Here is a 212,136-nt window from a genome sequence, read left to right as displayed (position 1 = left end):
AAAGCTTCAACACCAAAAATACCTTGCTAACATATCCCCCATGAAACCAAAGACAGGAAGTCAGCTTCAAATAAAAACTCTGCAGAAATCCTTGACTCTGTGAAAACATCCAGAAAATAAGTCTATCAACTGTACTCAATTGACACTGCAGTTAAAGGAACGCCCACACACAGAGATGAGAAAGAAACAACACAAAAATTTTGGTGACTCAAATGGCCAGGGTATCTCATGTCCTCCAAATGATACACCAGTTCTCCAACAGTTCTTAATCAGGCTGAACTGCTTGAAATAACAGAAATAGAATTTAAGAATAAGAATAGGAATGAAGACTATTGAAATTCAGGAGAATGGCAAAACCCAATCCAAGGGAACTAAGAATCACAATAAAATAAGACAGGAGCTGAAGGACACAATACTCAATATAAAAAGGAAGCTAGGGGGCAGAGCAAGATGGCCAAATAGGAACAGCTCCAGTCTCCAGCTCCCAGCACGACCGACACAGAAGACGGGTGATTTCTGCATTTTCAACTGAGGTACCGGGTTCATCTCACTAGGGAGTGCCGGACAATAGGTGCTGGTCAGCTGCTGCAGCCTGACCAGTGACAGCTGAAGCAGGGCGAGGCATTGCCTCACCTGGGAAGTGCAAGGGGAAAGGGAATCCCTTTTCCTAGCCAGGGGAACTGAGACACACAACACCTGGAAAATCGGGTAACTCCCACCCCAATACTGTGCTTTACCAAGGGTCTTAGCAAATGGCACACCAGGAGATTATATCCCACACCTGGCCGGGAGGGTCCCACGCCCACGGAGCCTCCCTCATTGCTAGCACAGCAGTCTGCGATCTAACGGCAAGGCAGCAGCGAGGCTGGGGGAGGGGCGCCCGCCATTGCTGATGCTTGAGTAGGTAAACAAAGCCGCTGGGAAGCTCGAACTGGGTGGAACCCACAGCAGCTCAAAGAGGCCTGCCTGTCTCTGTAGACTCCACCTCTGGGGACAAGGCACAGCTAAACAAATAAACAAAAAGCAGCAGAAATCTCTGCAGACGCAAACGACCCTGTCTGACAGCTTTGAAGAGAGCAGTGGATCTCCCAACACGGAGGTTGAGATCTGAGAACGGACAGACTGCCTGCTCAAGTGGGTCCCTATCCCTGAGTAGCCTAACTGGGAGACATCCCCCACTAGGGGCAGACCAACACCCCACACCTCATATGGTGGGGTACACCCCTGAGATGAAGCTTCCAAAGCAAGAATCAGACAGGTACACTTGCTGTTCAGCAATATTCTATCTTCTGCAGCCTCTGCTGCTGATACCCAGGCAAACAGGGTCTGGAGTGGACCTCAAGCAATCTCCAACAGACCTACAGCTGAGGGTCCTGACTCTTAGAAGGAAAACTAACAAACAGGAAGGACACCCACACCAAAACCCCATCAGTAAGTCACCATCATCAAAGACCAGAGGCAGATAAAACCACAAAGATGGGGAAAAAGCAGGGCAGAAAAGCTGGAAATTCAAAAAATAAGAGTGCATCTCCCCCCCCAAAGGAATGCAGCTCATCGCCAGCAACGGATCAAAGCTGGACGGAGAATGACTTTGACAAGTTGAGAGAAGAAGGCTTCAGTCCATCAAACTTCTCAGAGCTAAAGGAGGAATTATGTACCCAGTGCAAAGAAACTAAAAATCTTGAAAAAAGAATGGAAGAATGGATAACTAGAATAATCAATGCAGAGAAGGCCATAAATGAACTGACAGAGATAAAAACCATGACATGAGAAATACATGACAAATGCATAAGCTTCAGTAACCGACTCGATCAGCTGGAAGAAAGAGTATCAGTGATTGAGGATCAAATGAATGAAATGAAGTGAGAAGAGAAGTCTAAAGAAAAAAGAAGAAAAAGAAATGAACAAAGCCTTCAAGAAGTATGGGATTATGTGAAAAGATCAAATCTACATCTGATTGGCATGCCTGAAAGTGAGGGGGGAAATGGAACCAAGTTGGAAAACACTCTTCACGATATCATCCAGGAGAGCTTCCCCAACCTAGTAAGGCAGGTCAACATTCAAATTCAGGAAATACAGAGAATGCCACAAAGATACTCCTCGAGAAGAGCAACTCCAAGACACATAATTGTCAGATTCACCAAAGTTGAAATGAAGGAAAAACTGTTAAGGGCAGCCAGAGAGAAAGGTCAGGTTACCCACAAAGGGAAGCCCATCAGACTAACAGCAGATCTCTCGGCAGAAACTCTACAAGCCAGAAGACAGTGGGGGCCAATATTCAACATTCTTAAAGAAAAGAATTTTAAACCCAGAATTTCATATCCAGCCAAACTAAGTTTCATAAGTGAAGGAGAAATAAAATCCTTTACAGATAAGCAAATGCTTAGAGATTTTGTCACCACCAGGCCTGCCTTACAAGAGACCCTGAAGGAAGCACTAAACATGGAAAGGAACAACTGGTACCAGCCAATGCAAAAACATGCCAAAATGTAAAGACCATCGACGCTAGGAAGAAACTGCATCAAGTAACAAGCAAAATAACCAGTAAATATCATAATGACAGGATCAAGTTCACACATAACAATATTAATGTAAATGGACTAAATTGTCCAATTAAAAGACACAGACTGGTAAACTGGATAAAGATTCAGGACCCATCAGTTTGCTGCATTCAGGAGACCCATCTCACATGCAGAGACACACATAGGCTCAAAATAAAGGAATGGAGGAAGATCTACCAAGCAAATGGAGAACAAAAAAAAGCAGGGGTTGCAATCCTAGTCTCTGATAAAGCAGACTTTAAACCATCAAAGATCAAAAGAGACAAAGAAGGCCATTACATAATGGTAAAGGGATCAATTCAACAGGAAGAGCTAACTATCCTAAATATATATGCACCCAATACAGGAGCACCCAGATTCATAAAGCAAGTCCTTAGAGACTTACAAAGAGACTTAGACTCCCATACAATAATAATGGGAGACTTCAACACTCCACTGTCAACATTAGACAGATCAACAAGACAGAAAGTTAACAAGGATATCCAGGAATTGAACTCATCTCTGCACCAAGTGGACCTAATAGACATCTACAGGACTCTCCACCCCAAATCAACAGAATATACATTCTTCTCAGCACCACATCGTACTTACTCCAAAATTGACCACGTAATTGGAAGTAAAGCACTCCTCAGCAAATGTACAAGAACAGAAATTATAACAAACTGTCTCTCAGACCACAGTGCAATCAAACTAGAACTCAGGATTAAGAAACTCAATCAAAACCGCTCAACTACATGGAAACTGAACAACCTGCTCCTGAATGACTACTGGGTACATAACGAAATGAAGGCAGAAATAAAGATGTTCTTTGAAACCAATGAGAACAAAGATACAACATACCAGAATCTCTGGGACACATTTAAAGCAGTGTGTAGAGGGAAATTTATAGCACTAAATGCCCACAAGAGAAAGCAGGAAAGATCAAAAATTGACACTCTAACATCGCAATTAAAAGAACTAGAGAAGCAAGAGCAAACACATTCCAAAGCTAGCAGAAGGCAAGAAATAACTAAGATCAGAGCAGAACTGAAGGAGATAGAGACACAAAAAACCCTCCAAAAAATCAATGAATCCAGGAGTTGGTTTTTTGAAAAGATCAACAAAATTGACAGACTGCTAGCAAGACTAATAAAGAAGAAAAGAGAGAAGAATCAAATAGACACAGTAAAAAATGATAAAGGGGATATCACCACTGACCCCACAGAAATACAAACTACCATCAGAGAATACTATAAACACCTCTACGCAAATAAACTAGAAAATCTAGAAGAAATGGATAATTTCCTGGACACTTACACTCTCCCAAGACTAAACCAGGAAGAAGTTGAATCCCTGAATAGACCAATAGCAGGCTCTGAAATTGAGGTAATAATTAATAGCCTACCAACCAAAAAAAGTCCAGGACCAGATGGATTCACAGCTGAATTCTACCAGAGGTACAAGGAGGAGCTGGTACCATTCCTTCTGAAACTATTCCAATCAATAGAAAAAGAGGGAATCCTCCCTAACTCATTTTATGAGGCCAACATCATCCTGATACCAAAGCCTGGCAGAGACACAACAAAAAAAAGAGAATTTTAGACCAATATCCCTGATGAATATCGATGCAAAAATCCTCAATAAAATACTGGCAAACCAAATCCAGCAGTACATCAAAAAGCTTATCCACCATGATCAAGTGGGCTTCATCCCTGGGATGCAAGGCTGGTTCAACATATGCAAATCAATAAATGTAATACAGCATATAAACAGAACCAAAGACAAAAACCACATGATTATCTTAATAGATGCAGAAAAGGCCTTTGACAAAATTCAATAGCCCTTCATGCTAAAAACACTCAATAAATTCGATATGGATGGAACATATCTCAAAATAATAAGAGTATTTATGACAAACCCACAGCCAATATCATACTGAATGGGAAAAAACTGGAAGCATTCCCTTTGAAAACTGGCACAAGACAGGGATGCCCTCTCTCACCACTCCTATTCAACATAGCGTTTGAAGTTCTGGCTAGGGCAATCAGGCAAGAGAAAGAAATCAAGGGTATTCGGTTAGGAAAAGAAGAAGTCAAATTGTCCCTCTTTGCAGATGACATGATTGTATATTTAGAAAACCCCATCATCTCAGCCCATAATCTCCTTAAGCTGATAAGCAACTTCAGCAAAGTCTCAGGATACAAAATTAATGTGCAAAAATCACAAGCATTCTTATACACCAGTAACAGACAGAGCCAAATCATGAATGAACTTCCATTCACAATTGCTTCAAAGAGAATAAAATACCTAGGAATCCAACTTACAAGGGATGTAAAGGACCTCTTCAAGGAGAACTACAAACCACTGCTCAGTGAAATAAAAGAGGACACAAACAAATGGAAGAACATACCATGCTCATGGATAGGAAGAATCAATATCGTGAAAATGGCCATACTGCCCAAGGTAATTTATAGATTCAATGCCATCCCCATCAAGCTACCAATGGGTTTCTTCACAGAATTGGAAAAAACTGCTTTAAAGTTCATATGGAACCAAAAAAGAGCCCGCATTGCCAAGACAATCCTAAGTCAAAAGAACAAAGCTGGAGGCATCATGCTACCTGACTTAAAACTATACTACAAGGCTACAGTAACCAAAACAGCATGGTACTGGTACCAAAACAGAGATACAGACCAATGGGACAGAATAGAGTCCTCAGAAATAATACCACACATCTACCGTCATCTGATCTTTGACAAACCTGACAAAAACAAGAAATGGGGAAAGGATTCCCTATTTAATAAATGGTGCTGGGAAAATTGGCTAGCCATAAGTAGAAAGCTGAAACTGGATCCTTTCCTTGCTCCTTATGCAAAAATTAATTCAAGATAGATTAGAGACTTAAATGTTAGACCTAATACCATAAAAACCTTAGAAGAAAACCTAGGTAATACCATTCAGGACATAGGCATGGGCAAAGACTTCATGTCTAAAACACCAAAAGCAATGGCAACAAAAGCCAAAATTGACAAATGGGATCTAATTAAACTAAAGAGCTTCTGCACAGCAAAAGAAACTACCATCACAGTGTACAGGCAACCTACAGAATGGGAGAAAATTTTTGCAATCTACTCATCTGACAAAAGGCTAATATCCAGAACCTACAAAGAACTCAAACAAATTTACAAGAAAAAAACAAACAACCCCATCAAAAAGTGGGCAAAGGATATGAACAGACATTTCTCAAAAGAAGACATTCATACAGCCAACAGACACATGAAAAAATGCTCATCATCACTGGCCATCAGAGAAATGCAAATCAAAACCACAATGAGATACCATCTCACACCATTTAGAATGGCGATCATTAAAAAGTCAGGAAACAACAGGTGCTGGAGAGGCTATGGAGAAATAGGAGCACTTTTACACTGTTGTTGGGATTGTAAACTAGTTCAACCATTATGGAAAACAATATGGTGAATCCTCAAGGATCTAGAACTAGAAGTAACATATGACCCAGCCATCCCATTACTGGGCATATACCCAAAGGATTATAAATCATGCTGCTATAAAGACACATGCACATGTATGTTCATTGCGGCACTATTCACAATAGCAAAGACTTGGAATCAACCCAAATGTCCATCAGTGACAGACTGGATTAAGAAAATGTGGCACATATACACCATGGAATACTATGTAGCTATAAAAAAGGATGAGTTTGTGTCCTTTGTAGGGACGCGGATGCGGCTGGAAACCATCATTCTCAGAAAACTATCACAAGAACAGAAAACCAAACACCGCATGTTCTCACTCATAGGTGGGAACTGAACAATGAGATCACTTGGACTTGGGAAGGGGAACATCACACACCGGGGCCTATAGTGGCGAGTGGGGAGGGATTGCACTGGGAGTTATACCTGATGTAAATGACGAGTTGATGGGTGCTGACGAGTTGATGGGTGCAGCACACCAACATGGCACAAGTATACATATGTAACAAACCTGCACATTATGCACATGTACCCTAAAACTTAAAGTATAATAAAAATAAATAAAAATAAATAAATAAATAAATAAAAATAAAATAAAAAGGAAGCTAACAGATCTGACAGAATTAAAAAACACAATATAAGAATTTCACAATGCAATCACAAGTATTGACAGCAGAATAGACCAAGCTAAGGAAATAATTTCAGAACTTGAAGACTGGCTCCCTGAACTAAGACAGTCAGAAAAAAAAGGAATGAACAAATCTTCTGTTAAGTATGAGATTATGTAAAGAGGCCAGATCTACAAATTGCTGGCATCCCTGAAAGGGAGGGGAAGAAAGAAAACAACTTGGAAAACATATTTCAGGAATCATTCATGAAACCTTGCTAAAGAGGCCAAAAGTCAAATTCAGGAAATACAGAGAACTCCTGCAAGATTCTATACAAGAAGATCACCCCCAAGACACATACATAATCATCAGATTTTCCAAGGTTGAAATGAAAGAAAGAGGGTTAAGGGCAGCTAAAGAGAAAGGGCAGGTAACTTACCAAGGGAACCCCATCAGGCTAACAGTGGATCTCTCAGCTAAAACCCTACAAGCCAGAAAAGAGTATGAGGCATAAATTCAACATTCTTAAAGAGAAAAATCTTCAACCAAGAATTTCATATTCTTAGCCAAACTAAGCTTCTTAAGCAAAGGAGAAAAAAAGATCCTTTTTAGATAAGCAAATGTTGACAGAGTTTGTTACCACTACACCTGCCCTACATGAGATGTTGAAAGGAGCACTAAAGGAAAGACTGCTACCAGCTAAGAGAAAAACACACTTAAATATATAGACCAGTGACACCACAAAGGAACCACAAAAACAAGCCAGCACAATAACCAGCTAACAACACAATGACAGGATGAAAGCCACACATATCAATACTAACATTAAATGTCAATGGACTAAATGCCCCCACTTAAAAGGCACAGAGTGGCAAGCTGAAAAAAAAAAAAAACCAAGACCCACTCAATGGTATGCTGTCTTCAAGAGACTCATCTCACTTGTGCTGACACCTATAGGCTCAAAATAAAGGGATGGAGAAAGAATCTACCAAACAAATGAAAAACAGAAAAAGCAGGAGTTGTAATCCTAATTTCAGACAAAAGAGACTTTAAAACAACAAAGATCAAAAAAGACAGGCCAGGCGTGGTGGCTCACGCCTGTAATCCTAGCACTTTGGGAGGCCAGGGCAGGCAGATCACTTAAGGTCAGGAGTTCAGGACCAGCCTGGCCAAATGGTGAAACCACATCTCTACTAAAAATATAAAAATTAGCCAGTGGTGGTGGTGCACACCTGTAATCCCAGCTACTCAGGAGGGTGAGGCAGGAGAATCACTTCAACCTGGGAGGCAGAGATGCAATGAGCCAAAATCACAACACTGCGCTCCAGCTAGGGGACAAGAGCGAAACTCCATTTAAAAAAAAAAAAAAGACAAAGAAGAGCCTTAATGATGATAAAGGGCTCCATTCAACAAGAAGACTTAACTATCCAAAATATATATGCACCCAATACAGGAGCATCCAGATTCAGAAAGCTAATTCTCAGAGACCTACAGAGATCTAAACTCCCACACAGTAATAGTGGGGGACTTCAACACTTCACTGACAATATTAGACATACCATCAAGGCAAAACATTAACAAAGATATTCAGGACCTAAACTCAATATTGGACCAAATGGATCTGATAGACCTCTATAGAATCCTCCACCCCAAAACAGCAGAACATACATTCTCATCATCACATGGCACATGCTCTAAAATTGACCACATAATTGGATGTAAAACAACCCTCAGCAAATGCAAAAGAACTTAAATCATACCAAACATACTCTCAGACCACAGCACAATAAAAATAAAAGTCAAGACTAAGAAAATCACTCAAAACCATGCAATTAAACAACATGCTCCTGAATGACTTTTGGGTAAAAAAGAAATTAAGGCAGAAATGAATAAGTTCTTTGAAACTAACAAGAACAAAGATACAATACACCAGAATCTCTGGGATACAACTAAGCCAGTGTTCAGAGTGAAATTCATAGCACTAAATGCCCACATCAAAAAGTTAGGAAGATCTCAAATTAACAACCCAACATCACACTGAAAGAATTAGAGAAGCATGAAAAAAATCAATCCCAAAGCTAGCAGAAAACAAGAAATAAGCAAAATCAGAGCTTAACTAAAGGATATTAAGATATAAAACATTCGGAAGATCAATGAATCCAGGAGTTGGCTTTTTGAAAAAATGAATAAGACAGGCCACTAGCTAGACTAATAAAAAAGAAAAGAGAGACAATCCAAATAAACACAATGAGAAATGATGAAGGGGATGTCACCACTGACCCCACAGAAATAAAAATAACCATCAGAAACTACTATGAACACCTCTATACACATCAACTAGAAAATCTAGAAGAGACAGATAAATTCCTGAACACATACACCTTCAGAAGACTGAACCAGGAAGAAACTGATTCCCTGAATAGACGAATAACATGCTCTGAAATTGAATCAGTAATATTAATAAATAGACTACCAACCAAAAAGCTCAGGACCAGATGGATTCACAGCTGAATTCTACCAAAGGCACAAAGAAGAGCTGATACCATTCCTCCTGAAATTATTCCCAAAACTTGAGGAGGAGGGACTCCTCCCCAACTCATTCTATGAGGCCAGCATCATCCTGATATCAAAACCTAGCAGAGACACAACAAAACAAGAAAATCTCAAGCCAATATCCGTGATGAACACTGACGCAAAAATCTTCAACAAAATACTTGCAAACCAAATCCAGCAGCACATCAGAAAGCTAATCCACCATGATCAAGTAGGCTTCATCCCCAGGATGCAAGGTTGGTTCAACATATGCAAATCAATACATGTAATTTATCACATAAACAGAACTAAAGACAAAAATCACATGATTATCTCAATAGATGCAGAAAAGCCTTTCTGTAAAATTCGACATCTCTTCATGTTTAAATTCCCAACAAACTAGGTATTGAAGGGACATACCTCAAAATAATAAGAGCCATCTACGACAAACCCACAGCCAACATCATACTGAATGGGCAAAAGCTGGAAGCATTCCCCTTGAAAACTGGCATAGGACAAGGATGTTCTTTCTACAATATACTTAGCAAGAGAAAAACAGGCAAGAGAAAGAAATAAAGGGAATCCAAACACAATGAGAGGAAGTCAACCTATTCCTGCTTGCAGGTGACATGATTCTGTATCTAGAAAACCCCACAGTTGCTAGGCACAAAAGCTACTTCAGCTGATAAACAACTTCAGCAAAGTTTCAGGACACAAAATCAATGTACAAAAATCACTAGCATTCCTATACACCAGCAACAGCCAAGCTGAGAGACAAATCAGGAAGGCAATCCCATTCACAAATGCTACAAAAATAATAAAATACCTAAGAATACAGCTAACCGGGAAGGTTAAATATCTCTACAGTGAAAATTACAAAACACTGCTCAAGGAAATCAGAGAAAACATAAACAAATGGAAAAACATCCCATGCTTATGGATAGGAAGAATCAACATCATTAAAATGGCCATACTGCCCAAAGCAATTTACAGATTCAATGCTATTCCTATCAAACTACCAATGACCTTCTCCACAGAACTCAAAAAAAAAAAAAAACGATTTTAAAATTCATATGGCACCAAAAAAGAGCCTGAATAACCAAGACAATCTTAAGCAAAAACAACAAAGCTGGAGGTATAACATTACGTGACTTCAAACTATACTACAAAGCTACAGTAACCAAAATAGCATGGTACTGGTACAAAAACAGACACATAGGTCAATTGAACAGAAGAAAAAGCCCAGAAACAGAGTCACACACTATGACCATCTGATCTTTGACAAAGCTGACAAAAAACAAGAAATGGGGAGAAGACTCCCTATTCAATAAATGGTGCTGGGATACCTGGCTAGTTATATGGAGAAGATTGAAGCTGGATCCCTTCCTTACACCATATTTAAAAATCAACTCAAGGTGGATTAAAGATTTAAATGTAAAACCCAAAACTACAAAAACCCTGTAAGACAACCTATGCAATGCAATCCTGGACATAGGAACAGGTAAATATTTCATGACAAAGACACCAAAAACAATCACGACAAAAGCAAAAATTGACAAATAGGATCTAATTAAACTTAAAAGCTTCTGCACCACAAAAGAAACTATCAACAGAGTAAACAGACAACCTACAGAATGAGAGAAAATACTTGCAAACTATGCATATGACAAAGGTCTACTATCCAGCATCTATAAGATGCAAACAAATTTACAAGAGAAAAACAACCCCATTAAAAAGTGGGCAAAGGACATGAACAGACACTTTTCAAAAGAAAACGACCTTGTGGCCAACAAGCACATTGAAAAAAAGTTTAATATCACAAATCATTAGAGAAATGCAAATCAAACCCACAATGAGATACCATTTCACAGCAGTCAGAATGATTATTACAAAAAGTCAAAAAATAACGGATGCTGGTGAGGCTGCAGAGAAAAGAGAAGACTTATACACTGTTGGTGAGAGTGTAAATTAGTTCAACCATTGTGGAAAGCAGTATGGCAATTCTTCAAAGATCTAAAGATCTACCATTCAACCCAGCAATCCCATTGCTAGGTATATACCCAGAGGAATATAAATTTTTTTACCATAAAGACACATGCATGAGAATGTTCACTGCAGCACTATTCATAATAGCAAAGACATAGAATCAACCTAAATGTCCATCAGTGACAGATTGGACAAAGAAAATGTGGTACATATATACTGAGGAGTACTATGCAGCCATAAAAAGAATGAGATCATGCCTTTTGTGGGAACATGGATGGAGCTGGAGGCAAACTAACACAGAAACAATCATAGATTCTTAGCAAACTTACACAGAAATCCAAATACCACATGTTCTCACTTATAAGTGGGAGCTAAATGATGAGAACTCATGAACAAAAAGAAGGGAACAACAGACACTGAGGTCTACTTGAGAGTGGAGGAAATAACTATTGGGTGCTAGGCTTAATACCTGGGTGATGAAATAATCTGTACAACAAACACCTGTGACACAAGTTTACTTATATAACAAACCTTCACATGAACCCAGAAACTAAAATAACAGTTTTTTAATTAGATGAGGCTGGAGACAGAGCTGGCCCAGATCACATGAGGCGTTGCAGATATCGTAAAGAGTTTGGTCTTTAAAAGCAACTGGAAGCCATTCCAAGCTTTCAAGAAACGTGATCAGATTTTCAATTTTAAAAGCTCATCTGGATACAGTGTAAGAAGTGTATCACAGTTGGGAGGTGCTTCAGTCAACTTGAGATAGATGACAATAGTGCCACTATAGGGAGGCAGTGAGTTAGAGAGGAGTGTATGCATACTAGGGATATTTATGAGGTAAAATCCATAGGACTTGGCTGTGTTAAAGAAATACACGAATATATTAGGGAATCAGTCTTCAAAACAGACCACATTTACTTAATCTTTCCACTCGCCATAATGACTAAATTTTAGAAAAGTTCTTTATGCAAATGGTAATTTTTTAAAAACAGAAAATATAAAGCTCCATCTGATATTAGTGTTTTACAAAAAAAGGCATATGAGCTTTTATACTTTATAGGCCTTATTCTAGATAGAAGATGAAGAGTCTTGAATTCAGTTATTTTTCCCTGTGAATATATTTGTATGAGACTCTTCCAGGTCTCTGATTTATTTCCTATATATTAGTATGTAAATGTTAATAGCCTCCTTTAATTTACAGCCAAGCTACAGATCACCATTTCTCAAAGTGTGTTCCCCAGAATCAGCCCTTTTTTTCATCAATAATGGTTAAATATATAGCAATTTCCTTAATGGAGGCTTTCAAAGCCTTTAATATGCTGACATGCATTGTGAATTTCCAAAGCAGAAATCTGGAGCACATCTCAACTCATGTGTCATGAAATGTGTTCCACTGAACATATCAGTGGTCTGGTGTTCCATAAGATCCCTTAAGTAACAGGCCACGCGCACCTTGGCTTAGCTCCTTGAGCAAAGTTTTGCATATAACATGTCTTTATAATTTGTTAAATGAATGATGATACGGATTCAGAATTGCAAACTTTAACACCAAGTCTCTTAGCTAAGTGACATGACAAAGGGCTGACAAATGCCCCATGCCTCTAATGAGGGCATCAATAGAAGGACAGTCAGCTAACTTGTTGATATGTAAAACATACCAATTTTTAAAGGGAAGTCAAAAATCCTTATTTCTATATGAAATTTCATACTATTTCTTAGTGCCTCAGGCCAAACAGAACATATAGGCTACAAGTTTGAACTTCTAAGACATTCTAACACACATTACATTTCACTACTTTAAAAAAAAAATGAACAGTCAGGCCAAGTTCCTTAGTGGAGTAACCAAGAATCCTCCTGTGAGATCCATAAAAGCTTTTCTTCCTTTTAAGGAACTCACACTTTTAATTTTCCATTATGAAAATTTCCATTTCTACTTTTTAATTTTCTTCTTGAGGAAAAGTAACACCTTCATTGCTTGGAGGCATCATTAGAAACCCTAAAAGAGATAACTTAGCAAATAATATTGTCAAACCTTGAAAGAAATCATTATTTCATTATAAAGCACATTTTCTCCCTGGTTCAGGAAAGATCAGGTCATTCAGGAATAAAGAGCAATAGAAAAGCAATCCTATTTGAGAAAGCACATTATTACACCAGAGGCAAACACTTAGATATAGCAATGCAATCAGACCAGAGTTTAATTACAGATGTGATCATGTATCTGTTTTGCTAAAAAACAAGTAATGTGACTGCTTAAACTACAGTAAACTCTCAGTTATTCAGAACCTTATTTATCAATTTATTGGTTACCCACCCCAATTTATTTCCTTTCTTGCTAAGCATATTTGTCTATTTCAATACTAACAGGTACAGGAAAATGCACACTTAGTAAGTTTGTATTTCTTACATTTCATTAAAACAATGCACAAACATACACACGCCACACATACAGGGTTAGGTAGTTTATGTTTTGTTTCTTATTTATGCTATTTCTATAATGGGTGCTTTATTGTTTACCTTGTGATTAAAATTCTATTTATATATCTTTTTCCCTTTTTTACCATTTAGAAGTCCAGCATGAATAGTGGGGGAAAAAATTATGGTAGTAGTATGGTTCTATTTTGTAAAAATCAATTGTATTTTTAAATGAAGTGTTAACTTGAAAAAATGAGATTTTTTACTGCTAATGAAACCGTATATATAATAACACTTCTCAAATCTGAAGATAATTTGTTTCCTGACCTCAACAGTCTAAAAAATATCCAATAACCAAGAAAATGGAATTTGAACTAATACATCTACATGAGCCAAAATAGATAATAACAACAACAAATAATGCCATCACCTCATGCAGCCAGGGCAGGCTGTCTTCAAATCCCTTTAAAAGACTTTCATAAACATAATCTCATTTGATCTGCTAAATAGCATTATAGTAGTTTCCCCTTATCCATGGGGGACATGCTCCAGAGCCCCAGTGTGTGCCTGAAACCATAAATAGTATAAAATCCGATATATACTACTTTTTCCATACATACATATGATAAAGTTTAATTTATATATTAGGCACAGTAAGGATTAACATTATCAAATAATAAAACAGAACAATTACAAAAATATACTACAATAAAAGTTATGTGGATGTGCTCTCTCATTCTCTCTCTCTAAATATCTTATTGTACTGTACTCATTGTTCTCCTGATAATGTGAGATGATACATGTCTACATGACACCTGAAATGAGGTGAATGAAGTAGGCATTGTGATGCAGCATTAGGCTACTATTTGACTTTCTGATGACACTTCAGAAGGAAGAGTGTCTGCTTTGGGTGATCCTGGATCATCGAGCCATGACTATGTCAAAGGTTGGATGTCAGAAACACATGATGTCAGTGGCTAACCAGGCAGGTAGTGTAATGGGCAGGTGGATACACAGGACAAAGGGATGATTAAGGACCTGGGCGAGACAGAGCAGGATGGCATCAGATTTTACTGTGCTTCTCAAAATGGCATGTGATTTAAAATTTATGACTCGTTTATTTCTGAAATTTTCCATTTACTATTTTTGGAATAGTTGACCATGGGTAACTGAAACCACAGAAAGCAAAGCCACAGATAAGAAGGTAATTTTTAAAACCACAGAAATTTTAAAAACGGTTGGCAATCTTATTCCCATTATTCAGATGAAAATTGTAGGGTTACCATATTTCATCCAAATGAGGACAAGAGGACAATGGTTGGAGCACTATTAATAATTATGCCTAGACAACAAACATAAACTTGGGATGGTCACAGTCTAACTGGAACATATAGTCACCCTAGAAAAACTATGTCATAAAGTCATGCTTTTGCTTAGGCAAGCTCCTCAGGCCATCTCTAAGAGCCTATTTGCTCCTGCTAATAGGTGATGCACCTCTACCATGAGGTAAGATGCTATTTGTGGCTGAGGGGAGCAAAGTCAATCTAGAAGGGTAGGGTTGACCTGGGAGTCTAAAACAGATGAATTAGGCTAATGGTACAAATCACAATGACCAGGGCACTTAGTGAACTTGTAGCTAACAACAGATCCCAAAGGGACCCAGCCTCAGCTCCAGTTCATACTGTTGTAACAAGGAAGAACCTTGCTTTTCAAAGACCTGCTGGGCCCACCAGTCTCCTTCTTACAGCAGATCCCAAGGGGGCCCAGTCTCAAATCCAGCCCCTCTAGCTGCAGTCAGGGACCTATATCACCTGTGCAGAGACCTGCTGGAGGCATGCCCATCTGAGCCATCAGGACAGTCTTCTGGACTTACTGGCCACTATTCCCACTCAGCCCCAGTACCCTCCTTGGGTCTTCACCAGGTTAATCTGAGCCAGAAGGCCACAAGAACTTTGGAATCCTCACAAGATGTGGAGTAAGCCTGAGCTTATACTGTCCTCTAGTGCTGAGACAGCTGCAGTGATCACAGGCTCAGGAAAACCAAGATAGTCTGCTTAGAATCCCTAGAAGGCCCTCTGAAACAGACAGGAACAAACAAAGACAATTTGTAAAGGTGAAAATAAATACCTAATCCTTCAAGGTTCAGACATGGTCACATGTCACAGGCATCAAGAACATTCAAGGAAATATGACCTCACCAAACAGACAAAATAAGGTGCCAGAGGCTGATCCTACAAGTGATGGAAATGTGTAATCTCTCTGACAAAGAATTTTAAAGAGCTGTTTTAAGGAAGCTCAACAAACTTCAAGAAAATACAGAGAATCACTTCAGAAATTTGTCACAGAAATTTAAGAGAGAGATTGAAATAACTTATTAAAAATCAAACAGAAATCCTAGAGGTAAAAAATACAATTAATGAAATAAAAAATGCATTAGATAACATCAACAGCAGAATTGATCAGCTGGAAGAAAGAAACAGTAAGCTTAAAGACAGACTATTTGAAAGTACAGTCAGAGGGCTCACGCTTGTAATCCCAGCACTTTGGGAGGCTGAGGTGGGTGGATCACCTGAGGTTGGGAGTTCGAGACCAGCCTGACCAACATGGAGAAACGCCATCTTTACTAAAAATACAAAATTGGTTGGGCATAGTGGCACATACCTGTAATCCCAGCTACTCGGGAGGCTGAGGCAGGAGAATCACTTGAACCCAGGAGGCAGAGGTTGCGATGAGCTGAGATTGCACTACTGCACTCCAGCCTGGGCAACAAAAGCAAAACTCTGTGGGGGGGGGGGGGGGGGGAAAATCTTTGCCTAGACATTTTGTCATTAGGTTATTCAAAGTTAAGATGAAGGAAAGAATTTTAAGAGCTGTGAGATAGAAGCATCAGGTAACCTATAAAGGAAAACTATCAGATTAACAGCAGATTTCTCAGCAGCAACCCTACAAGCTAGAAGGGACTATCTTCAGCCTCCTCAAACAAAACAATTATCAGCCAAGAATTTTGTATCCAAGCGAAACTAAGCATCATATCTGAAGAAAAGATAAAGTCATTTTCAGATAAACAAATGCTGAAAGACTTTGCCATTACCAAGCCAACCACTATAAGAACTGCCAAAAGGAGCTCTAAATCTTGAAACAAATCCTGAAAACACATCAAAACAGAACCTCTTTAAAGTGTAAATCACACGGGACCTATAAAACAAAAATACAAGTTAAAAAGCAAAAACAAAAACAAAAAAAACAAAGTACACGAGCAACAAAGAGCATGATGAATGCAACAGTACCTCACATTTCAATACTAACATTGAATGTAAATGGCCTAAATGCTCCACTTAAAAGACACAGAACTGCAGAATGGATAAGAACTTACCAACCAACTATCTGGTGACTTCAGGAGACTCACCTAAGGATTCATATAAACTTAAAGGGGTGGAAGAAGGCATTTCACACAAATGGAAACCAAAAGCAAGCAGGTGTAGTTGTTCTTATATTACACAAAGCAAACTTTAAAGCAACAGCACTTAAAACAGACAAAGAGGGACACTATATAATGGTAAAAGGCCTTGTTCAACAGGAAAATATCACAATCCTAAACATATATGCACCTAACACTGGAGCTCCCAAATTTATAAAACAGTTACTAACAGACCTAAGAAACGAGGGAGACAGCAACACAATAATAGTGGGGACTTCAATACTCCACTGACAGCACTAGACAAGTCATCAAGACAGAAAGTCAACAAAGAAACAATAGACTTCAACTATACCTTGAAACAAATGGACTTCACAGACTTCCATCCAACAACCACAAAGTACACATTCTATTCAACAGCACATGGAACTTTCTCCAAGATAGACTATATGATAGGCCATAAAACAAATCTCAATAAATTTAAGAAAATTGAAATTATATCAAGCACTGCCTCAGACTACAGTGGAATAAAACTGGAAGTCAACTCCAAAAGGAACCTTCAAAACAATGCAAATACATGGAAATTAAATAATCTGTTTCTGAATGAGCATTGGGTCAAAAACAAAATCAAGATGGAAATTTAAAAATTATTCAAACTTAATGACAATAATGACACAACCTATCAAAACCTCTGGGATACAGCTAAGGTGGTGCTAAGACAAAAGATCATAGCCCTAAATGCCTATATCAAAAAGTCTGAAAGAGCACAAACAGATAATCTAAGGTCACACCTCAAGGAACTAGAGAAACAAGATCAAACCAAACCCAAACCCAGCAGAAGAAAGGAAGAAACCAAGATCAGAGCAGAACTAAATGAAATTGAAACAAAAAAAATACAAAAGATAAATGAAACAAAAAGCTGGTTCTTTGAAAAGACAAATAAAATAGACCATTAGCAAGATTAACCAAGAAAAGAAGAGAGAAGATCCAAATAACCTCACATTATTACAACTGACACCACTGAAATAAAAAAGATCATTCCAGGCTACTATGAATACCTTTACACACATAAACTAGAAAACCTAGAAGAGATGGATAAATTCCTGGAAAAATACAACCCTCCTAGCTTAAATCAGGAAGAATTAGATACCCTGAACAGATTGAAATGGTAATTCAAAAATTACCAACAAAAAAAAGTCCAGGAACAGACGGATTCACAGCAGAATTCTACCAGACATTCAAAGAATTGGTACCAATCCTTTTGACAGAGATCCTTTTCACAAGATACAGAAAGAAGGAACCCTCTCTAATTAGTTCTATGAAACCAGCATCACCCTAATACCAAAATCAGGAAAGGACATAACCAAAAGGAAAACTACAGACCTATATCCTTGATGAACATGGATGCTAAAATCCTTAACAAAATACTAGCTAACTGAATCCAACAACATATTACAAAGATAGTTCACTATGATCAACTGGGTTTCATACCAGGGATGCAGGGATGGTCTAACATACACAAATCAATAAATGTGATACACTACATAAACAGAATTAAAAACAAAAATCACATGATCATCTCAATAGATGCAGAAAAGGCATTTGACAAAATCCAGCATCGCTTTATGAGTAAAACTCTCAGCAAAATCAGTATACAAGGGACATACTTTAATGTAATAAAAGCCATCTATGACAACCCACAGCCAACATAATGCTTAATGGGGAAAAGTTGAAAGCATTCCCTCTGAGAACTGGAACAAGACAAGGATACCCACTCTTATCACTTTTCTTCAACATAGTACCGGAAGTCCTAGCCAGAGCAATCAGACAAGAGAAAGAAATAAAGGGCATCCAAATTGGTAAAGAGGAAGTTAAACTGTCACTGTTTGCTGATTATATGATCGTTTACCTTGAAAACCCCAAGGGTTCCTCCAGAAAGCTCCTAGAACTGATAAGAGAATTCAGCAAAGTTTCCAGATACAAGATTAATGTACACAAATCAGCAGCTCTTCTATACAACAGCAACCAAGCAGAGAATCAAATCAAAAACTCAACCCCTTTTACAAGAGCTGCAAAAAAATAAAATAAAATACTTAGGAATATACCTAACAAAAGAGTCGAATGACCTCTATAAGGAAAACTACGAAACACTGCTGAAAGAAATCACAGACATTACAAACAAATGGCAACATATCCCACATTCATGGATGGGTAGAATCAATATTGTGAAACTGACCATAATGCCAAAAGCAATCTACAAATTCAATGTAATCCCCATCTCAAAATACCACCATCATTCTTCACAGAATTAGAAAAAAAAAATTACAAAATTCGTATGGCACCAAAAAAGAGCCCACATAGTCAAAGCAAGACTAAGCAAAAAGAACACATCTGGAGGCATCACACTATCTGATTCCAAACTATAGTATAAGACTGTAGTCACCAAAACAGCATGGTACTGATACAAAACACAGAGACTAATGGAACAGAATAGAGAACCCAGAAGTAAACCCAAATACTTACAGCTAACTGATCTTTGGCAAAGTAAACAAAAAACATACAGTGGGGAAAGGATACCCTTTTCAATAAATGGTGTTTGGATAACTGGCTACCCACGTGTAGAAGAATGAAACTGGATCCTCATCTCTCACCTTATTCAAAAATCAACTCAAGATGGATTAAGGACTTAAACCTAAGACATGAAACTATAAAAATTCTAGAAGATAACATTGGAAAAACTCTTCTTAGGCAACAATTTCATGACCAAGAACCCAAAAGCAAATGCAATAAAAACAAAGATAAATAGCTGGGACCTAATTAAAGAGCATTTGCATGGCAAAAGGAACAGTCAGCAGAGTAAACAGACAACCCACAGAGTGGGAGAAAATCTTCAAAATCTATACATCTGACAAAGGACTAATACCCAGAATCGGCAACGAACTCAAACACATCAGTAAGAAAAACACAATCCCATCAAAAAGTGGGCTAGGGCTAGACATGAATAGAGAATTCTCAAAAGAAGATAAACAAATGGACAAAAAACATGAAAAAATGCTCAACATTACTAATGATAAGGGAAATGCAAATCAAAACCACAATGCAATACCACCTTACTCCTGCAAGAATGGCCATAATAAAAAAATCAAAAAACAGTACATGCTGACATGGATGTGGATAACAGGGAACACTTCTACACTGCTCGTGGGAATGTAAACTAGTACAGCCACTGTGGAAAACAGTGTGGAGATTCCTTAAAGAACTAAAAGTAGAACTACCATTTGATCCAGCAATCTCACTACTGGGTATCTACCCAGAGGAAGAGAAGTCATTATTCAAAAGAGATACTTGCACACACATGTTTATAGCAGCACAATTCATAACTGCAAAATCATGAAACGAATCCAAATGCCCATCAATCAATGAGTGAATAAAGAAACTGTGGTATATATCTACAATGGAATACTATGCAGCCATAAAAAGGAATGAACTAACAGCATTTGCAGTGACCTGGATGAGATTGGAGACTATTATTCTAAGTCAAGTAATTCAGAAATGGAAAAACAAACATCACATGTTCTCAATGACATGTGAGAGCTAAACTATGAGGATGCAAAGGCATAAGAATGATACAATGGACTTTGGGGACCTGGGGGGAAGAGTGGGAGGGGGGCGAGGGATAAAAGACGACAAATAGGGTACAGTGTGTACTGCTCGTGTGTTGGGTGCACCAAAATCTTACAAATCGCCACTGAAGAACTTACTAATGTAACCAAATACCACCTATACCCCAATAACTTATGGAAAAATAAAATAAATGTTATTAAATAAATGCTAAAAAAATAAAAGAATAAAATAAAAGGCATGACCATATGTAACAGACCTTAGAAAGACGACCCTTCGAAAGTAATTAACGTGGATGGGTTGGTTGCTTCATGAATAAGCCCCCTAAGCTACTCAGAAGCCTTGATTATCTAAAGTGAAACATTCAAAAGGTGTCTAAGAGCACAAATTACAGTTCGTGTTATTTTGCTTAAAAAGATCTATTTCTCTCCAAGTTTAGAATGTATAACTAAACACATCTTATTCTCCAACTTGTACTTCCCACCACTGAGTTGTGAGGCTCTGGATAGCTTAATGAAATATTCTGGAACTCATATTTTCATCTGGAAATGAGAAGATTAGATCCCTTAGATCAGAAGTCAGCAAAGTTATAACCTACAGGCCTGCATTTGTTTTTGTAAATAAAGTTGGATTGAAACACAGCTACCCTCATTCCTTTATACATTGTCCATGGCTGCTCTCACTGAACAATTGAAGAATTGAATCCTTGTGTCTAAGATAATCTAGACTTCAGGGCCTAAAATATTTACTACTTTTCAGGACAAGTTTGCTGATATCTGACTTAGATTATTCTTTATTTTTTAAGTGGAGAGAGATATAAAAGAATGGAAATCCATATATATTGGCCAGGCACCAGTGGCTCATGCCTGTAATGTCAGCACTTTGGGAGGCCAAGGCAGGCAGATCACCTGAGGTCAGAAGTTTAAGACTAGCTTGGCCAATATGGTGAAACCTCATCTTTATTAAAAATGCAAAAATTAGCCAGGTGTCGTGACATGCCCCTGTAATCCCAGCTACTCAGGAGGCTGAGGCAGGAGAAATGCTGAACCCTGGAGGTGGAGGTTGCAGTGAGCCGAGATCCAACCACTGCACTCCAGCCTGGGTGACAAGCAAGAATCCATAAATCTATATATATATGTTTGTGTGTATGCATATTATATATATATACTATCTTCTCATCTCTGAAAATCTCTCTCATCCTCTCTCTTTTTTCTTCTAAATAACTTTAAACAGCACAAAAACTTCTATTTTTACCTTTTCCTTAAATATACTTACCTCCGAGCATTAAATTATTTTCATTTCTTTCCCATGAATATCCACTACAGAATACACGCTGGACTACATTATTTGTATTTAAGCAAGCAGCGTTGGGGCTCCTTTCCCAGGTTGTTGTCATTAAAAGGACTAAAGCAAAACATTGAAACAAACAATAACATGAACTATTCTCTATATTTACTTATTTATTTAGAGTTGGAGTCTCACTCTGCCACCCAGGCTGGAATGCAGTGGCATGGTCTCCGCTCACTGCAACCTCCGCCCTCCAAGTTCAAGTGATCCTCCTGCCTTAGCCTCCTGAGCAGCTGAAATTACAGGTGCCCACCACCGTGCCAGGCTAATTTTTGTATTTTCAGTAGAGATGGGGTTTCACCATGTTGGCCAAGCTTGTCTTGAACTGCTGACCTCAAGTGATCCACCTGCCTTGGCCTCCCAAAGTGCTAGGATTACAGGCATGAGCTACCATGCCCAGCCGAGCATCTCTCTTTAAACTACTTTACCAACACTGACAATTTACATTCAGTACTAATCAAAAAGGAAACTAGAGGCTGGGCATGGTGGCTCACGCCTGTAAATCCAGCACTTTGGGAGGCCGAGGCAGGTGGATCACCTGAGGTCAGGAGTTTGAGACCAGCCTGGTCAACATGGTGAAACCCCATCTCTACCAAAAATACAAAAAATTAGCTGGTGTGTTGGTGGGTACCTGTAATCCCAGCTACTCAGGAGGGGAAGAATCACCTGAACCCAGGTGACAGAGGTTGCAGTGAGCTGAGATCATGCCATTGCGCTCCAGTCTGGGCAACAAGAGCAAACTTTTGTCTCAAAAAAAAAAAACAAAAGAAACTAGGACTTAAGCTAGGGCATTTCAAAACACCACAATTGCACCATGGGTTTAATAATAAAAAACAAAACACTAACATCTTGTGATCACTCGGTGTATGACAGTCCTTATGCATGTAAAGTACTTTACAGAATTATCTCTTATAACCCTTCCCAGCACCAATGCATAGAATGCATAGACATTGCATACGAGTAGCACAGCTAAAAAGACTGTCACATCATAGCCCTCTTTATCATTTTGAAGATTGTTCATATTTTTATCATAACTTAGCTAACTTTGAAGATGAGGGAGCTATATATTTATCAAGATAGTTTTCTGACAGGTGGCAGTAAAACGTCTTACTTAATATAATTGATATATATTACATTCTGCTTGAACTTACAAAGGAAGAATATATTTGATTATTAAAAGGTCTTGATAATCTAACAACATTCAAAATAACCTATGTTTCTAAATAAGTTTTTTTTTCTCACTGAAGTACTGATTACTATCTTAAATTTTTTTCAAATCTCATACAATCAATTCTCTGTAGTTCATATATTCTGGCACTTATCTTTCATACTCAAGTAAGACAGCAGAGTTCTATTTTAAGTACACAGGCATTTTTATTATGATACAAATAACTAGGTAATAGTTAATATTAATTTAGCATCAATAATATACAAAGTATGTATTAAATTGACATAAATTAGAGATTACTATGTAACAATCTGCTAATTATATTAGAGCACTTGTTTATTTGTTGCTATGGAAATTTTATAATTAACTGCTATTAAAATTTTTGGCTTGTTATCTATATTGTTTCTAAATTTGATTTTCTAATTATTGTAATTAAAAATTCAAATTGAATATTATATTGTTTAATCATTTGATGTATAGTATTTATTCAGAATGACTTTATGTTTGTATAATTGTGATTAATGATAATATATAATATACTAACTTCAAAGGTTCTTTTTTCACTTGAGGAATGAGAACTTTTCTCTAATTCACAGAAAGGTGTCCTGTGGGCTAGTAGCACCCTTCATCTTTCAGCCAATTTCATGATGGAGAAGATACTGTTATTATCTCCTTTTAAAGAAAGGGAGGCTTAGAAATGTTAAACAACATGCCCACCATCACAGAGATAGCAAGTCATGGCGCAAGATTCAAACCCTAGCAGTTTGAGCCAGAGCTCAACATAGGCAGCATAACTCTCACGGCTGAGTAGCACGGTTTGAGGAATTACAGGTATTTCCTCCCAAAAAGGACCTCCCGTACCTTCCTGTCTGGATGGACATTTCTCTCACTGATGTCATTTATTGATTATGCAACAAAAGTGAATGCAGTTCTTTCAGAAGATCACAGTGGTGACAACAGAAGTTGATTAGAACTGGCAAGATGGAAGAGTCATCCAGCGTGGATTTCCAAAAACATGTGTACGTTTCAGGAATCGATGAGAAGCACATTTTGATGAAAAACAGACGCAGATTCAAATTATTCCTCTGCCACCTACTCAAGAACCCTTCCTCTCAAATTCCTGGTCCCCCTCCAGCATACAAAAGCACATCCTATATATATCTCCAACCATTCATCTGTCCAAGCCAGGAACCTGGGAATCAGCCTTGACACCTTCCTTTCCCTCCCCACCCCACCTGTTCCAACCCATCACCAAGAACTGTCTTTGCAAATACCTCACAAACACGTTTCTCACCATGTGTACCATTGCCACCCTGGCCTCACCATTATTTCACACCAGAATTACTATAATACCCTCTTAACCACTTTCCTTTCTCACACTCTGACTCCTCTCCCATTTGCTCTCCCCACTACACCTAGATTGACTATTCATCTCATCAAGGAATGCATTCCCTTAAAACCTGTGAATGCAATGCCTATCATTTCTAAATATCAAACTCTATCCCAGCCTACACCATCTTACAAGATGTGCCACCTCTCCTTCTCCAGTCATCTCCTGTGTACAGCAGACCTGCTTGCAGACTCTCAGATACTCCCAGCTCCTACACCAGGGCCTTTGCACATGCTTTCTCTTTGGACTACTTAACACCCATGTATCTTTCATTACTCAGCTTCACCATCAGAACCGCCAGGTGTGTGCTTCCTGACCTTGACCTTTCCCTCATATCTCTCCTCATGTCTACTGGCCCATGGTCAGATCTGGTCACCCTGTGCTAGCTTCTCCTATACTGAACGTTTTGTTTTTTCCTGCAGAGACTTTATTACAGGTTGTGATCATACATTGACATATGGTTATTATTGGTTAATGTCTGTCTTCTGCTATGGACTATAAGCTACATGTGGGGAGTGTCCACATTTGCTGTGCTCACCATTTGGATCTAAGTGCTTAGCACAAAGCACAGGTCACCAAATTCTTGTTCAATAGCATACAGAACTATGTAGCTGTGAGCAAATTACTTAAACTTTCCCAGTTTCTCTTTTTCTCAACCGTCAAAAAAAAGGGCGGGGGGTAGTGGGGGGAACAATACTGCCTCAAAGGTTTTTGTCAGGCTTAACTACAATCAGCTATGTAAACAGAATAGGCTCATTTACTCGATACATGGTAGCTATTCCTGCTATTACTCCCTATAATATGCTGTGGGCCATCAGAATTTGTCCTCATTTTTAAATTGTTTCTAGTCCTGTAAAAAAGGAAAACATTCACACAAATAATTAAAACACTATAGGATAAGAGTCTATCACATTACCCAACAGGAGGCCCTACCTAACAGGCTTTGGCCTTTGCAAATGTGAAGTCGCCGACATTCAGGATACCTTCTATCATCTCTCCTTTAGGGACCATCAGGATCCTGCTGCTTGGATCACAAGCATGCCATTATCAAGAGACTGGCTCAAACACCATCTCCTCAGCATAGACCTTCGTGATGCTGCCAAGAAGAATTAACACCTTTTTCATCCCATGTCCTCCAGCAGTGTGTGTCTGTGTGTGTGTGTGTGTTGTGTGTGTATCCCTATTAAGAAATTAAAGTTCCTCAAAGACAAGAATCGTGTTTTTTATTTCTATATTCCTGACCAAATCAACTACAATAAATGCCCAATTAAGTTTCATTGAATGAATGAATGAATGAAAAGGAAATAAAATTAAACACACAACAGTGGATACGTAGAAAAGACAAGCACAGCAAGAGTAACTAGGCTGCCCCAGGGAGGCAGTATGCAAGTCCAGAACCTCGCTTATGTTCAGAAGGCTTTCAAAAGACAGATCAAAGGAAGTGGAGCCTGGGCAAGAGGCAGCCCTAGTCTGTTTACTCTTCAATCACTTTGTAACTTACCTGCTGCCCCCACCCCTAAGTCTGCTTTGACATAAGATCTTTAAATGTTGAGGTGGGAAGGGGGGAATCACTTAACTGCTATCTGATTCCTCATCTGTAAAACAGAGCTACTGACACTGACCTTCCTCATAGAGCTATTGTGTGGGATAATCAATTAATAATTGCAGAATCCTTTGAGAGTATAAAGTGCAACATAAATGCTAAGCATAATTTCCATACAGTCTCTGCTGGCTCTTCTCAAGCACATTCCGGCCGACCTCGGTGCCTTTGATCTGCTGTTATCACCTGCAATAGAGCAAACAATGCCTTTGTATCATTAAGCAAATGCATAATGAATGGTATTCATTGTTAAAGATTACTTAGCAATATAACTTGGTGGGTTTTTGGTTTTTTTTTTTTTTTGCCTTTTGAATGGGAACATCCACCGGTGACAGGATTATGTAAGCTAATAGCTAATGTGTCAAAGGAAAGGAGAGAAAAGAAACAGCCATGGCAACCGGGGCAATAGGATGGCAATAGGATCCAGGCTTTGGCCTTCAGAAGAAACCTGTATCCACCTAGCAAAACTAGGATAAAGAGTAACTTGGAGAAAACCAGAGGGGATGGTGAACAGAAAAGTCGACAATGGGAAATGGCAGACTGTGGCCTAGGCATCCTCCGGCTGTCAGATCTCGGCTTATTTTATGAGACATAATCTGCCATCTTCAGGAGTGTAAACCTGGGCTGTCATTGTCCTCTTCCTCAAGTCTCTGGGTTCTTCCCTTCATGCTCGCCGGTGCTTTGGTGGGAAGATTGTGTTTTTCTTTGAATATCACCTTTTCTAAGGATAGAGGCAGGTGGCACTATGATCAGAGAACCTTTATCCTCCTCTGCATTCCTCCCCAATGCTCGATGCTCAGCTCTTCCCAGAGAAATGGCCCTCAACCCAATGCAGGGGCAATCGCTAGCCTCAGGAACAATCACCCCAAGATTCTCAAGGTGAGACAGCCTGAGAAAGACCACCTCCTCCCATAAAATGTGAAAAAGCTCACAACTTGTTCATTGGTTCATTTGATTTAATGCCAAAAGGTTGGAACAGTATTACAATTCCCTTAAGTGTTCCTTTGAGATTTAGACAAAAGAAACAACAAATGTTTGCTGCTTTGGTTTAGATTTTTTAAGTTTAGACTTCAGTACTCTAGCACAGTCTTAAGGTATTTGGTAATTCTACAAGTTTAATTTTTAAATGTTAGAGTTAACTTTTATGTCACGTTTCTCAAAAACTATATGAATTTACAAGGTACTCCTCTCCCTATATTCCTTTAAATAATACCCAAAACACAACTCTCATATACCCTTCTATGTTTTACTGCTTTGACTACAGGGATTTTATGTCTCTTATTTGGCATTGCTGTTTATTGTCACTTCCCCCATAATTCTGGTTTTTGCTGGCCTGTTTTTTTATTTTATCCTTTTGAAAGTCTTTCTTCACCATGCTAAGTCAAACTTTGAAACTTGATAAACGCCACAAAATTTTTCTTAACATGGAACAAGATCGCCACCCAGTGGCCATGCTGAGCTTCACTCTATGCATTTTTCCAGATTTTTCCCCTCACATTTTTATTTATCTGGACGGCAGAACAGAGGCGTCCTTAAAGAATAGCCCAGCCCCTTCATTTTTCTGAGGAGAAAATTAAAGGTCAGAAAGGTTAATATCTGGTCAAGTCCACAATACCACAATAAGACCCCTGCCTTAGGACAGGCTTCAGTCCTCATGTTTTCAACGACTACCTCAGAACTGGAGGTGACCTTCAGGATCAGCCAATCCAAGCCCTCTATCGTACAGATGAGGAAACTGAGGCACAGAGAAGAAAAATGGCTTCTCAGGGTTTATGGAGCTGACTAAACGGGACAAAACCCAGCTTTATTAACACTTAGCCTGATGTTCATTCTCCTACTTAGACCAATCTCATTTTAAATATTTTATTTTCCCCTTTGGATTATCATAATTCCAGTCTTTAACAGATGACCACAGTAGATAAGCATAAAATGGTCAGCCCTTGCCTTCCTCAAAATGAATAAAGTTATGCAAGGGGAACCTTCAGAAAGGTAAAATTCATTCTCATTAATGAACTGTTCATTGTTGGTATATTCAAAAATATTTCACCACTTTTGTTTATACTTAGGAGGTGATAGACTTAATTAAAGGCAATTAGAAATTCTAACTATGCCTTCTTTCCGTTTAAAGAGAACACTCGGCCGGGCGCGGTGGCTCACACCTGTAATCCCAGCACTTTGGGAGGCTGAGGCGGGCGGATCATGAGGTCAGGAGATCGAGACGATCCTGGCTAACACGGTGAAATATGTCTCTACTGAAAATACAAAAAATTAGCCGGGCGAGGTGGCGGGTGCCTGTAGTCTCAGCTACTCCAGAGGCTGAGGCAGGAGTATGGTATGAATCCAGGAGGCGGAGCTTGCAGTGAACCGAGATGGGCCACTGCACTCCAGCCTGGGTGACAGAGTGAGACTCCGTCTCAAAAAAAAAAAAAAAAGAGAATACTCATGTCTGGTTCAAAATGTCTTGATTCTAGAATTTCAATAGTTGGATTTGAACACTTCCTTTGGCAAGTTAGGGATGACTTCACATTGTCCACTAACTTCAAAGTCCTCTTAATGACATGAGAAAGATCCACAGTATTGAAGATTCCTTATCACTCTAAATAATTTTGAGTTCCTAAACTCGGAGGTGAATAAGATTCACAGAGAGTAGCAGATGCTGCCTGGCTTTGCCCCACCCCAGATCCGCATGGTCCTCCTGAGTTCACCTGCAGTTGTGGTCCCAGGCAAACTGACAGCTCCCCACTTCCCCTGCTGTCTTCCATGCCTGAGGGCTTTGGAGCCTCCCCAACTTCTGGTGAGACAATGCTGAGTTGGGCTGCACACAGTTTTTCAAAAGATCCCCTGGGATTGAGCCCCAGCTGCCCTGGAGCCCTAACATGAAACTACTCCCTAATCCCTGGAATTGGCCTATCTCCTTTACCCATGGCGTTTTCCCCACTTCCTCACTTGTGCTTCCTGGGATCACCTCTCCAAGAGGGGCAATTAAACAAACAACCTGCATCCACACCCTTGCCTCAGGGCCTGATTTTCAGGGGATACAAACAACTGACTCTGCATTGTAGAGAAGCCCTGTTTTGCCTTGATGTCACAACTTGTCTCTAATAATGGTGTTCCAAGAGGTGGTTCAGTCTGGCCTTTCTCCCTGTATACAAGCAGATTAACTAGGAAGCGTGAGAAGTTGAAATGTTAGGGCCTTTCACTTGAACAAGCCATTTTCAAGCCTTGGGAAGGGCTCTAGAAATCTAATCAAATGGTGTATGTTTTTGTAAAATTTACAAAAGCAAGACATTTTAACCCTAGTTAAAAAGACTAAAAAAGACCACTGTCTCTTTTCAGGTTGTATTCTGGTGACGGAGAGCACTTTGGGAATCTGGCTAAAGGGGAAATTCAGTTAGAAATACACATTTCAACTGAAATTTGGCAAGATGTTTCAGAACATTTCAGTAAAATAAATGTAAAATTACAGACTCCTGTTGGGAGAATATGGAGTGCTCTTTCTGCTATCTTTAAATCAAATATTTAAAGAACTAAGAGAAAATGTCAATAAGAAAGTAATAGAGTAAGACACAAAAGCAACAGAGTCAGCAATAAAATCAATAGAAATTATTTCAATATCAAGAAGTAAATTGCAACAAAAACATTCAGCATCTCAAATGCAGTCAGAAGAATAGAGTAAAAATAATGATACGCTTATGAATTACTTGATAACCCAAATTAATAAACACAAGTGAATCATATGAATACACTGGAAAAAAATAAATACCCCAATTTTTTGACACCAAATATTGTTATCAATGAATAAAATATAAACTCACAATACATCACCACAACGAGTACACCTATGACAAATTGGTTAATGAGTGTCATTAATTCAAAGTACTCAACATAGGATAATGCACTAGAAAGCTTGAAATGCCTTGAAAACAAACAGATCATATGTGCAAAAAACTTAATAGAGGTTTTCCAAATTTGAGAGCAATCCTAACAGTTTATATGACATTGCCAGCTATGAGTTGTGAAAGCTATAAGAAATGTTTCTAAATTATCAAAAATAAAAACCAAACTGTAATCAATCATGGTAGAAGAAAGATGAAATTGTCTTTCTATTCTCTCTATGGAATATATTCCTAAAACATTATCATGTGAAGATGAAACTGAAGAGTTTGCTTTCAAAAATGGAAGGGAAAAATTATCAAAGAAGTCTGAAAGTAGGAAATTCGATTAAATATTAGACTACATAAAATAAAATTTCTTTGTTTACTTTTACAATAAAAAATAGTCCATTACTTTTCAGGATGTTGTTGTTTGTGCTCTTTGTCATTAAGTATCTGTCATTTCTTGTCAGTCCTTTTCTTATTCCAAATAAATGGTTTTGATAATTAATTTTACATTTATAATGATGTATTCTTTTCTTAAAGAAAGCCTCCTAAATTATATAAGCTTCCAGGACCATTTCTTCCCAAAGTTTCCTCTAACAGTGAAGGCCTTTCTCCTGTAACAAAAAAAAAAGAAGCAAAATGCTCTCTGTTCCACTTAATACACAAGAAAAAGACATGTACCACAAGACTCCCAAAAAGTCAATGCATCTAAGAATGGGAAAATAGTATACAACCTTTCTCACAGGACACGAATCATGATATTTTACAATAAATTAAGTTGAGAGTATATACATTTAAATTACATGCCTACCACATTTCTTAGTGACCTGCACTGCTAGTGGTTCCCAAACTTAAAAAGCAAACCAAAAAAGTCTGTCATCTGAGTTACAAAGATAGTCATGGCAAGTGAATGAAGGAAAACTGACAGAGATAATGGATCAGTATACCACGTTACACTTCTTAGGCTTAGGGATTAATAAGAAAGTAAGACAGTGTTTTACAAATGGCAGGTCATAACCTATTATTGGGCAGTAATAATTATTATAATAAATTGTAACAATCACTTTTTTAAAGTCAAATAGTTTAGAAAATAGTTTGTAAAAGATTGCATCACACATACAGAGTGTTTTTTTAAGTGTGTGTGTGGGTGGGTGTGTGTATATATAGGGTTACAATGTAAAAGGCATTTCTTACCGTGGGTCATGGTCTAAAAAGTTTGAAAAATACATATGAGAAATAAAGGGTTGGGGCCAGGGATGGTGGCTCACGCCTGTAATCCCAGCACTTTGGGAGGCTGAGGTGGGTGCAACACTTGAGGTCAGGAGTTTTCAAGACCAGCCTGCCTGGCCAACAGGGTGAAACCCCATCTCTACTAAAAACACAAAAATTAGCTGGGTGTGGTAGCACATGCCTGTAATCCCAGCTATTGGGGAGGCTGAGGCAGGAGAATTGCTTGAACCTGGGACGCAGAGATTGCAGGGAGCTGAGATCGCACCACTGCACTCCAGACTGGGTGAAGAAGCGAGACTCTGTCTCAAAACCAAAAAACCAAAAAAAAAAAAAAAAGATTGGCTGCAGATTGAAGCACAAGAGAATAAGAATAACAGGGACAGTTACAAAAACTTGGTTTGGCAATCTGCAACAAATCATTTCTAAATTCATTGGAATTTGGGAGGCATTTTTCCTATAGAAATAGGAAGTCATTAAAATGTGCTTTTGTAGTTTCACCTAGGTATCCAATCATGACTGAAGCATAGTTTAAACTAAAAATAAACTAAATTTTAAACTAAAAACAGTTTAAGCCATAATTGGATTCCTACGTGAAACTACAAAAGCCTGTTTAACTCATAAGTAATATATATGTTATAATACGATATGCTATGATAGGATGTGATGTTGATATATTATGACATGATATAATAAAGCATAATGCAAGATAAATGAACTATTGCAGTTATTATAGATTCCTAGGCCGGCACTCTTCTTTCCTTCCCAATAGTCCCTACCATTTATAAGACTCTTAAGCAAATCATTTTGAAGATAATCTAAAATTACAGGATTTCCATCACAACATAATGTATATAATTTCACAACACCATTTAACATTTTTATTATAATTCAAGATTTTATATTTTGCACCTCTACTTGATTTGGTATAATTGCTACCTAAACCTTTCTGCTGGATTAGAACCACTGACCCTTCCTTACTCCCATCCCCAAAAAGAACAAGAAAGGTGTCGAATAGGCCTAAAATGAATAGTTTTGAAATGGACAATAGTAAGATCAAATGATGCACTTGTGTTAAGGTATAATATTTGTAATTCTGTCCTGAAGATAACTCTCCAGTGTTAAAACTGTCAATGCCTCTAAATAATGAAGCAAAAGAATAAAGAGTTAATATGCAACGGCCAAGCTCAATAAAAATCTGCAGAAGGAAAAATCATCTTTCATGAAAGCTACAGAATAATAAATGAGCAGTAATCTTCTGAGCTTACTGTGTCATATGTTACAACAATAAGGGAACTATATCCTGATGGTTATTTCATTTCAATATCATAAGAACATTTATTTTAATACCATACAATTTATATGTTGATTATATATAGCTAGATCTATGTCTACTAGATGAGCATGTTCACACAGGAAGAGGGAAGGAGAAGAGAATTACGAATTTATGAAATAACTTTAGTGTTAGGCACTATATTTGGTCCATTACATGCATTGTCTTATGAAGTATAATGAGACATAATACATATTTTGTAATGCTATAAGGCATCTGTTACTATTCTCATGCTGCAGTCAAAGCAGCTACACTGGTTTTCTGGGGCTGACGTAACAAATTACCATAGATTTAGTGGCTCAGAACAACACAAGTGTGTTATCCTACCATTCAGTCATTTAGAAGTCTGAAATGGCTCTCACTGAGTTCGTATCAAGATGTCAGCAGGGCTGCCTTCCTTTCTGGAGGCTCTAGGGGAGAATCAATTTTCTTGCCTTTTCCAGCTTCCGGAGGATGCTCAACCTTCTTGCCTCTTGAACCTCCTCCACCGTCTTCCTCCATCTGCAAAGCCAGCAACATCAGGCCAAGTCCCTCTCACACTGTCATCTCTCTGGCTCTGTCTTCCAGTTCTCTTTTCCACTTTTAAGGACTCGTGATTGCAATGGGCACACCCGCATAATCCAGGATCATTTCCCTGTCTTAAAGTTAGCTGACTGGCAACCTACACTCCATCTGCAACCTTAATTCCCCTTTGCCATGTAACCTCACATATTCACATTTTCCAGAGATTAGAATGTGAACATCTTTGGGGGCCATTTTTGTGCTTACCACAAAAACTAAGTTCCAAAAAGATTAGGTAGCTTGCCCAAGGTCACAGAAGTAAAAGGAAGATGGAGCCTGGATTTTTACCCAAGTTTTCTTAACTCCAGCCCCCCTGCTCTATTCAATACAGTTTGCTGTGCAGTTTGTGTCTAAAACTGGCAACAATCTCCATGGTTTGGGTCTCATCAGGAATCATATCTTGGTGCCCCTTGTGTGTCAGGCACCCTGCTAGTGCTGCATACACAAAGATGAATAAAATACACTGTTTTATTTGAAGAGCTAAGAGTCTGACAAAGGAAGCACTGAAATTATATTATATTACAATGCAGTATGTGATGATGCAAGTTACTATATTGCAAAATGCAACATGGATTCTGCTGGGTTCCTGAATGTAGCAGAACTGGACCTCAGAGTGGAAGGGATCAGGGCCAGAGTGGAGAGCATGACAAGAAGGTGGTCAGTAAATATCGAAAAGTTTCTCACAAGGAGTCACACTTGTGTTGGGCCGAGAAAACGAATAGGATTTCGCCCAACAAAGCAGATAGAGTTGCAGAGGCATTCTTGTGGAGTAGCAGGTCTCAGGATATACTAAGGAAATAAAGGAAGGCATGACAGAAATGCAACTAGAAAGGAATTTAGACCCAGATTGTGTCAGACCTTGAGTGGCACAATAAGAGGTCTGCACATTCTCCCTGTAAGTGGTAAAAAAGGAACCAGGAAAAACTTTAAGCCAAAGAGGAGCATAAGCTGGAGAAAGAGAGCTGATTTAGAAATATAAGCTTCTTAGAAAGGCTACTGTGATGGCTTCATGATAGGGGTTCTTGGGAAGAAATATAAGATGGTCTACAAAAAGATCTACCCAGGACTTTTAAAAGTTTGAAAACAGCTATAATTTTTTGGAGTTTCATATTCTTATAGAAAATAAAATGTACCCTAACTAATCAGAGGAAGTCATTTTCATTCATTTATTTAGCAAATATGTATTAAATATCCATTGTGTATCAGAATTTTTCTAAGTGAACAATTGGTTCACTTTAGTGAACAAATAGATACTGCCTTGTTTTCATGGATCCTACATTTTAGTAGAGAAGACAGACATATACTCAGAAAAACAAACAAGCAACATAAATAATAATGAAAATCAAGGGTAGTTGTACCAAAGGGGGCACACAAGACTGAGACAAAGAGTCGCAGAACAGGTATTGAGATCCCTGAGTAGAAACAGGACTGACTGATGCTTAGTCTGAATGTACCAGAATGGCCATATTATACTTGTTACAATATTGAATTAGGACACAGCCACACCTGCCAAAAATAGATGCTCCCAGGATCCCCAAAATACCTGCCACTGGTGCCTGAGCCACACTGGATTCTCCCTTAAGACTTCCTAGAAGTCCTCATAATCCACCAACCAAAGAGTTAATGCTTGGCCTGAGGATCTAGATCTACCTCCAGCTCTGTGACCTCTGGCATTTTTTCTGATTGTTAGACATTGGCTGTCACCTTTCGGTAGGTCAGTTAGCAAAGACATTGATAGAGAAAAAGAGGAGCCCTGTGTACCCTGAACCTGAACCTGTTCTACTAAGATGGAACCTTTGGAAGAAATCTGTTGATGTGACACTTAAGACTATGCTTTAAAAAAAAAAATTGAGGAAGCAATAGAAAAGCAAAACCTCAAGGTTAGCTTGTCAAAGGTCAAATTAGGTCCTTCTCTTGTTAGAATTTGTCAAGAAAAGCTCCAGTTGAAAAGGTCACCTTGAAGTCGAGACAGAAAAAGAAAAGGCGATAGCCAGCTGAAGAGTGGGAGGTGATCATCCCAGGCAGAGAAAACTGCATATGCAAGGAAAGAGAGGAAGCAAGCACTTGGCATGTTTGAGGAACTGAAAGAGGACCGGCAGGGCCACAGCTTATCTTTGGGAAGGTGGATCTAAATGAGGTTGGACATAGGTTTTTTAGGCCATAGCGAGGGATTACATTTTTATTTTAAATGCAATTGGGAGTCCCCTGAAGGGTTGTATGCAGATAAGTGAAGTGATCCAATTTCCACTTTTAAAGCTCATTTTGCTGCTGAATATAAATGTATTATAGAACAAGACTGAAAGCGGTTGCGGGAATGAATGTGAAGGATGCTGGCAGCAGAACTGGAGAGAAGTCAATTGTGAGATCTGTTGTCGAGACAGGATTTTGGGAATTGAGGATGGTATGGGATATAGATGTTGAGGGGATGGAGAGATCATTGATGAAGGTCGTGATATCAAATAATAGATTTTCAATGTAGACAAAACAGCCTTATATTGGAAGAACATGCCATTTAGGACTTTGATAGCTAGAAAGGACATTTCGATGCCTGACTTCAAAGCTGCAAACAACAGGCTAACACTTAATAGGGGCTAACGAAGTTGGTGACCTTAAATTGAAATCAGTGCTTATTTATCACATTAAAAATTCTAGGGCAAGTAAGAATTACACTAAATCTACTCTACTTGTGCTCTAGAAATAAATGAAACAACAAAACCTGGATGATAGTACCTCTGTTTACAGTATGGTTATCGAATATTTTAAGTCATTGTTGAGACCTACTGCTCAGGAAAAAAAAATCTTTAAAATGTTGCTGTTCACTGATAACACATCTGGCCACCCAAGAGCTCTGATGGAGATACACAAGGAGATTAATATTGTTTTCATGCTTGCTAGCATGACATCCATTCTGCAGCCCATGAATCAAAGAGTACTTTTACTTTCAAATCTTATTATTTAAGAAACACATTTTGTAAGGGTATGGCTACCCTAGATTGTAATTCCTTTGATAGATCTGGGCAAAATAAATTGAAAACCTTCTACAAAGGATTTACCATTCTAGATGACATTAAGAACATTCATGACTCATGGAGGCTACAATATCAACATTAACAGAAGTTTGGAAGAAGCGGTTTCTAACTCTCAAGGATGATTTTGGGGGGCTCAAGACTTCAGTAGAGAAAGTAATGGCAGATGTGGTAGAAGTAGCAAGAGAAATGGAATTAGAAGTGAAGCCTAAATATATGACTGAATTTCTGCAATCTCATGTTAAAACTTGAACGAATGAGGAGTTGCTTCTTAGGAATTAACAAAGAAAGTGGTTTCCTGAGATGGAATCTACTCCTGTAGAATACTGCTCCTGTGAAAATACTGTGAACATTGTTGAAATGCCAACAAAAGATTTAGAATATTACACAAACTTAGTCGATAAAGCAGTGGCAGAGTTTGAAAGGACTCATTCCAATTTTGAAAGAAGTTCTACCGTGGGTAAAATGCATTGTATGCTACAGAGAAATCTTTCACAAAAAGAGTTAAAAGATGTAGTAAACTTCACTGTCTTATTTTAAGAAACCACCACCCTGATCAGTTAGCTCCATCAAGTCAAGGCAAGACTCTCTACAAGCAAAAAGATTAACATTCACTGAAGCCTCAGATGACCGTTAGCATTTTTTTAGCTATAAGGTATTTTAAATTAAGGTATGTACATATTTTTTGTAGACATAATGCTATTGCACACTTAATAGACAATGATAGAATGTAAACATACCTTTCATATGCACTGCGAAACCAAAAACTTCATCTGTCTCACTTTATGGAGATATTCACTTTATTTTGGTGGTCTGGTACTGAACCTATAGTATCTCAAAGGTTTGCCTATATAATAAAGGCTAATTATTTTATAATGCTGTTAGCATATTTTCTTCATTCACAAAAAGGTTTGCTTACTGTATAGGAAAAAGCTCTACCCATAGCTCCCTGAGTCAAACGAGTTGCCCATCCTCAACACCTCATTAGAATACGTGATAGTAATTCACAGACCTTTGGGGACAATGAGCAGGCTTTCAAATACTGCTTGAAATAGGGATAAACACTATATTTTCAAAAATAGTGTAAGTGTTCCATGGTTCCCTCAGGCAATTAGCTGGTTTTGTTGCCATAAGTTGTCCTACTTCTATCCCCACAGAATAAGCATTTGGTCTGTCTGCTCAGAGTTATCACGTTTTTCCTTTTTCCCTCTAGGTAGGTCACTAGATTCCTTTGTGAACAGTGGGCATCAAAGAGCCATTAAAACAAAAAAACCCTAAATTTGTGCGAAATGCAGCTCTTAATATTTCTCTGGAGCATTGAATCATATTATATGTAATTATAAAATACTATCAGAAAAGGGCACTTTACATACCATAATAGTCATTTTATAAAGTTCAATTTGGCAATTCCAAACCACATTTAATTTTCTCTGCAAATTCCCACATGGCAGGAAGATACTGCTCTCTGCAGCTTTCAAGTCTCTTTCAGGGAACGGTAAAATGACAACCTTTTAGAATTAGCACTTTTTCTATAAATAGACACTAAATCACTTATGCCAAATACAGTCACATATGCATTTTTATTAAAATAAATACTAAAATAATAAGTAATTTTCCTATATAACCATTTTGGGATTTTATGCAAATTAGAATTCTGCAATATAGTTTAGTATGAATCATTTGTAGTTCTTCATCTTCACTGACAGGTGGGGCTAGTGATTTCTGTATTAATTATAATATTTTAGCATATTAAAATCTGTATCTAGATGAAGCAGACACTTCAAAGCTTCAAAACTGATGAAACTGCATACCTCTCTTTTAAGGGATAAAACCATTTGCATTAATATGTGAAATACACTACTAAAACACCCCCTGCTGATTTCTTAGGCTTTTGCAGGGAATTATGCATAATTTTCTGAAAATTAAAAACCAAGGATTAGATATTTATGATGATAAAAATTGGATCTCAAAAAACTATTAAAAACTTGGAAGATTCTCCTAAGCTAGAATTTTTAACTCAGTTAAAAAATTATTTAACACGTACCAGAGGTTAATAAAAAGCATAGTGTAGACAGAAGATCTAAACTCAGTTCCACCACTTACTAGCAAAGCACTGTGCTATGGTCTGAATGTCCCCCAAAATTCATGTGCTGAAACTAAATCACCAATGTGGTAGTATATTGAAAGGGAGGCCCTGAGGGGGTGATTAATTAATTGAGGTAGAGCTCTCATAAATGGGATTAGCAACCTGATAGAGCTGGAGGGAATTAGCTAATCCCTTTTTGTCCTTCTGCCTTCGGACACGTGAGGACATGACATTCCTCTTTTCTGGGGGATGCAGCGACAAGATGCTATCTTGAGGTAGAGAGAGCAGCCTTCACAAGGCACCAAACTTGCCAGCTCCTTGACCTTGGACTTTCAGCCTTCAGAACTGTGAGAAGTATATTTCTGTCCTTTATAAATTACCCAGTCTCAGATATTTTGTTATAGCAGCAGGAATGAACTAAGACACATCTTTGTGAACCTACATCACAGAACTGAAATGAGAATTAAGTAACATAGGAAGCTTCTTTATAAATAGTAGATAATAATCTCACAAATGTCAGTTATTGAAAATGGCATAGTATAAGCCACCCATAAATTCATATTTACATCTGGGGACAAATTATCAGGCATCTACAAATTCTCCATGCAAAGGTGTTTTACTCATTTAGATTTTAGTTTGTTTTTATGTTGATGTTAATCTTTTAAAAAGCTTATGTGATTATATTTAGGGTCATCTGAATATCCTCTTTATACCTGTTAGGCAACGTGTATGTTCATGGTAGCATTAGTGCCAAATAATTCAAATTCACTTGTTTACAAGCTACTGAAAACAGATGCAGGCAGACTTAATATGTAGCTTCCATGCTCCTCCAAAAGAAAGACAAGTGACAATGGAAAAAAATTTGAACAAAGATTTGGTAATAGTTTGACTCCAGAAACTAATGAGAACATCCAGTCATTAAATGGCACACTGTATCACTGGTAAGCTGAAACTTAAAAAAAAAAAAAAAAAAGGAATCTTGCCAGTTAGCACTAAGTGTAATGATTTAACAGTGTTCATCACTGTCAATTAATAAGACCATTTATATTGGTTTTGTGTATATTTATTGCAATTGTTTAAATAGTTACATGAAAACTGTAAGCTTATGTTTACACCTAGATTCGTATTTCTATATATTTAAATGTCAATAAATTAACATAAATTAGCTTAAAAATAATAAGCTGACACTTGAGTGTGGTCAGTGAGATCAGAACTCAGAAAAGACACAACTCAGGTTGTCTTCTCTCTGTACTTTGCTGTCTGACTCTGGGCAAGTCAAATGACCTCACCTCCCCTATTTCTTCACAGCAAACTAAGAATAATAATCTCATTCACACAGGACCATTGCGAGGAGTACGTGAAATAATGAATACAACCGGGAATGAATGCCTTCTCAGGTAGAGTGTGTTGTGGACAATAAGATACCTGAATCAAGAGTCTGTACTTTCAGCCTACATTTTGATGCCACGTTGGGTAAATCTCCTTACCTCTATGGTAGTCACCATTGTTTTTTAAAGTTAGGAGATTATCTCAGTTCCTTTTAAAATAGCTTTTATAGCCGGGCGCGGTGGCTCACGCCTGTAATCCCAGCACTTTGGGAGGCCGAGGCGGGCGGATCACAAGGTCAGGAGATCGAGACCACAGTGAAACCCCGTCTCTACTAAAAATACAAAAAATTAGCCGGGCGCGGTGGTGGGCGCCTGTAGTCCCAGCTACTCAGGAGGCTGAGGCAGGAGAATGGCGTGAACCCGGGAGGCGGAGCTTGCAGTGAGCCGAGATCGCGCCACTGCACTCCAGCCTGGGCGACAGCGCGAGACTCCGTCTCAAAAAAATAAAATAAATAAAATAAAATAGCTTTTATAGAAGGTGGTTGGGTTTTCCACTGGAATTTCAAAGTACTCCCCATTTCTGTATCATGCCCACAGTTATTTCGGTTTCCACTAGCTTTTTAAAAAATTTACTGAGGGACAAAAACGTTAAGATTCATTTGTGATCAATGCAGCAATGTCCAAATATAAGCAGGGTTAAAAGAGCAAAATTATCCCATCTATCAGAGAAACTTTAATATTTTTCTTTGCTTCGTTGTTTTATCTGGTATAATGGAAGGGCAGAACTCATATTTGAGTCTTCTCTCTGTTCTTAGCTGTAATCCTAGCAAATTAAATGACCTCTTTACACTGGCTAATTATTCATCTGCCAAACAATTATAACAGCCACCATTGATCACGTACGAGCTTACCCAATGCCATGCGTGCACTGTGTTCTCAACGTGCACACCAGGCGAACTCTCCCATTTAGTGCTCGCAATTTTGAGGTGGACATTAGGTCCACTTAACCGATGAAAAAACTGAGGCTGAACAAAGTTAAAAACCTGTCATGCAGCATCTGCAAAGCGGAGGTTCTAAAAACACCTCACCGTAAGAAAGAACTGCTAACAAACAATAGCTCTGCCTCTAAACACCCGCTTTTCGTCTAATATTCACAGATGGGCATTTGGAACGTCAAAGGGCCAGAAGCCCTTAGAACCTTCAGGGCTGGAGTAAAGCGGCTGCAACAAATTCCAGAGCAACTCCCTCGAAATACCTCACCCTGCCCAGGCCCCGCCTCGTCCCGCCCTCCTGGGCGCTCTCCCAACCGCCCGCTCCAGAGAAGCCTCGCCCACCCGGCTCCTCCGCCGCTCTCACTTGCGGAAGTCGCGGCGCACCCTGCCTGCCTTTCTCGCAGGAGGACGCAGCGCATGCGCTCTCAGCACACCCGGATTTCCTGTCTACCGCCATCGCTTCCGGTGGGGTAGGTCTGACCAATGGGGCTGGCTCCGAGGCGGGCCTTACGTCTAGCAGATTCCTACCCTGCGCGTTACTTTCGGAGCTTCTGTGAAGGGCAGGGGTGAGACAGGGGTGGCTCGTGCTTGCCGAGTCTCATGGCTGCCCCCGGGAAGCTCAGTACTTGCCGTCTCCCGCCGTTGCCCACGATTCGAGAAATCATTAAGTTGTTCAGACTGCAAGCAACGAAGCAGCTATCACAGAATTTCCTCCTGGACTTGAGGCTGACAGGTGGATGGCTTAGCAGTGCTCCCCGGATGTCTCCCCAGTGTCCCTAGGGGCGTGGGCCGGGGGGTCTCACACGTCCCCGCGGGCGGGTGTCCAGGCACTGGCGTGCGACGGGCTTTTGGTCAGGTCCTTCGACCTCTTTGTATCAAAAGAACTCCGGTCCCACCGCCCAGGAGACACGTGAAGTGCGTTGATTGCTCACAAAACTCCGCGTTCAGGGGGATGTAGCCTGCAGGCAGGCTGCATAGACGCCGAGCTCACTAGGGGAGGAAGGGTTCGTGTGTCGTGAAAGGCGCTGGTGAATACTGGAATCTGGGTCACTTTGAAATCAATCACTCTGAAGTGGTACAGCACATGCTGACTGGACTTGCTTTACATGCAGTTTAAAGTTACCAGAATTTAAATTGGTGCCAGGATTTTATCAATAAGTTGGTGAAAAGAGTATCCCTCGTAGGATTCGTGGTTTAAACGTTTACCTGTTGAGTCTAAGAAAGCCTCGGGGACGCTAATATTCATTCATAAGTATGTATTAGGCAAACACCGTTGTGCTAGTGTTGGGGGTAGGATATGGGCGTGAACAAGGCAGTGTTTCCTCGAGGAGCTTACTTTTAGCAATTTTACATTCCCACACCTAATTGTTTAAAGTCACTTTTTATGAGATATAATTTATATGCAGTAAAATTCACCAGTTTGAAGTGCTCAATTTGATTAGTTTTGACGAATGTATTAATACATGGTCGTTCCACTACCATCACCATTGCTTAGTGATGTTCTATGAGATGAGATTGCAAAAATATATTACAAACATGGCTACTAAGTCAGTGCTGGAGTACTTAGGTTTTGAGATGTTCATATTTCATTCTGTTTGGTCCCACTTCAGAAGTTGCAAAGAGCAGTAAATCACGCCCAAAAAGTTCATTTTCACTTAAATGAAGCACACTCCAGAAAACATAAAATGTTTTATTTCTTGGACGTGTAGTCTTTATTCTGCCTGTAGCAATATGACTTTGGATAAAATAATGTAACTCTTAAGTGTTCTCATCTTTTTTTTTTCTTTTTAAGACGGAGTTTCGCTCTTGTTGCCCAAGCTGGAGTGCAATGGCGCGATCTCGGCTCACTGCAACCTCTGCCTCCCCGGTTCAAGTGATTCTTGTACCTCAGCCTCCCAGGTAGCTAGGATTACAGGCTTGAGCCACCATGCCCAGCTAATTTTATATTTTTAGTAGAGATGGGGTTTCACTATGTTGGTCAGGCTGGTCTCGAACTCCTGACCTCAAGTGATCCACCCGCCTCGGCCTTCCGAAGTGTTGGGATTACAGGTGTGAGCCACCGCGCCTGGTAGTTTCCTCATCTTTTAATTGGAAGAAGGGCTTACTACTTTAAAAGATTACCCACTCTAAAATTCTTTGGTTCTAGTAATAGCTAGTGCCAACCTTTTCGCTTGTTATAGCCACATCCTAAATATAAATCACCATTCTTAGGGTAGAAGTTATAGGTCTATCTATATTTTTAAAAATATATTTTATATATTTATATAATGTTATATTTTTTAAAATCCTTCAAATACATTTTCTCATGAGCTTTTATCTTCAGGAGTAAGTTTCAAATTCTAGGTATTATCCACTCTTTCTATGGGAACCAGAGTTAAAGGAGATTAGGGTATTTACCTGAGGTTAGATGCTCAGGCAGAGGAGAGCAAGAATGAAATCAGGCTCATTGATTTGATAGTGCTTCTTTAATATTCATTTGTATTTCAATGTGCCTGAAGAGTTTGAGAGCAGAGACCTGCCTACTGTTGTAGCTCTCCATTTTAAAGAAGGAGAATATTAAATTTATTCCATAATGTGTCCTTCCTGTTCCCCCCTCTGAGAGGCATTGGCTTTAGAATTTATACCTGTGTTGAAGTCCATGACCTTGTACAAATGAAACAATAGACAAGGAAACTGAAAGGTTAAGAGAAATGAAATTGGGATAGGAGTCCTTGGTTAACATGTAAGGATTAGGTGAGAATGTGTGTAAAACGATCATAACAGGTAAGATGGTCTGTGGATGCTAATTCCCTCCCTGTTTAAAGACTAAACCATTTTTGGATGGTTAAGAAACTAGTTTCTTCATTTTAGCCGGCAAAGATATGTTGTTGAAAACAAGCAAAAATAGGACTGTGAACACTTACAAGAAGTGCCGGTATGTTTTCAGTGACTAAATTTCCACTATCCTAGGAAGACCAGTTCCTTGCATTTCCATATCTCAAAGTCACTGAGACCAGCCCATTGCATGTTTTTCCAGATGTGATGATTGGCTGCACTGAGTCAATACTTTACTCTTTTATGATGTCTTAAGGGCTGCTAAGTTGAATTTGATTAATTAAAAAATTTATTTTTCCATATTAACATGCATGTGTGCAAAGTTTTAAAAACCCTCAACTGCTCAATTTAACTTTTTCCTGAAAATGACTAAGAATTCAAATTTCTGAAAATCCTGTGATCTAAGAACTTATTGCCATTGCCATATTGACCACCAACAAGATGTCTCTAGATAAAAAGGAGACTTCAGCACTTTTTGCTTTTGGATTTCACTAGCAATACTAGCAATACTGAAGATTCTGTATGTGAAACTAGTGTTGCTTATTCAGATATTCAATGTTCAGTAACTATAGAAAAGCGCTGCATGCTTATCTAATCTGTTCTTAGGAGGTGGTTGGTTTCAAATCAATTTGAAAAGAATTTGCATGGGGCAGATAGAAACTGCAATATTAGCTAAATTTAAGCTAAGAAACTTTGTCATGCTAATCCTGTTTTTGTTAAGGAACTAGTACAGTTCAACGGTGCTGTGGTAGCATATTGAATTGCCACTTCATGTTAATTTAAGTAGAGAGTTAGTCAAATAAATGTTGTACGTAAAGGATCAATTGATTGGGTAATGGCTGGATTTTTATAGAAGATTTTTCTCGCTAAATTTCATACGTTGAAATTTGCCAGGTTAATCGAGATAACTAAAACTCTTTTTCCTCTAGATAAAATTGTCAGGAAAGCTGGCAATCTGGCAAATGCGTATGTTTATGAAGTGGGCCCTGGGCCAGGGGGAATCACAAGATCTATTCTCAATGCCGACGTCGCTGAACTTCTGGTGGTTGAAAAGGACACTCGATTTATTCCCGGATTACAGGTGAGATACCCAAAGAGCCTTCTTTAGGAGGCAAAAGCTGAATTTAAATCTTTATGCCATGATGCTTAAACCCCAGGGTACACAAAGATTATGTAGGTTTTTCCTCAACTATAGATCCCCAAGGCCCCATTCCAGAGATTTTGATTCCATAGTCTGGAGAAATCTGGAAGTCTCCATTTTTAACAAGGACTCCCAGATGGTCTGTTGACTACACCTTGAAAAAACCTGCTTTACACATTTTTGCTGAACAAACTAATTGTTTTATGTGATTTTTTTTTTAAAGTCTACTAACAGCTATGCATGTCGTGGCCCGTTCCTTCAAAAATAAATAATAATAAATAATGGCCAGTAATGACTCATTGGTGTGACTTTTGAGAACTTCATTTAGGTTCAAAAAGCATTTCCTCAAACAAAAGATGAGTAAGACATATGCACGCTTTTCATCATGAGAGACTTAATTATGCAGCTTAAGGATTCTTTTATAAGATAAATTTTTTAAGTGAAGGAAGGAAGTTGTACTTTCATAGATTTAGGATGAGGTATAAATGAAATGATATATGCATCTTTAAAATACAGGCACTGTTATTGTATGAGAAATAAGAGTTGAAGGAACTGGGCATGTTTCAACTGGAGAAAAGAGGCCCTGGGTAGGAGCGTACACAGCTGCACATCCAAGGTTGGTGGTAGATAGGATAAGCTTGTTTTGATCTTTTCTAAGAAAGAACTAAAACAAATAGATGGAAATTGAGGGAGACAGGATTGAGGATAAGGAGGAACTTACTGTTTTTAAAACGCTAGCAAACAGTGAAATAGATTGTATCAGTGATCTTGTAAAGGGATATCCTCATAAGGGAACACTTAATGACTTAAAGGCCTTTGTTTGATTCCTCCGTAATTTTAAAACTTTAAAAGAGCCCTGAACCTTTGGCTCAGATGACAAGCAATTTATCATGTGACTTTAATAGAATAATGTAGTTTTCTACATTATTATTTCTGTACAAAAGGAGAAATTGATTTAAAATCAGTACATTCTGATACTAACTTGTGTATATATTAATGGAGAAATGTTAATTTTTGTCAGAAGAACAGTTTGAAAAATTGTTTTTGAAAACCTAGAACTTTTTGTGCATGTATCTGATTTTTTAAGAATTATGTATCAGTTAGAGGTGGAAATGGGAACATTATTATTTTTGGTAAGATCATGAGATTATGAAAAGAAACTGAATAATTGTATAAACCCCTTTGGGCTTATTCATGTAGCCCGTTTTGGACATAGGAATGCTCACGTGACTTTTTTGCTCTTAAAAACATTTCTTGTCCCTCATATGTCACCATTTGTTGGGTTTATTCTTTCTTATTAGGCCAGGGGTGAACCAGATTTCCATTCATTCCCACATATTCTCCTCTCTGATATGAACAAAAGATCTTCGAAGGCAGACTGTTGAAAAGAGTGACTGCCACCCTTCTCTTCTCAGTTTCCCCAAACCCCTAAGTCACTACGTTCCTAACTCCAGCTGTGTTTTATCTCATTCGATGTATCATCATCTGACATACTGTATATATGTTCTTCCCATTTGTTTGTTAACTGACTCACCTGTCTGGATTGTAAATACCTGAGGGTAGAGATTTGTGTCTGTTTTGTTCCCTGTTGTACCTCTATCTCACATAACAGTACCTGGTACATAGAGGTGTTCAGTAAATGTCTCACATGAGAAACAAAAAGGTTGACCGACTATTTCTGTATCTGTGTATGTATGTGTGTATGTATCTCTCATATTTGATAATTAAATGTATCATTAAATAGTGAAAGTAAATATTTGTGTAGCATTGATAATGAAAAAGTTTTATGCTCTTTTTTTCTAAATTTGAAGGCTGATTTCAAGTTACATTACTCTACAGGAAATGTATATTTGACTTCTCATTTGTTTTCAGTAGAAACAAAATTAATTCTTAGTATCTTATATGCAAGAAAGGAATTTGCCTTAAAAAGAAATGTTGGGTACTAAAATATCAAATGGGCTTTTTTTTCCCCTGTAAGGAATGTTTCAATATGTAAAACTACTTTCTTTTAGAGGTACTAAATTAATCATAAAACTGAGTAAAAGCAGAAAGAAAGTGATCTATTTTAAGGATTCCATTTTAGTGATTTCTAAGCTAATATAATTACTTTTTAAAGAAATTGTAATAATTTATAAAATATCTTCTAGCTGAAAGCCTGTCATTTATAGCTTAATTCAATTCCTACAGTATTTTCATGAGGCAGTTTAGGGGAAAGAAAAGCTGGTGCTCATACAGGATTCATGCTCAGCATGTTCTAAAGGTAAGAAAAACATGTCTAGTATGTTTAGTATAGTATAGTTTTGTGGTAAAGACACAGACTTCAGCATCAGCCTGCCTGGGTTTAACTTCAGATTCTACTACTAGTTGGGTGACTTTGGGTAGGTAATTTTGTCCTCTGTGCCTCAGTTTGCTTGTAGGACTCGTATAAGGATTAAGTGTATGCCTGATACTTAGAAAGCACTCAATAATATCTTAGTCATAAGTAATCAATTAAATTATTATCCCTATGCCTTGATTACCTCTGGTGATTAATGACTGATCAGGAGACCTCTGATCTGGAAAGAGGTATCGGAGGAAGTCATGTTATTCCATTGGAGCACTGGAAAATTCCCCAGTGCTATGGAAACATTGGGGCATTCTCCAACTCATCAAACTTGCATTGGACACCTAGGGTTTCTTTTCTTGATGTTGTCACATTCTGATTGTGCATTTCTAGGTTTTTAAGTTTTTCATTGTTTCTTGTTACATTTTCATGACTGACTGGATGCTCTGTGCTGTGGAGAGGAGTGAGGAGATTTCCTGAATCTCAAGGAGCTTGAGGCCTTGATAGGTTTTTTCCCGTTTCTGAACTGGAAATAACTTAGATTTTCTGACATCTCAGGGAATTTGAAGCTTTGATAGGTTCTTCTGCATTTCTGAAGTGGAGATAAATTTTGTAAATCATTTGTACCCCTTCAGAGAAGTAGTCCAGATTCTCCCTCATTTTATTTTATTTTTTTCTGTTTATTTTAAAGCAAACTTGTCCAAGCTATTGCCCACAGACTGCCTGCGGCCCAACACAAATTCTTAAACTTTCTTAAAACATTATGAGATTTGTTTTGCATTTTTTTTTCAAGCTCGTCAGCTATCGTTAGTGCATTTTATGTGTGGCCCAGGGTAGTTCTTCCAGTGTGGCCGAGGGAAGCCAAAAGATTGCAGAGCACTGTTTTAAAGGCTTCATATATTAAAAATAATATAATAATACCTAATATTTATGGAGAGTTAATCACACTAAATACTTTGTGATGTGGTTTGGCTCCGTGTCCTCACCCAAATCTCCTCTTGTAGCTCCCATAATTCCCATGTGTTACGGGAGGGACTCAGTGGGAGTTGATTGAATCATGGGGGAGAGTCTTTCCTGTGCTGTTCTCGTGATAGTGGATGAGTCTCACAAGATCTGATAGTTTTAAAAATGGGACTTTACCTGCACAAGCTCTCTCTTTGCCTGTTGCCATCCACGTAGGATGTGACTTGCTCCTCCTTGCCTTTCACCATGATTTTGAGGCCTCCCCAGCCATGTGGAACTGTGACTCCAGTTAAACCTCTTTTGTAATTGCCCAGTCTCAGGAGTATCTTTATGAACAACATGAAAATGAACTAATACACTTTGTTTTACAGCTTTTTTGAGATACAATTGATGCTCAGTAAACTGCACATATTTAAAGTGTACAAATTACTGAGGATTTGTGTGTGTGTGTGTGTGTGTGTGTGTGTGTGTGTGTGTGTTTGAGACAGGGTCTCACTCTGTCACCCAGGCTGGAGTTCAGTGACACGAGCACAACTCACTGCAACCTTGACGTCCTGGGCTCAAGCAATCCTCCCACCTCAGCCTCTTGAGTAGGTGGAACTGCAGGTGCACACCACCATGCCTGGCTGATTTTTGTATTTTTTTGTAGAAATGGGATTTCACCATTTCTACATGGTGGTCTCAAACTCCCGGGCTCAAGCATTCTGCCCACCTCAGTCTCCCAGGATGCTTGGGATTACAGGCAAGAGCCACCACCCCCAGTTAACTGAGTTTTGACATATGTGTGATTGCGTGAAACCGTCATCACAATCAGGAAAATAAACAATCATCATCATCAGGAATCCTCGTGTTTCTTTGTACTCAATCCTTTCCTTCCCCCTTTACCTATCCCAGACAACCACTAATCTGCTATCTCTATAGCAGAAGTTTATATAAATGGAATCATACAATATGTGCTTTTGTTTTGGTCTGATGTCTTTTACTTAGCATAATTATTTTGCAATTCATCCATGTTGAGGTGTTCATCAGTAGTTTGCTCCTTTTTATTGCTGAATAGCATTCCATTTTATGAATATACCACATTTGTGAATCTGTGCACCTGTTGAGAGACTTTGGGTTTTTCTATTTTTTGGCTCTTATACTGTAATAAAGCTTTTATGAACATTCATATGCAAGTGTTTGTGTGGATACACACTTCCGTTTCTCTTGAGTAAAAACCTAGGAGTAGAATATCCGGGTCCTGTGGTAGACGTATATTATACTTTTTATGGAACTACCAAATTGTTTTATAAGATGACTGTGCCATGTTACATTCCCACCAGTTGTACTTCAGAGTTCCTGTTGCTCCACATGCTTGCTGAGGCTTGGCATGGTCAGTCTTTTTAATTTTAGCCATCCTAGTGAATATGTAATGGTATCCTCTTGTGGTTTTTATTTGCGTTTCCCTAATAGGTAATGATACTGGACATATGATGTGCTTATTTGCCATCTTTGTATCTTCTTTGGGGAGTTATTTGTTCAAATATTTTTAGTACTTTTACTTTTTTTGTCTTATTATTGAATTTAAAGAGATATTTATATAGTTCGGATCTGAGGCTTTGTCAGATACAGATTTTGCAGATGTTTTCTCGGCTGTGGCTTACCTTTTTATTTTCATAACTGTCTTTTGAAGAGCAGAAATGTCATGTTTATGAAGTGCAATTTATCAGTTTTTTCTTCTAGATTTTATGCTTTTTATGTCTTATTTTTAAAATATTTGCCAAACCAAGATCACTAAAAATTTCTCCTATGTTTTCTTTGAGGTATTTTATAATTTTAGTTTTTACATTTAGGTCTTTGATACATTTTGAGCTAATTCTTGCATATTGTGTGACGTAAGGTTTAGGTTCTTTTTTAATACCATTTGTTGAAAATACTGTCTTTTCCTCATTGAATTGTCTTGGTACTATTGTCAAAAATCAGCTGACTTTATGTGTGTCAGTTTATTTCTGAACTTCCAATTCTGTTCTATTTATCTATAGGTCTGTTGTTTCACCAACAACCACCTGTAGAATTCATTGAGCTTCTTGGATCTGTAGGTTTTCCTGTGCTTTTTGCTCTCTAATGTCTGAAAATTGTTGTTTCTTCTATTTTCTCCATTTTTTAAATTGGTTTAAGGCAGGAGAATGTGCCTGGTCCCTTAGATTCCATCTTTGTCAGAGTAGGAAGTTTCAGGATTCTTCTTAACCATTAAATGATGTGGTTTTGAAGAATTTTTGGAGACAGAAAGTAAGTCATTGTATTGTTAGTATTGCCGTTGGTTGGTTGGTTGGTTGGTTGGTTGGTTGGTTGGTTGATTGGTTGGTTTGTTTGTTTTTTGAGGCAGAGTTTTGCTCTTGTTGCCCAGGCTGGAGTGCAGTGGCACGATCTTGGCTCACTGCAAGCTCCACCTCCCAGGCTCAAGCGATTCTCCTGCCTCCCGATTAGCTGGAATTACAGGCGCCCACCACCACGCCCATCTAATTTTTTGTATTTTTAATAGAGACTGGGTTTCTCCATGTTGGCCAGGCTGGTCTCGAACTCCTGAACTCAGGTGATTCACCTGCCTCGGACTCCTAACCTTTGGGTTTTTTTAGTAGGTAAACACTGATTATTTCCACTTCATTGGCATAGTGGAAAGTTCATGGGATTGAGCATCAAATAGTCTAGTGACCAAATCTCAGATAGGCCACCTACTAGCTTCGTGACCTTAAGCTTGCTATTGAACCTTTTTTAGCTTCAACTTTCTCATCTGCAGCATGGGAATAATAGTTCTCTTCTGTGGGTATTGCAAGGATGGGTAGAAATGGATGTAAAGACCCTGGCATAATCCCAGTAGCCAGTAATAGTTGCTATTTTAATTATTCCCCTTCCAGCCATCTTATAAAGAGACATATGAGGTAATTTCAGCATCCAGGCAGAAAGAGCTATTTTTAATTAGAGATAATGAAGTTTTGAAATTCTTTAATTTCTAACAAATTTTTTAAACAGGAAGATTGCCTACCTTGCTGTTGTGACATAACTACTTACTTTATACATGTAACTTACTTGATGTTACCATAGTTAATTGTAACATAGACAAAACTCAACAAATAAGCAAAAAGTGGCTTACAGCCAAAGTGACTTTTTAGTCCATACAAAGTAGAAGTACAGAGATCAGTGGTAGAAGCAGGTCCACTGACAACTGTAAGAAGTAATAGTTGTTACAGTGACAGAAAGCTATAAAGGACAAATATAAAGACAGAAGAAACAATAATAATAATAGGGTAGCAAAAACACCTTCATAACTGTTGAGGCCATTATTCTAAAGACAACAATAACCCTAGGTCATCAAAAAAAGAGTGAAATTTGGTTCAGTGTTCTTGACCTAAGGAAGAGGATTCTGCAATATAGTTTAGAAAGATTTTCTTCTATATGTTTCTTATTTAAAAATGTTAACACTTAAAGGAATAAACATTTATTGAATAGAAAATTTACTAAATAAAACATCTAATTCCTTGATGAGGCTAAGCAAATGAGTCTATACTATACTTAGGTGTTCAGATCCTGCTTAAAAAGCAAGCAAGGGAGGTGGGGATAGAGAGGCTGGTCAACAGGTACAAAGTTATCGTTAGATGGGAGGAATAAGTTCTGCTGTGCAATACCATTCTGTTGCACAGTAGGGTGACTAAGTTAATGACAATATATAGTGTATTTCAAAATAGCTAGAAGAGAGAATTTTAAATGTTTTCACCACAAAGAAAAGATAAAAGTTTGAAGTGGATATGCTAATTATCCTAATTTTATCATATTGTACACGTGTGTAGAAGCATATCATAATTAGCATCTGTCATTATTCTAATGGCAACAGTGACCCCAGGTCATCAAGAAAAGGGTGAAATTTGGTTCAGTGTTCTTGGCCTAAGGAAGAGGATTATGCAATATAGCCTCCCTATACAGTGGCCTAAGGAAGACGGTTACATAGTTAGCGTACCTGTACATTGTGTACAATGTATAATGATAAAATTAGGATAATTAGCATATCCACCTCAAACATCATTTCTTTGTGGTGAGAACATACAATTATTGTGTGTCAATTAAAAATAAAACAAGCAAATAGAATAAAATCCAGTATGGCTTGGCTGTGTCCCTACTCAAATCTCATCTTGAGCTGTAGTTCCCATAATCCCCATGTGTCGTGGTAGGGACCCAGTGGGAGGTAATTGAATCATGGGGGCAGTTACTCTGATGCTGCTGTTTTTGTGATAGTGAGTGAGTTCTCATGAGATCTGATGGTTTTTATAAGGGGTGTTTCTCCCTTTTGTTTGGCACTTCTCCTTGCTCCCGCCATGTGAAGAAGGACATGTTTACTTCCCCTTCCACCATGAGTGTAAGTTTCCTGAGGCCTCCTTAGCCATGCTGAACTGCGAGTCAATTAAACTTCTCTCCTTTGTAAATTACCCAGGCTCGGGTATGTCTTTATTCACAGCATGAGAACAGACTAATACAAATCTAATGTCAAATTTAAAAAAGAGAGTGAAAGATTTGATAATGACATTGAAATGTCCAACAAACTTAAAATTCCTATAAAAATATTTTTAGATATTTGTAGTATCATTTAAGATACGAGTGGTTATGTGATTTCTGTTTGTTTTTGCTCTGTTCATAAATTTAAAATACTGAAAAGTCTGAAAATGTACATTTTTAATACAATTCAAGTTATTTTACATACTAAAATAAAGCAAGCTAATTGACATTTTGACATCATGCTGTGACCTCTCTAAAAGTCTGAAAAGTCTGTTTTAACATCTTTATTTTTTTATGAATAAAAAGCAGTACTTTTATATGTGTTATATATAAGAATACAAATTTTGTCTTTCAACTACTATATTTTATACTATAGATTATTTCCTTCTCATACAATTTGCTTAACAGTTTTGCCCAGCCCTGTTTCAAATTTGGGCCCTACTATGTGGCAAATCAGGAAGAAGATAATTAATGTAACTACAGTGTTGGCTGCCATGAACCCCTTACATGAGAAGGTGACAAAATGTACAAAATAGCTATTCGGTGTAGTATTTCTTCTTTCTTAAGGAATTGATAATTTTGTGTAAGTTCTAAGAATTGTATAAATTATTTCCTTATCCAGTAAAATCAACAAAAAACTGCCTAGCCGAACCACAATTAGTTGCCCCCTGCAGAGGAGCTTTCACTAAGACTTTGATTAGAGGAGAGGTTTTTTTAAATGGCCACAGAAAGATGCTTCTACATTTGTATTTTAACTTTTATTAAAGGCATTGTTTATGACATTGTTTCATGTGCCCTTTGCAAAGCATAATACCAGGAAAAAAATTATCTCTTGGAGTCTTGGTACAACTACTATTGAAAAGCAAAAATTGTATATTTCATTATGTAAATCAGCTCTCACGATTGTCAGGATTGTTAGCTCTTGTGTTTTACGTGTATGCTTCCCTTCTTCATGGTTTGGTTTTCGGTTTCTTCTTTTATAGCCTTGTGTAATGATGCCTTTTACTCTAAACTGGCATACATCTCATTTTGGAAGAATATAGAATTGAACACTAAAATAAAAGTGAAAAGAACCATTTGAGAGTGTCTGTAAAAGTACTCATTTGGCTGTAATCTGGTGCCTGCATTTGTGATTGGCTGTGCCTTTAAGCACATTCTGTGATAACACCTCCAGGGTTTTGAAGTGTAATGCTCCATTGTTATTCTTGAATGCATATAATAGTGATTTTTCCCACTCCTTCACCATACCCCATATATCATTATGGTAGTGAAAACATTTCTGTTACTGGTTGGCTAGAAAGTCTTTGTGTGTCATTGCTTAATATCATTTGAAGTGTTTAAAAGGGTACTGTCAATAATCATAATATCAATTTAGTCTGTCTAGCACTTTTTCCCCATACTTGCTTTTAGGACTTCACATAAATCTGTTAACACCAGCATTCATTCCTTCTGCAGTGGGGAGTTGCAAAGTAGATCAAGCTACAAATTGTCAAGAAGGAGGTGCACGTTTTAAAGTGTGGGGAGGATTTGGTTTGTCATTGACTGAGATTGAAAAGTGAACGGGAACCCAAAAGAAATGTAGTTTTAAACCTAGGAAAGGAACTGGGTATAGTGGCTCACACCTGTAATCCAAGCACTTTGGGAGGCCAAGGCAGGCGGATCACTTGAAGTCAGGAGTTAGAGACCAGCCTGGCCAACACGGTGAAACTTCGTCTCTACTAATAATACAAAAATTAGCCAGGCGTGGTAACGCACATCTGTAATTCCATCTCCTAGGGAGGCTGAGGCAAGAGAATTGCCAGAATCCTGGGAGCGGAGGTTGCAGTGAGCCAAGATTGCGCCACTGCACTCCAGCCTAGGCAGCAGAGCAAGATTCCATCTCAAAAACCAAACAAAAAACAAAAACAAAACCTAGGAAAGGAAGGTAAATTTATTTATGTTATATTAGCTTTTAGATATGCAGTTGTACCTGTCAGTGTGGGAAAAGTTAACGTTTGAAATGTGATTATCAGAGCATATAAGTTAATGACAAAGAGCCAATTTTACATTGTTTTGTTGTGTTTTAGTCCTAACTACTAATTATTAAGTACTTTCCATATATTGACATCATGAGACATAAGCTTTTAGTTTTGCGTCTTTGTTTTTGGCACGCTGATTTGTTTTGTCTTAACTTTGTGAAACATAATTATAGAAAAAATTTTAGCATTTTCCGTTGACGGTAAGTGCTATGATTAAATATGTGGTTTTATACATTAAGAGCATGCCACATAGAGAGCTGTCTCTTTTTAAATTTTTAGTATATTGAAATTGTTATATTTTCCAAGATGTATTGCCTGGAACTCACCAGATCAAGTTTTAGTAACGAGTGGTAATTTAAAATAATCCATAAGTATATTAATATCAGAGGCATGTGATTATTTTTGCTAAACTACCATGGCTAAACATATCAAACTAGATGATTTCCAGACTTAAAATATGTTTAGCCTCTTACCAGTAGAGGCACTTCAACTATTTATTTCTGAAAGATTATTTGTATAAATCTGCCTGATTGGCTTGTAAAGTAAATCTTTGCAATTTTCTAGACCGTACAAAATTGGATCTCCCAGGCTAAAAGAGAAAGTTTCCAGCTTTACAAAGACCTGAATGCCTTTTGGTCATTCACTTATTCATGCACTTCTTCTTAAATATGTATTAAACACTCACCGTGCATTGCTGTAGCTACAGGGGCTATAAAGGTAGCTAGGAAATGGGTCCTGACCTTAAGGAGCATATGTCGTTGCAGGGGAAATTGAGATACAGTTTGTAAGTGCTGTAAAGAGGCAGGTGCACAGCACAGTGTTAACCCCAAAGGTGGACTAATCCACAAGCCATGTTTCTTGGTCCAGTGTCTCCTCTCTGGCTTCTGTGATCATCTTGTTTATCCTCCCTCTTGGTTGTATGAGTTGGGCAAGGAGAGGTGTTAGGAGAAAAAAAATCAGCTTTAATGGACCCAGAGAATTAGGACCAAGGTAGGCTCAGGGCAAATGTTCCCTTTGAGCCTGTTCGCCATCCCTATCCAGTGCTAGGCACATTCTAGAATCTTGGCAACTGAGTTGAAGCCAAGGTTCTCTGAGCTCTGACTTAATGTGGGAAGAAAGTCACTTCTTCCCTTGAAATCTACCTTACAGTGATATTTCTTCTCATTGATATATTCACTCCTGCCTTTTAAAATTTATAAGCTCAGAGACTTTAATATGTAACGAAGGTCTTCAAGAATCAAGTTTTGTGTTGGGTATGGGGCATTTAACACAATATGAATTTATAGATGACTTAGCTATAAAGTTTTTTGAATTAAGTGCCAACTCTTCAGTACTGTGAGAGTATGATGGTAGGGTAGGTGGAATGAAGAAGAAAAAGATTACAAAGGAAAAAGTGCTTTTTCCCCCCTTTTTGCTCACAAAGACAGAAGGAAAAGGAAAGAAAGCAAATGGTTAGTAGGTGGAAATAGGTTGGGAAGTAGCTATTGTTAAAACATCCAGGGTAATTCATAGGTCGATAAGGGCTGTGGATCAACAAATATTAAGATTAGGGATGCTCTGCTCAGAGGAGTATCTCGGAGTGCCAAGTGGAGACTGGCATCGACAGGTGACTTTCTACTTGGCTAAATCTACCCATCTATTAAGTTACAGATCTTGATGATATGTAGAATCCTTTGTATATATTTAGGCTATGAAGATTTAGTTAAATTAAGCTTATCTTTCATATAGTTGACTCCTGATTAATTATCCATATTTCATGATAATGTCCTTAGTCTCTAATTTAAAAACTTATTGTTAGGAGTGAGTTTATGCTAAATCTATGCAGAAATAATGTCATCCTGAGGGTCAAAATTACACTAATATCTTTGTAAAACTGTAAGCTAGTGTTGTACTGTCTGTTACTATCCCTAATCATTCATATGTGTTAAAATGAAACACCACCGTTGTCTTTTGCAATAGACATGATGTAGTATTTGTTCATGAATGATCACCCCTAGTCTCTGACTTTTTTAACTGATTTTTTAAATGCACAGGTTTAAAAAGTTTAGTTTTGTTACTTTCATAAGTATATGAGCTCACTTGACTGATCTTTTTATAAAATAGATGCTTTCTGAGGCAGCACCTGGGAAACTGAGAATTGTTCATGGAGATGTCTTGACATTTAAGGTAGAAAAGGCTTTTTCAGAAAGTCTTAAAAGACCCTGGGAAGATGGTAAGTGCTTTTGGGTAGTTATAAACATCTCTTTTATGGTGTTCATTTTATGATACATTTATTACAGATGTTTTATGTTTATATTTAAAATTATCTGAACAGAATTAAATAATGTGTATTATAATTTTCTCTTGCTTCCTGCTTCCAAATTATAAAATCTAGTTACTTTTTCTTAATTCTAATTCATTTGTCTCAAATTTCTAAATGTTTTGAATTCTGTGCAAATAAACTTATCATTTTTTGTGATACCATATAAGGATAGGGTAAACTGTGAATTGTTATTTGTTCCAAATAGTGGGAAAAAAGAAGTGCTTTAGTAAACTGAGCCATGCCCAAGCCTCTGTTTTAACTTTTTCTATTATTTTTCACATTCAGTGAGCAACCAAGGCAGTCTTCATTCACAGGCAGTGTTTATTGGGTACCTGCTGTGTGCAGCCCTTCAGAATGCATAGATAAATAGGGTATGTTTCTTCCTATAACAGACTCTCAGAACAAACGGAGGAGGGCTTAGGGTGCCTCCACATCTGGCTGCCCCCATGTCTCTGGCCTCCCCCATGACCAGACTCCTTCAGATGGGCCGCACTCGCAGTCTCCGCCAGCTAACAGGCCCTCCTGTTCTTAGCATACAGCCTTCAGGTTTCTGCCCCAGCCCAGCCGCACTGGAACCACAGTGCCTTCCTCATTACCTGTTTCAAACCTTATCTGACTGAGTTCTTCCACATTCATTTGACTGTAATCCATAGTCTTCCGGAGGATTTCTCTGCTGTTTTTCTCCCCGATACCAGCCCCTCCTGTTTTTCCTTTTACATTTGTGAACTTTTTCTAACTATTCTTAGCTGGTGGTTATTTTTCTACCCACTTTGTACATATTGTTGTTTCTGGGGTTTTTCTTTTTGGGCAGATTTGCCAGATTACTCCATTCCTGTGGTTTCACTTACCACCTATGTATTGCAGACATTCACATCTTTATATGCTGCCTGTACCCCCTTCCTGGGTGTCTGACCTGTGACAGCTTCATCTAGGTGTCCCATAGGCCCTTTAATCTCATCATGTCCAAAATAAATTCTCTTTTTTCTCAAGCCAACTCTTTCTCATGTATTTCCTAGGCCAGAAATTCAAGGACTTTCTCTGAGTAACTGAGCAGTAATTAAGTATAATTTTTTCCTCAATAATCCAAAGCCGATTGTGAGAAAACATTGCTTTTGAATAATAAGTGAAATGAAAAATATTTAGCCATGTCTATTTATGTATTTTTGTTTGATGCTATTAATATCCAGTCTGATTTTACTTGTCACTGAAATTTTATTCAGAATATATTGATGGAATCATTTCAGGTTGTTTTTTCCTCTGCCACCAGATCCTCCAAATGTACATATTATTGGAAATCTGCCTTTTAGTGTTTCAACTCCACTGATTATCAAGTGGCTTGAAAATATTTCCTGTAGAGATGGACCTTTTGTTTATGGCAGAACTCAGATGACTTTGACTTTTCAAAAGGAAGTAGCAGAGGTAAGTTTTAACTTTTTGTGACTATTTTTATCACACGTTCAAATTCCAAAGCAAAATAATAATACTGCATTTTTACCACAGTCTGTGTTTTCTAAGTTAATATCTTATTACACACACAAAAACCCAGCAGCAGCTCAGCCAAAAGTTAAGACTGTGATGATGATGACAGACGTAACCGCTGTGAGCTTCTGGGACAACATGAATGATGTGTGATAGCCAAGGAAGTAGTGTGGTAAACACAGGGATGCAATAGCCATCGATGCCACTGGAGAAAGACAAAAGCAATGCCCTGTTGACCATACCCAGGATTGGCACGTGATACCTTGAAATTGATCCTTTAGGCTTAATGGCATGGCAGTTAAAGAATATGATAATTGGCCGGGCATGGTGACTTATGCCTGAAATTCCAGCACTTTGGGAGGCCGAGGCAGGTGGATCGTGAGGTCAGGAGTTTGAGACCAGCCTGGCCAACATGCTGAAACCCCGTCTCTACTAAAAATACAAAAAAAAAAAGAAAAAAGAAATTAGCTGGGTGTGGTGGTGGGCGCCTGTAATCCCAGCTACTCAGGAGGCTGAGCCAGGAGAATTGCTTGACCTGGGTGGCAGAGGTTGCAGTGAGCCAGAATTGCACCACTGCACTCCAGCTTGGGTGACAGAGCAAGACTCTGTCTCGAGGGGGAAAGAAAAAGAATGTGATAATCACATTGGAGCTGAGAAAAAGAAGGGGATTGAGGCTCTCATTATTCAGCATATAAATTGCACTTCATCCCTCACCTCAGCGAAGCCTGCTATGCCTGCATTCCCATGGTGGAAGTGTTCTGGGTTCACTCAAGAAAGTAAACCCTCCAGGGTAGTCAAGGGTGGTTTTTGAGCTACAGAGGTATAAGGAGGGATGTGCAGACTCTTAAGTGGTTTTTAGAAAAAATGTTATTATGACATACAAGTACAAGAGTATACAGCCATCAGTTGGTATCCGTAGGGAATTGATTCCAGAACCCCTGCAAATACCAAAATCTACAGGTGCGCGAGTCCCTGATGTCAAACAGTGTAGTATTTGCATATAACCTATGCATATCATCCCATTTACTTTAAATCATCTCTAGATTATTTGTAATACCTAAGACAGTATGAATGTTTTATAAATAGTTGTTACACTGTATTATTTGGGGAATAATGATAAGGGAAAAATCTATATATGTTCAGTACAGATGCAACCATCCTTTTTTTATTCCCTGAATATTTTTGATCTGGGGTTGGTTGGATCCATGGATATGAAACCCACAGATACCGAAGGATGACTGTATAATGTACATAGATGGCTTAATAAAGGGAACTCCTGAATCCCCACCCCGGCACATGGATAATTGAATCACCGGTACCTTTGATACCCCATTGTATCCCTCACTCTGATTTCTCCTTTCCATCCCATGCTACTAAGGTGATCACTACTGTGAATTTTGGATTAATTCCCTTGCATAGTCTTATCACATAGATTTATATTCCTATGATGAATACACTTTAGTTTTGTCCACTTTTGACAACTGGGTTCATTCATATAGTATGTGTTCTTTTTATCCTGAACATTATTTATCGGATTCACTGACGTTGCTCATGACTGTAGTTTATTTAGGTAGCTATATATACTACCCACTATTTGACTGTGTAAGATCTCTTACCTATTCATTCTCATGTTCCGGTACCTTGAATTAGTTTCAGTGTTCTGTTTTTACAAACAAAACTGTCATAAACATTCCATACTATGTCAGTTGGGGCACATGGGCAACATTTCTCTAGGGTATTTACCTGGGAGTAGAACTGCAAATCTTCACCCCTGCATAGATAATGCTACATTGATCTCTGAAATCATCATGCCTGTTTATATTCCCACCAGCAGCATGTATGAGTTCATTTTGTTCCATATTCTTGCCAGTACTCAGTATTGCCAGACTTGTACATTTTTATTAATCTGAGGGTAATGGAATGTCATTGTGTTTTATTTTGTCCTTGCTGATTTGTAGCAAAATTGGGCACTATTGTGTTTACTGGCCTTTCGGGTTACTTGTTTTTAGTGCTTGCTTTTTGCTCACCCTTCTTTTGGGTTGCTTATCTTTTTCTTACTGATTTGGAGGAGTTCTCACATACTCTTTAATACTCTTCATACTAGTCGTTAGTTAAATGTGTTGAGCATTTCTTCTACTCTAAGGCATGTTGTTATTTTCTTTTTATGGTGTCTTTTGAAGAGCAAGCATTCTTAATTTTAAATTTATGTCTAGTGCTTTTTGTGTTTTATTGAGGAAACCCTTTTTTATATCTTGAGTTCATGAAGATATTCTTCTGTTATCTTCTAGAAGCTTTATGTTCACCTTTCACATTTATATCTATAGTCCCCTTGGGGTTGATCTCTCTGTATAGTGGAGTAGAAGCCATTTTTACTATTTTTAGCATATGGGTCCCAATTAACCTAACTCCATTTACTCATGATAGTCAATCCTCATTGATCCCTGTCAGCACCTCTGTCAGCATTGGTCTGGTTAGAGACCTAGAAGCATTGGTCTGATTAGAGACATCAAGAAAAAAATGACATGAAATCCAGGAAGGAGAGGGCCTCCCCTACAGGACAGACAGAAAGGAGTCCTCAGGCAGAACAGCCAGTCCAGATTGGAGCCAATTAAAAGGTGAATTTGATAAAACTACTGTCAAGTTTGCATATAGTCAAAAAAAGTTACAAAAACTCAGGAGAGTTTAAGATTGAATTCATGATTTAAAAAAAAAATAGAAAACTAAATATAACAGGGAGTGAATCAAGGGAAATATACCATTATTGGAATGAGAAGTACAAAAATATTATTTGGAGATAAATAATTATTTTGAAAACCTAAGAAAAAATGAGAGACATATAAAAATAACTATAAAACCTAACCGAGAATCTCAAGGTCACTGAGATAAATCAGGAGAAATATCATAGCCCCAGAATGATTATTGTAAAGATGCTAATTTTTTCCAAGAATTCTGTATCTCTAATTATAATCCTCGAAGAATTTATCTTGAAATACGCAGTTCTAAGGATCATCTGGAGTAATAGACCTGCGAGAATACGTAAGAAGTGTTGAAAAAGGAGAGTGCTGAGAGAAGACTTCCTTGTCATATGCTAAAATGTATGGTGAAGCTTTAATAATTAAAGCAGTATGAGAAGTAGCACGTGACAGAGCAATTACTAGACTAGAAAGTCCGATGCAGACACCTTAGCAGTATCTGATAATGGTCAGATCAAAAATCAGCAGTGAGGAAAGAATTAAGTAAATGCATGGATATTTGGTTAACTATTATGAAAAAAAATTATCTCTGTAAATTCTATCTGGGTCTTTGGATCTTCTCTTTCTGTCCTCATTATGTTCATGCCTTCCTTGGCAGTTTTGTATGTAGGTGTGATATTTAAAGTAGGTGTTTTGGCCAGGCATGCTGGCTCATACCTATAATCTCAACACTTTGGGAGGCCAAGGTGGGAGGATTGCTTGAACCCAGAGTTCGAGACCAGCCTGGGTAACATAGGGAGACCTTGTCTCTACAAAAAATACATTAAAAATTAGCCAGGTCCAGTGCTGCATGCCTGTGGTCTCAGCTACTCAGGAGGCTGAAGCGGGAGGATCACCTGAGCCCAGAAGATCAAATTGCAGTGAGCCTTGATCACGTCATTGCACTCCAGCCTGGGCGACAGAGCAAGACCCTGTCTCAAAAAAATGAACAAATAAATAAAGTAGCTGTTTTAAGATCCTTGCCTGCTAATTTCATTATCTCTGTCATTTCTGTACTCTTTTAGTAATTGATTTCCCCCTCCTTGTTATAGGTTCCATTTTTCTGTTTCTTTGAAAGCCTAGTAATTTCTGACATAACATCAGGTATTGTGAGAGTTTTATTTTTTTTAATGCTGATGAGGGCTGGATTTTGTGGTATTGGGTTGAGTGCTGGGTTTCTTTTGACACATAGATAAGATTGCTTGAGGCTTGTATTGTTCTGGTGAATCCAGGGTAGCTTTTAATTTGGGGCTAATTGAGCCCCAGTACCACATCATGACCTTTCTGAGGAAGGCACCCAACGCCCTGCATGTTTTGGGGCCTCTTGAGCCATTTGAACCCCAGTTGTTCCTGCCTTCCCCTGGTTCTAGTTCAGGCTCCCAAGCCTCAGCCACCTGCAGATCAGTGCTCAGCAGGGGACTTGGGGGGCCCTTTTGCTACCTCAGGAGCTCTGCCTCACATTCTCTCTCCCTCTCCTGTTCCTGTCTCCCCCACCCCCTGCTCCTGCACATGTGTGAGCACCGTGTGTGTGTGTTTTCCATATCTTTGGTAGTCTGCCCCACAAATTCTGCCTACTGAGGCCTCCCAGATCTCCAGCTCTGGCTCCCCGAGCCCAGGAGACCTCTAGGCTCAGTTTGAGCTGCCCACTGCCTCTGCTGGAGCCCGAGAAGGGCCTCCAGTCCTCTGCAGGCTGGGCATCTAAGCCTCATCTCCTTTCCATTTCAGTGACCTTGTTTATGCAAACCATTGTTTCCTATGACTTACTCAGCTTTATTGTTGTTTCAGAACAAAACTTTTTAATACCAGAATTTGTTTGAAATCAATAGACTCTACTACTACATAAGTTTAATTCTTTAAATGCCTTCCTCTCAGATAATTTGAGTGTATCATAAGAATTTCATTTCTTAGATCTATCCCTCTCTTTTTACCCTTGTTCCCGTTTAGGGAAATCATTTCCAACGAGGGCACTTTAGCCTTATCCGCTCCTCAGGGGCATTTGGCAGTGTCTGAGGTGTTTTTCGTTGTCACAACCCGGGAGGGGGCTTCTGGTCTCTAGTGGATAGAAGGTTCGGGATGCTGTGAAGCATTCTTCAGTGCACAGCAGAGCCTCCCACAGCGAAGAAGCACCCAACATTAGCCCAAGATGTCAGTCATGCCATTGTTGAAAAACTTTCCTTTAGATTATTTGGCCATAAAATATTTCTCTCAGGAGTCTTGGAACTTCCCATCATAAAAATGTAGGACCCTTTCGTGTTTGTTAGGAAGCCTGGGACGATGTCACCACTTTCCGTAAGGTCTTTGCCATTTCCTCTTCATGAACCTGCTAATTCTCTTGGATTGGTTTGAATTGGGCCCATGCTGAGTTTTCTTTGTCATTTTTCTCAACCTTTGGATATGTTGGTTCTGACAGAAACTATTCTTGTTTCCTCTGCACTTACACAACTTCTGACACCAGATGTGTGGGTGTTTTCCACACCAAGCAATCTCTCGATTCTCCAGACACCAGCAGGGCATCCTGCAGTTTCATTCAATTCTGATACTATCCACTTGTTTTTAGTGTTAGAGCCCACAAGTTAAGGGCCAGTTCCCACAAAACTGCCCCTCACTTCAGATGACAGTCACAAATCTGGGCCTCTAGGAGTTCTGAGCGACCAGCTATAAAATAGATTCCCATGACCCCCTCCTCAGGTTGGATCACTTGTCAGAATGGCTCAAAAACTCAGGGAAACACGTTACCTGCACTTAAGTCATGGGTGATCAATTGGTCTCTGTGGCCAGCCCCATCTTGAGCTGCCTAGAGGCCTCATCCTAAGTTATCTCATTACTGTAAACTCTGGGGGACTTGTGAATTTAAAACAAGACATGCCTATCACTCAGGAAATTTCAAGGGCTTTAGAAGGTGTATGCAAGGAACCAGGACAAAGTCCAAATATATTTCTTATTATACCACATCTGTGAATTTATTTTTCTCAGCTGACATAATTATTTTGGTATTTCTGCTCTTGAGTACATAATAGAGATACAAAATACTATGTACTCTATTTGTGTGGGGGGAAACACAAAGAAACAGAGGCTTAAGAAGAGGTGGAGTAATTTCAGTGACTCAGAATGTCAGTTGTGGTTATTAATAATAGTGTTACTTCGACTTCACCATATGCAATTCTTTTGAACAAAAAATGGTTGCTTTTAGTGAAATTTTACCATGAATATTGAGAAGAGTTTATATCGAGTCTAATTTATAGAATGCCTTAGAAGTCTGGGTAACACTGGTCCTCTGATTTTCACATTTTGCAAGTGAAAGTTTCAGTGGGAGAATATATAGCATATTAGTCCATTCTGTGCACTACTATAAAGAGATACTGAGACTGGGTAATTTATTTATTTATTTATTTTTTAAAAAAGAGGTTTAATTGGCTCATGTTTCTGCAACTCTACAGGAAGCACAGCTAGGGAGGCCTCAGGAAACTTACAGTCATGGCAGAACGTGAAGGGGAAGCAGGTACAGCTTATGTGGCTGGAACAGAAGGAAAGCGGCAGGTGCTACACACTTTACAACAACCTGTTCTTGTAAGAACCAACTCACTGTCATAAGAACAGCAAGAGGGAAATCTGCCCCCTTGATCCAGTCACCTTTCACCAGGCCCCTCCTCCAACGTTGGGGATTACAATTTGACATGAGATTTGGGCAGGGACACTAATTCAAACCTTTTCATATAGCAGCATTTTCTTACATGCCATTTGCTCTTGACATGGTTGTATATGTAATTTTGTGTTTTAGCCACAGAAAGCCCTTTTTAACATTTACTTTGTTTGGCTTTGTGAATTACAAAACAGAAATAAATGAGCACTGTCGTCTTATTTCTGTCTCTAGGACTACAGGATCTAAATGTAAGAATTCAGCTCATATGCATTAAGGGACATATAGACAATATAAAGTTACAGCTCATAAAATATAATCAGACTGTTAAACAGTAAGTGACAGCTAATCCCATCTAACCTCGTTTATTAATATAAATGATGAACCGAGTCTCAAAAGGGTTCAATGCCTTCCAGAAAGTCATGGAGTAGTTACAGGGAAAGCTGAACTTGAGTACAAGTAGTGTGTTTTCTGCTAAAGTCATGATGTGCAAGTTCTCGATGTTACTGGCCCAGTGTTCTTTTCTTTCTGAGTCCACCATCAGCCTCTTTTTCTTCTGCCATCTCCAGAGGACCCTGGCTGTTTATGGGCACATCCCAAGCAGGGAGGGAGTCACCTCTCCGTTAATTACATTACATAGTTCTCATTGCCCCTGATATATGGCTGTGTAGCTTCTCAAGTATAAGCCTGATTTTTCTCCTTGTACTTAAAATTATTTTAGATTAATAAGAAAAAAAAAAAAAACACTGTCCTTGTAAATTCTTTGACCCCTTGTTTTTCTCATACTCCATCAAAATGCTTTTTAAAAGCTCAAGGGTTAGAGGTTTCCTTTTAATGAAAAATTAACTGGTTTGGTTTCCTGACCTTTTTTTTTTGCTAAAATCATCTATCTTGTAATGGATGTTGAAATTTCCTAGCTTTTCCTGTAGTATCTCTCTCACAGAAACAGTAATGTATATTTGAGGTTGACAGACCATTTAAGTTTTATGCTAGATTTGAATGAAATCTTTTGTAGACCTTTCGGGTCTGTGATTTGAATTTTTCCTTAATAAATTAGGGACAGCTATGTGTGCTGATTTCTTCTAGATTGAAATACATGATTCGCGTGTTTTCATCTCTACAGCCTGGGGATATATGCTACAAAGATTGAACTGAATGGGTCAAGTTAATGGATTAGGACGCACATTCCCCTGACGTTTCTAGATGTGTACATAGCATTCTAAGTGAAATACACTTAAATAAGATCTTTTTTGAATTGTGCCAGTTTCATATGAAAATTTGCAATGCATTTTGAATTTTCTGCCAGTTGTAAGATTAAGCTCCTTTTTTACTTACAAAGAACTAGAAATATTTTTGACCACTTGATCCATAAGCTTATTCTTTAACTTAAATCTCTACTTCTGTCATTTTTTGTAGCTTCATGAGAGTGTATGTGTCTTAGTTTTACATTTTAGTAAGAAAGATTATATTTTGTCTTATATGCTATAGTAGCTCATCACTTAATCTTGAATACGGCATCCCAGTAATTTCAACTCTCCAAACAGACAAGAGCCAGACAGTGTAAAATAAAAAGGTCAGGGGAAAGGGATATGAAATGAAAGGTTGGCTTTGAGTACAATCGATAACTTTGCCTATAGGAAGTTTCTTCCATATCTCACACAGAACCTATATTTTAATCTTCCTTAAGGCGAAGCTCTAATAAGGTAAATTATATGGTTTTCATGTCCACAGCAGGCTACAAGCAGCAGAGGAAAAGAAGTGATTAGACTATGTGGGTGCATTGCAGTGAAGCGGGAAAGAGCAAATCCGACAGCTGCAAACACAGCTCAAAAAGCACTGTACTGTTGAGCAGTGGGGCCCCCTGCCTGCCTGCCTAGCCCCAGGATTATTCCAGTAATCGTTGCTGTTTGTAATGTTGCCCCCAAATCATTCAGAAGAGGGTTAGAATGTCCTTTGAACTCTTAAGAACACAGAGAAGCAAGATACATTTTAGAAAGATAAGCATCCCTAAGTTTTTTTACCCACCATTCAGCTCTGTTCAATTTTAACATATTGCCATATTTTTATATCTTTTTTAAAGAAATAAAATATTGTTGATATGTTTGGAGCCCTCTTCTACCCTCTTTCTTTCCCTCCTATGAGTTGTACTATCTTAAACTTCATCGTCATTATTTCCATGCGTATTTTCTCCTTGTACTGCAGATAAATACACCACACACACACACACACACACACACACTCTCTCTCTCTCTCTCTCTGAGAGAAAGTAAATGATAGTAATCTTTTCAAGATTTTATACAAATAGCATTATACTATACAAATTTTCTGTGACTTGGTTGTTTTTTATTCCATTTTGGGATTCAATCTATGTGGATAACACTTGCTATTCATTTTAACTATTGTTTCATATTCCATTATCAAAATTATCACAGTTTATTTTTTCATTCACCTGTTGATGAATTTTTATTTTTTTTTCACTTTTTGACATTACACATAATGCCATAATGAATACTTTTTTACCTATCGCCTATGTACACTGTGCTCTAGGATATGTTCTTAGAGACCTAGAGGGTCATGAAGTTTTACACAGCTTCAGCTCTATATTGCCAAATTATGCTACAAATGCTTGTACAGATTTCCTCTCTCAGTAGCAGTATCTGAAACTTCCTGTAGCTACAGATATTCTCCAATATCAGGTTCTATTAGTTTTTTTTTAAATGTTCATTTCATGTGTATGAAATTATATCTAATGTTCTAATTTGCATATTCCTATTTTGTACTGTGGTAGAGCATAGTTTATATTATGGTTTATTTGGATTTCTCTTATGTGAGTTGCCTTATATATTCTATTAGCTGTTTACCTTATGATTATTGATGTATAGGAATTTCATCTGTACTCTGAACACTATAATAAAGTATGGTGGTGGTGGTTGTTGTTATTGAGGAGGGCGTCTTGCTGTGTTGCCCAGGCTGGTCTTGAACTCCTGGCCTCTGGCAATCCTCCTGCTTTGGCTTCCCAAAGCACTGGAATTATAGGCATGAGCCACTGTTCCCAGCCAAGAGCAAAATTTTAAAAAAAGACATACATAAACATATAAAATAAAATTTTAAAAAAGACATACATATACATATATGTATATCTTTTCTTATATAGCATATATATATATATATATATATGTCTTTTCATATATAGCTCTGCCTTTGCATCTTTAGGAAATTCTTCCCTACCATGGAGGTCATAGATATTTACTTATAAAAATTTTAAAGTTTTGCTTTTCACTTATTGTTAATTTGTTTAGCGTTTATTTTTGGTTATGGTATAAGATAGGGACCTACTGTTTTCTCCTATAGGTATCTAATTATTCCAGTGTCACTTATTGAATGATCCTTCTTTTTCTGTTAGCAGTTGCTACATCACATCTATCATGTGCTAGATATCTACATGTGCTTGGGTCTGTTTCTAAGGCATTTGTTTTATTGATCTGTCTGTGCCTGCATCAATTTTGATATCTGGTAGGGTGAGGTCCCCTATCATTGCTGGTATTCTTCAGGAGTGTCCTGGCCATTCTTGGCCTTATATAAATTTTACATGGAATTCAATTTTAAATATATATATATAATACATATGGAAGTTAATTTTTTAAATCCTGTTGGACTTTTAATTGAAATTGCATTGCATTTATGAATTAATTTAAATATACCTAATTAATTGCAAAACAGAAATGTTTGAGTGCTTAAAAGAATAAATTACTAGGTTTTTACAAACATTGTTTGTCAAGAACAGCCAATTCCCCAAGGGTTCTGAATACTCACGGTTTTAGTATATTAAGTGAAGAAAAGCATACCATTTAAAATGTTCATTCATATGTTGGGGTAATTCAGAAAATTAAGTACTTAAGCATCTTTCATTTTTCATTATGCTTGCTAATTTCTTCATCAAGTATTTATTGATTGCTTGCTTTATGTAGGACCTTCTGCTATCGAATATAACAGTGGTTTGAAAATCGCAACAGCCAGTGGTAGAGCAAATGTTCTTATTTTTATAGTTCATTATGTATGACATAAATCACACTTCTTAGGTGTACTTCTGTTGATGTTGGAGGAAAATATTCCCCATGTTTGCTGTGTGTCATGTGTCAGATAGCCTACCCTTTTCAAATTTGCCTCAAAAAGTCCACCTAGTGTTCAGAAATAATGAAATGTTCACTCTTTTTCATCTAATCAGGCTGGACTAATTATTTGCTAAAATTCATTTTTGTCTCTCTCTAGAGACTTACAGCCAATACAGGAAGCAAACAACGTAGTCGCCTCTCTGTTATGGCTCAGTACCTCTGCAATGTTCGACACATCTTTACAATTCCAGGACGAGCTTTTGTCCCCAAACCAGAGGTAAGTTTCTGCTTATTTGTTGTAGTATATCAGAATTAGGACATTTGTTCCCCTGAGGATGTGTCATAGGAAATAACCTCTAGGATCTAACCTTTGTTTCTGTGCAAACTGACACTGTACTTTACTTCTCCTGAGTAAGAACCACAAAAATCATAATATGAATGACTAGTTCTTATTATAATTGTTCTCCTTAGGTAGGGTGACTAAATGTTTAGGTTCATGCATGTTACCCTGGTGGCAGTATCATTCATCATCATCATCATCATGATGTTACTCTTAAAGTATCCCCATATGGAAGATAAGTTACACGGTCATCCAATATTTGAGGAAAGAAAGAAAATCCTTCTGCGATTTCTGTTAGAGACGTCTAACTAAAGCTACATCAAACATGATTTACTTACACTTTTTTGGGAAACCTTATTATGGTCGTGTTATTTGTGGTAAATCATCTGTGGATAAAACACTTGGATATTAAACTAGGCTTTGACTATTATATATTAGTTATGTGAGTAAGTGCTAGTTACAGAAACAGTTTCTCTGCCAAATATTAAAATTAAAGAAAACTGGTGTCTATTTTAGCAAAACCACTGCTTGGTGAGTTACTACACGATGTATACTATTAAAAACCCATCTTTTTCTTCAGTGAATGTATATTGAGCATTTACTGCTTGAAAATGGGTTGGGTAGCAAGGGGAGTCAACAGGGATATGAGCCTAATCCGTTACAGAGTCTGCCTTCAGGGAGTTCAGAGCCTCATGAGGAATAGAAATTTCTCACTGGTCCCTAAAACTCTCAAATACAAGGTCTTACAGAGTTTCCCTTACATCATGTATCCTTCATAAATAAAAAGAGATAGCATGGAAAAAATGCATTATTTGACTATAGATTTAGATATAAATTCTAGATTTAGAATAGGGACCGTAACCAATAGTGTTAGATCTAGTTGTCTGTCTTGAAGCACGCCTGAGCGATCTCCATGCTCTTTGCTGCCACCGTCATACTTCCTTTGCCATTTGGCCAGTTAGCTGAGCGTTCGGGTGACTAGGAAGTCAGGCCATCTTCTGCTTACATAACAGACATAATTGTCAGTTTTTTCTAAATCGAGCTCAGGGAGTTTGCTATCAGTGCCACCTCCCTTCAGCATCTCAGATTTCAGAGACATTGTGAATGACTTCTCCCAGAATAATTAGATCCAAGACAGAATCTGATGACTGGAGATATCTTATAGGTTATTTTCAAATTTAAAACATTTGTGCTTTCAGGGACTTTCTCTCCCATTATAATGGGGAAAAAAAAAAAAAACCAGTGACCATGTAGCTTGCTTTCTTCTTGTCATGCACATGTGTGTTCATATAACATTTTAAATAGTGTAAGACTCGTTATGTCAAAAGCCAAGATCCTTACTCATAGGCCTCTACAGTTATGGTTATTACCATTATCCAGAATCTCCAGGCTATTTAAATTTTACTAACGGGTTCTTAGGGTAGATATTAGAATATTTTTAGTGGAAGCTTTCTAACTCTGTTTTAGTTACCTAGTTGAGATTATTTGATGGTGTTTCAAAGTTATTATCCACTTTATCTTTGATTTAGGGGTAAGGTACATATGTAGTTTATCAATTAAAATTTATCTTCTCTGGGATTAAGGCCCCAGGAAAATATTTATTATTTGGAAAAAAGCTAGCTATGTCCTTGATTCCTTTTTTTATCTAGGGATGTTTACATTTTGGCAAATGAAACATTTTCATAGCAGTTTACTTCACATTTTTTATTATGTTGTAACTATTACATACAGGAGATTTATTTGTAATCCAGGAAAGCACTTATCAAGGACTTATAGGTGTGCACCACCATACCCAACTAATTTTTGTATTTATTCATGGAGACAGGATTTTGCCATATTGGCCAGGCTGGTCTTGAACTCATGGCCTCAAGTGATCTGCCCGCTTCAGCCTCCCAAAGTGCTGGGATTACAGGCTAAAATTTAGTTCTAAAAGAATTCTCTGCTGCTCTGAAGTAGTTTTACCATATTAGGGCAAAGCAGAAATGTTCTGAGGAAAGCCAGAAAATATTTTGCTGACAGTTACATTGAGCAAATGTTTTAAAAATTCATTTTCTCAAATAAGAAAGAGGAGGAATTTTTACAGAGATGATAAAATAATTCAAGGCTAGTACTCTAAACCTTCTGCATGCAGGAAGAGAAAGTCCTAGACGCACATAATTGCAACACAAGGTAAGATAAGCTAAGTGCTAAAAATAGAGGTTGGGCAGATTCCTGGGTGGTTGAGAGAGGGAGATTAATGCCCAGAAGAAATTTACTAACATTCATTACTTACTCTCAGTCAAAACTCCAAGAATCAGATATAGAGAATTTCCTTTGCGATACAACGAGGGGCTTAACTTATAACCACTTTTGGGACTTTTTCCTGTGAGAATCTGCTATCCCTTCTGTTTCTCAATCTTTCAACTAGCTCAATCCAGCTTTAATGGCAGAACTTTCACTACCATTGAACTATCACAATCCTGTTCTGACTAGTTGAACTGAATTACTGCTGAACTTCACTCTTACTAAGCTCTCTAGTGTAGTTCCCAAAATTTGAACCCAATTACTTTCTGTCTACAAAACAGACAACCTCTGAGGTTCTTAAAATTAGGCTAATTAATTGGTCTACTTTAGTGTCTCTTAAACTACTAGAGTCTGTAGTATGTAGCTTTTAAGTTAGATTTTTTTTTTAATTTTGTGTTTCCATTTCACTGTTAATGAAATTATTTTACATTTATAAGACAGAATGTCTTTTGCAATGCAAATTGAGAACCAAAATTGTTTTCATGAGAGAATACAACCTGTTAAGTTTCTCAAACTAGCTTCTCTACTGGCCTCCGTAGATCCCTGAGAATCCACGTATTTCTGGGGTTCCATGCTTAATCTTTTTTTTCAGCTAGTCTGCGCATTTCTCAAGTTTGGGAAATACTGAGCTATTGGCTAGCTCCTCAAAATTCTGTCTTTTTTTTTTTTTCTTTTATGAATTATGGTGATAAGCCTCATAATCTAACACAGTTCCTAAGGAGTGGACAGGCTTTTTAGTTCTCAACACTATTCTTTTTTTTTTTTTTTTTTTTTTTGAGACGGAGTCACTCTGTCACGCAGGCTGGAGTGCAGTGGCATGATCTCGGCTCACCGCAACCTCCACCTTCTGGGTTCAAGTGATTCTCCTGCCTCAGCCTTCCAAGTAGCTGGGATTACAGGCGCCCGCCACCACACCCGGCTAATTTTTGTATTTTTAGTAGAGACGAGGTTTCACCATGTTGGCCAAGCTGGTCTCAGACTCCTGACCTCAGGTAATCCACCCGCCTCAGCCTCCCAAAGTGCTGGGATTATAGGCGTGAGCCACCATGCCCAGCCAGTTCTCAACACTATTCTCTACTCTGACCTAGTAGAAAAAATCATTTAGTTATATTATGTAACAGGTTCTTTTTTATTGACACTAATAGAGGCAGTAGACTTCCAAGTAAGCTAGACCTACTGGAATTCCAGTACTGCTAGTTTTGAGAACTTGGTCAGATTAATAGGCTGAGTTTACTACATCCAGATCTGGCCAATAATACTGCCCTTGAAGGACATTCATGAGGAATAGAAATAATCAATGCAGAGTGCCTGATACGAGTATCTCGCAGTAAATGCTGCCAGTCAAAGTAGTTGTTATTGTTATGATATAAACAAATATTTATGGACTAAGTTGTAGTATTCTGATATAATAGTAGAGATTATAATTTTTAAGCTATACACAGAATTTATATTTAATTTTACCTATTTGGAAGTATGGTATATAGAACAAGTTACCCTCAAACATGGTACAAGTTTAAAGCATAAATAGTGTCCATTAAATTATAGATGAATTAGTGATATATCCATGATGTATAAAGAAAAGATTGGAACTTGAGGCATCCACTCTTGACCTTTGAAGAGCAATTTAAAGGCTTCCAACCCTGCGTATTCACAGCTATTGAGGCCTTGACCTCTGTGGGAGATTGTCTTGAGTTTGGTGGGTGGATGGGTCCAGAGAAGAGACAACTGTTTTTCATGCTTTTGTGTTTTTTGAAATCTGATATCAAGGATGTTATTTCTGCTGTATATTTACCTTGTTTTCAAGAATCATCATTTTGGTATAAGATCAGAACACTAGTATTTTCCTTCTTAACTAAGACTCTTCTATCTTTGGTCTATATTCTCTTCCTAGAATCAGATTGAGATGGGATTTTCATAAAGGCGATGGATTGAAAAGGGCCCTCAGGAGAAGGGGCATGAGGGTAGCGGGAAAGAGCAGGGGAAGAGCTAAGTAAGAATATTGCTCCTCCTGGAGACCAGCTTCAGCCTGGAACCACGGCGGGAGAAGGAACTGTGTAGCACAAATTGCCCCACGTGTCTGTGTTCCCTTGAGGCAAGGGACCAGCTTATTGGAACCTGTGCCAGCCAGTCTTTGCAGGGAGCAGTGGGGCAGTCACTTCCCAGTAGAGGCAGCTCCATCTCTGGGAGCCATTAGCACACATCAGTGCCGGCAGCTGGGGGATGGCTGCCCTGGCCCAGTGGAAGGAGCTTGGCCAAGACACAGCATCCTGTCCAGTTTCCTACCAGTAGACAAAGCTGTAAGATTGCTCACATGGCCACCTCTCTGCCTCAGTTGCTTGGAAGTTCTAAACCAAGTTTCGTGTTTAATTGCTTTAGCGTGCTTCAACCAGGAACATTGAGTAGCATTTTTCCTCTCTTCTTTTTGTTTGTAACTTTAGTCTTTCGTCTTTATCAGTTGTTTTAATACTTATTATAACTGCAATTTTAAGTTGCCTCAAATTCTTTTTTAAAGCCCTGGAGTCCAAAAAAATAAATAAATATAAACCAAAAGCCATTTTTATAATTAGAGCAGTACCAGAGTCATCCTCCTTAAAAATCAGGTGAAATATGTGTTGAATAGAGATACGAGTATTTGCTCTTACAATTTTAATTCGGTACTAGGCATGCTTTCATAAACTGCTCAAGAATCAAGTAAACGGTAAGTATTCTAAATCCAAGGAAGGAGAAAGCAAAATTGCATTTTTGCATACTTTTGCATACATACTTTTATGTATGTATAAAATGCAATGAAATTAATACAAAAGCTACTGGAGATAATGATAATGATGTGACAGTATTCTGCAGAATTGTAGGCTAGGCTAAAATTCCTCAAAAGTCAAGTTGGTATTTGCTAAAGTAATGTACCTGACAATATAGTGATGAAAGACATATGAGAAAACATTGTCCACGTCCAAAACTGAACTTCTATCTAACTACCCTAGGCCTGCCCTCCCCCTGCCTCATATTCACTATGCTGACTAATGACGTCATCCACCAAGGTCATCCAAGCCTAAACCTTGGAGGTCATCTTAAGCACCACTTCCCCAGACCTTTACAACTGCTGACCCTCACAACTAGGCAGTCATTAACCAGTTTCTGACATTACCTAAATTGCTCCCAAACCCATCCCAATTTTATACCCAATTCTTCCGACTTAATTTAAGTCTGTCATTTTTGTCAGAATTGCTAGATGAATTCTTCAGTCATATGTATAGATACAGATATACACATGCTCCATAGGTTAAAAAAATTAAGTATGATATTTTTGGTCTTCTGAGTTTTGTTTTGGTAACTTTTGATCAAATAAAAATGAATAAGTATATGCAGTAAATTAGACTATGATTTCTCAAACTCAGAGCTGTTGACACTTGGGGCCAGATAATTCTTTGTTGCCAGAGTTTGTCCTGTACGTTGTAAGATACTTAACAGCATCCCTGGCCTCTTCCTACTAGATTCCAGTAGCACTACCTCAATTGAGACAACCAAAAATGTGTCCTGGCATTGCCAAATGTCCCCTGCAGGCTAAACTCACCCCAGAGGAAGCCACTCGATTAGACTAAGAACGATCGAGTAGCACTAGTCATATGCTTTCTGTGCACCAACTGCTTTCTGTGTGTCATCTCATTTAATCCCCACAAGAACGCTATGGATAGGTGCCATTCTTATTATCATTTTCACATGAGCAAACCAAGACCTTAGTTAAGTAATGCGTACTGTGTAACCATGCACCCACACCAGGGCTTGCACCCAGGTGGTTTGACTCCAGAATCTGGTTCCCTCAGGTTGGAGCCATCTCCCTCTACTTGCTCGTTATGTGACCCTGGGCAAGTTAGGGAACTTACGTCATCTCTGTCTCCCTCAGTGTCCTGTAAGATCATGAGAATAGTTCCTGCCTGGTAGAGTCGTTAGGTTTAAACCAGTAGACAAAGGATTTAGACCAGGACTGGCGTGTGTTAGGAAGCACTTGCCATGACATGTCACTGAGAATGCAGAGGTAAAAAGGACACCTCACCTCCCAGTCTAGTTGGAGATGCAATCATGTAAACTCATAATTTCATAATTTCTTAAATAGAGCATTTTTACACAGTGCGCATTACTTAAGTCTTGGTGTGCTCATGTGAGCTATTGTGAGGATTAAATGAGAGCATTTATTAAATTCATAATTTGTTAAAAAGAACGTTTTCTGAGAACACAGATGCGGGTTTGAACTTCTAGGCTGTCAGGATTGAGTTTACAGGAGAGGTCCCCTGTGAATCCTGAAGGGTGAGCAGGAGCTTTGGTAGCAAGAGAGTGAGGCTGGGAAGAGTGCAGGTGGAGAAATGAACGCAGCAGGATAGGAATTCCTGTAGGAATGGAGAGACTCCACATCATTTATGGCATGATTGCCACCTCCAAACAATACATTGGGCCATTATTTCATATAAAAGGGCTGATTTTCTGAGAGTTTGAAACATTCCTGTTTCTACTTAGGAAGAAAATATCCCAGAGCTAAATAAAAATTCTTTTTTGAAGTATATATAGAATGATACAGCAGATACAAAGAGAACTTCTACTGTAGGACTAAAGGCTACATAGACTATATAAACCCAACCACATTAAGCAAAGTGAGAGAACTACTAATGGGGTCAAAGCAGTTCTATCACATTAATTTACATGAAAACCTTCTTTGTGTCAGAATTCTTTTTAATATGACACTTGTGTATAAAATAACATTTTGACCATTCAAAAGGAGTACATACTTTAAACAATCATTTAACCTTCTGCAAAATGATTCCCTTCCTAATTCCCATATGTGATAATACGTTTTCATTTTAGCGATTTCATTAATAGCTACTGACATTGTTGCGGAAGAGAATGTCCACCCAGTAAAATAGGCATAAGATATGTTAGTCTACTTCTGTTTGCACAAATGAAAGTTATTTACTTGCATAAAAGATATTCTTCCCACTTCCTGAGTTATTCATGTACAAAGAAATAGTCTTTTTTCCCCTTTACCATTGAATCATTGACAATGACTAAGTTTCAATTAACAAATAAATTGTTAGAAACAGTGGTGTACAGTGTTTCCTTCGCACCTACTGAAAACTCAGTTTTTATTTTCTTGCTAAAATATTTGAATCACATATCATAATTTATATTTTAAAAGCATTCTTTATTTAAAATATATCTTGACATTCATTAATTGAAACAGCTCATTTATAAGAAAACATTTTTGTTAGCATGAATGAAATTTGAGAGAAAAAGTGACAACTTAAAAGTAACTTTTATCATCCAAATACTAATAAATGAGAGGGGAAGTGGGATGATAGTAAATCCAGAATGTTATAGGATAAATGAACTTAATCTGTGGAGAGTACTCTTGCTAGAAGCAGAAGAAGGGAGTTCTTGAACATTTTGAAACAAACTTTTGTTATCACTTAGCTTGTACTTAATGCTTTAAGAGTCCTAGAGATTTTAGTTTGGTTTGGCTTTGCTTTACTGTGGTAGCATTTACCAGTTTCTTCAGTTCTACCTAATCTTGGTTTGCATATAATATTGCCAGCTCTTATAAATATATGTAGATGGTTTTCTAAAATGATAAAGAAATGGGCTGGTCACAGGAGGTGGGGACTTGGGATGGATGGTTTTGGCAGCATCTGAATGGAATAGGCAGCTCTTGTATTCCTAATGTACTTTCACACACTGTAGCTTTAAAACAGAAGCAAGTTGCTGTGTTGTTGCCAGCCAGATAGCAAAGTGGAGAATACTCTTGGTTCACACCAGGGCAAGGTACTTTTTATACTTGGCAGTTTAGTTCTTTTATAAAATCCAGTTTGAAAGCTGTATCAGCAAATTATCTTAAAAAAGAAAAAGAGCTATCAATTAATTGCCTTATGAATGTAATCAGAACCTCTTTCAATTACAAATCTTTAAGTAAAACATGGAAACAATAATGGAAAAAATAAAGAACTCTTCAGACAGATATAATTGTATATGATAGTTTTATTGGCATTTTAAACTACCTTGTAGTTGTTAAAGTATTTTACATTCTACTTTCTTTGTAGGGAAAGTTAAGCATAATTCTGATTTTTTAAAATCTAAAAGTCCCATTTGGCACCCAAAAATTCCATTTCATATGTATCACTCAGTTATTTACACGTAATCCTTCAGATTGTGTGTGGAATTGTTCTCGAGCTGTGTGTTAGAGATAGGCTGCTGCGTGGGTGGGTCGAGCCAAGCTTCTGGATTCCTTTTTATACAAGAGGTGCAGAAAATCATGCCAGAGATAAACAACAGCATTGCTGAAATGAATCCGATATAGATAGCTCCTCCAGGTTCGTGTTTGTTGCTTTCTGGAACTGTCAGATCCAGAAAGTTTGCGATGATCTCCTTTGTGTACCACACTGTCGGGATTAAACTAGAGATTCCTGCAGACATGAAACAGACTCCTCCAGCAAAGGAAGCATTTCTCTTGGTTTCTCTGTCCCCTCCTAAGCGAGTACATTTCATTCCTACTGTGGAAGTGCAGATCCCCAAAGCAGACAGAACACACGCCAGGACCATGGTGGCTCTCGCAGCCTGCACGTGGATGGGGAGGGACAGAATGGAGCGTTTCAGGGCACAGCTGAACATCCCGGTGCTGTACCACGTACAGTCCATCCAGAGCCCGTGCAGCTGCACAATGGCTGTTATGATGTTGGAGCCCACATCCACATTCACCTTCCAGTTGGGCAGCAGGGTGGCTGTGAGCACTCCAGAGACCCCAGATAAGGCCAGGATGAAAGCAAGGAGCTGGAGTCCTGCTGAGGCCATGATGTTACTGTTTAGTCTGTCCTCTTAGAAAATCCTGATGTTTAACGATGCTGGCTGTCGTATCTATTTCTGTGCAGTGGAGAACCAAATAACAAAGCCTAAGGAAAGAAGACAAAACCAGGATTGAGGGAAAGAAAGTGTAAGTAAACAAAAGGCTTCCCTTTAGAGTAGGAGCCAAGAACACACCTGAGTACCCCCCTTCTCCAGCCCCCAAGCAGATGAGGATGCTGTAGGCCGGAGGAGAAAAGCTCCCACTGGGCCTTGAAGACTGGTCTGAGTGATATGCATGGGTGGTGTTGATACAGGGCATAAAGAAAGCAGTTGCCCACTTAATTCTTTTTAAAACTCAACATATGCTGAAACTGTAAAGTGGACATGTACCTTGTTAGGAGATTTAGACATTTGAAATTCCAGCTATAGTATCTGATAAAGAATTTTAATAGCATTATAGGTTTTTCAAATGATTTTATTTTTAATGAAAATAGTAGGTAATAAGAAAATAAATTAAGGCCACCTTTTAAAGATGGTTTATAAATACATTTTAGAAAAGTATTTAAGAAATCGCTTTCATAAACAGATCTTTATGACACACCCACAGAGCCAGGCACATAGCCCAAGTGAACCATTTGAGGAGGAAGGAAAGCAGCAGAAAGAAGTATAAGTCTCTGGCATGGTTATCCCTAAGTTCTAGCTAATACTGTTTGCAAAATCCTGACTGAGGTTAGTACTTGTTTTACTTCAGGAACCTGGTACTCAAAACAATTAAGCCACTGTTTTTTGTATATAAGAACGTGAGGTCCTTTCTAACTGGGACTAGAATCATTTCCTGGCCAAAATGAAGCCGGCTATTCTAAAGAATTCAGAAGTAGTGATGGCAGATCTCAAAAATACATACCAGAAATAATCACACCGTTAGTTGTCTGTGAAAGGATACCCAAAATAATTTAACCCTTTATTTTCTTTGTTTATTTTTAAGAGCAAGGAAAAGACTACACCTACTTTGTGGCTTGGCTGTGTTTTAAGAAACAAAAAGACTTCCGATTCCATCTTTCTATTCCTGTTCCCCCATCTAGCCCATTTGGCACTGCTTACTGCCTTCTTTGAGAAAAATGTAATGGTTTCTGAAATACTGCAGTACGGACTTTCGTTGTTGTTCTGAATTAATTTTGAATGATATGATGAAGTGGCTGTATCGTGATTCATAGGTATTTCACAAAAGGCAATACAGGCTCTTGAGTCAAAAACACCTGGGCCAGTTCTTAGCTTTATACCTCTCTGTGCCTCAGTATCCTCTTCTGGAAAATGGGAAGGATTGGAATACTTCTTTCATAGGGTTAAATAAGTTAATACATTTTAAGGGCTTTGAACAATATTTAAGCCACAGAAAGTTCTCAGTAGTTTAAAATTGACATCATTATTAGTATTTGTATTTCTTGTGTATTGTGACATTTGATGTTTAAAATTATTTGGATCTTTTCCCTTTTTCTCATCCTTCCTTGGGCTGATTTATTTTCATAGAATCTTAGAGCTGAAAGAAACCTCAGACAGACAATCTCAAGCATCCTCGTTTTTCAGATCAGGATATTCAGCTAGGATATCACCCCATGCTGTACAGTCTTCAGCAGCCAACCTGCAGTGTTCAGATCTCTCCTCACCCCTCCTACTCACGGGATCATCCCGCATCGTTTCCCCCATTTACCGCAACACTTCCTGCTAAAATCTCCCCCCCATGTGTTTCCCGTGGGAACCAGGGAAAACACTACATCTGGAGGCAAAAAGCACCGTTAACTGTCTATTTCACCCACTCCCCTCCCCACCAGGGAAAAAAAGGACTGTAGAGGAAGTTAATAGGGCAAATGGCTCAGCTTCAGATGACTCAGCAAGGAGATTGATGCCTGGCTTTGGTTAAATATTTGAAATAGTACTAATCCATTGCCTATTTAAATTTAAAGTACAAACTTTGCATAGCTACAAACATTGATTCTCTAAGACGTTAGGTCCTAGACTATCTGGATTGTGCTGTTCTGTTTTTGTTCATAATCTGAAAATGTAAATCTTACCATTTTAGAAAAGAATTTCCCTGGGATTTTAAGTTCTTAAGAGTCAGACTTATCTGTAAACATCAGTGTGCTTAGGGTTCGCCTGGTATCATTCAGTTAGTTTCTTTTCTGTTTTCCAAACTTAGACCAAAATAGAACAAAGTTAAAGTTTCTAGAAAAAAATCAAGCACATGTTTACAGTTTTATAATAGCTGTTTTCAAGTTTAGGTTTTAGCATTTCGCACTCTAGCCAGCTTGCTAAATTACTGCCTCCGGACCATTTTCACCTTAGGGATTCTTCAAGTGTGGGGTTGCTGTAACATTTTCTAACAGCATCTGCTTGCTCACTGTTCTCTCTCCCTCTCTCTTTCTTTCTACTTTGAATGAATAACCTTTGTATGTTGTCAATCTATGTTCAGCTTACCAATTGTAATCTTTTTCTTCCCATTAACCGGTACATTTTATAACTTTCAGTATATTTCAGATGTGAAGACAGTTTGTTCATCATAATTAACAAGTACTGGCAGTGATCAATTACAGACAGCCAAAATCAGTGTAAACAATATGACATTGCATTTAATTAGCATAGTGCTTACTTACTGTTGAATATTAGATTCAAATGCTTTTTTTCTTCATGGAGAACTTAGGTAGAAAGAATTTGTTCTCCAAATGAAGGTCACTTTCTGCTCATACAAATATACTGGCATTTTGGCTGTGTTGCAATTTACCCTCCAGCCACAAGCATAATACCATTTGCGGCCTTTTCTCTCAAAATTTCTATCTCATAGAGAATAAAGACACACTTTGTTCCAGCGGCTGTGGTAGTGGTAGAGAAATACTGTGAAGGCAAGCAGAAGCAGAGGGGAGGGGTCGCATGTAAAAACTTACATGATCTACAGTGAAAACTCTCTCATGGTCCCAAAACACAGTGCACACAGAACAGAACCAAGCACGTTCAGTTTTTGAACTATTTGCCAGTAGAAAGTCTGTTGTAGATTTCACTAAAATGTAGTCAGCTTTCCAGACAAGATTTATTTATATCAAAAATAATATTTAAAAGCAGATTTACAACTTATAATTCAAACTAAATAATACTGAAATACCTAGTCTTAGATCTCTAAGCCTTAAGACATGTTTTATTCACCATACCTTTCGTCAGTAGCTTTCACTGTCTTAACTCCTTCGGTCAGTTGTCTTCAAATTAACCTCAGTTAGTTATGGTGAAGAAAAACCATATACGTGAGGCTTATTTCAGAAATTCTGGATATGTTTATAAAGCTCCAATAAGTTAACTTGAAAAAAGCAAATAAAGGACAACGTAGAAATCTGAGAAGTAAAAACTGCTGATGGTGTTAGAAGATAAATACCAGGTTCTCCATCTCATTTTTTGAGATGTGGGAGAATTAAGAAAGGAGAGGCGGGGAAGGGAGGAAGTTGTTGTTACAGCAGGATTTGTTGAAACCTGAAAGCTAAAAATGCTTTTGTGTCACTGTACAGAGGAGGAATTATTTGGGTACTCACAAAAAGGCCTTCTTTTCTTTTAATACTATGTTTTAGTCACATAGTTATAATTTATTTTTGAAATTTTCTCTATGTTGAAAGATATAATGTATTATTTTATGTCCTCCGTTCAAGAATGTGGTCTGAAATATTTTTAACTATGTCATGCTTTACAAATGAGAGTTGAGACTCCCTTTTTTCCCTGGTATACTTGACTTGTCTGGAACCTGAATTCACAAAATTGTTAACTTTCAAAAATAATCATTCAGAAGAAAGTTTTTTAAAATATGTTTTTGTTTTCAATAAAAGAAAAAAGAAAACCCAGCAACAACTTTTGACGAGAATCTGATCACTGACCTTACAGGTATTTGTGTGTGTGTGGTGCCTTGAGTTTTCTTGTTATTCCTTCCACTTAGAAAGATCTGTGGAGTATAACTATAGAGATTCAGGAAATGTTATGAATAAATTACCCAAAGTGATGTGATGAGACACAGCAGATAAGACGGTGATCAGATACTGAGGTTGTAGCCCATGAATAATGGTACAGATGGATTTCACTACCATCCTTTTGGGTTCTCATTTTTTTCTTCCTCAGTAAGTCTTATTCTACAAGCTATAAATTCATAGCCATTATACAGAAAGAAGATAATTTGATTATTGGATTTTTAAATTTAACAACTGTTAATCACCATATTAGACTTTAATCATTTGTTTAAAAGTAGTAAATAAACAAACACGTGTTTCAGTTATCTGGATTTTTTGTTTTTGTTTGTTTTAATCCAAAGTTTGACATTTAGCAAGATACTGTTTTCCTCTTTTCTAAATCTAACATCTGTGGGTTTGCTTTTTAGCCATAGTGTTGCTTACATGTTAAGTCTTACCTCTCTAAGTCGTTATAAGCTTTATGTGTACTGGCTTTGTTCTTTCATTTTATTTCATGGCAAATACAAACAATTCAGTGCATAAATAAATACTGGAAGAAGTTGAGTTGAATTGCAGACACTAGTAGTCACAGCAGTGTCATTAGTGCTGCATCAGAAGAAACCTCACCAGGGCCCTCCAGCATCCCGGCTTGTTTTGCTAGTCACCATGGTTGTTAGTGCAGACATAAGCTTTGTGAGGCTGACTGACGGCAGGTGGAGGGACCCAGCTGCTCCCCACTCCAACCTCCAGCATAAGGAAGCTCACTGAAGGATAAATGGGTTAAGCATGCTTTAATGTACATTTCTATTCTCAAAACATTTTGATTATTTTTTTGCCTTGATGCAAACAATAATCCTATAAAATATTAATTGCCTGCTTTAGAAGGAAAAACTGAAATGGAAGCAACTTTCATTAGCTATAGACCTTTAATGAAGGCAGAATTTCTTATATAAAAAAGGAGCTAGGAAAGTAGAAGTGTAAATAGAAATGTAGTCTTTATCAACATTCCTATCTACTTCTGATGTGGACATTAAAGGAATATTAATCTTTTGAGTCCAGAGACTCTCTTAGATGAGTCTTATGACCCCTCAGCTTAAATCTCTTGCCCGGCCCTCTCCCCTGAACTCCCAAGTTGTGTTTCTGTCTGCTGACTTGGCGTCACTGATGGATAGCTCCGACCTGTCGTGGCACAAAACTGAACTCCTGACCATCCCCAAACTGTTCTCCCCACGGATTTCCCGTGTTCATTAGTGGCAAATCCTTCTTTCCATTTGGCCAGCCGGAGATCTTAAAAGTCATCCCTGATTCCATACCTAACATCCCTTCAGTCAACAAATTGTTTTGTTTCTGACTTCAGACTAGAACAAGAACCTTCCACCTCCGAGCCCCTCTTCTGCTTCCACTGTAGCACAAGACCTCTGAGGTAGAAGGTCAGCCCTACAGGGCAAGGACCTCTCTCTGTTTTGTTCATCGCTGATTCCCCTGCACCGGGAGCAGTGCCTGGTACATAGTAGGGATACAGTAAATATTTGCTCAATGAATGAATTCAGAAACTGACTTTAAGTATATAATGTTAAACTATAAATTGCACTTGAATGTTTAAAAATATTTTATTTCTAAACAAGGCTAGAATTTTAAGTAATTTTGGAACTCTAGTTTGTCATCTTGCTAATAATAATATCTACCATTTATAACCTGCTTTCCATATGCCAGGTACTGCTTAATGTGCTATAATACTTAATTCTCAAAACAAACCTATGAGATAAGAGGAATTTTATAGATAAGAAAACTGGCCAGGCGCGGTGGCTCATGCCTGTAATCCCAACACTTTGGGAGGCTGAGGCAGGCGGATCACCTGAGGTCAGGAATTCAAGAACAGCCTGGCCAACATGGTGAAACCTTGTCTCTACTAAAAATACAAAAATTAGCCGGGCATGGTGGCACACGCCAGTAGCCCCAGCTATTCAGGAGGCCGAAGCAAGAGAATTGCTTGAACCCAGCAGATGGAAGTTGCAGTGAGCCAAGTCATGTCATAGCACTCCAACCTGGGCGATAGAGCGAGACTCTGTCTCAAAAAAAAAAAAAAGAAAGAAAGAAAGAAAACTAAGCTGCAGAGAAGTAACTTTTGACTAAGGCTGTAAAATGAGTAAATTGCAGGAATGGGGTTGAGGCCCAATACAGCGATTTTTGAAACCTTGACATACTGCGTAGCACTGCCCCACCTCTAATTAGAAAAGAATGTATTTGCAAGTCCTACCTCTCTATGGTAGTTTATAAGCTATGGAAACAAATTAACCCAGAAATCTCTGTAGCTTTACATATTAGCGTTTACTTCTCAGTTCCTGCAAAGTCCGCTGTGGGTTGAGTGATCGCAGTCTATCTTTCTTCTTTAGAATGTTTTCATTTATCTTTAAGCAGAAGTGACTTTAGCTTCTCTTAGTGTGTGCTGTTGCTTAGTGATGTTAATCTGGATGTTCAGGCAGGCTTTTATTGTCTTTCTGAAAGAATCAGTAATTTAACTGAGTATTTTGGAAATAACAATACCACACCTTCCTGTAGAGCTTAACAGTTTATAAAGCATTGCACTCCATCGTCTCATCACTGGATCCCAGTAACAGGCTTGTGAGAGAGACCTCTACCCTAATCAAAGACCTGGGGATCGGGGTTGAGGGGAAACACTTTGGTGGCTGACATTTTCTTCAAGAAAGAGTTTGAAGGCCACCAGTAGAGGCAGTGGGAACCATCAGTGTTTTTTCGTGGTGGAATTTGTGGTTTACAGAGCACTTGGCTATGGTGTGGAGGATTTAAAGAGATCAAAACTGGAGACGGACGGACTCTGGGAGGCTGTGGTAATGGGAGCGATTAAATAGAACTAACTAGATGAGTAGAGAGATTGCATAGGAAATGAATTCAAGATACAGGGTGTTCATAAATTCTGTAAATATAATTAAATATATATATATATATATATATAAAATGTAGTCAAGGGCATCTTCAGTCTGTAAAAAGAACCCAAAATTTCCTGTCTACATTTTGAAAACAAATTTATAGAAGGGGCTTTAGGCTTGTATTGGTTTCAGTGGACAAATTACAGAAAAATCTAACAGTAGACTTATAGTACAGTAGTCCTTATAGTTTTATAAGGACTCATTGTTTGGAAGTCAATACTGTTCAAGGTTAGTTCTGCAGTTTGAAACTCTTCTTAAGGATTCCAGTTCATTCCGTTTTTCTGTTCCTTCAAACTGAACTTTTCTTGACTGTGTGAAAGTTGATGATACAAATTAGGTCATTCTTGTCTTACCCAACTAAATCAGAGTCAAGGGGCCAGGAGAAAAAAGCACTCAGGGCACATAGCACCATAGCACCTGCTCCAAAATTTATACTTTTTATAAGCCTAGCTGCTGAAACAGCCTGCTGTAACACCAAGACCAGTTTTACCGTAGCTGCTGGGACCACCTACTGTGACTCTAAGACTGGTTTTACCTGCTGTCATCACTCACCAATGAGAGCTTGCCCACACCCAAAAGCTTCTCTAGTGCCAATAAGCTTTCTTTCAAAACAACACATAACATTTCTCTAATAACTCCCAACCTTCCCTTTGTTCTTTGGACACTCCAAAGACCACCTGGTCTGTGTGTAGGCCCTGAATTACAATTCTTGCTTCCCAAATAAAACATTGAATTTGGAGATTTGTCTCTATATTTTATTTTTACTTCAACAGCTATGAGATGGCTGCCTCAGCTGACCCTTTCATCAAGAAGCACCGTATTCTACGGCCAGGCATGGCGGCTCACGCTCATAATCCCAACACTGGGAAGCCAAGGCAGGTGGATCACTTGAGGCCAGAAGTTTGAGACCAGCCTGGCCAACATGGTGAACCCCATCTCTACTAAAATACAAAAATTGGCCGGGCGTAGTGCCACCCGCCTGTAGTCCCGGCTACTCGGGAGGAGGTGGAGGTTGCAGTGAGCCAAGATCACGCCACTGCGCTCCAGCCTGGACAATAGAGTGAGACTCTGTCTCAAAGAAAAAAGAAAAGAAAAGAAAAAAAAGGCAGCAAAGTATTCTAGAGTTCTCTTCCCCTCTCCTACCCCCACCCCAGACTTTGCTTTAATGTCTCAGTTTCCAGAACTGGCTCATTTGGTCATTCTTAACTGTGAGCGAGACTGGGGAAGTTTGTGTCTGGCTTTTCATCCTCCCTGGTGAGCTGTACCCAACAGGGACTCAGGCTGGCTTTGGGGGTATCACAGGGCTCTAGCTGCACTTCTGGCCTCCAGGATTTGAGTTGACTGTGTGATACTTTCCCAAGCAACTGGGATTGTTCCCCAAATTTGTGATTCTCACTTCTGCCCACACAAGGGCTTTGGAAAAGCCCCGAGAAGCTCAGGCCCAACCCAGTGGCTCTTATTTTTCTGGGATGGAGCCCCATCCTTGTGTTTTTCAAATGCTGTCCACTTAATTCTAATGAGAAATTGGGGTTCTGAATTTAAAAAACAACGTTACGATGGTTAATACTGAGTGTCAACTTGATTGGATTGAAGGATACAAAGTATTGATCTTAGGTGTGTCTGTGAGGATGCTGCCAAAGGAGATCCACATTTGAGTCAGTGGGCTGGGGAAGGCAGACCCACCCTCAGTCTGGGTGGGCACCATCTAATCAGCTGCCGGTTCAGCTAGAATATAAGTGGGCAGAAGAATGTGAAAAGAGAGTCTGGCTTAGTCCCCCAGCCCACATCTTTCTCCTGTGCTGGACGCTTCCTGCCCTCAAACATCGGACTCCAAGTTCTTCAGTTTTGGAACTCTGACTGGTTCTCCTTGCTTCTCAGCCTATAGATGGCCTATTGTGGGACCTTGTGATCGAGTGAGTTAATACTTAATAAAGTCTTCTTTATATGTAATTCCATTAGTTCCGTCCCTCTAGAGAACCCTGACTAATACAAATGTTTTTTCTTGTTTGCTTTCCATTCAACCTTGAAAATAATGACAGTTCAGAGTAAGATAAAATAGTTACCTGTTCCAGCCCCACAGATTTAAAGTGATTTGACCTAATCCTAAAATAATGTTTTTCTCCTGGCCCAGCCTTAGGAAATTAACAGTATCAGCTATGAATATACGAATGTACTGACCAAGCATCTTCAGTGTGATGTCTAGTCCGTTTGACAATTATGGTTTGTTATGAATTACTATATTTGTATGCATGTTTTATTTCTCAGTCTTTTAATAATATTAATAGCTTTACCAAGTACCGTCTGAGTTTGTTTAGATTGCAAGCCTCTCTGAGGTCCTGGCTTCGCTCTGAGGGACTGGAGTTGCTCAGGACCTGCAGCGCTAGGGTCCAGACCCTGGCAGTTGCCAATGTGCTGCCACACCCATGGCCGGGCTGGGCAGCCTCGAAGCTGCCTCAGGCAACTCCTGCCACATCCACAAACCAAGCGGGAGCACAGCCCGGGACAGAAACACAGGGCACCTCCAGATGCTGCTGCTTCACAGACACCAAGGTCATGGCTTGTGGAAAAGGCCTGGTTTTAGGAAGGTCTTTTCCCTCTGATCATCTGGGAACTCCAGATTAAATATAACAGAAAATCTTTATACAACAATTGTCAATTCTTATTCCATTTTGTGCTTTCTTGAGGATACACGTGCATCTCCCTGAAATTGTTTAATCTCTTAGAACCAAGAGACACTGACTCATCTTGTTGTTGTTATTACTAATAGGTATAATTTACATACATACATATGTCCATTTACATAATTTACACAGTAAAAAAACTCTTCATCCCCCTCACCACATTTCTTAGTCTTATTTCTCATTGTGATCTGCATTCCCTGTCACTCTCTTGGCCTCAATTCTTCCTACCACATCTGCTCTGAGAGGAAACACTGTGTGACTGCTTAAAATCTGTTCTTTTTTTATGATCTCAAGAAGAAGGAGAAAAAAACAAAGATCTGTAGGAAGAAAAAAGGGTGAGGACAGAACTTCTGCAGAAATAAATATTGTTACAATAACGCAAATTGTAAACTTTAGGATAGGTACTGACTGTGTAGTTATCTTTATTGAACCAGTTGGTTTGAAATACTTAGAATGCTGTCAGCTGTAAGGTTTTACAGTGGAAATTCTTTCCTTAAATTGGCTTTGGGACGTGGATCACAGGTAGAGTAAACCAATTCTGGGAAATTTGATCTACATTCACATTTGTCAGTATTTTCTTTTTCTATGACATGCATAATTATCATATCATAGGCATCAGTGACTTGCTGCCTCTACCTGGGATTCTTCTGACTTGGGAAACTTGTAACCTCGAGACCTGCAATGTCCTAAAGTGGACTGTCATTAGCTTGGGGGAGGTACTTGAAGAGCAGGCAGACCCTGGAGGGTGGGGAAACCAAGCATCCAGAGGCACTCATCTTGCTCTGTTGTTTTACCCAACACTGAAATGACTCTCCCAAGCCCCTGTCCTCCTGTGTTCCATCTTGTGGTGCCTATAGCCTGCAAGATGCCATATGCTTCCTGTTCCCAACTACCCAGGTCTGCTCGTGATCATTCCACTTTGAACTTTGAATCTTTCTTATATGTTGTTCTTTAAAGTCTTATTGATTATTCCCTGTGGTCTTTTCTTCCTTTTTTTCACTAGCCCTTCTGTTGTCTTAAGTTATGGCTGTGTCTTGGCTGATTACGTAGTAACTTCCTCATCATTTTTCCTCTCCCCTATCTCGTCCTCTAATGGTCTTGAACACCATGAGCGTGTTGAATGAAGACCCTTTCGTAGACAGTGACAAGTATTGTTTCTGCGTCTGTGCATGTGGTCGTGACTTAGCTTTCGGGCATATGATAATCATCAGGAACTGAGTTGTACATTCTTCAGTGTCATCTGTATATCATGTTGATTACAGTTCTCAGTTGTAATATCTAATATCTAAGATTTAAGGTTTAATATCTCCTTAGCCCAGGTCCCTTGTGAGTTCCAAGTGCTGCTCTGAGCTGATAACCCGTCACGTCCTAGACACCCTGGCCTGGAAACTAGGACATCAGCTTCGGGCCTGTTATGGCTAAAGCTGCTAACACTGAGAAACAGTCTTAGTTTGTTACAGTGTTGACGTATAGGGTTAGAAAGGCAAATATTTAAATTCATTTTAAATCCTTTCATTTGAAATTTTAGTAGGTCATTTTGGTATACTGATAGACTGAGTTTGGAAAAGGGCTGGCAGCATTGAACTAGAATATTTTAAGTACTTCTAATGCCTTTGTACTGATTTCTTTTTTGTAATCAAACCCATTAACAGACTTAAAACTCAAGGAAGAAAAAATAATAGTTGTAATTTTAAATAAGCATTCAATTATAAGTAAAAAGCATTTTTGTATTCGTTACCATAGTTACCAAGCAGTTTTCCTATAGTTCTAGAAAAAATGGGCTCCATCATTCAGAGTAATTCTGAAAGGTGCCTTTGGGGGAAAGGGAGAGGAAGGGGTGGTACAGGAGAGGTCCTCGCCGTCCCAGAAGCAGGAGACATAACTGGAAGAGCTTTGTTGACACTGAGTTTTACAGACTCTCCCACTAAATAGTAACTGCATTTCTGAGGGGAGTGCTGTTGTAGCTGGGACGTGATGTAAGCCAGCTTAGCAGGGTACTGGAATTGTATTCAAACTTTAGAAGTCGACTGCTATAGTTTCCATGGAGTACTGCTATATTTGTTCAGGATTTTAAAACCCAAGTGAAAGTTAGACATTTCCTGTATTTACAAATATCAACTATATCTCAAAGGAATGAAATCAGGCAAATAAAGATGATGCCAAAATTAAAAATATAAAGAAGCTGGAAGTGGCAGTTTCTGTACTGGAAGGAGAGTTCATCTCTCTGTATTTGTGCTTTTGGTCTTAATAATTTTTAAGCCTTATGTAGAGTTTTGATAATACTTCATGGCTTTAGGCCTAGGCAGGGATTAGATTTTATCTCAGATTTTGCTAAGAGTATTTTTTCTGGAGACTAGCAGGCTGCTGGTAAGAATTGCTAGAATTGGGCTCTGTGTCACTGGGAGAACTGGAGTTGAAGGGTTACAGGAGATGAATCCTGGATGATGGGAGGCAGGGATGAGGGCACCAGGGAGCTCCAGGGATGAAAGGGGAACGGAGAGTCCAGTGAGAGAAGGCTGGTGAGGTGTAGAGAGTGGTCAGACACATGCCTGACAGTTGGGGCCACTTCTCTGTACAAATCAGGAGGAGGCAAGGTAGGCAGGATAGTGCAGAGTTTGTGAGAAGGAACCTGACATCTGAAGTCAATGGAACTGCGGCTTGCACTCCGCCATTCATACATAGATCAGGTCTTGGTCTTCTTTTTCCTTCCCCAGAACTTCCCTGAGCTGAAACCACCTTTCTTCTCTCCCTATAGCTGTACCCCCACCCCACCTAAACCCTGCGTCCACTCCACAGCCCCTCATCTTCTTCAGTCCCTCTTTCCCTGATGACCACAGACCTCTCCAAGCTAGACAGACACTGTTCCATGGTGTGTTTTGTTAAGGTCTAAGGGAAGTCCTGTAAGAAGAGGTAGTTGTTATTAAACTTGAGGAAACAGATGAAACAACATACAGCACACAATTCAACACACTTACTAAAATGTATTAAGAGCATTTGGCATCTTAGTGAAGTCACTGCTCGTAACTACTGTTCCACACAATTCAACACACTTATTAAAATGTATTAAGAACGTTTGGCATCTAAGTGAAGTCACTGTTAATAACGACTGTTCCACCATAGAATCCTCACAAGAACAGCCTGGTGGACTTCACCAGAAGGCTGATGGACGTTGTGGGTGGGCATTTGGGGTGTGGAAAGGCTGCTTGGCACGTTCTCAGCCTGCGTCAGCCCACACCGCCGCTTACCACCAAAGCCTTCTATTTCCCATTCCATCCAGAAGGAGCAGCTGTAGCTGACCTGAAACCTTCGGGGACAGGGTCATTGATTGTTTCAATAGGTAGGTGCAAGGTCTCGGGGGTCCGGGTCCCAGATAACACAGCTAAGGCACCACAGGCTCCTCCCACAGCACATCAGGATGCATGAGGCTCAGCACAGCTTATTTTCACTTTCTTGTCCATAAAGTCTCACATCATATTCAGTTGTTTTCCTTCTACCCTAAAATAATAAACACAACCAGAAAAGCCACTCTCCGATCTTCATCCTTTTAAGGAATTATGTGGCCACAAGGATCTTTAGAAGCAAGTCCTCTTAAGAGAAAATGACAACCCCTGTGGGATTTCCACAATAGAGTTCCTTTGGAAAAGCAGTGGTGCAGCCCACACCTCCTAAATTGCCCTACTCTCTTTGCCTTTTGTTGAGTCTGTATGAGATCCTCATTAACAAGTTTAATAATTCCTGGACACGCCTTTCTGCCTGTGGACGCCACCGAAGAAGCATCGTTAAAGTCTCTCTTCTCCCTGCCGTCATGTCTAAGTCAGAGTCTCCTGAAGAGCCGGAACAGCTGAGGAAGCTCTTCATTGGAGGGTTGAGCTTTGAAACAACCGATGAGACCCTGAGGAGCCATTTTGAGCAATGGGGAACGCTCACGGACTGTGTGGTAATGAGAGATCCAAACACCAAGCGTTCCAGGGGCTTTGGGTTTGTCACATATGCCACTGTGGGGGAGGTGGATGCAGCTATGAATGCAAGGCCACACAAGGTGGACGGAAGAGTTGTGGAACCAAAGAGAGCTGTCTCAAGAGAAGATTCTCAAAGACCAGGTGCCCACTTAACTGTGAAAAAGATATTTGTTGGTGGCATTAAAGAAGACACTGAAGAACATCACCTAAGAGATTATTTTGAACAGTATGGGAAAATTGAAGTGATTGAAATCATGACTGACCGAGGCAGTGGCAAGAAAAGGGGCTTTGCCTTTGTAACCTTTGACGACCATGACTCCGTGGATAAGACTGTCATTCAGAAATACCATACTGTGAATGGCCACAACTGTGAAGTTAGGAAAGCCCTGTCAAAGCAAGAGATGGCTAGTGCTTCATCCAGCCAAAGTGGTCGAAGTGGTTCTGGAAACTTTGGTGGTGGTCGTGGAGGTGGTTTCGGTGGGAATGACAACTTCGGTCGTGGAGGAAACTTCAGTGGTCGTGGTGGCTTTGGTGGCAGCCGTGGTGGTGGTGGATATGGTGGCAGTGGGGATGGCTATAATGGATTTGGTAATGATGGAAGCAATTTTGGAGGTGGTGGAAGCTACAGTGGTTTTGGCAATTACAACAATCAGTCTTCAAATTTTGGACCCATGAAGGGAGGAAATTTTGGAGGCAGAAGCTCTGGCCCCTATGGCGGTGGAGGCCAATACTTTGCAAAACCACGAAACCAAGGTGGCTGTGGCGGTTCCAGCAGCAGCAGTAGCTATGGCAGTGGCAGAAGATTTTAATTAGGAAACAAAGCTTAGCAGGAGAGGAGAGCCAGAGAAGTGACAGGGAAGCTACAGGTTACAACAGATTTGTGAACTCAGCCAAGCACAGTGGTGGCAGGGCCTAGCTGCTACAAAGAAGACATGTTTTAGACAAATACTCATGTGTATGGGCAAAAAACTCGAGGACTGTATTTGTGACTAATTGTATAACAGGTTATTTTAGTTTCTGTTCTGTGGAAAGTGTAAAGCATTCCAACAAAGGGTTTTAATGTAGATTTTTTTTTTTTTTTGCACCCATGCTGTTGATTGCTAAATGTAATAGTCTGATCGTGACGCTGAATAAATGTCTTTAAAAAAAAAAAAAAAAAAAAACAATTCCTGGACACTGAGGCTTTTGTCAATTATGACGAGACTTCCCATTTCCTAGACCGTGGTCTCCGTCAGCATTTTTGTGTGTGTCGTTACTGTTTTGACTCCATTTCCCTCTGTCTTTAAATGTTTTTCCTTTGGTATTTGAATGTGTCCTTGTGAATTACCATGAGTCCATTTTTGGAACAAATCAGGGTGTAAATCTCTTACCAGTTATGCCTGAAAAGTTGTATCTTCTGACAATTAAAGAAGCTCCACAGCTGGCAGTAGTTTAAACACTATCAAACAGTGACTTTTTTTTATGGTTTCCATTTTCAATTTCAGTCCTGCCTGTGCCTTTCGGGGCATTTAAAGTTGCTACTAGAAAGTTCTGTGGCTTTTCAGACTACAGCTGATTAATCAGTGTCTACCGAAAATAAGTGGTGTCTCTGTCTGAGAAGTTTAGCACTGAGTGGTCCCTGGGGGCCTGTCTGCCCTCTCTCCGTGTCTTGAAGCTGCTGCTGCAGCCTATTTTTTTACTCATTCAAAAACTAAAATATTCTAATGCCACCTGTTATCTGCTGACTGACTTGAATGATTTGGATTGATTTTTAAGCCATTGTGAAACTGCGTTTTAAAATTAAGTGACCATCAAGCACAGGTCTGGTGGATGTCATTAGAGAACAGGTGCAGCCAGCTGATTTCTCCATGTCATTTGCAAATCCAGAATGTACCATCTTCCAGGCCTAGAGATGACAATGAAGTACATGGAAGAGTCGGTTTATGAAAACAGGCTGTTGACAGCCCATCCTCCTGTTTAACAAGGATGAGTTGATTGATCACACTATGCCACATATCATGCCACAGAATGATAATACGTTTGCTTACAATGAAGGTGGACGTGGGCGTGGTGCACTTCACTCCCTTGATACAGCCCAAGATAGAGCAGCCGTTCAAGCTGGTGGAAAAAGTGGTTCAGAATGTATTTCAGTTCCGAAGGAAATACTGCCATCGAGGGCTCGGGTAAGAATGCCTTTTCTTCTCTTCAGTCGTAGTCTTCTTTATAAAATCCTTAGGCACTTTTTAAGAGTAAGAACCTTGTTTGCTCTATTGTTAAAGCTCTGAGTATTACACTGAGTTCAGTCCTGTGACGGACAAGACTTCACTGTCACTGAGGAGAGAGCAAAGACTTGCTAGACCTCAGGTGGCCGTCACAGGGTGGCTTTACCATACACACAGCCTGGAATTGGGGACTGCACAGCTCACAGTGGCTGTGTACCGGGGAGCTCGTGGTTCCCCAGTGAGGACTTGAGACAGATAATAATGGGTTTTTTAAGTGCTTGCTTTCTTCCGAGTTGCCCTGTCTCTTCTTTAAGGACATACTTGAGAACTAGGAAGCAAATGTGACTTCTGAGCAGCCAAAATCATCGCGAAGTCCTCACGAAAGCACATTTCCATCTCACAGAAAGCGGCTGCTCCCAAGAGGCTCACAGGAACCACTGGGAAAAGCCAACAGGGCGCGGTGGTCTAGAGGCCGCCCACCTTGATGGGCTCTGAAGGACCACAGCTATGTTGCAGATCCACAAAGAGCCAAGAAGCTGTTTAGTCAGGCCCAGTGATGGTCTGCTTAAGAAGGCAGGAAAGCGTGTGTTTGTCAAAGATTTCCGTCTCTGATCATCTATCCATATTCAGCTGTTGAAAGGGGCTCAGCCGGAGAGGCACATATTTCTCAGTTTCTAAAACCTCCTCACATGGCTTCATTATAATTCTCTCCTTCACAGGGTCTGAAGTGTCCCTTCAGCACATGAAATGACAGCAGATTATTTTAGGGGCTGGCTGGGCATCAGCTCCTAAGAGCGCTGCAGCCCACAAAGCCCATTGCCGAGGATACCAGATGGCAGAAGTTAGAGCGTCAGCCTGCCACTTGTGGCCTCTAATTAAGCCAGGATTCCCACCTTACCAGCTAGTTCCTGCTTCTCTAGCAGAGACTTGAGGTGCAGAGCTGGTGACAGAGATGCCACTGGCCAGCCATTTTGGTGCTAATTAGAACAAAGACAGCCCTGTGGCTGCAGCCCTCAGCTACCGTGCGCTGCTGGTGAGGGAACAGAAGCTGGATTTCGGCTCACACTTACCCCTCATGCACAGCAGGACCCACACAGCTGTACCTGATAGCCCTGATTCATGGGGAGGGGGAACACAAACCTATGTCCTTTTATGTGCTTTTGGAAATCCTGGAATTGGTCTGAGCCTAGAGCTGGCACTAGCGTTTCCAAGGCAACCTCCCAGCTAAGTGAAGGGCCCTATTCATTTCAGATACACCGTCCTCAGGACAGACATGGACCAGATACTGTGCCATCTGGGGTAACAGGGCAAAGTTCTTTGACCTGTTGGTGTTCTTCACATGTTAGAAACCATCATCAGGTCCTCTTTGCCATGAAACTGAACTCAAAGATCTGTCACCCTGAAACTGTGGGGGACATGCAATTCCTTGTTGAAAGGACCATTAGCCTATAAGCAACATGCAATCTCCCTGACCATGACGCCTTCCAAGCCCTTTGGGATGAGCTCTGTAAGAACCCTGAGACTTGAAGAAAAATGCAATCCAGGCCTAACTCCACAGCTTTTCAAGCAGTTCTGCTATTTATTTTAAAACAATGGTTCAATTCAGATAGGTGAAATTTAAAATATATTCTCTACTTCAAATCAGTTTTAAAGATGCTTGAAAAATAACAAGAGGGATAATTAATTATATTTTCCTATCAGCTATTTTCAAACTTTTAGCAAAAAAAGTAACTCTTTTAGCATGAAAAGTTCTATAAAGGCTGATAAATTCAAATTCTAGAGAATCAAAACTGGGGATTTGTCACACAAGAAATACAACTTTCACATCGAAACATGAGGCAAATCAAGCTTATAGTTCTACAAGAACGCAGCTGAGCAGATGTTAAACTTACCTTAAAAAGTGCATGTACTGATTGAGCTTTGGAGAATGCTTTCCCATTGTGGGCTTGCCTCGTGCATCAGGTTAGAGCTGCCTCAGTCGTGGGCCGTGCCTGTTACCTGGTGCTATATAATCCAGGAGGCTCCTGCCACTCCCTCCAGCTGGCAGTAGTCAGCAACTGTGTTGTTTTCAAATGAGGGTTAAAAGGTGTCATGATTGGTGGAATTTAAGTAAAATTCTGATATTTCTCTCTTCCCTTCAGAATGTTATTCCCTGAAGCGGAGCGCTTGGAAAACACGGGCAGGCTGTTAGAGTTGGCAGACATAGACCCTACTCTTCGGCCTCGCCAGCTCTCCATCTCACACTTTAAAAGCCTCTGTGAGGTATACAGAAGAATGTGTGATGAAGACCCACAACTCTTTGCATATAATTTCAGAGAAGAACTCAGGCAAAGAAAAATCAAAAAGAAAGAAAAACAGGATGACGCGAAGAGTTACAGACTCTAGCTGCTGCCTGGGGGCGAGCAGCCTACCAGATGTCGATTTGCACTACGTGGAGCTTCTTATATGGGTACTCTTTTGTCTTTACAGAATGACAATAAAAATGCCAATGACCAGATGTGACTTACTTTCCTTTTACTATACAGCTTGGCAGAGAAAATAAATATCATCAAATAAGATACAGTACAAGCTTTCTTTTAATATATACTGTATAGATATAACAGGTTTAGTATAAACAGCATCTATTACAATCTTACAAAAATGAAGTATCTGCACATTTTGCCCCTAAACCACATTAAAATAACTTAAATATGCTTTAAATAAAGCAAAAACTGACAGCTGAAAGAAAATGCCCAGAGGATTTTAAAAAATGACCCTTTGAAAACTATTAATCACAACTTCCCCAGCCTTACTTTTTCCACATAACTTAAAATAATTAGAAGGCAATTTTAAGGATTCTAAATCATTTGATACCTGCTCAAAGTGGATATAAACTAAGTAATTTACAGATTCTGACCAGTTTCTTCTAGGTTTCTGATCCACAATAAATTAAAATAACTTAAATCTTTACAACCATTTCGTGGGAAAATGTATACTGCACAAAACCCAGGAATGAATAGTTTTTTTGCAATTTCCACTTTACCACCAGTTTAAAAGTAAAATGAGGAATTTAACTCATATCTGGATTGAATCGTACTATGATTTTCCATGGCTCTCTGTTTCATAAAAACACTCCTCATTGACAACAGATGTTAAACTCTGGACACTGAATTCTCGCTCTAGAACAGAATTTAGATCGATGGTGGCATTTTCAGATTGACTGTCAAGGGACTGGTGACGGAGCTGTGCCTTGAGCAAAGTTCCTCTGTCCCTCTTGGTGCTGTTGGCTTTTCGTTTGATGGGGCAGAAGTGCCCCCGGACCAGTTTGGGCTGCTCTCCTCCTTTCTGGCCCTCGCCCGCCTCCGGGCCAGGCTGCTGCTCAGCCTCGGGGTGAACGTCTGGGTCCTCCGAAATCCTCAGTCTCTGGAACTGAATTTCGATGTCTTTAGTAGGGCTGCCCCGCTTCAGAGTTTGATGGTGGTCATCATCTTCATCGCTCAGGATGTCACTCTCTTTGATGAGATTGTCGGCAAAATCTGCCAAGCCAGGGTGTGGGTATTTCCCGGGAGAAGCAGTCTTGGAGTCCTGCCTGCCCTCGGCCATGGGGCAGCCGCTGCTCTGGGTGCCGCTGCTCAAGCTGCCCTCGTCTGAGTCCAGCAAGGTTCCCTTGCCGGTCTCACCGGTCCACTCGTTGCTGGAGGAATTCTTCAGGACTTTTAAAGACCTGGATGAAGCTGCAGTGAGAAAAACACATTCCGCTGTGATACAGAAACAGGTTACACAATGTGTAACGTTTGCCTCAAAGCCTGTGTAAGATTTAACATCTTAATTAAGATTTTATTTTATGATATGACTTCAGGTAGCAACTATCCTGGTATTTAGGCAAAAACGTAGCTACTGAAAACATGGAAATTTTTGACTTAGGTTTACAGTTGTAAGTTGGGCAATTCAGCATTTTTAGATTATCAGAGCTCAATTATTTAGATAGAACTAGACACTAGAAACTACTATATGGGCTAAGATTTCCTATTTTGCCAATGAGTACATTGAAAAGTTAATTGCTAATAAATCTAGGCTCCTTTCTTTCACTAAGGTGCTTTGTAATTTGATCATCGAGATCACACCATGCATCTTCTCACTTTGTGGATTTCCCTTGCTGCTCAATTAAAAGTAGAAAATACTCCTCCCCCCCCCCCCTTTTTTTTAAAGACAGTGTCTTGCTCTGCCACCCAGGCTGGAGTGCAGTGGTGTGATCTCCGCTCACTGCAACCTCCACCTCCTGGGCTCAAGTGATCCTCCCACCTCAGCCTCCTGAGTAGCTGGGACTATAGGTGCACACGACCATGCCCAGTTAATTTTTATATTTTTTTGTAGAGATGGGGTTTTGCCATGTTGCCCAGGTTGGTCTCAAACTCCTGTTCTCAAGAGCTCAAGGGATCCACCTGCCTTGGCCTCCCAAAGTGCTGGGATTACAGGCATGAGCCACTATGCCCGGCCTAGAAAATTCTCTCTCATATGAGAACTGTCTCTGCTGGAATTTCAAACCAACTTTCTGAAATTTGATGTTATAGGGGTGTGTGTGGGTGAGTGGGTGGGGGTGTGTGTGTGTAGTTCTGTTCTCTTGGATTGAAAGAAGCAAGGGAGTTCTCAGTTTTGGTGTTTCTACAAATAATAACAGCATGTTATTTTGATGGCCAGTTTATTTTGACAATGGAGAAAATAGTAAATATGTGGTAAATCTGAAGAGGTCACATTGATTTGACATGAAAAAGAGAAGTTTTACATTTTCTAAGACTAAAAACAACAAAGATAATAACAAAATAGTTAATGTAGAAATAAGGTTCTGAAAACTTAAGCTGAAATTTTAGAAACAAGCAGAATAATGTGATTTGAAATGCTTACTTGGTGCCTTATCGATTAAGAACGAGTATAAGAGGCCCCTTAACTTAGACGGCATTACATCCCAATCAACCCATTGTTCAGTTGATAATATTGAAATCGAGAATGCATTTAATATACCTACTAACCACTGCGGCTTAGCCTAGCCTGCCTTCAGTGTGCTCAGAACACTTACAGTAGCCTACGGTTGGACAAAGCACAAGGTCTATTTTATAATTAAGTGTTATGAAATGTATTGAATGCTGCACTAGAAACGAAAAACAGAATGGTTGTCTGGGTATTCGAAGTACGGTTTCTACTGAATGTGTGTCACTTTCACACCATGGTAAAGTCAAAAAATTGTAGGTTGAACCATCAGAAGGTGGAGACCCTCTGTGTAAGGTTCTTGATCTTCATTCAGCATTGACCTTCAGGATGCCTGGCACTGCTCTGAGCACTGGGAATACAGCAGTGAGGAAAACAAAGTCCCTGGACCCATGCACATCTTAGTGGAAGAAACAAAATCGTACATTTGGACTATGTCAGCTGGTAGGAAGACAAGGGATTGGGGGTTGGGGGTGGCTGTATTTTCCAGTAGAATGTCTGGGAGCAAGAGGCATGTTTAGGTTTCTTCAAAGGAGATAAAAGTACCTTGATGACTTACAAAGTGAAAACTCACAGCTGTATTACAAGAGCATATATACTTTTCAGAAGCTCATAATGTTTGCTTGAATAAACACAAGGCTAGCAAAATTCTCACCTAATTTAGCTGAAACAGGAACTCGGTTCTTAAGAGGTACCAGGCGATCCTTACATGTTTTCTCCAGTGGTAATTCACACTTTATGTGACGCCTGAAGTTTTCCCTCAGGATGGAACGAATCACCTTAACAATGTTGGTTTTGCTTTCACTGTCACTAGGTGGGGGGGAGAGAAAAGAGCAGAAGTGTCCAGAGTGTTCATCGTGCTTCCATTCCACGCCCGCCCGTGTTCCTGCGCCTTGCACCTGCTGGGCCAGGCTGCCAGCCAGCCACCCAACAGCAGTGCCATGTGGCCTCCCATACAAAAGGAGGTGACAATTGATCACTCTTAAGATTTTGATATTTATTTAATCAATGTATTCTCCTACTAGCAGCCTCAGTTGCCTTTTTCGGAGGGTGGGGAGTGTGACCCTGATGTCATCAAAATTCAGGAGGGCACTAAATATAAACTCCCTTCCTTAAGAGACATAATTCTATGTTATTTCTGTTGGTTTTAATCTTTGGAAGTCAGTCATACCTGCAACACAACTGAAAGATGGTTTCTGGCCGTCCTTCTATTTCTGACTTCGTATGGATCAGTTCCCATATGGAATTATTTTCTGTCCCTGTGTAAAAGGAAATGGAAACAAGAGTCTACAACTTTGCCCAAAATGCTGTGGTTAAGAACACTTGTGAAGTTTAAAATCTCATGAGTTAAGAAAGTCTAATATTCCCAGTCCTGGCTCGTTTTCTTCTGTGGCTTGTTCTATGTATGATATTCACAGTTACACGAACTGAAATGCCTTTTGGTTACTCTTTACATTTCCTGTTGCAGATTTTCCTCCATCTGAACTGCCTTCGCCCTCTCTCTGGAGCCCCTGTCTGGGGAAGAGATTTGGTGGATCCTATTCTTCAACCCTCCTTTGCAGTTTTGCCCTTTCCTTGGACGGAACAGGAACTGGGATACTTGAGGTAAAAGAGGCCAACCCCAAATGCAGTCATGTTCTAGAAAACATAAGCACTTCTGACAAAAGTTAAACAGAAGCCCGCAGGTCACTGCATGACTCAGCCTGCTGGCCTCTTCTGTCACCAGAGGCCTGTCACCAAAACAAGGTTACTCTGGAAGGATCTCTGAACATTTTCCAGACTCAAAGATTTTTTTCTTTTTATATCACCTAAAGTAGTACTACCTAACCTTAAGGAATTTTCTGCTATATTCTAAATTTGTAAAAACATAAATTTGTGGATCTGTTTTTCTAATACATTTTAGGGTATCAAGGCAGAAAGGAAAATGTTGAAAACTATTGTAGAGACAATAAGGAAACAATGAAAGGCATTTGACAAAGAAAAAGCTATCCACCAGCATTTACTTTCTCCCAGAAGTCTGCTAAGGAACAGCAAAATAACCTCTCTTTGTCCTCGTTTTCCTTGTCTATAAAATAAAAGGCACCAAAAATTATCCCCAAGGTCCTTTCTTACTTTTCATTCCACAGTGAAGTCTACTGAAATGCTTTTTCTGGCATCGTACTGCATGAAACAGTTACCTGCTGGATTCCCCAGTCTGACTTGAAGCGCGGAGATGGGGATCAACCAGCGGAATTTAAATGGATCCAAGTCAGCAGAGTTGTGTGCAGGCCGGGAATTCGAGGGCTGTAACATGAAGGCCCACCAAGAAAAGTGTTAGGGAAGCTCTCTCACTGGGGGAGGATGTGTGCACGGTGAATAGGAGTTTATGTTCTCCCTGTGGGCGAGTCTCCGAGCAGCCATGTGGGTGTTCAGGGCACAGAAGTCAATCAGCTACGCACCCAATTCTCAAAGACCTCACATTGCTGGGGAAGGTGGGAAGGCCGAGTTGTGGTTCAGAATCAGTTACAGGTCTCAAAGCGAGAAGAGCAGCCAAGGCTTCCTCGCCCTCACGCTATCTCTGAATGGTAAACTGATGGCATATGGTATCCACAGCTAAGCTTTGTTTTTGTTTTTCTGAGTCAAGGTAAAAGGCATTTGAAAATAAACCAAAGTTTCACAGACTGTGTATGGAACAACCATGGGCCATTTTCAGAGATATAAAAGTTGATCTTCTATGTAGGCCCCCATATGAGTATTTATCTACTTCATTTACTTATTTATTTATTGACAGGGTCTCACTCTGTCGCACAGGCTGGAATGCAGTGGCATGATCAAGGCTCACTGCAGCTTCCACCTCCTGGGTTCAATTGATCCTCCTGCCTCAGCCTCCCAAGTAGCTGGGACTACAGGCACATGCTACCACACCCAGCTACTTCTTGTATTTTTGGTAAAGGCAGGGTTTCACCTTGTTGGCCAGGCTGGTCTCAAATTCTTGGGCTCAAGCCTCAGCCTCCCAAAGTGCTGGGATTACGGGCATGAGCCACCGTGCCCAGCTGTACATCTTCTTTTAAAACAGACATCTTTCACGGGGAGACTCAGAGACGCTCTCAGTATGTGATGGGGTTAGTGACCCTCAGAGTAAGCAGTATCAGTCAGCACAGCCGTGGTGCTCAGTGGGCTTTTCAGTTCAACGTTAATAGGAAGATACAGCCATGAAAAGGTAGCTTAAATTAAAACAAATTTTTGCCTTACCAATTTCTTTTTCAGTTTGCAGTTTTCTTTATAAACCAGTATGACGGCTCTCTTAAAAACTAAAGAAAGGAAAAGAAAAAGTCTTTATTTTATGCAAACTCTTCCAAGGTTAAACTAGAGCTGAATGTCTTAACAGAATAACACTCTTCAAATGTATGAGTCTCTAAGACCTTACTCTGCCAACACATGAGTGAATAAATGGTACTTCCCTTTTGCTCATATTTGAACTATGCAGAAGCACCTGCTTATTTACAAGCTACTATTGGAAGTTGATCTTGGCTTTTTTAAACTCTTTGTTTTATTGAAACTGTGTTCTCTCAGTGACAATATACTGTCACTTGCTCTCCCAACTCTGAGAGAGAATTAAAACATCTTGAAATGCAGCAGACTATTAAGATAGCAGGTTTCTGGCCAGGCGCGGTGGCTCACGCCTGTAATCCCAGCACTTTGGGAGGCTGAGGCAAGTGGATCACCTGAGGTCAGGAATTCGAGACCAGCCTGGCCAGCATGGTGAAACCCCATCTCTACTAAAAATACAAAAATCAGCTGGGCGTGGTGGCGAGCACCTGTAATCCCAGCTACTCAGGAGGCTTAGGCAGGAGAATCGCTTGAACCTGGGAGGTGGAGGTTGCAGTGAGCAGAGATCACACCATTGCACTCCAGCCTGGGCAACAAGAGTGAAACCTTGTCTCAAAAAAAGAAAAAGAAAAAGAAAAGATAGCGGGTTTCAAAATAGCCTCAGGGATCTGTTCCTGTAACACTTGGCCTGAGCCAAGCAGCAGAAGGGAGAACAAGATAATGAGGATGCAGAGAGATGCCAGAGTTTTAAATAGTTGGGGGCTGGCCCTGTTAAGTCCCCAACCATTATAGCAATTCTAACTCCTGGAGTCCAGGAGTGAATTGGACTGGTGTGGCCAGTGAAGTTCTTCGTTAATCCCAGCCTCTTCAGTCTACATTCTTCTGAATGGAATACTAACCAAATACTGTGAGCTCAAGGTCCTTTCTAGCTTTTCCTAGAGACAGAAATGGATTCAGCCAGGAAACCGTAGAGTGCATCAGAAGCTCTCCCATCGAAAGTTCTGTTACCTAGATTGTAAAAACAGGAGGTAAGGAAGATACGGAAATCCCATGCTAGATCATCTCATGTTAGATAGTGATGTACACACAGTCATTGCTAAAATGCAAGCACAGCTGGTTTAATTTTTATGATACCTGTAAACATGGGGCCTTAAATAGTGGAGGTTTTGAAAATATGAGCTAAGCACCAAAGTGTCTGATCAATAACATAAAGCTGAAGGCATTTTGCTCCAATGCACACACATGTAGGTGAGACATGCCTTGTGACCAACTCGATTTCCATAAGATGAACTCTACCAGTGTCCGTGGTTCTTCTCGAGTGCCTTTGTAAGCTTTCCCCTGGGATCTAGTACATCCACCACCTCTGAGCTCCGTTCGGGCTGCTGATAAAAGAGCACCAGCATTGAAACTGGCCAGAGTGAAGGACTGATCTCCAGCTCTTTCCTGTTCCTGCCATTTTCTGCCTAAACTATGCTACTTCCAGCATGCCAGCTTTAGAAGCACAAGATTATAAATTAAGCAATCAGATAAAAAGGAAAAATACAGAAAATGTCAAATCCTGCTTGGACTAGTTTTATAAGTAAGCAGGCAACCACCAATATGTGATGTTAAAAATATATATGTTTGATGTTAAAAAAATATATTTGATGTTTTTTTTGAAAAAAAAAAAAAGCAAAATAAAAAAGGAAAAGCCCCAGACTCCACATTGCCAGTTCCCACGTCCTTTCTCCGCCCCAGCCTCTGCCAGCTCACCCTCCACGGATGTTCCAGCCAATGTGAACGTGACATAAGGTTATATTTTAAACCAGTGTAATGAAGTTTATGATATGTCTATACATAAATTGTATAGTTCATTAGACACATTGTTATCAAGAAAATCTTAGGCATTTTCTCCTCCAGGGAAGTCCTAACAGGGCAGCCTATCTGAGAGGTCACCTACAGACGCCACACCACATGCACTAGGCTCCCAGAGTGCAGGCGCCTCACGGACCTCCTTCTCGGTTCCGCTCTGCTCAGCTACTAGCTGGTCAAACACGGTCCCATAATCCTCATAGATCTTCTGCATCTCGTTGATGTGGCTCGCTACTTTCTCCATTGCCTTTAGTGCTTCTGCAAGATATGAAATCATATTTATTAATATGAAGTCATATTTATAAATATTTATTCTTAAATATTTATTCTTAAATATGATTTATATAAATCATATTTATTTAAGAATAAATAAATATTTATATTGTTTTAGATCCTATCCAACAGTAATAATGGAGTCAAGATTCAACTCAGGATTCCAGACCAGTACCCACTAGCAGGAGCATTACATTCAGAATAAGTCACAATAGCCCACTGTAGCCCAGCCATTAGAATGAAGAACAGCAAAATTATCTTCTACTTCAAATTCTTTTTGAAATGAGGCAGAGTATCAGTGAAAAGTATCACTAATAACGACAACTGACATGTATGGAGCACTTTCTACTCAGCAAGGATTACGACAGGTGATTTCTGTGAATCATCTCATTTAGTGTACACAATAACTAACTAAAGACTAATCAATCCCATTTTACAGGTGAGAAAAGTGAGTGCAGGATATTCTGCCGGAGTTCCAGAGAGGAAAGCACGAGAATGGAGCCAGGCTTCAAACTCAAGACTGACTGGGCTTAGGGCACCAGCTCTCGAGTTTGGCTTCCCCTTCTGGGAACCGGGATCCAGGTTTAAATAGAACATAACAACACCCCCGTACGTGACTGACTGACAGAACAATTGTTTACATTTATATATGGCATATGTTCATAACTTTCCACGAAGGAATATGAGGGATACATTATTTTATAAAAGCCAAAAAGCAAAATTTTAGGTCACTTCTAAATTCAGTATTCTTCATACTTTTTTTCTCCCAATTCAGCATTTTAATTCTATCTGGAGGGAAGTTTGGAAGGAAGTTTTTTAAATCAAACCCTTCTAAAGATGATCTTAATACAAAATGAAGTTTTTACGCAGTATGAATGCTGAACATAATTTGTATTATTACAGAATTTAACTGTCATACAAAAATGCTTTCCTCTTGTTGAGCTTGATACCAAAGTATGCTTGTCATGGAAAAAAGAGCCAGTTTAATTTATGCTCATCTCAGTATTTATTATTCAGTAATACTAAAGTGTTAGTAAGTCTCTCTCTCTCCCTAGAAATTTTATCACCTATGGTTTAACTGAACCTCCTAGTTTCAACATATGAACAAATCACTATCTCCAACCCAAATAAAGCCCCTCTTTAAGGATCCTCTACTTACTATCAAACTGCAAGGCTTTGTGTTTTTGACAAATTGTGTCTCAGGCCAGTAATTTCAGAGGTTCAAATGGTAACACAACAGCAGCGACTTGAAAGCACAACCCATCACTGGGAGTTTGGTTTCGGAGCCGAGCTCTGCTCACAAATCTCCACAAGGTGGAGCCTCACCCAACAAATCCGACCAGCAGCTCGGGTGGCGACCACCACAAAACTTAACCAAGTGATAGGAAAACAGGGCTGATTTTCAGTTCCAGCGGCAGTTTCACAGCCAAGTGACCTGAGGTAATTTACTTATTTTGAGAGTGTAGACGGAATCATCCCCGCATAGGAGGAGAATGGTGATACCCTGAAGAGATCATTTTTACCCAAGTATTTTGTAAGCTCTAAAGGAGTGACCAGACACCTAGCTACTTTCACATATTCACATGAAACCTAAGATGAACCATCGCAGAACTGAAAAGTGACACAGGACGTGCCACCAGGCGGGGAAGAGGTGAGCTGGCAGGCCCAGGGCACGGCAGGCAGCCCCTCGCCCGGGGGTGCCCCTCGCCGCCCTGTCCGGCCCTCGCCCGGGGGGCCCCTCACCGCCCTGTCCGGCCCTCGCCCGGGGGTGCCCCTCGCCGCCTCCTCACCCGTCAGGTGGTAATGTTCCTCGCTCTCCTGGTCCGTCAGGGACACCAGCTCCTTGAGCAGCAGCGGGTACTTGAGCACTCTCTGAACCGGCTTGATGAGGTAGGACTCCAGCGTGGAGGAATGCTGCTTGGTGGGGTTCCGGGCATCCAGAAAAGCCTTGAAGGCTTTGTCAGTTTTAGCTACAAGCAGATGGATAAAAGACCTTAGAAGAGCACAGTGGGGTGAATTAAATTCTTCATTTATCTTTTAACGTTTATAGCTCACCCATTTCTATAGTCCTCCTAATGCCATTCTTTAATAAAAACCCCAACACATCAGCGGGTCAGGCACCCAGCTGTCAGCGTGGGATTCCGCCTCAGCCCTGACCGCCCTGGAGCCTGGGAGCTTCCGAGGATGGAATGCAGGCTGCACGCCAAAGAGTAACACCGACTTAACATGCGGGAATGTCTGACTTAAAGACACATTTCATGCATATCCACGAGAAATATTGTTATAGGTGACCTAAAAAGTGAGTTTCAAACAATTCATTAAAAGCCATGAAGTGTGACCAGGCACAGTGGCTCACTCCTGTAATCCCAGCACTTTGGGAGGCTGAGGTGGGTGGATCATCTGAGGTCAGGAGTTCGAGACTAGCCTGGCCAACATGGTGAAACCCGTCTCTACTAAAAATACAAAAATTAGCCAGGCGTGGTGGTGAGTGCCTGTAATCCCAGCTACTCGGGAGGTGAGGCAGGAGAATCACCTCAACCCCTGAGGTGGAGCTTGCAGTGAGTCAAGATCGCGCCACTGCGCTCCAGCCTAGACAACAGAGTGAGACTCCACCTCAAAAAAAACAACATCAAAAAAGCCATTAAGCAATGTTATCCAGACCCTAAACTATACCCACAAAAATTTCATAAAGAAAAATAAACCAGTGTTTTTCCCACTGGCCTCACTCTAATTGTTGCTTATTCTTATTCTGAAAAGCAGTATCTTTTCTCCTGTAAAGTAAGGTGACAGGCACTGCAGCCTATACCCTTCACTCCACAGCTCCAAGCAGATTCACCGTTCGCACACCCAGAGCCACAGCTCCCTTCCACCAGGCATGGCAGTAGGACCCTCTCTGGCAGTGAAAACTGCCCCCTGTTCAGTGTCTAGTACCATGAAGGGTGTGTGTAGGAATCCAGGTGCATTTGGTTTGAGTACCAGCGGATACACCAGTGCTACTTGGATTCCATTAGTTGGCACTGGATGACCAGCTGCTTGGAATGTAGCTACTCTGAAGGAAGATAAACCCTTATTTGGGATTGTGTTGTAAGATCACATATTCCAGGAGATGCAATACCATTTTGAATGTGATTACCAGGCCAAGAAGGTGGTGACAGGACCCCTCTTCTTTATGACAAAGGAGGAACTGAGCAAGCCCTTGGTATGCTTTCATTGTACTGCATCGATTGTCAATAAGTATTGACAAGTACATTGCTATGCTTTCATTGTACTACAGACCGTCAATACAAAGGTGCTTGTGGGCCAGGCGTGGTGGGCCTGTAATTCCAGCACTTTGGGAGGCCTAGATAGGAGGATCACTTGAGGCCAGGAGTTCGAGACCAGCCTGGGCAACACAGTGAGACCCATCTCTAGGAACATTTTTTTAATTAATTAATTAATTTAGAAGAGGGTGTTTGTGGAAGGAAATGGCAACAGAGGTCAGACAACTGTCTAAAGCAGCTGGAGAAGATGGATTTGGGCTGGGTCTTGCTCATCTGAAGCACTCTAAGACCCCACTTTTTAAACATGGGGCTTTTCTTCTGGGATACCATGATGTTCTGGATTAAAATCCAATGGCAGAGCTGCATCCGTGGACATGAATGAGCACCAAGGGTGTCAGGATAAACCTCCAGGTGCCCTCCAGGCCCGCGCAGAGACCAGCACCGAAGAGCAACCTTTGGGAAATGTGAGCTCTTTCCAGGTGCACCGGAGAGACTTTACTTCCAGCTGGCAAACTTCTTGTGAGTTTGGTGGTAGTGGTTTGGTGGTAAGTTGTTGTGGCTTCTCAGGCTTAAGAAGGTTAACAAGGAAAAACAAAAAAAAAACATAGCATGCATTTCTTTCTACTCCCATCTAGGGTCTGGGGTTGCAAGTTTTTAGAGAAAGGAATTTGGCAAGAAAAGAATCCAGATGTAACTGACAGCAAAGTGACACGTGGCAAAGCAACATCTCTGCTCTCAGGCACATTTGTTTCCGGCGACCAGTAAACTGACAGAAACAGAAATCTTTCCCTTGAATATTTGTCACTGTCAAGGTCAAGGATGGACCTTAATACATCAAAATTGCACTTACTCTCTACCTGTTAAATACAGATTTACCCTTTACTAACAGTTAAAAATGCAAAAACAAACAAACAAAAAAACCATAAAAGGCATAAGCAACTTACCTCGCTCCAGAACCTTCTGTACTTTGATATGGTTAGCACAGAATCCACTGTACAGTTTAAAGTGGTCCGCGTAATAAAGGAAAGAGCCTCCAAGGGAAAACAGTAATTTCTAGAAGGGCAGAGGGGAAAGTCAAATCAGACATGGTTTAATCAATGCGTGCCGACTTGTGGCATTTGACGACCCCATAGCTTCTGTCAGACTCCACAGCACTAATGCCTTAAAGAAGTTCAGGCCTGCTCCGTCCACACAGGAGGCGGGGAACAGCCCAGGCGCTGCCCTGGCAGGTCTCTAGCTTGACTGCAAAGTTTCCAGCAGCAGAGCCTACTGACTGTGTTCAATCCAAGGACAAGAAACAAAGAAAGTTCTATAAAACTACAGCTGACAAGGTGGGATATAAACCATCTGAGAGGTTCATTAATAAAGCTGACTGTGCATTGCTTGGATAGAGTGATGCTGTCTGTATGGTTCCAGGTCCCCTTGGAGGGGCTTCCTACCACACTGTGGCTTACACGGATGCTATGGAGCACTGGTGCTTCAGAGAAGAGAGGGCTCGAGCCCAGCAATTAGAAACCTAGTCTGTTAATCCCAGATCCACATGACCACAGGGAAGAAGGATTGGGCGCAGGGTGTAGGAGCTCCGGTTTCAGAAGCAACCACCCTGGATATCCTTAACAGCAGCTGAGAAAAGAGCATGTGCGTGCTTAGCAACCAGGCGGGAGGTGCTGCCGGACTTCTGACTACCAGAAGTATGTGCACCAGGAAAAAAAAAAAAAATAAAGCCTCGCTTTACCACCCGCTAGAGGAAAACGGTGCAAGGAAATAGTCACAGGACAATAAACAGTCAATAGTCACAGGACAAGACATTCTTTCTCATGAGAGAATTTTGCACCTAGCCATTTCTTTTCACTTTCAGCCTAAATCTGAGATACTTACTCTAAACTGTGAGGGGGTTTCTAGGGTGTTAAAGTCAGATGATGCTGAAATCCCATCCTCCAGGGTCTCCAGAAACACCTTCTGAAACTCAAGCATCTCTGGCAAACTTCCAAAAAGTGACTCCATCTATGTGAAGATCAGGATTTGAAACGAGGGGATTAGCCATGAAGTTCAGGATACCACGCTAACTCTTAGGCCCACAAATAAATCACAAGGAAATTCTTCACGGAGAAGCAGACAGAAAGTAAATCCTTTAAGAAGACAGCACGTTCATTATGGGATATGGCTTATACATAGAAAGTTTCACAGCTCCATCCCCTATAATTCTCTATTTCTACAGGAACTTTTTAAGTGGATGTAAAGTTCTCAGAATTCAAATCAAGAAAAACGTAAGTCACTAGAAAAGAACTAATTATGTGGTTTAACATTACAAAGATATGTATTGAAAAGGAATTTCTGATCACACTCTCTTCTACCTCAAAAAGACCATAACCATCGCTCTGCCTTTGTAAACGCTCTGCCACTGTGTCATGCAGCTGAGGCCACAGCAGTGGCTTAGGAGGAGGCTATGCCTGGGACTCTCAGAAGACCCTTAAGTCTTGGGATGTTTTTTCAGGATCAATAGAGATCATCTCATAGGAGTTCTGCTAAAAGGCAAACAGAGACTAACCCGTGGATCACTGGACAGAAGGAAGGGGATTTTATTTACCTCATCTTGAGTAAGAAAGGTCTCATTCTGAAGTGGCTCCAAGTATAACTCAAAGAGGCAGCTCAGATCCTGAAAGAAAACACAAGAAAGTGTCTTCGATGCTTTAGTCTCCAAAATACCCACAAGATTTGGGTAGCAGTAACCTGGCAGCAGCTCCCAAGGCTCCCATCAGGATAATGAAGTTTATGCCTTGTTGAAATTTTTTTTTTTTTTTTTTTTTTGAGACGGAGTCTTACTCTGTCACCCAGGCTGGAGTGCAGCAGCACGATCTCAGCTCACTGCAACCTCTGCCTCCTGGGTTCAAGAGATTCTCCTGCCTCAGCCTCCCAAGTAGCTGGGACTACAGGTACACTCCACCATACTCAGCTAATTTTTGTATCTTTAGTAGGGGCCGGGTTTCACCGTGTTGGTCAGGCTGGTCTTGACTCCTGACCTCAGGTGATCCTCATGCCTCAGCCTCCCAAAGTGCTAGGATTTCAGGCGTGAGCCACCACACCTAGCCTTTGTTGAAATTCCTGACCCTAAAAGTAGTGATTATTGCTCACCTAATTCAAAGAGTTTAATATCACAATACAGGCAACAGCTGGATTCCATACCTTTATAGCTCAATCATTGCCTCTGCCTCTCTTTGGGCCACTGCAGCAGGGGCACTCACTTCCCTGCAGAGGAAGGAGGTCTGTGTGGCACTAGTGTCAGATGCAAACCAGCTCCTGGCTTCCTCTGCCTCAGGGAGCAGAGTGAGGTCCAGCGTGGAGCTGGGAGGGTCAAGATCTGGGGAGCCCTTCAACTTTGGGGCTGACTGATTTGCAGAATCTCAAACTCACATATTCAAAGTCAATAAAAAATTCTTACAGAGCTGCAGCTCTAATGGCTAAACTCTCAGCCATATTTGGGTCTCCTGTAAATGAGGCTCCAGCACGACAGTATAGTGGGAGTAGACTGCAGTTACAAAACCCATGAGCGAAAGATTTTGTTTAATAATTTGAAGCCAAAGCTGGGCATGGTCATGCCTATAATCCCAGCATTTTGGGAGGCAGAGGCAGGTGGATCACCTGTGGTCAGGAGTTTGAGACCAGCCTAGCCAACCTGGTGAAACCGTTTCTACTGAAAAAAAAAAAAAAAGGGCTGGATGTGGTGGCCCATGCCTGTAGTCCCAGCTACTCAGGCTGAGGCAGGAGAATCACTTGAACTCAGGAGACGGAGGCTACAGTGAGCCAAGATCATGCCACTGCACTCCAGCCTGGGTGACAGAGCGAGACTCCATCTCCAAAATAATAATAATAAAAATTTGAAGCCAAGGCCAGGATATAGTTTAGTGATAGAAAAGATTTCTCCTTTATTCTGAAGAATTGTGAGTCCTAAAATACAGAGGCAGTTGACTGCAAAGTCAGCTATAACAACTCCCTCACTTCCCAAGAGGGGAATCTAAGACCCAGAGCTTTATAAAGCCCAAAGCGCCCCGCAGAACTTTCTGGCCTTAGTTCGGAGGGCAAGGCAAGGCCTGTGACACGGATGCTGTTTCACAATAAAAACCTCCCTGACCTTCCCTCACCATATTCCACGCCGGACCGCTCAGAGAAGGGAGATGACAGAAGTTACGGAATCATACCTCGGGGAACACAGAGATGCCAGCAATTTCAAGGAGCATGCAGGGATCCAGGTTAAAAAACGACAAGATTCTGTGTTAAGCGTCAGCAACAAAAAGGAAATTAAGAGACGGTGGTGTGTGTGTGAATCACAACAGGTGCCAAGTGCGGGTTACTTTGCCCAAGGGTGCTGGGGCCTGGCAGTCATTCCTCACAGGCTGGTACTGCCCGGGAGGACTTACTGGGCCGCAAGGTCAGGTCCGCGCAGAGCTGCGGGGGCAAAGGGCTGTGACCCGAGGAGCCCTGAGAAAACAAAGTGCAGGTTTCTTGCAGAGAGAAGGGAGAGTCGGTCCTTGTCTACTTCACCCATGACACCATCTGAGTTTTCCTCCAGCCTGTCACTGAAATGACCCTCCCAGTGCAGCGCGGCCTAACAGGAAACTCTAACAACACTATTAACAAAAAGGGACATCGATTCTTCTCTCAGCTCTGCCCTTGACTCTGGGGGCGAGAGCTCCATGACTATTCTCAAGATGTCAGAAGGGCTCTGAAGCTTCCAAAATATCTACAGCTCCACACAGCGACATGGAAAAAGGAGACGGGATTATTCAGAACTTGAGTCTGAACAGCCCGGCTGTTCACTTCATCTCCACACCCTGGATGCAGGACAAGACACAACGGAAAATGAAACTAAATTGTCATCTCTCTAACTTTTCTTTCTCCCCTTTGAGACCAAAAGAAGGGGCTTTGGGAAGCTACGTGTGAATAAGGCCTTAGGTAAAGTCCAGGTAAAACAGTGACATCAACGAAAGGGGAAGCTCAGATCTGTCTTGCAGAGAAAGAAGGTAATAGCCGCATGTGTGTGCCAAGCCTTAATTCAAGGACTCAGCACCTCAGAATTGGAAGGCATTTAGAGAAGGGGGACCGAGTGTCTCAGACCCCAAATAAGGGAGTTGAAGGGGGCTGTCCACCAGGCAGCAAGACGGAGGCAAAGCCAGGGCTGGACCCTCAGCCCACCGCACCGCGCCGCACTGCTCCAGTAACTGACAAATGAAGCGAGCTTCAAATGGTCCCAAAGCTCCAGGAAACACTTAAAGCAAAAGAACGCTGCTCCCCAGGCTCCTGTATTCTTCAAAAAATCTTTCTCAAACCACGGACTTGGGGCTTATGAGATGAATAAATGAATTCTTCAGGTACTCAAGATACTCGGCAACTGCCCCTTCATACATGGTGCAAGGATATTCCCACGTGCTGACCAGTCCCCAGTGCATGCGCCCCAGTTCTACACGATGACAACCACCAGGGAGGGCTGGCCTGGGCCACCGCCGGGACTGTGGTCCTGGATCAGCCGTCACGTATGTACAGATTGTTCCCAAGTTCCTCATCACCTAAAATGATCTCTCTCCCCTTTTACTAAACCAGTACAGACTCCCTTCCCACAGATTGCAAATGACAAACCAGAACATCTGTTTCCATAGTGAAAGCTACCTTGGTAACAAAATAAGCCGAGGATCTGATTTTTTTCTAAGTCTCCTCAGCTCTTCCACCCTCTCACTCCTCCCCTCCCTTCTTTGAGCAATTCACTGATTCAAGGAGCAGGCGTCCCCCTGGGGAGTGGCCGGTGTCCCGGGCAGAAGTGATCTGGGGACCTCTGCCAGCTTACCACTCACCATCAGAAAAGAGGCGCGAATGCACGGATGCCCAGCGCTTCCCTTACCTTCACGTAGGACTTCTCTGTGTCCACAAGCTCCTGGATGACTTTGCGGAGGCGGTCTGCATCAGAGAGGTGGCGGGCCAGAGGCCTCGGAGGAGGATCCTGACTCTCCCGCGGTCCTTCCATGCCGTTGGCCTGAGTTTCGTTAAAACTCCTGCACAGTGCAGTGATCTGCTCAGCACTCTGAGAGAGGACAAGAGGTGGAAAATAATGCACGGGGCCCTCCCTGTTAGTATCCGCTGCCCCCAAGCGCACCAAGTGTCTCTGTCTGTGCCCAGCAGGAATCTCAGAGGGGCCTCTGTGTAGGGCAAAGGGTTTCATTCACCTCAGACCCCTCTGGCTATCATTTCGGATCTGAGTAAGGAAGATGTGCACCCACACTCCTGTTCGGTGTTTACACACAAGGCTCTCCATTGTCACATCAGCTGTTAGGTGTGTCTTTGGACCTGAAAATGCAGAGTCATTGCCTAGGGCTGACCCTCTGCAGTCGAGGTGAGGTAGCTCTGAAATCAAGAAGTTATGGCTTTCTAGGGAGCAACAAGAGCAGATGGCCTCAACAGGCCCACGCGGTCCCCTCAATGGTTGGCCTAATCCAGTTTTCCATCTCCCACACAGAACAGCCCGGAGAGACTCAGGAAAGACACAGCCCAAGAGCATTTTCAGGATGACCTGACCACAGTGGGCCTGCAGTTCTGCCCTCCAGTCTAACCGCTCAGCTCCACAGTTTTGTGGCAAGTAGAATTATGAGTAAAAAGTCTTGAGCTGGTGCACATGCTAGTAATGGAGTAGAAGCAGATGAAGATGGTAACACCCTCACCCTAAAAGGGTGCAGAGCCCTGCAGAGCCCTGCAGAGCGCACAGGCAGGGAGCAGAGGACACATAAGGCCTGGCGAGGATGAGCGGCCAGGGTTCAACCAGCCCCAGGGGAAACCTTCGCGAGGAGGGAGCTAAGCTGGTCTTAGCAGGGAGCCAGGACCAGGCCTAGGGAATGTGGGCTCAGAGGAAATACTCGCTCCCAGTCATGGGAAAGGAATCACATAGATGAAGAGACAAAAAGGAACATGACTATCTGGGGGGACCGCTGGCCTTTGATGCAAGCTCCAATTCAGACAGAAGCACCGTGCGCTGCTGCCTTCTCAAGGACAGCCTATCTGCATCCACCTGCCTTTGGCTGGAAAGCCTCACAGGTGTCTACCCTGAAACGCTTCCACAGTTGCCAGAGCAGGTCAGATTACAAAGTGTCCTTTTACTTCTCATTCTTTCCATTCCGCCCACACATCTCCACCCCACCTCACCACTTCCCCATCTGGAAGGCCGGTGAGGGCAGGGTGGCTTCTTCCTTTCACATCTCCGCCAGCAGCCAGCTCGCTGGTCAGCACAGGAAGTACTCAGCCCGCCTCTGCTGCACTGAAATTCTTACTGAACAACACAGCTGACTCCCAACACAAATGACTGGCATCCATCAAGAGCCAGCAACTTTTTGACTGTCAACTAAAAAACTCTCCTTTTCTCAGCTGAAATGCCTTCATGCCTGACCTCTATCCATCTCTGTCTTAGGTAAGATGCTGAACTTCTCAGCAGCATCTCTTAATATTTACGTAATTCATTTTCTTTGCTTGGATATTGCAGAACACAGCTTACACAAGCATGTTGGTCAACCCGGGTAGCCTGATGCATGCTTTTTATACAATCTGTCTCTTGACAAACTGAAGCACCCCAAAGACAAAACAGGCCACTCTCAACTGCCCTCTCTGTTCTATGCCCCAACCCCCGCCAACACAGTTGTCATATGATGGAAATATACAATCCACATTAAAACTCAACATTGATCTCTGGCTGGTCTTTCAGTTCAATTCAGTGGGCATCAACTGAGGGCCTGCTCTGTCTCCAAAAAAGTAGAAGAAAGTTCCTACACAAAGAGGTAAGACTCATCAAGGATGGAAATCCCAAAGCATAGCCTAAGGCAGTCTGGAATCAACACAGACTTGTGTGGAACAAATGAAGAGTTATAATGCACATTAAATGAATAGAGGCAGCATTTTGGAATCGGTTGTCCAGGAAGGCTTCGGTGAAAGGGTTGTAACATGTCCTGGAGGGAGCGTGCTCCAAGGGAAAACCAGAGAATGTGCCAAAGGTGCAGTGGGAAAAGGAGCCCAGTAATGTTCCAGGCCTACCTCAAGGGGCAGGTAAGGGTGAGATGCTAACAGATGTCTGCCGTGGGAACTCCCAGATGGCTGAGCTCCTTCAATAGAATCGCTTCTCTTTTGAGTGGGCCATACTGAAAAGATAACTGAAAATGTGGAGGCAACTTCGGAGCTGGGTAACACGCAGAGGCTGGAACAGTTTGGAGGGCTCAGAAGAAGACAGGAAAATGTGGAAAAGTTTGGAACTTCCTAGAGACTTGTTGAATGGCTTTGACAAAAGCACTGGCAGTGATATGAATTATAAGGTCCAGGCTGAGGTGGTCTCAGATGGAGATGAGGAACTTGTTGGGAACTGAAGCAAAGGTGACTCTTGTTATGTTTTAGGCAACAGATTGGCAGCATTTTGCCCCTGCCCTAGAGAGTTGTGGAACTTTGAACTTGAGAGATGATTTAAGGTATCTGGCAGAAGAAATTTCTAAGCAGCAAAGAATTCAAGATGTGACTTGAGTGCTGGTAAAGGCATTCAGCCTTATAGAGGAGGCAGAGCATAAACCTTTGGAAAATTTGTAGCCTAACAATGCAATACAAAAGAAAATTCCATTTTCTGAGGAGAAATCTAAGCTGGCTGCAGAAATTTGCACAAGTAAAGAGGAACTGAATGTTAATCCCCAAAACAATCACAAAAATGTCTCCAGGGCATGTCAGAGGTCTTGGCAGCCCTTCCCATTACAGGCCTGCAGGCCTAGGAGGAAAAAGTGGTTTCCTGGGCCAAGCCCAGGGTCCCCATCCTGTGTGCAGCCTAGGGACTTGGTGCCCTAAGTCCCAGCCAATTCAACCATGGCTGAAAGGAGCCAACACAGAGCTTGGGCCATGGCTTCAGAGGGTGCAAGTCTCAAGCCTTGACAGCTTCCATGTGGTATTGAGCCTGCCAGTGCACGTAAGTCAAGAATCAGGGTTTCGGAACCTCTGCCTAGATTTCAGAGAAGGTATGGAAATGCCTGGATGTCCAGGTAGAAGTTTGCTGCAGGGGCAGGGCTCCCATGGAGAACCTCCACTAGGGCAGTGCAGAAGGGAAATATGGGGTTGGAGCCCCACACAGAGTCCCTACTGGGGCACTGCCTAGTGGAGCTGTGAGAAGAGGGCCACCATCCTCCAGAGCCCAGATCCACTGACATCTTGTACCCTGTGCCTGGCAAAGCTGTAGACACTCAACACCAGCCTGTGAAGGCAGCCAGGGGGGAGGCTGTATCCCGTAAAGCCCCAGGGACAGAGCTACCCAAGACCATGGGAACCCATCTCTTGCACCTGCGTGACCTGGATGTGAGACATGGAGTCAAAGGAGATCATTTTGGAGCTTTAAGATTTCACTGTCCCACTGGATTTCAGAATTGCATGGGACCTGTAGCCCCTTTGTTTTGGCCAATTTCTCCCATTTGGAATGGCTGTATTTACCCAATGCCTGTACCCCCATTGCACCTAGGAAGTAACTGACTTGCTTTTGATTTTACAGGCTCATAGGTGGAAGGGACTTGCCTTCTCTGGGAAGAGATTTTAGACTGTAGACTTTGGGGTTAATGCTGAAATGAATTGAGACTTTGGGGGACTGTTAGGAAGGCATGATTGGTTTTCAAATGTGAAGATATGACATTTGGGAGGGGCCAGGGCAGAATGATATGGTTTGGCTCTGTGTCCCCACTCAAATCTCATCTTGTAGCTCCCATAATTCTCCTGTATTGTGGGAGGGGCCCAGTGGAAGATGATTGAATCACAGGGGTGGATCTTTCCCATGATGTTCTTGTATTAGTGAATAGGTCTCACAAGATCGGATGATTTTAAAAACAGGAGTTTCTCTGCACAAGCTCTCTCTTTGCCTGCTGCCATCCACATAAGATGCAACTTGCTCTTTTATTTATTTTTTTGAGACAGAGTCTTGCTCTGACGCCCAGGCTGGAGTGCAGTGGCACAATCTCAGCTCACTGCAACCTCTGCCTCCTGGGTGAAAGCAATTCTCCTGCCTCAGCCTCCCAAGTAGCTGGGACTGCAGGTGCCCACCACCACGCCTGGCTAATTTTTGTATTTTTAATAGAGATGGGGTTTTGCCATGTTGGCCAGGCTTGTCTTAATCTCCTGACCTCAAGTGATCCACCCACCTCAGCCTCCCAAAGTGCTGGGATTACAGGCGTGAGTCACGTCTGGCTGTCATGGGTGTTGCTTAAAAAACTCCCCCACGTGTTGCTAATGTGTGGCCTGCATGAGAACTGCTAGTCTACTCTTCATACAACTTGCATTCTGCTTCGATTTCTGGGAGTGGTGCTGGCTCCAGTGGGATCACCTGTCCCAGGGTCCCCACTGAGGTATGTGGACTGAGCTCACAGGCTAGAGGAAATAGATGGAATCACAGCCATGACTCTGGTGTTCTGGGTGTGGCCCCCTATGAACTGAGCTAAAATGTTCATGATAATGCTCAGACTCCAAGACTCACTGATTTGAAATCTCTATACTGGGATTTGCAGCAGCAGCTCAGACAATATAATTCTGCAGTCCTGAAAACTAACAGTTCCCAGGGCTATAGAATCTATATTAAGCTTGAATATACTGTATAAAATAAGAGCTGATAAAATGCATCATAAGTTTAATGGCATCTGGTGAGATTATGGCTTTGCTTTACTGGGATGTCAAAAATCACACCTAACAATGCAGTGTTAAAGTAACGAGATCTTACAAATAAAGTATCTTGCCATTTTAGAAAACCAGAACTCATTTTATGAACTTTTCTGGTAAGATTAACTTCCAAAAAGTGAATGTTAGCTGAGATTTTTCATAGCAAATCTACTTCTTAAAGTACAACGATTAAGTGCTCAAGTGCTAGAAAGCCACCTTTTACACATTTAACATTTTAGCTGTTGTCTAAGGGAGTTGGTGAGGATTACTTGGGACCAAAAGGAGGCAGGGCCCCCAGAAGGAGAAGAGTAATCATAAACGTGACTTTTCAGATTGTATCTGAAGGAGTCACTGGGGTGGTTACATTTCGGTTCATCCATCGTTCGTGATGTTTATGAACATTAGAGGGACATTCTGGGTGGACCTGATCAGCACTTTATAGGAATAGTGATTATCTGGGCTAGGATGTCTTCACATGCATATGTGGTGACAGGCCTGAAAAGCACAGATGAGACTCAAAAGGCCCGGGCTGCAGTCCAGTCTCAGCCCCTAGCCTTCCATGCGCTCCTGGGCAAGTCTCGATTCTAAGTCTTCAGTGTCCTTCCTGATGAAGAGGCAGCAAGAATGCCTATTCCATCAAGTTACCGCTAAAATTGCCTCTTGGGTCAAGAAGAAAAGGAAACTCGTGTTTGCTGAGCAGTTGCTGTGCGCCAGGCACAGGCAGGAGGTTTCTCATAGAACATGCCAGCATTGCAGTTTTACCATGACTCTCCAGGGCTTTCCAGCTGACAGGTGAGGAGGCTTCAGCCACACCTTAAATGGCACAGGGGGCCCATTCCCCTTTCTAGCTCTGCTCCTCTCTCTACCTCCAGTCCCTCTTTAGCTCTGCTCCGTCTCTAGCTCTGTTCCCCTCTCTAGCTGTCCACACAGCCCCTGCCACTCCCAGGTATTTAGCAGAGCACAGGCAAAGCAATCTAGTTCCTCACGCCTCCTGCTGCCTCTGCCTCCCATGCGGTCAGGGCTCTCCTGGCCCCAGGTGTTCTAGGGATGCAGCCACCTGCCTCTGGAGACCACCTGTGCTTAGAGAGGCAAACACAGCTCATATGCAGACAACTGGGACATCTATTGAGCCTATTCCACCCCCAACCCAGGAATGCTGCTTTAAAAGCAAAAGACTGGCCTGGCACAGTGGCTCATGCCTATAATCCCAACACTTTAGGAGAATGAGGCAGGTGGCTCACTTGAGCCCAGGAGTTCAAGACCAGCCTGAAAACCATAAGGGAAACCCATTGCTACAAAAGATTAAAAAAATTAGCTGGCCATGGTGGCACACACCTATGGTCCCAGCTACTCAGAAGGCTAAGGCAGGAGGATCGCTTGAGCCCAGGTCAAGACCATCCTGGACAACACATAGAGAAACCCATCTTTACAAAAGATAAAAGATTAGCTGGCTGTGGTGGCACACGCCTGTGGTCCCAGCCACTCAGGATGCTGAGGCAGGAGTTCAAGGTTACAGTGAGTTATGAGGACACCACTGAGTGACAGAGCGAGGCCCTGTCTCTAAAAGTAAATAAATACAAGCAAAAAACAGATGATCACAAGCTAGGACTGGGAGTGTGTGAGGATTCAGTGGCATGTGTATATGTGTGTATAACGGCATGTGTATATGCAGAATAAAAAACACGGGCACTTGAAGTGGGGGCCTCAGACTGGTGTTTTCCAGTTCATAGCAATCAATGCCACAAACTTGGGTTCATCACGGGCCTCAGCTTTCATAAAAGAGCATGAAACCAATATTTTCTTTATGAAGTCATAAAACAATTAAATGAAAACATTTTTTCCAAAAACTATGCTATCTGGAAAAGCAATGATATTAAACTCCACCCCCACCGCCAAAAAAATTTTCTCTCAAATTGTTTTTGTTTTGTTTTTTTGAGACAGACTCTCACTGTGCCACCCAGGTTGGAGTGCAGTGGTATAATCATAGCTCACTGCAGCCTCAAACGCCTGAAATTAAGCGACCCTCCCACCTCAGCCTCCCAAGTAGCTGGAACTCCAGGTATATGCCACCACACCCAGCTAATTCTTTTGATTTTTAGTAGAGAAGGGGGGGTCTCACTATGTTGCCCAGGCTGGCCTCAAACTCCTGAGCTTAAGCGGTCCTCCCATCAAACTGCTGGGATTATAGGCATGAGCCACCACACCGGGCCTTTGTTTCAGGTTTTTAAGGTTATACTAAGGTTAATGGTTGATCCTTGCTTGAAAATGATTTTATCTTATTTATAGACAAGGAGCGGCCCACTCAAGAGCTCTGAATTCAGGCAGACGTCTAAGCAGTTATTTTTGTTTTAATGTTATGGATAAGGACATCTTCTTGTCTATTTTCAAGGAGCCCATAAACCCATTTCTTAGGAGTGGCAAGAAAACGGCTTAGGACGATCAAGCAGCTCGCCTAGACCCTCTTTGAAGGGATGCAGGGACAGAGTCTTTGTCAAACCAAGCTCTGAGTCACTCAGATGAACCTTCTAATCTGGGCTCAGCGCAATACTTTTCATTAGAAAAATGCCATGACGGCCTCCTCTTGATGAGAGTTTGTGAAATCTGTTCCCTTGATCACAACAACTTTGATATTCTCTTTTGTCTTACTTAGAGACATCACAGCCTGAGGCCTTTCAACTTTCCTGTGAGTTCTGGAATCTAAAAAAAAACTACTATGGGATAGGTACATCACATTACCCAGAACTATTTCAAGACGATGCCTGAAATTTCGTAGCTACTGCATGAAATACGTGGCAGGAGTCCACTGCATCAGAAGCTGAGCTACGGGTGCCCGCCTTTCCTGGCTCAGGGTGCAGCTGTGGCCTCATTTAGGGATTCTGGGTACTGCAAACTCTTGTCAATGGCACTCGTTTATATTGCTTGAGCTCAGAAAACACTTTCAGTCTAAGAAAAAAGGTTTAAAAGTGCTGCCTAATTTGGGGTGATGTTGCATACAGAAACAAGGATGAAGGACAGCATTTGCAGTGTGTACTATATTTCAACTCCTGGTTTAGAGGAAAAGCATGTTAACTTTGGGGGGAATCCGAAACAGACATAACCAACACAAAGCTACAAGGAAAGAGGCTGCCACGCTGTTCGGTGAGCTGGTCCCGTCACTTTGCAGTATGATCTTTTGGCAGATCCCTGGCTGCCCCTCATGGCCTCCTCTCCCTCTACATGCTGACCCACTCTGTGTTGAGCCATAGGCCTGGACTGAATCCTGACCCACTCTGTGCTGAGCCATCAGCCTGGACTGAATCCAAGTCTAATGTCCTCAGAGTTTCCCCAGGACATCAGTCAGAAGAACTAGGGTTCTGCTGCTTCTCCTGCACCTAAATAGAAAGCTAGAAAAAATACAAAATACATTTAGGCCTGAGACAAACAGTCAATTATCCTTAAGGAAAGTCAAGCCCCAGGAAGGGTGTGGTTTATATGGTTTGTGTTCTCATACACTGAGCACTTACAACATTCCCAGTTCATTGTCTGGAAGGCATGAGGAGGCTGCACTACGAAATAATCTCAGAGCGCAACGGCACTGTCAGCTGTCACACTGGAACAAATTCATTAAGTCAGAAAAGTTCCCTTTAGGAAAAGAGAAAAAAAAAAAAAGACTGAAAATTGCACAAAAGACTTTTTCTCAACTCACTCTGAACTTCGTGAAAGTCACTGTCTAACTTACAGAAAGATCTAATATTATCCTCAAATATCACTGGCAGGGATGGAATCTAGAAGGACCACAGAGGGCTGAATGACTTCCCAGTTTTGTTTGTTTGTTTGTTTGTTTTTGGAGACGGAGTTTCGCTCTGTTGCCCAGGCTGGAGTGCAGTGGCGTGATCTTGGCTCAGTGCAACCTCTGCTGCCTCCTGGGTTCACGCCATTCTCCTGCCTCAACCTCCCATGTAGCTGGGATTACAGGTGCGTGCCACCAAGTCTGGCTAATTTTTGTATTTTCAGTAGAGACAGGATTTCCGTTTCATCATGTTGGTAAGGCTGATCTCAAACTCCTGACCCCAGGTGATCTACGTGCCACGTCCTCCCAAAGTGCTGGGATTACAGGCGCGACCCACCGTGCCCAACACAGACGATGCTCTTGAGTGGAGATGGATCCTGCACACCTGGACTGCACATGGGAACAAGGGGCCCCTGGCCTGCACATTCAGCTGCAGCTACCCTGGGCCACCCCACTGCAGCCAGGTCAGGATTCTAGGGCTGAACTCTGTTAAGTGCGTGGGGGGAAGCTGGCAGGGCCCACAGGCCGATAGAGGGCAACCCCCCATCCAGTTTCTCCTGGACTGGCATGCTCGGTGGAGCTGAGGAGGAAAAGGGCAGCATGTCAGTCCCTTGGCAGGTACAGTGGGAGTTAAAAAAACAGGTTCAAGATCCTAGTGACGTTTACAGTTGAGAGACAAACCATTCATTTGATAGTGATACACTGAAAATTCCAGGGAAATGGCATGGAAGTTTTACATTTATCAAAATGGTACGAAAAGGATGAAGAAATGCTGCTCCAAAGAGCCCATATTATTTGTCTTCTAGACTAGACGGTTCCATTTCCAAAGGTTCTATTTCCTGGGCAGAATGAGAACATAAACTGAAAGTAAACAGTCACCTAAAGAAATTGCGGTATGAATAGGAGCTATATGCAGCAGCTGCCAGTGATGCCAGAGACCAACATCTGCTGACCAGAAGAGAAGGACATGATTTACTGGTAAGGGAAGAAAGTAGGGCCGGGTGCCATGGCTCACGCCTATAATCCCAGCACTCTGAGAGGCCAAGGTGGGCAGATCACTTGATGTCAGGAGTTTGAGACCAGCTTGGCCAACATGGTGAAACCCCATCTCTACTAAAAATACAAAAAAAAAAAAAAAAAAAGCCAGGCTTGGTGGCATACGCCTGTAATCCCAGCTACTAAGGAGGCTGAGTTGGGAGGATTGCTTGAACCCGGGAGGCAGAGGTTGCAGTGAGCCAAGATCGTGCCACTGTACTCCAGCCTAGGTGACAGAGTGAGACTCTATCTCAAAAAAAAAAAAAAAGGTAGGTCTGCCATTTTAAAGTAATTTTTATGTATATTTACTACATATAAATATGCAGGCATAGATTTTTATAAAATTGAACTACATGCATAATAAATGCAGTGGTTAACACTGCCTTTTAAGTGATTTTAATCTTTTGGCTTATCTGAGCTTTCTCATTTTTTTATAGCAGTTGAATTTTTACAATTTTTAATGGAATCTTTTCCTACCACTTAAAAAAAAATGACTTGAGGCAGAAAAGGCCTGATAAGACATTCTGCTTCCATAAAGACACTAATGAACAAGAATGGCACCATCACTCCTTGAGTCTGGCTGGGAAGACAAGCTTTGAGCAAGTCATTCACCGGTGACCAGTGCCTGAAGTGTGGGGTCCTACGGAAACACAACAGAGAGCTACTCTGGTTGGAGCAAGGACGGGAACAGCTAACAATGGAGTCAGGGTTAAAGTCAGCTAAACTACGTACAGCTTGGGGCTGGGGGAAGCACAGAGTGTGTCAGGAACTGAAGGCTAGTGTAACTGTGGCCCAAGGCAGGACAGGCAGGGTCTGGCAGGTGCGAGTTAGGAACTATGGACACCGCAAAGACAAGAAGGGCATGAGGTGGTGAACTTTCTATGAAGGAGACGAGCTCAGGGGAGAGCAGGGATGGGTGGAGGAGACCTACCTGGAGGTGAGTTCAGCAGCCCCTACCACCTACTGGACACATAGCTTACAGGTGACAGCATGATGGGCTATGTGGTGGATGTGCACTCTCGGTGCTACAGGTGTCACCTGGTGATATGGTTTGGTTCTGTGTCCCCACCCAAATCTCATCTTGAATTGTAATAATCCCCATGTGTCATGGGAGGGACCTGGTGGGAGGTAATTGAATCACGGCAGTGGATTTCTCCCATGCTGTACTGGTAATAGTGAGTAAGTCTCACAAGATCTGATGGTTTTATAAAGGGCAATTCCCCTGCACACGCTCTCTTGCCTGTCGCCATGTAAGATATGACTTTGCTCCTCCTTCGCCTTCTCCCATGATTGTGAGGCCTCCCCAGCCATGTGGAACTGTGAGTCCATTAAACTTCTTTTTCTTTATAAATTACCCAGTCTCAGGTATTTCTTCATAGTGGTATGAAAATGAACTAATACACCTGGGCTCTGCCCCCTTTCATGATCCAACTGCAAGAGTAAAACTCACACCAAGGGCCTTAGAGTGTGCTTGGGATTAAGCTTTCCTTCAACAATTACTTTTTTCAAGACAGGAGACTTAGGCACACAGGCTCTGAGTTAAAACCTTGGCCATGGCAATGACCAGTGGTGTGATCATGGCTAACTGCTCCCTGACTCAGTTTACTTGCCTGAAAAAGCAGGGATCACATTTAAAGGGTGGTCGAGAGCATTCAGTGAGATAAAATATGTAAAAATACTTAGCACAGTACAAGGATTCCACAAAGACCAGGGCTCAATGAAAGTTATAATTTGCACAGGGCGTTCAATGTCTCAAGTTCTTCTATTTTTACAAGTATGGAAGAATAAATTTTCCGAGTGCCCCAAAGGAAGGGCAAGAACAGTCAAATTCATCCATCAGCAGTTTCTTACTGGGCACCTCCTGTCTGCCAGGCTCTGTTCTGGGTGTGGGGATAAAAGGCAGAAAGAGACGACAGGCACAGTGACAACAAAACTCAGTATCTCAATAAAGTGGAGAGGACTATGGGGAAGAGTAACACAGAGGGGAGGCGTGCAGAAGGCCAGGGCTGGAATGAGCAGCTCCAGTCATGTTCAGAGAGGGAGGAGGTGGGTGGCCACCGCTGTCTGGAGGAAATGTGGACTTACTTCCCCGAGAAGGCAGAGGGCATGTGCATGTCCCAAGTGGCAAATCCTCGGTGCCTAGAGGGCATGCCCCAGGAAGGCAGGTCAGAGCTGCATGCTGGAGAGAGGAAGCGCCATGGTCACTGCTGTGGGGCTTCCCAGACCAGAGTCACAGGCAGGGCCCCTGCTCCCCAGGAGGAAGCAACTGAGCAGCTGGTGGCAGAGCAGTGGGAACAGGAGGAGCGTCGGGCTTGTGTGTCCTCGCTGCCTGCCTTCTGCTCGGTTTCCTTATTTAACAGGAGTTTGGTCGGAATTCAGGAATGATTAAGATGTTCTCTCTGCCAAGGAAGTTTCAAGGGCCGGTGCAGCATTTCTACACAACCAGCCACCTCTTTCACATAAAATTCTGGGAGTTTCAATGTTACCCTTAAGGCTAATCTGTCTAATGGATGCCTCCTGTGCCAGGAACTGCATTTTTCTCTAACCCATTTTTCACCCGGAAAGAAAGATAAGGCTTTGCTTCTGATTAACCTGTGCACCAAGAAAGAGGCACATGGACCAGAACTTTTTCTTGACTTCTGGATACAAAACTATGACACTTATAGTATAAAAAACTCTAATGACCCCACTCTGAAACAAACAGGTGAGTCAAGGTGGATCATCAGAGAAGGGGTCAGCAAACTAAAGCCTGCGGGCCAAATCCAGCCTGCCACTTGTTACTGGAAATAAAGATTTATTAGAATTCTGCTACAGTCATTCCTGCTGTCTGCTCCTGTAAATAAAGTTTTATTAGAACTCTGCCATGCACACTCATCTCCATATTGGCTATGGCTGCTTTCACGTTATAATAAAGAGTTGGCTAGTTTTGATGGGCTACAATATTGACTATCTGGCCCTTTACAGGAAAAGTTTGCCAACTCCTGTTATAGAGAGATGAACCCAGATCAAAAAAGATTCTTCTTTTGAAATAAAACTCAAAATAATTTATAAAAATTCATTCTGAAACTTTTCAGTATGTAAAGTATAAATTTTTTAAATGACTTTTATATGTTGTTATTTGTCTAGAGACTACAATGATACTTTAATTCACACAAGGTATAAAAACTTTTATGTCGTATCCTTTCAACTATGTCAAAACAACAACAACAACAACACACCTGCCTGCTTACCCAGCTCAGATCCAGGGCTCAGAAAAACAATGCCTAATTTCTCAACAACTTTTACTGTATTTTGTGTTGCTTTTTGATAAACGGGATAATTCTTTTTGCTTTTCCTGTGTCGTGATTTGGGGCATTAAGACATACTTAAATTCTTTGTGATAACCTTATATCATGTTACATTCATTCTAAGTACACTTATCTAATTAAAGAAGCCTCTAAACCAGTATCTTTCTGCTTGATTTTGGGGGAAAACATGTGCTCAACTATGACTTTTCTTATCTTTTAATATTACCCTCCATCTACACTTTCTCGTCCAGAAGTATTTATCCCAGTTCACAGCTCTCTTTTCATTCTGTCCCTTCAATCTTCTCATAGCCTAACTTGTATTCTGATAATCACATAAATTAGTTTAAACTTTCATATTTACAATCTCTCTCTCTTCTGTGGTGTTTTAACATTTTCATTCTAGCTGGTTTCCATGATTACCCCAATTTTATCAAACACAACATTTCTATTCCAGGGTTATGTCTCTGACTTAATTCTTGGCAAATGATAATACATTCTTGAGCAGTTTTTGCAAGAAAGGTCTTTATTTTATTTTATTTTTTAGAGACAGGTTTTTGCTCTGTTGCCCTGGCAAGCAGTGGTGTGATCATAGTTCACGGTAATCTCAAACTCCTGGGCTCACGTGATCCTCCTGCTTCAGCCTCCCCCACGTTTTGGGATAACAGACATGAGCCATCATGCTCAGCCAGGAAAGGTCTTTATTGTTACATACTCTGAGACTGTATTGAGTTGAGACTTTTTTCTTTTTATATATTCATGATTGGACACTAAAGCGCCAAAAAGATTATCACTTTATTTGAAGACAAAATGTGTCAATAACAGCAACTATAACCAAATTATTGACAGACTAGAGCTCTGACAAATCTTCGTTAGCCACCAATTTCCTGGGCAGGTAGAGTCTATCCTACGGAGGACTGAGGACAAAATTCAGTTGAACACTGGAAGGGGGAGATCCCACACTCTTAGCCTTAACAGTTCAGGCTGTGTCCACCCAGCTTTGCTTAGGACAGCTCTGCCCAACTACCTGAGCCCAGACTGTCCCTTAACTAAGCCCTCCCTCCCTTTCTCTGGCTCCCTAGAAATTGATTTTCTTTCTAGTTGTAATCCATGTGGGTTCCTGCCTGCCTTAATCTAGAAAACAAAACAAAAAATAGAGCAGCACCTGGCTCCCAGGTACAGACCAAGCACTCTGCTCTGATAATAGTTCTAAGATGCTCAGAAAATAACTCGGTTGCACCTATTCCAGTTCATCGCTGACAGTCCTCGGGCATCTTAGATGCACTTCTAGACTGCTGACGAGGCTGCGTCCTCTGCTGGGTCTCTCCAGCTGTCACAATCTACCTGCTTTTGGAACATAAGTCTGGGGTCTCCACATCCTCACAGATTCCTCTTGTCGACGGGGGGGGTAACCAACTTTGTAAATTAAGCTAAAGAACCAAAAAGTCGTGTCCAGATTTCTAACATCATACCTTGCAAGTTCACAAATACAGTCGTTCTACCTTTAAATCAATTCAAGAGTGAATACACCCATACGCTATGAGTCTGATATTTAAACACAGTTTTCTCTCCTTTCTTCTACACGCAGTGCCATGTTCTCCTTACTAGGCAGTGTGGTGTCATGGGAAGAAGTGCTTTAGAAGCTGGCAGGGCTGGGTGCGATCCGTGGTACAGTCACTGCCTAGGACACACTGGTCTGCCAGTCGACATCTCTGGATTTGAGTTTTCTTATGCTAAATGGGGGTGGTAATATCTGTTCAATACGGCTGTGGGGAAAACGGGTTTAAAGTAGTGATGTATTTAAAACACATTGTATTCTCCATGGGCTAAGTCTCCGCAGCCTGGCTCAGCACCCTCGCAGTTTATTTACAAAGCCATTCCGTGTGCCTCGTCTTTATTTCACCTCACAGCCAGGAAATAGTTGTGGAAATGGAATCCCACTTTCTTAACAAATAAGGATTCAGGGGAGTGAATGATTTTTCCAAAGCCCGCTGTGAGTGCATGGAAAGCACCAGCACTTCTGGTCCAAGTATCTTTTCACTTTCTGCAACAGCAAATTAAGAGACAAACATCTACTTTCCCTTCCAACTTAGTAGAGCAGGAGGGAAAATCCTTCTAGTTAACTCTCCTGTTTCTTATGTATCCCACTCTCCGAGCACATACTGCAAATGTGCTATTTGGGATGGCCTTTGCCACGGGACAGTCAGAGCTAACTCAAGATGACAGCAACTCAGCAACAGAGACAGGGGCACAAAACAAACAGCTTGACTTGCCCTGGATCATTCTTCGTCAAAAGAAACCAAGCCACAGTTTCACTGACGGGGACAGATACACAGGGGCACAGGCTCTGACTTGGGGGAATGAAGGGGACTATGTCTCCACCTGAATTTGTTGCAGACAAATTATGAATTCTTAAAGATTTTTTTAAGCATTTAAATTTCACCATCTGCAATCTTTTTTTCTTCCCTGCCCTCCCCAGGCCCCCCCACCCGAGATGGAGTTTCACTCTTGTTGCTCAGGCTGGAGTGCAGTGGCATGATCTCTGCTCACTGCAACCTCCACCCCCTGAATTCAAGTGATTCTCCTGCCTCAGTCTCCCAAGTATCTGGGATTACAGGCACGCACCACCATGCCCAGCTAATTTTTTTTTAGTAGAGATGGGGTTTCACCATGTTGATCAGGCTGGTCTCAAGCTCCTGACCTCAAGTGATCCACCTGCCTCGGCCTCCCAAAGTGCTGGGATTACAGGCCTGAGCCACCACACCCAACCTACCACCTGCAATCTTTTGTTTCCACTTAAAAGCAGAGCCCACAAAGATGCTCAGACAGATAAGGGGGCTACTGAGGCTGAGCAGCCTTGCATCCCATTCCCCGCTGGTACATTAGTATCTTATGACACCCTCAGCAGTCACGCTTACCTCTACTGATGGCTGTTCTTTCCAGTTTCATGGATCAAAGATGCCTTTCATCACTTATGAGGAATGGGATGGGGGCAGGGAGACAGGGTCCAGGAGCTAGGACTTTGTCTGAAATCACATCCTCTTCATGCTTAGAAAGCCCTACACTTTCTCTTCTAATATTGGCTTAAAATAATGCTTGGAATCTGGTTTCAAAAAAATTGGAGCTTCTGGGAGGAAAGTCATAAGTGTATAAAACATCGAATTATATGTTAATATCCTGGCAACCTTAATTAGGCAGGGGTACTGTCAAGGACTACTTGCCTTAAAGTGAACACAGATACCCTGCATGCCCCTTTAATTATAGTTTTTGTTCAATGTTTTTTGCTGGATTTGAGTAATACAATAGTCATGTCTGGCACCCTCATCAACAGGTTCTCGAAATAATGATAATCTCGTATGGAACAATACCTATCTTTATTTATATAAGTATTTATCTGAGACTTTACGACTCTATAATCTACACTGAGTTCTAACAGAAATGGAATAAGATTTAAACTAAGAACTATCATTTTCAATCAATTGCTTGACAGTTCTGATCAAACTTCTTAAAAATAGAAATCAATAAATACATGGGAACCAAAGCCAGGTATCCCTGGTGGTGAGAAGAAGAGCTGGAGATCTAGGGAAGACGGCAGAACCAGGACACTCCAGCAAGAAAAAGACGGAAGAGACAGAGTGAGGGTGACAGAATGTGAATGGAGACTTTCTTTAAAACCCCACACCACACTTAGAAGTTATCTGTAAGCCTCACGTTGGATTACTGCTTCATCGTCCACCTTTCTGCATCTTGGTAACTCACCTGTAAAAGCCCCAAATTCAAGACCTTGGTGCTCAAATGAGAGGAAGGCAGAGCACCTGCCTGTCCTGATGTGCATGTCACCAGGGCGCTCAGAGTGCCCTTTATCTATGCCTGAATGAACCAAGAAGGGAGTAAATTCTTAAAAATCCCAGTTGGGTGCGGTGGCTCATGCCTGTAATCCCAGCACTTTGGGAGGCCGAGGCAGGTGTATCAACTGAGGTCAGGAGTTCGAGACCAGCCTGGACAACACAGGGAAACCCCCGTCTCTACCAAAAATACAAAAATTAGCTGGGTGTGGTGGTACATGCCTGTAATCTGAGCTATGCTGGAGGCTGAGGTGGGAGAATTGCTTGAACCTGGGAGGCAGAGGTTGCAGTGAGCCAAGATTGCACCACTGCACTCCAGCCTGGGGACAGAGTGAGACCCATCTCAAACCAACAAACAAACAAATAAATAAATAGAAAATCCCAAAACCAGCTGAGAGCGGCGTGCAAGGTAGGAAGATGGCAGGACTCCTCCAGGCATGCAGCATTGTGGTTTCTGAGCAGTTGGTGATGAAATCCCCGGCTGTGCAGATGCCAGGTCAGAACCTTCTAAGCAGCTGCGCATCTCAGAGCCTCCTCCTCTGCCAGGTGTTTTCTAAAAACACCAGAGGACTCAGGTGGCAGCAAAGAATGAGAGAGTGCAAAGGCAGGTGAAAAGCAGAGGCAGCAGCATGCGCTGGAAGCTGAATAAACACAGTCGGGATGTGGAAGGGGCAAGAACCAACAAAAGGATGAAAGAGGGAAAGAGAATTGGGGGTGCCTTTAAAACAAACCTCCATTCTCCTCCTTCGTCCCACACTAATGACATATCCATGTTTTTCTTGCCCTTTTCTTCATGTTATTATCAAGACAGCAGGAGATGAATTTACAAAACGAATGATCCCATCTTTGCCTTCAACAGTTAGAAGCTGGTGTTTGATGGTGAAAATACCATCATGTGTACCTGGATGAAGCGCTCCCAGACAGAGTTTTTCCATGACCCCTCCTCCCTCAACTCCAGAGCGTGACACACACATCTACTCTTAGCTGAGTCTACAGAGGAAATTGCAAAATGACTCAGAACAATTTCTCACAACTTACTTTTCCAAAAGCAAAAGCAGCCATCACCGTGGAGCTGGGACTTTATCACAAGGTGAGAATCTGCTATGAGTCACCAAAGGCATAGAAAATGCCTTGAAACTCAAAACACATCTTCATTTACTCGGTACAAGGCTTCCACCGGACTACAATCTCTACGCAACAATATTTACAGAAGGCATCAGGGTGACGATTTCAGAACTTTGAACGATGGTGAGCATTCGAGAAGGCCTCAGTGAAGGGGATTTAATGAGTGAATGAACGATACGACACTACGCCCACCCCCTTGGTAAATATTAAAATACCAGATGAGATTCCAGGCACCCACACAGGGGCAAGCCAAAATTACACAGTAATTGTGCCTATTACTTCTCTAAAGGAAAAAGGGCAAACGGCAACAAGGGCTTAGCTAATTTGCTGACAGGAAAAGGGGCAAGAGTGAAATTCACCGGCAACACCCTTGCCGGGGGGGGGGGACACAGGAGCCGCGGCTGCCTGAGCTTCCCTTAAGCTGAGCGTATAAAACAGCCGTCCTAGTCCATCAGACAGCTATTTATTTTACTAAAGAGATCCATGAAAGTTTGGTTTGGGATCAAAATGTTAAACTTCTTACTCCAAAAAAACCCATTTTGTTCACTAATGACAGAAAATAAAACTTTCAAAATGCAGAAACACCCCGGCACCTAATGCTGCAATTGGTTTTCAACAATCTGGCTTTGCATCCATTGAAGTGCAGAGTAAAAAAAACGTTAAAAAAAATCTGGTGATGTCTAACCACCATCATCAATATAATCTATGCTGCTCTCAACCTAATAATTTATTTGCCATCTAGGGGTTGTTATTTATTTAACATTCCTCAACATCTCTTAGCACATTAAAAAAATAAAGCATTAATAACTAATCTCGGCCGGGCGCGGTGGCTCAAGCCTGTAATCCCAGCACTTTGGGAGGCCGAGACGGGCGGATCACGAGGTCAGGAGATCGAGACCATCCTGGCTAACAAGGTGAAACCCCGTCTCTACTAAAAAATACAAAAAACTAGCCGGGCGAAGCGGCGGGTGCCTGTGGTCCCAGCTACTCGGGAGGCTGAGGCAGGAGAATGGCGTGAACCCGGGAGGCGGAGCTTGCAGTGAGCTGAGATCCGGCCACCGCACTCCAGCCTGGGCGACAGAGCCAGACTCAGTCTCAAAAAAAAATAAAAAATAAAAATAAAAATAACTAATCTCACCCAAGCAATTAGACTAAGATAAAAACAAAGTTCAGAATACCACTTGTCTACATAAACACAGTGCTTTTCATATTGTAGGTACTTGATAACTGATTCTGCAATATCAGTAATATTAAGTCAAGACAGAGGCTAGGCTCTTCAGGTGTTTACTCAAAGTAAGGATCACGAACTGACGGTTCATAAATTCCTAAATGGGAAAGCCGTGAAAAAACATTGTAAGACTGAGGAGCTCCCTGGACTTGTCTGCAATTTCTAACATACGTGCATAAGCACTTTTCTGGGGACCCATAGCTTTCATCAGATTCTCAAATGGTCTGCTTGAAATAAGTTCCTAAATAATATAAGTGCATAAAAGAGTGGAGAGCGTCTGGAAATACGGAGTCTAACCATCCTGACCTTCGCATACCATTCTGAGAAGCCTCCACAAATCTTAGCGGTTTTAGCTTCAGTGAAATGCGTGAAGCGCAATAAATGACCGAAGCAAATTCTAATAGGGTTCTGCTAAGATTCTTCTTCTAAGCAGCTCTGCATATTCATGGGGATAAAAAGGGACATCCAGCAGAAAGCTGCTTCGGATCAGGCATTCAGGCAGAAAGACAGACAGGGAGACACATCAGGGCAAGACAGCTGGTCAGACGGACCCTTCAGTTTCACAGATAGGGAAGTTTGACGACTTACCCAAGGATGAGGAAATGGCTCCTCAGTGTAAGACTTAGGGCAAAAACCCCATGTGCTTTTTTTGTTGTTTTTTTTAAACAGAGTCTTGCTCTGTCGCCCATGCTGGAGTGCAGTGGTGCAATCTTGGCTCACTGCAACCTCTGCCTCCCGGGCTTAAGCAGTTTTCGTGCCTCAGCCTCCCAAGTAGCTGGGATTACAGGCATGAGCCACCGTGCCTATCTAATTTTTGTATTTTTAGTAGAGATGGGGTTATACCATGTTGGCCAGGCTGGTCTCGAGCTCCTGGCCTCAAGTGATCCACCCGCCTCAACCTCCCAAAGTGCTAGGACTACAGGTGTGAGCCACCACACCCAGCCACCCATGTGTTCTTACTCCAAGTGTACCCCATGTCGAGGTGGCTTCCCCTAAGAATAGGCAAGAACAGGCCGGGTGTAGTGGCTCACGTCTGTAATCCCAACACTTTGGGAGGCCGAAGAGTGTGGATCACTTGAGGTCAGGAGTTTGAGACCAGCCTGGCTAACATAGTGAAACTCCGTCTCTCCTAAAAATATAAAAATTAGCTGGGCATGGTGGCGTGCACCTGTGGTCCCAGGTACTGAGGAGGCTGAGGAATAAGAATTGCTTGAACCCAGGAGGCAGAGGCTACAGTGAACCAAGACTGCGCCACTGCACTCCAGGCTGGGTGACAAAGCGAGACTCAGAAAGAAAGAAAGACAAGAAAGAAAGAAAGAAAAAGAAAGGAAGGAAAGAAGGAAGGAAGGAAGGAAGGAAGGAAGGAAGGAAGGGCAAGAACCTGCAAATGGTATTTACACTGAGGTTAGTTTGGCCTAAGAAATCAGACTTCCTGCTTTCTTTTCCCACAGAAAACAAAATGGTATCAAGGTCTCCATAGCTCCATCTCTAATCCAGAAGCCCAGAAAGGAAATAAAGATCTAGAAATAGAGGGCTGAGGGGCATGGAGATGGAAGATGGAAGACAGAGGATGGACCTGGGAAAACACTTGCCGTTCAACCCCATCTTCACTCTCATCCAGGTGGGCAAAATTAAAGGGGAGATCTCAGGCAGCTCTGGCAGGAGGTCCCCCGCTACCACCTAAGTTGCAGGGAGCTGGCTGATGACTCCTTGAACTTGGCTTTTTGTTTGCCTTGAAGAGGTGAAACATGTCCCACTTCAAGTGTCATCTCAGATAGGATGAGAGCAAAACCATGGCACCCGCTGTTTCAATGGAGAGAAAAAGTAAGGAGAAGCCTATATCAGAAATAAATGTGGCAAATCAATCATTAGGTGAAGATCAGCATCTCTGCTCAGTCAAGGCCAAATCTTTGTGTGTCCTCAGCTCTGAGTAGTCTCCAAGTCACTTTCCTGTGCATCACTGTCCCAGCAGGATGAGGAAACGGGGGGTAATTATCTCTTCAAGTTAATTTCAGAGCATTCTACCTGACAGGCCTTGATCTTCCAGCCCACCCCAGCGCAGTGATTCACACTGCAGCTCTCACAGCGCTGCTCTCTACAACCTCTCCTTTTTATTTCTTGATTTTGTGATTCTGAAGATGACTCTTAATAATAACTTGGTTTTTTTTTTCTTTCCCAAAAACACAAGATGAAAGATAAAAGTCTGGAGAAGAAGAAAGCAGGGACAGAGGAAGGCAGGTAGGAAAATACTGTGGCACAGACAACAGGAGGAGAAAGAACCAAACACCACATGTTCTCACTCATAAGTGGAAGTTGAACAATGAGAACACATGGACACAGGGAGGGGAACATCACACACGGGGGCCTGTCGAGGGGTGGGGGGCTAGGGGAGGGATAGCGTTAGGAGAAATGCCTAATGTAGGTGATGGGTTGATGGGTGCAGCAAACCACCATGGCACATGCATAGCTATGTAACAAACCTGCACGTTCTGCACATGTAACCCAGAACTTAAAGTATAATAATAATTTAAAAAGAGGTAAGATAGGCTTATTATCTATAACTTCAAGTTTAAAATGATGTCTTCTTTTTGTCCCTAGTTTGTAATGCAAATCCCTATTTTTTCATTAAACTCTTCTCTGCTAAAAAAAAAAAAAAAAAAAAAAGGCTGGGAAGGCAGCTGTGCTGACGAAAGTACCACAGTGATCCAAGGACAGAAAGGAAAGAGGAAGAAGGGCAATCAGCGACCTCCCTGCATCCTTCCAACCTCACCGTGCGCCAGGCGCCATCGTCCTTACTTTCCAGATCAGGAGACACAAGCACTGGTGGGACCAGGCTGGCCCAGGGCTCCTGGGGTTCTTACTGTGCAGCCCGCCAGGGCACTGGACCAGTCTCGCCAGGTTCAAGTCCCCCGGCCTTGCATGATACTCTGCTCCTAGACACACGTGTATTCCATGTTTAACGGAGAAAACACAGGCCCTCTGGCACAGCTGAATGCAGACTCAGAGCCCCAGCCAAAGTGTCATTCAACAACTCAACACCCCCATGTCTGAGTTTTAAAAGCCTCCCTGGCAAAGGCACAGCCAGCTGAGGACTCATCAGGCAACTTCCTGTTGCTGGCAATTTCCCTTTGGCCCCAGTTAGCCCACAGCACAGCCCATGCCAACAGCCCCAGTGCCCACTTTCTAGTTTGCCTCTGTCCAAGGACCCACTTGGCAGGAGGAATCAGCCCAGCTGACGGGAAGGGCCAGTTGCAAGAAATGGCGAGAAAGGTTACCAGCAAGTTTCTTCCGCTGCCTTCCTGCCACGCTCTGTTGTTCGTCCCTCTCTACAGGACAAGCTCTCCATGGCCGAATGGCCTTCCAGGCAGCCACTAGCTTGGAATGCTGTCTTTTGGATTCTCAATATCACTCATTTTTTTTTTTTCCTGTTTTTCCTGTTGACACGTAAGTGACATCGCCAACCGTGTTGAACAGAGCATGTAAATTATCCCTGGCAAAGAAAAGGACAGGCCTCTGTGTGCTCTATGCCACAGTAAAGTCTTCTATAGCCACCCTCTTCCCGCCACACCCAGCAAGGGGTTGGCATCTGCCTGACACATCCACCCTAATGGCCAAGGATAGACCAAGAAGAGCGGGGCACAAATACTCTGGAGCATGGAAAATAGGAAATTAAAAAAAAAAAAAAAAAATCCAACTAACTACAAAGAGGCCAAATGGCCTTTTAGACTCCAACAAAAACTAAGCACAGTCATTTCAAACAAGTCCACAAACTTGCCTCCAAGTCTCTGCCAAGGAAGCGTGGCATTAGAGAGGCAGGATAAGGCATACGGGCTGGCGCCACACTGCCCAACTCTGACCCCGGGCGATCCATGTCCCTGCCGCCTCTCTTCCAGGAGGGGCAAAGTCTGCAGGCCCTCCTCGGCTGGCAGAGCCTCTCAGACTTCACTAAGCATCTCGGTGTTCACAGTCCACTCCCGCTAAAGAGAAAGGCAGATCTAATATACACTAACTGTATTTGGTCACTTGAAGCAACCCTTTGGAAAAGCTCATCCATTGATGACACATACATTAAAAACAGCGGCTACATGGTGAGCCAGACTTCGTCTCCACGCAGACAACGAAGAGGACCCAATTCTTACAGCTTTTGGTTTCTAGTTCGTTTTCATCTCATGGGATGGTTCGGGAGCAGCTGACCACTGACACTAACTTCAAGAACACGGGGTGGGCAGCTGAGATGGTCAAGAATACGGGTGGGCAGCGAAGATGTTCAAGAACACGGGTGGGCAGCGAAGATGTTCAAAAACACGGGTGGGCAGCTAAGATGGTCAAGAACACGGGTGGGCAGCTAAGGTGGTCAAGAACACAGGGTGGGCAGCTAAGAGGGTCAAGGCACACACATGTCTTACTTTCAACAACATTTTATTGAGGTGCTCATATATTTGTTCACAGTTTCCTACCTGCCATCAAATCTCAGATCAAGAGGCCATTAGGTGAGCAGCAGAGAAAAGCTTCACACACACGTATACATGGGAGATGCACCAGGAAGGCGCAGCTTACAGCCTAATCCTCTCTCCCCTGCTTCTGCTGCTCCCAGTTGGACATAATCTCACGTGATCCCTTTGACAGCACCGGGTTGGTGGTGGTGGTATGTTTATTTATAGAGGACGATACACAGGCTTAGAAAGGTTGGGTAACTTGCCCCAGGTCCCATAATGATAAAGCCTGGTGGATGCGAATACAAATTCAGTTTTCCAAGCATCAGGTTGAGTTGAGTTCTTTCCAACATACCACTGCCTCCGAGAAAGCACTACCTGGAATTAGGTCTTTGTGACAGATTATTGTCTTTCTGCTGGAGAGTGCCACGCCCCAAACCATTTTTCAGGGACAAAGCATTTGCCTTGAGGATGCCATCTCTCTGTGCACTAAAATAGGAATTTAGTCACATAACTTGCATTTAGAAATAGTCATGTTTGGTTTTAAGAAAAGGATCTTGATTCTATTCATCTATTGAATAGCCACCATGGAGAAAGACTACGGTTTATAAATAAGTTATCTTTTAGCTTGACTGCCTAACAAAAACACAACCAAAAAGATCTTGCAATAATGCAGGCAAGTATACACCAAAGGAAGACGAATACTCCAAGAATGCTGGAAAGCAAATCATATGGTCCAATAATTTTTGCTTTTCCCTCAGCTTCTTAGATAGGCAAGCTCTTAAAAGCAATTCATGTGAAAAAAAAAAAAAAAAAAAAAAAAAAAACCTCAAAAGGTTAAGCTAAGTGGGTGAGCAGAAATTAAATATGAAATGCAAGTTGTGTTCACGCTGTACACTAAAAACCATAGCCACTAGTGGACGTTCTTTTTTTTTTCTGCCTAGAAAAAATAAACAGGACAAAATATATCAATTATATCTTAAACATGATTAAATTGCAAAGAGCACAACACACAGTTGTCACGCTGTGTATCTCCAGATTCTCAATGCTCTCTGTTCTATCAACACAACGCCTACAAATGGCAAAAATAATCCCTGCCAAAGCTACACTAGGTGATTACATAAAATTCTTCCACAAAGCCGAAAAATTATTTCATCAGGAATAACTAAATTAAAAACTCTGCTTACCTTGTAGAAAACGGGTTTCCTGTGTGTGAATTTTCTTTTACAGCCTTAAACCCAGTGTAAGTATTAATATGTGCTATACTCCAAGGAAATTTTACAAGCATACAATTAATTGCTATATTCAAATTATTCCTTCCTCTCTTTTCAAGCATATTTTGCAGAGTAAATATTTCCCTAGGCCTTTCTGATATCTTTATATTTCAAAAAGATAGAACTATTTCAGAGATGAAGTTAAAGATTTTGGAATGAGAAAGGAACAGTGACAGCGCCACAGAACGGGTATCCAAAAGAAGTTCTCTTATCCTTAGCTGTAAAAAGCACGTAAAGATCGCTGTCAGAATCCCTTCTGGGGAGAAGGGCATCTCTTCTCATCTGCATATCAGTCTTTAGACATTTTTAGAGCAAAATCAACTTTCAATCAAGGAAAGGAAACCGTGCAAGCATGCCTGCATTTGGATCAAAATCTTTACCCGTGAAAATCAAAGCCCTTGTTTACTTACACGCTGTACATAAAAAGGAAAAGTTCAAAGAAACCAGCTCCCTCTGGGAGAACGGATCACATCGAAGTCGGCTGTTGGGAGATGTGTAAGACACGCGTCGTCTCTCCCTCTCATCCCCAGGCAATGAAAAAAATCCCAAACTGCTCTTCCAAGTCACATTCACAAGGACGTCCTAGCGCCACCAAGCTCGTCCTCCACAGCGGCACCGGTGATTGGGGGAAGCTGGCCCCCTGCTCTGTTTCCACCCATGCCGGGAGCCTGCTCTAGAAAGGCACCGGGTTACCACGGACGTGGAGACAACGGGACCACAGAGGGCCACGTCTCCTGAGCCTCAGAGCCAGCTCAGCAGGTGGAGTGCAGGCAGCATGTCTGTGGGGACTGCTTAATACACCTCAAGTTCAGAACAAACCGAAAACTCTTTCAACCTCCTCACCCAAAGGGACATTGTATATTCCTTTCAAACTCCAAACTATTACAATAGCACATGCTAATTGCTAACAATACTGGGGGAAAAAAATCCCCCCTACAGGAGAGGCTGACAGGGTCACACAAAGAGCTATGACAGTAATAGGCACCCTTACAGAGAAGAAGGCAATCAATTAGGAACCATTTGCAGAAATTGCGGGGCTGACAAAAGCCCTGGGTACAGCTGTGCTTCATCAAACCAGGCTTCATTTGATTTTCAAGGGAAATTATTCTTTATTCTAATGTCTAGAATAGTTGTTAGTAAAATATCCCCAACAGCCCAGGTTCAACCAGGGTCTAATCTGAAAAGAAGTTAATGACCCCTGAGAAGACCAGTTGGGCCAGGGCAGGAAGCCCAGAAAACCAGAGGCAGGTCTTCTCCCTGAGGAAAGACCACCTTCTGAGGACACGGCACGGGGCAGGGGGATCCCGAAAAATCCACTCCCAGCACACACTGGGCATTCACCAGACACCTCCCACATTACCACTTCAAAAATAGAAGAGGGCTGGGCACGGTGACTCACACCTGTAATCCCAGCATATTGGGAGGCTGAGGCAGGAGGATTGCTCGAGCCTAGGAGTTTGAGACCAGACTGGGCAACACAGTGATACCTAGTCTCTAAAAACAATAAACAAAATTATCCGGGCATGGTGGCAGGCACCTGTGGTCCCAGCTACTTAGGAGGCTGAGGTGGGAAGATTACTTGAGCCTAGGAGGTCAAAGTGGCAGTGAGTCAAGATCACGCCATTGCACTCCAGGCTGGACAACAGGGTGAGACTTTGTCTCGAAAAATAAAATAAAATTTAAAACAACAACAACAAAATCCAGAAGAGGATTGCTTTAGATATAACATGATGTTTCCAAAAAAAAAAATTAAAATGTTTTTAAAAAAAAAAACAGAACAGAAAAAAATGTAATTCTTAAATTTGAAATTTTCTTTTTCTTCTCACTAATGTCCACCACAGTTTTTATTTTTGATGGCCACTAATTCTTCTTTCCCAAGAAACAAAGAACAGGGAAACTGAGTAACTGCTAAGTATTTACCGAAGATTTTTAAAAATGTACTGAAATCCATCATCATACATGAAAATCTTAAAAAAGGTAAGGTGATAACTACGTTAGATTTGAGAGGAATTTTACAGCAAATGCTTAACATGCTCATATTCTTTCAATAAATTTTTTTCTTCTGTGTTCTTTAGTGTTATTTGCTTTCTCTTTTCTCCACTTTTAACAATGAAAATTGAAGCTCAGATGGCCCCAATTTCAACCTGATTGCAGCTTTCTCTCCTCTTCTAAATTTCTGATGCTCCAATGTTCACTTTGTAAATGTTTTGCTTAGTTACTACAGGCACTGTTAAATAACAGAGTTGGCAATGGCTTTAACATGCTAACTTTTTGCATATCTATTTTGCTGAATCTTAAGATAAACTTTGGGAAAAAATTCAATTTCCTTCTTAAGAGTTCTGATGTGTAACTCAAGCAGATCATAAGAAAGGAGAAGTCATTATCCCTCATGGTGTTGAGATTCCCCTCAAGCTACCATCCTGTGCCAGTGCCCGGAAAGGCACACTTAACTTTTAAATACATGGCCATGCTCCATCAGTGTTTCAGGAGGATTTGATTTTCCAAAAAATTTTAAGTCAGGCCAGGCACAGTGACTCACACCTGTAATCCCAGTACCTCAGGAGGCCGGGGCGGGAGGATGTCTAAAGCCTACGAGTTTGAGACCAGCCTCAGCAACATAGTAAGACCCCATATCTATTTTATTATTAAAATAAGATTTAAAATAATTTAAGACAAAGCCATCAAAACACATCTATTTGATGCTCTAGGATCCACTGCTTCATTAAAAAGCTAATGGATATTAGACATGATATTGGGTTCCCAAAATTAAATAACCCACTAGAGATAGAACAGAGTAGTAGGACTAAAAATGCTGATGAATTTCAGTTTCATAAAATAACTTGCATCCTGGGACATAACCAGGCCAGCGAAGGCAGCTGAGCATTTGCTTTGCATGAGGAATGAGGAGGAGAGGGAGGAGAAATTTGGAAGAAGGTGCATGGAAAATGGGAGAAGAGTGCAAGGAGTGAGGAAGGGAAAGGGAGAAGAGAGGGGAGGCTGAGAGCACATAGCTGCTTCATCAAACCAGCAACTTCAGAACCAAAAGTATCCATTCTGAAGCTGGCAGTCTCTAACCTGGTCCCCTCACACACAGGGGATGTCACCAACCTCCAAAAGGTATGCCACATGGCTCCTCCCATGGGTGTGCCATGCACCTGGCTCCTGGTGGTCTTGATGTCAGCGGTGGCCCATCTAGAGCAATCACTGCCATGACACCGGCCACAGTGGGGGAGGCACGGCCAGGGTTGTGCGTTCCAAGGAACCAGCAGGAGCTGGGAATGTGGAAGCCCTGTCCAATTCTGAAGTGGCAGGGCGGGAGCCTCGTGCTCCTCAGGCACAGCTGCAGCTGCCCAGCTGTGGCTCTGGACCCAGACATCCCTGTGCTCTTGGGGACCAAGAGCAGGAAGGATCCCCGCCCTCCCAGGCACTGCTGCAGCCGCCTAGCCGCAACTGTGGACCCAGGCATCTCTGCACTCTCAGGGGCCTGGGAAGGACCCCCTGCTGCCACAGGCTCGAAAGTAGCCTGCTCCCACTGCCTGGCTTCTCCCTAGTCCTGGTGCCCACTCTGGTCTTAGAGCAAATGTGGGTCTGAGTCCAGGCACTATTGCAACTCAGCCAGGTGTGGACACGCTCAGGGCAGCGCTGACATGCCAGCCCCCTGCTGTACTTTGGGCACCAATGGGCATGGGAAGCAGGCCAAGGAGGGGACTGAGGGCAGCTTGGCCCTGGCCTGCAGGCACCTTTGGCACAAACAGCCTGGGCACCATGAACAGTGGCAGGACACAGGCTCCTGGGTAGAAAGGGGTGGGTCCCCAGAAAAGTCCCACCTTTAAGCTGGGGAAGGCCTGAAGTCTGGGGGCCAAGCTGCCAGTCCCACAGACCAGAGTGGGAACTTATGGAGCTTTTTCTGGGCCTGCCCAAAGCCACCATGGACCAATCAGTACACACTTCCTCCCCTCCGAAGCACATAAAAACCCTGGACTCAGCCAGACTCAAAGAGACAATGAGACAACCAGCTGAGGCAAGGAGCTACTCCAGGGTCTCCTCTCTGCTTAAAGCTAAGCAGACATCAGTACTACCAGCTGTGGAGCAGAGCTACCCACTCCAGGGTCTGGTCTCTGCTGAGAGGTGAACACTCTATGGGATGACCAGCCTGCAGAGAGAAGTTACCCACTGTGGGTTTCCTCTGAGCTGTTCTATAGCTCAGTAAAGCTCCTCTTCACCTTGCTCATCCTCCCCTTGTCTGCATACCTCATTCTTCCTGGTCATGGGACAAGAATTCAGGACCTCCCTAATGGCAGGGCTGAAAGAGCTACAACACAAACAGGACCAAAACACGCCCCTTGCTCGCCACATTACAGGTGACAAGGAGAGAGGAGAGGAGGAGAGAAGAGCTGCAGCCCTTCAGGGAGCCCAGACCCAGGAGTTCCCAGAACTAGGGCTATGCCACCCTCTTTGGGGTTCAGCGGTTCCTGGCATCTCCAAGCTTCCAGGTACTGGTGCAGGCCATGGAAGCTGCTTGTAGTATGTGTGATCCAGCCATAGCTTCACAGGGAACCAGCGCCCGTGCTAGAGCCTGGAGCTGCTGCCTGCCCCACCACAGCCAGCTTCCCTGCCTGTGCATGGTGGCCAGACCCCACACATGCTCACTGACACACCCCTCACCACTGCACTCACTGACATACCCCTCACTACTCTGCTCACTCTTGGCAGGCACGGGATGCAGGCCAGTAGTGTAAGTCGAGCACAATCTGCCAGGTCGAGTAGGCCTAGTGGGCCCAAGAAAAAGTTGGGCAAAGGCACCCTTGGCCACAGAGGTTTCCGGCTGGTAAAGTGATACCCCAAGAATCTTGTGATAGTGTTAGTCTAAACCCAACTGAGGCATTGTTCCACTTTATAACTTTCATTTAAATGCTATCATTGCTTCTATTTCTTCCATTCTTATTTTGTATTTAAGACAAATACAATACAGAAGATGTATAATTTCAAAATCAATTAAAAACTGGACTGGTTATTAGCACAGATTATGTCAATCAGACCATTTCTGAAAGGGTAGCAGCTAATGAACAGTTAAAAATGCAGGAAAGGAATGGAATGTAACAAATGCTGCCAAGGATGTGGATAAAGTAGAAGCCTCCTACATTGCTGCTGGGAATGTCAAATAGTGCAGCATTGTGGGAGACCATGGGCTGTTCCTCAAAAACCTAAACAGAGAATCACCACATGACCTGGCGATTCCACTCCTTGGCCTGAAAACAAGCATTCATGCAGATAACTCTTACACCAACATTCACTCCAGCATCACCCACAATAGCAGCAATAATCCAAGTGTCTATTAACAGATGAATGAACAAAATGTGATGTATCCGTATAATGGAATATTATTTGGCTGTAAAAAAGAATGAAAGCCTGACACATGCTACAACCTGGATTAACCCAGAAGACATATGTTAAGTGAAATAAGCCAGAAACAAAACGACAAATATTGTGCCTAGAAACTGGCACCTAGAAATGTATATGAGGTACCTAGAAATTGGCAAATAAGACAGAAAGTAGAATAGAAGTTACGGGGGAGTTAAAAGCGGAGGAAATAGAGAGTTATTGTTTAAGGGGTACAGAGTTTCTGTACCCCTTGCAAACCAGTGTGAATATACTTAATGCCAAAGCAGCATACACTTGAAAATAGTAAAAAAGGAATATTTTGTGTTATATATGTTTTATCACACAAAATGACAACATTCCAAAAATAATTTATCTTCAGCCAAAAATATATATATATATAAGAAAGAAACAGAATACTAATTAACACCTTTTGACAAGGTTTTCCTTGTCAAAATCACTAAGCAAAGCCAGCACTATATATGAACAGCAGAGTGTACACTGCTCTTTGATGGCATACCAGAAGTCATGGAGGAGTTCTAGCTAAAGTAAATGGTTCCGATTAGTACTTCACTTCAAAAAAAATACATACATAAGGAAGCTGTATCCTTAAAAAATATATATATATATATATGTTGAACTGCTGGACCTGGAGATAGGTAACTCCATCTCCTTTCCCCACCTTGGGTAAGAGCCTGCCAGGTTCGTGGTTTGCGATTTAGGCCAGTATCTTACCCTGAATGTCTGCTCCATTTTCTCCCTGTGGGAAACCTGATCCAGAGTGCCATCTGTCTGACTCCTTTTCAGACCTGTTGTGATATCAGGGACGTTGCTGAAATCTGCATGAAAAATGACAAAAACGTACATGAGTTTGGTCATTTGCAGAGAATAATAACGCCTGGTTGAAAGGCTCAGATGGAGAAACCAAAGGAGAAAACAACCTAGGAGGCAGTACAGAGCAGTCCTGAATAACACTGAGGTTACAATTATGCACACAGATGGTCTTCTGAAACAGATCTAGGCTCTTGCTAATTGAAAAGGCAACATCTGCCTGCTTTGGTCAAAAGAGACCAATCAAAATAATGACTTAAATGCCCTGTCACTCTTCTCATTGTTGTATAAACTATACTTCCCTAAGCTCTGGTCTTGAGTAATTTATTTGGACCTACAATCAAACAGCAACAATTTTGTTGGTATTTCCCTATTTTTGGCTAAGGGAAGGCAAAATTACCAGGGAATCTTGGAAACCAATGATGGAATATTATACTTATTACAATCTACAACTTGCTCATTTACAAGCATGTTTCTTTGGCTGGCATCAACCACAATTGCATCCTAACTTAAAGGTCCAAGAAGATCAGTAAACCCTTATTAACTTCCAGAGTAAAGGCTAAGAAATAATATGGGCCAGGTGTGGTGGCTCATGCCTGCAATCTCAGCCCTGTGGGAGGCCAAGGCGGGAGAATCACTTAAGACCAGGAGTTCGAGACCAACCTGGGCAACATAGTGAGACCTTGTCTTTACAAGAAATTAAAAAAAGAAAAAATCAGGCACAGTGGTATGCAGCTATAATCCCAGTTACTTGGAGGGCTGAGGCAGGAGGATTGCTTGAGCCCAGGAGTTCAAGGCTGCAGTGAGCAGTAATCGTGCCACTGCACTCCAGTCTGGATAACAGAATGAGACCCTACCAAGAAAGGAAAGAAGAGGAAAGAGGAGGGGAAGGAAGGGGAAGAAAGGGGTGGGGAAGGGAGGGGAGGGGGTAATAATTAAAATATAAAAATAATAAAAATAAAAATTTTAAATTTAAGTAAATTAAAAACTAAAACATTAAAAATTTTAAATAAATAATATGAAATAAGTAGAACACATAGTTTTCCAGCCTACAACTGGAAGCACACATCCCATCCTCAGCACTCTTCTCCAATAGAGACAGAAAGCCCAGCCTCTATCAAAACATAACACAAGTTTTCATCGTAATTCTTGTATTTGATAGAATGTCCCCTCAACTAGGTGAAACCAGATGATTTCTGATCCCATCCAGGTACAAGAAATCAGTCTGAGCTGATCTAGGCCCAAGAGGCTTGGATAGACTTGCAAACAAAGAAACTGCCCAGCATGATGGGGGCAGGGAAGATGGTTTCTAGAAAATCTTTAGAAGCTAGGGGAACCCCTGGAGGTTAGCACAGCTGAGACAGAAGAATGCCAGGAGCAGGTTCATGCTGATATTACCAACCACTACACAGGCACTCACATCTAAGATAGGGAAAGGTCTCCGGAAAACATATAATGATCTACAAAATTCTGCAGCTCTAATTTTTTTCTTCCGTTTCCTCTTCCAACACCCTAATCTCATCCAGATAAGGACCAGACAGATAATCTCGGTCATACCTCACTGCTGTTGGTTGCAAAGTTAGCCCAGGGAAGGCAGTGCTGACCCGAAAGGCATGAGGCTCCCTGGGGAAATTTTGAGTAGCAATGACAAGCAAGGATACTTGGGCCTGCCTCCCCTAGTCCCGTAATGCCACAACACAGAGGCAGTCCCCTCACCAACAAGCTGACTGCACGGGAAGTAAGACGAAACCCTCAAATCCAAGTGACCCACCGCTGTCTTCTAAGACTGCCCCCTTTCTCTGATGTGTATACCTTGGCTTAAGGGAGACCAATTTATGTAAGTTCCAAAAGAACAGCAGCCCTTACTCCTATTGCATCCAGCCTAAATGCATCTCTCCGTTCCCGCACTCAGTACATACTTCTTGAGTAGCAGCTGTTTTCCAGGCACTGTGTGAGCAGCTGGGGATGCAAAAATGAGTGAAATGCTCTCACGGGCTGCTTCTAGTCTGGGGAGAGGCAGTTGGTGAGGGAGAGGCAGTTGGTGAGGGAGGGGCGGGTGGAGAGATGAGTGCAACCAAGTGTCACAGATGCTATCAGGGAAGTCCACAGGCTGCTGAGTGGGGACACTCAGGAAGTAAGTCAATTCTCCCTGGGCCCTTAAAACACTTCAGAGGAAAGCAGACATGTGAGCAAAGGCTTTATGTCGGCGGAGTATCTATTTGACTTTCAAGCTGAAGATGACAAGGCAGGGTGGGCAGCGGGGAGAGGGGATTCCAGGGCTGGAAGCGGCCTGAGTAAAGACGAATGATAGGAGGAGCCGGGTACCATCGGGGAACTTGCCGAGTGTGGCTGCACAGAGTGGGGCAGAGATGGAAGACTGTCCTCGATGGACGGATGGATGGAGGACAAGAAAGTCATAGTGACATCACAGGTACAAGGTGTAAGGACCAGAACATCACAGAAGAGAGCAACAGAAGGAAGTAAGGGAGGGTTGAGCATTTGAGGAGGTAGATTTCATAGGTCCCCTCTTTGTCATTTATTAGATATAAGAAGATACAGAAAAGAGAGGCATCAAGGAAGACTGATTTCTACGTCCTAGGTGACTGGGTAGATGGGAAACGCAACAAGGGGAGAACTGGGGATAACAAGCTTAGCTTCCGCAATGCTGAGTCTGAGACACGTGCGGGCCATGCAGGGGGAGATTTTCAGTGGTCGGGAGTCCAGAGTCTAAAGCCCAGAAAGGTCTTCACGGAGACATGGATTTGCAAGTCATCAGACTATCTCTCCACAGTAGTGAAGTCAAGGGAGTGGAGGACATCAAGAGGACCGAGGAGAGAACCATAGAAACATCAGTGTATAAGGGTACGGGAGAGGGTGACCCTCGAGAGAGGTACCTTTCTTTTTATAGAGAAGTAAAAAAGAAGTATAAGGCCATCAAAAAAGAGTCATGTCACAGAAGCCACACAACGTAAAAGTGCATTACCTAGGTTACAGAATGAAATTTGCACTAGTGCTGCCTTTACCTTGTAAATAAGGAGCCCTGGTATTTCCTAAGAGTTACTTCAAGTACAGGAAATAGGACACGCGATCCACATGCACATTCATGGATGACAGGGATTTCACAGTGCCTGCTGCACATCAGGCATGTACTAAGTACCAGGGATACAAAGATGAACAAGACCTTGAGTCCCATGAAGAACTCAGCTGTGGCAAAGGCATAAGGAGCTTTGGAGCCCGAGGTGCCAGATGGATGTTGGTGAAAATAGCACGGCTGATGTCAAAAGCGGGTGCCAAGTGAATCCTGAGTCATCTGAGTCAAACTCTTCACAAGATTTTGGAACTTAAACACTGAAAACTCCCCGAACCACTGTTCGCCTCTTATAAAGGAGACCAAGAGGTACTCATTCACTTAGCGAGAAAGAGACTCATTTCAGGTAAGCATGAGAAATGGGGCAACGTGTACCTGGTAAGAGAATATTGACCCTTCCCATCAGAACCCTGCTCACTCCAGGATAAAGGCTTAGCTTTGAATCAGTGAGGTTCCCTTAGGCCCCCTAGAACCCCTTAACTTCAAGGAAACTTTGGGTGCCACCAGGTTCTAAGGCACAGGCTTGGATAGGATGGCCCAAAGGCACCAGCTCCCACTGAGGCTGGCCCTGGGGATCTGAGAAGAGAAGGCAGCTGTGGGCAGTTCCTGAGATCTGCCAAGACAGGAAATCTCAGAGGTGTTCTACTGCTCAAGTTTCCCCCAGGTGGAATGCATCTGGGCATACACAGAGTCCCTGCGGCCACCAGCAATGTGCCAGCACTGTCCTGGACATGACAGAGCACAGGAGAATCCGAGCTGGACAGTGTTCACAGCTGTCATCCCCAGCTCTGGGAGCCTCCAATTTTACCAGGACCTGTATCCCCATAAAGGGAGGGTGCCCTTAGTGTTCTTTAGAGAAGAGACATGAGATGAAAGTACATTCTGGAAGAATAGAAGACTGGCTTTAAAAAGAGTGGAGGCTGGTAAAATCCGAATGCTTATTTACAAAGCTGTTTAAAACAGGCATCCTGTCCTGGGTGCCAAATGCCTATACATAGCCCCCTTATATTCTGCCCACGTCCTGAGCACCAGCTGCTAAAGGCAGTAAATATATCCTGCCCCTCCCAGGCGAAAATCTGGCTTCCCACCTGGGAGAGCCTCATCAGGACATATACAGCGCAACATGTTTTAGGGGCTGTTTGTCCCTATCAGAGAGTAATAAGCACTTGCTTCCTGCCCGCCCTGCACTCAGCATTGTACAGTACAGATGTTCAGACATGCTCCAGAAAAAGCCTCTGGCCGATCTGACTGCAAATCATGAAAAAAACAAATTATAAATTCAAGTCAAGAGTTATCTATTTGTATCTGATTAATACATCCTTTTCTCGTTCTCATCACATTCCTCATGGAAATTAACAGTTGTGGGCAGAGGTCTAACAATTTGAAAAAAATCTAACATTTAGCACAGCCAACAAGAGCTTCTACTTAGCAGAAGAGCTTCTACTTAGCAGTTGAGCCAGCAGAGCTGCAATGTCCCAAGTTACAATCTGGCCCCCTCAATTTGGATCTGTCATTTAATTTACTTATCCCCTAATTCCCATGGGTGCCAGACACTGTGCATCCACTGAGTACAAGGTGCCATGACCAGAGTAGTCATGAGACCAGGCTCAGCCATCTTTCTCCTTTAATCAACATGCTGTGGGCTGGGCGCTGTGGCTCACACCTGTAATTCCAGCACTTCAGGAGGCTAAGGGGAGTAGATCACGAGGTCAGGAGATCGAGACTATCCTGGCTAACATGGTGAAACCCCGTCTCTACTAAAAATACAAAAAATTAGCCGGACGTGGTGGCGGGCGCCTGTAGTCCCAGCTACTCGGGAGGCTGAGGCAGGAGAATGGTGTGAACCCGGGAGGCGGAGGTTACAGTGAGCCGAGATCACACCACTGCACTCCAGCCTGGGCAACAGAGCGAGATTCCATCTCAAAGCAAACAAACAAACAAACAAAAAACCATGCTGTGGACACTCCAGGCAGGCTACCACAGAAAATGTCTGCCTCCCTGCTCTTCTGCACAGCCTATAGCTCCTTACAGACAACTGGGGAACATTTGTGGCTTTAGGTTTGAGACACCTGGTCATTCAGCTTCCTCCTGAACTGTGCATCAGTACCTGGCCCATTAGCACCATGGTCAGCCAAGTCACTGGCAACCCCAGATCCTTTTACAACGAAAGGGCAAAATTTGTTCAAGGAACATCCTGGGTACCAACTTAAAAACAGAAATATCAGAAAATGTTGAAGTTAAGGTTGCCTCACCCACACAGCTCGTAATCTGAATTCAAAATGTACAGTTACATCATTTCCAAATCCAACCTAGCACAGTTAATATGCAAATGTGTGGGTTTCGCCATTTCTTTTTCCTGTTGCCCAGAAAGCACCAATAGACCTAGGTGCTCACTGTGATAGGCTCAAGGGGGAATTCTTTGGAAATGGGCAGCAATGGGAAGCTTGGGAGAAGGCCTGGCATGCATGATGGCGTCCCTGCCAGCACCCCACCTGCAGCTTAATCCTAAGGAAGCCTGACTCTCCTCAGGCAGCTATGTATGGTTCATCTGGCTGATGCCATCCCATAACCCCAGTCGTGCCGGCAGCCTCCTCCCTACTCAACCAGGCAGCAAGAGACTAGGCAACAAAGTTCTCTGTAGTCCCTGGACACCGACCAGGTGGCCACCAGCAGACCCTGGAGACACCAGGCAGCTCCTGATCTTAAGGACAGGTAGGGAAGAGTTCCCCCGCCTTTCCAGCAGCCAGGATGGGGACTCCTGAGGACAGACAACTGGTTCCTAGAAAAAGTGATCTGAGAACCACTCCACCCCAAAGTCTGAGAGTACCTCCCCAGTTCTCAGGAACAGCAATTAAAGAGAAATTAAATTAAAAATCTCAACATGGTATTAATCCGTAGCCAAAAGCAAGAAATGCAAAGTGACAAGAGAGTATTTGTTTTCTCTTCTTAGGTACAAGATGACTTTTTTTTCCTAGAAATTAATAATGGTAGTTGCTATGGTTTGAATGTGTTCCCCAGAATTCACATGTTGGAAGCTTAATCCTCAATGCAGCAGTGTTGGGAGGTAGACTTAGTGGGAGGTGTTGAGGTCATGAGGGCTCTACCCATGACTCATGAATATTAATGCCATGATAAAAAGGGCTCTCAGCAGTGGCTCTGTTCTCTTCCGCTGTTTACTCTTCCACCTTCAGCCATGTGAGGATGCAGCGTTCAAGGTGCCATCTTGACCTAATGGCACCTTGATACTGGATTTCCCAGCCTCTAGGACTGCGAGTCCATAAATTTGTTTCAAAATTACCCAGTGTGTTTTGTTTCAAAATTACCCAGTGTGTGGTATTCTTTACAGTAGCGCAAATGAACTAAGACAGCAGTCACGGCATCGGAAAAAGCCGTGCTTCAATATACGGACTAAGGATTCATTTGAAATAGACTAAAAGTATCAGGCATGAGAATGAAAACTGTTTTTAAAATATGTTTTTCATGCTTCAAAGCATATATTATAGTACACTGATTTTTAATACTCTCATCTCCAAAGGGTCCTTTTTGATAATATATACTTTTACTATCCTGAAATAAAAATCATTCTTAATATAATCTACCTCCATACATAGTTTCTTCAAAAGCAATATACTACCCTAAAAATAACACAAAAAGAAAAATACAAGGAAAGTAATTTATAATTAAAAACCATGTGTTTGAATACTTTGTTTGAATTATACTCCATATGTAAAGGCAGCAAAACCTCTCCAGCAGCCGTGAGGAAGCTGTCAGCCACTGGCTCTACAGGCTTTGTCCCAAGCTTCATCACAGACCAGTGCAGAGTGTGCCTTAGTGGTATGACCATCAGTGACGTGATTTTCCAAAATGACAAAACTCTTGGCAAAGTTCTGAGCAAAACAAAGGATGTGCTTCCCTTTTTTATTGGGTTGCCATCTTCCCAGAAAATCCAAGTACCCTATAGCTGTGTGGAAAAAATAATTTGCATTTCTTTGTAAAATGGAGGTAATTCCTAGCTCAGATAATTATACGCATGTTTTTTTCACCTCCACTAAGGTCCAGTTGAACAATGTGCAATATATGGGATTAACTTGATCACTGTAAGATGTCCAGCAACCATGTCTCCAACTACCAAACGTCACCATCCCTGGAATCATTATGATAACCAAAAACAGAATCACAAACTTCCCAAATGTCAGCGCCACCACCTCTGAGAACTGCCTCTGCCCCTCCCCGTGGCCAGGACCTCAACTTTACTTCTAGGAAAATCAAGTGGCATCAGGGGACGCAAAATGCACCCAACCCATAGTATTTTGCACCCTCTGAGTATTAGCCTCCCTCACTTCCCAAAGAAAGATAAAATATACTCACTAAAGAAATTAAAAATATAGCAGCCAGATAACGATGAAGTGTATTTCAGTGGGACTCTCATCTCAGGCTCAAAAAATGTTTTTAGTTGATTAAATCGTTAATCCTTAGAAACCCCTTCTGATGTGAAAACTATAGAAGAATAATTTTCTAAGAAGACTGAAAAAAATCTAAAAAATAATGTCAAAGTAGTTACAAGTGAATAATAAATGGTTTAATTAAGTTTTCAACTACATAATCCATTGTGGCATTACAGTTACACGTCTCTGACATTTAATACTTACATTCTACTATCTACTCACATCCAGATAAAATAATGTACTTTGTTTGAATTCTGCTATTAATCTATTTGATTTACTCAGTTTCTCTATTCAGTTTCTCAGAATTTATCCTATGCAATTTCATAAATGAAACACTTGTAGAGAATCAAAGAATTTTAGATCAGAAAAGAAACTCCGAAATTACCCCATTCAATTCCTTCATTTTATGTATCTTTTGTTTTTTAAAAAAGTACAAATGCAATTTTAAGAAAAGATTAAAATTTTGGTAAATCAAAGCTGCCAGCTGAGGCTTAATAGCATTATGTAAATAGAAAATTAAGACTTTTTTTCAGTTCTCCAAGCTTCACCCACTATTACAAAACTCTGCATTAATGCTCATAGCCAGTTATCTCAGTACAAAGAGCACATTGAACATTTGCAAAGAACATCTTTGCAAATCTCTCCTTTTATTTTATTTTATTTTATTTTTCTTTGAGACAGAGCCTTGCTCTGTTGCCCAGGCTGGAATGCAGTAGTGGAACTCAGCTCATTGCAACCTCTGCTTCCCAGAGGTGATTCTCGCGTCTCAGCCTCTCCGGGAGCTGGGACTATGGGTACACACCACCATACCCAGCTAATTTTGTTTGTTTGTTTGTTTGTTTGTTTTTGTATTTTTAATAGAGACAGGGTTGACCATATTGGCCAGGATGGTCTCAAACTCCTGACCGCAAGTGATCCACCCACCTCAGCCTCCCAAAGTGCTGGGATTACAGGCGTGAGCCACCGCGCCCAGCCACAATCTCTCCTTTTAAATTTAACTTTGTGGCCAGTGGGGTGATTCATGCCTATAAACCCAGAATTCTGGGAGGCCAAGGCAGGAGGATTGCTTGTGGTCAGGAGTTCAAGACCAGCCTGGGCAACATGGAAAGACTCCACCTCTATTTAAAAAAAAAAAAAAAAAAAAGGTTATCCAGTATGGTGTTGCACACCTGTAGTCCCAGCCACTCAGGAGACTGAGGCAGGAGGATCACTTAAGCCCAGGAGGTAGAGGCTGCAGTAGCTTGTGATTGTGCCATTGCACTCCAGCCTAGGCGACAGAGTGAGACTTTGCTTTTAAGACAATTTCTTCTAAATAAATAAATTTAAATTTGTAAACTTTGTATAGCAATGTATATTTTTAAGTAACACAGATTGTCCTAAAATTTACTCAAACTTCTACTTTGAAGTGCAGTGGTTTGTGACGTCTTTCATTAATGACATCAGCTGTACTGTGCCATCCAGGCAAATATTTCTGATCATCAGTCAGTGAAAGAGAATGAAAACAAAGCATTTAAATGAAATAATAGAAATAACTGAGAGAAAAAAAAAATAACTCTTGAGTGACCACATTCAAAGGTGAGTCAGGTCCCAAACTGCACCATTAACAAAGAGATCACCATGTATTATTACCTACTCTTAATATAGATAAAATCAGTCTTCTTTTCTGACCATATCCGCGGCTTTGCATTTTTTTATCATTATGACTCGTGTCAGGGAAATTCCAAGCAGCAATTTGAATGTTATTAAGCTTGCAAAGAAATAAATTCTATTACAGCATAAATACTGTGCTAGAAAGATATACATTTCATAAATCTTCCAAGTCCATTTAACCTGAGGTCACATTCCAATCGGTGATGTTTTTGACAATGCAAGCTAACACCGGCAATAAACAGAGAGTGGTAAAGTAAATGCTGGTGGTAAATGTTTCTTAATAGCAGGCTGCCAGGATCTGATTCAATTGTCTTGTGATAAATGTCCTTACAGTGGGAAAGAATACTTAAAAGGAACAGGAATATGGCAGATGTTCTCACAGTAGAAAGGTGCTGCCACAGCCACCTCCACACTGACGGCAACACTCCTTCTGAGAACAATGAAAAAGAGTGTTTAGATGTACCCACATCCTCCTTTGCCAGGCAGGCTACGGCAGGGACTGAGGCAGCGTGCTTAACCCAAAGAAAGAAGGTGCAATGTCTCCCATGGGGTTTTATCAGAGCCCCAATGAAAAATACACCGTCAATGATGAGAGAGATCTTCAACCAAGGTTTTGGTACTGCAAGGAAACAGACACCCACTAGCACTGGTAGGACACCCAAAAGCCACACTTACTTACCTTCAGAGGCATGTAACAGACAATACTGTATTTCAAACACTCAAAGAATTTTAACAAAGTTGAATTTCGGTTCAAAGCCCTTAGGAACTACTTAGCTGGAGCTCTATTTAAAGACTTTGAGAAGAAACCTAGAAAAAAGTACACATGAGATTCTATTAGAGAAAGTTGCTACGGAAAAAAGAAAATTTGAGGAAACTTTTCAGTAAGTGCTATGGTTCTCTTGGATTAAAAGAAGGTGAAATTGAATATTATTCAGCCATAAAAAGGAATGAAGGATTGATTCATGCTACAACATGGATGAACCTTGAAAACATTATGCTAAGTGAAAGGAGCCAGACACGACAAGTTACAGATTGTATTTTCATTTTTATATGAAATGCCCAGAATAGGTAAATCCATAGAAACAGAAAGTAGATTCATAGCTGCCAGGACCTGGGGTTGGCGGATGGAGGATGAGGAGTGACTTCATTTGTTTTTTTTAATTTTTTTTTTTTATTTTACTTTATTTTTGAGACAGAGTCTCACTCTGTTACCAGGCTGGAGTGCGGTGGCATGATCTTGGCTCACTGCAACCTCTGCCTCCCGGGTTCAGGTGATTCTCCTGCCTCAGCCTCCCAAGTAGCTGGGACTACAGATGCACGCCACCACGCCCAGCTAGTTTTTGTATTTTTAGTAGAGATGGGGTTTCACCATGTTGGCCAGGATGGTCTCGATCTCTTGACCTTGTGAGCGGCCTGCCTCGGTCTCCCAAAGTGCTGGGATTACAGGCGTGAGCCACCACGCCGGGCTTTGAGGAGTGACTTCTGATGTGTGTGAGTCTTCTTTTTTGAGGGGATAAAACTGTTGTGGAGTTAGACAGTAGTGATGGTTGCACAATTTTGTGAATATACTAAAAACCACTTAATGGCACACTGTAAAAAGTAAATTGTATAGTATGTTAATTCTATTCAGTTTTTAAAAAAGAAGATAAGGAAGACAGGGTAGATATTCCAGGGGCGAAGTTAGAATTAACAGCAAAACTCCACCATAAGAGGGTTCCAAAGAACCAAATCACAGGAAATATCTGGTCACATGATTGCAAGGTTAATGAAAAGTTGTATGAACCATCAAAAAAGGAACAAGAATAGATAGTGAAGCTATGACCACAAACAACTGACCTTTCCCTGAACTGAGAAACCCCCAGATGATTACGAGAACTTTCCGATTGTCAGTCCCAACCCCCCGATAAGAATCCAGATAAGAAGACAAGGGCTATCAGCAATCCGGTCACATCTAAATTTGCTTTACTGCAAGGCGAATTATAACTGGGTTTTACTCTATGAATATTAATAGATAAATCTTTAAAAGGAAAAAAAAAAAGGCAGTTAAAATCCAGACATTTTTCCCTACATGGAAGGAGAAACAGGAAGACACAGTTCTATCTGTATGTGCCACTGACTACGACCTCGTCCAAAGCACCAGAGGCTCAATGTCTCTCTATACCTTGATTTACCCAGCTGTGAAAGTAAAACGATAATGACACATCTCTGCTCCATCGGGTGATGTGAGGGATAATTAATGTTTTTAAGGTTCTTTGTGAGCTTTATATTGAGACAGCCTGCCATTATTATGAAGGCTTAACAAACACGTTCTCTACCGCAGTCAAGACCTGACTCTATTTAAGGAGGGAATGAGACTGGCTGCAAAACCAAAATGGAATGTTTGATCCATTACTTTGCTTTTTTCACTCCATAAAATTTTGGAGGAAATGTACACTCCTGTAGTCCTTACATTGTCACTTCAATCACATTAAATACAAGAATTTAGAGAGAGAAGGAAAACGTTTTAAACTATATTGCCTGATCCCTTGTTTTAAGAGTCAAGAAAATAGTTATAGTAACCTGCCCAAGGTCACAGATGACAAAGCCAGGAACTAGAATCCATTTGAGACTTTATTTGAGACCCATAGTCTTTTACAAATGTTACTATCCCCAAATTAAAACAACTCACTGTCACTATTGGCCTATACTGGTGATATAGAAGTTACTGTTCTTAGGCTGGGCACGGTGGCTCACACCTGTAATCCCAGCACTTTGGGAGGATGAGGTGGGCAGATAACCTGAGGTCAGGAGTTCAAGACCAGCCTGGCCAACATGATGAAACCCTGTCTCTATTTTAAAAATAAAAAAATTACCTGGGTGTGGTGGTACATGCCTGTAGTCTCAGCTACATAGGAGGCTGAGGCAGGTGAATCGCTTGAACCTGGGAGGCAGAGGTTGCAGTGAGCTGAGATCGCACCATTTGTCTGGGTGACAAAGCGAGACTCCATCTCAAAAAATTTTTTTAATTAAAAAAAAAAAAGAAGTTACTGTTCTTTTTCAGTTGTGGTTTTGGTTTAGCTGGCAAATTAACTGTCACGGACACCAATTAGCCCATTAAAACTGAAGAACAGCACAGACGTGGGCCAGCAGCTAGGCTCCGTGGACTCCCAGGATATACAGCAGGACTCCAGAGCTGGGGCATGTGGTTCTCCACCACCACAGCTATGGGCCATCCCAGGGTGCCCTCCACACATGTGCCAGTGATGGAGACCTCGGCTCAAGAAAGTCTCGGCACCATTCCCTTGCATCAGATTTATAAAGAAGAAATCTTGGAAGCCTCAAGATGTGTTCCAAGGATTCCTTTTACCCCCCATAATCCATGCTCAAGAACGTTGCCTTAACTTTCATTAAGAGATTTCTAACAACCTTCCTTTCACTCAATAGCTATTTACTCAATGCCTGCTATTTTTATTAAGAATTGTGCTGGCTGCCGTGTCTGAAACATCCTTTATACTCTTCAAAGTCCCTGTTTTCAAGGGATTGTCAGTAGTAGGTTAATTAGGACAGGCACACAGAGAGCTATATTGCAAGGCAACTCCCATATCAGGAATACAGACAAAATGCTTTCAGAGTTCAAAAGAAAAAGACCCCATGATATCGCCAGTGCAACATGCAAGCAGCCCCATACTTCTCACAGACTACAATTGTGAAAGAGAAGCAAGAAAGGTGAAGTATTTAGGTTCTGTGAACTTCTACTCCCAAAGATCCCAAAAAATGATAAAACTTCTATTTATGCCACACCTCTTAAAAATACCTAGCACATGCATTAATTTTCTCCTCTTTCCCCAGTGAACACATACTGACTTACTCAGTGATATGGTTTGGCTGTGTTCCCACCCAAATCTCATCGTGAATTGTAGTTCCCATAATCCCCACCTGTCCTGGGAGAGACCCACTGGGAGGTAATTTAATCATGGGCATGGTTACTTCCATGCTGTTCTGGTGATAGTGAGTTCAAACGAGATCTGATGGTTTCATGAGGGGCTTTCCCACTTTTGGTCGGCACTTCTGCTTGCCACCGCCATGTGAAGAAGGACGTGTTTGCTTCCCCTTCCACCGTGATTGTAAGTTTCCTGAGGCCTCCCCAGCCTGGCGGATCTATGAGTCAATTAAACCTTTCTTATATAAATTACTCAGTCTCAGGTATGTCTTTATTAGCAGCATGAGAACAGACTAATACAGTCAAGGTCAAAGAACATCCACATGGAGCTAAAGTCTTGCTGGCTGGACACACCCGGTGACTGGCATTTTGGAGTCATGGGTATTAAGGTTAGGAAAGCTAGGCTTCTTATCACCATTTTCAGTCCCCATTTTTCCTCAATCATTTGTATAAAATAATGACAAAATTCAACAAATGTTCAAATAATGTTGCTAATACTGCTATGCAAAGATGCCTAAACTTCACAAAAGAATGACATGGCCATTCATCAACTGAAACATGAAAGACAGAATTAGATTCACAAATGGCAATTTAGGAGAAAATAACTAGTGTTTGGAAAGAAAAATGTTAAAATGTGGAGAATCGCATGTCGTTTCATTCAGCAGTTTCCAAGGGCTTCACTGGGAAGTCCAGATTTGGTAGCAAGCCCACTGGGAGACTTCTGGAAGGAGGGGGCATCCTGCCACTCTAAAAAGTGTGGAACAGCACCTGCTCACCCCCCAGGGCAGCTGGCCAGAGCTCCTAGCAGAAGATACACAATAATTTTGCTAACAATTTCACATGCTTTTTTCCAAATAATCTTTTCCAGAGCTACCAACAAGTAACAAAATGGGATAATTTGAACTTTGTCACATTTTCCCATGACATGTTAAAGATGTTAACAGCCAAAAGCAAGAAAAGATAAAAGATAAATAGATTTATATGAGACTGGATAATTTATAAATAATCATAGCTGAGTATGGTAGGGCAGAAATAAATTTATGAGATACAACAGATCAGAACTAAATTGTCTGAAATGAAAGGAATTGATGTGCTACAATTTGTATTTCAAAGCCTATTGATTTCTTCTCCTATAAACAAATATGTGTTTTCCTTACCCTATGAGTGGACATCTTTAAATTACGGGTAACATGTCACTCAACTTTCCTCTCTTTATCTTTATGTTGCTAATTTTGATGAATTTAATGGAATTTTCTAGGTAGGTTTTCACTGTAAATTCATTTACCATTTAGAGCATCTTCTAGATAAGGTTATTAAGATTCCCAATCATAGAGTAACCCCCAACATCATCCAATTGAGAGAAAAGACCAATGCCTTTTAAAATTTCCCCCCTTTCTCTTTCTGTTGTTAATTTTGATACCTCTTGTGGAATTTTATTGATGAGTTTTTATTTCAAAACGGTTTTGGAAGCAGGTGAAATATTCAACATGAACAGAGGTTAAACACAAGGAGTTCCTAAACCAATTCCTCATCTTTCCCCAAAGCTGCTCCACACTCATCTTCCTATTTTAACTGATGGAAACTCCAACCTTCCAGATGCTTAGGCCAAAACCTGGGGGTCACCCCTGATCCCTTTCCTTCCAGTCTCTGGCCAAGCTTTGTTGGTTCTACTGCCACTGCCACCATCCCAAGCAGACCCCACCCCCTCACCTCTCTCCAGGGTGATAGCAAAGCCTCTGTTCCACCACTGCCTCCCTTGAGTCTATTTTCAACAACACTCAGGGATCCTTACCAATCACTCGTCAGATCATGTCACTTCTCTGCTCAAACGTAGGCAACGGCTCTTCCCTTCCCTCCAATAAATGGACCTCACAATGGTCTCTGAGGCCAGCCTGATCTGGCCTGATTGGGCCTCACACTTCCTCTGGGCCTCACCTCTCACTGCTCTGCTCTTCCCTTGCCCTTCCAGGCACACCTGCCGAAAAACAGGCCACATCAAGGCACGTGTGATTGTTCCCTCAGCCTGGAAGGCTTTGCCCCCTGACGGCCACGTGGCCCCATCCTTGACCTCCCACAAGCCTATGCTCCTAGGTGCCCATTGTTCCAGCCTGCCCTGTGCACAACTGCAACCAGCCTGGTCCCTACTCCCCATCCCTCCCATCCTGATCAATTTTCATTCCATCACACTTATCATCTGTGAGTACATTACATAACTTATTAATTGTGAAGTTCCTGCTTACTCTGTATGTCCACACACTAAAATACAAGTAAGCTCCATGTGGGCAACGAGGCTTTTTTACCTACTGTGTTCCTGTGTATCTCTAGTACTCCTAGATCAGCGCTTGATACAACAGGCAGTAACTAAATATTTGATAAACCAAAGAAAAGTAAAATGAGAGAAAAATATTTTTCTCCAGAGATCAGTGGTTTCTCAGCTTGGCCTCAGTGTGTTCTTCACAGGTGATGGGTACCTAACATGGGGTAAAAAGTTGCTCATGTCATGGACCTAATTTACGTGCCTGAATTCAGGATTAAGTATGGAAGTTCATGTCCCACCTTGAAGGCAAAAAATTCTCAAATTATTTGCACCCGGATTCAACCTCAAGGTATAAACAAAGCCACAGCTCCCTTCTTAGCTACAACTTTTATTGTGCACACCTCAAATAAGCCACATTTTAGATATAACATAAGCCTTAGAATCTTGTTGAAAAATAAAGTTAATGTTTGTATTAATCCATTCTCACGTTGCTAATAAAGACATACCGGAGACTGGGTAATATATAAAATAAAGAGGTTTAATTGACTCACAGTTCCACAGGGCTGGGGAGGCCTTAGGAAACTTACAATCATGGTGAAAGGAGACGCAAACATATCTTTCTTCACATGGTGGCAACAAGAAGAATCAATGCCCAGCAAAGGCAGAAGCCCCTTATAAAATGATCAAACCTCATGAGAACTCACTCATCATCACGAGAACAGCATAGGGGAAACTGCCTCCATAATTCAATTACCTCTACCTGGTCCCTCCCATGACACGTGGGGATTAAAGGAACTATAATTCAAGATGAGATTTGGGTGGGGACACAGCCAAACCATGTCAATGTTGAAATGTTTAAAGTGGAAGACCTGGGGTTTTCTTCTTTTTCATACTCTGAGTCCTGTTGTTCCTATATCCTCTACTCATTTGTTCAAATGTTCAAGCAAATATTTGTTGAATGACTCTACTTATGTGCCTAGTGATTTATTGGTGTCAAATACAAGACAGAGTCCCTGTTAAAAAAAGGAGGACAGAGTATCTCCTGCTACCTATGTGCTCTGAGGGAGGGAAGGGCAGGGACTGCCTGCCACGCTGTGCTACCCACCTCTCAGCCCATTGCTGCCTGGCCACCATTCATCATCTCTTAGGGGACTAGCAGCAGCTGCAATGCGCTTCCCTGGCTGGCACTGGGGCTGCCTGTTTTTCTAACCTACGAATCTGACCCACCATACCCTGATCATCTTTTCCCTGTGGATCTTTACATCCAGGCTTCTCACAGCTCCCTGGACCCTTTGTCACCTGGCCCCCTCACCTGTCTCACCCTACCTTCTCCTCGTCTCCATTTGCACCTACGTCTCCAACCATCAGAGTTACTCACACACCTCCCCAGAGCTAGACAGCCCCGGCCTCCTCCCAGCTTCTCTGCACCTGGAATGCTCTATGCCCCCTCATCGACCTTCTCATTCTCTAGGGGTTAACACGGGTGAGACCCTCCCTGGAGAGTGGCCCTGATTAACCTGGAACACGAGTTTTCTGCTCCTCTGTGTTGCTGCTCTGTATGTATCGGAACAGCCCTTCTCCAGGTGTGGTCTGTAGAGGGGTCACCGAGACCCTTCCAAGGAGTCCACAAGTTGAAAATTATTTTCTGAAAAATGTCAAGTGGCATTTGCCTTTTCTTCTCTGAGGACATGTGCACTGATGGTGCAAAGCATCTGCTGCTGTCTCAGCACAATTAAGACAAGAACACCAAACTGCGCTCAGCACCATCACGCTCTTCATTGCCACACTCTTACATTTAAAAACGCGCCAGTTTCACTTAAGAATGTCCTCAGTGGAGCAGCAAAAATTGGTAATTGTCCTAAATCTCCACCCTTGGAAGGAAGCACACTTACAACTCGCCAGCTGCATACCCAAGCACAGTCGTAGCATTGAGGAAAAACATACGTACAACTGTGTTGGGAGCTGAACTAACTGCTTTTTTTTCCAGAACCACAATTTTCACTTGGAAAATAAAGGTGAGAAAAAAACATTTTCTTTAAAAGGAACAAAAGGAGCCTGACAGTATTGGTAGATATAATCCAAACTGTCCAACAAAAATCAGAATCTTAGAAAATTTGTGTCTGACACCGTGAGCTTCCCAATACTTCTCCAATGAGATCTGAGTGTGAAATTTTTTTTTGAGACAAGGTCTCGCTCTGTCACCCAGGCTGAGTGCAGTGGCACAATCATAGCTCCCTGAAGACTCAACCTCCTAGGCTCAAGCAATCCTCCCACCTCAGCCTCCCGAGTAGCTGGGACTACAGGCACAAGCCACCATGCCCAGCTAATTTTTTATTTTTTGTAGAGATAGGATATCACTACATTGCCCAGGCTGGTCTCAACCTCCTGGCCTCAAGCCATCCTCCCGCCTCTGCCTCCCAAAAATCCTGAGATTACTGGTGTGAGCCACTATGACTGGTCTGAAAGTGATTTTTAATACTGTGAAATGAAATGTCCACATTTGGAAGATCTACATAACTTAGTGATCCCACATTTCCAAATAAACAAGACATGTTATGAAATCATGCATGAGTAAAAGATCTATTCCAAGTACAAGACAGGCCAATGAATTTTAATGACACCAAATAAGAAAACTCCACCAATAATGCCTCAGGTTCCACATTGCAACTAACCTTGAAGAAATGGCCACTTGTTGAGTTTTGGGGCACTATGAAAGAATATCCACAGTTGTCTGAAAGGAGTATCAAAATACTCCTCCCTTTTCCAACTACATTTATCTGTATAAGAATGAATTTTCTTTAAATAACTTCCACCAAAGCAATACACTGCAACAGACTGAATGCAGACGCTGATGTGAGAATCTAGCTTTCTTCTATTAAGATGCACATTAAAGAAATTTGCAAAAATGTAAAATAAGGCTACTCTTCTCACTAAGGTTTTTTTTTTTTTTTTTTTTTTTTTGGTTTGAGGAGACATTTCATTAAAAGTATGTTTATTGTGTTTACATAAAAATGGATCCACTATTGTTATGTTAAAATAAATAAACATTTTGGACATTTCTCAGTTTACATTTCTAATACAGTCAGTATCAATAGATATAGATGTAGGCCCGCATAACTAAAGCTCTTTGGGGCCCTCAATAATTTGTAATAGTAAAGGGTCCAGAAAGAGACCGACATGTCCGAGAACCGTAAAACTAATGACAATGGTGGATTATGACTGCTGTCTGTACACACGTCTGCCTCCAGATCATAGCACCCCGAATACCACAACTGTGGTTTTTTTTCATGTTTGTATTTCTGCCATCAAACATGGTGTTTGACACGTAAACTCAGTTTATTACCTTACAGTTCTGAAATCTGAAGACTAAGGCCACAGGGCTGTGTTCTATCTGTAGGCTCTAAGGGAGGACTCTTTCCATCCCTTTTCCAAATTCTAGAGGCTGCCTGCTTTCCTTGGCTCATGGCTGCCACCTCTCTCCCTCCCTCATCACATTTACTTCTCTGATTCTGACCCTCCTCCCTCCAGTAAGGATCCCTGTGATTACACTGGACCTCCCACCTAATCCATGAAAATCCCTCCCCCATCTCAACATAATTAACTTAATCACATCTTCAAAGTATTTTGAAATTTAAAATCTCTTTTGCCATATTCACAGGTTCTGGGGATTCGAATGTGGACATGTTTGGGATGGGCCATTATTCTGTCCACCACAGCCATGTACTAAGGCAATGGAGTAAAAACAAGGCAGAAAAATACCCCAGTATTTTCCCCAATTTTTTTGTTGTTGTTGTTCTTGTTTTTTATGAGACAGAGTCTTGCTCTGTCATCCAGGCTGGAATGCAGTGGCACAATCTTGGCTCACTACAACCTCCACCTCCTGGGTTCAAGCGATTCTCCTGCCTCAGCCTCCCGAGTGATAGCCTGAACTACAGGTGTCTACCACTACACCCAGCTAATTTTTGTATTTTTAATAAAGACAGGGTTTCACCATGTTGCGCAGGCTGGTCTTTGAACTCCTGAGCTCAAATGATTGGCCTGACTCAGCCTCCCAAAGTCCTGGGATTACAGGCGTGAGCCACCGCGCCCAGCCAATTTTCCTCAATATTTAGAATTCTCCAGGCCAGGATGAGAAAGAAACTAAGAACAATGATGACCTCTGGAAGACACACTGCACGGCTAAGAAGAGGGTAGGAGGAATGTATCTACATATTCAACAAACACTTACATGGCCTTTACTATGTGCCAGGCAGTATCTAGTGCTTTCCAAATATTAGTCCGTTGCTCCCACAAAAATCCTAGACCATTTTATAGTTGCAAAAACTAAGCTTTCAAGTTAAGTGACTTGCCCAAGGTCACACAACTAGTGAGTAGGAGAGGCTGGAGCCAGAACCTGAACTAGGTCATCAGATGGTGTTCATGCTCTTCAACACTGCCCGATGTAGCTTGGGGGACTTAGCTGTCACTGTTTACCCTTCTACACTGCTGGCATTTCGTACCATGCACATGTATTACCATCTGAAAAAGTGAAGATAGTGCCACAATACAGTTATCTCTAAACATGAGAGTAGGAAGATAATTATCACACTTGGTCCTTCCCAAGGATCTCACTTCCTTCATAGGCAGGAATAAAGTGAGAAATATAATTCACTTTCAAGCCCCTTACAAAAGAAGGGGAAAAAAATAGAAACACAAACAAGCACCATTTGGCAGCCAGTACTCATAACACCGACAGGAAAGTGAGATCTTTTTTTTTTTTTTCCTTATGTAACAGGCTGTAAAGTTTCCTCTTCTCAGCAGCCAATGGTTTCATAGAACAACTGCTTCAGAGAGAGTTGGCTCCCTCTACCTTCATAGGAGACCTGCCTGGCACCCCAAACTCTCAACTGTCTATCAAAAGTGGCAGAGCCAACACATATTTCACACAGTGTGCTTCAGAGAACTTCTGTAAATTTTTATCTGAAAGATGTATTTATATTTAATGTTCAGAGAGAAAAGCCAAGACTGATTTTTACTCAAAATGCTGGGAACGTTTATTTAACAGTTCTCCTCCTGACCCTCATACTGCCTGGTCCTCTTTGTCATGGGCTGTCCCCTCCCCACCAGCTGCCCCTGTCACAGGCCAGCAGGGTGTTATTCCATCTACCTCACCCCTAAAGGGGACCGGTGAGGACCACACTTTAGTGGAGATGGCTTCCCAATGCTGAGGAAGACTTAGGTTTTACAGAGAACATATAGGTGTTCCTTTATTCACTCTTTACTCTAAAACATTTGAGTATTTATTTTATAAGGGACTTATGATCATTCAACACAACAATACTCTAAGATCCAAAAGAATGAAGCCAGACTGGTGGGATGAGAGAGGTGACAGGCAGGGGCAAGCTTTTCAAGTCACACACACTCCAGTGGCCATCAAATGAGCAGACAAGTTCTCCATATTTTATAGAAGGCAGGGGGAAGTAGTAATACAATACTCATTAGTTAGTTAATTAGCTAGTTGGTTTTTCAGATGCATGCAATGATATGTTATAAATTCCTGGAATTCAGTGTTTTCTACAATCTGGCCCCAATAGACTTTCCAACCTTTCTTCCCGTGACCTCTACATGCAGCCTCTGTCTTCCAGCTTGCTTGCTCTATGTGAGATGCCCTTCACTCCACCGCCACTACACACCTCCAGGTCCACGGCCTGTCCATCCGCAGTGCTGAGATAAGCACAAACCCTTTCAGAAACTGTCCTCTGACGCTGATAATGAGAGCCCTGTGCCTTGCTTCTGAGTGCCTTTGCTCTTGTAAAACAGCAAAATTAGTGGGAATCCCACCTCTGACCTCTAATTCTCTTCATTGCAAATGTTTGTTTTCTTTGGAGCCAGGAATTATTTACAAGTGTTTTCAACTATGAGCTTCTTGAGAATATGAAATAATGTGTAATTCACCTTTATGTACCCTCGACATTTCACAAAAGGTTATCTGTTAAACGTACAAGTGAATAAATAAATGACTGAGAATAAGAAAAAGAGAATCAAACAAAACTAAGTTTTATAAGGAAATTGGTATCCCAGGATCTTAATTTTTTTCACCACTAAGAGAAAGCCACACGCTCACTTCCACACTGATGGAAATGAAACCGATCTTCAGCACAGACACAACAAACTCGTAATTCTGAGACGGAAGTTCTGTGTCCTGGTAAAGCCAGTATTTCCCAATCAGATTGTTTTCTGATTTAAAAAAAAAAAAATGTACCACTCATCTTTAGGAACACTAATATGTTTTTACATCTGGAAATCTGGGGTGTCAGCCAGCCAGACTCAGTAATAGCAGTTTTACACACAAACAGAGCATTCTCTGAGCTAAATGCTGTTAGTCATCCTAAACAGGCTACGGAAGCCAAAATGCCCTCACTCTCATAAACAGGAAATAAGTGGGTTTGCCACATCAGAGCTGGCTCTATAATTCTTTTCCCTGGTGAGAAGCTATATAATGGACACATACATTCCCAAGAGCAATTCATTCCAAAGAGCAAATTTACATCTAAGTGGCTTCTGGTAGCTTGAGACTCTACACTACTCACGGCAATTTTAAAAAAGAATGATTCAAAGGGGGCGTGGAGGCTAAAAAAGAACCTCAGGCTGCAATTACCTTCATCATCTGGTAAGCATGTGTTGGATTTATATCGTCTAAATGGAAGGAAAATATAGGTCTTTTCTATTTTGTCCCCTACTAAATATACCTCCAATCCTAACAAGGTAGGATTAATGGCTGTTTATAGATGGAGAGTTCATTAATGCGACAAGTTCAGTGTTTACATAAAGACTTTGTTCAGAAACTCTATGCCCAATGAGACTTTCTTAAAAGCTGCTGGAATGTTTCAAAAGATGGCAAACACTAGAAAAGGGATTTTCATACATAAATCACAAATACAGCATTAACAGGGTCCCAGTATAAACAGGTCTGGCCTGTCCAATCCCTTCAATGGTCACCTTGTTGGCTCTAAAATAACACTGGCCTCTTTGGGGAATTCCAGTGGTAAAATTAATTCTCTCTATAAAGTTTTTACAGATGATATTTCCGCTCAAGTCAAATACAGCCTATGGACATTTCCTCTCTCCACCGTGAATAACTAGAACAGAAATGTAAGCCCTTCAAGGCAAAATCAAACGGTCATTCATTTCTTAGGAAGCAGAGGAACTTCATACTGAACCCTCATCAATTCTCCATATATTCCTGTCTCTTCTGCTCCTCACAGAGCATCACAGGCATAGTGGAGCGAAGCTGGAAGATCTTTGCTTCCTAGTGTAAGTGATTTGCCAAATGGAATATGGTGTCTTCCAAGCATGGACTGAGCAACAAATGAGGTGAGCTCAGAGTCAACTGCCTGCATGCTGAGCACACGAGGAAAGACAATGGTGGAGGTTTGGGACACACGATTCCTAAGAACACACATGCGCAACAGCGATCATGTACTGGGAACTTTACACATATTATCTCATTCCATCCTCAAAACCTCAGCATACAGGAAACAGTAAGTCCTACTGCTCCATTTCAGGCCACCTCTTTTAGACTAATGGCCAATGGGCAGCAGGAGTGCTCACACCAGCCCCAGGGCTGCTCTCCAGCCGATGCAGGCTAGAGAGGCTGGCTCTCCAGGGCTGCTTTCCACACCTGCCCAGGTTAAAAATGGGGCTTGCGGCTGGGCGCGGAGGCTCACACATGTAATCCCAGCACTTTGGGAGGTTAAGGCGGGCAGATCGCCTGAGGTCGGGAGTTCGAGACCAGCCTGACCAACATGGAGAACCCTCATCTCTACTAAAAATAAAAAATTAGCCAGGCATGGTGGCGCATGACTGTAATCCCAGCTACTCGGGAGGTTGAGGCAGGAGAATCTCTTGAACCAGGAGGTGGAGGTTGCGGTGAGCCGAGACCGCACCATTGCACTCCAGCCTGGGCAACAAGAGCAAAACTCCATCTCAAAAAAAAATAAAAAAAAAGCCGGGGGAGCCGGACGGGGGGGGAAGTTAGCTTGCACTGCCCCAAGCCTCCTGCAGGAGGTGCATCGACAGCAAAACCCTGGAGTCTACATTTTCATTAAGCTCAGCAGGTTGAGTCCTGGGCACTAGGAAGTTTGAGACCCATTTTCCTAAACATTATTCATATCAATGAATGTCAAATACTGCAAGGATGCTTCTTTTCTAGAAAAGCAGAACCTTAACAGCAACCCACAAGCAACCCCCTAGTTTCCTGGGACCTGCCACTGTGACTAACACCTCTTTCAGTCAAAGACTGATTAGATACAGAGATATAGACAGAGACAGGGTTTCCCTCCCCCACTTGAAACTGATCAAGTGACAAAGGTTAACCAACATAAACTTCAGGACATGACTGAAAGCCCTGAACTCTTGTTCCCAGGGCACCCCCGCCCCCCAACATTTTAAGCGCTCGATAGGGGGCTATAAATATTCCGTTTGGATGGTTAACATAAGCCCAAACAAGTGCTTAAGGCTTTCCTTTTCATCTGCCTTCTGATATTCTTATAATTTCTATTTTTAAAAAAACAGGTCTTCTTTCCCAGAGAGCCAGCCATTTGGTTTTTATAGCAAGGAAAGGATTGGCTTCTCTGGAAAAGCAAACAGAACTTTCCTTCTTTTCAAGTACATGATTGCCTTCTAGCAATGCCAAGGGAACGTGAAATTTAGGGAAAGGCAGGCTCTCAAATGGCTGGCCACTGCTAAGTTACTTCAAAGTTGTATTAAAGTTGTATTAAAAACTGTTTGTCAAAGTCATTTAAATTTTTGATTTCTGTAAATTTTAACTTTTTTAGTTAAAAAATGGGATTACTGTTTTCTAATTCATTGCAAAAGCAAATCAAGGTAATTTTTAATAAAACAGGAAGCTGCAAAGGAGAGGGAGGAGGAGGAGAAGCACATTTTCAGAATTCCTGCCAAGTAAAACACTGGGCTGAACATGCCACAGACAGGAACTCCCCCAAACTCACAGGGTCCACAGGAGCAGCGGGAGAAACATTATCCTCTGGATGAGAAAAGTGAGGCTCAGCATCTTCATTCAGGCTCCCCAAAAAGCAGAGTCTGAGCCAAGGATTTGGGTACAGAAGTTTATTTGGAAGGTAACCCTGAGATTCCCAAAGGAGGGGGTAGGAAGAGTGTGGCAGGAAGGGCAGGAAGCCCATGGGAGGTGTGAAAGCGAGGATGCTGTGGGCAGCTGGGGCTCATTCCAGAGCCCATCTGCAGAGCTGTGTGGACTGCACCTCAGGACCGTTTCCACCAGGGTAAAGAGGCTGGGGTAGTATCCACCAAAGCCCAGAACTCCCTGGATGAGTCAAAAAACCCGTACAGGGCAGCCCAGGACCCGAACCCACGTCTGACTCAAAACCTGTATGCTTGTTACCATGCCACCTCTCAGAGTTTCCACAAACATAGGCTTCTCTTGCCATTCAGATGTTGCATATGAATGAGAGACCTGGTCTTTTTTCACTTTTACCTTTTAATTCACCCACCTACCCTTATTTTCTTGTCCCCTCAACCTTCAAAATGGAAGACTTCCTTCCGAGATGTTTGCCCACAGGCATTTAACTTCCTTCACAAGCAATGTAACTATCTCAAAAAGAAAAAGAAAAGTCTATGTTTGTGGTGTCTGGGGAAGGAGTCTGCTGGGGCTGTTTTTTCCAGCACAAGCAGCATCACTATGGAACAGCCACCTGGAGCTTAGGAGAGGGGAGGAATGGTAAAGCTCAGGGCAGAGGCGGGCGGGGCGCTGCCTGGGAGACTGTCACACGCAGAGAGCACAGTCTTGCCAGGACACCAGGAAAGGGTTAGTGGCTCCCACTAGGCTGGCAGTGGAAGAACCTGCAAGGTTCCATCAGGAGGCATGATGTGGACAAGCACCGTGCCTGCCTGGCTAACTAAGCTCTTTGTCCACACAGACATAGGGTATAAAGGATTAGACAGTCCGAATGGCTGCCTAAGATGAGTAATAGAATAGCGGTTTAACAGATCCAGGACTGCCTCTTTATTCTGTTTCCCTAGCAAAATAAATAAATAAATAAATAAAAGTGGCTTAACTCACCTGCTTGATCCTTACTATTTTTTAAAAAAATTAAAAAGTAAAGAAAAACAGCCGGGCACGGTTGCTTACACCTGTAATCCCAGCACTTTGGGAGGCTGAGGAGGGTAGATCACTTGAGGTCAGGAGTTCAAGACCAGCCTGGCCAACATGGTGAAACCCCATCTCTACTAAAAATACAAAATTTATCCAGGCGTGGTGGCGTATTCCTGTAGTCCCAGCTACCCCGGAGGCTTGAAACCGGGAGGTGGAGGTTGCAGTGAGCCAAGATTGTGCCACTGCACTCCAGCCTGGGTGACAGAGAAGAAAGATTCTGTCTCAAAAAAAAAAAAAAAAAAAAAAAAGGTACATTTGCCCCTTTCTCTGTTTTCTATAGGAATTCATTCCCACAAGTACCAAAAGTATTATAGCCTCTGTGGTAATTTCTTATTATGATAAAATACATAGAGACATAACACAGGTAGTGAATGTATCCCTCAAGAGTAATGAATCCAACAAATGGACACATGCATGTATTATATGGAATACTCAGGCCCATAACAACAGCCTAGGGTAGCTGAATGATGGCCCTAATATACCCAAGTAATTAATAAGTTCCATCATAATTTTTGTTTTATGACATTCACTTTTATATGCCAATAGTCCATTTAATGGCATTTTAAATTAGAGGAAGGCCCCAAGAGAGGAGGAGAAAGCACGAGATACCTTATTGAATCACAAATCTTACCATCTGATTTTTTAATTCCAAAAATGACCTAATAAACTTCCTTTATAATTAAATCAATCCTAACAACTTCTCTTTGGTGTTTTTCATTCATTTTTGGTAATCATGCAGAGATTTCAATTGGAAATCCATTATCATCGTAATTAAGTATAAAAATTGCTCTGTGCTCTCCCAGGAAAAAGACCCCACACTTGGTCTCCTGTGGAGCTTGACCCGGGCTCTCCAGAGGTACAAAGCAAAACTACTGGTTTTCAGTACCCTAATTTACTTGACTGCAGTGCATGAAATACACATGAATGATACACTCAAAACTTCAGACCTTCAAATGATTTCCTCATATGGAAGTCTTACCGTGAGAAAAATATGCTGGCACACAGTTTTTCATTTTTATGCCTTCACAAAGTTTTAAAATTCATGACCTACATTAAAAGTTTGCTATTTACTGGCCAGGCACGGTGGCTCACACCTGTAATCCCAGCACTCTGGGAGACCGAGGCGGGTGGATCACCTGAGGTCAGGAGTTTGAGACCAGTCTGGGCAACATGGTGAAGCCCCACCTCTACTAAAAATACAAAAATTAGCCAGGCATGGTGGTACACGCCTGTAATCTCAGCTACTCAGGAGGTTGAGGCACGAGAATCTCTTGAACCCAGGAGACAGAGGTTGCAGTGAGCCGAGATCAAGCCACTGCACTCCAGTCTGGGCGACAGAGTGACACTCTGTCTCAAAAAAATAAAAATAAAAATAAATTTTAAAAAAGAAAGTTTGCTGTTTATTAAGAAAGTAGTACTTCACAAAAGATATAACTGAACTGAAATGCACAGGCTGTTTAAGAGCCCAACAGATTACTGCAAAATGGCTATGCCTCAGGTTCAACCAAATAAGAAAAATCTTTCCACTATGGCATTTATGCAGGATTTCATCTGCCTTCAGTCACAGAGCCACTACAAGACTAAACACTATGGGTGATTTTTAAAGAGTCCGTGATGTTTTAAAAATGTTATTTTGTGCAAAAATAATTATTTTCTATTTTCTTGAAAGCGCTATAATTACTAAAATGCATGAAATTTTGATAAAATCTACTCCAGTTGGCATCTGTGTTCTTCTAATAAATTAGAAAACATTCTTTGAATAGCTTAAATAATCTGAGTTTGCAAGCAAAATTACAGCCTAAAAATATTGGCTGTTGATACCAGCAGTTAAGAAGAAAGTCAGAACAAAGCCTTACCATTGGCTGTATTCTTTTTAAAGTTATCCAGGAATTCCTCCAGCAGTTGAGACTGGTTAGGAGGAGGTAGCAGACTCTTCTGGTCCCTGGAGAACAGGTCACTGTCTGACCAGGATGTACACAGGGTGGCTTTTGTGTCCGGAGGCCGGGCAATCAGAGTGAGTCCGACGCTCTTCTCAGAAAATAGAGCCTCCATCTGCTTGAGGTCAAGATCAGACACAGCTTCCCCATTTAAGGTCATGATCTCATTGCCCTTTCTCAGCCCTGAGAAAAAGGAAGGAGAAACAGAAAAAAAGAGAGAGGGATTACTGTGAGAAATATTTTAAGATGAAAGAAGGCTGCAAACTCAAACCATGTACTCCTAGGGGCTGTTTTGTTTGTCGCTTTCTTCAAAGAAAGTGCCAGCCGGGCACAGTGGCAGGTGCCTGTAGTCCCAGCTAATCAGGAGGCAGAGGTGGGAAGATCACTTGAGTCCAGGAGTTTGAGGCCAGCCTGGGGTGATATAGCAAGACTCCGTCTTTTAAATAAGAAAAACAGAAAAGAATTAAAGGGCCAAAATGTATAGTATTTAGATGCCACTAAGAGCAAAACAAATGTTAGCTCCCTCACAGCTACTATTAGAAGAAACAGTTTGAAAGAGAAACAACTTGAGAACCACTCATTCATTGCTTTTTCTAATATTTTTCTAGTGTTCTCATGTTAACTCTGTTCCATCAGTGTCTGCCTGTCTCACACTCTCTTCCTCCTTCCCCCTGTCTATATATATGTATACACTTTCTGTCTTTTAAACACACACACATGCTCTCTCTATATATAGGCATATGTATTTTCTTTCTTTTCTCTCTCTCTCTTTCTCGTTTTTTTTTTTTTTTTTTTTTTTTTGAGACGGAATCTCACTCTGTCGCCCAGGCTGGAGTGCAGTGGTGCAATCTCGGCTCACTGCAAGCTCCGCCTCCCGGGTTCACGCCATTCTCCTGCCTCAGCCTCCCGAGTAGCTGAGACTACAGGCACCCACCACCACTCCTGGCTATGTTTTTGTATTTTTAGTAGAGATAGAGTTTCACCGTGTTAGCCAGGATGATCTCGATCTCCCGACCTCGTGATCCGCCCACCTCGGCCTCCCAAAGTGCTGGGATTAGAGCTGTGAGCCACTGTGCCCGGCTTCTCTCTGTCCTTTTTTATGGAGGCAGGAGTCTCACTGTATCTCCCAGGCTGGTCTTGGACTCCTGGACTCAAACAATCCTCCCATGTTCCCACCTCAGCCTCCTGAGCAGCTGGGTTTATGGGAGTGAGAGGCTGTGTTTGGTCACATTTCCAATTAAACTCTTAGGTTTACTTTCTTTAAAATTCCAAGAGAAATCTTTTTCTGACAAAACTGTATGAAGAAACATTCACTAGCCAGGCTGTATTCCACAGTTGCAAATTAAGAGGCAACAGAGGCACGGTGTGCCACACGGACCTTCCCCATACGCCAGGCCATCGGGAAGAACGTCGCTTACAAATATCCGGCTGAGATGCTGATGCTCATCCACCTGCGCTGTAACTGCAAACCCTAGGAAAGAAAATAAAAGGAAAAAGCACGTCTCAACCCACCACACTCAACTTCTCCAACCACATCGGCAGTATCTCCTTGAACATATTTTCTTGTAAGTACAGTATGTTGAGAAAGTCTAAATTACAACTATTTTGAAAGTACAAATATCTTGCGGGGGTAGAAAAAGAAAAATGTCAGACAAGAGGCTTAAGAAATATAAAAACATAACTTTTATTCAAAAGGTGAGACCATGCAGCCACGTGCATAACAGCATAATTCACAATAGCCAAGTGGTGGAAATACCCCAACTGTCTGTCAATGGACGAATGGATAAGCAAAATGTGATCTATGCATACAGTGGAATATCATTCAGTCTTACAAAGGAAAAAGATCTTGGCATATGCTACAATTTGGGTGAACTTTGAGGAGAATATGCTAAGTAAAATAAGCCAGTCACAAATAGACAACACAGTATAATACTATTTATATGAGTAGCTAGAGCAGTCAACTTCAGAGAGGTAGAAAGTATTAATAGAACGGTGGTTGCCAGGGGAATTCCGAGAGATACAAAGTATTAAAGTGGTGGTTGCCAGGGGCTAGGGGGAGGACAGTATGAGCAGTTGGTGTTAAATGGGTACAGAGTTCAGTTTTACAAGCTGAAAAGATTTGTAGAGATAGATGATGGTAGCACAACATTTTGAATGTACTTAACATCACAAAACGGTACACCGAAAAGTGGTCAAGACGATAAACTTTATGTTATGTGTCTATTACCACAATTAAAAATTTAGAAACAAATTTAACAGCAAAAAAATACTCTTACTGAAATACATGAAATTCAGTTCAATACAACAAATAATTGCTGAGAAACAACTATGGGGTTGAGCATTTTAAGAAGGTGAAAAAAATGCTTGGATGAATACAGTGCTTGCCCTAAATATATAAGATTACATGCAAATCCTAGGGAGACCTTCCCTCTTCTGAATGCATGGCTCCTGACTTAGTGTCCCCCTCTGTGATGCCACAGTGAGGAGCACAGGTTTCCATGTCTTGGTCCCCTAATACGGAGAGTTCTTTGAGGACAGCAAGAATGTCCTGTTCCCCAGGTCTCCTCTGGGACCCCAGCAAAGCCTGGCAGATTACGGTCTCACCAGAGAGTATCTTTGCAAGTGTCTTCATTCACTCATTCCAGTACAAAGATGAACACAAATGGCAACCACAAAAAGCACAGTGAAGGCCAAGAGGAGGAGAAAAAAGGCCGAGAGGGCTTCAAAGGAAAAACCAACATAAAATGGGGTCCGGGTGCAGTGGCCCACACCTGTAATCCCAGCACTTTGGGAGGCTGAGGTGGACGGATCACTTGAGTCCAGGAGTTCAAGAGCAGCCTGGCCAACATGGTGAAACCCCATCTCTACTAAAAATACAAAAATTAGCCAGGTGTAGTGGCAGGTGAGGCACCTGTAATCCCAGCTACTTGGAAGGCTGAGGCAGGGAGAATTGCTTGAACCCAGGAGGCAGAGGTTGCAATGAGCCAAGATCGTGCCAATGCACTCCAGCCTGAGCGACAGAGCAAGACTCTGTCTCAAAAAAAATAAAAAATAAAAAAATAACATACGGGTCAGAAAAGATTATACAAATTTTTAAAAAACGAAAGTATCCTAAAAACGACATTTTAACATATTATAAACTTTAATTTATTATTAGTTTGAATCATTTTAAGGAAAATAATCATGTATCAACATATTTTAACAAGGTAAGAAATAGTGTTTCTATGGAGGTATTTACCAATCATTAACCATTGTTTCTATGGATATATTTACCAAGTATTATCTAATCAAAGAGAAATGGAGGAAATGATGCTATTAAGTGACTTCAGAAGTACTGACCCTTAATTGTTTTTTGTTTTGTTTAGTTTTGAGATGGAATTTCGCTCTTGTTGCCCAGGCTGGAGTGCAATGGTGCGATCTCAGCTTACGGCTCACCGCAACCTCTGCCTCCTGGGTTCAAGCGATTCTCCTGCCTCAGCCTCCCAAGTAGCTGGGATTACAGGCATGTGCCACCACGCCTGGCTAATTTTGTATTTTTAGCAGAGATGGGGTTTCTCTATGTTGGTCAGTCTGGTCTCGAACTCCCAAACTCAGGTGATCTGCCTGCCTTGGCCTCCCAAAGTGCTGGGATTACAGGCGTGAGCCACCATGCCTGGCTGACTCTTAACTGTTAAACTCAGGGAAGAAAGAAAGAAGTAAAGCTAAAGCAATCAGATACGGTTTCTTCAAGAAAGTTAGACCCTCAGTTGGTTCTTGAAGGACAGTAGGATTCATGTCATTAGAGAGGAGGGATGGGGGAAGAAAGAGGAAAGAAGGGGAGCATTCCAGGTAGGAAGAGAAAACCAAGAGCAAAGACACTAGAGATGAAAGCAACTCTCCTATGAATCATGAGTTGATCTGCTCAGAGCAGCATCAGTACACAGTACATGGTGTTATTAATCTATATTTTCAAATTCCCATCAATTTTATATTCATTCCATTTAATTACTTTGGCATTTCCCTCTAATACTGATATCTATCTGTGTCACCTGCTAATATCAATAAATAGAAATGTAGGAAGAGAAAGGAAGTTCAGAAACTACTGTCATATATTCTGAAAACGTGAATGTAAGGGAAAAGCATTAAGTCCAAAGATACTGGGGCAAAGTAGGCAAAGATGAACCACATAACTCCCTGAAAGGGGCATTCCTTACACTTACCAAAGTCACACACACTCCCAGTCTTCGTGAGCTGCACATCATAAACATTTAGTGGAAAGACTTCTATTTCATCATAAACCTGCAAAAGGTGAAAACAACAAAATCAGAGGATTTCATGTTATGATACCTTGAAAAACTACTTTGACACTATTTTTCATAATAAAACAAGAAAGCTATTAAGTTACCATTTATATAGAGACTGTTTCCAAACTAGGTGCCGGATTTAAACAAAATTTTTCCCAGAAATGACATTTTTCAGAATCAAAACGCCATGGATGTGGTTCAGTCTCCCTTTCTAAAGCTAGTGCACACTTACCTGTTCTTGCATATATTCATATGGTGCAGGGATGCAGTACTCAACATTGTCATCTACTAATTTTCGAAGTTGTAGGCCATAATGGCTGGGTTCCAATTGCCTCATCTATAAAGAAGAAGACAGTCATTCAGATTTTAAATGCTCTTTCTAAATCCATCATTGGTTAGCAGGCTCATTAAAAATCAAAGTAGAAATCGCTAAAAGAATACCACAAAAAATTTGCTGAATTTAAACCTATATAAGAGCTCTAATTTAAACATTTGGATGCAGGCCAGGCACAGTGGCTCACACCTGTAATCCCAGCACTTTGTGAGGCCAAGGAGGGTGGATTACTTGAGGTCAGGAGTTGGAGACCAGCCTAGCCAATACAGCAAAACGTTGACTACAGTAAAAATACAAAAATTAGCCAGGTCTAGTGGCACACACCTGTAATACCAGCTACTTGGGAGACTGAGGCAGAAGAAATGATTGAACCCAGGAAGTGGAGGTTGTAGTGAGCTGAGACAGCACCACTGCACTCCAGCCTGGATGACAGAGCAAGGCTCCATCTCAAATAAATAAATAAATAAATATATGCATACTAGTATGCAAAAAAGTAAAGGGGGACAACTATTTTTTTTTTTTTTATTTTTTTTTTATTTTTTGAGACGGAGTCTCGCTCTGTTGCCCAGGCTGGAGTGCAGTGGCGTGATCTCCACTCACTACAAGCTCCGCCTCCTGGGTTCACGCCATTCTCTTGCCTCAGACTCCCGAGTGGCTGGGACTACAGGCGCCCGCCACCACGCCCGGTTGATTTTTTGTATTTTTAGTAGAGACGGGGTTTCACCATGTTAGCCAGGATGGTCGTGATCTCCTGACCTCGTGATCTGCCCATCTCGGCCTCCCAAAGTGCTAGGATTACAGGCATGAGCCACCATGCCCGGCAGACAATTATTTTTAAGAAGGTTTTCTCTGAACACTATTGCTTATGATTAAAGGCAAAAGATGCATTTTTAAGAGATTACAGTAGAACATATCTGATAGTAGAAGAAATCTTACCAGCTCAGCAAATGCCATCTCTTTAGTTAGGTTGAGCCTAACCTTGTTTCTCATTACTAAAATACAGAAATTTGTAAAATGTGAACAAATCTACAGACTTCAGAATTAAGAATGTCCTACTCCAAAAACTTTTCAAAAGGAAAATGTTTACACACACACACTCATATTTTCTCTGTCATGCATATTTTCAACAGTGAGAAATTTATCTCAGGCATATGCTCTAACTGGGTCAAACTGACCCACTACTTCTTTTTTTTTCTTTTTTTTTATTTGGGACGGAGTCCCGCTCTGTCGCCCAGGCTGGAGTGCAGTGGCGCGATCTCGGCTCACTGCGAGCTCCGCCTCCCGGGTTCATGCCATTCTCCGGCCTCAGCTTCCCGAGTAGCTGGGACTACAGGCGTCCCCACCACGTCCGGCTAATTTTTTGTATTTTTAGTAGAGACGGGGTTTCACCGTGTCAGCCAGGATGGTCTCGATCTCCTGACTTTGTGATCCGACGCATCAGCCTCTCAAAGTGCTGGGATTACAGGCGTGAGCCACCGCGCCTGGCCGACCCACTGCTTCTGATACCCTTTATTACTCAGAAAATTATGAGTTTAATAGAGGGTATCATTGGTATAGAACATTGTTGGTTTTCTGAATAAAAACGTTACATATGGGAGCAAAAGGGAATTAAGTTCATAAGGATATAAACTACATATAAATGTACAGAATCCTAATGTTTCAAGTCAAAGTGAAAAAGGGGGACTAAAATTAAACATCTTTCACATTTATTAAGTGCACATGATTAAGCATTACTTAAACTCTATATGCCTTTTTCACCATGTCAACATATTTGATTGTATTTTCTCTGGAAACTTAAAACTATTTAAGCTCTACTACACCACCTGGTGGTCGAAAAGCTTCTGATCTGATGTTGCTGAATATATTCTCTCTCAGAGGGCCCTCTTTAAGACTTACCATAAACTCCCTTTTCAGATCAGGAATGAAACCCAGTTTGAAAAATGAATAAAACATCATCATATATTAATCTCCATAAAGCAACTGTGAATATATCAAGTTTCGTGTTTAATCTGGAGAAATCCGATAAAACTATTTAGGATTAAATTAAATTACCTCAAAGTTTATGCTGCCTTCTTATAACACACCATCTCTAAGTAACTTAAATAGCAATGGATTTCATAATTATTCTAGATACCAAAGTATACATAGAATTTCAGTAGATTAGCTCAGGTTCTTCATGAAGGTGGGGGATCATGATCTAATAACTCATTCTTCTAAAGAGATCAAGGAATAGAATGCAAATTAATCAATATGCTAATAAATACATTAACTAATAAATATGCTAATATGTTCCCTGGTGTGGAAACTGGGCCCTTGAATACCACATGAATTTAGAAGGCATAAGATTGCAACATTAATGATTATTTCTACTCAGAAGTATATTTTTGCAGCAAAATCCATTACCTTGCATGCCAGAGTCAAAATATCTTCTACTCTGTGCTCTGGCTTGATCCCTACAGTAACTCCGTGATTATCCTGAAAGTGGACATAAGTCTGGATTTCCCATGCATTGTCTCGGGGAACACTGTCTACTGTTGAACCATACATATGCAGAAGTTCGTCGACCTGTTTGTAGATGCCAAAAGAAAATGCAGACAAATTTGATTAACAAATGAAGGAAACCACCAGCCAAATGTCCCGTTCATTTATGGACTATTTAGAGTAAACACTCACACGCTTTACATCACTGGCTTCTCACAGCCTTCTAAGGCCAGCAATGTTTCCTCACTCATTTTACGCAGATGAAACTGCAGCCACGGGAAGTGGAGTGAAAGTCAGTGACTGCCTGTCCTGTGTTCTTTCCACTGTGTCGATTGGCCGCTTATGCCGAGTTAGAACACCACAATCCAGCTGGAAACGGTGGCTGACGCCTATAATCCCAGCACTTTGGGAGGCCAAGGCGGGCAGATCACCTGAGGTCAGGGGTTCAAGACCAGCCTGGCCAACATGGTGAAACAGCGTCTCTACTAAAAATACAAAAATTAGCCAGGCGTGGTGATATGCGCCTGTAGTCCCCGCTATTTGGGAAGCTGAGGCAGGAGAATCGCTTGAACCTGGGAGGCAGAGGTTACAGTGAGCCAAGATCACGCCACTGCACTCCAGCCTGGGCAACAGAGTAAGAGCCTGTCTCAAAAAAATAAAAAAAGAACACCGCAATCCATGTAAGGACTGCTGAGTATCCACGCTTACTACTCTGGGATCATGGTTGAGAAGGGCCACTGTGAAGCCTGCGTCTAAGCCATAATCCCTCTCCGACCTTCCACTAAATTCCAGACACACCTTGTCCATGGCCACTGACATCTGCCTGCTATCCTAACCCTGAACTGCACTTCATCCAAGCACGAACTTTCTCTTCTAAGTCTACCTGGTTTTTTTGTCTTTGTTTCTTCTTTTTAATTTTAGCCTAACTCATCACTGATAGAAATCTATTTGTTCCTTAAAATTACCTGTAGTCCTGATAAATCTTCTCTCTATCCTTCAGCTACCTCACACACAGACACTGTTGGAAAATCATCTCAAAGAATACCACCTTCAGGAAGCCCTTCCCAAGAAAGTTTAGTTTGCCAAACTACATCATCACAACAATTGCTGACTTCATGCTAATATGTCCTTTCATAATTCATAACAAAAATAGCATACATTTCTTAAGCAATGTAGACACGTTTCTCTCTGGCTAGGTTCTTACATTCACGTAGTAGTAAAGAAAAGATTTGGGGCTTTGAAATCAAAAGTCTCAGACGCTACCAGCAAAGTATGGCCTACGACAAGATTTACCTTGCTACGATTCAGCTATTTTGTAAAAGAGGACATTATTAATATAATTAATATTGAAAAAATTACTTGTGACTTAAGTTTTGTGAGCGAAAGAGGTCACTTATGTGAAACACCTTACATACCAAAAAATGTCACCAATAGATTCAATACTATCACATTATTATATATCATTCATCATACTTTAAAGTTATCATTAATGGGTGATTTTACTTTGAATTCCATGCATTTTTAAATACAAAGTAAAAGATCCTCCTATGTAGGATTTAAAAACTAGAAGAGACATCATAAAGAAATTTCAAAGAACAAAGCAAAACAAAAATCCATCTCTCTGTGTCATCTTTTTGAAAACATGGCGCTCAACTTTGAAGTGACATTTCTGGATCTGTCACGGATCTGTTGCTTTCAGCACATTTTTCTGGAAGGGTGATCACAGCCAGAATGAACATCCCCACACGTGCCAATGACAAAGGAAAAGACAGGACCAGATGCAAGGAGCCAGGGATGCCAGGAACCAACCCGGACACTCTCTCCTAAAGGCTCTTGTCTTACACAGGCACATTATTTTCTCCGGTTCATTCTCTGGGCAGTGATTTCAACCCAGTGCTTAGCAACAAACAGATGCTGCCTTAAAGGTGCAGGCCCCCACCTCTGAAACCAGGCTTGTTGAGAAGCAAACTAAAACCCAGCAGAGGTCACTGTGGAGTAAGAAACTTCACAAAGAACAAGGCCTGGAGGAAGTCACAGGCTCCCACTGAGGGTGGCAGAGCAATTTACTGCTGCACTTTAGGAGATCGGGAAAAACGTAATTATAGATAAACAGGTAGGGGAGGGACATGAGCAGTACAAATTAACACTGTGCCTTCACACCCTCTTGTTCCCACTGTTACTGACAATCAGAGAAAGGCTGTATCACCAGCCGGGCGCAGTGGCTCATGTCTGCAATCCCAGCACTTTGGAAGGCCGAGGCGGGTGGATCACTTAAGGTCACGAGTTCAGGACCAGACTGGCCAACATGGTAAAACCCCATCTCTACTAAAAATAAAAATTATCCGGGCATGGTGGCACGCATCTGTAGTCCCAGCTACTCAGGAGGCTGAGGCAGGAGAATCGCTTGAACCTGGGAGGCGGAGGTTACAGTGAGCCAAGATCATGCCACTGCAATACAGCCTGGGTGACAGGGGAGACTCCACCTCAAAAAAAAAGAAAGATTGCATCTCATGAGGCCAAATGAAACAAGCTCTTGACATGCCATCAGTTCACTCACCACTCACAACCAGCCCTCTCAGGGAGACACCATCATCACTTCCTATGGAATAGGCAAGACACATGTGGCTCAGGACATTCTAGAAACTTGCCCAAGTTTACACAACTAGTGCCTATGGTACTCCGGGGAACTGAAGGGTGGAAGTCTGGCTTGAGCTGGTTCACATCACCGCTATATTACACAGAATGCCCGCCTGGCAGTTAACTCCCTTTATATAAAATGGGTACAACCTACATGTCCTGATTACTTTCCATTATTCTACACTACACACCATGTTCCCACTGAACAGAACGGCTCAGGGAACATTCCCCAAAAGGGAGTGGTAAGCTCCTGCTCCATGCCAGTGCTCACTTCCATCTCATCTCTCTGCTGTACCGTCCTTACAGAGACAGTGCTGAAACCATATACACCCTCCAACCTGGTTTAAAATGACCCTCTCTTAGGAAGTCTCTCCTCTCTCTCCTTTCTCTGCCCTCAAGTCCTCTCACTTAGATGAGTTCACTCTCCTATGTCCCTGGTACAGCATTTGGCTAAGCCCAGCCCACAGGGGGGTCACTTCTAAGTCCCGCACCAGGATAAGATGAATGCCAGCAGAGGCTTTGTCTTCTGTATCCTCATTCTCCCTCAGCCATTAACACAGTGCATCCCGTACCCAGGACACACTCAAAACTTGAGTGCTGAGCTGGATACAACTAGAAATTCATAGTCACATACAGGCATGAGAGGTAAACGCTGTTCGTTTTCAGTATCTTACTCAACTCTGTTGACATAGTGTCAAGTTCTTAATGCTCTCTGGAAGCTATGAGAAGAGAAATTAACAGATTATTGAAGGAGAACAAGTTCTGAACAACAGAAAAGTGTGCAGATAGATGGAAGGATGGAAGGACAAAAGAAATAATCCTATTAAAATCCATTAAACAAGGTGCTGTGCTACAATTGCTCTGAGCAATGGTTTTCTGAGTCTACACTGTTGACCCGAGATGTAGTGAACCATAGGAGAGAAGATGCCCATCAAAGCCAAGGCCATCGAAGAGTTAGACCCTCTCAAGAGGCCCCTCAATGAAAAGTTAAATGTAATTTTTGGTGTGTGTTAGGCAGACACACACACACACACACCCATCACAAATGTATATACAGTTCAAGAAAAGTAAAACCTGGTTATTCAAAGGAAGCACCAAGAATTTAAAATTAATTCATTAGAACTACAAAAAGAAAAAGCTACTTGGTGCTTACAGATCTCTTAGGTGCTTGTAAGCTTTGCCCATTTGGAGGGAAAGTTGGATTAATTCTCTGAAGGAGGGTCAATGCTATCCAAGTTGAAAATACATGTGCTTTAGTTTCAGGAAACCAGATAAAATATTCTCCAACATTCTTTTCATAAAAAGAATGGAGAATCCTGAAAATAAGCATTAAAAATGGAGTCATCTGGAAAATTCTTTTTCCAGGTTACCCATTTCAAAGATGCCACTATGTTAAATGAATATTTTCAACCACCCAGAATTCCATGGTTGGCTACCTCTGTCAGGACTGTTACACACCTACCATGCCTCCTACTCTACTTCCTCCCCTCAAAGAAAAAACCTATATATTTCTACTTCCTCCACTTAAGGAAAAAAAAAAATATATATATATATATATATATATTTCCAACTAGCCTCTTCAAGGTTTCCTGGTCCTGAGAATACAAATGGAGACAGAAAAAAATACAATAATAGAAAGACAATCCAGGTCAAATCTCAGCCTCGTTAGGGGCTGTTATCTAGTGCCTCTGCACTTCTGTTTCTTCACCTTCAAAAGAGCTTAAAAACAACAGCCTCGTGGGGTGGTTAGGAGACTGACGGGAGGAACTGCATTTGAAAGACAGAAATTGTAAAGATGTTTTGGACGTTGAGCCTGGATCAGGTCTTTATACAGTAGTACTGGGCATAACTACTGTATTTCAGCGATAACCACTGTAAAGAACTTCCTGAGAATCATCCTTTGTTCCAAAGCCCTGGGGCACTGTAGTGGCCACTGCTGCTCAGATCACCTTGCAGTCAGCTCCAATTGGCCATCATGACACGGGAACATCACTGGGCTGCAGCCACAACCACTCCAGACTGACTAGTGAATGTCTGCAAATCACTTTAGCTCTCCTTGGAGGGCATTCCACAGAAGTATTTTTTATTATTATTATTACATCAAGGGTCCTGCAACCACATGTCAAATTACTTATGCTCAGTATGCAGCAAGGAGAAAAAATGGAAACTCCGTGTGTTCTCACAGCAGATGCTTTTGGATCAAATGGCTCGTAATTACTACTTGGATCACTGAAGGGAAGTGAGTAGCAAAATCACAATCTGGCTGTCACAAATGGGCCCACACCACCACAGTGGCTGATAAAAGGAAAGTCTATTTGCAAGGGAGATGAGGAGAAAACACAAAAGGGAGTTGCATGCTCCCAGTTTTCTTAACAACAGTAAAATGTCATAGAAGAGAAAGTGTTTATTTCCTTCTTGGACTGATGCCCATACATCGGTTGATATGAAAGAAAAACAAAGATGGATCTAGCTAGCTCGCTAGCTGTATGCGTACAGGTATACGTATATATGCTGTATAGGGTTGCGTATTAATATTCTGTCTCAACAGATTACCATACTGTGGTGAAGAGTAAGCTGTTTCATTCATATTTTCCATTTAAGAAACCAATATTAGGGGTTTTGTTTTGGTTTCGGGGTTTTTTGGGGTTTTTTAGTTTGTTTGTTTTTTTTTTCGGTTTGCAGCTCATGACTAACATGACAATACCGCATTCACTCACTGCCACAGAAGGTTAGGACAGCCCAAACCAATTTTCCAGGAGAAGGGGCCGAGGCCCAGGGGCTGCCACATTTCTGCAATGAAGCTTCTGGGGTTGCCGCCATCCGAGCCTTACTGGGGACTTTGTTGTCACAATCTCCATGACAAACACCTCCCTTCAAAGGCCGTATAAGACTCACTATTACTCATCCAGACGTTCGCCATGAAAAGCTTTCGTTTTTGGCTAGCCAAAGTGTCCTCTAAAAAAATGCTCAAGTAAGACTGGCTTTGTTCCAGCCTTAACAGATTTTGAATTAGGGTGACTCACTGTTGGACTGTTATATGATGCATCAATTAGAGTGGAATAGTTAAAATGCACACGGCCCCTCCCTCACAACAGCCTTTCTGTGTTATAGAAATGAGCATAATTTACTTATTATATAAAAATACATTTGTGCAGGTTACAAGTATTCTCCAAGAATGATTAGCAGATGAAAAGTAGCAAGATTAAATATTCATTATTTAGCCAGGCAGAATTGTAAGTCCCAGAGATATAAAAAAAAAACAAATTACACCCTTAGTTCTATCTGCCATTCAATCTGAATCTAGTTATCTGGGTACTATAGCACAGAAATTATAGAGGCTGCATTAAAATAGTCCTATAAATGAAAATAATTTCTTCAGTATCCCTACATCCCAAGTAATGCTTAGCTAAAATAAATAGGAGTAACTGTTTAGATACACATGCTTAACAAAACAAATGCAGAAATCATAGTTTCTTCTCACTCCTTAGAGCATTCAATGGGACCTGTTTTTTGAGCCCAACTTAAGCACTAAGCTTAATCCTCACTGTAAGTGGCTACATGAGCAAAATTTATTTTCAAAGTCCAACATACACTCTGTTAATAGGAAGCGTACTGATGCTATAGTTTCATAACTTTCTTTATTCAGGGACAGGGTCTTACTCTGTCACCCAGGTCAGAGTGCAGTGGCGCGATCTTGGCTCACTGCAACCTCTGCCTCCCAGGCTCAAGCAATCCTCCCACCTCAGCCTCCCAGGAGCACGCCACTACACTTGGCTAAGTTTTTGCATTTTTGGTAGAGACAGGGTTTCACAATGTTGCCCAGGCCAGTCTCAAACGATCCACCTGACTCGGCCTCCCAAAATTCTGGGATTACAGGCACGAGCCACCATGCCAGGCCTCTTAACTTTCAAAGTAAGAATTTTACATTGTTACACAGTGCTGGAAGAGATATGACCCTAAAATTATGGACCTTTATTACAAATCAGTCATTCTCAGCCATTAAATGACTACATCTAGTAGAAATAATCATCAAACTTATTAAGCAAGTACTATATCCTTAGCAGTGTGCTATAGATTGAGAATATACAGGTAATCATAGGGCATATATAAACTAGATCAATTACAAGCTTTCCTGAGAGCCATGACATATGCACTTGACAGAATGGCTAACAGTAAGAGATATAAGTGCAGAGTAAGAACTGGCCAGGCGCGGTGGCTCATGCCTGTAATCTCAGCACTTTGGGAGACTGAGGTGGGTGGATCGCGATGTCCAGAGTTCAAGACCAGCCTGGCCAACATAGTGAAACCCCATCTCTACTAAAAATACAAAAATTAGCCAGGCATGGTGAAGGGCGCCTGTAATCCCAGCTACTTGGGAGGTTGAGGCAGGAGAACTGCTTCAATCTGGGAGGCGGAGGTTGCAGTGAGCTGAGATCACGCCACTGCACTCCAGCCTGGGCAACAGAGCAAGACTTCATCTCAAAAAAAAAAAAAAAAAATTATTTGGTGGAGGAGACATTAGAGAACTAACACAGCCTCATGGGGATGTTGTGGATTTGAAAAAGGCACTAGGAAGAGGCATAGGCACATCCAGGATTTCATACTCCAGGATTTCATTCAGAAATCATTCTGAGGATTTGTTTGGTCAGAAGCAATTTTGGGGATGAGGAGACACTACTCAGGCCCCACTTGACAGCGCCTGAGACACACAGCAGAGAATGTACTATCTGTGTGAAGATCCCTGACAACCCTGAAAGGAAAATGCAATTTTGTATTCACTGAACTCTCAAATGAAGATAAGTACTGCTGAGGAATAGAGATGTATAAATTAAAGATGCTATTATGACTTCAGTCTAGTCATGTTGCTGATTTTAAAATGGAGTTATTGTGAGGTTAGATACCTCCAAGATGCTTGGCATTTAAGACCATCTCTTTAGAGAATACCTACTGGGACCATTTTAATTATAAATCTATTTTCAAGGAGTTCATGTAAAGATTCTGAACCAGCATTCCTCACTTAAGTTAGCATTTGTGTCATTCATGCAAAACAAGATGGCGGCCATCTACAGCAAAGTTTACCTCACTGGAGTTATTGGAGTTTTGAGGTAGCTGAGTTCCAGAAAATCCATGGCTGCCACTTAAATCAAATATCTGATAGACAGGGGATGAAAAGACAATGAAATGGCCCTGTAATGTTCACTTGCCAACTACCCTTTCTCATTACTGAAAAACTAAAGTTCTATAACATTTTAGAAGAGCTTCATATCACAATTTGTACTATTATTCTAATACGCTTAAAGTTTTAATTTCCTACATAGTTACGTTTTACTTTTTATGTCATCTATCATTTAAGTCGGCCTGCAATCCCAGCACTTTGGGAGGCTGTGGTGGGCAGATCACCTGAGGTCAGGAGTTCAAGACCAGCCTGGCCAAAATAGTGAAATGCCATCTCCATTAAAAATACAAAAATTAGCCGGGCCTGGTGGCACCCACCTGTGGTCCCAGCTACTCAGGAGGCTGAGGCAGAGAATCGCTTGAACCCGGGAGGCAGAGGTTGCAGTGAGCTGAGATCATGCCACTGCACTCTAGCCTGGGCAACAGCATGAGACTGTTTCAAATAAATAAATAAATAAATAAATAAATAAATTCATGTATTCATTCTTGATATCGCTTTTAACCAAAAAGTACATGTTTCTGAAGGTGTGAAACAGAACCACCAAAATCAAGCTCATACCTACTTTTTTAAATGTGCACAGAATAAATCTTGGAAGAAAATACAGCTAAATGTTAAAAGTGGTTTGTTTGGGTAGAAGAACTAAAAACAATTGCCTTTTCCAAATTTCACCTTCTAAATTTTGTAGTGGCATAATTAACATTAAAAACAATGTAAACATTTAGAAATACCTACTAAATCAACTTCATTCAGTTATATAAATACCGACACTGTAATTAGTTTCATATCTTTTTAAAACAAAAAATGTTCAACCAAATGCTTTTGTTTATCAAAAAATCTATGTTGAGAACAAATTACAACACATGCTGGGTAAAAACCATATTAGGTTCATATCTAATTAGCAGAATGTCTATATCTAAGAAAAGTAAGCAAGTTATTTATCAAGTTATTATTTAATTATATAGAATATACTGTCTTGATTAAAATACCTTAAGGACATCAGGTAACCATCAAAGAAGTTCAGTTCACAAAGCATAAGGGATTGGTGTTATGGCTCAGGCCTATAATCCCAGCACTTTGGGAGGTTGAGGTGGGAAGACGGATTGAGGCCAGAAGTTTGAGACTAGCCTGGGCAACATAGGGAGACCGCCCCCACTCCCATTTCTACAAAAACGATTTTTTTAAAATAAAGAAAGCATAGGCCCACCATTAGCAAAGGGTTTGCAGTTGACGACAGTCAATAATGAGGAAATACATTTCCATTACAACCGACAAATAAGATTACTCTTTACAATTAAATTAAATTAAATTAAATTACAGGCTGGTCACAGTGGCTCACACCTGTAATCCCAGTACTTTGGGAGGTAGAGGCAGGTGGATCACATGAGGCCAGAAGTTTGAGACCAGCCTGACCAACATGGTGAAACCCTGACTCTACTAAAAATATAAAAATTAGCTGAGTGTGGTGGCTCAAGTCTGTAGTCCCAGCTACTTGGGAGGCTGAGGCACAAGAATTGCTTGAACCTGGGATGTGGAGGTTGCAGTGAGTCAAGATTACACCACTGCACTCCAGCCTGGGTGACAGAGACTCTGTCTCAAAAAAGAAAAAAATAATAATAATTGCAAGTAGAACCACAATTTTAAAATCTGATATTATTTTTGTATATCAGTATACAAAAATGGTGGCCACATAAAAGAAGTTTCCTGTGATTCTGCTGTTAATGAACCAGCCCACTCCCCACCACCTCTAACTTTATTGTTTCAAGGTTTTAAACAGGTCAAAGGAATTGATACTGGCCCTTTTACTTATGTAATTCACAAAAGCATTATCAAATAAATAGCCATACACAAATTAGAAAACAAAGATCCAATAAAATGTGACTCTCTTTCCAATGATATTGAAAACATAATCAGAAAAACAGCAGCTCATTGAAAATAAAAGCAAAAACTTCTTCACATTTAATTGCAAACCTTTTCCCTATTCACCTGAATGATCAGGTCATCATATAACTTATTTTTTCAACAGCTTTGAAACATAGTAATCCTAAAACATATCAGTCAGCAAGATAAAATCCATTATCATGCACCTGCATCATGAAATACAGGTGCACCATGAAATACATATATTCAAAATGTTCTGAAAACAATTTACAATACTTGGGCCGCATTTCACCAACACGGGCTTAGGCTACTTTTCCTTAATAAAAACGTTAGAAGAGGCCAGGCACGGTGGCTCACGCCTGTAATTAGCACTCTGGGAGGCCCAGATGGGTGGATCACCTGAGGTCAGGAGTTCACGACCAGCCTGGCCAACAGGTGAAACCCTGTCTCTACTAAAAATACAAAAATTAGCCAGGCGTGGTGGTGTGCACCTGTAGTCCCAGCTACTCAGGAGGCAGAGGCAGGAGAATCGCTTGAACCCAGGAGGCGGAGGTTGCAGTGAGCCAAGATCGCATCACTGCACTCCAGCCTGGGTGACAGAGCGAGACTCCATCTCAAAAAAAAAAAAAAAAGAAAGAAAGAAAAAGAAAATGTTACAAGAGCCACCCCTCCCCAAGGGAAAAATAAGCACCAGCAATATTCCAGTGTTTCAAGACCATGGACTTAGGCAGAAACTAGTCCCGGCCATGCCCTTTGGGTGCTGGTGAACAGGGGAAGGTAAGTGATGTAACTAACCTCTTCAAGTATCAGTCTCCTCATCTCTAAAATGGGACAACAAAACCCCAAGGCCATGTTGTAAGGATTTAGTGAGCAAAATCCACAGCACTAGCAACAGTATTGAGCTGCCACTCCTCTTATTATTAATTTTCCATTTATTTTAATATAAAATCTATGAGAAAATAAATATTAGCACTAGAGGGAAGGAAAAGTGTGGATTATTTTCTGATTATTCTTATTTTTTTCTGTTCTTAAGCACTGCATGCAGTATGACTACCTCTTCGGGAGTGCCAGGGAGATGCGGCAACTTGTGCACTTTCGTTGGGCAAAAAAAAAAAGAGCATGCTAAGAATTGATTCCTTTGAATCAACTTTCATTTTCATTTTTATTTTTGAGACAGGGTCTCGCTCTGTCACTCAGGCTGGAGTGCAGTGGCAAAATCATGGCTCACTGCAGCCTTGACCTCCCGGGCTCAAGCGATCTTCCCAATTCAGCCTTCAGAGTAGCTGGGACTATAGGCGCACACCACCACACTCGGCTATTTGTAGAGATGGGGTCTCACTCTGTTGCCCAGGCTGCTCTTGAACTCCTGGGCTTAGGTGATCCTCCTGCCTTGCCCTCCCAATCTGCTAGAATTACGGCATGCACCACCCCACCTGGCCTGATTTCATTCTTAACAGAGAATGAACATTGATTATTTATAGCAGGCGGAAAATTAGGGGTTTCAGGAATTTCACTCTAGTATGCTGTTCCCATGCTGAAGAGCTCACCTGAGTTATAGAAGGTCTCTTCTCCTTCCCTTTTCTGGCCAGTGTGTCCAGCCCTTTTAACGAAGAAAATATTCCCTTCTTGTTTCTCCCTCGCTGGGTCAGTGACAGTGTCCTTTTCCGGAGAGCAGAGTCATCTCTAGAACATACCTAATGTAAAACACAGTTTAAAAAAATCTAAAGGCTTAGTATTTGAGTGGCAGAAAAAACTAACAGTTGCCCTAAGGAAGCGAGCTCTGCTTGCTATAAACGCATTCTGACCATCGCCAAAAGCTACTGCATGTCTGAACTGCCAGGAAAGCATCCACCATATAGACAGCTCTCATCTGGATAACACAAGTCATGACATTCAGGTCTCTCCATGGTGGGCAGCAGTGTCAGCAAAACCACTACAGACCCCTAGGCTGAGCTGACACAACACACAGAAGGCACCAAAATGGGAGTGACTTCAAAAAACCCAACGGGGCGCTCTGCAGGACAGAGAAAACAACCTTTAATCCATCCTTTAATCTTCACCCCACTGTTGTTCCTTCTCCAACATCCCACTTTCCTGATGGTATGAGGTGGAACACACAGAGAGGCAGACAGAGATGAACACGCAGTAACTGTCCACTAGCTTCTGGACTCTAGAATAAGCAGTAGAGAAACTGGGGGCTCTACAGCACGATGTCTGGTCTTCTTCATCCCCAGGCCCGTGGCCTCTGGGTGACCTGGCCTCTAGGTGTCCGTTGTTGGGTCAAGTCCCACAAGCACTGATGGCAACAAGCCGAAGAAAGGGGGAGCTGAAGAAAGGGGGAGCATCCGCAGCCCTCCCCGAATGCTGCAGAAACAGCCTTCCTTAGGAACTTACCAGAGCATGGAAAGAGGAAACAGACAAGATGCCCAGCCTGCCGAGGGCCAGCTTGGAGGGGCGGCTGGCGGCTGCAAGGAGACTCTTGGGGTTCGGTAACTCTCCACCTTGTAGGCTGGCCAGATAGCAGCGCATCCTGAACAGATCCATGTGAAATTTCTCAAGATTCTGCTCCCACTGCTGGATCTTAAAGCAAAAACAGAGGTGATTTAAATAAAAATTAAAAGTTTTCATGGGTTAAAATGAAAACATGATCCCTTTCACAAACTTGAAGAAAAAAATAGTTTCAGCTGGTCTGCATGGTTTAAATTAGCCTTGCCTGCTCACCCCATCTCAATCCCTCCCATCCAAATGTATTGGGTCCTTTGGGAGGTGAGGTGGGCAGATCACTGAAGGTCAGGCATTCAAGACCAGTCTGACCAACACAGAGAAACCCCATCTCTACTAAAAAACAAATAAACAAACAAAATATATATATGGGTGTGTGTATATATATGTGTGTATATATGTGTGTGTGTGTGTGTGTGTGTGTGTATATGCACACAAAAATTAGCCAGGTGTGGTGACAGACACCTGTAATCTCAGCTACTCTGGAGGCTGAGGCAGGAGAATCGATTGAACATAGGAGGCAGAGGTTACAGTGAGCCAAGATCATGCCACTGCACTCCAGCCTGAGCGACCGAGCCAGACTCTGTCTCAAAGAAAAAAACAAAAAAATGCACTGGGTCATCTGGCACTACACTTCATCAGGATAGCCAAACAAAACCAAAAACAAAAAGCCAGTGGTCCCAATACAGTGACATGCCAAAAAGGCATGATGTTTGGAGAATGCCAACACTCTAACCATCCTGACTTAAAACAGGATGCAATTTGCAAGTCAGCTTTTTCACTTTGCTTCATTTCCCTTCACATCTACAGTCCCTGATCCTAAACTGGATTAACTGAACTGCACACAAACAGATGCCAGATAAATGAAAGTAGTGACTTTATGTTTCTGTTCATTCTGAGTAAATGACTCAAAACAATAAGAAGCAAATGGACTTCAGGGATAAGGGCAAATAGAACTTTTACTTAGAACACTCCTAAGTATCTTGGAGAATAACCACCATCTGTACATCTAAATAAAACTGAAGTATATGCAGCTGTTTACACCACAGAAGTTCCTATGAACTTCTTCAAAACGTAAGTCATGATTTAGTAAAGAAATGCAGCCAAACTCTGGGAGCCACTCTCCTTTCTCCCAAGGATGTCAAAATGCATTACCTACAAGTATTACCTTCATGCAAAGATAAATTATTAATAATAGGTGAAGAGAGGCTCTTGTGACTTGCCAACACAGGGACTCAGCAGAAGAACGAAAAGAACAGAAAGCTGTGATTCAAAAGGTCTTAAGAGCAATCTCAACACTCAAGAGAAGGTCTGTAAGTCAATGCTTGTAATAAAGGATTCAGTGTGAAGAGTGAGGTTATTTCAGGTCTAACAGTTGCAGCTTCAGTTCTGCCATGTTGCTGAGCACCAAAATGGACCTTAGCCTTTCACACTAAGCTTTCTAGGTGAATCCTTCATTCTGGATAAATGATACTTTGAAGGATTTCCAACACTGGACGCTCTGCCCCCTCCAAACTCTCCCCATAGAAAAGTATTACAAATTCTGGGCATTTCCCAGACCTTCTCCAAGTTCTCTGTATCTATTTCTTAGGTTGGTCGCTGCACAACTTTTCTGCATGAAAGAAAAACAGTCAAAAGATCTAAACAAAGAATTTCTTGATCATCATCATTTGTCAGCAAAACAGTGACATTCCAAGGTGCATTGAAACAATGTCAACATCCATAAGGAATTTAACCTCACTTAAGATCCTGTATACCCATATTAGCAACGTGGTGGCCTACTGGTATCAGCCTTGAATGGACAGAATGACCTGTTGGCTTTTAAAAATGCAGATGCCCAGGTCCTACACCTGAAGATTCTATCCATTAGGTCTGAGGTCTAGGAAAGTTTACATTTCATAAGCACCTCCTGGGATTCTGGTGCACGGCCTTACTGATGACTCCTGTTCTAGACTAACAAGACAGTTCAAACTGAAACGGCAAGTCTCTTCCGGGTTCTGCCATATTAGAGAATTCCAGATTCCAGAGCGACGGATGGGTACAAACTGACACCTTACTTAAGGTTCAGTAAAAACTATAATCTCAGTTCTGTTTCCCAAACATCTTCTCTCCAGATGATTCCTGAAAATCCAAAATTATAGATGGATTCCTTTGTCTTCTAATAATATGTAGACATTCCTAGATTGAATAACGCATTAAAGTTTATCACACTCATTTATGCCTCAGTGTAAAACACTTTATCAGATATTTTCTGAAGGTTGTATAGAGGGTGAAGATGTAAGAGGAAAGAAAATGAATGAGTGGCCAGGCACGGTGGCTCACGCCTGTAATCCCAGCACTTGGAGAGGCCAAAGGGCAGATTGCTTGAGCCCAGGAGTTTGAGACCAGCCTGGGCAACGTGGCAAAATCCTGTCTCTACAAAATATACAGAAATTAGCCAGGCATGGTGGTGCATGCCTGTAGTCCCAGCTACTTGAGAGGCTGAGGTAGGAGGATTGCTTGAGCCCAAGAGATGGAGGATGAAGAAAACTGACATCATGCCATTGCATTCCAGCCTGGATAACAGAGTGAGACTCTCTCCAAAAAGAAAAAAAGGAAAGAAAAAGAAAATGAAGGAGTCCTTGGATACCAGAAGGTAAAGATGCCCATGCCATCCATGATGGATTAAAAAGACAAAAAAGGCCAGGAGCGGTGGCTCACAGAACTTTGGGAGGCTGAGGCAAGCAGATCATTTGAGTTCAGGAGTTCAAGACCAGACTGACCAACATGGTGAAACCCCATCTCTACTAAAAATACAAAAAAACAAACAAAAATTAGCCATCTGTGGTGGCACATGCCTGTAATACCAGCTACTCAGGAGGTTGAGGCAGGAGAATCACTTGAACCCAGGAGGTGGAGGCTGCAGTGAGCCGAGGCCACACCACTGCACGCCAGCCTGGGCAACAGAGTGAGACTCTATCTCAAGAAAAAAAAAAAAAAAGACAAAATAAAATAAACTAAAATCCAGGTCTATGCCAATCACCATAGATTGGGGAAGAAGACAATCTCTTGTATTTGCACTGAGTCCTGTAGTTTTAAAAGTATTTTTGAAAGCACTATTTAATGTATTTATGTGACTACACGTCAAAGCAGCACTGAGAGGTAAAGACAGTTCCGTCCCAAACCATACACAGGGAATCATAAAGTTTTGTCAGAAACAAATAATCTTCAGCACTCATAGACCTCTCCACCCAAGGCTTGGGACAAAATACAGGTGAATTCAGAGGAAGAACACGGACCCAGATGCTTAGGTTTGTGGGAAAGTCAACAGGGCTGGAACACCCCAATAGCCCAAAGGAGACCTTATAAAAATCAAGACGTTTGTTGTTTTGATTATATCTTATTAAGTTTCAAGACAACCAGTATCTCAATAAACTGTACACTGTAGAGTTCATTTAAAATTTAATTTAGTAGAAAAAGCAAAGGAAAAGTAACCTTATGACTTCTCTATTTCAGCAATGTTCCTTATCTTCTTATCTTTATCCTGACTGGAGCGTTTTTTGTTTGTTTGTTAGTTAGTTTGTTTTTGTTTTTGTTGTGAGACAGGGTCTCACTCTGATACCCCGGCTGCGACTGCAGTGGCACTGTCGGCTCACTGCAACCTCTGCTTCCCACACTCAATTGATCTTCCCAACTCAGCCTCTCGAGACCACAAGTGCATGCCACCATGCCTGGCTAATTTTGCATTTTTTTGTAGAGACTGGGTTTTGCCATGTTGCCCAGCCTGGTCTCAAACTCCTGAGCTCAAAGCGATCCACCTGTGTAATGGTTAATATTACATACCAACTTGATTGGGCCATGGGGTACCCAGATATTTAGTCAAACATTATTCTGGGTGTGTCTCTGAGGATGTTTTGGGGGAGATTAACATTTCAGTGGGTAGACTGAGTAATGCGATTGCCTTCCCTAATGTGGGTGGGCCTCATCCAATCTGTTGACAACCTGAAGAGAACAAAAAGGCTGACACCCCCTCAAGTAACAGAGAACTCCTCCCCCCTGACAGCCTTCAAACTGGGACACTGGCTTTTTTTCCCCCTTGGCTTTGGACAAAACATGGGTTCTTCCTCAATCTTGAGTCTGCCAGTCTTCAGCCCAGAACTACACTGTCAACTCTCTTCATTCTCATGCCTTCGACTCATACTGGAACTATATACCATTGGCTCTCCCAGGTCTCCAGCTTACTGACTTACCCTGCAGACCTTGGGACTTGCCCTTCTCCATAAATGCATGAGCCTATTTCTTTTTTTTTTTTTTTTTTTGAGACGGAGTCTCACTCTGTCACCCAGGCTGGAGTGCAGTGGTCGGATCTCGGCTCACTGCAAGCTCCGCCTCCCAGGTTTACGCCATTGTCCTGCCTCAGCCTCCCGAGTAGCTGGGACTACAGGCACCTGCCACCTCGCCCGGCTAGTTTTTTTGTATTTTTTCAGTAGAGACGGGGTTTCACCGTGTTAGCTAGGATGGTCTCGATCTCCTGACTTCGTGATCCGCCCGTCTCGGCCTCCCAAAGTGCTGGGATTACAGGTTTGAGCCACCGTGCCCGGCCGAGACTATTTCTTATAATAGATCTCTCTTTCTCTCCCTACACAAACACATAAACACACCTCTTCATGTATACACACATCCTACTGGTTCTGTTTCTCTGGAGACCCCTGACTTACACAGCCTTCATCCCTGTAGATCTCTGTGGCAGAGTTAGCCATCTTTACTTACATATCTATTCCATATTGAAAGATCATAGTCACCTTATTTTTAAGGTCATGGTTATTTATAGAAAGAATCAGTCACAGAGCTTAAATGAAGATCTGTGGTTAAATAAGAACCAATATGAAATATTTGACTTTTCTTTCCACAGACTCACCAAAGTTGTAGAGAGGAACTTGAAGGAGTATTCAAGTAAAAGTATGGTGAGGCCCCAGATTCAGATGCTTGGGTTCCTTAGAGGGAAGGAAGATGGACAAGTGCTGGACCCATAGGCTCACAACAGACCTTATAGTATTTAGAAAGGCTGTTAACATTTGCAATGAAATTGCAAAGGAGTTGATGTTACCATACCTTCATTTCTCAGCAGGCGAAACTTAAGTCCAGAAGAGAAGCGATTTGACCAGAGTCACGTAAAAAGTTTGCCCTACCAGACTAGCAGACCTAAAGCTGATTCTGATGTGAACAACATGTGGGTGACAGGGACGCTCTCAAGTAGCTATGACGGGGCCCCTGATTTCAGGTCTTCTAATTCATAGGCAGATACCTGTGCACTATCCTAACCATGACCTCAGCAACTTTCATTTATATTTTTACCTGTCAACTTTATTTCTGCCCATATACCCCTAGGTATTCTACAGACAAGGAGGTAAGACTACCACACTCTCATTTAGTGGCCCTATTCATATTGAACACTTTACATCATTTTAATATCCTACCAGCCTTGACGTTCAAACCCAGCCCAAATTTAAAGCAATGTTAACATGAAAGAAAAACATTTTATAACAATTCCTCAGAAGGTGACATAAAAGAAAGACAAAGATATATATTTTAAAGGGTAAAGGAAGAAATAAAAGATAATATTTTAGCTATTAAGTATGTTAGTTTAGAGATTCAGTAGAGTTCAATGATAATAATCACCAAAATAGTAATGTATTACCTGACCACATTTATCAAGATGTTTCTGGAGATATTTTTTTCTAACATCAAAAACTAAAATGCCCAAAATCAGTTCTTTTTAATCCAAGACACTCCACCCCCTTTTCCTAAATTCTTTAAATACTGATAAGTTTCTAGATGTTTTGTTATTTTTTAAAGACAAGCATCAAGATATGATACAAAAATTTAAAGAAAAAAAAAAAAAAACACTTCCAGCCTGGTCAACATGGTAAAACCCCATCTCTATAAAAGATACAAAACTCAGCCAGGTGTGGTTGGCACACACCTATAGCCCCATCTATGCGGGAGGCAGAGGTGGGAGGATAGCTTGAGCCCAGGAGGTCGAGGCTGCAGCGAGCCGAGACAGGGCCACTGCACACTCCAGCCTGGGCAACAGAGTGAGACCCTGTCAAAAAAAAAAAAAGTAAAAAATGTAACTTCTATAGAGATTAAGCTTTTGTTCCTTTTAATGCCCATGCTCAAAACATAAAAATGAGAAGACTGAAAAAAACTCACTCTAAGGAGGTTTTCTTTATCTTTCATTGTGAAAGGAAGTTACTAATAACAAAATTACAGGGGAACGCTCCCATTTTAAACACTGGCACAAATTCAATGAAAAATTTTCCTCTTTACTGCTAACATAGCTTTATTGATTTAATGAACTCAGAAAGGTTATGGTCTCCTGTAGTAAAGTGGGAGGGAGACGGATGAAGCCTAATGCTAAAAATAACAAATGAATAATGTTTTTTTTTAAAAAAAGATGACAAGTACATTCCTGCCACACCCAGCAGTCCTAGAAAAATATTTTCTGCCATTTAGTCATTTAATCGCAGTAGTCATTTGCCTATTACTAGGTTTGTCCTGTAAGATAATTCATGTTTCCTTCTTGGTGTAAGAAGCTAAAAATCTCCCGTTCTATGCTTTCCAAATACTAAAACCCATCTTCACAGAAGAACCAGCTAGTGACATAGACTACACTCAAGTTCAGCAGTAGTTAGAACAACCAGCTAAAGTTGAGAGATTCGGTTTTGTTCTATTTTCCTTTGAGATATAATTCCCATACCCAGAAATTCACTCAGTTTTATAATCAATGTAATTCCCATCAAATCAACCTGAAAAATCCACATTATAAAAACAAGTAAATCTAGGATTCTATTCCATACAAAACAATTCATCACCTGGTTTAGTTAGCAAGCAAAGCATCATCTGATTTACCCAAGTCTTACGGAACAGTAGCGCCTATGAATTAGGAGCACAGATTTGTGTCCAAATCCCAGCTCTGCCACTGACCAGCTGTGTGACATGAGCAAATGCACTTCTTGCCACTCCAGTGGCACAATCTGTTAATGCGTGGTACTTATACAGAAAATGTACTTCTCGTCTGGGCGCAGTGGCTCACTCCTGTAATCCCAGCACTTTGAGAGGCCGAGATGGGAGGATCGCTTGAGCCCAGGAGTTCGAGACCAACCTGGGCAATGTAGAGAGACCTTCTGTCTATTTTTTTGAAAAAATTTAATTCTAAAAAAGAAGAAGAAAAAGAAAAGACATATAATTCTCCTAAGGGTCTATTTACTTGTCCATCAAATGGGTGCTATATCTACATCTTTACCTTGTGGAGTTACTGTGAAATCACATATGATAGTGGCCTAAGGCAGAGGCTCTAATAAAACAGGGAAGGGAAGCATGAGAACAGGGCAGGGCAAAAGGAGGGGTTCTGTTAGCCGGGGGTGAAGGAAGAAGGCCTAGAACACTGGGGAGTGGGGTGGGGGCTGACTCAGAGAAGAACTCTGTTTCCTGCAGTAAAGAGGACAGATCCTTGGACAGACGAGACAGAGGTGCGTCCACACATTCACTAACTCAAGCAAAGCATCAAGGGTTCAGAGGGAAAAAAAAGTCACGGTTCCTCCAGGAGCACGTAGTTTATAGCAGGAACAACCTTACACACGAAGAAATAATGACAAAGCCACAGATGAGAGCAGTGGCACAGACATGGAGAACTGTGGGAGGGGAGTGGGGTTCCCTGATGGAGTGGGCGAGACGGCGATCAAGGACAGCACCCTGGAGGAAGCGACCTCTAAACCCTTCATGACAGTCGAGAAGGGGTGAGCCAGATGAAGAGGGCGGAGGGGAGCAGGGCACATTTGTGCACAGCACGGGAGTCCTCACTGCCTGAGGAAAAACCTGAAGAAAGGAGCAGAAGGGTGAGCTCAGGGAGTTGCAGGTAAAGGTCAAGGTGGGGAGAGGTTATCAGGGACTTTATCTGGCAATCACAGGATCACATGTGCTTTTTATTTTTTTACTTTTATTTTATTTATTTATTTTGAGACATACCACTCTGTTGCTCAGGCTGGAGTGCAATGGTGTGGTCTCAGCTCACGGAAACCTCTGCTTCCTGGGTTCAAGCGATTCTCCTGCCTCAGCCTCCCAAGTAGCTGGGATTACAGGCGTGTGTCATGACACCTGGCTAATTCTTTTTGTATTTTTAGTAGAGATGGGGTTTCGCCACATTGGCCAGGCTGGTCTCGGACTCCTGACCTCAAGTGTCCGCCCACCTCGGTCTCCCAAAGTGCTGGAATTACAGGCATGAGCCACTGCGCCTGACCCGGATGTGCTTTTCAGATGCAACCCAGTCTGGCTGTTGTATGGAAGATGCATTGGATGAAGGGCGAAACTGGAGGCTTCTGCAGTGGTACTGGGAGGAGAGAGTGACAGACAGTCCTACTTCCCCTGACCACCTCTCACCACCTACCTATAACCACATTGCCTTTGCTCCCACTGTGCCTTGGCCTGGAAGCCCCCTCTCCATTCTCCTTCTGGTAAACTCCTCATTTTTTAAGAAGCAACTCAGCATCCCTCCTCCAGGGTCTTCCATGACTGCACGTGAGGCTACATTTCCCGATTCTGTCTTCCACAGCGCTGGAATGCCATGTGCACTGAATCACTGCGTTATGTTGAAATTGTACGCTCAACTCTGTCACCTGCTAGACTGAGAGCACCCTGAGGGCAGAGACAGTGACTTCTTTGAGTCTCCAATCTGTGCACATTTGCCTGACCTAGAGTATGCACTGAACAAATGCTCACCGAACTAAACCAAACATTCTTATTCTCCTGTCAAAAACATTTCCAGGCTGGGCGCGGTGGCTCATGCCTGTAATCCCAACACTTTGGGAGGCCAAGGTAGGCAGATTGCCTGAGGTCAGGAGTTTGAGACCAGCCTGGCCAACATGGCAAAACCCCATCTCTAGTAAAAATACAAAAATTAGCCGGACGTGGTGGCGTACGCCTATAATCCCAGCTACCCAGGAGGCTAAGGCAGGAGAATCGCTGGAACCTGGGAGGCAGAGGCTGCAGTGAGCCGAGATCACACCACTGCACTCCAGCCTGGGCGACAAAAGAGAAACACTCCATCTCAAAAAAAATAGAAAATAAAAACACTTCCAGCCACGCACATTGGCTCATGCCTGTAATCCCAGCACTTTGGGAGTCTGAGACAGGCAGATCACTTGAGGTCAGGAGTTTGAGACCATCATGGCCAACATGGTAAAACCCCACCTCTACTAAAATACAAAAATTAGCAGGACGTAGTGGCACATGCCTGTAATCGCAGCTGCCCGGGAGGCTGAGGGACGAGAATCACTTGAACCCAGGAGGCAGAGGTTGCAGTGAGCCAAGACCATGCCACTGCACTCCAGCCTGGGCAACACAGCAAGACTCTGCCTTAAAAAATAAAAAAATAAAAAGTAACACTTTCACCATCTCCCTGTTGCCTACTGAATAAAGTTCACATCTTCACGCACCACCTCCACGATCTGGCTTTATCTCCCTCAAATCCCCTCACAAATATGCTACTCTCCAGTGGTTTGTTCTTCAAACTGCTTCCCCCTGCACACATCTAGAAATACACCATAGTATCCTCGTATTTTCCTCAAAGCTTTGTTCTCAGTGTTCTCACCAGTTTCCAGTTGTCTAAATGCAATCCATCCTCTTTACGATTTTAAAACTGTATTTAAGTAAATATTTAAACTGAAGCCCACGTTTCACAAAACCCAGAGCAGTCTCAACCCTATCAGCAAGTGCTTCCTCCTTCCCCAAGTACCCCCTGGTAGTCCAATCACCTCCTCCCTCTCCAGCCTAATTAACCACAGAAGCAGGCCTGGCTCCCCTGGAAATCGCACATAATGAGACAGGATGGGGGACGCCATCTGGGAGAATGCCAAGACTGCCTAAGGGTGGTGAGGTTTTGTCCTTGTTTACTTGTTTGAAATAATAAGTGGAAAGGAAAATAAAGTACTAACTGGACTTAATTTACAACTCTTCCTCCCTGGGAACTTCAAAGGCGATCTGGCGTGTGGATGGCGGTGTGATCTGGTCCACATTGGACACGCTCAAATGAAAGCTGCATCATCCTACCCCAGAAATACCCAAGAGGCCCAGGACACGGCCAGAGCATGTGACCACTGACAGTAGGCAGTTCAGTCAGTACGTTAACTGTGATAGGCCTTTTTATTTCAAAAAGGATCTTCTCCACCCACGTACTTCAAAGAAAACCTGTTCCAGAGAATTTCTCTTGCATGATGTCATCTACATTGTACATTCTATTTTTAGGCTAGAAATGACTACATCTGAGGTTCTCAGGGAAAATCGCTAGGGAGGAAGCTACATAAATAAATGTATATTTATTGAGGTTTTAAAATGCTAAGTGGATAAAGCACTGCTCTTTTACAGACATTTTTAAAAGGAAGTTTAGAGAAAGCTAAACGCTTAGGGAATATTTTGGAGACCCTGTCCTGATTGGTCTTGATCTGTAAATACCTTTGCCTTTGTAGCTTCACATTACATGTTTTTGTCAAATATCTCATAAAAGCAATTTTAAGCAAGTAGTTGTTCCTGCTTAAGGTTTCCCAGTCTTTGTGTCTGAAGGTAAAAAGTAAGCAGCTCTTGGCCAGGCACGGTGGTTTCACGCCTGTAATCCCACCACCTTGGGAGGCCGAGGCGGGCAGATCACCTGAGGTCAGGAGTTCAAGAACAGCCTGGTCAACATGGTGAAACCCCATCTCTACTAAAAATACAAAAATTAGCTGGGCGTGGTGGTGGGTGCCTGTAATCCCAGCTACTCAGGAGGTTGAGGCAGGAGAATCGCTTGAACCCAGCAGGCGGAGGTTGCAGTGAGCCGAGACTGCACCACTACACTCCAGCCTGGATGACAGAGTGAGACTCTGTCAAAAAAAAAAAAGAAAAAAAAAAAAAAGAGCAAACAGCTGTCTTTACATCCTGCTGACAAAGGACACAAGGACAATGGGCACAGCAAACATAACTCAGGCTACACGCTGCAAAGCCCTTCAGGAACATGTGACTAAATCATAACCTCAAAGAGTGCAATACAGTGAGAATACTTTCAGGTAGAATTTCTTTTTCTTTTTTTTCCTTTTTCAGAAATAGTGTCTTGCTTGTTGCCCCACCTCATCTTGAGCTCCTGGCCTCAAGTGAACCTCCAGCCTCAGCCTCCCAAAGTACTGGGATTACAGGCATGAGTCACCGCGCCTGGCCAAGAATTTCTAAGATCAATCCTGATTGTCTGTTACCAGAAACTCACAAGAATAACGTGAGAAGGGGAGTGCATGTACGGCAGGGGTTGGGAGAAGGCTGTAGGGGAGAAAGGGGTGTGGGGAGGACATAGGAAGGGGTTAGGGCCTGGGCTATGGGTAGGCGAGAACCAAAAATTAGTAGTATTAGAATAGTGCACTTAAAATAACTAAACTGATGATTCTGTCAAAGAATGCATAATGGGCCACAGGTGATAATTACCCTCATTCTTTAAAACAGCTTCTCCTCAGGCCACCTGACCATCCAGACCCCTGGATTTATGTAAGGGTTTATGTTAAAGTAACCTCCCCTCTTAATCAGAGAATAGCACCAACTATGATGTCATCAATTAAACATTTACAAACTATGGACAAGGGAATACAATTACAGTTAATGAAAATTTAAATTAAAAAAAAAATGTTTGCTTAGACTCCCTGTGGCCACAAAGAAACCCCCACCCACCACCACCACACACACAACAGGCCAGGAGCCTCTCAGTGTTGTCAAATGTCCCTTTTCTCTCCCTAGCCCTAAACATCTGACCTACGCAAAGACCTGAAAACTCCAAGCTGGGCATCCCTTCGACAGGACTACATACGGTCAGGATGAGATTTTTGACTGGGGTGCTCTGAACACTCTGAGACACTCGAATCCACAAGTCTCATCTCAGGGTAAACAGGCTGTGGCTGCTGGATCCTGGAAAATCAGCACCATGGGTAAGACATGGTACAAAGAAAACTCTGGGATAACCGTGTCTCCTTCAGGCTCTTTGATCTGTCCCATCACCTCCACATGGCCTCCCACCCTGCGGCACAGCTGCACTGCCTGGGGAGCTGAACGCCCCCTAGCTGTGAGCAGGGTGAGGCCCCTTAAGAGGGGCAGGCAGGGCCTGAGAGGATGCAAGCTGGGCTCATGGGGGCAGCTCTCCCTCAGCAATGTCAGCAGCTGTGTTCTTGTTGGATCCCAAAGTCTTCCACCTCCTGCATTCTTCTTGGCAGTTTTGGCTTCCTCCTTAAAACTATTTTGTACTTTGGAGTTTAAATGGCATATCCTGGTTGACCAACAGTTCCACTCAGGGGCGTAAGTTACTGTCTTTAAGATTCTACAAAATTGAGGCTGAGCGTGGTGGCTCACGTCTGTAATCCCAGCACTTTGGGAGGCTGAGGCAGGTGGATCCCCTAAGGTCAGGAGTTCGAGACCAGCCTGACCAACATGGTGAAACCCCGTCTCTACTAAAACTACAAAATTGGGCTAGGCGTGGTGGCGGGTGCCTGTAATCCCAGCTACTCGGGAGGCTGAGGCATGGGAATCGCTTGAACCCAGGAGACGGAGGTTGTGGTGAGCCGAGATCATATACCATTACAATCCAGCCTGGGCAACAAGAGCAAAACTCTGTCTCAAAAAAAAAAAAAAAAAAAAAAGGAAAGAAAAAGAAAAAAAAAGATTCTATAGAATTACAGAAAATGATACACCCTGTTATACATTTTCCATGTAAACTGTTGAACTTGTGTCACTTGGGATCAAGCCCTTGTATCTACGCAGCCAGCACAGTGCCACTCCACTGCTTGACACCTTTTGCCCCACTCTGTCCTCCAAACTGCTGCCTGATTAATCATCATGCTTTGTCCTCAGCTTAAAAACTTGTATTCCCCCCTTGAATGCAGAGTATAAAATAAACCTTACCATCTGAACCTTGCCTACAGGACCACTATGGGCTGAATGTGTCCCTCCAAAAACAATACATACGTTGAAATCTTAATGCTTTAGGTGATGGTATTAGGAAGTGGGGCCTTTTTAAAAGGGGCAGTGATTAGGTCATTGTTTGGAGTGCGATTTATGGGTGTAGTGTGAATGTTATCATAGTTAGTGTGTGAGTGCAGATGTCTGACAAAACGCCCAGAATGTCCAAATCTGTTTAGACCAACTGTGTGGGGATATTCCAATTTGGGATGGCATCACATGCTAGGGCGCACCAACCTTCAAGATAACCAGACACAGACGGATCCCTGTACAGGGACTATAAAAGGAGAAGCCCTCAGGCAGCTCGACCTGCTCTGCTGAGACACAGACTCATGAGGATGAGACGCTGCCACTCAGAAAGGGACCCGGAGTCAGGCTTGCCATCTCCTCGACTGAACGCTTCAGCCTCAACGTTCCAGCCTTGACGCCAGAGGAAGCTATTCCCAGATGGCTGAGGACTTCTGTGACCAATCCTGTGCCTATTCATGTAAGATCCCCAACCTGTTCCTAACAGGTGAAAAACGAGAGTTGTGTGTAGCGAGAATGGGGATAAAATACCTATATTTGTTAAGAATTGTCTGCGTGCCAATAAACCGTGTGATTCAAGCATTAAGTTACAGCGTCTTTCATCCTTTGCCGCTTAATCCACTGCGCAGGACAGTCATAACGGCAGAGCCCTCATAAACAGGATGAGTGGCCTTATAAAAGGCGGCCCGGAAAGACCCCTTGCCCCTCATGTCATGCTACAATACGGTAAGAAGATGCTAGAATACGGGAAGAAGATGCTTCTAGAAACCAGAAAGCAGGGCCTCACCAGATACTGAATCTGCCGGCGTCTTGATCTTGGACTTCTCAGCCTTCAGAACTCTGAGAAATAAATTGCTCTTGTTTATAAACCACCCAGTTTAAAGTATTTTCTTCCAGACTAAGACACAGACTGAAAAAGCTGCATTGCCTGTCCAACCTAACCGCCAACTCTCATCACTTCCCAAACCTTTAACTCCAGGGTGCTCCAGAGCCCCAGGCCACCACTCAGTCACTTCCAGTTGTCTCTCCATGCTTGCCCAACCCCCTCCCAGCCTGGAAATCCTTCACATCTCTCAACAACTTTTTTTTTTTTTTTTGAGGCGGAGTCTCTGTCGCCCAGGCTGGAGTGCAGTGGCACGATCTCAGCTCACTGCAAGCTCCACCTCCTGGGTTCACACCATTCTCCTGCCTCAGCCTCCTGAATAGCTGGGACTACAGGCGCCTGCCACCACACCTGGCTAATTTTTTTTTTGTATTTTTAGTAGAGATGGAGTTTCACTGTGTTAGCCAAGATGGTCTCGATCTCCTGACCTCGTGATCCGCCCACCTCGGCCTCCCAAAGTGCTGGGATTACAGGCGTGAGCCACCACGCCTGGCCTCTTAACAACTTTTTAACACCATATTCTTCCAGGAAGTCTTCATTTCCTCAAGATCACAATACAACCTCAACCCTCTCATCTCCCACCATATTTGATGACTATACCAGCTGTCACCTAACTTAGATCATTTTAGAAGGTCCTTTAGTTTCATGTTCACAAGGTTTGCTCTCTAACTAAATTATAACTTCTTAGAAACGGGGTCCCTATTTTATAATTATTTTTATTTCTTTAAGCTAGATGCATCTATTAGGTACACCAGTATTTGCAGATGGGAAAATAAGCAAGAGAAAAAGAACTGAGATGGGAGAAAGGCAACATGAGATATGAGAAAAGGAGAAGCAAAGGTAGATAGAGTCAGAAGATTAATCAGGGGCAGAGGTCAGAATTATTTGGTTATTTTGCTATTGCCAATTGATACTTTATTCCAAATTCTCGGTGTATCAATGAATGCATGCCTTTAATCCGTTTCCTATTTTTAGCCAGAAATTTTTTCCTACTCATGCTTAATTCTTTTCTATTTTTTTAGACAGAGTCTCACTCTGTTCCCTAGGCTAGAGTGCAATGCACAGTCTCAGCTCAATGCAACCTCTCCCTCCCAGGTTCAAGCGATTCTCCTGCCTCAGCTTCCAGAGTAGCTGGAATTACAGGTGCCCGTCACCAAGCCTAGATAATTTTTGTATTTTTAGTAGAGATGGGGTTTTGTCATGTTGGTCATGCTGGTCTCAAACTCCTGACCTCAGGTGATCTGCCCACCTCGGCCTCCCAAAGTGCTGGGATTACAGGTGTCAGTCACTGCGCCCAGCTGGGATTATAGGTGTCTGCCACCACGTCCAGAATTCAGGCTGAATTCTTCATATATACACAGATGAAAAAATTTCCAAACAAGGTTAAACATTCAGACATAAACAGAGGTATGATTTAATTTGCAATTTAAATAAAACACCATATGTAAAATTCCTTTCTAATAAGTCACCATATGTAAATTGTTGTGTTACCATGAAATTTTTTTTCTAAAGAATCTGGTTTCTCTGTAATAACAAGTAACTAAAGGAAGAAAAATGCAAGAACCTGCTCATTATCTATCTTCATCCCATTCCTCATTCAAGTTCCCAGGTCATTTGACAACTGGTTTTGGAGGGCGCTGTAGTGGATTCTATAGCGACTCACCCAGATCCCCACTTCAAGACAGAAGGATTCCTTTCCTTCTCCCAGCTAACACACAGATCCCCTCGTGGTAACTGACCTCTACTGAAGAGAGCTGCCTTGCCCTGCTGGCCTGAGGGGACAAAGGCCGGCCACCTTGCCTCCATACAGAACTCTGAAGGGCCCTCCCAGCTCCACAGCTCGCTGTGGGACAAGCTGCATCACAATGCAACTTGTCCCTCCCAGATCTTGCTCCCTCACTCTAGGCTGGCATTGTCCCTGAGGGCATTCCCAGTAAAACTTGTCACGTCTAAATCTCTATCAAAGTCTGTCTCCTAGGAAACCTGACTTAAGATAAGGATGCTCGAAATTCCACTAACACTTGTCTAAGTGTTGAGGTTGTCTGAGCAAATGGAAATAAAAATGTTCAAACTGCTTCCCCTTCTCTAAAATGCAAATACCATAGGAACCAGCCATTTATTACATGAATATGGAACCAGAGCAGAGAAAAGAAAGCATTTCGTTAGCTGCTTCTCTGTTATAAACAGAAAAATTACTGTTTTCTTGCAATCCACAGACACAGAAACAGCTGTTATACCATATCACGTTTTCCAAAGCTATTGTATTAGACTCTTGCCTGTCTAATCTTCTAGTGGTTTTATTCTATGGATTTTGTTCAGAAAATGACAATATATGAGTGAATCATCAAGGCCAGAAGGCACTATTCAAATTAGGAATTAAGTTTGGGTCACAAAGTATTTCAGGATATACATAGAGCCGCCAAAGGTTGTAAAGCATATCGTACCACCCATGTCACAAAACAGCAAACATTAGGTACCTAAAATGAAAAGCCACAGAAACTACTTCCCCCAGGGTGTAAGAAATACCACCAAGATGTGAGCCAAGAAATACCACCAAGATGAGAGCCTGCGTTCAGTCACTGCACAAGTGACGTGAGCAACAGAAGAAAACTCAGGAGCAGACAAACAGTACCTGGTTCTCTATGGCTTTCCTGTTCTTTGGGTCGCTCACAATGGACAGCTGCAGCTCTGCCATCTTCTTCATCTTGCTGTCCATGTCTATCTTCTGAAGCAGGTTTTTGGTCTGGTTCTTCAGTAGCCGCAGTGTGTCCTCTTTCCCATGCTTCTTTGCAAAAAGGGATGCACAAGCAGAGTGTACGGCGGTGACCCAGTTTTCTAGATCTGTCTGGCTGGTGGCCTACACACAGGGAGGGAGAAAGCCTGTTTCAAATTATTTTACCACTAAAGTGCTCTCCAAAATGGCAGGCTGGGCTTAGACGTGCAAAATCCAAGAAGTACTTGCACTGCATACAAGTTGCTTAATTTCAAAAACACATTCAACCATTCAACTCAGGTTCAGAGGGACTCAGAGAACATTAGGAGCAGAGGAGAAAGCATCATGGAGCTCTGAATACGACAGGAACTAAAACCAGAAACAAGCGCTAGCCAACCACACAGCAGTGATGAACGGGTGGGCACGCTCATGACCCACATTCACATGCACTCTCTAAAAGGGATGCTTGGACTGGTGGCTCATGCCTGTAATCCCAGCACCCTGGGAGGGAGGCCAAGGTGGAGTGGATCACCTGAGTCAGGGTGGTACAGAGACCAGCCTGGCCAACAAGGTGGCTCATCTACTAAAATAAGTAGCTGGGTGTGGTGGCTGTGCCTGTAATTAGCTACTTGGGAGGCGAGACATATGAAATCACTTTGGGCTGGGAGGCGGGGTTTGGTGAGCCCGTCATACTGCATCAGCCTGGGTGTGATGAAGCGAGACTCTGTCAAAATAAACAAATAAATAAAATGAAGAATTAGCGGGTGTGGTGGTGCATGCCCACAGAATACAGTGAAACTACTCGGGAGAGCAGAGACAGGAGAATCACTTGAGCCAGGAGGTGGAGACTGCAGTGAGCTGAAGTTGTACTCCAGACTAGGCAGGGCAGGAGACTCCGTCTCAAAACAAATAAATAAAATAAATAAATAAATAAATGGATGCTTGTCTTCAGAATTTTAACAAGAATGAGTAAACAGGACTAGAATATGAAATTTTGAAAACTGGATGCTCAGGAAATTACATCTCTGACTGAGTAGCAGTGGTCAAGCCTGTAATCCCAGCACTTTGGGAGGCCGAGGCGAAAGGAGGATCGAGGTCAGGAGAGATGAGACCATCCTGTAGCTAACATGGTGAGCAAAATCTCTAAAATACAAAAACAGCGAGACGAGGTGGTGAGCCTGTAGTCCCAGCTGGGGAGGCTGAGGCAGGAGGATGGCGCATAAACCTGGGAGCAGAGCTTGCAGTGAGGCTGAGATCTGGCCACTGCCTCCAGCCTGGGCGACAGAGCGAGAGACTCCATCTCAAAAAAAAAAAAAAAAAAAAAAATTACATCTACAGGATAGCCTCGATACAAAAAAAAAAAGGTAATACCTCACTGCATTGCTGGGAAACAGAAATGTTATATTGTCTTTTGAATATGAGGACATAGCAGTGACTCTAACACAAAGGAATATATGCTATTTTATAAGAGAAAAAATATTTTTTGTTTTGACTGGGCACAGTGGCTCATGCCTGTAATCCCAGGACTTTTGAGCCCAGGAGTTAAAACCAGCCTGGGGAATACAGTAAGTCCCCAAGTCAATTAAAAAATAATAATAAGGACAGATGTGGTGTCCTGTCCCCAACACACGACCAAGGTGAGCAGGTCACTTGGTCCAGAGTTGAGCATTTTGGCGGCTGTGGTGAGAGCACCTGATCTCCATAAAAAAATAAAATAAAAAAAAAATTAGCCAGGCATGGTCATGACACCTAATCCAGCTACTTGGGAAACTGAGGCAGGAATTCAAGAATCGCTTGAACCTGGGAGGCGGAGGTTGCAGTGAGCTGAGATCACACCACTGTACTCCAGCCTGGGCAACAGACCAAGACTCCATCTCAAATAATAATAATACATTTTTTAAAAGAAAAATACTTTAAAAACAATAAGCAAAGTTTGAATAAAGCACAGTGGGCAAATGGGTATTATTCTAAGCAGGCTGAAAAGTACTTTCATTTCTCTTGATGTCCAGAAATAACCACACACATTCGAGTCACAGGGTCAAACCTCAAGTGGCCTCTGGGATCACAAAACAGAACACCTGGGAAAACTTTATTGTTGTTGTTGCTGCTAAGACAGGGTCTCTGTCGCCTGGGCTGGAGTGCAGTGGCACAATCATAGCTCCCTGCAACCTTGACCTCCTGGGCTCGAATGATCCTCAAGCCTCAGCCTCCCAAGTAGCTGGGACCAGAGGTACACACCACCATGCCTGGCTAATTTTTTTATTTTTCTTTCATAGAGATGGGGTCTCACTGTGTTGACCAAGCTGATTTCGAACTCCTGTCCTCAAGCCCTCCCCCTGCCTCAGCCTCCAAAGTGCTGGGATCACAGGCAGGAAAACTCTGAAAACTAAGGATGTTTTACCTGAATCACAAAATAAAACATTCATTTCACACTTACCCCTAAGAAGTCCATGCAGATTTAACCTAAGGTTTTGTTATTGTTGTTGTTTGTTTTTTTGCCTTCCCTACAATTCAGACTAACATAAATTCATTACTTTGCTTTAAAGCGTCATAGAAGTTTTTAAGCAACCTTTCTGTTAAGAAAAGGAAAATCAAATCTCAGGCCCTGGCTCTAGTAAGCTAAGTCAAGTTGGAACAGCAATACAACTAAAGGCCCAGGGAGCTTACCTAGTGCTGGTCCCAGCAGGGAGCACTTCAGAGCATTCTAGACTCCCAAAGTCAGCCTAGAGAACACTGTTACACTGCAGGGCTTCTGAGGGCACCCAGGACCATCTTTATGAGAGATTCTAAACCCAGGCTTTACGAGATTTTCCATGAAACTTCCAGTCAGATGTAACCTACAGCCAACACTGTGTGTATGTCAAGTGCTGGGTTTAGACGGGGGGCATTTAAGAAGTAGACTTCACTTCCCAGCTCTCACTCTCACCTCTTCTGAGTTAATATTAATCACCAAGTTAGAATTTATTCAGCATTTAACACACACACATGATGTTATTTACTCTTAAGGTATTCGTGTAAGCCACTGGTTGAAGGGCCCAAAGCTCAGAGAAGTCTGGTATGGGCACCAAGATCACTTACAAACTCAATGCTAACAAAGGTGCCAGGATTCAAACCCAAGCCTGATCCCCAATACCGATGGCTCAGGACCACCATGTTCCCCAACATCTCATTGGCTAGAAAGTCACTGAAAATTCTAACAGTAGATAACCTGAATCTTAAGATCCTAAGACCACTTCCACAGCGAACTGAGACCTCACAGCATTTGTCTATGAGAGTTTTCCCGAAAACCTCTGACATCCACTGAGATTCGTGGGAAGAGCCCAAGCCCCTCCCATCAATATTCTCCAAGCTTCATTTTAAAAGCCCCAAATCTGGGAATCTTCACTATTGCACTCACTAGATCGCAAGCTACTCCAGAACAGGGATCATGATTTTTTTTCCCTTTGTGTGCCAAAGAGCATCTCATGGGCCACAGCCTGGGACTTCAGAGGCACCTGAAAAGTGCCCTCTGGATGAATGACTGGATTGCTGATGGCCCAAGGCCCTTGGCAGTCAGGGGAGGCCAACATCTGTTGCTTAAGGCCAAATCCAAAACCTGACTAAGCATGTATTCAATTTCATTTCCAAGTTTTGCCTTTTCTGTTCCTTCTTATTCTAGCAGTACATAAACTATTACCTCCACTTACAAAGTGCCGGCAGTACCTGGAAAAGGTAGACGTCCCCAAAGGAGTTGCTGAGGCAGAACACGTTTTCTTTCTTGGGATGTTCTGGAACAGACTGCACTATGCTGTCTTCTGCAAACAGAGCACACCGAGGGGCACTGCTCTGATCCGTGGAATTCTTCCCATAGGTCTCATAAAACAGCAGCGTGCATCCTGTGAAACACATAAGCAAAATCACATCCCGGTCATCTCTGGAGATGTAGGAAAGGACTGGGAAGGAAAGTGATACACTTTTAAAAACAGTATGGTGATTCCTCAAGGATCTAGAACTAGATGTACCATATGACCCAGCCATCCCATTACTGGGGATATACCCAAAGGATTATAAATCATGCTGCTATAAAGACACATGCACAGGTATGTTTATTGCGGCACTATTCACAATAGCAAAGACTTGGAATCAACCCAAATGTCCATCAGTGACAGACTGGATTAAGAAAATGTGGCACATATACACCATGGAATACTATGCACCCATAAAAAAGGATGAGTTTGTGTCCTTTGTAGGGACATGGATGCAGCTGGAAACCATCATTCTTAGCAAACTATCACAAGAACAGAAAACCAAACACCGTATGTTCTCACTCATAGGTGGGAACTGAACAATGAGATCACTTGGACTCGGGAAGGGGAACACGAGCCCCTTTTAAACGACACCAATGTGCTCAAACCAGCAGTGATCTA

At 41.6% G+C, this 212,136-nt stretch overlaps 3 protein-coding genes and 1 pseudogene across 15 annotated transcripts; 2 read left to right on the top strand and 2 right to left on the bottom strand.

The window, feature by feature from the left end:
• The first annotated feature begins 41,030 nt into the window (after positions 1–41,030).
• On the top strand, positions 41,031–105,868 carry LOC101000937 (dimethyladenosine transferase 1, mitochondrial). Of its 9 annotated transcripts, none has more exons than XM_031661339.1 (8): positions 41,031–41,283; positions 44,294–44,445; positions 56,437–56,545; positions 57,903–58,054; positions 68,753–68,872; positions 99,577–99,727; positions 100,231–100,367; positions 104,635–105,868. In XM_031661339.1, exons 1-8 carry the CDS (start codon positions 41,151–41,153, stop codon positions 104,785–104,787), a joined length of 1,107 nt encoding a protein of 368 aa, XP_031517199.1. In that variant the 5' UTR covers positions 41,031–41,150; the 3' UTR covers positions 104,788–105,868. The 9 variants fall into 9 exon arrangements, with proteins under 9 accessions (XP_031517199.1, XP_031517200.1, XP_031517201.1 ...); XM_031661340.1 differs by lacking the exon at positions 104,635–105,868 and adding an exon at positions 100,666–100,854 and having other exon boundaries at positions 41,034–41,283; XM_031661341.1 differs by lacking the exon at positions 104,635–105,868 and adding an exon at positions 100,889–101,537 and having other exon boundaries at positions 41,035–41,283.
• On the bottom strand, positions 77,225–81,566 carry LOC116272592 (claudin-20). Its single transcript, XM_031661345.1, has 2 exons — positions 81,238–81,566; positions 77,225–78,147 (listed from the first exon to the last, which is right to left on the bottom strand). The coding sequence occupies exon 2, from the start codon at positions 78,047–78,049 to the stop codon at positions 77,390–77,392; it is 660 nt and encodes a 219-aa protein (XP_031517205.1). The 5' UTR covers positions 78,050–78,147; positions 81,238–81,566; the 3' UTR covers positions 77,225–77,389.
• Positions 87,782–92,515, top strand: LOC101001278 (annotated as a pseudogene). Its single transcript, XR_002521370.2, has one exon. The product of XR_002521370.2 is annotated as a heterogeneous nuclear ribonucleoprotein A1-like (transcript).
• On the bottom strand, positions 96,300–211,775 carry LOC100999794 (TIAM Rac1 associated GEF 2). 4 transcript variants are annotated; one of them, XM_031661338.1, is made up of 23 exons: positions 211,433–211,775; positions 207,650–207,874; positions 191,001–191,186; positions 190,154–190,300; positions 186,632–186,703; positions 178,838–178,999; positions 176,333–176,437; positions 176,017–176,095; positions 173,196–173,288; positions 171,737–172,000; positions 144,255–144,358; positions 113,346–113,525; positions 110,043–110,111; positions 109,334–109,459; positions 108,400–108,508; positions 105,986–106,165; positions 104,062–104,180; positions 102,971–103,079; positions 101,994–102,052; positions 100,940–101,045; positions 99,934–100,021; positions 99,418–99,572; positions 96,300–97,513 (listed from the first exon to the last, which is right to left on the bottom strand). In XM_031661338.1, exons 1-23 carry the CDS (start codon positions 211,745–211,747, stop codon positions 96,876–96,878), a joined length of 3,690 nt encoding a protein of 1,229 aa, XP_031517198.1. In that variant the 5' UTR covers positions 211,748–211,775; the 3' UTR covers positions 96,300–96,875. The 4 variants fall into 4 exon arrangements, with proteins under 4 accessions (XP_031517198.1, XP_031517196.1, XP_009204089.2 ...); XM_031661336.1 differs by lacking the exon at positions 186,632–186,703 and having other exon boundaries at positions 104,011–104,180; XM_031661337.1 differs by lacking the exon at positions 186,632–186,703 and having other exon boundaries at positions 96,359–97,513.
• Between the last annotated feature and the right edge of the window lie 361 nt (positions 211,776–212,136).

This window comes from Papio anubis, unplaced genomic scaffold, assembly GCF_008728515.1.
Source record: "Papio anubis isolate 15944 unplaced genomic scaffold, Panubis1.0 scaffold132, whole genome shotgun sequence".
Lineage (NCBI taxonomy): Eukaryota > Metazoa > Chordata > Mammalia > Primates > Cercopithecidae > Papio > Papio anubis.
This window is presented reverse-complemented; position numbering and strand designations above follow the sequence as displayed.

Bases quoted from the DNA above. Each gene is read 5' to 3' on its own strand.
- LOC100999794 (XM_031661338.1), bottom strand. From the start codon at position 211,747: ATGGCTGGGTCATATGGTACATCTAGTTCTAGATCCTTGAGGAATCAC. The intron at 101,046-101,993 runs GTAAGGCAAAAA...TTCATGTTACAG, and splicing joins GCAAACTGAAAAAGAAATTG to CCCTCGAATTCCCGGCCTGC. The intron at 99,573-99,933 runs GTATGACTGACT...CCCCCCACCTAG, and splicing joins ATCTTTCAGTTGTGTTGCAG to TGACAGTGAAAGCAAAACCA.
- LOC116272592 (XM_031661345.1), bottom strand. From the start codon at position 78,049: ATGGCCTCAGCAGGACTCCAGCTCCTTGCTTTCATCCTGGCCTTATCT.
- LOC101000937 (XM_031661339.1), top strand. From the start codon at position 41,151: ATGGCTGCCCCCGGGAAGCTCAGTACTTGCCGTCTCCCGCCGTTGCCC. The intron at 44,446-56,436 runs GTGAGATACCCA...TTTATAAAATAG, and splicing joins GATTTATTCCCGGATTACAG to ATGCTTTCTGAGGCAGCACC. The intron at 56,546-57,902 runs GTAAGTGCTTTT...CTCTGCCACCAG, and splicing joins TAAAAGACCCTGGGAAGATG to ATCCTCCAAATGTACATATT.